The 288,358-nt window shown below is 47.0% G+C and overlaps 1 protein-coding gene and 2 non-coding genes across 3 annotated transcripts; 2 read left to right on the top strand and 1 right to left on the bottom strand.

The window, feature by feature from the left end:
• Positions 1 to 45,238: 45,238 nt before the first annotated feature.
• Positions 45,239 to 287,902, bottom strand: MORN1 (MORN repeat containing 1). Its single transcript, XM_038747309.1, is given in 12 exon segments — positions 45,239 to 45,384; positions 56,290 to 56,345; positions 117,296 to 117,381; positions 122,106 to 122,257; positions 210,713 to 210,873; positions 220,796 to 221,091; positions 222,786 to 222,931; positions 234,573 to 234,669; positions 270,542 to 270,629; positions 278,751 to 278,841; positions 287,549 to 287,659; positions 287,896 to 287,902. Coding segments are annotated over 12 exon segments (1,437 nt in total).
• LOC119929153 lies at positions 56,737 to 56,874 on the top strand. Its single transcript, XR_005451292.1, has one exon. It is a non-coding gene; the product is annotated as a small nucleolar RNA SNORA7 (small nucleolar RNA).
• On the top strand, positions 206,657 to 206,794 carry LOC119929290. Its single transcript, XR_005451422.1, has one exon. It is a non-coding gene; the product is annotated as a small nucleolar RNA SNORA7 (small nucleolar RNA).
• Positions 287,903 to 288,358: the final 456 nt, after the last annotated feature.

Below are 288,358 nucleotides of genomic sequence, written 5' to 3'. Positions count from 1 at the left end.
GATTACTGCATCAGCCTCCTCTCCGATCTCCCATCCTCCTGTCTCTCCCCTCTTCAATCCGTACTTTATGCCGCTGCCCGGATCATCTTTGTGCAGAAACGCTCTGGGCATGTTACTCCCCTCCTCAAAAATCTCCAGTGGCTACCAATCAACCTACGCATCAGGCAAAAACTCCTCACTCTCGGCTTCAGGGCTGTCCATCACCTCACCCGATCCTACTGCACCTCCCTTCTTTCCTTCTACAGCCCAACCTGCACCCTCCACTCCTCTGCCGCTAACCTCCTCACTGTACCTCGTTCTCGCCTGTCCCACTGTCGACTCCTGGCCCCCGTCCTCCCCCTGGCCTGTAATGCCCTCCCTCCACACATCCACCAAGCTAGCTCTCTTCCTCCCTTCAAAGCCCTACTGAGAGTTCACCTCCTCCAGGAGGCCTTCCCAGACTAAGCCCCCTTTTTACTCTCCTCCTCCCCATCCCCCCCACCCTACGTCCTTCCCTCCCCACAGCACCTGTATATATATTTGTACAGATTTATTACTCTATTCATTTTACTTGTACATATTTACTGTTCTGTTTATTTTATTTTGTTAATATGTTTTGTTTTGTTGTCTGTCTCCCCCTTCTAGACTGTGAGCCCGCTGTCGGGTAGGGACCATCTCTATATGTTGTCAACTTGTACTTTCCAAGCACTTAGTACAGTGCTCTGCACACAGTAAGCACTCAATAAATATGATTGAATGAATGAATAATACCCCGGGTGCTTTGTTTGGGGCCAGTAACCTGGGATGGGCCTTGTCTGGTTTTAGGAGTTGGGGGGATGGGTGTAGAGGGAGGAGGGGAAGGGGAAATGGCAGAAATTCAGAAACCCTACCCCAGAGTCACTGAGGGAAAAGCAGAGAGACACCAAGACACCAGAGAGATTGTGAGAGAAAGTGTGTTGGAGGCTGAGGGGGCAGGGGGAAGGAGGCGCTTGGGGAAGTGGAAGTGGAGGGTGGGGTGTCACAGATATACACTAATTTAGGTGTGTGGTAAAAATAAATATTTCCCTTTAGCAGGGATCTTATTCATAAATTATCTGGATAATTCAAAGTAAAACCAGGTATCTGAGGCCAGAGTTTATTTTTAGGAGCCTGAATTATGGAATTTGTTAAGCACTTACTATGTATCAAGCACTGTTCTAAGCCGTATTGGGGTAGATACAAGATACTCAGGTTGGACCCAATCCCTGTCCTCCAGGGGCCTCACAGTCTAAGGAATCATCTGGAGAGTGAGTTTGTGTGGGCTTGGCTGATCCATCGCGTTTGACGGAAGGGCATGGTTTGGTCGTCTCGCGACTCCTCCTCAGGTTCCTGTCTCAGCATCCATACAGGGCTGAGGATGGAGAGAATGAGGAGACGAGATGACCTCACAAGTCAATCCTGTCCGGTGGAAGCCTCAGCCTCACCGAGCCCCCTCTCCAGCCAACGTGGAGCCTCCTGTTTGGATTAAAGGATTGAATGGTCCTCCCCAGTGCAGATCCGGCCTTGGACTCATTGGGCATCGCTTGCTGGAAATCTCCCAGAGAGGGAAGCCGGGAGGTGGATCTTAGAGAAGGCGAACCCCAGAGGAATGTATTGGGAGGTAGGCCCTGATCTCAGCCCCCAGCTCTCCCGGACCTCCTCCTGGACCCCTCTTTGGGGTAAGCTCATCCTCTAGACTGTAAGCTCATTGGGGGCAGGGAATATGTTGTTGTACTCTCCCAAGTGGTTTGTACAGAGCTCTGTACACAGTAGGTGCTTAATAAATACGTTTGAATAAATAATAATAATAATAATAATATTTGGCATTTATTAAGCGCTTACTATGTGCAGAGCACTGTTCTAAGCTCTGGGGAGGATACAGGGTGATCAGGTTGTCCCACGTGGGGCTCACAGTCTTAATCCCCATTTTACAGATGAGGTAACTGAGGCCCAGAGAAGTTAAGTGACTTGCCCAAGATCACACAGCAGACATGTGGCGGAGTCAGGATTCAAACCCATGACATCTGACTCCAAAGCCCGTGCTCTTTCCACTGAGCCATGCTGCTGGATGAATCAGCATGGCTTCTTGGAAAAATCAAGGGTCTGGCGGTCAGAGAAGTTAAGTGACTTCCCTGCTTTGTGACCTTGGGTAAGTCATGCAACTTCTCTGGGCCTCAGTTCCCTCATCTGCATAATGGGAATTCAAATACCTGTTCTTCCTCCTTCTTAGTCAGTCGGTCTTTTGTATTATTTGAGCATTTACTGGATGCAGAGCACTGTACTATGTGCCTGGGGAGAGTACAATAGAACAATAAAACAGACACATTCCCTGTCCACAATAAGCTTACAGTCTAGAGGGGGACTAGGCTGTAAGCCCCAGGTGAAACCTGATTATCTTGTATCTACTCCAGTGCTTAGTAAGGTGCTTGGGACATAGTAAGTTCTTAGTAAATATCAATCAGTCAATTGTATTTATTAAGTGTATTTATTGAGTGTGCAGTATACAGTGTGCAGAGCACTGTACAAAGAACTTGGGAGAGTATAGAGTTGGTAGATGTGTTCCCTCCCCATGAGCGTATAGTCTAGAGGGGTAAACACATAAATATAAATAAGTCAATATACCCCCAAATACCACAATTAGTGTTATTTCTAGTTGTTTGTCGGGGATGGGAGGATCAGGGTGGTGGGTGCAGGGGATGGGGTGTGGAAAAACTGCCCCCCCCGATCTCTGGAAGGTAGAGCCAGAGTCAGGACATGATTGGGGAAGCCTGGGTGGCTGGAAATTCTTGCCCCAGGAGCCCACTTCAGGGCTCTGGGCCCTCACGCCTGGAAGCGACCCCACCTTCCGACTCCCGAGATGGAACTCATTTCCGCTGGCCCCACTTTGCTGCGGAGCTCAGTTCTCTTGTGGGGATACAGCTGAAAACAGGACTCCATGCTCCACCCTCTCTATTGCCCTACTCCCTGCTCATCTCCCCTGGACCAGTTGCCCTGGGCCCCTTTGCTTCTCTTCCTAGACTCTCCCACCCACCCTGCCTGCCCCATTTAGGAAAGTGATCTAGGAGAGAGATTTGTCCTCATGTCTGGGGGAGTCCTGAGGGTTAGGGGGATGCACAGCTCCTGGAAAGGAGTCAGGGGAGGCTTCTTGCTGGATGTCCTGAGGTGACAAGAACTCTGTGGAGCCCATGAGAAGCCCAGCAGGAGCAGAAGATGGTGAGAAGAGAAGCTGACCCCTGGTTGCCCCTCTCCCCTTGTCTCCCACCCCTTGGTGCCAGTCAGTGTGAAGCAGCGTGGCTCAGTGGAAAGAGCATGGGCTTTGGAATCAGAGATCATGGGTTCAAATCCCAGCTCCACCAATTGTCAGCTTTGGGCAAGTCACTTAACTTCCCTGTGCTTCAGTTACCTCATCTGTAAAATGGGGATTAAGACTGTGTGCCCCCCCGTGAGACAACCTTATCACCTTGTAACCTCCCCAGTGCTTAGAACAGTGCTTTGCAATCAATCAATCAATCAATCAATCGTATTTATTGAGCGCTTACTGTGTGCAGAGCACTGTACTAAGCACTTGGGAAGTACAAGTTGGCAACATATAGAGACAGTCCCTACCCAACAGTGGGCTCACAGTCTAAAAGTGTGCTTGCACATAGTAAGCACTTAATAAATGCCATCATTATTATTGTTATCCTAAATTTAAGCCTCTGTTGGGAGCACAGCAAGAAGCTAGGAGCATCACCTCAGCAAATTTTTAAAATAGTATTTAGTAAGCACTTACTATGTGCCAGGCACTGTTCTAAGTGCTGGGATAGATACAAGATAATCAGGCTGAGCACTGTCCACGTCCCACTTGCGGTTCACAGTCTTAATCTCCATTTTACAGACGAGGTAACTGAGGCTCAGAGAAGCTAACTGACTTGCCCGAAGTCACACAGCAGAGGAATGAAAGTGGTGGAACCGGCCTTAGAACCCAGGTTCTTCCGACTTACAGGCCTCTGCTCTATCCTCTAGGCCATGCTGCTACTTTTTCCTCTTTCACTCCAGCTCTGGCAAGGAGTCCTCTGGAAGGGGAAGATGATTCTGGGTAGAGGGGAGGAGAGCTTGGGGGCCAGGAGAGAACATGAGACCATCCACAGGGTACAGTTTTGACTACAGGCGGGAACACTGAGGCCAGGTGGGGGGTGCCCACCTTGCCATCTCTGGAACAGAGGGAGGAGGGTGAGTGGCTGACCTGCCCCTCCCAGCTCCTCCAGCGAATGTCCCGTGCACCCAGGAAGGCTGGGCTGGGGACCACGCAGACACTGACTCTCTGGGATGAGATGGGGCTCCCCGTATTCATTCATTCATTCAATCGTATTTATTGAGCACTTACTGTGTGCAGAGCACTGTACTAGGAGCTTGGGAAGTACAAGTTGGCAACATATAGAGACGGTCCCTACCCAACAACGGGCTCACAGTCTAGAAGGGGGAGACAGACAACAAAACAAAACGTGGACAGGTGTCGAGCTGTCAGAACAAATAGAATTAAAGCTAATATACATCATTAACAAAATAAATAGAATAGTAAATATGTACAAGTAAAATAAATAGAGTAATAAATCTGTACAAACATATATACAGACGCTTCGGGGAGGGGAAGGAGGTATGGCGGGGGGGATGGGGAGGAGGAGAGGTAAATGGGGGCTCAGTCTGGGAAGGCCTCTTGGAGGAGGTGAGCTCTCAGTAAGGCTCTGAAGGGAGGAAGAGAGCTAGCCTGGCGGATGTGTGGAGGTAGGGCATTCCAGGCCAGGGGGAGGACGTGGGCCGGGGGTCGACAGCGGGACAGGAGAGAACGAGGTAGAATAATTAATTCACTCATTCAATCGTATTTATTGAGCGCTTACTGTGTGCAGAGCACATCAAGCAAGGGGTGTGGGGGGAGCTGGGGTGTGTTTGTTTAAACTGCAGAGATTAATTCTCCAACTTCAAAGTGGCATTATAGAGCAGCTTGGCAGAGGCTTTACGGTGGAGTGGCAGCTCCTGGAGCCAGGATACAGGCTGGTCTACCTCTGAGGCCCTGGGCCTGGTAGCTCCATGCAGCTGGGGCCTTAGAGGGTGTGGGCTTCTGCCCTGCCCCTTCCCATCCTCACCCTCCCCCCTGGGCACTGGAGTCTAGCCAACAAGTGAGACCACATCGCTGGAGCCCAGGAACATTTGGGCATCTGGGCTGTGCTAGGTGGCACTGGGAGTATGAGGCAGCCTCCTGCTGGTCTCCCGGCCTCCCCCTGCTTCCTCCTGGCCTTGCTTAACCTCCTATAGCCTACTCCTGGCCTTCCAGCCTCCCCATCCTTCCTCCCGGCCTCCCTCAGCCTCCTGCTGTCCTCACTGAGCCTTCCCTAGTTCTCTTGCAGGCCTCTTCCCAGCCCCTTCCCAGCCTCCTGCTGATCTAGAGGAGCAGCATGGAGTAGTGGACAGAGCATGGGCCTGGGATTCAGATGGTCCTGGGTTCTAATCTCAGCTCTGCCACTTGTCTTCTGTGTGACCTTGGGCAAGTCATTTCACTTCTCTGTGCCTCAGTTACCTCACCTGTAAAATGGGGATTGAAACTGTGAGCCCCATTTGCGACAGGGACTGTGTCCAACCTGATTTGCTTGTATCTACCCCAGCGCTTAGTACAGTTACTGACAAATAGTATGTGCTTAACAAAGGCCATTATTATTATTATTATTATCTTTCTTCGGCTTCCCTCAGCCTCCTCCTGTCCTCTCCCCAGTCTCCTGCTGGGCTCCCCCAGTCTCCCCACAGCCTCCTGCTGGTTTTGCCCACCCTTCCCCCAGTCTTCTTTTGGCCTCCTCCCAGCTTCTTGCTGGCCTCTCCCCAGTCTTTCCCAGCCTCCTGTCCTGTTTTTGTAGGAAGTGTGAATGTCTCCTTGTCCATGTCTGTGTGTCTATGTGTGTGTCTGGGTGTGCAGTAGTAATTGAAGTAGTTGTACTGCCCACTGAGTATAAGGCACTGAACTGAGTACTTGGGAAAGTGCATCAGAAGCGCCAGCCACATTCTCTGCCCCCAGGAGCTTTTACTCTAATGGGGAAGACAAACAATTGAATTTACAAATAGTCAAATCAGAATAAAGAGTTGAACGTGCAATTGAATGTACATTAAGTACTGGGGATAGGTGGCTCAGAGACACAAAGAGCATAAGACAGAGACTCAGGTTGAGACAGAGCTAAAGACAAAGACCTAGAGTCAGAGACAGAGGGGCCGAGAGAGAGATACAGGGAGCGAGAGACAGACAGGCAGAAACAGAGATCCAGCCGGGCAGGCAGAGACGCAGAGGCAGGGACTGATAGGCAGAGACAAAGGCAGAGAATGCCAGAGATCCGGTTATCCAGAGACAAATGGGCAGACCCAGAGACCTAGAGACAGAAACCCAGAGAGCCGGAGGCAGGTGGGCAGAAGAAGCCCAGAGAGCCAGAGGCAGGTGGGCAGAACCAGAGAAAGCCAGAGACCTAGAGCCTAAGACAGCTGAGCTGAGGCAGAGACCCAGAGAGATAGAGACAAAGAAAGCAAGAGAACCAGAGGGTCAGAGACAGACAGACAGAGCCAGAGACACAGAGAGCCAAAGACAGATGGGTTGAGTCAGAGACACAGAGAATCAGAGACACAGAGAGCCAGAGCCAGAGGGGCAGAGGCAGAGACGATCAGAGAAGGGTCCAGGCTGAGGGGCCTGATAGTCTATGCTCTAAGCTCTGGTCGTTTTGTGGGGCTGAGCTGGGGCTAGGGTGGGACTGATCCACTGGGAGACAGATGGGCAGAGACAGAGAACCAGAGAGACACAGAGCCAGAGGCAGAGACACAGGGAACTGGTGTCACAGCCAGCCAGGGGCAGATGGGTGGAGACAGAGAGAGCCTGAGACCTAGTGATCCCAAGACAGATGAGCAGAGACAGAGACCCGAAGAGACAGAGACAAAGAAAGCAAGAGATCCAGAGGGACAGGGGCAGGCTGGTAGAGACCCCGGCCCACCGCCTCATCCCACCCCCACCCCAATTCCAGCCCAAAGCCAAGGCTGCAGGAACCCCTTGTCTGCGGGACTGGGAAGGCCCCTCCCACCCTCCCAATCCCCCCCTAGGTTTTGGGCGGGGGTCTCCCCCAACGGGGAGGGGCCTCACACCAGATGTGGGGGGGGGGGGTGTAGGGGCGTGGCAGTTTCCCGCCGTGCCCCTCCCCGCCAGAAGACCGTGGGAACCGGCCGCTGGCCAAGGTCCATCCCGGAGCGGGGCCGGATGGACAGAGGAGGAGAAGGAGGAGGTGGAGGAAGAGGAGGAGGGAAGAGGAGGAGGGGGGTGGTGGAAAGAGGAAAAGGAAAAGGCCCAGCGACTCCGGGCCCAGTGGGGAGGGGGTGGCCTGGCCCTGGGGCCCCTCTGCTGACCAGTCCTCCGGCAAAGTGTTATTATTATTAGTATGGCATTTGTTGCCAACTTGCACTTCCCAAGCGCTTAGTACAGTGCTCTGCACACAGTAAGCGCTCAATAAATACGATTGATTGATTGATTGATTAAGCGCTTGCCATGTTCTAAGCGCTGGGGTAGATACAAGATACAGAGAAGCAGCAAGGCTCCATGGAAAGAGCACGGGCTTGGGAGTCAGAGGTCACGGGTTCAAATCCCGGTTCCGCCAATTGTCAGCTGTGTGACTTTGGGCAAGGCACTTCACTTCTCTGAGCCTCAGTTACCTCATCTGTAAAAAGGGGATTAAGACTGTGAGCCCCGCGTGGGCAACCTGATCACCTTGTATCGCCCCAAGCGCTCAGAACAGTGCTTCGCACATAATAATGATGGTATTTGTTAAACGCTTACTACATGTGAAGCACTGTTCTAAGCGCTGGGGGGGGATACAAGGTGATTAGGTTGTCCCACCTGGGGCTCACAGTCTTCATCCCCATTTTACAGATGAGGGAACTGAAGTTCAGAGAAGTTAAGTGACTTGCCCAAGGTCACACAGCAGACAAGTGGAGGAACCGAGATTAGAATTTACGTCCTCTGATTCCCAAGCCCGGGCTCTTGCCACTAAGCCATGCTGCAAAGTGTGTGTCTTTGTATGTGTGTGTGTGTGTTGTTGTGTGTCTGTGAGTTAGTGAGCGTCCGTCTGTGTCCCCCACTGGCCCGACACCCCCCACCCCCATCCCGAGGGCCGCTCCGGAGCCTCGACGTCCCCTCGCCCCCCTCCGCAGGACCCCCAACCCTGAAGACACGTGTCTCTGTGTCTATGTGTGTGTCTGTGTGTGTGTGAGTGTGTGTGTGTGTGTGTGTGTGTGTGTGTGTGTGGTGGGCGGGGGGCGCAGCGGTATAATAATAATGATGGCATTTGTTAAGCGCTTACTATGTGCAAAGCATTGTTCTAAGCGCTGGGGGGATACAAGGTGGTCAGGCTGTCCCACATGGGGCTCATAGTCTTCATCCCTATTTTACAGATGAGGTAACTGCGGCCCAGAGAAGTGAAGTGGCTTGCCCAAAGTCACACAGTAGACATGCGGGGGAGCCGGGATTAGAACCCATGACCTCTGGCTCCCAAGTCCGGGCTGTTTCCACTGAGTCCCGTTGCTTCTCAATGTGCCATTGCCCTTGGCAGCCCAGGCCTGCAGGCCCCTGGTCAGTCCTGTCCCTGATGGGGGGTGGGGGGGGGGAGAGGGGCACACGGGCCCCAGTGTCCGACACCCCGGGCCCAGCCCCGGCCCCGCAGGGACTGCTCGCTCCGTTCTGCGCCCGCCCCTCCCAGGTCCCGGACTCCCGGACCCCTGGACCCCCCCGAACCCCCGACCCCTGGACCCCCCAAACCCATGGACACCTGGACCCCTGGACCCTGGAGCCCCCGGACCTCAGGATCCCCCGGACCCATGGACACGTGGACCCCCGACCCGTGGACCCCCCGGACCCCTGGACCCCTGACCCCTGGATCCCCGAGCCCTGGAACCCCCGGACCTCAGGATCCCCCGGACCCATGGACCCCTGGACCCCTGGATCCCCGATCCCTGGAGCCCCCGGACCTCAGGATTCCCCGGACCCATGGACACCTGGACCCCGACCCCCGGACCCCTGGACCACCGACCCCTGGACCCCCCCGGACCTCAGGATCCCCCGGACCCATGGACACCTGGACCCCGACCCCCGGACCACCGACCCCTGGACCCCCCCGGACCACAGGATCTCCCGGACCCATGGACACCTGGACCCCCGACCCATGGAACCCCCGGACCCCTGGACCCCCGACCCCCGGACCTCAGGATCCCCCGGACCCATGGACACCTGGACCCCGACCCCCGGACCACCGACCCCTGGACCCCCCGGACCACAGGATCTCCCGGACCCATGGACACCTGGACCCCCGACCCGTGGAACCCCCGGACCCCTGGACCCCCGACCCCCGGACCTCAGGATCCCCCGGACCCATGGACACCTGGACCCCAGAACCCATGGACCCCTGAACCCCAGACCCCTGGATCCCTGACCCCTGGACCCCCCGGACCCCCCTGACCCCTGGACACCTGGACCCCGGACCCCCCAGACCCCTGGACCCCCCAGACCTCTGGACTCCCGATCCTTGAGCACCCCGGACCCCCCCCGACCCCTGGACCCCCCGGACCTCTGGACTCCCGGACCCCAGGACCCCTGGACCCCCGACCACTGAGCACCCCGGACCCTCCGAGCCTTGGACTCCCCGGACCCCAGGACCCTTGGACCTCCGACCCCTGAACACTCCGGACCCCTGGACCCCTGGTCCCGCCGGGCAGGACAGCCGCCGCGCGGTATTGGTGGGTTTCCGTTGTTCACCAAGAGGCTAGAAGGCGGCCCGGAAAGGGGAGGGGGACACGGGGACAGACAGGGGCAGGGGGAGAGACACGGACGGGGAGCTGACCCCGCCCAGGCCAGGAACCTCAGGAATCGCTCGAACCGCTGGCTCCGCTCCCGGGCCGGGATCCCGGCCAGCGCGGACACCGCCCCCAGCCCCCAGCCTCCAGCCCCCAGAATCCAGGCCCCCAGCCCCCAGCCTCCAGCCCCAGTCCCCAGCCCCCAACCCCCAGCCTCCAGCCCCCAACCCCCAGCCCCCAGCCTCCAGTCTCCAGCCCCCAGCATCCAGGCCCCATTCCCCAGCCTCCAGCCCCCACCTCCAGCCTCCAGCCCCCATGCCTCCAGCCCCCAGCCTCCAGCCTCCAGCCCCACCCCAGCCCCCAGCCCCCAGTCTCCAGTCTCCAGCCTCCAGCATCCAGCATCCAGGCCCCAGCCTCCAGCCCCAACCTCCAGCCTCCAGCCCCCAGCCCCCAACCCCCAGCCTCTAGCTTCCAGTCCCCATCCTCCAGCCTCCAGCCCCAGTACCTAGTCTTCAGCCTCCAGCCCCCAACCTCCAGCCCCCAGCCCCCAGCCCCTAGCTTCCAGTCCCCATCCTCCAGCCTCCATCCTCCATCCTCCAGCCCCATCCCCCAGCCTAATCTCCCAGCCCCCAGCCTCCAGCCTCCAGCTTCCAGCCCCCCCCCCCGCCTCCAGCCCCCAGCATCCAGGCCCCAGCCTCCAGCCCCCACCTCCAGCCTCCAGCCCCCCCCGCCTCCAGCCCCCAGCATCCTGGCCCCAGCCCCCAGCCCCCAGCCCCCAGCCTCCAGCCCCCAGCCCCCAACCCCCAGCCCTTAGCTTCCAGTCCCCATCCTCCAGCCTCCAGCCCCAGTACCTACCCTCCAGCCTCCAGCCCCAGCCCCCAGCCTCCAGCCCCCAGCCCCCAGCCCCCAGCCTCCAGCCCCATCCCCCAGCCTCCAGCCCAATCTCCCACCCCCCAGCCTCCAGCCCCAGCCCCCAGCCTCCATCCCCAGCCCCCAGCCCCCAGCCCCCAGCCTCAGCTCCCAGTCCCCAGCTCCCAGTCCCCAGCCCCCAGCCCTCCAGCCCAGCCCCGGCCAGTCCGGCCCCAGCCCCCCAGCCCCCAGCCCCCCGCCTGCCTCTCCCCTCTTCTTCTCCCCGCGTCTGTCATGTCTCCCCCTCCCCCTCCCCACCCCTACCCCATTATTCTTTCTCATCCAGGCAGTAATTAGAGCTTTTCAAATGTAACACTACCAGCCCCTCCTGTCCCTTCTCATCTGCGTTTGGGGAGAAATGTGCGAGGAAGATGGATTTAAAGGGCCAGGCCGCCCCTGCTAGGTGCCGTGGGGTCTGGGGGGAGGCGGGGGTCTGGGGGGAGGACGGGGTGGGCTGACCCAGGCCCTCGAGGAGGCCGGGAGCCGGCCTCGGGAGACCTTTGCCGCCTTTCGGAAAGGTGGGTGATTGGCCTGGGATAGGCCCTGGTGGGAGACAAGAGGTACAGTGGAGACAGTTAAGGAGCCTGAGGGAAGGGGTCCTGTTGGGAGGGGCGGGGGTCGGGCTGAGAGGGGCAGGCTCCCTACACACACACCCGCAGCCCCTAGCCCGGGTCCCACCCCCCCCCAGCATCCCCCAACTCCAGGCTGAAGAGGGGTAGGAGGGCAGAGGACCTGTAATAATAATAATAATAATAATAATAATAATAATAATAATAATAATAATAATGATGGCATTTATTAAGCACTTACTACGTGCAAAGCACTGTTCTAAGAGCTGGGGCAGTTACAAGGTGATTGGGTTGTCCCACGGGGGGCTCACAGTCTTAATTCCCATTTTACAGATGAGGTCACTCAGGCACAGAGAAGTTAAGTGACTTGCCCAAAGTCACACAGCTGACAAGTGGAGGAGCCTGGATTTGAACCCATGACCTTTGACTCCAAAGCCCGGGCTCGTTCCACTGAGCCACGCTGCTTCTCTGTAGAGCACGACCTCGGCCCCTTCCTCTCCAAGGTATCTTTGGATGGACTAACTGGGAGCTCTGGGAGTTGGGGACACCTGGCTTCCAGCCTTGGGAAGCAGAGGAGTGGGAAGGAGAGCTCACTGTGTGCAGGGAATGTGTCTGTTTATTGTCATATTGCACTCTCCCAAGAGCTTAGTACAGCACATTGCACACAGTAAGTGCTCAATAAATACGATTAAATGAATGAATGAATGAAGATGAGGAGAGGCCAGGGGCCGGGAGGCCGAGGGACATTTTCGCCTCTGCTCATCCCAAACCTTCAAACCCCAGAGATCCCAGAGGAAGAACTGGGCTTGCTCATTCCAGGGTGGCTTAGTAGAAAGAGCCCGGGCCTGGGAGTGAGAGGTCATGGGTTCTAATCCTGCCTCCACCACTTAGCTGTAGGACTTGGGGCAAGTCACTTAACTCCTCTGTGACTCAGTTAACCTCCTCTGAAAAATGTGGATTAAGACTTTGAGCCCCATGTGGGACAACCTGATTACCTTGTATCCCCCCCCAGCGCTTAGAACCGTGCTTGGCACATAGTAAGCGCTTAACAAATACCATTATTATTATTATTATTATTATTCCAGGACCTCCCCTATGCACTAGGGTCTTGCAGTCGGAGAGGGTCAGGGTTCCTAGACTGTAAGCTCCTTGTGGGCAGGGAACACGTACCAATTCTGTTGTACTGTACTTTCCCAAGTGCGTTGGTCAGTGCTTGGCGCACAATAAGCTCTCAATAAATACCGTTGATGCCGACGATAATGCTGCAGGCTTCAGTGTCTTCTGCAGCTCCCAACTCCACCTTATTTCCAACCCAGTCCAGGCACCCCTCCCAACGCTCCTGCTCTGGCCCAGCCAGAGATGCTGATCCCGGAGATTGAGGTTCATAGACTTAGAGAAGCAGCGTTGCTCAGTGGAAAGACCACGGGTTGGGAGTCAGAGGTCATGGGTTTAAATCCTGGCTCTGCCACTTAGCTGTGTGACTTTGGGCAAGTCACTTAACTTCCCTGGGCCTCAGTTCCCTCATCTGTAAAGTGGGGATTAAGACTGTGAACCCCACGTGGGACAACAAGATCACCTTGTTACCTCCCCAGCGCTTAGAACAGTGCTTTGCACATAGTAAGTGCTTAACAAGTGCCATTATTATTATTATTCACAGCCCCCTGGGCCTTCACCCCCGCAGAACTCCCTCCAGTAGCCAGCACTCTGGCCGTGGCAAAGTAAGTGCTCCCTGGAACCAAGGAAGCCCTCAGCCCAGGGACAGAAAAGCAGCAGGAGCCCAGCCCCAACTCTCTCCCGCACCCCCGACCCACCAACCAGTGACCCCTGCAACCCCCGTGACCCCTGTGACCCCCTTGACCCCTACAGCCTTTAGTTGAGAGCCCCTGCAGGGATTTCCCAGCCTCTCCACCCCATAGTGCTCCCAAACCAGAGCCCTCTGTCCTGCAAATTAGCACTTGCCCATTCATTCATTTATTTATTTATTCATTCATTCATTCATTCAATCATTCAATCTTATTTATTAAGCCCGTACTGTGTGCAGAGCCCTGTACTAAGCACTTGGGAAAGTACAATACAGCAATACAGAGTGACAATCCCTGTCCACAATGAGCTCACAGTCTACAGAAGGGGAGATAGACTCCAATACAAATAAACAGACATCAATATTCATTTATTCATTCATTTGATCGTATTTATTGAGCGCTCACTGTGTGCAGAACACTGTACTAAGCTCTTGGGAAGTACAAGTAGGCAACATATAGAGACGGTCCCTACCCAACAATGGGCTTACAGTCTAGAACATAAAGAAATATAAAGAATATAAAGAAATAAAATTACAGATTATATGCGTAAGTGTAAGTGTAAGTCTTCTAGACTGTGAGCCCATTGTTGGGTAGGGACTGTCTTTTTATATTGCCGACTTGTACTTCCCAAGCGCTTAGTACAGTGCTCTGCACACAGTAAGTGCTCAATAAATACGATTGAGTGAATGCGCTGCACACAGTGCTCAATAAAGTGATTGAATGAATGAATGAATAAGTACAGTGCTCTGCACGTAGTAACTACTCAATAAATATGTTTGAATGAATGGATGCTCTCCTAGGACATTATAATAATAATTATTAATAATAATAATAACAATAATAAGTATGGCATTTGCTAAGCACTTACTATGTGTCAAGCACTGTTCTAAGTGCTTGCGGGGGGAAGCAAGATAATCAGGTTAGTCACAGACCCTGTCCCACATGGGGTTCACAGTCTAAGTAGAATCATCATCCCTAGAGCTGGAAACCTGGTGGGGACCAGCCCCCATCACCCCTACAGAACTGGCACCTATGACTCTTTGTTTGCTTCTGTCTTGGTCTCACTTTTTCCAACTCTGCTTCACCCCCAGCTCTGTAAATATGTGCTAAGCATAAATTAAACCCCAGTAGATGAGGAGGAAACCTCATTCCAAACAAAGACCCGGGGCTGGAACAAGAGCAGGCGGCCCCAGTGAGTGCCGCCTCAAATCTGGGTGGGTATTGGGAAATATTTGGGTTAGTGTAGAAGCAAACAAACAAACAAAAAAACTCTCTCCAGGGAGGCTGGAGTCAAAGGCGCCAAGACTAGGTGCCTTCTGCAGCACCCTGTTGGAACTGCTTTGCAAATAAAAAATAATTAAAGCTGAAACTTAGTCTCCTGGGGAACTTACCCGCTCACATGGCTTTAGTTACTACCTTTATGTGAACAGTTTTCCAATCTACCTCTCCAGGTCTGACCTATCATCTGATTCCCAATCCCGCTTTGCATTTGCCTTTAAGATATCTCCAAACAGTTGATCATAACGATAATAATAATGATGGCATTTGTTAAGCATTTACTGCCTGGCTTAGTGGAAAGAACCCGGGTTTGGGAGTCAGAGATTGTGGGTTCTAAACCTGGCTCTGCCACATATCAGCTGTGTGACTTTGGTCAAGTCACTTCACTTCTCTGTGCCTCAGTTACCTCATCTGTAAAATGGGGAGTAAAACTGTGAGCCCCAAGTGGGACAACCTCATTACCTTGTAGATCCCCCAGCGCTTAGAACAGTGCTTGGCAGATAATAAGCACTTAACAAATACCATCGTTATTATTATTATTATTATTATTATTATTATTATTATTATTACTATGTGATTATCTTGTAGTAGATACGGGATAATCAGGTCAGACATAGTCCCTCTCCCACTTGGGGTTCACAGTCTAAGTAGAAATAACAGGTTTTTAGTCCCCATTTCACAAATGAGAGAACTGAGATACAGAGAGTTAAGTGAACTATTTTATAGAAAAATGATCTGGCCATCAGAGTGAAGTATGGATTGGAGTCGGGGGAGACAGGAGGCAGGGAGGTTAGCGAGGAGACTGATTCAGTAATCAAGCTGGGTTAGGATAAGTGCTGGATTAATGTGGTAGCAGTCTGGATGGAGAGGAAAGGACAGATTTTAGCAATGCTGTGAAGGTGGAACTGACAGGATTTTGTGACAGATTGAATATGTGGGTTGAATGAGAGAGAGAAGTCGAGGATAATGCCACGGTTACGGGCTTGTGAGACAGGGTGGATGGTGGCTCTGCGAACAGTGATAGGAAAGTCAGGGGGAGGACAGGGTTTGGGTGGGAAGATGAGGAGTGCTGTTTTGGACATGTTAAGTTTGAGGTGTCGACGGGATATCCAAGTAGAGATGTCTTGAAGGCAGGAGGAAATATGTGATTGCAGAGAAGGAGAAAGATCAGGGCTGGAGATGTAGATTTGTGAATCATCTGCAAAGAGATGGTGGCTGAAGCTGTGGGAGTGAATGAGTTCTCTATGGGAGTGGGTGGAGATGGAGAATAGAAGGGGACACAGAAGTGAGGCTTGAGGGTCTCCCACAGCTAGGGGGTGGGAAGGCAGAGGAGGAGCCTGTGGAAGAGGCTGAAAAGGAGCCATTAGAGATAGGAGGCAAACCAGGATGTGTGGCTTAGTGGAAAGAGCCCAGGCTTGGGAGTCAGAGGTCATGGGTTCTAATCCCACTCCACCACTAATCAGCTGTGTGACTTTGGGAAAGTCACAGGTTCTCTGTGCCTCAGTTACCTCAGCTGTAAAATGGGGATTAAGACTGTGAGCCCCACATGAGACAACCTGATTATCTTATATCTACCCCAGCCTTTAGAACAGTGCTTGGCTCACAGTAAGCGCTTAACAAATACCATCATCATCATCAACCAGGAGAGTACAGAATCAGTGAAGTCAAAGTTAGTGTTTCAGTCAAACTATCAATGATGTTAATTGAGTGCTTTCTATAGGTACAGCACTGTAGTAAGTGCTTGGGAAACAACAGAATAGGTCGCATGCTCTGTGTCCATAATGAGCTTATGGGGGACAAGGAGGTGGCCACAGTATCAAAGGCAGCAGAAAAGTCAAGGAGGATGAGGACGGAGGAGAGGCTGCTGGAATTGGTGAGAAGGAGGTCACTAGTGACTTTGGAGAGGGCAGTTTCCATGGAGCGAAGGGGGCAGAAACCGGGCAGTAGGGGGGTCAAGGAGATAATTGAAGGAGAGGAAGTGGAAGCAGCGGGTGTAGACAACTCACTCAAGGAGTTGCAGTCTTTGGCCTGGAGCCTCCGGGCTGCCTTGCTGGCCAGTGGGGAGGGTGGTGTTCAGTTGGCCGTGGGGCGGGACAGGCTCTGACGGCGGCCAGACGGGGCTGGGCCTACCCTGCAGTCCGCACACGTGGGAGCCAGACCAGGTAGGAATCATCTGGTAGCTAGTGGGCTGTGAGGTGGGGTGGTTCCATAATAATAATGATGATGGCATTTATTAAGCACTTACTATGTGCAAAGCACTGTTCCAAGTGCTGGGGAGGTTACAAGGTGATCAGGTTGCCCCATGGGGGGCTTACAGTCTTAATCCCTATTTTACAGATGAGGTAACTGAGGCACAGAGAAGTTAAGTGACTTGTCCAAAGTCACACAGCTGACAGTTGGAAGAGCTGGGATTTGAACCCATGACCTCTGACTCCAAAGCCTGGGCTCTTTCCACTGAGCCACGTTGCTTCTCTGGGGGTGGGGCCAGCCCCGAGCCAGCTTCTCCTCCTCTCCTTCCCTTTCCCTCCTTCCCTGTCTCCCCTTCCCACCCGCCTTCCTTCCCTCCTTCCCTTCTTCCCTTTCTCTCCTTTCCTTCTTTTTTCCCTCTCTCTCCTTCTCTACCTCCTTCCCTCTCTCTCCCTCCCTCTCTCTCCTTCCCTCTCTCTCCTTCCCTCCCTCTTTCCCTCTTTCTCCTTCTCTCCCTCCTTCCTTCGTTCCTTCCCCCAGGAGCCTGGTAGCCCTGGAACCTCCCTAGCCAAGCCCCAGCAGGGCCAATTCCCAACCTGTGCCTAGGTCCCGGGCGGGATATGATTCCTGCCTGAAGTGGTACATCCCTGGGCACTGGAGGGAAGCCCAGGGGGCAGGAGTGGAAGGCAGGGCTCCAGAGGTCAGGGAGCAGGAGCCCCGGGCCAGGGGACGGGCGGGCAGCACGACTCAGCCATCCTTCCCCTCCCTGCCTGCTCACCCACTCGAGGATAATAATGTTAATAATGGTGGTATTTATTGGGCGCTTACTATGTGTCAGGAACTGTACTAAGCACTGGGGTGGATACAGGCAAATTAGGTTGGACACAGTCCCTGTCCCGCTTGGGGCTCACAGTCTCAATCCCCATTTCATAGCTGAGGGAACTGAGACCCAGAGAAATGAAGTGGCTTGTCCCAAGGTCACAGAGCAAACAAGTGGCGGAGCTGGGATTAGAACCCGTGGCCTTCTCACTCCTAGGCTTGTGCTCTACCCACTGCGCCATGCTGCTTCTCATATGGGGCCCCAAGGACTCCCAGAATCTACAAGCCGACACTCTGCTTGGAGGACGTGGGAGGGAGAACCCACAGAGGTTCAAAGGGGAGGGTGGCAGGCCTTGCTGGCCCTGATTCTCATTCATTCATTCTTTCAATCACATTTATTTAGCACTTACTGTGCGCAGAGCACTGTATTAGAGAAGTGACATGGTTCAGAGGAAAGAGCCCGGGCTTTGGAGTCAGAGGTCATGGGTTCAAATCCCAGCTCCTCCAATTGTCAGCTGTGTGACTTTGGGCAAGTCACTTAGCTTCTCTGTGCTTCAGTTCCCTCATCTGTAAAATGGGGATTCAGACTGTGAGCCCCACGTGGGACAACCTGATCACCTTGTATCCCCCAGCGCTTAGAACAGTGCTTCACACATAGTATGTGTTTAACAAGTACCGTAATTATTATTATTATTACTAAGTGCTTGGGAAGTACAAGTCGGCAACATATAGAGACGGTCTCTACCCAACAACGGGCTCACAGACAACAAAACAACCCTCTGCTCCTCTCCCAATCAAAAAATCGTTTTTTTACATATCTGTAATTTCATTTATTTGTATTGATGCCTGTCTCCCTGCCTATAGACTATAAACTCATTGTGGGCAGGGAATGTCACTGTTTATTGTTGCATTGTACTTTCACAAGTGCTTAGTACAATGCTCTGCACACAGTAAGCACTCAATAAATACAATTGAATGAATAAATGAATCAATGGGATTGAGTGACTTCCTGCTGTGGATCCACCCCCAGTGCTTCCATATTCAAGACAGAGATCGAGGCGGAGACGGAGACAGTCAGAGGCTGAGACAGGAAGAGATAGTCAGAAGCCCAGGGTCAGAGTCTGGCAATTGGAGACAGAGACAGACAGGCAGAGGCAGAGAGGCAGACAAGCAGGCAGTCAGAGACAGAAACAGTCAATTACGGAAAGAGGCGGATAGAGACAGGGACAGTCAGAGGCCTAGCGGATGCAGTCCGTGGCCTGGGAATCAGATGACCTACTAATCCTGGGTCTGCCACTTGTCTTCTCTGTGCCTCAATTACCTCATTTGTAAAATGGGAACTGTAAACTCGTCCTCTAGATTGTAAGCTCGTTGTGGGCAGGGACTGTGTCTGTTATATTGTACTCTCCAAAGTGTTTAGTACAGTGTTCTGCAAACAGTAAGTGCTCAATAAATATGACTAATTGAATTAATGATGGGAGCCCCAGGTGGTACATGGACTGTACCCAACCTGATTAGCTGTATCTACCTCAGTGCTTAGTACAGTGCCCAGCACATAGTAAGTGTTTAACAATGCCATAAAAAAAGCATACAGAGATAGAAGTGGACAGAGGTAGTCAGTCAGATCTAGACAGAGGATGACATGGACAGAGGCAGTCAGTTGGAGGCAGAGACAGTCAGGGACAGAGGCAGATAGATGCAGAGAGACAGAAGAAGTCAACTTTGCTTCTCCACCCACAGGAGGGATGAGGTTCCCCAAAAAACTTAGTTGGATCAGACCAGATGGGAGTGAACTCCAGCCAGGGAAGAAGGCAGTCAGGACAGAATCAAGCCAAGACCCCCACCCCTCCCCTCCCCCTCTGCCATCTCCCCCTCCCCCTGGGGCACTGGTACCATGGCGAGGGCCTGGTCCCCCAGCCACTGGGACTGGATCACCTCCTTCCCCTCTCCCAGCCCGGAAGGTCTATTTATAGGCCTCACAATCCGGCATGTTCCTCTCCATGGCAACCCCCACATCCGCCCGCGGCGCTGCCTTGGAGACTAAGAGCTCTGTGCTCCAGAAGACCACTAACCAATGTCAACTGCTGCTTTCGGAACAATTTGTTTTTGATTCCCAAACACATTTTCCTGGAGGATCCAACATTATGGCGTATTGTTTACCCCTTCGGCTTTGCTTGTTTAGCGTGTTCTGCCCTCAACCCCACTCCCCGCCTTCCCCCCTCCAGCCCGCCCCCGCAACCTGCCCCCTACCTTGTTTTTCTCGTATCCCAAACAGACCCAGACAGAGGTCCAGGGCCCCACTGGGAGATGCAAGTCATCATGAGCCTGGCTTTGGACTCTGCGCCGGTCAGTGAACCTTTGCCCTCCCTCTCCCAGGGGGCTTGGTGGGGGGCAGGGAGAGAGGTGGGGCAATCCCACCCTCTGGAGACCCAAGACCCCGGCTCTCCCTCTTCCCATTTTAAGCTCTGTGCTGCCCAATTCCAACCCCAATCCTAACCATGATAATAATAATGATGGTGTTTGTTAAGCACTTACTATGTGCCAAGCACCGTTTAAGCTCTGGGGTAGATACATTCATTCATTCAATCATATTTATTGAGCACTTACTGTGTGCAGAGCACTGTATTAAGCGCTTGGGAAGTACAAGTTGGCATCATATAGAGATGGTTCCGACCCAACAGCGGGCTCACAGTCTAGAAGATATAAAGTAATCAGGTTGGACACAATCTCTGTACCACGTGGAGGCTCACAGTCTTCATCCCCATTGTACAGATGAGGTAACTGAGGCACAGAGAAGCAAAGTGAATCGCCCAAGGTCACAAAGCAGACAACTGGCGGAGCCGGGTTAAGAACCCACGTTCTGTGACTCCAAATCAGTGCTCTTGGTGCTTCCCATATATTGATTAATCAATCAATCAATCAATCGTATTTATTGAGCGCTTACTATGTGCAGAGCACTGTACTAAGCGCTTGGGAAGTACAAATTGGCAGCACATAGAGACAGTCCCTACCCAACAGTGGGCTCACAGTCTAAAAGCACTTACTATGTGCCCAGCACTGTAGTAAGAGCAGGGGTGGAGACGAGATAATGAGTCCAGACACAGTCCCTGTCCCATGTGGAGCTCACAGTCTAAACGAGGGAGAACAGGTATAGAATCTCCCACATTTTGCAGATAGGATATTAAGGCCCAGAAAGGTTAAGTGATTTGCTCAAAGTGACACAGCAGGCAAGAGACAGAGCGGTGATTAGAACCCAGGACCTCTACTTACCCCTTCTCACACTTCAAGCAGCATGAAGTGGGGGAAGCAGCATGGCTCAGTGGAAAGAGCCCGGGCTTTGGAGTCAGAGTTCATGGGTTCAAATCCCGGCTCCGCCGCTTGTCAGCTGTGTGACTTTGGGCAAGCCACTTCACTTCTCTGGGTCTCAGTTACCTCAACTGGAAAATGGGGATGAAGACTGTGAGCCCCATGTGGGACAACCTGATCACCTTGTATTCCCCCCCAGCACTTAGAACAGTGCTTTCCACATAGTAAGTGCTTAATAAATACCATTATTATTATTATTATTATTATTATTATTATTCAAAAACAGTGTGGTCTAGTGAAAAGAGCTCAAACCTGGGAGTCAGAGGGACCTGGGTTCTAATCCCGGCTTCACTGCTTGACTGCTGTGTGTCCCTGAGAAAGTCACTTCAGTTCTCTGTGTCTCAGTTCCCTCATCTGGATAATGGGGGTTAAGATTAAGAGCCCCAGGTGGGATCATGGATCTGAAAGTACTCTAGTACTGTATTCTCCCAGTGTGCTGTTTCCACTTGGCCTGGCTGCTTCTCCTGCTTCTATCACCCAGCACCTCCCCCAAGTTGGGGTTGTGTGCACATGGCGTGTGCCACCCCAAGGTCTTGGCACTGCCCGGGACCAGGGGTCCCCACCCTCCTCTTGAGAATCAGAACATTAAGTCAAAGGGGGTCAAACCCCATGTCGCGTCTCATTAGTGGCTGCCGGAGGGACTGCTAAACCGTTTGCCAAACACCAGTCTTGCTAAAACAGGCACAAGCAATTCCCTTGCTAACACCCCAGATGGAGACGCGGGGCAGGTCGCTTTGAAGTTCCGGCCTGGTCCCTCCTCTGGAGAAGCGGTGTTGTGAGTTGGGTGTTGAGAACCGGTAAGACAGGGTATCCCTACCCCATTTCTGCCTCTCCACTCCTTCTCCCTCCCACTGACAAAGGAGCCGGCCGGCAGAGTGCCCATGTATACAGAGCTGCTCTGCGGCCCGGGCAACCTCACAGGGCATGCCTCTCCCCAGTAAGCCAATCCAAGAGTGGAGAATCTTGTGGGCAGATTTTTGGGGGGGTCTGCCTGATCTGGGTCTGGAGATCTGGGTTATAATAATAATAATAATTATGAGACTTGTTAAGGGCTTACTGTGTGCCAAGTACTGTTCTAAGCACTAGGATAGATACAAGTTAATCAGGTTGGACACAGTCCCTGTCCCACGAGGGGCTCAAGCTCTTAATCCCCATTTTACAGATGAGATCACTGAGGCCCAGAGAAGTGAAGTGACTCGCCCAAGTCCACACAACATGTGGTGGAGCCGGCATTAGAACCCAGGTCCTTCTGATTCCCAGGCCCTTGCTTTGCCCACTAAACCACGCTGCTTCTAATCCCAGTTGGGTGATGTGGGATGAGTCACTCAACCTCTCTGGAACTGGGTGTCCTAGTCTTCCCACTGGGGCTGGTGTGGGCACCCTCTGCTCCCCTGCCCTCCTCAAGACCTTTCCTCATGCCCCAGTGGCACAATATCCTAGTCAAACTGCACAGTGAAAGTATGCACTATGGTGGAACTGAGCACAGTTATTTCTGAACAGCAATGAATAACAATTGTGGCATTTTTAAAGCACTTGCTATGGGCAAAGCACACTGAGCTAAACTCAGAGGAAGTTACAAGTTCATCAGGTTGGACACAGTCCCTATCCCACATGGGGTTCACAGTCTAAAGGAGGGAAAATAGGTATCGAATCTCCATTTTACAGATGAGGAAACTGAAGCCCAGAGAAGTGAAATGACTTGCTCATCACTTAGCATCCAGGTCCTCTGACGTCCAGGCCTGGAGTCATGGAGTGGTGAGTACTAAAGAGAAGGGGCCTTCAGCTAAGCCTTAGGGTCTGGGGTCGGTGGCCTACATGGGGAGAAAGGGTGGGGGCTCGAGGGGACAGGACCCCTGGGCATGCAGAGGTTAGGGCATCATGTACAGGAAGTGCAAAGCCCGTGACCTGAGCTTGGGAACAGTAGGCTACGTTTCCCCCAGCTCCCGCCTGCCTCCTCCAGCTGGGCTTTTTGCAGAGGGGTCACTGGCCCTCCCACCCCTGGCCCTGAGCCTGGCTGGCCCCTGTTGCCCTCCTCCGGGCTGGGAGCCCAGGCCCAGCTGTGCTTCAGGAAGGCAGGGATTCCTCAGGGGGAGGGGGAAAGCCTGGCTGGGAGCCTTTCTCTGAGAGGAACCGGTGTGCCAGTGGGCGGGCACGTTGGGAGGGCACACTGGTATCCACCAGTCCCTCCACCAGGGTAGGGAGGGACTCTGACTTCAGCCCGGGGCCCTATGAGACCAAGGATGTGAAAAGGAGGCTTCTAATAATGATAATTATGGTATTTGTTAAGCCCTTACTGTATGCCATGTACTGTACTATGTACCGGGGTGGATTCAAGCAAATAGGATTGGACACAATCCCTTGTCCAAGGTGGGGCTCACAGTCTCAATCCCTGTTTTCCAGATGAGGTAAATGAGGCCAAGAGAAGTGAAGTGACTTGCCCAAGGTCACACAGCAGACAATTAGCAGACAAGTCCTCACTATTGACTTCAAAGCTCTCCATCACCTTGTCCCTTCTTAACTCCCCTCCCTTCTCTCCTTCGCCATCCCAGCCCACACACTCTGCTCCCATGATGCTGACCCCTGGCCCACATCCTACCTCTGACCTGGAACACTCTCCCTCCTCATATTTGCCAAACAATCACTCTTCCCCACTTCAAAGCCTTACTGGAGGCACACCTCCAAGAGGCCTTCCCAGACTAATTCCCCTCTTCTTCAGCTCCCCCTCCCTTCTGGGTTACCTCAACTCACTCCCTTTGCTCTTCCCCTACTTTTCTGCCCCACAGCACTAATGTATATTTTTAAATATCTATAATTCTATTTATTTATATTGATACCTGTTTACTTGTTTTGATGTCTGTCTCCCCCCTCCCCCCGTAAGCCCATTGTGGGAAAGGATTATCTCTATTGTTGTATTGTACTTTCCAAGCACTTAGGACAGGGCTCTGCATACAGTAAGAGCTCAATAAATATGATTGAATGAATCATATTGAATGAACGTGGTGGAGCCAAGACTAGAACCCATGACCTTCTGACTCCTGTGCCCATGCTGTATTTACTAGGTCATGCTGCTCCTCTACACCATGCTTCTCCCTGGAGATCCCCACTGGCCTGAACCTCCATGGGGACCTGGGGGAGGAGTGTGTATGTGTGTTTGGGGCGGGGGGGCGGGGGGGCTGAGCGACCATCGGCCCCTTCCAGCCTGCCCGCCGTCCTGTTGATGCATTGGCCCAGTCATAGTCTACCTGTTCCCATTCCCAGGCCCATTCCCACCTGGAGTAGGGAGAGGTTAAGGGATGGGAAAGAGACGGGACAGTGTGTTCCTTTGTCAGCCTTAAGGTACCAAGCGCTGGGGCGAAGCGCTGTGTGAAGTGCCTGAGAGGTAGAGAAGAAAATCAGATCAGACACAGTCCCTTCTCATTCCAGGTTCACAGTCTAAGACATGCAGAGAGCAGAGATCTTACCACCAAGGTCAACCAGTCGGCTAATGGCAGAGCTGGGACTCTCTTGCCAGCCCCAAAGTTCTTCTGTCTCTGCACATTTTGCAATTCCTCCTGCCCCTACCAAATGGTCCTTTCAGCACCTCAAGCTCAATATATCCCAACATGTCTACCAAATATTGTACTCTCCCAAGCGCTTGATACATATGTGGGACAGAGACTTTGTCCAGCTTGATTACCTTGCATCTACCCCAGTGCTTAGAACAGTGCTTGGCACATAGTAAGCACTTAACAAGTACCACAATAATAATTATTATCATTTGACAAAACCCTCCTCACTGATCTCCCTGACTCCAGTCTCGCTCTTCTCCAGTCCACCCCCTTCCCCAAATTTAGTACAGTGCTCTGAACACTGTAAGCACTTAAATATTTTTACAACTAGACTCAGCCCTCTAAACTGTAAGGTTTTCCTCTAGACTGTATGCTCGTTGTGGGCAGGGAACATTTCTACTAATTCTGTTGTATTGCAGTCTCCCAAGCACTTAGTACAGGGATTGAGACTGTGAGCCCCACCTGGGACAAGGGACTGTATCCAACCCTATTTGCTTGAATCTACTCTAGAGCTTAGTTCAGTACATGGCATATAGTAAGTGCTAAACAAATACCATAATTATTATTATTAGAAGCCTCCTTTCCACATCCCAGGTCTCATAGGGCCCCAAGTTGAAGTCAGAGTCCCTCCCTACCCTGGTCTGGGACACATGGGGCTGGTGGATTCAGTGCGCCCTCCCCACGTGCCCGCCCACTGATATGGCCCTGGCACCTCCCTGTTTTATTGAGTGCTGTATGACTTGGGGCAAGTCACTTAACTTCCCTGTGCCTCAGTTTCCTCATCTGTAAAGTGTAGATTAAATACTTGTTCCTCCTATTTAGAATGTGAGTCCCATGTGGGACAGGGACTGTGTCCAACCTGATTAACTCATATCTGCACCAAGCACTGCTAGAACAGTGCTTGACATATAGAGAAGCAGCATGGTCTAGTGGACAGAGCCTGGGCTTGGGAGTCAGAGGTTGTGGGTTCTAATCCTGGCTCTGCCACATCAGCTGTGTGACTTTGGGCAAGTCACTTAACTTCTCTGTGCCTCAGTTACCATATCTATAGAATGGAGATTAAGACTGTGAGCCCCACGTGGGACAACCTGATTACTTTGTACCTACCCCAACACTTAAAACAGTGCTTGGCACATAGAAAGTGCTTAGCAAATACCATCATTATTATAGAGTAAGCACTTGACAAAACAATAATACCTCATATAAATACTGTGGGGTTGGGGTGAACTCCTCCTTTTCCCCTCCACTTTCCCTTCTTCTTCATTCATTTAATCGTGTTTATTGTGCTTACTGTGTGCAGACCACTGTACTAAGCACTTGGGAAAGTTCAGTACAGCAATAAAGAGAGACAATCTCTGCCCTCGATGAGCTCACAGTCTAGAGGGGAGAGAGACATCATACAGGTAAACAGACATCAATATAAACAAATAAAATTACAGATATATACATAAGTGCTGTGGGGTAGGGATTGGGGGAAGAGCAAAGGAAGTGAGTCAGGGTGCTCTGAGACAGAGTGGGAGATGAGGAAAAGGGGCTTAGTTTGAGAAGGCCTCGGAGGAGATGTGCCTTTGGTAAGGCTTTGCTCTTTGCTCTTTCTCCTTCTCCTTCCCCTTCCCTTTAATACTCTTTGCTCTAGAATTCAGAAAGAGGCAGAGATGTCCTCTATCCCTTTTCTGTGCTTTCTCCCTCAAGTCCAGCTCATGTCATGAGGGTCTCTGTGCCATAGATGTGACTGAACCACAGGGTTGTCCCCATCAAACGAGTGCCTTTGACAAACGCATACAGGTGTCCATGCCAGAACGAGTCCCTTGATGCTCTAGAGCATTGGTTTTGCCCTCAGGGGCTGGATCTGCTTGGACAAATCTATTTTGTCAAGAGAATTTTGGGTAGGGAATTCTATACTTAGTACAGAGCCGCTTGGGGTTAACCCATGGAAACTGCCAGGAGCACCAGTTGCCCCTTGGAGACACAGCCCGAGATTCTGGTATTCTTGCCCAGGCCGGGGTCCCTCTTGTCAGCCCAGATTGGTCAGCCACCTGAGACTAGCTTCTTCCCCAGCCTGGCCGCCTCCTGGTGCTGCTGTCTGGGAGGCTCGAGACGGTTGCCTAGAACCCAGGACGGTGCCAGTGGGCATAGGGAGCAATAGTGTGTCAGCACACCCAACGGCAGTTGTCAATCAGTGTGGCTCAGTGGAAAGAGCACTTTCTTACTTTGGTGCAGATATGAGTTAATCAAGTTGGACACAGTCTCTGTCCCACATGGGACTCACATTCTAAATAGAAGGAACAAGTATTTAATCTCCACTTTACAGGCTTTGGAGTCAGAGGTCATGGGTTCAAATTCTGGCTCCTCCAATTGTCAGCTGTGTGACTTTGGGAAAGTCACTTCACTTCTCTGTGCCTCCTCTGTGCCTCAGTTCCCTCTTCTGTAAAATGGGGATGAAGACTGTGAGCCTCCCGTGGGACAACCTGATCAACTTGTAACCTCCCCAGTGCTTAGAACAGTGCTTTGCACATAGTAAGTGCTTAATAAATGCCATTAAAGAAAACCAGTTGGCTTTCCTCACCATTCAGGAGGCAGGTACAAGGACATGGTTTCATGGAAGCCTACCCCATCTGTACTGTCTCAGCCCAGTGAATTCAGTTTTCCCAGGCTGAAGTGCCCCGCTGGCACCCAGCCCCCAACAAGGCCATGTTGGCATCGTTCAGCTTCAGGTGTCATTTGTGATCTTTTTGCCTGTCCCTGGGTTTGCATGGTTGTATGTCTGCCTTTGGTGTGTGATCACATGTGTTATCTTAGATCCACAACCCCTCAGTGCCAAGACCTGACATCTCTCTGAGGATTCAGGCTGGCTGCTGAGGGGCCCTGCCTAGGGTCTTGGGCCTCAGGAGAGCACAGGAGGATGGTCACTCATGGACCTGGTCTATACCAGCACAAGAGACTCATAATAAATAATAATAAAAAATAATAATGCATTTATTAAGTGCTTACTATGTGCAAAGCACTGTTCTAAGTGCTAGGGAGGTTACAAGGTGATCACCGTCTTAATCCCCATTTTATAGATAAGGTAACTGAGGCCCAGAGAAGTTAAGTGACTTGCCCAAGGTCACACAGGTGACAACTGGCGGAGCCGGGATGTGACATCACAGACGTTCTGCCAGGCTTGCAACCAAACATGGGTGTTGCTTGTACCATTTTGGCAAAAACTGCATAATCATGAGGTATCTCTGTACAGGGGGCCCCTTGGCCCCTACTTGCTCTGAAGTCTCCGAACTCCCCTCTCTGAGCCTTAGGGCACCTCTGAGCCACAGAACAGGGCAACAGGAGTTGCACGTGAGGGAGGCTGGGCACAAAAAAAAGGAAAAATGCCACACAAAAAGGTACAGGGACCACATTAGTAAGGGTGCTTTAAAGCTCTTCATCACCTTGCTCCCTTCTACCTCACCCCACTACTCTCCTACGGCAACCCAGCCTGCACCCTTCGCTCCTCTAATGCTAACCTTCTTGCTGTACCTCCATCTCATATCTCTCGCCACTGACCTCTCTCCCAAGTCCTCCCTCTGACCTGGAACGTCCTCCCTCCTCATATCTAACAGGTAACTACTCTCCCCACTTCAAAGCCTTATTGAAGGCACATCTCCTCCAAGAGGCCTTCCCTGATGACGCCCTCGTTTCCTCTTCTCCCACTCCCTTCTGCGTCACCCTGACTTGCTCCCTTTATTCATCGCCCACTCCCAACCCCACAGCACTTCCATACCTAGCTGTCATTTATTTATTTATATTAATGTCTGTCTCCTCCCCTAGCCTGTAAGCTTGTTGTGGGCTGGGAATATGCCTGCTTATTGTTATAACATACTCTCCCAAGCTCTTAGTACAGTGCTCTGCACACAGTAAGTGCTCAATAAATATGACTGACCGACAGGGATCAGACCAGCTGAAAACCAGACTGCTGACTATAAAACTATACAATGGGCCAACTTACTGCACTACCATCAGGGGAAACAGTCTGAGCATGGCTTAGTGGATAGAGCACAGATCCAGCAGTCAGAAGGTCATGGGTTCTAACCCTGGCTCCTCCATTCGTTGGCTGTGTGGCCTTGGGCAAGTCACTTCACTTCTCTGTGCCTCAGTTACCTCCTCTGTAAAATGGGGATCAAGACTGTGAGCTCTAGGTGGGGTGGAGACTGTGTCCAACCCTATTTCCATGTATCCACCCCAGTGCGTAGTACTGTGTCTGGCACATAGTAAGCTTTTAACAAATACCATTATTGTTATTATTATTATGAGACAGTCTGACCCCGGGGGGAGCATAGTGGAAGAGTCCGATCCCTTTGGGAGGACAGTGAGATAGTCTGATACCCAGGGGAGCACAGTGAGACAGACTGACCTTGGTGAAATAACCACAATTCAGCTTGGGAGGCCAAGTGTAGACTCTCACTTCTTTCCTGGAGGAGAGCCTGCTGGTTCTAAAGGAAGAACTAGCACAGAAACAGGGCTCAGGCTGAGTCATCTGCCTCTGACCCTCCTGGGTGACAGGGATGAGCGGAAACCAAGGATGGGGACAAGGAGATATGGGGTCGGTTGGGGTTCTGGCCAGGATGAGCAGTGAGGCTGGGTTTCCTGGGATCTGACCAGGCGGTGACCTTGGGTGTTAGGGTGGGAGGGGAGGGAGCTGGAGGGAAAAATCACCATCCCAAGATGAGAAACCCAGGGAGGGTAGCAACTCAGTGAGAAGAGGAGAGAAAGCCAAGATCGTCCTTCAATTCCTGAAAACCATTCCAGGTTTCCGCCTGTAACAGGATCGGGTCTGAAGGCCTGGCCGAAATCCACCACTGAGCGAGTCTCTGCTCAATGCAACGACTCAGAGCTCCTTCAGCTAAGTGTGGCCACTGTCTTCCTGGTGGCCTCGGGACTGGCAGAGACGGGGGCACCAGCAAGGACAGCAGAGAGATCCCACACTGTTCGTCCAGGGCAGGGCTGCTCCTAGGGTGGGTTTGGCTTGGATATGGAATTGGCCGTGGGGTTTGCTGAGTAGCCAACAGGGGAACATTCAACAGAAGCACCGGACACATTTTCTGCTCCCAGGTTGTTTCCACTCTGGTGGATGTCCACCCCCGGCCATCGGCAGTACTCAGGCTGAGGAGCAGTCAAAAGACCTGGGTTCTTAACTCGGCCCAGCCATTCATTCACTTGTTGAATGGCCTTGGGCAAGTCACTTCAATTCTCTGTGCCTCAGTTTCCTCAACTCTAAAATGGGGATTCAACTAGCCATTTTCCCCCCGGCTTACGCTGTGAGCCCCATGTGGGACCAGAGAGTGTGTCTGACGTGACAAATTTGCTTCTACTCCAGTTCTGAGAACAGTACTTGACACATAATAAGTGCTTAATGAATACCATTATCATCATTATCATGATAATGTTGATTTTGGTATTTGTTAAACTTTTACGTTTTGCCAAGCACTGTTCTAAGCAGTGGGGTAGGTACAAGATCATTGGGTTGGACACAGTTCCTGTGCCACAGTCTAACTAGGAGGGAGTAGGATTTAATCCCCATTTTATAGAGAAAGTAACTGAGGTATAGAGGAGTTAAGTGACTTGCCCAAGGTCACCTAGCTGACAAGTGGCTGAGCTAGAATTAGAACCTAGGTCCTCTGACTCCCAAGTCCATGGTCTTTCCATTAGACCATTCTGCTTCTTCTATTATTACTATTATTATTGGTTCTCTGCTCTCCCAGACACTGGCTAGTCCCTCTTTTCACTGACTAACTCTCCCTTCTGCATCGTCCAAGCACTTCTATCTGTGACTTTTGGCCATTTGATATTTGCCCCACCCTTAACTCCACAGCACTTATGTACATATCTTTACATATTATATATATAATGTATATATTTATATATCTTTATATATTATAAATTACTTATTTATTCATATTAATGTCTGTTTATTATTATATTGTTCTCTGAGCACAGTAAGTGCTCAATAAATACAATGGAATGAAAGAAAGCCTCCCCCTCTAGATAGTAAGCTCGCTATGGGCAGGGAGTGTGTTGGCTAACTCTGTTGTATTGTGCTCTCCCAAGTGCTTAGTACAATGCTCTGCACACAGTAAACACTCAATAAATAAAATTGATTATTCAATCCCAATTCTAGCTTTGCCTCTCAGCACCATCCCCAGACTGGATGGGTGGGAGCTGGAGAGAGGTCCTGGGGTTTGTTTCTGTAGTTTGATGGAGAATAATAATAATAATAATAACAACAACAATAATAATAATAATAACAATAATAATAATAATAATACATGGTATTGGTTAAATGCTTACTATGTGTCCAGCACTGTGCTATACGCTGATTAGTTACAAGATCATCAGGCCAGACACAGCCCCAATCCCACATGGGGCTCACAAACTAAGGAGGAGGGAGGAAAGGTGTTGGATTCTCATTTTCTGGTTAAGGAAACTGAGGTCTAGGGAAGTGGCGTGACTTGCCCAAGGTCACACAGCAGTCAAATGGCAGAGTCAGAATTAGAACCCAGGTTCTCTGACTCCCTGGCCTGTGGGCTTTCCCCTAGGCTGGGGGTGGAGGGGAGATAGGGACTGGGCAGGGCTTCCCAACTCTCAGACCAAGGCTGGAACTGGAGGGCTGTGAACACATCCCAGCTCACGGTCTTCCCGCCCCTTCCAAGGAAACCATCTAATATCCCTTTCTCACAAGCTCTCTCACCTTTAACCCACTCCTCACACATTCCCTGCCCGCTTCCACCAACTCTGGGACCCCCCTCCCCCGGACCCCGCAGCTTCATCGAACCACAACTCAAAGCCACCTCCTCCCAGAGGTCATCATCATCATCATCAATTGTATTTATTGAGTGCTTACTGTGTGCAGAGCACTGTACTAAGTGCTTGGGAAGTACAAGTTGGCAACACATAGAGACAGTCCCTACCCAACAGTGGGCTCACAGTCTAAAAGGGGAAGACAGAGAATAAAACCAAACATACTAACAAAATAAAATAAATAGAATAGATATGTACAAGTAAAATAAATAAATAAACAAATAGAGTAACAAATATGTACAACATATATACATATACATATACATATATAGAGGTCTTCCCTGACTCATCCTTCCACTTTCTAGGTCATACCAGATGGAGAAGCAGCATCACCTAGTGGAGAGACCACGGGCCTGGGAGCCAGAGGTTCTGGGTTCTAATCCCACATCTGCCAATCACTTGCTGTGTGACCTTGGGCAAGTCACTTACTTTCTCTGGGCTTCAGTTCTCCTGTTCGACTTCTGTTTTGACAGTAGAACATCTTGTGGGAAGGGGACTCTGTCCAACCTAATAAACTCACATCTACCCCAGTGCTTAGAACAGTGTTTGACACATAGTAAGCACTTAACAAATACCATTAAAAATATCATCCCCTCAGCCTCTGTAGCCCTACAGGCAGAGCAGAGCGGTGAAGTGGATAGAGGCATAGGCCTGAGTGTGAGAAGGTCATGGGTTCTAATCCTGGCTCCACCACTTGTCTGCTGTGTGTCCTTGGGCAAGTCCCTTCACTTCTCTGTACCTTGGTTACCTCATCTGCAAAATGGTGACTGAGACTGTGAGCCCCACATGTGACAGAGACTGGGTCCAACACATTTTGCTTGCATCCATCCCAGTGCTTAGTACAGTGCCTGGCACATAGTAAGCGCTTAACAAATGCCACTATTATTATCATTTTTTATTCATTATCAATTTATTTAATTGTTTCTGCTTTTTATCAATTGCATCCTTTACTTTCCACCTAGTGCAAATTTTAGCAATTTATACTTACCCATAATAATGTCAGTATCTGTTAAGCGCTTTACTACGTTCCAAGCACAGGACTAAGCATTGGAGGAGTTACAAGTTAATCAGGTTGGTCCCAGTTCCTGTCTCACTCAGGGCTCACAACCTAAGTGCTCATCTCTCTCACTAGATTGTAAGCTCCTTAAGGGCAGGGAGCCCGGCCTTTGCCCAGCACCTTATAAAGCATTATGTGCTCAGAACAGTGCTCTGAGCACAAAGGGACCTAGTACAGTTCTCTGCCCCTGTAGGTGTTCAGTAAAGTGCCTTGCCCATGGCAGGCACCCAATTCAGCTCTAGGCCTCTAGTGGGCACTCAGAACAGTGCCACACACACACAAAGGGTGCTCATGTTGCATTGTCATAGTAATAATAGTATTTAAATGAAAAAAAAATTAAATTTTGGTATGTGTTAAGCACTTCCTATGTGCCAAGAACTGTTCTAAGCACTGGGGTAGATAAAGGTAATCAGGTTGTCCCACCTGGGGCTCACAGTCTTAATGCCCATTTTACAGATGAGGTCACTGAGGCACAGAGAAGTGAAGTGACTTGCCCAATGTCACACAGCTGAGAAGCAGTGTGGCTCAGTGGAAAGAGCATGGGCTTTGGAGTCAGAGGCCATGGGTTCAAATCCCGGCTCTGCCACTTGTCAGCTGTTGACTTTGGGCGAGTCACTTCACTTCTCTGGGCCTCAGTTACCTCATCTGTAAAATGGGGATGAAGACTGTGAGCCCCCTGTGGGAAAAACTGATCACCTTGCAACCTTCCCAGTGCTTAGAACAGTGCTTTGCACATAGTAAGCGCTTAATAAATTCCATAAAAAAGTGGCAGAGCTGGGATTAGAACCCATGACCTTTGACTCCCAAGCCCGGGCTCTTTCCACTGAGCCATGCTGCTCCTTTATTTATTAAGTGCTTATTATGTGTCAGGCCACTGTTCTAAGTGCTGGGGTAGATACATAATAATGGGGTTGGACACAGTCCCTGTCCCACATAGGGCTCACAGTCTTAATCCCCACTTTACAGATAAGGGAACTGAGGCAAAGAGAAGTGAAGTGACTTGCCCAAGGTCACACAGCAGACAAGTGGGGGAGCCAGAATTGAAATCCATGACCTTCTGACTCTCAGGCCCATACTCTACCCTCTAGTCCACGCTGCCTCCAAACGCCTAATACAGTGCTCTGCACACAGTAAGCGCTCAATAAATATGATTGATTGATCAATCTCATTGCTGACTCCTCTTCTGAAGTTGAGCCCATTGAAAGCCAGTCAGTGAACCCCCAGTTTTCTGGGGGTGAGGAAGCACCCTGTGGGGTGACAACTTCCCCAGCGGAGTTTGAGGGGGTCTCCTTCAGCGGCTAAAGAGGCTTTTGGCTGGGCTGGGCCTTGGGGTGACTCGCTGCCCTCTTCCCATCCAGCAGAGCTCAAGGCAGGGAGAGATTTATGGCCAGGCTGGAGGGGAAGCAAAGCCAGAGAAGATGGAGTCATTTCCTGGCCGGCTGTCCACACCTCCCCTTTGGCGGCTGAGGCTCAGAAGGAGGCTCCAAGAACCTTTTCTCAGCCCCCGCTCCCGCCCCCTCCCCTCAGGGGGCTCCAAGCGGACAGTCAGGGGTGGGAGGATTTACGCAGCGCTCTCTGTAATCGTCTCCGGAGAGTCGTTCCCTGATCCTCTGGAAAAGGAATCTGAAATTTGGGATTGGTCTTCCCTCTCGTCTTGCACGGGCGGAGGCCCGCCCGGCCCTCAGGCGGACCAGTGAGCCGAGACGCTGTGGTGGCTCTGGGCCTGGGGAGACTGGAGGGGCGGTGGGGGCGGGCAGGGATGGGGAGGGGGGCTGAGAGGCCGGCCAGAGGAAACCCAGGGCCGGCAGATCCTGCAAGCCCCTAAGGGCCAGGCGGGCTGGACGATCAGGCTGAAAATGGTCCATCATGCATGTTGACAGGAGAACATGTGTAATACTCTGAAATTGAACACGCCAAACCCAGAGACGGAATTCCTGCCTCGCTGGTGGGGTAACCTTGCCTAGAGAAAAGCTGTTTCCAATCCAGCTGCAAAAAACAGAAAAATCCTGTCGCCATCCCTCCTCGGTCCTGGCGGGCCAGTCTCAGGCTGCAGGGGCCTGTAGAGGGTCCAGGACCCTCCAGACAACAACCTCATCCCCCAAACCCGCATTACAGACTAGCAAGCCCACAACCTTGGCATTATCCTAGACTCATCTCTCTCGTTCAACCCACATATTCAATCTGTCACTAAATCCTGTCAGTTTATAGCTTCACAACATCTCTAGAATCCACCCTTTCCTTTCCATCCAAACTGCTTTCACCCTGATTCAAATCCTTATTGTAGCCTGCCTTGACTACTACATCAGCCTCCTCACTAAGCTCCGTGTCGCCTGTCTCTCCCCACTCCTGTCCATACTTTAGTCTGCTGCCTGGATCATTTTTCTACAAAACCATTCAGTTCACATCTCCCCACTCCTCATGAACCTCCAGTGACTGCCCACCTACCTATGCATCAAACAGTATCTCCTTGCCATCGGTTTTAAAGCACTCAGTCATCTTGATCCCTCTAAACTTACCTCACCGATATCCTACTACAAACCAGCCAGCACACCTTGAGCTCCTGCCCATGTCCTCTCTTTGGTCTGGAGCATCCTCCCCCTTCTTTTTTTATGGTATTTGTTAAGCACTTACTATTTCTCAAGCACTGTTCTAAGCACAGGGATAGATACAAGTTAATCATGTTGGATACAGTCCCTGTCCCTCATGGGGATTGTAGTCTAACTAGGAGGGAGAACAGCTTTTGAATCCTCATTTAATGGTTGAGGAAACTGAGGCACAGAGAAGTTAACTGACTTGTCCAAGGTCACACATCAGGCAAGTGGCAGAGCCAAGATTAGAACTCAGCTCTTCTGACTCCCGGGCACATGCACTTTCCATTAAGCCGCATTGCTCCTCAAACCTTATTAACATCACATCTCCTCCAAGAGGCCTTCTCCAATTAAGCCTTGTTCTCCCCTTTTTCCTTTCCCTTCTCTGTCGCCTCTGCACTTGGATCTTTACCCTTTATGCATTTGATATTCAACCGACCCTCAACCCCATTAGGCAAGGGCTCAGTGGTGAGGCAGATGAGATAGAGGCACAGTGAGTAGGTTGGTGCTAGAGGAGTGAAGTGCACAGGCTGGATTATAGTGAGTTTAGGTAGGAAGGGGTGAACTGATTGAGTGTCTTCCATCTAATAATAATAATGATGGTATTTGTCAAGCCCTTACTATGTGCCAAGCACTGTTCTAAGCCCTGGATTAGGTAAAAGCTAATCAAGTTGGACACAGTCCCTGCCCCACATGGGGCTCACAGTCTTAATCCCCATTTTACAGATGAGGTAACTGAGGTAGAGATAAACTGATGGTAAGGAGTTTCTGTTTGATACAGAGACAAAGGAACCACCATTGGAGGTTTTTGAGAAGAAGGGAGACGTGCAGAATGACTTTTTTCAGAAAAATGATCTGGGTAGCCTAGTGAAGTGTGGACAGGAGAGGGGAGAGACAAGAGGCTGGGAGGTCAATGAGGAAGACGATATAGTAGCCAAGGTGGGTTATGTTTGGGCCACTGAAATGACAGTTAGGATGGAAAGGAAGGGGTGGATTCTAGAAATTTTGTAAAGGTAGAACCAACAGGGTTTGGTGACAGATGGAATACATGGGTTGAATGAAAGCGATGAGTTGAGGATAATGCCAAAGTTATAGGGCTGTGAGACAGTAAAGATGGTGGTGCTGTCTACAGGGATGGGAAAATCAAGGGGAGGAAAGAGTCTGTGTGAGAAGACTAAGAGTTCTGTTTTGGATTTGTTAGGTTTGAAGTGTTGGCAAGACAGCCAAATAGAGATGTCCTCAAGTCAGGAGAAAATGCAAGACTGCAGAGGTCAGGTCAGGTCCTGAGAGGCAGATTTTGGGTTTTGTCCCCTTAGAAGGGTAGTTGAAGCCATGGGAGTGAATGAGTTTTCCAAGGGAGAGGGTGTAGATGGAGACTAGAAGGGGGCCCAGAACTGTTAAAGGGTGGGATGCAGAAGAGGAGCCTGTTGAAGAAACTGAGAATGAACTGCCAGAGAGATAGGAGGAGAATCAGGACAGGACCGTGTCAGTGAAGCCAAGGTTAGATAATGTTTCCAGGAAAAAGGGGTGGTCCAAAGTATCAAAGGCAACAGAAAATTGAGGAGGATTAGGATGGAGCAGAGGTTGTTGAATTTGGCAAAAAAGGGATCATTGGTGACCTTAGAGAAGGAGGTTTCATAGAAGCAGAGCGGGTGGAAGCCAGATTGCAGGGGGTCAAGAAGAGAATTGGAGGAGAGGAAGTGGAGACAGTGGGTACAAATAGCTCAATCAAGGAGTTTGGAAGGAGTGGTAGGAAGGAGGTGGGGCAATTACTGGGTCAAGGGAGGTTTTTTTAGGAGAGGGGAGTCATGGGCATGTTTGAAACCAGTGGGGTGATAACTGGAGGGAGTGGTGGGGGCAAGGAAAAATTTTGTAGGTTGGGGAGAGATTAGCATGTTTTTAATGGAGAAGGAGCCATTGGAAAATAAGATGTTAAAAATGGCAGCCAGGGAACGGAGAAGGGAGGGGGCAAATGTTTTAAAACTCTATCCTTATCTTCTCGCTCCCATTATTTTTAAGTAATTTACACCTGCCTGTCTCCCCTTTGAAATAGTAAACCGTGGAGGGTGAGGAATGTGTCTTTTGCTTCTGGTGTTCACAGTCTCCAAATGCTGCCAGCATCTAGTGTAGTGCCATGTACATAGTAAGTGACCAGGACAGTGCTCTGCACCAAGTAGACACCCAGTAAATTGGTTTGAACCCTGTAAATATACAGTGCAGGGCTCCACACAATATAGGCATCTTGTCCAGTGCTCTGCACAATGTGGTTGCACAGCTTTGTGCTCTGCACATGGTACGTTTTCAGTCCAGTACTCTTGGGTCTCCATTCGGTCCCTGAGAAGTCAGAAGGAACCACAGTGCTCATGGTGGGGGAAGAGGGAAGGAGAAGAGAAGGGGAGGGATAATAATAATTCATAATTATCATATTTCTTAGTGCTTACTATGTGCCAGGCACTGTACTAGGCACTGGGGTAGAAAACAAGTAAATTGGGTTGGACATAGTCCCTGTCCCGCATCAGGCTCACAGTCTTAATCCCCATTTTATGGTTGAGGTAACTGGGACACAGAGAAGTGAAGTGACTTGCCCAAGGCAACACAGTAGACAAGTGCCAGAGCCAGGATTAGAACCCATGACTTTCTTACTCCTGGGCCCATGCTCTAGCCATTATGCTATGCAAGACAGCGGGGGGAGAAGAGAGGTTGGAAGCCTGGATTTTTATACCCGAAGTGAAATCCTCTGTGCTCCATGCTCAAACAGAGGGTCTGCAATTATCAGAACTGCTCTGTCTGCCACATCTTGTGGGCTGCTGCCAGGGCCTGGCCTCGAGGTGGGCAGCGAGGACCCAGACAGGGTTGGCATGGTTGCAGAGACCCGGCCAAGGGTCTTCCTTTGGATGGTCCCCAGAGCCCCCGTCCTACCAAAGGCACAGCTAGCAGTTGCTCAGTTTTCCCCTGGGCACAGTGTCCCTGGGCACTTACTGTGATGATGTGCCAAGCCTAAGGCTGTGTCCATGTTGTGCTTCCTAAGAACTGATTAACTCAAAAAATGGTTTTTGCTTTTGAGGCAGAAAAGGGGAGCCCCAGGGATACAACCACTGATCCCTAGTGATTGGCAAAGGCACCCATGAGAGGGTGGCCCAGGCGCCGATTAGATTCACACTCCTCCCTTGGCTTTTTCTGAGTTTGTGTTGGGTCATATAGACCCCCAGCTCGCCCCATCTGCAGCTTGCCTCCATCATCATCATCATCAATCGCATTTATTGAGCGCTTACTGTGTGCAGAGCACTGTACTAAGTGCTTGGGAAGTACAAATTGGACCCAAACTATCTTCCCTTGATGACCACCACATCTCATAGGCTGCTGCCAGGGCCTGGCAAAGGTGCCCTGGTGTTGACGCCCTCAACACCACCTTCTCTACTGACCTCAATTCACTCACTTCCCTATCCCTTCATTGGTCTCGTACTACTAACCCACAGCCCTGGATCCTCCACAGATCTCTTCCTTGGCTCCTGGGCACAACTCACAGAATGCTGTTGGTGTAAATCTAAGGCTGACCTTGTCCACCTCAAGTTTATCCTTGTGTGCTATAACTCCGACTTCTCTTCTGCCCGGCAAAATTTTCTCCATCCTAACTGACATTCATGCCCATTGCCCTCACCAGTTGTTCCAGATGTTTAACTCTCATCTCAGGCCTCCTGCCTCATCTCCCCCATCCCTTGCCCTTAATGAAGTAGCCACCTACTTTTTTGAGAAAAAAAGTCATGGGTGATGTCCCTAAAATCTCTCCTGCTCCTCTCCAGTTCCTCCCTCCTTCTTACCCTTCTTCAACTCTCCCATCTTTCCCAGCAGTATCTCAAGAGATCTCCTGCCTTCTCTCAAACTCCACCCCTTCCATCTGTATATCCAACCCCATTCCTTCACACCTTATCAAAACACCCCCTCCCCGTTTCCCTCCCTGATCGCCATCTTAAACTGCTCCTTCTTCAATGGCTTCTTCCCCACTGCTTTCAAACATGCCCACATCTTCCCTATCCTAAAATAACCCTCCCTTGACCCCACCGCTCCCTACAGTTATCACCCCATCTCCCTCCTACCATTCCTCTCCAAATCCTTTGAGTGAGTTGTCAACACCTGCTGGCTCAAGTTTCTCTCCTCCAGTTTTCTTCTTGACCTCCTCCAATCTGGCTTCCATCCCCTTCACTTCACAGAAACTGCCCTCTCAAACGTCACAGATAATCTCTTTCTTGACAAATCCAATGGCCTCTACTCCATCCTAATCCTCTTTGACCTCTAAGCTGCCTTCCACACTGTCGACTACTCCCGTCTCCTGGAAACATTACCGAACCTCGGCTTCACTGACACTGTCCTCTCCTGGTTCTCCTTTATGTCTCTGGTCACTCATTCTCAGTCTCTTTCATGGACTCCTCCTCTACCTCCCATACTTAATCTGTGGGAGTCCCTCGAAAGCTCAGCTCCAGGTCCCCCTTCCATTCTTCATCTACACCCACTCCCTTGGAGAACTCATTCGCTCCCATGGTTTCTACTTCCACCTCTATGCAGATGATACCCAAATCTACATCTCCAGCCCTGATGTCTCTCCCTCTCCACAGTCTCATATTTCCTCCTGCCTTCAAGACATCTCTATTTGGATGTCCCAAGGACATCTCAAACTTAACATATCCAAAACAGAACACCTTATCTCCCCATCCAAACCCTGCCCTCCGAGTGATTTTCCCATCACTATAGACAGTACCACCATCCTTCCCGTCTCTCAAGTCCATAACTTGGCGTTGTCCTTGACTCCTTTCACTCATTCAACCCACATATTCAACCTATCACTAACTCCTGTCTGTTCCACCTTCACAACATTGCTAAAATCCTCCCTTTCCTCTCAATTCAAACTTCTACGTTAATCCAGTTATCCTGTCCCACCTTGATTACTGTTTCAGCCTCCTTGCTGACCTCTCTGCTCCCTGTCTCTCCCCACTCCAGTCTAGACTTCACTCTGCTGTCGAGATCATTTTCCTACAAAAACGTTCAGTCCATGTTTCTCCACTCCTCATGAACCTCCACTGGTTGCCCATCCACCTCCTCATCAAACAGAAACTGCTCATCATTGGCTTTGAAGCACTCAATTACCTTCCCCCCGCCCATTTCACCTCAAAACTCTCTTACTACAACCTAGCCAACACACTTTACTCCTCCAATGTCAACCTAGTTACTGTACCTTAACCCCATCCATCTTGCCACCATCTGACCCCTTGCCCATGTCCCGCTTCTGTCCTGGAATATCCTCCCTCTTTATATAGGGCAGACATTTTCCCTTCCCTGACTAAGCCTTCATTTCCTCTTTTCCCCCTTCCTGATTTGCCCCTTTTATTCACCCCTCCCCCATCCTCACAGCACTCATGTACATATCCATCATTTATTTATTCATATTCATATCTGCCTGTCCCTCTAGACTGTGAGCTTGTTGTGGGCAGGGAATGTGTCTACGAACTCTGTTGCATTGTACTCTCCCAAATGCTTAGAACAGTGCTATGCACACAGTAAAAGCTCATTTAATACAATTGATTGATCAATTCAAAGCCCTCCTAAAATTACACCCTCTTCCAGCAACCCTTCCCGGATTAACATCCAGCCAGAGCTGGCACTGACATTCCTACCCATTCTCAGTTCTGGTGTAAATTTGAACACCATTATTCATTAATTCATTATTCACCATTATTCATTAATCAATCAATCAACAGTGGTATTTATTGAATGCTTACTTTGTGCAGAGCACTGTACTAAGTGCTTATTTATTTAAATGTCTGTCTCCCTCTCTAGACTGTGAGCTCCCTGTGGGCAGGGAACATATCTACCAACTCTATTATATTGTACTCTCCCAAGTGCTAGTACAGTGCTATGCACACAATAAGTGAGAAGCAGTATGGCATAGTGGAAAGAACACAGGCCTGAGAGTCAGGGGACCTGGGTTCTAGTCCCAGTTCTTCCACTTGCCCTCTGTGTTATCTTGGGCAAGTCACTTGACTTCTCTGTGCCTCAGATACCTCATCTGTAAAATGGGGACTAAGACTGTGAGTCCCACATGGGACATGGACTGTGTCCAACCTGATGATCTTGTATCTACCCCAGTGCTTAGTACAGTGCCTGGCACATAGTAGGCATTTATGGCATTTAACAGATACCAATAACAAAAAATATGATTTACTAGGAGAATACAATCCAATCAGTAGACATAATCCCTACCCTTAAGGAGGTTACTTCTGCTTACTTTTCTCTTATTCGTTTTTATATGTGTGCCTACCCTGTAAGCTTCTCCAGGGCATGGATTTTGTCTTGCTTCCCAAGCACTTAGCACAGTGTATCGAACTCAGTGGACCCTCAGCAAGTACCATGACCGCTGTGGCTACATTTAGAAATCCCGGAGGCTGATTGGGAATTCAGTTGCAGACGGCTGCTTCTTGCCGTGCTGGAAAACACAGCAGCTGCTCCTGCTCCCAGCAATAATGTCTCTCCCGATTGAAACATCCTTTTCTTCATTTTCCTTTTGACATAAACGCGTTTTTGTCTTTGGAAAAAAAAAAAGAAGAAAATAAACAGGCGGAAAGATGCACAGAATCTGACAGGTCCACAAAGGTGTGTTGAATACAATCAGTTTCCTTTGTTTTTCATGAGTTTAGAAGGAACCAGTAATGGCAAACTTGGATACAGAATTTTAAATTGACTCATGATGATGATGATGATGATGATGACGGTATTGGTTAAGCACTTACTATGTGTCAGGCCCTGCTGGGGTGCAAGCAAATCGAGTTGGACATAGTCCCTGTTCCAAGTGGGGCTCACGGTCTCAATCTCAGTTTTACTGATGAGGTAACTGGGGCACAGAGAAGAGAAGTGACTTGCTGAAAGTCGCACAGCAGATAAGTGGCAGAGGCAGGATTAGAACCCATGACCTTCTAACTCCCAGGCCCATGCTCTAGCCACTATACCATGCTGTTTCTAATCACTATGCCATGCTGACTTCCAATCAGATCCGGGGAATCTTGACTTGTGAACGTGGGCTCTGTTCTGCAGCCCTGCAAAGCTCTAGTCTGCCCACTGAAGTGATTTACTACTGAATACTGAGTATTGAGCACTCAGTAGAGAGCTCTGCACACAAAAGATGCCCAGTACAGTGCTCTGCACCCAGTTGATGTCCAGTGAAGTTCTCTACACATATTAAACACCCAGTACAGTGCTTTGCTAACAATAGGTGCTCAGTACAGTGCTCTGCAGACAGAAGGTGCTCAAGATAATAGCATAATGATGTAATACTTGTGGTATTTGTTAAGCACTTGCAATGTGCCCGGCACAGTACTGAACACTAGTTTGGATACAAGCAAATCTAGTTGGAAACAGTCCCTGTCCCACATGGGGCTCACCGTCTTAATCTCCATTTTACAGATAAGGAAACTGAGTCACAGTGAAGTGAAATGACTTGCCCAAGGGCACACAGCATCTGTGTGTTCATACCCAGGGCCCTACAGTGGTTACTGACACCCTTCCCATGCTCCAGGACGACTGGATTCCTCTCCCAGGCATGTCTTCTGACTGGGGCTAAACGAGGCTGCCTCAATTCCAATTTTTATCCACTACAGCTCCCCATTACTGACTATTTGCAAGTTGGCTGTCTCTCCTCTGGTCACAGGTCGGCAGGTGGGCACTCTCCTTCCTGGCCACAGTTTGGCCACAGGTCCACTGGCATTGGCCAGCCGTTTCCCCTATGGCTCATCCCAAGGCAGAAGCCTCACTCAGTGCCATCTGAAACCGGCCTTCAATGCAGAGCAGGGGCCGGGGCTGGGTGGGAGAAAGACGAGGGCTGACAGGCAGGGCCAGATTTGCCCTCCCGTAGCCCGGGACTGATCCATCTTCTGGCACCCCCATCCCACTTCCTCTTGCACCTCCTGGCTCCCTCCCTCCCTGTCAGGAAACAGGACTCCTTTAGTAGCAGGGCTCGGGTTGGGGTCAGATGATCCCTGACCCCGACAGCCATGCTCAGCTGCCATCCCCAAACCCAGTCGCCAGAGCATGCGGTGGAGAAGAGTTGTGACCTCTGCTGCTGACTGGCTTGGCTCCACAAGGGGAGCAGAAGCCAGAGGCGGGAAAAAGGGAAGGCTTGGGGGCTGGCTGGAATGGCGGGCTTGGCTTTAGCTTGTGGGGATCGTTCCTGGGTTCCCCCTTTCCAGCTCGTACATCCTCACTGGGCTGGGACCTCACGTTGACCTTGGTCATAGAGGTGGGATGGTGGTCGGGGGGGTGAGCATTAGTGCCCTAGTGAGACAAGAAATTCTTTCATTCATTCATTCAATCATATTTATTGAACACTTACCATGTGCAGAGCACTGTACTAAGAATTTAGGAAAGTACAATACAACAATAAACAGATAAATTTCCTGCCCACAATGAGCTTACTGTCTATAGGAGGGGAGACAGACATGGATACAAATTCATTCATTCAATCATATTTATTGAGCGCTTACTGTGTGCAGAGCACTGTATTAAGCGCTTGTACTACTAAGCGCTAGTACTTTGTACTACAGATAAATAAAGTTACAGATATGTACATAAGTGTTGTGGGGCAGGGAGTGAGGAAGAGCAAAGGGTGCAAGTCAGGGCATTGCAGAAGGGAGTGGGAAATGAGGAAAAGTGGGGCTTAGTCTGGGAAGGCCTCTTAGAGGAGATGTGCCTTCAATAAGGCTTTGAAGCAGGAGAGAGTAATTGCCTGGAGGATTTGAGGAGGTAGGACTTCCAGGCCAGAGGCAGAAAGTGAGCCAGGGATTGGTGCCGAGAAAGGTGAGATAGAGGCACAGTGAGAAGGTTAGTGCTAGAATACACAGGCAGCTCTGGGTACAGCTGTACCTAGACACACAGGGCTATTGGGATTAGAGGCTCCTTCTCTGACTTGCCCACACTCGCTGGGCCCGGGACCTAATGCTGGCACTACCCATGGGGGTGGGCATGACAGAGAATGAAAGAGGGAGCCGGGCAGTAAGCCTAACTGGCAAAGAGCATGCCTCCCCCCGGACCCCACCCATCCAGGACCTCCCATTTCCCACAGGAGTTTCTACCAGGATCCAGAGAAGGGAGGGGAGGTAGAGAGGACCCCACTGTCCTGCCTCATCTGCTTGCTCTGGACCACCTGGCTCCTCTCCCACCTCCTGCCTGCCCCAAGTTGTGGCTGAGATGTTTAAGAGGGCGGACAGCAGGCCGCCCCTAGACTGTAAGCTCATTGTGGGCAGGGAATGTATCTGTTTATTGTTGTATTGTAGTAATAATAATAATAATGATGGCATTTATTAAGTGCTTACTATGTGCAAAGCACTGTTCTAAGCACTGGGGAGGATACAAGGTGATTAGGTTGACCCAAATGGGGCTCACAGTCTTCATCCCCATTTTACAGATGAGGTAACTGAAGCACAGAGAAGTTAAGTGACTTGCCCAAAGTCACACAGCTGACAATTGGTGGAGCAAGGATTTGAACCCATGACCTCTGACTCCAAAGCCTGGGCTCTTTTCCACTGAGTCATGCTGCTTCTCTCCCAAGCGGTTAGTACAATGCTCTGCACACAGTAAATGCTCAATAAATACCACTGATTGATTGATTGGGACTCCCCCTTCTTTCATTCATTTTTTCCCACCTTCCTTTCTTCCTTCCTCTCTTCCTCCCTTGTTAGAATGTCTATTTTGTGAAGAACACCATTCTGGCTGCCTCCAGTGCCAGAGCATACAATAAAAATCATGGACTCAGGAGTGGTTACCTTCAGGGAGCTTAGAGCTTTCATTATAAAGAATTTCCAGGGAACTGGCTGACATAAAGATCACCAAGCTCTGAGCCACTCCCCCGGCCCCTGCCCCCATGGGGAGCGGTGTTCTGCTGCTACAAACATCTGTATGGCTTAAAGTGAAAGTCTGCAAGTCTGGCCCTCCTTGTTTCAATAAGAAACATAAACTGGAAGGAATATTTGTCCATAAGCATCTGTGTTTCAGCTCAAGGGTGCATGTCCAGACTGCTCGGGAGGGAATCTGCTCTGAACCACTGCCAGAGACCACAGCCGCAGGGGCCGGTGAGCTCACAGGTGAACGCCTTTGGTGAGCTTACGTGAAAAGGGGTTCACATCTGTGGCCAGGCAGTCTGTGCTGTGACTGGACTACTGGACAGGGGCCTGGAGGGTCACTTCTCCCAGGGTCTGCTCATCCTGCCACTGCCCTGACCCTCATGACCTCCCAGGCATGCTCTGCTCTGTTCCTCTTTATTGGAATTAAACGCTACAATCTACACGTGGGAATGAAGAGGACATTCCCTGGATGCTGTTCTGGATGAGGCTTGTCCTCCAGGGAGATTCCTCCCTCTGGTCAGCCAAGGGTCACCCCTGGGATCCCTGAATCCACTTGGGTTTTCTCTCTACTTGGGGGCTTTTGAAATGTCCTTCTGGACTCTCTGGCAGTGGTTCTTTCCTGGTAAAACCCTCAAGAGTTTGAAGGTGGAGGGGAGAGTCTGGCCCAGGAACGGTGGCCAGTTGGTATCATGAATCCCAATCACATAGTCACCTTAAAGAGAACATGGAGAAATCTCGGTGAGACAGACTGACCAGGGTCTTCGGCCAGGAGTTGGGATCCCCAGGGGACACCCAGATGTCATTCTTGCATCTCCGCCTTATGTGGTGATTAGTTACCGTCTGGTGGGTTGTTGAGACTGAAGAGGAGTGTCTGCTCTGCCCCCATCCCCGAGGTTACCCGGGCCCAACTACCCTGGTTTGCTTTTCCCTGAGTGGCTGAACCAGTGATGGCTGCCACTCAGTGTGTGTGACAGTCAGAGAGCCAGCCAAGGGTCAGTCGCTGCTGGCCCTGGCTCATCATCCGACATCCATCTTTTAGACTGTGAGCCCACTGTTGGGTAGGGACTGTCTCTATATGTTGCCAATTTGTACTTCCCAAGCGCTTAGTACAGTGCTCTGCACATAGTAAGTGCTCAATAAATACGATTGATGATGATCCATCTCTTTAGGCAGCAGGTGACCCAGGGAATGCAGGTGGGTGAACCCCTGCCACCGTAGAAGACTCTGGGAAATGCTGCTGCCTCGGCCCCAGAGGACTCTAGGAAACCCTGCTGCCTCGGCCCTGGAGGAATCTGGGAAACCATGCTGCCTAAGCCCCCAGTGCCGACGTTAATGGAGCTTCAGGCCCCAGGACCCCCACTGTCTGGTCATGGGCAGGAGCAGCAATGAGAGGCCAAAGCCCTTGTACTCTCAGAGCCAAAACTGCCCTGGGGGTCTGGTTTCCATACAGATGGCCATCCCGGGCCCATGTGCAGCCAAATATCGGAGGGACACCATTTGGGATGGAGGTGGGGGGGGGCTCCTGATGTCTGATCAGGCTGTTCTGGCCCTCACAGGGTGAAAATCTTGAATGGTGATGTACTAAGCACTTATAATTACAGCGTGGATCCAGCACATACCAAGTGCTAAGCCCTGCAGGGGGAGTTACAAGATAATAATAATAATAATGATGGTATTTGTTAAGCACTTACCCTATGTAAAGCACTGTTCTAAGCACTGGGGTAGATATGAGCTAATCTGATTGGACACAGTCCCTGTCCCACATGAGGCTCACGGTCTTAATCCCCATTTTATAGATGAGGTAACTGAGGTCCAGGGAAGATAAGTGAGTTGCCCAAGGTCACACAGCAGACAAGTGGTACACAGCAGATCAGATCAGGTCAGATACCTAATTCTAAACTTCTCTACATGGAGCTCACAATCCAAGAGGAAGGGTGAACAAGTATCTTAACCCTACTTTAAGATGAGGAAGCTGAGGCCCAGAGAAGTTCAATGACTTTCCCAAGGTCACAAGACAAGCCAGTGGAAGGGTTGGGATTAGAACCTAGGTATTCCAATTCCCAATCCTAAACTCTTTTTCCCCTAGGCCTGGGATTGTTCCTTTCCCCAAGAGAGTCTTTCTGAGGGCAGCAGAAACACAACTCAATTTGGAATAGAAGGATTTTTGCCTTTGAACGCTGCTTTGCTACAATAAAAAAAAATACCTTTATGGTAAGAAGAAAAAGCAATAACATCTTGAATTTGTCGAGCACTTTCATTTTCCCAAAGTGCTTTCGCTACAATGATGAGGTCCTCACAGCAAACCTGGGAGGTAGGAAGAGGTAGGCATCCTCATCCCCACTGTACAGATGAGGAAACTGAGGCCCAGAATGATTAGGTGACTTGTTTGCAGTCTCACAGCGTGTAACTCGTTATAGATACTGATATGCATTCCGGAGCAACAATACCCCAGTTTGAGGGTTTTTAACTGGGACTTTTTTAAAAAAAATGGTATTTGTTAAGTGCTTACTATGTACCAGGGACTGTTATAAGCTCTGGGGTAGATACAAGATAATCAGGTTGGATAGAGTCCCTGTCCCGCATGAGGCTCAGTCTTAATCCCCATTTTAAAAGTGAGGGAACTGAGGCCAAGAGAAGTGAAATGACTTGCCCAAGGTCACACAACAGACAAGTGGCAGAGCCAGGATTAGAACTCAGGTCCTTCTGACTCCAAGGCCTGGGCTTTAGGCACTAGGGCACACTTTTCTAAGATCTGCTTCAACAGACCCAGACTTCACCTGAACCCAGAAACCTGGGTCAGTGGGAGTGGGTTTCACTGAAAATTGGAGTAAAATGACTCAATTAAACTAGCCTAGAATTATGAGATTTTAGAATCTGTCACCTTGATTTCACTCTCAAACATGCAAAGTACTGCAAAAGAATGTAAAGAATCAAATGCAATCCTGAAAAATCTGAGAAAACTGGGAGTTAAGTAGAGTTTTCTCTATGCTGGCCAAGTCTCCCAGAATATGAGAAAGATGGAAAAACATTCTTGATTATATTTTGATACTGGAAATAGGCAGGGGAAGTATCATGAAGTATCATGAAGTATCACGAGGGCCCCCGACCTCAACACAGACACACCTTAGTCTTTGAAAAAGGAGGATACAGGAACATTAGCTGTGTGCTTTCAGACTTCCAGAGAAGCTCAGACTGCAGTGAGGGACACCCTTCAGGACGAACCCTCTTTCTATGGGACCTGAGTATCTAGTAATTACAAGAACGCATTAGTTCCTCTGACCTGAAAACAGTGCTGCCTCTGACATAAGTCCAGAAAGAGGCAGAGAAAGCTTGCAAAACCAATCTATAAAATCTGTTCCTTTAGCTGTATTTCTGCCTGGATGATCTGTCTTCAATTTGTATTGGAAAGGGGTGGAGCAGGGAAGTTTAGTGGGAACATCTCTGGGTGTATCTCATGGTCCTCAGGTTCTGATACCCCTATCATCTCCACCCCTAATTGGGGACATAAGTTCTGAAACCTGTATTGTCTCCATTGCCTTGGGTATTCAAGTTCTGCATACCCTCTATCACCTCCACCCCTCAGGTATACAAGCTCTGCTTAGCCTCCCTAATCATCTCCATTGCTTGACTAACCAAGTTCTCCATACCCCCTATCGTCTCCATCCCTTCAGGTACGTAAACTTTGTATACTTCTTCTCAGGGGTCAGCAATGGAGAGGCTTTGACAGGGGTTTCAGGGTGGAGAAGCAGGAGGGGCAAAGTGCTGTGATGACATCACACTGCATCATGTGCGACTTGACATAGTGATTTCATGGAGCATGTGAGGGAAGCCTCCAAAATCTAATAGTCCCAAGGACCTTAGAACCATACTCAGGCCCTGTCTCTGCCTAGCCAAGTTCTGCCTACCCTTCTAATCTCCACCTGCTCTGTACTGCCTGCCAGCTTTATACAAATAGGAACTAGTTTGTTCCTGTTGAGCGAAAATAATATAAAAAGCCTTCTGTCTATCACTGGGATCCTTGGGTGTCTTAAAACATTTACAGGCCCGCCCAAAACATTCCCACCTCTTTAGAGGCCCCAAATTAAATTGACTCACTCAACTACCTTGTATTATACTCTCCTGAACCAGGAGACCCTAATTCATTTTTCATTTGGACATCCAGGACACTTCCCAACACTGGCCCAGTCTGAGTTTCTTTGAGTTCTGTGGTAGTGGAGGCCGCTGCCTTTTCTGAAAAGTCTCACTCTCGTCAACTAATCGAACCTTGGGGAAATAAAAACCCTGGTGGGGGAAGTATAAGTCTTTCCAGATCTGAATCGGAAGAATCACTTCTGTAGCGGGCTGCATGCTGGAAGCGCATTCCAGCTTTGTGTGGCTGACTGCCGGGAAAATGTCAGCTCTGGAAACAGGGAATCATAGGGGCCAAGCTGCTGAGTGGTAAGCCCAGCCCTGGTGGCAACTGAGCTGTTTCCACTGTTAAGGAGCCCCTGCAGATGCCGTGACCTGGTGGATGTGCCACTTTCTAATAGACCCCCTGTGCCCTTCCTAGTAATTATGGTATTTGTTAAGTGCTTACTATGTGTCAGGCACTGTACTAAGTGCTAGGATGGATACGAGCAAATCGGGTTGGACGGGTACACTCACGCAGTATGCCGACCGGTATTTGAAGGCATCATTTGCTCTGGGGAGAAGCAACCATCCTCTTCCATGGTGGACCCTTGGGCACCTGGGCAACCAATTGGGCCAGTCCCACCTCCACAAAGTGACCACTATACCAGGAGAGAGAATTGCTGTGGGCTAGGAGGGGTCAAGGGTGGGATCAAGGACCCATAGACAGGAGGCCACCATTCCACATGGAAAAACTGGGATGCTGGAGTCTGGGGTGGGGGGTAGCACTCTCAGCCCCCACCACCCTCACCCCAAGCAAGGTCCTGGTCCCTACTCTGCCCACCTTTCTCCTTCCTGTCGCTCCTACCCACCTGGGTGGACCCCTTCCAGTTCCCCAGCTGGTGGGGGGAAAGCTGTCATTGCCACATTTCTACAAGGCACAAGGGTCAGGAAGGATTAGCAAGGGAATGGTAGTGACTGTCATTTTGTTCAGGGGATCTGGTGGGCAGGAGATGCTCATGGGGGTGTCTGAGGAGAGCGGGAACATAGTCACAAACCAAAGCAGACCAAGGACTGGCCAGGAAATGCTGGTGAAGTCACCGCTTTTGGTGAACTGCCTTCCCAGTGTGTGTTCCAAATGGATCCTAAGCTTCTCTTCATCCCCATTTTTGCTGTGACATCTTTCGCTCACTGTCCAGGGCCCACGCCCAGTCACTCGGTAACCACCCAAACCCGGAAAGGTCCGGTGTTCCCCAGCTCCCAAATCAGGGTGCAACATCTCCTGCTGCTGAGAATGAGCCGAATTTGGAGCTCACGTGATGCAACTGGTTCTGGTGCCGAGATCTGTGGGTTGTCACGCTAAAAGCTCTAAGCAGCACGAGTGAGCAACCTATTTTTGAGCTCGTGTCAAACAGTCCATAATTAGGCTGTGCTAAGGCTTGATGGGGGGCGGGGGGGGCGGCCTGGGGAAGGGCCCATGGTGGCTTTCACCTGGAATTTGGGAGATGGCGATTTGATGCGACAGTGAAAACTGTAAAAGGTGGAGCCCAGTTTTCCCTGTGGGTGACTCCACTTGGGGTTGCTGAATAATAATAATAATAATAATAATAATAATAATGTAATAATGATGGTATTTGTTAAGTGCTTACTATGTATCAAGCACTGTTCTAAGCGCTGGGGTGGATAAAAGTGAATCAGGTTAATAATAATAAATGTGGTATTTTTTAAGTGCTCACTATGAGCCAGGCACTGAACTAAGCGCTAGAGCGGATACAAGCAAATTGGGTTGGACACAGTCCCTGACTCACATGGGGCTCACAGTCTCAATCCCCATTTTACAGAGGAGGTCACTGAGGCACTGAGAAGTGAAATGATTTGCTCATGGTAACACAGCAGACAAGTGGCAGAGCTGGGATTAGAACCCAGGACCTTCTGGCTCCCAGGCCTGTGCTCTATCCAGTAGGCCATGCTTCTTCTCTGTAGTAAGGTTGGCATCCACCAGTCTGGGTAGTCCGAGTCCAGCCCTGCCTGGAGGCAGGGAGATGGACAAGATGAACTTTCAAGGTCCCTGACAGGCTGAGGATTCCCTGATATGCTACCGTGCCCTGCCACCCAGACTCCACACACACACACACACACACACACACACACACACGCTTTCTCCAGGAAGCCTTCTCTTTTTCTTTCCCAGTCCAACAGGCAATCTGAATGCTAATGTATTTATCCCCACTCTCAGTACTTAGGTACAAATGTCTATTCAGTTCTCCTGTAGACTGTAAGCTCATTGTGGGCAGGGAATGTCTCTGTTACATTGTTATACTGTACTCTCCCAAGTGCTTAATAGGGTGCTCTGCACACAGTAAGCATTCAATAAATATGATTGATTGGTTGATTAATTATTCATCCTAGTACAGCAGAGAGACCCCCAAATCAAGGATGTGGGGGGGTTGCAGGAGCAGAATACGGGACAGCCTAACAACTCATAGAGTCCAAACTCTTGCTGGCCTTACAACCACTGCGTTAAAGAGTAGCCTCCAAACCATACAAACAGCTGAACGTTCAGCTCCTGGAGGACAAAGATGAGGACCTGGGTTCTAATCCTACTCCACCACTTGTCTCCTAGGTGACCCTGGGCAAGTCACTTCTCTTCTCTGGGCCTCAGTTCCCTCATGTGTAAAATGGGGATTAAGACTGTGAGCCCCATGTGGGACATGGACTGTGTCTAACCTGATTAGATTGTATCTACCCCAGCGCTTAGTACAGTGCCTGGCACATAGTAAATGCTTAACAAATGCCATTTAAAAAAAAGACATCTTCTAGTTCTATAACAACCTCCAATAAAAACCCTGGAATAAGAAAAGCAATCCACCATCTCCAGCAGACATCACAAATGGGCATTTTTTAAAATGGCATTTGTTAAGTGCTTACTAAGTGTCAAGCATTACCTTCAGCACTGGGTAGATACAAATCAATTAGGTCAGACAGAATCCCTATCCCACATAGGGCTCACAGTTTAAGTAGGAGGGAGAACAAGGTATGGAATCCCCATTTTACAGTTGAGGAAACTGAGGCCCAGAGAATAGTAATAATAATTATTATAGTACCCAGCTCCGCCACATGTCTGCTGTGTGACCTTGGGCAAGTCACTTCACTTCTCTGAGCCACAGTTCCCTCATCTGTAAAATGGGGATTCAGACTGTAAGCCCCACGTGGCACAACCTGATCACTTTGTATCCCCCTCAGCGCTTAGAACAGTGCTTTGCACATAGTAAATGCTTAACAAATGGCAACATTATTATTATTATTACTTGTTAAGCACTTACAATATGCCAAGCACTGTTCTAAGCCATTGGGTAGATACAACTTAATCAAGTTGGACAGTGTCCCTCTCCCAACTGAAGCTCATACTTTTAATACCCATTTTACAGATGAGGTAACTGAGGCCCAGAGAAGTTAAGCGACTTGCCCAAGGTCACACAGGAGACATGTGGCAGAGCCAGGATTAGAACCCAGGTCCTTGTAACTTCCAGGCCCATGCTCTATCCACTAAGCCATGCAACTGCAACTTCTCTAGAGAAGCAGCACTTCACTGAAGTGAAGTGACTTGTCCAGAGTCACGCAGCAGGCTAGTGGCAAACCTGGGATTAGAACCCCTGCCCTCAGTCTCCCAGGCCCGGGCTCTTTCCACTAGGCTGCTTCCCATGCACTTCTCTGGGATGCCATATTCCAGGATGAGCAATCAGGCCACGGGGCACAGACAAGCTCATTCATTCATTCATTCATTCAATCGTATTTATTGAGCGCTTACTGTGTGCAGAGCACTGTACTAAGCACTTGGGAAGTACAAATCGACAACAATTGGAAGACCAAACAGCAGGCAGGTGGACCCTCAAAGGCTCAGGTGTGGACACATTTTCAGATGCATAAGACCCCATAAAAGACTAAACCCAGGACCATAAGTTCCTTAATTCCTAATCATTTATTATTCATTCATACATTCAATCGCATTTATTGAGCGCTTACTGTGTGCAGAGCACTGTACTAAGCACTTGGGTAGTACAAGTTTGCAACATATAGAGATGGTCCCTACTAACAGCGGGCTCACAGTCTAGAAGGAGGAGACAGACAACAAAACAAAACATATAAACCAAATAAAATAAATAGAATAAATATGTACAAGTAAAATAAATAAATAAATAGAGTAATAAATATGTACAAACATATATACATATATACTGGTGCTGTGGGGAGGGGAATGAGGTAAGGCGAGGGGGATGGGAAGGGGGAGTAGGGGGAGAGGAAGGAGGCCCCAAGCACTCTCCCAAGCACTTAGTACAGTGCTCTGCACACAGAAGTGCTCAGTAAATACCACTTATTGATTGAAATGACACACAGTTCCACCCTAGGCCAAGGGAAACCTTGCTATCACCAGTTATGGCCGAGACTGATCGAGGCAGATGACTGATAAAAGGCCGACCCTGGGAAACACGCACCCAATGCTTGAGCGGTACTTTGTAGCACCTGAGCATTCAGGAGGGAGTGAGGCTTTTGGGAACGTATAGCCGCATGCAAACCAAATTAAATAAGGCATGAGACAGGGGCTGGGATGCTAAAGTGGAAGAGATCCAGGGTTACTAAGGGGGCCCACCAGACCAAAAAATTCTAGGCATCATTAAAGACCTCAGCTAGCCTGTTCATCCATCATGGCACGAAGAAGAGGTGAAGAAGGCTCCAGTCGCATCTCCCCCTTCTAGACTGTGAGCCCACTGTTGGGTAGGGACCATCTCTATATGTTGCCAACTTGTACTTCCCAAGCGCTTAGTACAGTGCTCTGCACACAGTAAGCGCTCAATAAATATGACTAAATGAATCACAAGGAGGAGGGAATCCAGAAGAGGTGACAAACACATTTTAATGCTCTCCCCAAAGTATTTTCTGTTACTGAAAAATAATAATAATAATAATGGCATTTATTAAGTGCTTACTATGTGCAAAGCACTGCTCTAAGCACTGGGGAGGTTACAAGGTGATCAGGTTGTCCCACGTGGGGCTCACAGTCTTCACCCCCATTTTCCAGATGAGGTAACTGAGGCCCAGAGAAGTTAAGTGGCTTGCCCAAAGTCACACAGCTGACAACTGGAGAAGAAGCAAGGCTCAGTGGAAAGAGCACGGGCTTTGGAGTCAGAGGTCACGGGTTCAAATCCCGGCTCCGCCAGTTGTCAGCTGTGGGACTTTAGGCAAGTCACTTCACTTCTCTGGGCCTCAGTTACTTCATCTGTACAATGAGGATTAAGACTGTGAGCCCACCGTAGGGCAACCTGATCACCTTGTAACCTCCCCAGCACTTAGAACAATGCTTTGCACTTAGTAAGTGCTTAATAAATGCCATCGTTAATTGACAGAGCTGGGATTTGAACCCATGACCTCTGACTCCCAAGCCTGGGCTCTTTCCACTGAGCCAAGCTGCTTCTCTAAATTGAGGTTGAAATTGAGGTGCTTCAAAACATACCAAATGCCTAGGCATTTGGATCTGTATTCTTTAAGCACTTGATAATCACCCTGAGCAAGTATATATATAGGTCCATAATTAATTTTAATGTCTGTCTCGCACACAAGACTATAAGCTTGTTGTGGGCCAGGAATGTTCCTACCCACTCTTTTGTACTGTACTCTCCCAACTGCTTAATACAGAGCATTAGGAGAAGCAGTCTGGTCTAGTAGATAGAGCCAGGACCCAGGAGTCAGAAAGACCTGGGTTCTAATCCCTGCTCCATCACTTGTCGGTTCTGTGACCTTGGGCAAGTCTCTTCACTTCCCTGCTCCTGTTACCTCATCTGTAAAATAGGGATTAAGACTGTTGAGAAGCAGCATGGTCTATTGGAAAGAGCATGGGCCTGGACATCGGTGGCCTTGGGTTCTTATCCCGGCTCTGTCGTATGTCTGCTGTGTAACCTTGGGCAAATCACTTAACTTTTCCATACCTCAGTTACCACATCTGTAAAATGGGGATTATGACTGTGAGCCCCATGTGGGACATGGACTGTGTCCAGCCTGATTAGCTTGTATCTACCCCAACTCTTAGAACAGTGCTTGGCACACAGTAAGCACTCAACAAATACCACTATTATTATCATTATTGTGAGCCCCATGTGGGGCAGGGACAGTGTCCAACCTGATTAGTTTGTATCTAACCCAGTGCTTAGTACAGTGCCTGGCACATAGTAAGTGCTTAACAAATACCGTAAAAAAGTATTTAATGTCATTGGTGGATTAGGACTCTGGAAATTACTTAGCAAATTTACATGTCCTAAAAAGTTCATCTGATGATATGGCTGGCTGGCTCAGTCTGAAGCAGCATGGTCTAGTGGATAGAGAATGGGCCTGGGAATCAGAAAGACCTGGGTTCTAATCCCGGCTCTGCCAGTTTGCTGTGTGATCTTGGGTAAGTCACTTAGCTTCTCTGGGCCTCAGTTTCCTCATCTGTAAAATGTGGATGAAAACTGTGAGTCCTATTTAGGATAGGGACTGAGTCCAACCTGATTATCTCATGTCTACCCCATCACTAAGAACAGTGCCTGGCACATAGCAAGCACTTAACAAATTCCACAATTATTAATAATTGTTATTGATTATCCTATCTGATTGGGGCTATAGAGGGGGCCTGGTCTTGTCCAATTTGTTCTATGCAGTTGGGCTGGAAAATGAAACAAGAGACCTGGATGCCAGTGTTAGAATGCACTTCTGTTCCTCTGGGAAACTCTTCCAATTCAGCACCCTTCGATCCTAGCGAAACTCATTCAAGAATTGTCATATGAAGATGACTGAGCCCTGGAAGACATGCAAATAACTACCAACACTCTTCAGTGAGTCAATCAGCGTGATCTAATGGAAAGAGCACAGGCTTGGGAATCAGATGACCTGAGTTCTAATCCCGACTCTTCCACTTGTCTGCTATGTGACATGGGACAAGTCAGTTTATTCTCTGTGCCTAAGTTCCCTTATCTGCAAAATGTTCTCCCTCCCCTTTAGACTGCACATCCCATGTGGGATGGGAACAATGTCTGACCCGGTTATCTTGAATCTAATCAAGTGTGGCATAGTGTGGTCTAGTGGCTAGAGCATGGACCTGGGAGTAAGAAGGACTAGGTTCTAATCCTGACTCTGCCACGTGTCTGCTGTGTGACCTTGGCCAAGTCACTTTACTTCTCCATGCCTCAGTTTTCTCATCTGCAAAATGGGGATTCAATACTCATTCTCCCTCCTACTTCGCTAACCACCTTCCTCCCCCACCCCCTGCCATTCTCAGTCCAGAACAAGCAATCTAGTACTTAACACTCTGGAGTGCATCAACTGTCTGTCCCTGCTCAGCCCAGCCTGTCTCCCCAGCCACATTCCTGAATCCCCCCAATGGCTGTTGGGCCTTGGCCTTGCTGTTGGGCCTTGGCCTTTCTGATCATGGGAACCCCAGCCCCAGCCTGGTCACGGGACCCGAACCTCCAGTCTGCCCTACCTGGGGAGCACTGGTCCATTGGAAGCTTCAGACTCCCCTCCGTGGGTGCCCTGGACCTGTAGGAATGCAACAGAAGAGTTATGGTTCCTCCCTTCTAGACTGTAAGCTCGTTGTTGGCAGGGAATGTTTCTGTTAAATTGTTTTAGTGTACTCTCCCAAGCACTTAGTACAGTGCTCTGCTCACAGTAAGTGCTCAATATATACAAATGACTGACTGACTCCCAGCCCTGTGGCTGGAGTCTGGGACTCCTGGTGCTAAGATTACCCTTTGGGTTTCTGGGCCAACTGGGTCCCAGAGCCTCTTTCTGGGGGCAACAGCTATTTCCAAATCCATCTCTGGCTTCCATAATAATAATAATAATAACAATAATAATAATAATAATAATAATAATAATCAACAACAACAATAATAATAACAATAACGATAATTGTGGTATTTGTTAAGCTCCCCTCTCAGGATCACACCTGGAGATTTTCCAGTACTCTACCAGTCTCAGCTATGGGAGGGAAAGTCAAACACAGGCCTACCCATTCCATTCCTAGTTTGGGCAGTGGCTAGTGAGTGGAAGACAATCTGCTACAAGTCAAAACCCACCTGCGCTGGGCAGTAGCAGTAGGTGAGAGAGTCGAGGGTGGAGACTCAAGTTTACTGCACGGAAGGAGGCAATGGTAAACCACTTCCATAATTTTACCAAGAAAACTCTATGGATATACTACCCAAACGATTGCAGATGGAGGTGGGATGTTCTGGGAGAGATGTGTTCATGGAGTCGCTATGGGTTGGAGATGACTCGATAGCATAAGACAAGACAAGATTTATTAAGCGTTTACTATGTTCCAGGCACTGTACTAATCGCTGGGAGGGATGCAAGCAAGTAGGGTTGGATACGATCCCTGCCTCACAGTCTCAATCTCCATTTTACAGAGGAGGGAAATGAGGCCCAGAGAAGTGAAGCGACTTGCCCAAGGTCACAATGCAGATAACTGGTGGAGCTGGGATAACAATAATAATAATAATAATAATAATAATGATGGCATTTGTTAAGCGCTTAATATGTGCAAAGCACTGTTCTAAGCGCTGGGGGGGATACAATGTGATCAAGTTGTCCCATGTGGGGCTCACAGTCTTAATCCCCATTTTTACAGATGAGGTAACTGAGGCTCAGAGAAGTTAAGTGACTTGCCCAAGGTCACACAGCAGACATGTGGTGGAGCTGGGATTAGGACCCATGACCTCCTGACTCCCCAGGCCTGTGCTGTATCCACTAGGCCATGCTGCTTTCATCTGGACCTCCCCACACTATAGCCCGGGATGGTGCAGGCTGAGTGTCTTAGGGTCTCAGAGCTGGTGGTGAGGAGTGTGGAGGGGTAACAGCAGCCACAAATCAGAGGGTGAGTGCCAGGGAGCTGAGTTTTTTGGGCTGTGTCTGAAAAGGGGGGATGACGGAGTCTGGGGAGTGAGATATGAATGGAGAGAGGCCCTCTGGTCCCTGGAAGCGAGGCTCTCCGCAGGGAGAAGAATGTGAGAACAAGGAAATGATGAACCATTCAGAAAACAGCTGATGCTACCAAATCTCTTTTCAAAGGAGCTTAGATGAGGCATTTATTTTTAAGTCAAACGAGAGGCTGTGTCGGTGTGCTGTGCACAGCCCACTCGCTAGCCCCTCCGTTTGGCAGGCTGGGGTGGTTTGTGACTGAAAATTCCCAGCTCTGACAAAGACGATGATCGGATGATCATCTCCTGCCCCTCCGGCCCCCTAACTGTGCCGTATTCTCAGCTCCTAGGGCACAGGCTGTTGTTGACCCTGAAGACTGTTAACTCACTGTGGGCAGGGAATATGTCTGCTTATTGCTATAATGTACTCTCCCAAGCGCTTAGTACAGTGCTCTGCACACAGTAAGTGCTCAAAAAATGTGACTGAATGAATAGATGAAGGCGAGCAGCCTTCTGGCTCCATCTACCAGGGGAAAAGATACCCGGTAGACTGTAAGCTTGTTTTGGGAAGGAAATGTGTCTGTTATATTGTTATATTGTACTCTCCCAAGCACTTAGTAGAGTGCTCTACATACAGTAAGTGCTCAATGAATACAATTGACTGGATGACTGATTTTGGTGGTGCCAAGGACAGTTGGATCTGCCAGACCAGTTTGGACTCAGGGCAGAGTTCCTAATCACATATTGGCCTCATCTGCAAAGACATGGGTACTGGCTGTTCCGGAGTCAGGGTCTTTGGCATCAAAAAGCACTTGGATGGATGGTGAATCCTTTGGTGTAGGTTGGCAGAGCCAAACAAGGGAATTCTGGCACTTGAAGCAGCCCAAGGACCCTGCAGGGAGTCCCAAAAGCCCATTCCATAGTCCTTTGGAAAAATGTGTTCTGAGGACTCCAAAAGCACTTGGCTTCCTAGTTCAGGGTTTGGAACACGTGTGTGTGGAGCTTGGGAATCTCCCATTGTGTATGCTTAAGTCCCGGGGTAGGCATTGAGGAGGGACGTATCCTGATATGAAACCTCCTTGGTCCCCAGCCAGCCCTATAGGACCACAGAGATGTTCTAATCCTGGCTTCACTGCTTGTCTGCTGTGTGACCTTAGGCAAATCACTTCACTTCTCTGGACCTCAGTTCCCTCATCTGTAAAATGGGGATCGAGCGTCATGTGGGACAAGGGACTGTGTGCAACCTGAATAGCTTGTATCCACCCCTGTGCTTAGTAAGGTGCCTGGCACCTAGCTTTTAACAAATACTACAATTACTATTATTATTATCATTATTAGTTCCTCTAGTCTGTAAGCTCATTATAGGCAGTGGATGTGTCTGCTAATTCTGTTGTACTCTCCCAAATGCTTAGTATGGTGCTCTGCACCTAGTAAGTGCTCCATAAATACCACTGATTGATTAGTTGGCTTGGAACATGGACTCCTTGTCCTCGTGTGAGTTGGCCATCCTTCCCCCATCAAGTGGGACAATCATGGACTTCCCCTTCTGCTCCTGCCACCACCACAAGGCTGCAGGAAGAGCAGACTCCTGCTTGTGGCTGCTACTGGAGTCACCCGGCTGTTGGGAATTCCCGCTCCCCCGGCCCGGAGCTCGGAGACTGGGAAGCTGCAGAGGGAACTCTGGAGAGCCAGTGGGAGCCCCTATCCACAATGCCTTTGGTGGAGACCGCCTCCAACAGCTCCTGCTCGGCCCCAGGTTAAGCCTGTTTTATCATTCATTCATTCATTCAATCGTATTTATTGAGAGTTTACTGTATACAGAACACTGTACTAAGCACTTGAGAGAATACAACAATAGATGCATTCCCCGTCCATGGTGAGCTTACAGTCTAGAGAGGGGAGGAGACAAACATTAATATAAAAAATAAATTACAGAAATGTATGTAAGTGCTGTGGGGCTGGGATGGGGGGAAAACAGAGGGAGCAAGTCAGGGTGACGCAGAAGGGAGTGTGAGATGAGGGAAAATGGGGCTTGGTCTGGGAAGTCCTCTTAGAGGAGATGTGCCCTCAATAAGGCTTTGAAGCAGTGGGAAAGTAATTGTCTATCGGATTTGAAGAGGGAGGGAGTTCCAGGACAGAGGCAGGACATGGGCTAGTGGTCAAGATAGGAAAGATGGAGGCACAGTAAGAAGGTTAGCACTAGGGGAGTGAAGTGTGTGGAGTGGGTTGTGGTAGAAGAGTAGCAAGGTAAGGTAGGAGGGGGCAAGGTGTTGGTGTGCTTTAAAGCCTTTGGTTAGGTGTTTTTGTTTGACACAGAGGTGGATGGGCAACCACTAGATTTTTTTGAGTAGCTGGGTGACGTGCATCAGAGAGAGAATGTGTGCAAATGTGTGCGGGATGGTGGGCGCATCTGTGACGCTGACTGTAATTGTGCTTGGCCGTGTGTGTGTGTGTGTGTGTGTGTGTGTGTGTGTGTGTGTGTGTGTGTGTGTATAATAATAATGACGATATTTGTTAAGTGCTTACTATGTATCAAGCACTGTTCGAAGCACTGGAGTAGATACAACTTGTACTTCCCAAGCGCTTAGTACAGTGCTCTGCACACAGTAAGCGCTCAATAAATATGATTGAATGAATGAATGAGTGAATACAAGGTAATCTGGTTGGACACAGTCCCTGACCCACTAGGGCTCACAGTCTTAATCCCCATTTTACAGATAAGGTAACTGAGGCCTACAGAAGTGAAGTGACTTGCCCAAGGTCACACAGTAGACAAGTGGTGGAACCAGGATTAGCGCCCAGGTTCTTCTGACTCCCAGGCCTATGCTCTACTCATCATCATCATCATCAATCGTATTTATTGAGCGCTTACTGTGTGCAGAGCACTGTACTCACTCACTAGGCCATGATGCTTTATGTGTGTGTGTGTGTGTGTGTGTGTGTTTGTGTGTGTGTGTCTCTGAGCAGCTGAGTGTAAGTTTGTGTGTGTGTGTGCTTAAGTGCACTTGTAGTTGTCTGATAGCTGTAGTTGTAGTAGTGTGTGTGGAAAAAGGGATAGGAAGCAAAATGAAACGTGCTTTTCTGCCACTCAGCCCTGCCTTGAGCACAGACAGACAGACAGACAGACAGACAGACAGACAGACAGACACACACAGACACACACACACATACACACACACGGCACTCTGGAAACCATTCATTCAGTTCTTCATCTCAGGCTGAAAAGAACAGAGCCAGAGAAGGTGGCACAGAGCAGGGGAAGCGGGGATGTTCAGGGGAGGGAGAAGCCTCTTTTGAGGAGAATAACAGACAATGGTGATGCTCGCAGCTCAACGAATGTCTGATTCTGTATGAACATGCCCTGCTCTCTCTGTGCGAGCCCAGATGTGTGTCGGCTCCCTCCAGGAGCCTGTCCCTCTTCTCAGTTTCTGCCATTCTCTGTCTCCATCACTCTCTGCCTCTCTGCCTCCTCCTCTGCCTCTTCCTCTTCCTTTGTCACTCTCTACCTCACTGTTTTTCTCTCTGCCTGTCTCTATCTCTGTCTCCTTCCTCTCCCTCTCTGACTGCCTCTCTTCCTCCTTTTCAATTTCCCTTTCTCTACCTTCTTTGTCTCTCACCGCCTCTCTATCCCCATCTCTGTGTCTGTGGCTCTCTGTCTCCATCTTCCTCTCCCTCCATCTCTCTGACTCATTCATTCAATCGTACTTATTGAGCGCTTACTGTGTGCAAAGCACTATACTAAATGCTTGACTCCATCTCTCTCTCCATCTCTTGATGTCTCTGTCTATCTCTCTGACTCCAAAACTCTGCCTGTTTCCTCCCTATCCCTCTCTGCCTCCTTTTCAATTTCCCTGTCTCTGCCTGTCTCTCAGCCTGACTCTTTCTCTCTCTTTTCTGTCTCCTTCTTCCTCTCCCTCTCTCTGACTCCATCTCTCTCTCCCTGTCTATCTCCATCTCTCTCTCTCTCTGGCCGTGTCTCTCCCTCTCTCTCTCTTTCTTTTCTTTCCCTATCTTTTTATCTTCTTCCAGGCAAGCTTGGACCTTTGACCCCACTCCCTAGAGGGCCTATTCTCCAGCCCTTTTGGAGCAGAGAATCGGGTCCTTCCCCAGCCCCTATAACCCAGCCCACCCCCGTCTCCTGTTTCCCAAATTCCTAAGCTGTGAGCGCCAAATTGCAGCGTGCAGCAAGCTCGGAGCCCAGAGTTCCCCGGGTTCCCCCTCCTCGCTGCCCCTCCAGAATGGAAGCCCGTTTCTCAGATCCGCCCCCGCCCCTTTGCTATCCGGGAATGCTCCAGCGCGGCAGGCACCGCTTTGGGGATGAAAAATGAAAGACAAAAGATGAAGAGAGAAGAGGGGCTTCGTTTTGAATGGCAGAAAGGCCTCCCCTCGCTCCTGGGAGTCAAGGGAAAGATTCACAAGCCGGGGCTAGGAGGGAAAGGAGGATAAATAATTTAGTACTAAGAATAACTAAAGCCTGACAGACTGCCAGCTTTAAGAGAAATAAAAGGGTTTACAAGAATCTTAAGAGTTTTTACAGAACCCCCAGGGCTTTGAGAAAAGAAACCCATAACTAGAAGAGCATTCAGAAGTATTGTACACAAGTTGGGACCGATTATAGTGGGGCCGGGGGAATGAATGGATTCCATTAGCTCAGCGCCGAGCCGCAGGTCTTCTATTTGATGGCATCGCCCTGGTAAAGATGGATGGAAGGACGGATGGATGCACACACCCATCTTGGCCCCGCCAAAGCTGGCAGTCCCAAGGGGGCTGCAGTGGGGCCAGGGAGCGCAGTGGTCCCTGTGTCTGACTCCCTGTAGGCCTCTCTGAGCCATCCTGTCTGTGCAGCCCACTCCAGGTGGTGAGAGGAGGGTGGGCCCGATTCTAGAGCTAGCACCCACCCCCTGGAGAGCCCTGGGGCCGTTCAACAAACTACCCCCTGCCAGGACTGTTCTGTGAGGGTAGGTTGGCCTCTAACGGGGAGACCTTCAGAGTAGCCATCGAGGAGACATATGTGATGTCACATGTGTTACACAAGGCATGCCGCGGAACCTGTTGACATCTCGGGCACCAAGAGCAGCATGGCATAGTGTGGCTTAGTGGAAAGAGCATGGGCTTGGGAGACAGAGAACATGGGTTCTAATCCCTGCTCCTCCACCTGTCTGCTCTGTGACCTTGGGCAAGCCACTTAACTTCTATGTGCCTCAGTTACCTCATCTGTAAAATGGGGAGTAAGACTGTGAGCCCCATGTGGGACAACCGGATTATCTGCCTCAGCACTTAGAACAGTGCTTGGCACACAGTAAGCGCTTAACAAATACCATAATCATTATTACTATTATTAGAGCATGGGCCTGGGAACCAGAAGGTCGTGAGTTCTAGTTCTGACTCAACCGCTTGTCTGCTGTATGACTTGGGGCAAGTCATTTTACTTCTCTGGGCCTCACTTACCTCATCTGTAAAATGGGGATTAAGACTGTGAGCCCATGTGGGACAGGGACTGTGTCCAACCTGATTACCTTATCAGGTTGGACACAACCTGATACCTGTTGGATACCTGATTATCTACATTCCTCCCCTGATCTCTCTCCCTCTCTCCAGGTTCACATCTCCTCCTGCCTTCAAGATGTCTCTTTTTTAATGTCCTCCTGTCACCTCAAACTTAACATGTCCAAAATATTGATGTCTGTCTCCCCCAACCTGCCCCTCAAACTGTGAGCTCATTATGATCAGGGATTGTCTCTCTTTATTGTCGTATTGTATTTTCCCAAGTGCTTAATATGGTGCTCTGCACTCCTTAAATGCTCAATAAATATGATTGAATGAATGAATGAATGACCTCATATCTACACCAGTGCTTAGAGCTGTGCTTGGTACATTGTAAGATCTTAGCAAATACTATCATCACCATTATTATTATCATTATTGGCCCAGAGTCAGAATATTTCTCTGGAGGGATGCTGACCCTTCCCTTTGCCCTCAGTCTCCCCTGTCCCTAACTCTAAATCAATCTATGGTATTATTTATTGAGTGCTTACTGTGTACGGAGCACTGTATTAATGATCTCATACTTCTTTACAGGTAAGAGTGAAGCCATTGGACATGAACTTCCTAAGTCTCCCCATTCCCAAGTCTTTACTGCTTACTTCCTCTTTTTTCTCCAGTTTCCCAGTTGTGTTCTGCTCTCCAAAGCACTTAGTACAATGCTCTGCAAACAGTAATCAATAAATTCATCTCTAGACTGTAAGCTCGCTGTGAGCAGGGAGCTCCCAGCTCCCGTTCCTATCCCAGAACGGGTCACATATGCCTCCAGAACGGGCCATATATGCCCAAGGTCACACAGCAGGTATAGGTGGAGCCAGGATTAGAACCCAGGCTCCATTTGGCCACGCTGCTTCTCTTGACATGGTTTCTTCCTCCTCGCAGAAATCTCAGGCCTGGATTTCACTGACACAGTATTAACCGGATTCTTCTTGCCCTCTGAATGTTCGCAGTTTGCTTCATTGGTTCCTCTTCATTCATTCAATCATATTTACTGAGCACTTACTGTGCGCAGAGCACTTTTCTATCTCCCATCCTGTTCACGTAAGCTCCTTGCAAGTCTCTCTCCTTGCTTTCCAACCACTCTCTCAAGGGAGCTCACAAACACATGGCTGGTCACGTTGTGGCTACACTTTGTATCGATCTCCTCGCTGGTCTCCCAGCCTCCAGCCTCTTCCCATTTGAGTCTGTATGACAATGTACTGCACAGGTTGTCTTCTTGAAGTGTCGTTCGACCCACTTCTTTCATTCCTCTAAACCGTCCCCTAGCTTCCTGGAACTCTTTGCAACAAACACTTCACGCTTGACTTCTAGGCTCCCCGCCACCTGGCCCCACCTTATCTAGAGGCCCTGGGTTCTAATTCTGGCTCCAGCATCGACCAGCTGTGTGAACTTGGTCAAGTCCCTTCATCATCAATCGTATTTATTGAGCGCTTACTATGTGCAGAGCACTGTACTAAGCGCTTGGGAAGTACAAATTGGCAACATATAGAGGCAGTCCCTACCCAACAGTGGGCTCACAGTCTAAAAGAACACAAGAAGTCAAGAAGTCCCTTGACCACTCTGTGCCTCAGTTTCTTCATCTGAAGAATGGGGATCAAATACCCATCAAATCTTTAGACTGTGAGCCCCATGCGGGACAGAATCTGTGTCTGATCTGATTATATTGTAGCTTGGCACGTAGTAAGTGCTTAACAAATACCACCACAACAATAATAATCATATGTAATAATAATATAATAATCATTACTATTGGTCTTTTCACCGGCCTTTCCTCAACTTGCTCTCTTCACTCTCTTTGTTCCTTCCAAGCCAACCTCTAAGTGTACCCCACTCTCTTCTCTTCCACCTCCATCCCATCACTCATGCTGTTCTCCCAGCTTGGAACTCCCTCCCTCTCCACATCAGATAGACCACAGCTCTCCCCACATTCACAGCCCTCTTAAAATCCCAATTCCACCACTGAGCATTCCCCTAGTAACTTCCTAGTACCCTAAGACATATAAACTCACCAGCACTTCTGTGCTTATTTCTACCCATCCTCAGTACTCTTGGATAGCTTATCCATTCAGTTATATATTCAGTTATTTGCTCTGATGACTCTATTTTGTAAATATTTTCATGTTTGTCTCCCCAGGTAGCATCAGCTCCTGGTGGGTAGACAACATATCACTTCTTGGTTTATACTTTAATGATGATGATGATGATGATGATAATTATAGCCTTACCTCCTTCCCTTCCCCACAGCACCTGTATATATGTATATATGTTTGTACGCATTTATTACTCTATTTATTTATTTTACTTGTACATATCTATTCTATTTATTTTATTTTGTTAATATGTTTTGTTTTGTTCTCTGTCTCCCCCTTCTAGACTGTGAGCCCACTGTTGGGTAGGGACCGTCTCTATATGTTGCCAACTTGTACTTCCCAAGGGCTTAGTATAGCACTCTGCACGCAGTAAGCGCTCAATAAATATGATTGATTGATTGATTGATTATAGCATTTGTTAAGCATTTACTATGTGTCAAGCACTAGGGTAGATACAACTTAATCATGTTGGGCAGTCCCTATCCCACACGGGGCTCACAGACTAAGAAGGAGGAATAATAATGATAATAATGATAGCATTTATTAAGCGCTTACTATGTGCCAAGCACTGTTCTAAGCACTGGGGAGGTTACAAGGTGGTGAGGTTGTCCCACGGGGGGCTCACAGTCTTCATCCCCATTTGACAGATGAGGGAACTGAGGCCCAGAGAAGTGAAGTGACTTGCCCAAAGTCACACAGCTGACAAGTGGTGAAGCCGGGATTTGAACCCAGGACCTCTGACTCCAAAGCCCGTGCTCTTTCCACTGAGCCACGCTGCTTCTCCTAAGCTGCTTCTCCTAAGGGGGTGAATAGACATTTCACCCCCATTTTAAAGTTGAGGAAACCAAAGCACAGAGAAGTTAGGTGACTTATCCAAGGTTACATGGCAGAGAAGTGGCAGAGACAGGATTAGAACCCAGATCCTCTGACTCCCAGGCCTGTGCTCTTTCCACTCTGCCATGCTGCTTCTCTAGGGAGCACTTTAGTGCTCACTCAACCCCTTGGACACTCCTACCTGCTGCCTTCAGCACTTTCATTCATATCTTTATACTCAGCTGCTTCCCCTGACCTGTAATTTATTTTTATGCCTGTCTTCCCCACTAGACTGCAAACTACTTGAGGGAAAGAATCATGCTCACTAATTCTATTGTACTCTCCTAAGCGCATAGCCCAGGGCTCTGCACAAATTAAGCGTTCAGTGAATCCTAGTGATTAATATCCAAGGCACATCCTCTGTCCCCAGTGGAGCTTATACTCTAAGAATAATAGTACCATTAATAATAATGGTATTTGTTAAGTGCTTACTATGTGGCAGACACTGTTTATGAGAAGCAGCGTGGTTCAGTGGAAAGAGCACGGGCTTTGGAGTCAGAGGTCACGGGTTCAATTCCTGGCTCAGCCAATTGTCTGCTGTGTGACTTTGGGCAAGTCACTTAACTTCTCTGGGCCTCAGTTCCCTCATCTGTAAAATGGGGATGAAGACTGTAAGTCCCCCCCGTGGGACAACCTCATCACCTCGTAACCTCCCCAGCACTTAGAACAGTGCTTTGCACATAGTAAGCACTTAATAAATGCCATTATTATTATTATTATTACTAAGCGCTGGGGTGCACACAAGCAAATCGGGTTGGACACAGTCCCTGTCCCATGTGGCACTCACAGTCTCAATCCCCATTTTACAGATGAGTGAACTGAAGCCCAGAGAAGTGGACCTTGGCCTTGCCCAAGGTCACACAGCAGGCAAGTGGTGAACTGGGATTAGAACCCATGACCTTCTGACACCCAGGCCCATGCTCTATCACTATGCCAAGCTGCAGTCATTAAAACACTGACAGCAGCGTGGCTTAGTGGCAAGAGCCCGTGCTTGGGAGTCAAAGGACAGGGGTTCTAATCCCGGCTCTGCCACTTGTCAGCTGTGTGACCTTGGGCAAGTCACTTTACTTCTCTGTGCCTGTTACTTCATCTGTAAAATGGGGATTAAGACTGTGAGCCCCACCTGGGACAACCTGATCACCTTGTATCTACCCCACCGCTTAGGACATTGCTTGGCATTCATTCATTCATTCAATCGTATTTATGGAGCACTTAATGTGTGCAACATATAGAGACGGTCCCTACCCAACAGTGGGCTCACAGTCTAGAAAGGGGAGACAGAGAACAAAACAAAACATATTAACAAAATAAAATAAATAGAATATGTACAAGTAAAATAAATAAATGGAGTAATAAATATGTACAAACATATATACATGTATACAGGTGTTGTGGGGAAGGGAAGGAGGTAAGGCTGGGGGGATGGAGAGGGGGAGGAGGAGGAGAGGAAGGAGGGGGCTCAGAGTGGGAAGGCCTCCTGGAGGAGGTGAGCTCTCAGTAGGGCCTTGAAGGGAGGAAGAGAGCTAGCTTGGCGGATGTGGGGAGGGAGGGCATTCCAGGCCAAGGGGATGACATGGGCCAGGGGTCGACGGCGGAACAGGCGAGAAAGACGCACGGTGAGGAGATTAGCGGCAGAGGAGTGAAGGGTGTGGACTGGGCTGTAGGAGAGAAGGGAGGTGAGGTAGGAGGGGGCGAGGTGATGGACAGCCTTGAAGTCGAGGGTGAGGAGTTTCTGCCTGATGTTTAGGTTGATTGGTAGCCACTGGAGATTTTTGATAATAACCATCATCATCATCATCATCAAATAGAGGGATCAGTATAAATATCTGGATGTAATAATCATGGTGATATTTGTTAAGCTCTTGCAAAGAGCCAAGTATTGTACTCGGCGCTGGAGAAGATCCAAGATAGGCTGGATCCAGTTCCTATCCCACATGGGGCTCAAGGTCTAAATACTCCAAAACATAGATTCACACAGACAAATACAATCCCCTTCCTGGGAATAGCCACGTGCTGAAGAAGGGCACTAATAAATCCATTAGTGCTAGCAGTGGTGGTTGGCGTGGCGTGGTGGTTGGCGTGATCCCACTGGGAGCTCCCAAGGGGAGCTTACTGGGGGGGGAGGTGTGATTTTAGTCAGTCATATTTATTGAGCACTTACTGTGTACAGAGCACCAAACTAAGTGCTTGGGAGAGTACAGCAATAAACAGACACATTCCCTGCCCATGACAAGTTTACAGTCTATTCATTCATTCATCCATTCATTCATTCAATCATATTTATTGAGGGGGGGACACGTTTTCATCTACAAAAATAAATATGTACCTAAGTGCAATGGGGCTGGAGCGGGGGGATGAATAAAGGGAACTAATCAGGGCGAAATAGAAGGGAGTGGGAGAAGAGGAAAGGAGAGCTTAGTCGGGGAAGGCCTCTTGCAGGAGATGTGCCTTCAGTAAGGCTTTGACAGTCTCAGGGATTTGTGTGGGGGGCAGAGATGGGAAACAGCATTGAGTGAAGGGAGGGAGGCAGAAGAGGGGAGATCCATTAAGATATGAGCTTGGGATGGGGAGAATGGAGGGGCTGAGGGGCCGGAGGGAGAAAGAGCCAGTTTGTAAACGGGAGTGAGTTGGTGGGAAGCCCCAGGCTGCTTGTCGTCATTCTGGCTTCTCCTCCGGGAGCTCACTGAGTTTGACATCTGCAAAACCATGTCTGCTAGGTCGTAAGGTCAACTCTCTCCAAATCCACCTGACCAGGCCGCCCTCATGGCTCCATGGTGCTGGGCGCCGAGAGACCCGAGGAAGAAAGGCTGGACGACAGCAGGCTCCCCACGTCCCTTCCAAACTGAAGATTTCGGGTGGCTCAACTGCTGCTTCAGCTGTTGTTCGCTTATATGAGAGAGCGCTGCTGAGATTTAGGAAGCGGATACGTGACGGCCATTCACATGATGACAATTTCCCCCCATTGTTTCGAGCTGAGGAGCGGAGCTGCTCGCACCCCCCAACTCTCCCCAGCGAAACCATGCCAGTGGCGCCTGCCACTCACCCGCCACTCGTGACAGTCGTCAAACTCTATGCTCACCCGTTCGACGGGCGGGGGGCGGTGGGGAGGGGAGAAAGCTCGGGACGGGGGCGGGATTTAACCTGCGATTCTGCAAATGCTTGTCAGCTGCATTTCTCATGAAGAATCTCGGTGATCAGAGACCCTTGGGGTTTGGAAGTGCAGAGAGCTTACATTCAGGAGGCTCAAACACAGTGCATGTTTTAAAAGCCCTCAGCAGCTTCAGCCAGAGGAAAGGGAGCGTTTATCTCAGCTGGGCACCGACCTCAACGGGATGTGAGCTCTTCTTCTGGAGAAATGGTTTCATCATCATCATCATCATCATCAAAATTGCCACCATCCTCAATCGCTAGCAGCGGCGGACGTAGCTCTTCCTGACTTGTGGGACAGTGGCGAGATGAAAATCAAAGGAGTGGTGTGAAAGGGCTTTGGAAAAATAGAAGTGCTAGCCAAATTTAAAGTATCATTTTTAGCCGTAGTTACTGGGCATCCACTATGTGTGCAACACTGCACCAGGCACCTACCATGTGCAGAGCACTGTACTGGGCGCATGGTAGATACACTGGGCATATGGCAGAGCACTGTACTGGCTGTCTACTTTTTACAGAATACTATCATGGCCATCTACTTTGTGCAGAGCACTGTACCGGGTACCTACCATATGCAGAGCACTGTACTGGCCATCTATTTTATGCAGAGTGCTGTACTGACCACCTACGGCAGGTAGTACATGAGGGTGCTCTCTCGCATCATGTCGACATGGGTAACCAACTGTACCAGGCTCTTGGGAACATGCAATGAAAGTAAAACACGGGGAGGGTGGAGAATGACCTTGGGCAAGTCGCTTCACTTCTCTGTGCCTCAGTGACTTCATCTGTAAAATGGGGATTGAGACTGTGAGCCCCATGTGGGACAGGGGACTGTGTCCAAACAGATTTGCTTGTATCCACCCAGTGCTTAGTTTAGTGCCTGGTACATAGTAAGCACTTAAAAAATGCCATAATTATTATTATTATTATCATCCTGAAGCCAAGCAAGAAAGGTGCCTTTATTTACTAGGTAGACCAATAGTACAGTCTTCCCATTAACCCATTTGGCGTCATGAAGGAGGCATCTGCCTGCAAAAGAATCAGAGAAAGGCCAGTAATGCACCCCTCCAATCAATGTATCACTCAATGGCATTTGTCTTACGCTGTCGAGTCATTTCCTACCCACAGCAACCCCACAGACACATCTCTCCCTGAACGCCCCGCTCTCCATCTGCAATCATTCTGGTAGTGTATCCGTAGAGTTTTCTTGGTAAAAATACGAAAGTGGTTTACCATTGCCTCCTTCTGCGTCTATTGAGTGCTAAGCACTGGGCCAAGAGCTTGGGAGAGTACTACAGCAGCAAGATACATGCTCCCTGCCTCTGAGAGTACAGATGACTCCCACTGTTTCCCTGCTGGGAATTTATTTATTTATAGTACTGTTTGCCTCCCCCTCTAGACTGTAAGCTCACTGTGGTTAGGAAACATGCCTACCAACTCTGTTATATTGTACTCTCCCAAGTGCTTACAGTGCTCTGCACACAGTAAGCATTCAATAAATATGATTGATTGATTTACTCGAGTCCAGAACAGCTGAAATTCAGCTGCGAGTGAGTTTGGTTTTTTTATAGTATTTTGTTAAGCACTTATTATGTGTCAGGCACTGTACTAAGCAGTGGGGTAGATATAAGCTAATCAGATTGGACGCAGTCCACGTCCCACGTGGGATTCACAGTCTTAATCTCCTTTTTACAGGTGAGGTAACTGAGGAACAGAGAAGTTACGTGTCTTGTCCAAGGCCACACAGTACAGAATGGTGGTGCAGGGATTAGGGTTCTTTTAACCAGGCCCTGTAATTTTGCGGCATTAGATGCACGTTAATGATGGCAATCTTGCAACATCTGTAAGGCCACATTGGGCTGCCACAGGACTGCTGATAACCTTCACCTGGTTTGCTCTGCAGTGTGGCCTATTGGAAAGAGCCCAGGTCTGGGAATCAGAGGACCTGGGCGCTAATCCTTGCTCCACCACTTGTCTGCTGTGTGACCTTGAGCAAATTACTTCATTTCTCTGTACCTCAGTTGCCTCATCTGCAAAGAGAAGCAGCGTGGCTCAGTGGAAAGAGTCCGGGCTTTGGAATCAGAGGTCAGGGGTTCAAATCCCGTCTCCGCCGACTGTCAGCTGTGTAACTTTGGGCAAGTCACTTAACTTCCCTGGGCCTCAGTTCCCTCATCTGTAAAATGGGGATGAAGACTGTGAGCCCCATTTGGGATGACCTCATCACCTTGTAACCTCCCCAATGCTTAGAACAGTGCTTTGCACATAGTAAGTGCTTAATAAATGCCATCATCATTATTATTAAAATGGGGATTCAATACCTGTTCTCCCTCCTAGACTCTGAGCCCATGCGGACCTCCTTATCTTGTATCTGCCCCAACGCTTAGTACAGTGCTTGGCACATAGTAAGTGCTTAACAAAAACTCTTCTTCTTCCCTTCCTCTTCCTCCTCCTTCTTCTCCTCCTTCTCCCTCTTCCTCTTTCTTTTCCTCTATTCCTTCTTCTTTTCCTTTTCCTTCTCCTTATCCTTCTTATTCCCCCTAATATGCTTGGAATAAAACTGCCTGTACTCTTCCCACCGAACCACCACTTCCCTCTGGGCCGCAGTCCTAAAAAAACCAATGTGTTCCCTTTTCTATCAATCAATCAATCAACCGTATTTATTGAGTGCTTACTGTGTGCACAGCACTGTACTAAGCACTTGGGAGAGTACAATATAATGATATAACAGACACAGTCCCTGCCCACGATGAGATCACCATCTAGAGTGGGAGACAGACATTAATATAAATAAATAAATTACGGATATGTACATAAGTGCTTTGGGACTGGGAGGGGAGATGAATAAAGGGAGTAAGTCAGGGCAGCACAGAAGGGAGTGGAAGAGAAGCAGCGTGGCTCAGTGGAAAGGGCACGGGCTTTGGAGTCAGAAGTCATGGGTTCAAATCCCAGCACTGCCAATCGTCAGCTGTGTGACCTTAGGCAAGTCACTTAACTTCTCTGTGCCTCAGTTACGTCATCTGTAAAATGGTGATTAAGACTGTGAGCCTCCCGGGGGGCATCCTGATCACCTTGTAACCTCCCCAGCGCTTAGAACAGTGCTTTGCACATAGTAAGTGCTTAATAAATGCCATCATTATTATTATTATAAGAAAAAAAAAGAGGGCTTAGTCAGGGAGGTCCTCTTGGAGGAGTAGTGCCTTCAACAAGGCTTTGAAGTGGGGGAGAGTCATTGTCTTTCAGAAATGAGGAATGAGGGCATTCCAAGTCAGAGACAGGATGTGGGCAAGAGGTTGGTGGTGAGTAGGTTGGCATAGAGGAGCAAAGTGTGTGGGCTGGGTTGTAATAGGAGAGCAGTGACATGAGGGCAAGGTGAACGAGTGCTTTAAAGCCGATGGTGAGGAGTTTCTTTCTGATGTGGAGGTGGACGGGTAATCCATTGAGGTTCCTGAGGAATGGAGAAGACATGGACCGACCTCAGCTTCCCCCCAACCCCACCAAGTTCAAATGAAAGTGTCCAGGATCAGGTCTTCCCTTGGCTGGCCCTCTCCTACTTAGCTGGACAGACTACTGAAACCCTCAGGCGCAGGGGATCATCCTGTGAGCTTCTCGCTCTTTCCAGTCTTGTTTTCATCCAGATTCCTTGGGCCTGGCCTGTCCCCGGCGTAATGAGATGGTGGTTTTAACGAGGCTTCATTTTTCCAGATGGCAGTGGTGGATTTGTGCCTCACCATGGCTTTGCTTCATAGAAATATGCGTCCATTTAATGGTTTGTTTGAGGCGCTTGGGGAACTGCTCCGTAAGAGTAACTCAGAAGGCCGCTAATGACACAGAAGTTCGGCTCGATTCAGTCTTGTCTGACCCCAGGGGAAGCCTCCGGGGAGTGGAGTCCCCAGCCAGAGAAGCCTCCATCTGAGCACTTATCCAGGGATTTTGGGAGAGCGAAAAAGGACATCCCAGACTGTAAACACATTGTGGGCAGGGAATGTGAATGTTACATTGTTATATCATACTCACCCTAGTATTGAGCACACAGTAAGTGCTCAATAAATTCGACTGACTGACAAAGCCACCAAAGGCCAGGGAAGCAATAAGGCAGAGGGAGAGCATCGTGGGCAGAGACAGAAATGGTACTTACTATTACCATTAACCTACTGAATGGACTGCACTGCACTAAACACTTGGGAAAAGACCAGCAAAAATGGACAATGTAAGTGCGGAGGATGGTACAAATACATATGAAGCAGCGAGGCCTAATGAGTAGGGCACAGACCTCGAAATCAGAAGGATCTGAGTTCTAATCCCAGGTCTGCCACTTGCCTGCTTTGACCTTGGGCAAGTCACGTCACTTCTCTGTACCTCAGTTACCTCATCTATAAAACGGAGATTAAGAGCGTGAGTCCCATATGAGACAGGGACTGTGTCCAACCTATCTTGTATTTACCCCAACACTTAGTACAGTGCCTGGCACATAGTAAGCACTCAACAAATACTATTTAAAAAAAAAATGAGCCGGGGGTTGATATGCGTTAGGCTATTGTGAAATAATTAGGGAAGGCTTCCAGGCTTTTAGTGGGGCGCTCTGAAGATGGGAAGAGCCAAAAACTGGCAGGTACATGGATGGTGAGAAGCAGCATGACCAAGTAGATAGAGCCCAGTCCTGGGAGTCAGAAAGTCATGGGTTCTAATCCCGGCTCCACCACATGTCTGCTGTGTGACCTTGTGCAGGTCACTTCACTTCTCTGTGCCTCAGTTACCTCATCTGTGAAATGGGGATTGAGACAGTGAGCCCCATCTGGGACAGGGATTGAGTTCAACACTATTTGCTTGGATTCACTCCAGCATTTAATACTGTGCCTGGTACATAGTAAGTGCTTAACAAATACCATAATTATTGTTATTAGGGTGGGAGGAAGGAAGAAAAGAGTAATATTGAATGCTGGCTTCTTCTAACTCCATCCTCCTATCCTTTGGGAGGGTCAGGGAAAAAAGAAGGCCCGAGGCCTGGAAACCATTCCTTTTTAACAAGATGGCTCAGAAGCCAATATCCATAGCCCTTTCTGCCCATTCCTGGAGCGAGGGGATCTTCAGCTTGGACCCTCACTGTGGAACTGGTTTGGTGGGACCGTTGCTCGTTTTATGCTTTGGGCAAAGTCAAGTTTCCCAGAGCCCAGATTGAGGAGTTGCTCTTCCCTGCTGAAGAGGAGTTCCGTGGGAAAACCAACAGTCTAAACCACACTCCTCTCATAAATACATAATAAAAACAGCATTTGACCCACAGTGGGCCAACGTGAGACTTGGGCTTATATTGCTCGGTTCGCTTATTCATCATGATATTTCAAAAAAGCCTCTCTCTTGGGCCAAGTTTTGATAAATTGCACACAGTCCCGTCAACTCTTGGCAGATGCCGACGCTCTGGCTGGCTGCTGGACTGCCTTCTCTCTGACCTCCAACCTCGCAGCGCCCACAGCTCAGAGGGGGCCTCTCCCCTGGTTCCAGTGGCCCAGGGCCACTGCCTAGAGGAGTCCTGGGGCCCACACGCCTCTACCCTGCTCAAACAAAATGCACTGTCCTTCCCCGCTTTTTTTTTTTTTTTTGGAATGATCTATCCCTCCTCAATCTTTTGTCTTTCTTTTATTCATTGAGTGCTTATCGTGTGTGGAGCCCTGTGCTAAGTGCTCAATACAACAGACCTGGCTCCCTGTGCTCAATGAGCTTACAGTCTAGAGGGGGAGACAGACATTAATAGAAATAAATAAATCACATATACATCTACAAGTGCTGTGGAGCTGGGAGGAGGGATGAATAAAGGAAGCAAATCAGGGTGACACAGAAGGGAGTGGAAAAAAGGGAAAAGAGGGCTTAGTCAGAGAAGGCTTCTTGGAGGAGATGTGCCTTCAATAAGGCTGTGAAGAGGGGGAGTGTCATTGTCTAGAACAGTAGCTCTGTAAGAGAGCAGGAGGTGACAGCCAAAGATGACAGCACAAGCAGAGTCAGTGTGTGAGTGTTTGTGTGTGGGTGTATGTGGATGTGTGTATTCCCAATGCAGTTGGGGCTGTGACTCTTGCAGTGGCCTTTCTCAGCCACAATATACCAATGGTTGCATTCCATCATCAGTGGTGTGAGAAGCAGTGTCATCTAGTGGAAATTTCACGGTCCTGGGAGTCAGAGAACCTGGGTTCTAATCCCAGCTCTGCCCCATGTCTGTGTGACCTCATTCATTCAATAGTATTTATTAAGCACTCACTATGTGCAGAGCACTGTACTAAGTGCTTGGGAAAGTACAATACAACAATAAACAGTGAGTGACATTCCCTGCCCACAACAAGCTCACAGTCTAGAGGGAAGTCAGGTCACTTCAGCCAAGTCACTTCACTTCTCTGTGTCTCAGTTCCCTCACCTGTAAAATGGGGATTAAGACTGTTTGCCCCTTATGGGGCAGAGACTGTGTCCAACCTGATTAGCTTGTCTCTACCCCGGTGCTTAGTACAGCACCTTGCCCTTAGTAAGCCCTTAACAAATACCATTGAAAAAATAATGGTAGAGAGAATACTGGTGCTACCAGTCAACCTACGAATCAAGCAAAAACTCCTCACTCTCATCTTCAAGGCTCTCCATCACCTCGCCCCCTCCTACCTCACCTCCCTTCTCTCCTTCTCCAGCCCAGCTTGCACCTTCCACTCCTCTGTCGCTAACCGCCTCACTGGGCCTCGTTCTCGCCTGTCCCACTGTCGACCCCTGGCCCACGTCCTCCCCCTGGCCTGGAATGTCCTCCCTCTGCACATCTACCAAGCTAGTTCTCTTCCTCCCTTCAAAGCCCTACTGAGAGCTCACCTCCTCCAGGAGGTCTTCCCAGACTCAGCCCCCTTATTCCTCTCCTCCTCCCCATCTCCCCCACCCTACCTCCTTCCCCTCCCCACAGCACCTGTACATATGTTTGTACAGATTTATTACTCTATTTATTTTACTTGTACATATTTACTATTCTATTTATTTGGTTAATGATATGCATCTAGCTTTATTTTTATTTATTCGGATGACTTGACACCTGTCCACATGTTTTGTTTTGTTGTCTGTCTCCCCCTTCTAGACTCTGAGCCCGTTGTTGGGTAGGGACCGTCTCTATATGTTGCCAATTTGTACTTCCCAAGCACTTAGTACAGTGCTCTGCACGCAGTAAGCGCTCAATAAATATGATTGAATGAATGAATGAATGGTGCTGTAGATGGGGGAGAACAAAGCGTGTTAATAATCTGGGTGAAAAAAATGGAAAACTGGGAAAGACCTCAGGGGCCAAAAAAGCCCACAGAACGAGGGCTCAGAAGGGAGTCTTGACCTGAAAAAGCCTGGCCTAGAGAGCTGGCTGAGTCCTGAATCTTCCAAACAACTACCTGAAGTAGTTGGCAAAGATCCCTTGTGTGAGACTGGCTTGAGGCTTTTCTCAGAACCTGAGTCAGAATTAAAAGGGAAGCTAGCCTTGGCTAATAGAGGGAGCACAGGCCTGAGAATATAGAAGACCTGGACTTTACCACTAAGGCCCGCTGAGTCACCTTGGGCAAACCACTTAACCATTCTGGGTCTCTTTTCTCATCTGTAAAATGAGGATGGCATTGAGAATCTTGGGCAGCGAGCCCGCTGAGGGACAGGGATTGCATCTGATCTGATATACTTATACCTATCCCAGAGTTTAGCACAGTGCTGACTGACTTGCCCAACGTCACCCAGCAGACAGTGGAGGAGGCAGGATTAGAACCCACGTCCTCTGACTCCCAAGCCCGTGCTCTTTCCACTAAGGCAGGCCCCGGTATTTAGAACAGTACTTGAGCACATAGTAAGCGCTTAACAAATACTGCAATTATTATTATGTATTATTAATAATCCTTCCTCTCATCAATCAATCAATGGGATTGAGTGCTTACTACATTCAGAGCACTGCACTAGGCACTTGGGAGAGTACAATATGATAGAATCGGTAGACTCATTCCCTGCCCACAAGGGGTTTAGAATCTAGACAGGGAGACAGACAGTGAAATAAATTACAGATATGTACATAAGTGTTGTTGGGCTGAGGGAAAGGTGATTATCTGAGGGCTTGAAAGGAATTATTCAGGTCATGGACATCATGGAATAGGTGCTGTTTATCTCTCCGGGACCTCTTTATAGTGAATAATAAAAATAGTGGTATTTTAAGAAGTGCCTTTATGTCCTCCCCAACTAGCCTTTTAATTGTTCTTCACGCTCAGCTTTCCCGCCTCTGTCTGTCACCCACACTGTACTCCCTGCCTAGAATACCCTCCACTTCCAAATCTGTTAGGTCAAAGGGGGAAAATATATATCCCACATCCTTCAGTTATTCTGCCGTGCAGAACTCCCAAATTCAACTCCAATGCCTCCCAAGAAGCCTTCTCCCGTCAAGCCCTCTTTTCCCCAGTTCCTTCTCCCTTCCATGTCATATTATTATTATTATTATTATTATTATTATTATTATTATTATCTATGCACTTGGATCTCTGACCTTTGGGCATCGGCTAGTCACCCCACCCTCAGTCCCCAGTACTTATGTACAAATCTATAATAATAATAATAATGATGGCATTTGTTAAGTGCTTACTATGTGCAAAGCCTGTTCTAAGCGCTGGGGAGGATACAAGATGATCGGGTTGTCCCACATGGGGCTCACAGTCTTAATCCCCATTTTACAGATGAGGTAACTGAGGCACAGAGAAGTTAAGTGACTTGCCCAAAGTCACACAGCTGACAATTGGCAGGGCCAGGATTTGATCCCATGACCTCTTACTCCAAAGCCCGTGCTCTTTCCACTGAGCCTTGCTGCTTCTCTGAATTATATATTCTAAATTATTTATTTATATTAATGTCCATCTCCACCTCTAGACTGTAAGCTTGTTGGAGGCAGGGAGCTGTGTCTGCCAACTCTGTTGTACTGTACTCTCCCAAGCACTTCGTACAGTGCTCTGCATATAGTAAGTGCTCAATAAATACCATTGATGATGAAGTCATATCAGCCAGGATAAGTGATATGCCTGCCTCCTTCCTCCCCTGAGACCCAGAGAGAAGATATTTCACACGGCACAGTATTTTTCTCTCCTTAATTTATACCTGGAATACAAGGAAAGCGCTGGAGGGTTAATATGGGGCCATTATTATAGTCTAAACTCTTTTCCCAGTCACTTCTGGGAAGCAGCGTGGCTCAGTGGAAAGAGCACGGGCTTGGGAGTCAGAGGTCATGGGTTCAAATCCCTGCTCCGCCATTGTCAGCTGTGTGACTTTGGGCAAGTCTCTTAACTTCTCTGTGCCTCAGTTACCTCACCTTTAAAATGGGGATTAAGATTGTGAGCCCCACATGGGACACCTTGATCACCTTGTATCTTCCTCAGCACCTAACAGTGCTTTGCAAATAGTAAGCACTTAATGAATACCAAAATTATTATTATTACTTCCCTAAGCCAAGCCTTCAGGCAGCCGCAAGCCCGAAACATAGTTTCTGATTTCTGCTAATCAGATCACTAAGCTTGACTCTAGCATTTTTGAACCTCGGTGGTTTTAAGTACTAAACCCCGATTTTGGCATTTTCTACTGTTGCCCTTTCTAAGATGTGATACTGATTAAATCCCAACTTGGATCATTGTCTTGCTCAGGAATCTATTTTAGCCGCGGTCGCTGGGCCCTTCCCAGAGCTCACAGTTCGGGTCCTGGCAGGTGTTTTTAATCCCACGTTTTCCTTGGATCACCCTTGTGGTGGACTGGGGTTTCCTCTGCCCTGCTTCTGGCTGAAGTATTCCCCATGGAGCCACTGGAGCAGAGTGTGGACCCCTGAGAGTTTTTGCCAGGTCCTGAAGACCCTCAGGTTTTCCCTTCCAGGAGCTGGTGAGAACTGGAGACCTCCTCTGGGAGAACCCCAAAATCCTCCAATAGTAAGACTGCTCCCACCATCACTCTGATTCCACTACGGTATTTGTAAATCTTCTTGTGTCTGTCTCCCCAGTTAGAGTGTGAACTCCCCGTGGGCTGGGTATGTGCCTTGGACTTTTGTTGAATCATCTCATCTATCTCGCCACTGACCTCTCGCCCATGTCCTGTTATGTTGCCAACTTGTACTTCCCAAGCGCTTAGTACAGTGCTCTGCACACAGTAAGCGCTCAATAAATACGATTGATGAAGATGATGATGATATCCTGCCTCTGGAACACCCTCTGTCCTCATATCTGGCAGAAGGTTACTCAACCCCCTCTTCAAGGCCTTATTGAAGGCACATCCCCTCCAAGGGGCTTTCCCTAACTAAGCCCTCTTTTCCTTTTCTTCAACTCCCTTCTGCATTGCCCTGACTTGCCCCTTTTATTCATCCCCCCTCCCAAATCCACAGCATTTATGTACATATCAGTTATTTATTTATTTATATTAATTTCTATCTCCCCCTCTAGACTTCAAGCTCTTGTGGGCAGGGAATGTGTCTGTTTCTTATTATATTGTACTCTCCCAAGTGCTTAGTACAGTACCCTGCACACAGTAAGGCTTAATAAATATGATCTATTGGCTGACTTGAGTGGGTGGGTGCTTAATAAATACTATCATTCCTCCTCCTCCTCCTTCCCCTTCTTCTTTAGACTGAAAGCTAGTCATAGGCAGGGAACGTGTTTACCAGTTCTGTTATATTGTACTCTCCCAAGTGCTTAGTACAGTACTCTGCACACAGTAAGGCTTAATAAATATGATCTATTGGCTGACTTGAGTGGGTGGGTGCTTAATAAATACTATCATTCCTCCTCCTCCTTCCCCTTCTTCTTTAGACTGAAAGCTAGTCATGGGCAGGGAACGTGTCTACCAGTTCTGTTATATTGTACTCTCCCAAGCGCTTATATATAATACAGCGCTCTGCATCCAATAAGTGCTCCGTAAATACGACTGATTGTACTGCTAGTAGGATGAAGTGCCAGGTTGCAGGCCTCTTTGGGCTATGAACTCTACGGCCCTTCCTTTGAGTCCTCAGGAGAAGCCAACCCCTCCAGGGCCTGCTTTGACCTCCAGGACTGAGCCCTGGGTCTGGATCCGACAGGAGGGAAGAAGTGGGTGCTCACAGGGTTAATTGTGGCGCTCTCCTTCCTCCCCCCTGCCACCCCCTGCCCCTGCCAGCAGAGCCCCTCCATATGCCGTGCTCCATTTAGTACTTCTGCATTGCGTCAGGCGGGAGCTATTCAGTTGGAGCCACCAGGATTAAAGCCCGAAGCTCCGGAGCAGTCAGGGCCTCGCTCCGCCATCTCCAGCTGTTGTTAATTCCAGCCCTTCACACCTGCTTTTATTTATTACCCCTCTTTCCGACGGGACGAGACATGGGGTGGGGGGCTCCGCTTGCCATCTTTAAAACTTTATCGCGGGGAGGGAAAAAAGTCCCACCGCTGGGGCGATTGCTACCCAAAGAAGGGAGGGAGAGAGGGACGGACAGAAGGAGGATTGTTTTGGAAATGGCTCCTGGATCTCAGGATGTGATGGGGGTGCGGGGGCAGCAGGGTAAAGCAGCCCCCTCACTCTTTAGGGCAAGAGCCACCCAGGAGACAAGGAGGGTGGGAAAATGGGCTGAGGGAAAGGAGGGTGGGATGCAGGAGCCTTGTCCATTCATTCATTCATTCATTCAATCGTATTTATTGAGCGCTTACTGTGTGCAGAGCACTGTACTAAGCTCTTGGGAAGTACAAGTTCACAACATATAGAGACAGTCCCTACCCAACAGTGGGCTCACAGTGACCAGGAGGCTGGCGAACATCTTGCTTTGCTCCTTAGATTGCCCTCTTTTTCTTAGTCTGTAAGCAGCGTGCCCTAGTGGATAGAGCACGGGCCCGAGAGTCCAAAGGACCTGGGTTCTAATCCCAGCTCTACCACTTCTTTGCTGTGTGATCTTGGGCAAGTCACTTCACTTCTCTGGGGCCCTGTTGCCTCATCTGTAAAATGGGGATTAAGATTGTGAGCCCCATGTGGGACATGGACTCAGCGTGGCTCAATGTTAAGAGCTCGGGCTTGGGAGTCAGTGGTCGTGGGTTCAAATCCCAGCTCTGCCAATTGTCAGCTGTGTGACTTTGGGCAAGTCACTTAATTTCTTTGTGGCTCAGTTACCTTATCTGTAAAATGGGGATGAAGACTGTGAGCCCCACGTGGGACAATTGTCCCTGATCACCTTGTATCATCCCCAGCGCTTAGAACAGTGCTTTGCACATAGTAAGTGCTTAATAAATGTCATTATTATTATGGACTCCGTCCAGCCTGATTATCTTGTATCTACCTTAGTGCTTAGTACAGTGCCTGGTACATAGTAGGCATTTAACAAATGCCACAGTTACTATTACAATTCTTCTGGGCTTTTCGTCAGGGAGACCCCCATCCACCGGCCACATGGGGTTGGGTGACACATCCGCTCTCGTCTTCTCCAACTACTTTGGATTTTTTATTTGATTTAGTCAAGACTTTGAAAGTTATTAGGCTCTGGGTGCTGAGGCATCTGGGACCTGTGTTAACTGACACCATTCTGGGCCCAAACTGATCCTCCTCTCCAAGTGCCTCACTAACAACCAGGGGAGAAGTCTCTCCCATTCCTGTCCAAACTTTACTCTGCATAATAATTCTAATAAATATAATTCGAATTTTATATAAATATAGTAATAAATATAAATTCTATATAAAATAGTAAAATAAAAGTAAAAATAAATAATAATAAAATAAAAAATAATAAATTCTATATAAATATAATAAATATAATTCATATAATTCTAATAAAAAGCCTAGTCCACATCTTCCCCATTCCTTAAGAACTTCCAGTGGTTGCCCATCTACCTCCTCATCAAACAGAAACTCCCACTAAAGTACTCAATCGGCTTGCCCCCTCCTACCTTACCTTGCTGCTTTCCTACTACAACCCAGCCCACACACTTCACTCTAATGCCCACCTACTCACTGCATCTCAATCTTATCTATCTCGCCACCCACCCCTTGCCCACGTCCTCTCTTGGGCCTGGAACTCCCTCCTCAAAGCTAACAGAAATTCCCTCTCCTCACCTTCAAAACCTATTCAGATCACATCTCTTTCAAGAAGCCTTCCCCAACTAAATCCTCATTTCCCCTACTCCTTTTCCTTTCTGCATCACTTTAGCACTTGGATCTATACCTTCTAAGCACTTGATGTTCACCCCACCCTCAATTCCACAGCACTTATGTCCATATCTGTAATTTATTTTAATGTCTGTCTGCCCATCTAGACTGAAAGCCCCTTGTGGGAAGGGAACATGTCTACCAACTCTGTTGTACTGTACTTTCCCAAGGCAATTGCCTTGAACATAGTCAGTGCTTAACAAATACCATTGACTAACCTATTAATTGAGGATGAGTTCAATCAATCGGTAACATAGAGACGCTCAGTGGAGAGAGCACGGGCTTTGGAGTCAGAGGTCATGGTTTCAAATCCCGGCTCTGTCAATTGTCGGCTGTGTGACTTTGGGCAAGTCACTTAACTTTTCTGTGCCTCAGTTCCCTCATCTGTAAAATGGGGATTAGGACTGTGAGCCCCACATGGGACAACCTGATCACCTTGTGTCCCCTCAGCACTTAGAATAGTGCTTTGCACATAGTAAGCACTTAACAAATACCATTTACTGCACAATTGGGGTTATCAGAGCCCCGTCCTAAGCACTTGGGGGAGTACAATAGAAATGGAGACATAATCTCTGCCCACTTAGATTTTTATAATCTAGCAGGGAAGGCCTGAAATGATTTAGAGCTAGGAGAAAGAAGTGCCAAAAAAGTAGAGCATGTCAATTGATCTGTACGGATGTGCAATGAGAGGTTGTGATGTGATTACAAAAGTCCTGCGATAATAGTTGGAAGTGACTGGATTGATCATGGAAGACCTCCTGGAGGGCTTTCTGAAGGATTTTGAAGGTGGGAAGAGCTGGTCCTCCGGATCTGAAGGGGACGAGAGATCCTGGTAGAAAGAAAGGTGTGAACAAGTTGGGATCAGAGGTGGGAAAAGCGAGAATGAAACTCAATGAGTAGGTTAGCTTGAGAGGAATAAAGAGGGCATGCTGGGATGCAGAAGAAGGAGAGAGTGGATAAGTGAAATGGAGAGAGCTGATGCAGTGCCTTGAAGAAAATGGTCAGGAGTTTTCACTAGACTGTATCCTCTAGACTGTAGATTACAGTCCTCTAGACTGTAAGCTTGTTATGGGTGGGGAACGTGACTGCTAACTCTGTCGTATTGTTCTCTCTCAAGTGCTTACTACAGTGCTCTGCACATAGTAAGCGATCAATAAATACCATTGATTGATTGATGGATTGATTGATACAGGGTGGAATCAGTAACCACAGAAAGGTTTTGAGGAATAGAGAGATGTGTGTCAGAAACCTTTTTGAAAGATGATCCTGGCAGCAGAGTAAAGTGTGGGCAGGAGTGGGGAGAGACTAGAAGCAGGGAGACCAGTTGGGAGCCAATAGGATATGAATAGTGCCTGGACCAAGATCGGATAGTTTCCAGGAGGGATAGGGCCACAGTATCAAAAGCAGCTGAGGATTATGCTCAAGTAGAGACAATCATTAGATTTACCACTGAGGAAGTCGTTGTTGACCTTGGAGATGGTGGTGTCAGTGGAGTGAAGGGGACGGAAATTAGATTGGAATGGGTCAAGAAGGGAGTTGGAGGCGAGGAAGTGAAGGCACTCACTGAAGATGATCCATCTCATGAGGTTGGAGAGGAAAGGGAGTAAGGAACTGGGGAAATAACAGGATGATGCATGAAATCAGGAGAAGGATTTTGTAGTGTGGACAGACTGGAACATATTTAAAGACAGAGAGAAGGGGCCATTCAGAAACCAAGGGATTGAAGATGGTGGTTAGGAAGAGAATAAGAACAGAGAAGCAGCGTGGCTTAGTGGCAAGAGCCCGGGCTTGGGAGTCAGAGGTCATGGGTTCTAACCCCAGCTCTGCCACTTATGAGCTGTGTGACTTTGGGCAAGTCACTAACTTCTCTGTGCCTCAGTTACCTCATCTGTAAAATGGGAATTAAGACTGTGAGCTCCATGCGGGACAACCTGACTGCCTTATATCTACCCCAGTGCTTAGAACAGTGCTTGGCACATAGTAAGTGCTTAACAAATACCATCATCATCATAAGGGCAGGAGCAAACATTTCAAGAAGGTGAGAGGGGATTGATTTAGATGCACTATTTGAAGGCAGCTGCGAGATTTCCTTTGGAGAGCTGTCTGGGAAAGATGAGAGAGTTGGTGGTAGGAAGAGAAGGGATTTGGGGAGGTGAAGGGGAACCAAGAGGATCTTACCTCTAATTTTGTTAACAATGTAATGAGGTCTTCCGGGGCAAGAGAAAGGGCAGAGGTTGGGATCTGGGGGAGTCAGGAGAGAGTTAAAGGTCTGGAATAATTGATGGAGGAAGAAAATATGGGAGTCAACAAGGGAGGAGAAATTATGTTGCTGACAGGAAGAGATGGCAGAGTTGTAGCAAGTGAGGGTGAATTTGAAGTGGCATAAGTTGGCCTGAAGCCTGGATTTCTGCAAGCCAGCCAGCAATGCACCAATGACATCCACCAGATGAGATCTCTGGAAATAATAATGATAACAATAGTTGTACTTGTTAAGTGCTTATTCTATGTTAAACACTGTACTAAGCGCTGGGATAGATACAGAATTATCAGGCCCCACATGAGTCTCACAGAATAAATAGGAAGGAGAGCAGGTGTTGAATCCCCATTTTGCAGTTAAGGGAGCTGAGGCACAGAGAAGCGAAGTGACAGAAGAGATCACACAGGAGGAAAGAGGCAGAACTGGGATTTGAACTCAGGTTCTCTGACTCCCGGTCCCATTCTCTTTTCACGAGGCCATGCTCCTTTCCTGAAGGAAATCAACTTGCTGCCCAGTTAGACCAGGGCAGGACCATTCTTAGGTCTAACGACTGCTCGATTACCACCAAACCTTGCACATAAACTTGGTTTGACCTCCTAGACACAATCAATCCATTCATCAGTCAATCAGCTGGCTGTATTTACTGAGTGCCTCTGAGGGCAAAACACTGTTTGAAGCATTCGGGAGAGCACACAGGAAGCAAGGCAGTTGTTCCCTGCCCTCGAGGGCTCACAATCTAATGCTGGAGATGGGAACAAATTATTTATAAATAATGGGTCTGGGAGGCTCTCCAAGTGCTTGGCACAAAGTAAGAGCTCAATAAATACCATTGATTGATTGATTGAAATAGCAGAATAAAAAGTCAATAAACAAATGAAAAGTTAAATCAAAAGATACATGTTCCCCAGTGCTGAGGATAGGAAAAAAAATTAGACATTTGCTCGGGATGGCTGTTGGCACTCTCCATTGACAGGGCCTGGGGAGTCAGGGGGCCCAAGTCTGGAGCCCAAGTTCATCCTCTGAGCTGTCCCCCATTCTTTCCTGCCCATTCCTGCCCCCCGCCCATGTGGGACTGCCCCGGACCCTCCAAAAACTGTCTGTTCTAGCAGTCCCTCTGGCCCACTCTCTTTGGCTTTGGTGCCACTGAACTATGCATTTTCCAGATGATTACCAATAAATAGTAACTCCCAGGGAGGGTGGGGAAGGAAGGGCGCTAATACAATTTGCTTTTTCTGGATGAAGCACCAGCCAGCGATTGCCTGAGCTAAGTTGGGGTAGGGTTTAGCCAGTACCCTTCATGGACAGGAATTCTCTGAAGCACCCTGGTTACTTTCCTATTGTGCAAAGTAAACAAAAGAAAAAGACGAGTAAATATATCCCTTGACTATATAACTTTTCAGTTACAGTTTCTATTTCTGAAATTAACTACTTTAGGGACCATTGGATTCCCCAAACGAATGGTCTTCCCTAATTACAGACGGGTGAAGGAAGGCAGCGGGGTCTAGTGGAAAGAATGTGGGTTGGGACCTGAGATCCCCAGCTTCTAATCCCAGCTCTGCTATTGGTCTGCTGTGTGACCTTGGGCAACAACCTTAGCCTCTCTGGGCCTCAGTTTCCTCATCTGCAAAATGGGCTTGAGATAACTGCTCCCTCTCCCTCTAAGACTGTGCACCCCATCGGGGGTGGGGACTGTGAGCAACTGGATTCTCATCTGTCTACTCCAGCATTTAGCATGGTGCTTAGCAGAAGGCAAGCACTTAGTAGGTACCACAATCATGATAATAAAATAATCATTATTAGAGGGCTACTGATAATACATTCCCCTCTCAGAATCACACCCGGCAAGTTTCCAGTACACCACCAGTCTCAACTACAGGATGGAGAATCAAGCAGAGGCACCCCAGTGTTTAGTACGGTGTCTGGCATATAGTAAGCATTTAACAAACACCATCTTTATTATTATACCCATTCCATTCCTAGCTTGGGCAGTGGCTAGCAAGTGGAAGGCAATCTGCTATAAGTCAAAACTCACCTCAGCTGGGCAGCAAGCGGCATGGGAGAAAGTCAAGGGTGAGACACTACCAGAATGATTGCAGATGGAGGTGCCACGGCCCAAGCACGGAATGGAATGGGTATGTCTCTGCTTGACTCTCCCTCCCATAGTCGAGACTGGTAGAGTCCTGCAAACTCTCTAGGTGCAATCCTGAAAGGGGGAGGTAAGGTAGAAATAACTTTTGTCCCAGCTGTTCCAATCTGCTCACTGTGCCCCCATCCCATCTATTTCACCGCTGACCCTTCTCCCACATCCTTCCTCTGGTCTGGAACTCCCTCCTCCTACACATATACCAGACCACCTACGAAGCCTTATTAAGTCATGTCATTTTTTAAAATGGTATTTACGAGTTTACTATGTGCCAGCCACTGTACTAAGTGCTGAGGTAGATACGAGTTGGACTGGGTCCACCCCGATAAACTTGTATCTATCCCTGGACTTAGAACAGAGCCTGGCACTTAGTAAGCACTTAACAAATGCTACGATTATTAAGTTAATCAGGTGGGGCACAACCATTGTCCCGCATGGGGCTCACAGTCTTAATCCCCATTTTACAGATGAGGTAACTGAGGCCCAGGCCAGTGAAGTGACTCACCCAAGGTTGCACAGCAGACAAGTGGCAGAGTCAGGATTAGAACCCAGGTCCTCTTGACTCCTAGGCCTGTGCTTTATCCACTGAGCCACACTGATTCTCTTCCAACAAGCCTTCCCTAGTTAAGCCCTCTTTTCCCTGGCTCCCTCTACTTCCTGCTTTGTTTAAGCACTTGATATTCACCCCATCCTCAGCCCCTCAACATGTCTATAAATTATTATAAATTATCTATTCATATTAATGTCTGCCCCCTGCCCTCCCTAGACTGTATTATCACTATGGGCAGGGAACATTTCTACCAACTCTGTTGTACTGGACTCTCCCAATTGCTTAGTACAGTATTCTGCTCACAGTAAATGCTCAATAAATACCATTGATTGATGGATTGATTAAGTTAGTGTTAGAGGAGTTACATGTGCAGACTGTGTTTTAGTAGGAAATCAGTGAGGTAAGATAGGAGCAGTCAAGGTGATGGAGTGCTTTTAAGCTGATGCTAAGGATTTTCTGTTTGATGTGGAGGTGGATGGGCAACCCCTCCAGATTTCTGAGGAGTGGGGGAATGTGAACTGAATGTTTTTTTTAAGAAGAATGATTTGGTCAGCAGATGGAAGTATGGACTGGAGTTGGGGTTGGGGAGAGAGGAGGCAGGGAGGTCAGCAAGGAGGCTGATGCTGTAGTCAAAGTGGAATATGAAAAATACTTGGATCAGCATAGTAGCAATTTACCAGGAGAGGAAAGGATGGATTTTGGTGATGTTGTAAAGATAGAACTGGCAGGATTTGGTGACAGATTGAATAATGGGTTGAATGAAAGAGATGAGTGGAGGATAATGCCAAGGTTACAGGCTTGTGAGAAAGGGAGGAGAGTACTGTTGTCTGTAGAGTGATGGGAAAGACAAGTAGAGGACAGGTTTTGATGGAAAGAGAAGTTCTGTTTTGGACATGGTTAGTTTGAGGTATCAGCAGGACATCCAGGTAGAGATGTCCTGAAGAAATCAGAGGGAAGTGCAAGACTGCAGAGAAGGGGAGAGGACAGCACTGGAGAGGTAAATTTGGGAATCATCGATGTGGATATGGCAATTGAAGTACCTTGGGAGTGATTGAATTCTCATTCATTCATTCATTCCTTCAATTGTATTTATTGAGCGCTTATTGTGTGCAGAGTATTTTACTAAGTTCTTGGGAAAGTACAATACAACAATAAACTGTGACATTCCCTGCCCACAGTGAGCTTACAGTCTAGAGTGGGGAGACAGATATCAATACAAATAAATAAAATGACAGATATGTACACAAGTACTGTGGGGCTGGGAGGGGGGAAGAGCAAAGGGAGCAAGTCACAGAGATGCAGAAGGGAGTGAGAGATTAGGAAAAGTGGGGTTTAGTCTGCGAAGGCCTCTGGAGGAGACATGCCTTCAATAAGGCTTTGAAGCAGGGGAGAGTAATTGTCTATTAGATTTGAGGAAGGAAGGCATTCCAGGCCAGAGGCAGGCCATGGGCTGGGGGTCGGCAGAGAGACAAGCGAGATCGAGCCACAGTGAGAAGGTTAGCACTAGAGGAGAGAAGTGTGAGGGCTAGGTTGTAGAAGGAGAGAAGTGAGGTGAGGTTGGAGGGGGCAAGGTGATGGAGTGCTTTAAATCCAATCATAAGGAGTTTTTGTTTGTTACAGAGGTGGATGGGCAACCACTGGATTTTTTTGGGGAGTGGGGTAACATACCCTGAAAGTTTTTGTAGAAAAATGATCTGGAAAGCAGAGTGAAATATGGACTGGAGTGGGTAGAGACAGGAGGCTGGGAGGTCAGCAAGAAGGCTGATGGGATAGGATGAGTGATTGTATTAACATGGTAGCAGTTTGGATGGAGATGGAAGGGCAGATTTTAGCAATGTTGTGAAGGTGGGACTAACAGGATTCAGTGACGGATGGAATATGCGGATTGAATGACAGAGAGGGGTCAAGGATAATGCCAAAGTTACTGGCTTGTGAGGCAGGAAGGATGGTGGTGCTGTCTACAGTGATGGGAAAGTCAGGGGGAGGACAGGATCTGGGTGGAAAGATAAGGAGCTCTGTTTTTGGACATGTTAAGTTTGAGGTGACGAGAGGACATCCAAGTAGAGGAGAAGATGTGAGACTGAAGAAAGGGAGAGAGATGCAGCGTGGCTTAGTGGAAAGAGTGTGGGCTTGGGAGTCAGAGGTCATGGGTTTTAATCCTAGCTCTGCCACTTGTCAGCTGTTTGACTTTTGGCAAGTCACTTTACTTCTCCGGGGCTCAGTTCCCTCATCTGGAAAATGGGGATTAAGACTGTGAGCCCCACGGGGGGCAACCTGTTTACCTTGTATCTACCCCAGCGCTTAGAACAGTGCCTGGCACATAGCAAGCGCTTAAGAAATACCACCATTATTATTATTATTAGATCAGGGCTGGAGATGTAGATTTGGAAACCATGGGAACGAATACGTTCTCCAAGAGAGTGGGTGTAGAAGAAGAATGGAAGAGGACCTGGAATTGAGCTCTGAGGGAGTCCCACACAAAAGGGGTGAGAGACAGAAGAGAAACACATGAAAAAAGGCTGAGAAGAAGTGACCAGAGAGATGAGGAGAACAAGGAGGGGACAGTGTCACTAAAGCCAAGGTTGGATAATGTTTCCAGATGAAGAGGGTGGTCTATAATGTTGAAGGCAACTGAGAGGCTGAAAAAGATTAGGATGGAATAGAGGCCTTCAGACTAGGCAAGGTCATTTAGATACCTTAGGGAGGGCAGTTTCCTTGGAGTGAAAGGGGAGGAAGCCAGATTGGAGGGGGTCAAGGAGAGAAATGGAGGAGAGGAAGTGGAGGCAGCATGTGTAGACCTCTCGCTCAAGGAGTTTGCAGAGGAATGGTAGGAGGGAGATGGGTCAATAACTGGAGGGAGCTGTGGGGTCAAGGGATAATTTTTTTTAGTATAAGGGAAACATGAGCATGTTCAAAAGCAGTGGAGAAGAAGCCATTGGAAAGTGAACAGTTGAAGAGGGCAGTCAACGGGGTAAGAAGGATGAGGCAAATGTTTTGAAAAGTGTGAAGGGATGGTATCATAGGTGCAGGTAGAGGGGGAAGATTTTGAGAGGAGGCAAGTGATATCCTCTTGAGTTACTGCTGGGAAGGATGGGAGGCTTGAAGAGAGGGCAGGAGGAGGGAGGGACTGGAGAGGAGCAGAGGAGATTTTACAGAGAGCATGCCTGATAGTTTCAATTTTATTAATGAAAGTATATGGCCCAGACGTAGGGGGTTTGAGGAAGGAGTTAAATGACTGGATTGGCTGGTGCAAGCCACACTATGGAAATCAATAAGGATGGAAAAGTATTGTCGTCTGGTGGAGGAGAGGGCAGAATTAAAGTAGGTGAGGATGCTCTTCTTGTTTTGCTTTGTTGTCTGTCTCCCCCCTCTAGACTGTGAGCCCATTGTGTTGGGATTGTCTCTATCTGTTGCCGAATTGTACTTTCCAAGCACTTAGTACAGTTCTCTGCACACGGTAAACACTCAATAAATACGAATGAATGAATGAATGAATTTAAACTGGATGAGGTCATCCAGATGTCTGGATTTCTGGCAGCGTCACTCTGCAGCTCATGCACAGGAGCAAAAGAAGCGTACTGTGGAGATGATCCAGGGCTGTGGATTAGTGGCAGGAAGTCAGCAAAGGGATAGGGGAGTGAGGGAATTGAGTTCAGTGGAGAAGACAGTGTTGAGAGTATCGAGTCGGATGTTAAGAGTAGGTAGTTTGGGTTTGGATACTAAATGGGCCATGATGACTTGGGAAAATTAGTGCGGGTCAAAAGATTGGAGGTCTCTGTGGGGGGAAAGGCAGAGTTATAGGGTAGGCAGGTGAGGAGGTTGTGATCAGATAGAGGGATTTCAGAGTCCACAAGGGTTGCACAGGGACTAGAGATTCATTCATTCATTCATTCATTCATTCAATCGTATTTATTGAGCACTTACTGTGTGTAGAGCACTGTACTAAGTGCTTGGGAAGTACAAGTCGGCAACATATAGTGATGGTCCCTACCCAATAACGGGCCCACAGTCTAGAAGAGGGAGACAGACAACAAAACAAAACATGATGAGATGAGATGGAGAATGTGTCCAAGTTGATGAGTGGATGAAGTGGGGTAGAGCAGGAGGTCACTGGAGTTGAGTAGTGAGAGGGAGTGGACAGAGGAAGGGTTATCAAGGACATCCACATGGATATTGAAGTACTGGGGAATATCAGCGTTCTTCCATAAGGTAAACCATCACTCCTTAAAGCCCAACTAACAGCAACATCCAAGGTATCAGAATGATGCCAGAACATTCGGGTGGCCTTCTTCCTTGGAAATGGCCTTGGCAAAGACCGAAGCCAGCCCACTCAGAGCTAGATCGTAGCGACCATGCATCTGACCACTGCGAGAGGCAGAGACCCCAAGAGGAGCCACTTTGGAAGATGGTAAAACAAGGATTTCCCTGCAGCCAATTTCTCTTTGGCTCAGACGAGTTTCCTTCAGACCCCGGGGGCCTGCGGGCCTCCGCTAGCCTGCACGGCTGGTTTAGCAATGCCTCATGATACAAAATGAGGTTTCCCCCATTTATCCCGGCCCCAGCCTGGAGCCAACTCCAACAACATTCCAGACGCCCTTCCGGTTGCTAAGGCGGAGCCTAGAAAAAACATGGAGCTGTACTAATGTAATTCTCTTAAAATAGAGGGAAAATTCCATCCCACCGTTTTAAAATTCGCCCCAACTTCACAGGGGCATGGTGCCAACCAAGGAGTCTTTGCCAAGGAACAGTGCCACCACCAAGTGGCCGAAGGTACAGGCTAGATGGAATTGTAACTGGAGAGCTTAATGCCAAAGGGCTTCCTACGGCTGAGAGACCTGATGGCTTACACAGAAGACCAAGGACGCCTGTGACGTGCACCCCGTCCTCTTGAAGGACAATTTTGAGCTGCAAGGAGTGTGGCCGTTAGTCTCTTTTTTGGGCCGGAGGCTGTTTGGGTACCTGAAAATAACAGCGTCGACTACCGTCCCTAATGGGGAACATGGTCAGATAATTTGCAACACCAGGCAACTGCTCACGATACACTGTTAAAAAATAGATCGTATGGTTTGAGTAGCATCAACTGCCTATTCAAGTATGAAAAAAATTAATTGACTCCATCTGTATTGGCCTAATGACTGATTAAATGACTAATCACGGAAGTCTTAATTAAAACCATTTTTCTATCCTGAAGAGAACGGGGAGGAAGACGCTCATTAATGTCCTACAATGTGTGTCAGATTCGGTTTGTGTCATTTGCTAACAGCCGTCAAATGAGTAATTATGCACAAGGTCATTTTGTGTAAACTTTTTGCATACATCATCGGGCTGATTGGATTATGTCTCGGTGCCTGCTGGGGTTCTGCTTGGGGGTGCATTTTTCTACCACCAAACAGGTAATTAGGGAAACCGAAACAAAGCAATGAGAGAGAGGTTGACATTTCTCCCCCTGAAAGATTAAGGCAGAGCTTGGTCGGACGGGCGGGCTGGCTGACTGACTAAATCCACGGTTCGCTGGGCTAAATCAATCCATCCTCGACAGCTGACTCAATTTAACGTTATTCAGGAAGTGACAGCAATCCCTGCCACATTGTGAAATCCAGGAATATGCAAGGAATTTCTCCGCATGAATCAAGTGACGGAGCTGTAAAAATACCCGAGCCCTGGCTAAGTAAAGTAAGATGGCGGGAGGAAACGGAGAGTGGGGTTGATTTTATGGACTAGTCTGCTGGACTACATCGATGTTTGTGACCTCCGGAATGGGAGAAGAATGAGCTCTCAGTGTCTCAACAGCTGTGTCTAATCTATTTAAAACAATTGTCTGCTGTGTGACCTTGGGCGAGTCACTTCACTTTTCTGGGCCTCGGTTACTTCAGCTGTAAAATGGGGTTAAAGAATGTGAGCCCCATGTGGGGCACGGACTGTATCTGACCTGATTAGCCTGTATCTACCCCAGAGCTTAGTATAGTGTCTGGCACATAATAAGTGCTTAACAAATATCATTAAAAAAAATAGGGTCTCCATATGACTGAAATTCAATCCTTGTGTGTCAACTTCTCTCTCCCATGGGCCTCACTGGCAGCCTGGACGTTAGAATAATACATTCCTTTGGGAGAAAGTCCTGGCTGTGAATGGGAAATATAAAATCGGATGCAGAAATCATAATCTGAAAGAAATCGAATCTATGCTGGCAATGTTTTTGAATCTCTAATAAATCGTTTATGTGTCATCAGAAAATCAAGAATCAAGTTCAGTAGATTTCTCCCTAATTCCCAAGTAAATCGAAATCTTGGTGGGATGGCTGCCCTGTCTGGACGACCCACAAGAATTCAAAATAACATCAAATCTGAAACCAAATTAAGACCGATAATTTGTCTGATATTATAAAATGGGGCGGTAGAAATACCTTTTTCTTTAAACCAGAGAAACTTTTTCAGAAACCTCTAATTAAATCAAACCAGCTCCATAGTTGAAAACTTCTAGAGGAACTTTCTCCACATCTTTCAGATTATGGTTCTATTTTAACACTGGTGTTTTCGCTCAATCACGTTTAGGGAGATGTTCAAATGCGTCTAGCCTCCTGTGCCAGTGTGGTATTTTGGTTTGGGACATACCCAGCTGATTAAGGAGCATTTCTCAAATGGAGAGGGGGAAATTACAGGGACCCGGAGATAAAGAGAGTCTTAGTCATAACTATGCAATTTCCTATTATATTTTTGGCTTGGTTAAATTCTAGCCTGTCTAAGCTGTCCCGAGTTATGCCCGCCGGGGGGAAGGCATATGGAAAGTTCTGCCCTTAAAGATAAAGTGGAGAGATACAGCAACGGGCAGTTTCCATCAACAAAGGAGAAATATAGGTCGTCTTAAAAAAAACCTGCAGGCAAATTTCATCTCACATAACAAGGAAGAGATCTGAGCCAGGTTTGGTATCCAGCTGGGAGACAGGAAGCTGGCTTCTAGACCGTGAGCCCTTCTAGACTGTGATCCCATTGTTGAGTAGGGACCATTTCTATATGTTGCCAACTTGTACTTCCCAAGCGCTTAGTACAGTGCTCTGCACACAGCAGTCAATAAACATGATTGAATGAATGAATGAGTGGCTCTCCAGACAATCCATTGATCAGTGGTCCTCTAGACCGTAAGTTTGTTGTGGGCATGGATCATTTCTTCCACCTTTGTATTTTACTCTTCCAAGAGCTTAGTACAGGGGTCTGCACCCAGTGACTGCTGAATCAATACCATTGGTTTTGATGATTGAGTGTTTACTGTGTGCAGAGCATTGTACAAAGGGTTTAGGAGAATACAATATAACAGCTGGTAGACATGTTCTCTCACCTCTCAGGGTCGCATCTGGAGAGTTTCCAGTGTTCTACCCATCTTGACTATGGGAGGGAGAGTCAAGCGGAGGCATATCCCTTCCAGTCCTAGCTTGGGCTATGGCTAGTGAGTGGAAGGCAATCTGCTCTAAGTCAAAACTCACCTGTGCTGGGCAGCAGCGGCATGGGAGAGAGTCAAGGATGGAGACTCAGGTTTACTGTGAGGAAGGAGGCAATGGTAAACTTCTTATGTATTTTTACCAAGAAAACTCTGCGGATACACTACCAGAACAATTGCAGATGGAGGTGGGGCGTTCTGGCAGAGAAGTGTCCATGGAGATGCTATGGGTTGGACACGACTCATTTCATTCATTCATTCAATTGTATTTATTGAGTGCTTACTTTGTGCAGAACACTGTACTAGGCGCTTTGGAAGTACAAGTTGGCAACATATAGAGATGATCTCTACCCAACAATGGGCTCACAGTCTAAAAGGGGGCGACAGACAACAAAACAAAACATGTAGACAGGTGTCAAAACCATCAAAATAAATAGAATTATAGCTATAATGTACATCATTAATAAAATAGGGTAGCAAATATGTACAAGTAAAATAAATAGAGTAATAAATATGTACAAATATATTACAAGTGCTGTGGGGAGGGAAAGGAGGCAGGGCAGGGGGGGCTACGGGGAAGAGGAGAGGAAAAAGGGGGCACAGTTTGGGAAGGCCTCCTGGAGGAGGTGAGCACTCAGTAGGGCTTTGAAGGGAGGAAGAGAGCTAGTTTGGTGGATGTGTGGAGGGAGGGCATTCCAGGCCAGGGGAAGGACATGGGCTGGGGGTCAACAGCGGGATAGGCGAGAATGAGGCACAGTGAGGAGGTTAGTAACAGCAGAGTGGATGGTGCGGGGTGGGCTGTAGAAGGAGAGAAGGGAGGTGAGGTAGGAGGCGGCAAGGTGATGGAGAGCCTTGAAGCCGAGAGTGAGGAGTTTTTGCTTGATTTGTAGGTTTACAGGCAACCACTAGAGATTTTTGAGGAGAGGAGTGACATGCCCAGAGCATTTCTGTACAAAGATAATCCAGGCAGCAGAGTGAAATATAGACTCGACAGCATAAGACAACAACAACAGACATGTTCTCTGCCCACAAGAAGCTCAATCAATGGTATTATTTATTGAGTGCTTATTCATTCATTCATTCAATCGTATTTATTGAGCACTTACTGTGTGCACAGCACCGTACTAAATGCTGGGGAAAGTATGCCAGAACCTTTCCTGACTCATGAGGTCCTATCTATCCCAGGCTAGGAGTGGGCATGAGAATTCTGAGTCTATCCATCAATCATTTGATCAATGGTATTTATTGAGCACTTACTGTGTGCAGAGTACTGTACTAACCTTTTGGGAGAATACAATACAACAGATTGGGTGGTCACATTCCCTGCCCACAGTAAGCTCAATCAATCCTATTTATTGAGCACTTACCGTGTGCAGAACACTGTACTTAGAGCTGGGGAAAGTAAACTGGGGCCTCTCCCTATTCGCAGGGCCAGGAATGGGTGTGAGGTCAGAGCTTAGTAATCAATCAGTCAATCAATCAATCGTATGTATTGGGTACTTACTGTCTGCAGAGCACTATACTAAGCACTTGGGAGAATACAATATAACAGAGTTGGTAGACATGTTCCCTGCCCACAACAAGCTCAATCAATGGAATTTATTGAGCGCTTACTATGTGTAGAGCACTGTACTAAGTGCAGGAGAGAGTACACCAGGTTCTCTCCCTAGTCATGGAGTCCTATCTCTCCTGAGCCAGGAGTGGGTGTGAGAATTCTGAGCCCATCAATCAATCAATGGTATTTATTGAACACTCACCATGTGCACACTTGGGAACATACAATACAATACAGTTGGTAGATACATTCCCTGACCTCAGCGAGCTCAATCAATGGCATTTATTGAGCTCTACTGGGTGCAGGATACTGTACTAAGTCCTGGGGAAAGTACGCCAGGGTTTCTCCCTAGTCAAGGGGTCCTTGCTCTCCCAGACGAGGAGTGAGTGGGAGAAGTCAGAGCCTACCCATGGGAGTGCTTGTGGTGGCCATGATGGGTGAGCCTCCCCTTCCATCCCCCTCTGACCCAACACTGGTGAAATCTGCTGGATCTGGCCCACATAGGAAGAAGGCAGCAAACTTTCTGGGTATCAATCAATCAATCAATCATATTTATTGAGCGCTTACTGTGTGCAAAGCACTGTACTAAGCACTTGGGAAGTACAAGCTGGCAACATATAGAGATAGTCCCTACCCAACAGTGGGCTCACAGTCTAAATGGGGGAGACAGAGAACAAAACCAAACATACTAACAAAATAAAATAAATAAAATAGATATGTATAAGTAAAATAAATAAAGAAATAAATAGGGTAATAAATATGTTAAAACATATATACATATATACAGGTGCCATGGGGAAGGGAAGGAGGTAAGATCAGGGGGATGGAGAGGGGGACGAGGGGGAGAGGAAGGAAGGGGCTCAGTCTGGGAAGGCCTCCTGGAGGAGGTGAGCTCTCAGTAGGGCCTTGAAGGGAGGAAGAGAGCTAGCTTGGCGGATGGGCAGAGGGAGGGCATTCCAGGCCCGGGGGATGACGTGGGCCAGGGGTCGATGGTGGGACAGGCGAGAACGAGGCACGGTGAGGAGATTAGCGGCAGAGGAGCGGAGGGTGCGGGCTGGGCTGGAGAAGGAGAGAAGGGAGGTGAGGTAGGAGGGGGCAAGGTGATGGACAGCCTTGAAGCCCAGGGTGAGGAGTTTCTGCCTGATGCGCAGATTGATTGGCAGCCACTGGAGATTTTTGAGGAGGGGAGTAACATGCCCAGAGCGTTTCTGGACAAAGACAATCCGGGCAGCAGCATGAAGTATGGATTGAAGTGGGGAGAGACACGAGGATGGGAGATCAGAGAGAAGGCTGATGCAGTAGTCCAGACGGGATAGGATGAGAGCTTGAATGAGCAGGGTAGTGGTTTGGATGGAGAGGAAAGGGCGGATCTTGGCAATGTTGTGGAGCTGAGACCGGCAGGTTTTGGTGACGGCTTGGATGTGAGGGGTGAATGAGAGAGTGGAGTCGAAGATGACACCAAGGTTGCGGGCTTGTGAGACGGGAAGGATGGTAGTGCTGTCAACAGAGATGGGAAAGTCAGGGAGAGGGCAGGGTTTGGGAGGGAAGACATGGAGTTCAGTCTTGGACATGTTGAGTTTTAGGTGGCGGGCAGACATCCAGATCAATCAATCGTATTTATTGAGCGTTTACTATGTGCAGAGCACTGTACTAAGCGCTTGGAAAGTACAAATTGGCATCACATAGAGACAGTCCCTACCCGATAGTGGGCTCACAGTCTAAAAGATGGAGATGTCCTGAAGGCAGGAGGTATCTCTTCAGGACTGAGTCTTGCATCCTTGCAGAACAGAGATGTTCTCTTCCCTGAGAATTTCACCCTCTAGAGGAAGGGTGGACCTATAGCTCTCACAACCGAGCTGGCGTAGGGCACGAAACCAAACAGAAATCCCACAAATCTCCCCACACTGACAAAAAAAGGAAACCGACCTGGAAGAAAAACATCTACCAATTCCATTGCACTCAGTACAGTGTTCTGCACACAGTAAGTGCTCAATAAATACCGTTAATAATAATAATAGTAATAATGATGGCATTTATTAAGCGTTTATTATGTGCAAAGCACTGTTCTGAGCGCTGGGGAGGTAACAAGGTGATCAGGTTGTCCCATGGGGGGGGCTCACAGTCTTCATCCCCATTTTACAGATGAGGTAACTGAGGCACAGAGAAGTTAAGTGACTTGCCCAAAGTCACACAGCTGACAATTGGTGGAGCGGGGATTTGAACTCATGACCCCAGACTCCAAAGTCCGGGCTCTTTCCACTGAGCCACCCTGCTTCTCTTGATTGATTGATTCACTGACTGACTGATCCATCAATCCAATCTTTCAACCTGCCTGGATGGAGGTTTAGGTAGGGGAGGGGTTGCTTCGAAGTTCCCCTTCAGATCCCCCAACTACCTATTTTCGGTTCTATAGAGGTAACCTGCGTTATTGGAAGAAAGATATTCTAGAACCGAAGCCTGAAAGTTTATAAAAAGGGAACAATGCATCGTGATCTGCTCTCCCCTTCTTATGTAAATGACAAACCATTGCACAACTCCCTAAATTACAGGGTGATGTGTCATTCTTAATCTTCCTAAAAAGGTAGGCGTTCCTTTTTCAATCACTTCTATTGTTTGAAACCTACCAGATGATAATGAAGGGGTCGCTCTTGTGGGCAAAGATTGATTTGTATTTTTTTTAGGCGGAGCTAATAAGGGAAGCTAAAGGGTGATTTGCCCTGGGTTATAATGAATTACTAGACCGTGAAAAAGATCATTGTAGAAGCCAGAGGAGAGCATTGGATGACTCCATTGTCTGACCCCCATGACTGAGCACACTTGGGAATCTGGGCTGCTTTGCTCTGAGTGTGTAGTTTTACCACACAAGCTCACCCTCTGGACTGTAAACTCGTTGTGGGTAGGGAATGTGACTGTTTATTGTTGTATTGCACTCTCCCAAGCGCTTAGTACAGAAGCGCTCAATAAATGCAATTGAATGAATGAATGAATACCTTTGCTCCCAAGACACCCCTCTAATAATAATAATTAGTAATTATGGCATTTGTTAAGCGCTTACTATGTGCCAGGCACTGTACTAAGAGCCGGGGGAAATGCAAGCAAATTGAGTTGGACGCAGCCGCTGTCCCACTTGAGGCTCACCGTCTCAATCCCCATTGTACAGATGAGGGAACTGAGGCCCAGAGAAGTAAAGGTCACACAGGTCACACAGCAGACAAATGGCAGAGCTGGGATTAGAACCCATGACCTTCTGACTTTCAGGCCCGTGCTCCACTACGCCATGCTGCTCTAAACTGTAAATTCATTGTGGGCAGGGAACATATCTACAAACTGTTGCATTGTACTCTCCCAAAGGGCTTCTTAGTACAGTACTCTGCACACAATAAACACTCAATAAATACTAGTGATTATTTGGCTTGTTTTGGGCAAGGAATGTGTCACTTATGTTGGACTTTCCCGAGTGCTTAGTACAGTGCTGTGCACAGAGTAAGCCCTCAATAAATACGATGAATTGATTGACTGACATAATAAAAGACCCAAATGTTGGCCCGTGAGTCCCCCCATTTTCCCGGCACCAAATCACCCCACCCACCTCTGACAGTTTCCAAGGTATGTGTGAAACCAAGTGCGGCAATCAACATCTTTCCACTGCCATTCTAAAGACGGTGTTCATTTTCACGTCACTGACCAAAGTTCCCGATCTCACTGTTTTGAAAATGCTTGACTGAGGCCATCAGATAGTGGAATTAGTCTCCAGTTTCGACACAAGCCCAGAAATAAGGAGTGTGAAAGAATCTCAGAAATCACTTCTCTGGCTTCGGGTGGAAGAGACAGCTACAAGTGTGCATCCTTAAAGAGATTCAGATTTCAGGAAGACCATTCCTAAGGAAATCAGAATAACATAGACTCCCAAGCTTCACATTTGCCTTCGGATATCAGAAAAGCCATGCGGTTACAGTTCTGACTTGCTCGAGGGCGTGATTTAAAGTTTCAAAACTGCTTTACATTTCTAGTTGGGGAAGTAATCTATGCACACTTCAGTCTAATTCTGTGCTAAAATTGTTAACACCTTCGGAAACCTCGAATGTAGAGCAAACTGTTATGCCAATTGGCATGTGATATGGAACAAAGCAGGAGACATATTTGCAGCACATTTGTACTTCGCTTCTGTCAATAACGGCGTCTTTAGCATACATGATGAAACACATTTCGAGATGGAAGTAAACACATCAGTCGGATTGAATGATTCTACGGTTTTGTTTTTTTTTTTTAATTTCTCTCCCCCCGGAGATATGTAAGAGACACAGATAAAAGCTTTTTTTTTTTCTGGAACATCAAAACAGCCCCCAGTATTGTGTATGTGCCTCTGTTCTCTCTGCCATTTTGTCTCCCATTTAAAAATCCCAGAAGCACACAGGAGCCTCGCCTTGGGGAAAATGAGCATGACAATAATGCTTCCTTATGATTAAATATGAACTCCATATCTAAAAAAGGATCCATCACAGAATCAAGTTTACATAATTGAAACAACTTGCAAATGACTAGATTTTTTTAAAAAAAATGTTTTACCCCGGGTACGTGTCTAACGCTAGGTATAATGAGATCATGACTGTTTCGGCCTCGCCTTGCCGAGTCCCTTTATAGAGCTGGGCTTCAAGTGTGATTCATTGAACGTGACTCAGAGCTACACAGGTACTGTGAGATTAACCTGCATATCCAACAAGATCCCAAACTCTTGCAGGCCCCCAGGATTTTTCCCCAGACCTTTCCTCACTGACTAATCTTGTTATGATGTCTTTGATTGTGGTCAGAGTACTGATAATCTGGTAATGGGGATAATAATAAAACTAACAACGATGGTATCTGTTAAGCGCTTACTATGTGTCAAGCACGGTTCTTAGTGCTGGGATAGATATAAGCAAATTGAGTTGGACACAGTTCCTGTCCCACATGGGGCTCACGGTCTTCATCCCCATTTTCCAGATGATGGAATTGAGGCACTGAGAAATGAAGTGATTTTCCCAAGGTCCCACAAAAGAAAAGCGGTGGAGCCAGGATTAAAACCCAGGTTCTTCTGACTCCCAGGCCTGTGTTTTATTCACTAGGTCATCGGGATCAGAGTTTCTGTTGTTGTTATTATTATTATTATTATATTTGTTATGCACGTACTACATATCAAGCACTGTTCTAAGCACTGGAGTGCATAGAAGTTAGTCAGGTTGGACACAATCCTTTTCCCATCTGGGGCTCACAGTCTAAGTAGGAGAGAAGAAAGGTGTTTAATCCCCATTTTACAGTCGAGGAGACTGAGGCACAGAGAAGTGAAGTGCCTTGGTGAAGGTCACCCAACAGTCAAGTGGCAGAACCAGGATTAGAAACCAGGTCCTCTGACCCTCAGGCCTTGGCTCTTTCCCCTAGACCACGCTACTTCTATTTTTAATGAAAATTCTCATTTCTCTCCAGTCCTACCTAATTTCTGGGGGGCTCTCAGCTTTGCTTCTGCCTCAAGCTAACTGCAGGGCTGTTTTAATTCCACATCTTGCAGTGGCAGGCCATGGGAAGGCACCATTACTAAAATAGACTCTCAAGTGAAAAACTTTGTCCTTCAGGCCCTGTTGCCTCATGGCTGGTCCAGAGGTTCAGTCCAAGTTTTTTCCCCTCTGAGTAAGAAGAACAAAAATAATAATCGTACTGTTTGTTAAGTGCTTAATATGTGCCAAATAGTGGGGTGGGTACAATAAACTTAGAAGGCAGACTGCAGTCTTAAGCAACTAAGCAAAGAATTAAAGCACTGCAATGAAACAGGAAAAATTACTACACATTCGCATTCATACAACTACGGTCTTTGGGCTGACTATGGAGCTGACCTTGGAACGAAGGAGTTGAAGGATCAAAGTGTTAGGGTGCTGGAAAACAGTGGGAGGCCTCAGATAGGAGCTAACAATAATAATAATAATAATAATAACAATAATAATAATAATAATGACATTTATTAAGTGCTTACTATGTGCAAAGCACTGTTCTGAGTGCTGGGGAGGTTACAAGGTGATCAGGTTGTCCCACGGGGGGCTCACACTCTTACTCTCCATTTTACAGATGAGGTAACTGAGGCCCAGAGAAATGAAGTGACTTGCCCAAAGTCCCACAGCTGACAAGCGGCGGAGTTGGGATTTGAACCCATGACCTCTGACTCCCAAGCCGGTGCTCGTTCCACTGAGCCACGCTGCTTCTCTAAGTTGCAGAATGGGGCTGGGGGTCACCATGGCACTTAAATACTCAGGCCGGCCAAGAGTGCAAATCACCAGGGACTCCCTACCGTAAATGATTCATGCTGTTCCCCTGGCCTGGAACTCCCTCCCTGATCCCCAAGTCTGTCAGTATGCAGTTCTTTTATTCAATCAATTAATCAATCAGTGGTATTAATTGAGTGCTTACTGTGTGCACAGCACTGTATTAAGAGCTTGGTAGAATACAATCCAACAGAGTTGGTAAATACGTTCCCTGTCCACACTGAGAAGCAGCATGGCTCAGTGGAAAGAGCACGGGCTTTGGAGTCAGAGGTCATGGGTTTGAATCTTGGCTCCACCAATTGTCAGCTGTGTGACTTTGGGCAAGTCATTTCACTTCTCTATGTCTCAGTTACCTCATCTGTAAAATGGGGATGAGGACTGTGAGCCCCCCGTGGGACAACCTGATCACCTTGTAACTTCCCCAGTGCTTAGAATGGTGCTTTGCACACAGTAAGTGCCTAACAAATACCATTATTATTATTATTATTATTATTATTATTATTATTATTACCGAGGTTCTGGTCTAGAATCCAATTCTCTCCCTCTTCATTCCCCCCGTCTTTGGACTTCCCAGAGCCCGACTTCTCCAGTCAACAGGTAGCTTTTTGAGGAACCAGTAGGAGAGAGGTCACCTCCCAAATACTCCCAATTAGATGAAGCACCCAAACCTCTGCCCAGCAGACTCAAAGGTCTGCCGTACCTTCAACATGCTTCTCAAACCCCCCATCTCTACCTCACAAAACTCAGGTCTTGTCATGCTGTGAAGTCGTCTCTAACCCATAGCGATTCCATGGATACGTTTCTCCCAGAACCCCCCAACTCCACCTGCAATCGTTTTGGTAGTGTATCCAGAGGGTTTTCTTCATAAATATATGGAAGTGGTTTATCATTGCCTTCTTCCACGCAGTAAACTTAAATCTCCACTCTCGACTCTCTCCCATGACGCTGCTGCTCAGCACAGGGGGGTTTTGACTTGTAGCAGATTGCCACTGGCCAAGCTAGTAATTGAATGGGTATGCCTCTGTTTGACTCTCCCTCCCATAGCTGAAACTGGTAGAGTCCTGGAAACTCTCCAGGTCAGATCTTGAGAGGGGGACAAAACTCTAATCATGTCAAAATTAAGATGACACTTCAACACTTAGGTATTAATTCCTATTTTTTTATGGTATTTGTTGAGAAGGCACATAGTGTTAGGGTAGAAACAGGTTAATCAGATTGGACACAGTCCTTGTCCCACATGGGACTTGCAGTTTAAGTAGGAGGGAGGACAGGTATTGAACCCCATTTTGCAGTCGAGGAAACTGAGGAGCAGAGAAGTGAAGTGGTTTATCCAAGGTCACACAACAGACAAGTGGCAGAGCTGGGATTAGAACCCAGGTCCTCTGACTCCCAGGGCCATGCTCTTTTCATTAGACCACACTGCTTCCCCAATTCTGAGAGCCTATGTGAAAGTGCATACAATTATTAGTATATTCAATTTTTTATTCAACTCTTACATCCTGACATTTATACTTCTTCCTCTTACAACCCTTTCCTTCTTCCTGCCCTTAGAATTTGTAAATCATTTCTGCCTGTCTGCCTGACTTTCCCATTAGAATGTGGGGTAGGGAATGTCTATCCTTGTTTTAGTTGCCCATAATGTAGTGTTTTGCAGTCTGGAAGCACTGAACAAATACCACTGAATCAATCAATCAGTGGTATTTATGGACTGTTTACTGTGTGCAGAGCACTATACTAAGCGCTTGGGAAAGTACAATATAACAGAGTTGGTAGACATGTTCTCTAACCACAACCACTGAAGAGTGCTCAGTCAAATTAGTGCCATGCACAGCATATTATTAACAATAATAATAACAATAATGGTATTTCTTAAGCACTTACTATGTGCCAGACACTGTACAAAGTGCTGGGTTAGATATAAGCAAATCAAGTTGGACACAGTCCCTGTCCCACGTGGCCCTCACAGTCTCAATCCCTATTTTACAGATGAGGTAACTGAGGTGCAGAGAAGTGAAGTGACTTGCTCAAGGTCACACAGCAGCCATGTAGCAGAGCCTGGATTAGAACCCACAACCTTCTGACTCCTAAGCCCGTGGACTGCCTGCTTTGGGGAGATGCTAATTATTAATATGTCACAGATCCAGCACAGTACGATGGGCCGGCTGAAAATGACACATTGATTGAGAATAAGTATGCGGAAAGAACTAATTAAAAAGTTAAGGGCAGAGGATCTGAAATGACTTGCCCAAGGTCACACAACAGATAAGGTGGAAGAGATGGCATTAGAACCCAGGTCCTCTGATTTCTAGGCCCATGCTCTTTCCACTGGGCCATGCTGCTTCTCAACGTTAACCACCACCTTTCATCCCCCTTCTGAGGGGCCCGCTGTGATGGGGACTAATGTTGCTTCTTTGTGCTCTCAAAACACTCCACCATCACCATTGAGACTTTGAGTCTGTTTTGCACATTTTCATTCATTCATTCAATCATATTTATTGAGCGCTTACTGTGTGCAGAGCACTGTACTAAGCACTTGGGAAGTACAAGTTGGCAACATATAGAGACGGTCCCTACCCAACAGTGGGCTCACAGTCTAGAAGGGGGAGACAGACAACAAAACAAAACATATTAACAAAATAAAATAAATAGAATAAATATGTACAAGTAAAATAAATAAATAAATAGAGTAATAAATACGTACAAACATATATACATATATACAGGTGCTGTGGGAAGGAGAAGGAGGTAAGGCAGGGGGGATGGGGAGGGGGAGGAGGGAGAGAGGAAGGAGGGGGCTCAGTCTGGGAAGGCCTCCTGGAGGAGGTGAGCTCTCAGTAGGGCTTTGAAGGGAGGAAGAGAGCTAGCTTGGCAGATGTGCAGAGGGAGGGCATTCCAGGCCAGGGGGAGGACGTGGGCTGGGGGTCGATGGCGGGACAGGCAAGAACGAGGCACAGTGAGGAGGCTACTGGCAGAGGAGCGGAGGGTGCAGGCTGGGCTGTAGAAGGAAAGAAGGGAGGTGAGGTAGGAGGGGGCGAGGTGATGAAGAGCCTTGAAGCCGAGAATGAGGAGTTTTTGCCTGAAGCGTAGGTTGATTGGTAGCCACTGGAGATTTTTGAGAAGGGGAGTAACATGCCCAGAGCGTTTCTGCACAAAGATGATCTGGGCAGCAGCATGAAGTATAGATTGAAGTGGGGAGAGACCGGAGGATGGGAGATCAGAGAGGAGGCTGATGCAGTAATCCAGTCGGGATAGGATGAGAGATTGAACCAGCAGGGTAGCAGTTTGGATGGAGAGGAAAGGGCGGATCTTGGCAATGTTGCGGAGGTGGGACTGGCAGGTTTTGGTGACGGATTGGATGTGAGGGGTGAACGAGAGAGCAGAGTCAGAATCAAGGTAGGATAGGATAAGTGCTTGGATTAATGTGAAAGCAGTTTGGATGGAGAGGAAAGGGTGGATTTTAGTGATGTTGTGAAGGTTGAACCTGCAGGATTTGGTGACGGACCGAAAATGTGGGTTGAATGAGAGGATACTGCCAAGGTTGAGAACCTTCCTTGACATCAAACATTAGGACCAGAACCCAATATCAGTGATGAGGTCTGTGACTTGCAGTCAGCTCACCGACACTGAAGAAGTGCTCACAGCAATGTAGCTGGGCTGGCCGGGACCTGACCTGTAGAGGCCTTGAAGCATCAGTGTTGCCTAGTGGCTACAGCACAGACCTGGGAATCAGAAGGATCTGGGTTCTAATCCTGCCTCTATCACCTGTCTGCTATGCAACTTTGGGCAAGTCACTTCACTTTTCTGTGCCTCAGTTACCTCATTTGTAAAATGGGGATTGAGACTGTGAGCCCCATGTGGGTCAGGGACTGTGTCCAACCTGATTTTCTGGTATCTTCTCCAGCACTTAGTACAGTGCCTGGCACTTAGTAAGCACTTAACAAATACGATTATTCTTCTTATTATTACGGATAGTAGTAGGCTACCCAAACAAATTTTTCATTTTCTAAATGGTTTTTGTTCATTGGGTTGTACACAGTCCCTGTCCCACATGGGGCTCATAATCTTAATCTAGATTTTACAGATGAGGTAACTGAAGCCAGAGAAGTGAAGTGACTTGCCCAAGATCACACAGCAGACAAGTGACGAAGCCAGGATTAGAACCCAGGTCCTATGTGTCAAGCACTATCCTAAGCACGGGGCTACATACAAGTTGCTGTCTAGTGAACTGACAGTCACAGACCGAATGATTTAAAGATGGAATGTGGCACGGTCTGAAACAAGGCTACCGTGGGACCAGCCTGTTAGGCAGGGATTGGGAGAGAGGTTGCTCTTCTTGGGCAAACACTTGGCAAAAATTGGGTTACCAAGAGCCTGGTTGGAAAAAAGCAGCCAGGCTCTGTGTGGGCATAGGTTGAAAGGTAGCAAAGATCTCTCTCTGCCCATACATGTTATTAGGTATGGCAGTGTCAGTCTTTTCAGCTGGCCATGCCATTAGGATGGGACCCCTCTGTCAATAGCGTCACTTTCAAAGAGGAATAACAGCAAGATACATTAGGGATGTCCCCATGATGTGTCCCCTTTATGCTGGAGTTTGGGACTACTAAAAAATGGGAGCTGAATTTTTTAATTATATTTCTTAAGTGCTTACTATGTACCAGGCACCGTACTAAGTAGGTACAAGCTAGTTAGATGCAAGCTAGTCAGGTTGGACACCAACCAAGGCCCCCGTGGGGGATCACAATCTTAATCCCCATTTTATAGATGAGACAACTGAGGCATAGAGAAGCGAAGGAACTTGCACAAGGTCCCACAGCAGACAACAATAATAATGAGCATTATTAATAATAATAATAATAATAATGATATTTGTTAAGTGCTTACTAGGTGCCCAGCACTGTTCTAGGTGCTGGGGGAGATATAAATTAATCAGGTTGAACACAGTCCCTGTCCCACATGGGGCTCACAGTTTGAATCCCCATTCTACAGATGAGGAAACAGAGGCACAGAGAAGTTAAGTGAGTTGCCCAAGGTCATTCAGCAGACAAGTGATTAGAACCCAGGATCTTCTGACTTCCAAGCCCATTAAGTCATGCTGTTTCTCTAGGTTTTACCTTGGTCAAATCACAAATTGTCTACCTCTTTTCTCAACTGACCAGATGAAACCCATACTTTCTTTCTAGGAAGGACAGTCAGGCCATCATCATCATCATCATCGTCATTATACGAATTATCATCATCATCAACAAGAGTTTTTATGAAGCGGTTACTGTGTGCAGAGAATACAGTAGGTGTTCGGTAGTGTAGGAGAGAAGCCAATTACAGAGGCTTACAGTCTAATGAGGAAGACAGGCAGACGTAAATGGCTTACAAATGGAAGAAACAGGAAGGACAGGGATGTAACAGGGAAGAAAATGAATATGTCAGGATGAGATAGCTGAATAAATCATTGAATATACAATCGGTCATTATACACAATGTTCCTGCACTTAGTTCAGTGCTTGGCACGTAGTAGTCACTTAACAAATGCCATTATTATTATCAGGATGAAAATAAATACATATGTGCTAAAGGTGACTGTCGGGTTGACGCAGCTTCAGGTGTGGAGAAAGAATTGGGGAAGAGTTCCTAGAAGACCGTGGAAAAGGATCAGAGACTCAAAGCAAACAGACTGGCCTGTGTCTTGCCCAACACGAATGACAGATGGAGAAATAAAAATGTGAGAGGGAAACCGATTTCCGCTCGGTCTTGCAGTCAGTTGGAAATGCACATAGAATGTTGAAAACTGGTGAAAATGACTGTAACGGTGTCATTTTCAGTGGAGAGAGACACTGAAGCAAAAGCCCCTTGCCGAATTCGGTTAGGGCCAGTACCTTTTTGTGCAAATTATTTTTGGTCAATTTCAGATTTCTGCTTTCTCAAAGGGTCCCATTGAACTGACACTCTGGACCTATTGCATAACCCTAGGCTGCAAAGGATCTAGGTCTGTCTTATTCGGCCTGATATCATCTAAGTGTTTTATAGAGTGGAGCCTCGTGTTTGATTCAGAAAATGACTCAGAGCGGCCCAGATCCTGATAGTGTTGTGGGATGGCACTTTTCATATTAAACCGAATATCCTAATTCATCCTTGAAATTGGGCTCAAAAAAATCTTTCAGCCTGCCAAAATTTTCCCCAAACCTTCCTACACTGAATGATGTCGTGATGATATATCTGAGGGCCGACAACCAAAGAAGTGGAGTAAAATGGGTCATAATTTAAATTTTCATCACATTCCTCCTTTTGCTGGAGAAAATTACTTACTTTTTGACCCCTACCTATTTTTTTTTTCTCTTTTTGAGGGGTAAGGAGACTTGAGCTTGGAATGGCTTTTTTTCTTCTAATGGTATTTGTTAAGTACTTACTATGTTCCAGGCAATGCAGTAAACACTGGGATAGATACAAGCTAATCAGGTTGGACACAGCCCTTGTCCCACCTGTGGCTCACAGTCCTCATCCCCATTTTACAGATGAGGGAACTGAGACCCAGAGACGTGAAGTGACTTGTCCAAGGTTACACAATGAGCAAGTGGCAGAGCCAGGATTAGAATCCAGGTCCTTCTGATTCCCAGGCCTGTGCTCTAACTGCATGGTCATTTGAAATTCTACCTCTGTACTATCATCTTCCCAGCAGGGTCTTCCAATTTTGCTAATTAGTTTTTATTGGAATATCCTTCAAGAATCACATCAGAATCAGTTTGTTCTCTGCAAACAAAGACTAGGCAATGCTGTTAGAGACCTCCCAACCCCACAGCACTTATTTCCGTACCTGTAATTTATTTATTTATTTGTATTAATGTCTGTCTCCCCCTCTAGACTGTATGCTCGCTGTGGGCAGGGAATGTGTCTGTTTATTGTTATATTGTACTCTCCCAAGTGTTTGGTGCAGTGCTCTGCACGCAGTAAGAACTCAATGATTGAATGAATGAATGAATGAAAGACCTGGGTGACTGTAGTTGTCAAGAGAAAACAGTTGCCTCCCCCTTACTATTCCATTTTATTCCTTTCCAGTTTTTCCACTTTGGTTGGTGCATTCATTTGGGCCCTTCATTTCTGATCCATTTTCTTTCAAAGAGGCGTTTCTGAGCCAAAGCTAGGCAAATTTTAAATTGTGAAGCTGTAGAAGATGTGGGTTTGCTGAAACTCACTCATTCACCTATCTGCTGCTTTTCTCTCTCTATTTCTCTCTCCTCTTTCCCTCTTACAAACACACACATTTTCTCTCACCTAATTAATCAATCATATTTATTGAACTCTTATTGTGTGCAGAGCACACCCGGCTCCACCCCTCAAAAAGCTTGCAATCTAGTCACCCATCCACCACTGACCGAGCGATTGATAAAGCAGTGTTTTTGGAAAGCAGACCTGACTGCAACTGCAGTGCTGGGTGAAGTTTTACTTTATTACCAGAAAGATGTTTCTCTTCAGGGAAGATGGGAGTTTGCTTCCAACCTCTTTTTTCTTTTTTTTTTTCAACTGGCATTTGTTAGGTGCTTACTATATTTCAGGCACTATAATGAAGTGCTGGAATAGATACAAGCCAATCAGGTTGGACAAACAAGCCCCTGTTTCACATTGGGCTCATAGTCTAAATTGGAGGGAGGAGGATTTAATCCCTATTTTACAAATGATGAAACTGGGACAAGGAGAAGTGACGTGACTTGCCCAGGGTCATATAACAGAGCAGTGGTAGAGTTGGGATTACAACCCAGGTCTTCTTTCTCCCAGGTCCGTGCTCTTTCCACTAGGCCATGCTGCTTCCCTATCTTCCTGAATGGTGCTCAGTTTTTTTCCCCTGAAATATTTTGTCCAGATCTGCAGATTGCCTGCATTCTTGGAACATATTCTCTTCCTTACCGATTTTTTTTCTGTTTCAAACATTCGTTTCAACCTTCCACCTTTTCTGCTTCAGATCTGGCTTCATTGCTAAGTCCTGCAATTCCTAGATATTAACCGTGAGCTCGCCAATAGCACCCATCAGACCGACAAGCCGTTGCAGTGCTCTGCTTAGGATCGTTACTTGTTCATTTCAAATCATTTCTCTGGAAGTCACAGTAGAAGCAGGCTCTGAAAAGCTTTGACTTTGGCTTTGAATTTCCTTCTTGTTTTTGCGTAGGTGTGAAGTGTCAATCTTTCCTGAAGAGTTTCAGGCAGGTAGCGTGCCAGTCAGGGAGAACAAACTGCGTTGTGAGGAGCCTAATTCCCCCAGAAGCATATGTTACCCCTGAAAACACCTTTGAACCAACTTTGCTCTTTCTTCGGGTGGGGCTATAGAGTTGGTTTAGTAATAACAACTAATAATAACTACATGCCAAGCACTGGGGTGAAGCAGTGTGGACGTATGGAAAGAGGCTGGGCCTGGGAGCTGGAAGACCTAGATTCTTATTCTGGCTCCATCATTTGTCTGCTGTGTGGCCTTGGGCAAGTCACTTAACTTCTCTGTTCTTCAGTTACCTCATCTGTAAAATGAGGATTAAGACTGTGATCTCTGTGTATATGGACACGGATTGTGTCCAACCTGGTTATCTTGCATCTACCCCAGTGCTTAGTACAGTGCCTGGCACATCGTAAGCACTTAAACCTTTAAAAAATACAGTCAGATCAGACACAGTCCCTTGTCCCGCATGGGGCTTACAGTCTAAGGGGGAGGGAGAGTGGATATTAAATCCCCATTTTACAGATGAGGAAACTGAGGCCCAGAGAAGTGAAGTAACTTGACCAAAGTCCCACAACTGGCAAGTGATGGAGCCAGGATTAGAACCTGTGACAGCTGACTCCCAGTGCTGTTCATTTTACACTAAGCCTCACTGCTTTGTCTAGTGTTTTTCACTCTAGTAGAGAGGGAGATCAAGTCGGAGAGGCAGTATGGCCTAGTGGATAAAGCATGGGCTCGGGAGTCAGAAGGCCATGGGTTCTAATCCTGGATCCGCCACTTGTCTGCTGGGTGACCTTGGGCAAGTCACTTCATTTCTCCATGCCTCAGTTGCCTCTTCTGTAAAATGGGGATTGAGACTGGATGCCCATTTGAAACAGGGACTATATCATCATCATCATCATCAATCGTATTTATTGAGCGCTTACTGTGTGCAGAGCACTGTACTAAGCGCTTGGGAAGTACAAGTTGGCAACATATAGAGACAGTCCCTACCCAACAGTGGGCTCACAGTCTAAAAGGGGAGACAGAGAACAAAACCAAACATACTAACAAAATACTAACAAATCCAATTCGATTTGCTTGTATCCATCCTAGAGTGGATACAGTCCAGTGCCTGGCACACAGTAAGCACTTAACAAATACCATTATTATCCTCTAGATTGTAAGATCATTGTGGGGAGGGAATGTGTCTGTTTTGTTGTTGTTTTTTGTTGTGTTGTACTCTCCCACGTGCTTAGTACAGTGCTCTGCACACAGTAAATATAATTGAATGCATGACAGGGACTCTGTCCAAACTGATTTGCTTGTATCTACCCCAGTGTTTAGTGCAGTACTTGGCTTAACAAAAGCACAGACAGGAAGCAGCGTGGCTCAGTGGAAAGGGCATGGGCTTGGGAGCCAGAGGTCATGGGTTCTAATCCCAGCTCCGCCACATGTCTGCTGTGTGACCTTGGGCAAGTCACTTAAATTCTCTGAGTCTCAGTTACCTCATCTGTAAAATGGGGATTAAGACTGTGAGCCCCAATGAGACAACCTGATCACCTTGTATCCCCCTCAGCACTTAGAACAGTGCTTTGCACATAGTAAGCACTTAACAAATGTCATCATTATTATTATTAAATAAAAAGTAGGATGGTGTGTTCATTCACTTGTTCTAGGAGTGGGGCCTGTCAAAACCCTCTCCAGAGAAATCACAGGGGCCAAGCTTGGTCTGTGACTCCCTTCTCCCAGTGGGTGACAGGCCTAAGTGGTGACGGGGTGATGCCCAAGGTTGAGAACTTCCTGTAATTTATGTATATATCTGCAATTTATTCATTTACATTAATGTCCACCTCCCCCTCTAGATTGTAAGCTCATTGTGCTCAGGGAGTGTGTCTGTTTTTGTCATACTGTACTCTCCCAAGTACTTAGTACAGTGCTCCGCACACAGTAAGTGCTCAGTATTCATTCAATCTTATTTATTGAGCGCTTTCTGTGTGCAGAGCACTATACTAAGTGCTTGGGAAGTACAAGTCGGCAACATATAGAGACGGTCCCTACCCAACAATGGGCTTAGTCTAGAAGGGGGAGACAGACAACAAAACAAAACATGTAGACAGGTGTCAAAATTGTCAGAGCAAATAGAATTAAAGCTACATGCACATCATTAACAAAATAAATAGAATAGTAAATATGTACAAGTAAAATAGAGTAATAAATCTGAGCAAATATATATACAAGTGCTGTGGGGAGGGGAAGGAGGTAGGGCAGGGGGATGGGGAGGAGGAGAGGAAAAAAGGGGGCTCAGTCTGGGAAGGCCTCCTGGAGGAGGTGAGCTGTCAGTAGGGCTTTGAAGGGAGGAAGAGAGCTAGCTTGGCTGATGTGTGGAGGGAGGGTCACTTAACTTCTCTGTGGCTCAGTTACCTCATCTGTAAAATGGGGATTAAGACTGTGAGCCCCAGTGGGACAACCTGATCACCTTGTAACCTCCCCAGCACTTAGAACAGTGCTTTGCACATAGTAAGCGCTTAATAAATGCCATCATTATTATTATTCCAGGCCAGGGGAAGGACATGGGCTGGGGGTCGACAGCGGGACAGGCAAAAATGAGGTACAGTGAGGAGGTTAGCGGCAGAGGAGTGGAGGATGTGGGTTGGGCTGTAGAAGGAGAAAAGGGAGGTGAGGTAGGAGGGGGCAAGGTGATGGAGAGCCTTAAAGCCGAGAGTGAGGAGTTTTTGCTTGATGCGTAGGTTGACAGGCAGCCACTGGAGATTTTTGAGGAGGGGAGTAACATGCCCAGAGCGTTTCTGGACAAAGATGGTCTGGGCAGCAGAGTGAAGTTTAGACTGAAGTGGGGAGAGACAGGAAGATGGGAGATCAGAGAGGAGGCTGATGCAGTAATCCAGTCGGGATAGGATGAGAGATTGAACCTGCAAGGTAGTGGTTTGGATGGAGAGTAATACCATTCACTGCTTGGGTGACAGGCCTAACTGGTGACATGGTGATGCTCAAGGCTGGGAACACCGGGCTGAATTATTCAGACTGGTGTTGGCCTGCATTTGGCTTTCTGGAGTCACCAAATAATGTTTCATTCTGATTGGTTCAATATAGCCCAGGTGGCTTGTTGATGGGCTGGCAGATAGGGTGAAAGGGGCTGGAGGCAGAGAGAGATGGGATAGGGAGTTTGGAAGGGAGAGAGAGGGGAAGGAGACCGGAATCTCCAGGCATAGTCTTGGTGTCCATCTTGGTTGGAGGCTGCATTTCCCAGGGATCCTTGGGAAAATGATAGGGGCCGAAGTGACATCTGGAGACCACAGCTCTCCTTCTCTCTCTTACTCCCCATCCACCCCACAGCCATGCTCACACACACTGGGCTGCAAATCAGGGAAGAATGCAGAAATTTGGACGTGTGCCTCTATACCCAGGCAGGAGCAAGTTTTCCCAACTGTCAAGCAAATTGGGGCATGGAATACTTTCATTTAGTCGATCATATTTATTGAGCTCTTACTGAGGGCTGAGCACTATGCTAAGCATGTGGAAGAGCACATTATAACAATATAACAGATACATTCCCTCCCCACAAGGAGCTTAAAGTCAGGATGGGGAGACAGACATTACTATAGATAAATAGTAAATGAATAAATAACAATAAGTGGGGCTGGGAGGAGGATGATTAAAGGGAGCAAGTCAGGTTGACGCAGAAGAGAGTGGAAGAAAGGGAAAGGAAGGTTTAATCAAGGAAGGCCATTTGGAGATATGCCTTCAGTAAGGCCCTGAAGAGGGGGAAGAGTGATTTGCCTTTCAGATATGAAGAGGGAGGGCGTTCCAGAGAGGCAGGATGTGCGTAAGAAGTTGTTGGTGAGATAGATGAGGTAGAGGTACAGAGAAAAGGTTGGCATTAGGGGAGCATAGCATGCTGGCTGGATTGTAATAGGAGGGTAATGAGGTGAAGTAGGAGAGGACAAGGTGATTGACTACTTTAAAGCCGATGGTAAGGAGTGTCTGTTTGATGTGGAGGTGGAGATTCTTGAGGAGAGGAGAAACCTGGCCTGAACATTTTTATAGAAAACTTATTCGGTCAGCAGAGCGAAGTATGGACTGGAGTGGGGAGGGACAGGAGGCACGAAGGTCAGCAAGGAGCCTGATACAGTAATCAAGGTGGAATAGATAGAATAAATAAATACTAGCGGCAACTTGGATGGAGAGGAAAAGGTGGATTTTAGCACTTCTAGAGAAGAAACACAGATAAAGATTCCATTTCACTTCTCTGAAACCCAGGAAGTTTGGTCTCCATGAGGAGCCCCTTGGATGCCTACACAAAAGGTACACACAAGATGCAAGAAATAGAAGCTCTGCATAACCAACTGTGGCTTGCTTAGCCTAGTGAGGATGGCCAAAAGAGAAAAAGGAGGCCAATCCACAGTGATCACGAACCCTAAGGGCAATGGCACAAGCAATATCAACTCCCCGAATGGGGTGGTGGTCATTTTGAGCATTTTTATGACATTTTCTTGTTTTGGTCATTGGAAAACACATATCATTACAAATCAGTAGTCCTCAAAATCCAAGCATGCTTCCACAGACAGTCCCACAGTTCTGCACGCGCGCGTGCGCGCGCACACACACACACACACACACTCACACAGACATTCCTCCCTTGACCCCACAGCTCCCTCCAATTACTGTCCCATCTCCCTCCTATCATTCTTCTCTAAACTCCTTGAGTGAGTTGTCTACGCAAGCTGTCTATAGTTCCTCTCCTACAATTACCTCCTTGACCCCCTTCAGTTTAGCTTCCGCCCCCTTTACTCCGCAGAAACTGCCCTCAGAAAGGTCACCGATGATCTTTTTCTTGCCAAATCCAACAGCCTCTACTGCATCTTAATCCTTCTGAACCTCTCAGCTACTGTTGACACTGTGTATCACCTTCTTCTCCTGGAAACATTATCCAACTTTGGCTTCACCGACACTGTCCTCTCCTGGTTCTCCTCCTAACTCTCTGGTTGCTCATTCTCAGTGTCTTTTGCGGGCTCCTCTTCTGCCTCCCACCCCCTAACTGTGGCAGTTCCTCAAGGCTCAGTTCTGGGTTCCCTTCTATTCTTTATCTACATTCACTATCTGCTATCACCAGGGTGAAGACCCACTCTCCAGGAGGCTAGAGTGTGGTGGGCAAAACCTGCCTTTCTGGTTTCTAGAATGCAGCATGGCCTAGTGGATAGAACACAGGCTTGGGAGTCAGAAGGACCAGGGTTCTAATCCTGGCTCTGCCACTTGTCTGCTGTGTGACTTTGGGCAAGTCACTTCGTTACTCTTTGCCTCAGTTACTCCATCTGTAAAATGGGAATTGACCCTGTGAGTCCCCTGTGGGTCAGGGACTGTGTCCAACCTGATTTGCTTATATTCACCCCAGATCTTCATGCAATTACTGGCACATAATAAGCATAACAAATATTATTATTATTATTACTGCCACAAATGAGGTGAACCCTAGGATGCCAAGGGCACTGAGAAGTCTACCAGGGGCTCCTCTAGGTCACAGTGTGAGCTGTGATCATTGTTAATTTACTGGTTGCCATGTTCCTCCTGTTGTAATAATTGAAAAATTACTGAGGTACTTGTTAAGTGCTTACTATTCATTAATTCATTCATTCAATCGTATTTATTGAGCACTTAATGTGTACAGAGCACTATACTGAGCACTTGGGAAGTACAAGTTGGCAACGTATAGAGATGGTCCCTACCCAACAACGGGCTCACAGTCTAGAAGGGGGAGACAGACAACAAAACAAAACATGTGGACAGGTGTCAAGTCATCAGAATAAATATGTGCTATACACTGTACTGTGCTGAGTTGGATACTAGCAAATCGGGTTGGACACAGTCGCTGGCCACATGGGGCTCACAGTCTTAATCTCCATTTTCCAGATGAGGTAACTGAGGCACAGAGAAAGGTAGTGACTTGGTCAAGTTCACATGGCACATGAGTGGTGGAGCTGGGATTAGAACTCATGTCCTTCTAACTCCCAGACCTGTGCTCTATCAGTAGGCCATGCTCACGCTCTCATCTTATAACCCTGTTTTGGATAGTGAGCTCCGTAAGCAGATGGGACCGTGTCTAAAGTATCATCATCATCATCATCAATTGTATTTATTGAGCGCTTAATGTGTGCAGAGCACTGTACTAAGCGCTTGGGAAGTACAAATTGGCAACATATAGAGACAGTCCCTACCCAACAGTGGGCTCACAGTCTAAAAGTATCATCCTTGAACCTCCCCTCAGAGTTTAGCCGAACGGATACCAACCCTAAAGGAGAGGAACACTGAATTATCCAGGGACCAGCCTCTGGCTGAGCCACAAAAATGGGGAGTCACAGTTACCTGCTGTCACCCGCCTTTCCTGGGGATGCTGTCTTCTTCCCCTCTTTCTTGGCACCCAATCTTCCAGCAGGCTTTCTCCTTCTTCTCTAAGACAGAAACAGAGTGATCAAGTGAGTGGGGGGAAGTGGACAGATCAGGGGAGGTCGGGGATGGCGAGACAAGGGAAATGGAGGGCACAGTGAGGAGGTTAGCACCAGAAGAGCTAAGTGTGCAGGTTAGGATGTAGAAGGAAAGAGGTAGGTGAGGTAATAATAATAATAATGTCGGTATTTGTTGAGCACTTACTAGGTGCCAAACACTGTTCTACGCACTGGGGTAGGTACAAGATAATCAGATTGTCCCACTTAGGGCTCACAGTCTTCATCCTCATTTTCCAGATGAGGTAACTGAGGCACAGAGAAGTTAAAGTGACTTGCCCGAGGTCATACAGTTGACAAATGATGGAGCGGGGATTAGAACCCACATCCTCTGACTCCCGAGCCCGGGCTCTTTCCACTGGGTAAGGTGATGGATGCAGCTTATTGTGGGCAGGGATGTGTCTTTTGTTATACTATACTCCTGTAAGTGCTTAGTCAAATGCTTTGCACACAATAAGCACTCAATGAATATGATTGAATGAATGAAGGGCATGATGGTGGAGGGATGAGGGTGGGGATGAAGAAAAAGAAGAAACAAATTGCACTGGCTTGAGTTTGATTTGATTTTAATTTAAAGTTTGATTTTATTAATTTTCTCCTGATATCTGTTGAGCACCTGCTTTGCATACAACACTATCCACCCTGTTCTCAAAGTTTGTGGGTGTGCCCCCACCGCAAAGAATCCCGGGTTCAGGAAAACTTGAATCATAGGGTTCATCTGTGTCTGATTCCACACACACGTGCACGGTCGTTTTTTTCCATCCCTACATCGCACCGTATCCAGACATTCCCTAATTCTACCATCACATTCCAGCAAAGACACGCAGTGGAAACCCACACCAAAGCTGAACTGAGTATATGAGGTGCTAGGGGGTGTTCAAAGAAAAGTTAAATTGAAGACCTTGTCCACAGAGAACTTGCAATCTTTGGGGAAAGGCAAGCTGAGAAAAAACAAACAATTCACCATCAAAATCCACCCTTGTCCCTTGCTCTCCTTTTCTCCCTTTCCCTCTCTCCACCCCCAGTCTAATAGCAACAATGACCCCAAAGTTCTTGATATTTTCAAAATATTTTTGCTGCCCCAGTAGCCTCCTGTGTTTCCTTAACTACGAAGAGCCATTATCCAGTAAGAAGGCTTCCCCTTTGGGCACCTAACTGTTATTGGATCAGAGGTGGCTCACCCCACTGACTCATTATTATTATTGTTTATGGTATTTGTTAAGCGCTTACCCGACCCCGGGCACTGTATCAAGCGCTGGGGTAGATACAAGCTAATCAGGATGGACACAGTCCCTGCTGCCCCACATGGGACTCACAGTCTTAATCCCACTTTAGTACAGTGCTCTGCACACAGTAAGCACTCAATAAATACGATTGATTGATTGATTGATGAGGTAATTTATTATTTACATAATAATAATAATAATAAAAACAATAATTGTGGTATTTGTTAAACACTTACTATGTGCCAGGCAATGCTCTAAGCACTGGGAGGATACAGGCAAATCAAGCTGGACACGGTCTCTGTCCCACATGGGGCTCACACTCTTAATCCCCATTTTACAGATGAGGTAACTGAGGCCCAGAGAAGCGAAGTGACTTGCCCTAAGTTACACAGCAGATAAGTGGCGGAGTCGGGTTTAGAAGCCAGGTCCTTCTAACTCCCAGGCCTGTGTTCTATCTACCAGGCCACACTGCTTCTCTAGAAACAGAAACAAGGAGATGTCCAGAGGACACAACCTAAACCAAATGAGGGAAAGACAGGTTGGGGACCAAAGGCTCTTGGGGCCATGGAGGACCCCCTGGGTGAAATAAGGGTGACACAATTCTTCCCCTTTTGTCCACTGCTCCCCGACCACGGAGGATATTTCCCAAAGGAGACTCTCGCAGTTTAGGAGGGGGTTCGACAGACTGGGAATTGGAGAGGCCCCTTGGGGAGTACCATGTCTTGATTTTGATTCAGTCGTTTTGAGAGAAACGGAGACACTTGAAGAGCTCAAGGAGCAGAGTAATCAGTGTGTAACCAGTCTCTAGACTGTAAGCTAGTTGTGGGCAAGGAATGAGTCTGTTTATTTCGAATTGTACTCTCCCAAGCCCTTAGTACAGTGCTCTGACACAGTAAGTGCTCAATAAACATGACTGAATGAATGTGATTCAAGGCAGGGAGAAAAGATACCATTATATGGGGATGATAAAAGATGGCTCTCCCCCTCTAGACTGTAAACTCCTTGCGGGCAGGGAATTCATTCATTCATTCATTCAATCGTATTTATTGAGCGCATACTGTGTGCAGAGCACTGTACTAAGCGCTTAGGAAGTACAAGTTGGCAACATAGAGAGACGGTCCCTACCCAACAGTGGGCTCACAGGCTAGAAGGGGGAGACAGAGAACAAAACAAAACATATTAACAAAATAAAATAAATAGAATAAATATGTACAAATAAAATAAATAAATAAATAGAGTAATAAATCCGTACAAACATATATACATATATACAGGTGCTGTGGGGAGGGGAAGAAGGTAAGGCGGGGGGGATGGGGAGGGGGAGGAGGAGGAGAGGAATGTGCCAACCAACTCTGCCATACTGTACTCTCTCAAGCGCTCAGTACAGTGTTCTGCACACGATAAGCACTCAATAAATACCATTGTTGGGGAGGCTGTATAACTGCCTGCCCCATCCAGGTGCTCTTCCTGCTTCCAAAGAATGGAAAAAAAGGGGTATACTCAGCTGCATGTGAAGTGCCTTTGGTTGGATGTGGAGGAGGAAATTTCCAGAGGTGGGGATCATTTTCTGGAATAGACTCCCAAGGGAGATGGTGAACACTTCATCTCAGACCATCTGCCTTGTTTAACTCTGCCCTTTCTGCATCACCCTGATTTATTCCCTTTATTCATCCCCCCTCCAGCCCCAAAGCACTTACGTACATATCTATCATTTATTTATTGATTCATATTAATGTCTGTCTCCCTCTTTAGACTGTAAGCTCATTATGGGCAGGGAATGTGTCCATTTATTGTTAGATTGTACTCTCCCAAGAGCTTAGTACAGTGCTCTGCACACTGTAAGTGCTCAATAAATATGATTGAATGAATGAATGAATGAATGAATGAATGTCCAAGGTGAGACAGCCTGTTGAGATTTTTTTTGGCTAGGTTCTGTGCACAAATACCAAGAGCGCAAGCCTTTGAGTTGAGAATCCAGGCATCAAGTCTGGGCTCTGCCACTGGCCTGCTGGGTGACCCCGGGCAAATCATTTACCCTCTCTGGGCTTTAGTTTCCTCAACTGTAAAAATGGGGATAATCAATCAATCAATGTTATTTATTGAGTGCTTACTGTGTACAGAGCAATGTAGTAATGATAATAATGGTATTTGTTAAGAGCTTACTATGTGTCAGGCACTGTACTAAGTGCTGAGGTAGATATACGGTAACTGGGGTGGACACAGTCCCTGTCCCACATGGGGCACACAGTCTTAATCCCCATTTTACAGATGAGGCAACTGAGGCACAGAGAAGTAAAGTGACTTGTCCAAGGTCACATAGAAGACTCATGGTGGAGCCAGGATTAAAACCCAGGTCCTTTTGACTTCTGTATGGGCATCTTTTGCTTTCCTCTCTCTCTCTTTCTCTCCACCCCCACTTCTTTCTCTCTCTTTCTGCCTCTCCTCTGTCCAGTCTCAAACCGTCTCTTCTTTTCCTCTCTACCCAGCTCCTTGCTCTAGCCACTAGACCATGATGCTACTGAGCATTTGGGAGAGTTCAACAGAGTTGGTAGATATGTTACTTGCCCACAACGAGCTTACAGTCTAGAGGGGGAGACAGACATTGATATAAATCGATAATTCATACTACTGGCTTTATAGATATATACTAAGTGCTGTGGGATAAGACGTTATTGATATTTATTGAACACTTACAGTGTACAGACCACTGTATTAAGATCTTGGGAGAGTACAATATATTAGTTGCTAGACACTTTTCCCTGCCCACAATGAGTCTAGAGGGGGAGACAGACATGAATATAAATCAATCATTTATAATATATTATTTATCAATGTGAACACAAGTGCTGTGGGATAAGATAACAATCAGTGGTATTTCCTGAGCACTTACTGGGTGCAGAGCATTTGGAAAAGGACAATTAGATTTGGTAGACACACTCCGTACCCTGTTAGGAGCTTACAATCTAGGATATCGTTCTGCATCCTAGATTGTGAATCCCAGTAGGGCAGGATCTGTATCCTACTGGATTACCCCATATCCCGTATCCACCTCAGCCCCTGGTGAAGGCCTTGGCGTATAGTAAGCACTCAATAAATACCATTAAAAAAAATAAAAATCCATCTTATAGGCAAAGTGGCTGAGTCCAATATAAACCAAAGCTCTGATCGGTGTTCTCTGAAATGAGAGTGGCAAACTGGAATGGTGGAGGAAAGTGGAAGGAGCTGGGTAGAGGGGAAAAGAAGAGAGGATTTGAGACTGGAGAGAGGAGAGGCAGAAAGAGAGAGAGAGAGAGAAGTGGGAGTGGAGAGAGAGAGGAAAACACAAAACACCCATACAGAAACACTTCAGGTAGGTGGGAATAAAGGCTTGCCTCTGGAAGGGGACAAAGAACTATTCATCCATACATTGGCAGGCGAGGTGGAGAGTTTATGAGAACGTTTCGATACCTGGCTCGGATCATCCCCGAACCTGCGAGCCCAGTGTCCGGGAGGAGGAGGGACCAACCTGACGTCTTTAAATCAAACGGCTCCTCGGTCCACACGTTGGCGGGTTCGGGGAGAAGGACCTACGCTTTCCATTGCCGAGACCAGAGACTTTTCTAGGAAAAAGAACAAAGGAAATATTTCTAAGAAACAAAGAACTGAAGGCCACGTCGAGGGGTGAGAATGACTGGAGGGGAGAGCGCTGATTGCTCTCTGACATTGGACTGCGGTTGCCAGGGGGATGTAAACCCTGTGGGGACTTGGTTGTGCCCACCACTGGCCAGGGCACGGGAGTTCTGGAACCCAGTTCCCTAAGGGAGGGTCGCTTTTGTACCACCTGCGCCTGGTTGAGAGCCAAAGTAATAACCTCGGTTTCTTCCTCATGTTCATGTAGGACAAGGAGATGCCAAGATGTTGCCTTGAGTTTTTCTGGGCGGTGTTTCTCCTTTCCCATTAGATTATAAGATCTTAAAGGCCAGGGACAGTGTGTTTTTGTTGCTGTTAGATTCTCCCAAGTGCTCAGTACAGTACTCTGCACACATTCATTCATTTCATTGTACTTATTGAGCACAGGACTAAACACTTGGGAGAGTACAATACAACAATAAATAGACATATTCCCTGCCCACAGTAAGTTTACAGTCTAGAGGATGAGTTTACAGACTAGAGGCATCTAGCACATTGTTCTGCACACAGTACACACAGTGTGGCCTAGTGGCTACAGCACAGGTCTGGGAGACAGAAGGGCCCTGGGGTCTAATCCCCGCTCTGCCACTTGTTCTCTCCTTCCCTCCTGGGAATAATTGTGGGCTAGTGGAAACTTCCCGGGCTTGGGAGTCAGAGGACCTGTGTTCCAATCCCGGCTTTGCTGCACTTCACTTCTCTGAGCCTCGATTACCTCACCTGGAAAATGGGGATTAAGGCTGTGAACCCCAATGTGGGACAGAGACTGTGTTCAACCTAATCACCTTGTATCTACCGCAGTGTTTAGTACAGTGCCTGGAAAATATAAGCGCCTAACAAATACTGTGTAAATAGAAGTAGGCAGCCTCACAGTGCTCTGCACTCAGTAGAGTCTTGGTACAGTCCTCTGCACACGGTAGATGTTAAATACAGTGCTCTGCACACAGTAGGTACCCAGAATAGAGCTATGCAAATACTAAGTGTCCAGTACAGAGATCTGTCCATCACAGGTACTCAGTTCAGGACTCTGCAAACAATATAGGTTCCATTCAGCACTGGGTCAACAGTAGAACCCCCTCACCAACACACTACCCTGAACATATACATACATACATATGTATTCTCTCTCTATGTAGAGAGAAGGTGCTTAACAAATCCCACTATTTTTGACGCTAGCCGGAGTAGGGGAAGAGTGTGTCTCCTTTTTGGCCCCTGGGTCCAGGGTCCCCCAAAGTATCCCGATCCAGCTGGGGCAAGAAGGCCAGTGAGCTGTGAGACGGCTACTTTGTGGTTCAGGGGCTAAGTGACAGGGTGCTATCAGCCCCTCCTTAAGAGACGTAAAAAGAGAGAGTTACCTTTTGTATTGTCCATCATATTTAAAGACATCACTGGTTGTGAAATTCCTTGGGCGGAGAAGCAGCATGGCCTAGTGGATAGACACAGGCCTGAGAGTCAGAAGGACCTGAGTTCTAAACCCAGTTCATTCAATCATATTTATTGAGCACCTAGTGTTTGCGGAGCACTGTACTAAGCGCTTGGGAAGTACAAGTCGACAACATATAGAGACAGTCCCTACCCAACAATGGGCTCACAGTCTAGAAGGGGGAGACAGACAAAAAAAAAAAAACAAGTAGGGTGGCAAGTCACTTCATTTCTCTGTGCCTTAGTTCCCTCATCTGTCAAATGGGGATTAAATACTCCCTTTAACTTAGACTGTGAGCTCTATGTGGGATCTGGACTGTGTCCAACCTGATTAACTTAGAGAAGCAGCGTGGCTCAGTGGAAAGAGCCCAGGCTTGGGAGTCAGAGGTCATGGGTTCTAATCCTGACTCTGCCGCTTGTCAGCTGTGTGACTTTGGGCAAGTCACTTAACTTCTCTGTGCTTCAGTTACCTCATCTGTAAAATGGGGATTAAGACCGTGAGCCCCACGTAGGACAACCTGATCACCTTGTCTCCACCCCAGCGCTTAGAACAGTGCTTCGCACATAGTAAGTGCTTAACATATGCCATTATTATTATTATCATTGTATCTACCCCAGTGCTTAGAACAGTGCTTGACAGCACTTAACAAATACCATAGAATAAAAGAGTGGCAGGGTCAAGATTAGAACCCAGGACCTCTGATTCTCAGGCACTGGCTCTTTTCGCTACATCACACTGCTAGTTTGGTGGAGGATGCACTTCCAATAAGGTTAAAAAGGCCAGGCTCCTGCTCTAATCTGCCTTTTTCGGGTGGTGCTGATAGCATCCCCTCACTCTGCCCCTGGACCACAAAATGGCCTGCCCACAGCTCGTTGACTGTTTTGTCCCAGCTGGATCGGGATACTTTGGGGAACCCTGGACTCTTCCGCCACCCCGACTAGATTCATAATAGTGGGATTTGTTAAGCACCTTCTATGTGAGAAAAGCCATACTAAACGCTGAGGTAGACACAAGTCAGATCAGATACAGTCTGTCTCACGTGGCACTCAGTAGAATTAGGAGGAAAAGCAGATTTTTTTAAATGGTCTTTGTTAAGTGCTTACTACGTATAAAACACGTTTCTAAGTGCTGGGTAGATGTAAGTTAATTAGGTTGGACACAGTCCCTCTCCCGTCAGGAGCTCGCTACGTAGGCAGGAGATCAGGAGAACTGAACCACAGAGAAGTGAAGTGACTTGCCCAGGGTCCCACAGCAAGCATTTGGCAGAGCTGGGATTAGAACCCAGGTCCTCTAACTCCCAGGCCTGTGGTCTTTCCTCTAGACCTTGCTGTGTCTCATTTTAACAGTAAGGCGAGGCGTTAAGAAGTTACAGAGCAGGCAAGTGGCAGAGCCCAGAAACCCATGAGACACCTTGGCAAGAGTGATGGGACTGAGGGTGAGCCCAGATTTAGGGAGGAATCATGACTGATGGTTCCAATACCTGCTGTGTGACTTGAGGTAAGTTATTTGACCTCTCTGGGCTTCAGGTTCCTCCCCTGTAAAATGGGGCTATCAGCTCTTCCCTCTGGCTCTTAGAGATGCAGCGCAGCTTACTGGTTAGGGCATGGGCCTGGAGGTCAAAAGGACCTGGGTTCAAATCCCGGCTCCACTACATGTCTACTGTGTGGCCTTGGGCAAGCCACTTAACTTCTCTGTGTCTCAGTTACCTCATTTGTAAAAATTGGGGATGAAGAGTGTGAGCCCAGTGTGGGATAGGGACCGTGTCCAACCTGATTAACTTGTATCTACCCCAGTACTTAGAACTGTGCTTGCGCATAGTAAGCAGTTAACAAATACCATTATATTATTATTAGATTGCGAACCCTGTGCAGGCCAGGAATGGCATTCGATCTGATTCTCCCATAGAGAAGCAGCGTGGCATAGTGGAAAGAGCATGGGCTTGGGAGTCAGAGGTCGTGGGTTCTAATCTCGGCTCCGCCACTGATCAGCTGTGTGAGTTTGGGCAAGTTGCTTCACTTCTCTGTGACTCAGTTACCTCATCTGTAACATGGGGATTAAGACTGTGAGCGCCTCGTGGGACAACCTGATTACCTTCATCCCGATGCTCAGCCGGCAGGATGAAATTCCCAAGCACTTAGTACAGTGCTCTGCACACAGTAAGCACTCAATACATACAATTGATTGATTGATTGCTTAAATAATAATTTAGATTTATTAATAATAATCATAACAATAATAATGATGATGGGAATATGTATATATGTTTGTGCATATTTATTACTCTATTTATTTTACTTGTACATATCTATTCTATTTATTTTACTTTGTTAATATGTTTGGTTTTGTTGTTTGTTTACCCCTTCTAGACTGTGAGCCCACTGTTGGGTAGGGACCGTCTCTATATGTTGCCAACTTGGACTTCCCAAGCACTTAGTACAGTGTTCTGCACACAGTAAGCGCTCAATAAATATGATTGATTGATAGACTGATTGATCTACCCCAGCGCTTAGAACAGTGCTCGACACATGATAAGCGCTTAACAAATGCCATCATTATAATTATTATTATTATTATCTCCCCAGCACTCCACACTGGACGATAGAGAACCCCACTGGGGATGATGGATTGCCCTCAATCTGAGGCCTTGGGTCCGAGACCTCACCTGAAGGACTTGATTGTGGTGCTAGTGGTTTGCACCGTGCTTCTCAGTGTCTCACGTCCCTGCCTGTCGTGTCCGAGGTGGGGTCTGGAGTGCCACGACCCAGTAGGCGGGGCAGGGACGCAGCACAACAGCAAGTGCACATCAAGCTTTATTGCGTGCAGGGCTCGCCTCGGGCTGAGGGGGCCGCGGAGATGCCTCGGGAGGCCTTGGTAGCCAAGGCCACCTTTCCCACCATCGATAGTCAGTTTGTAAACGCCCTGAGCGATTCTTTGGTGGGAAAATTTCACCACTGCTGGCAGACCCACAGTAGACATGCCCTCATTGGCAGAGCCAGGGCGAGAATCCAGGTCTCTATATTTCCAGAGTCAGGCCCTTGCCAGTGACGAGCATAATAACTGGGGTATTTGTTAAGTGCTATGTACAAGATAATCAGGCCGGACACAGTCCCTGTCCCACATGGGGCTCACAGTCTAAAAGAGAGAATAGCTATTTCATCCCCACAGAACTTACTTCTTATCCATACCATTTCATTTATATTAATACCTCACCGCCCTTCTTTCCTTCTCCAGCCCAGCCCGCACCCTCCGCTCCTCTGCTGCTAACCTCCTCACTGTGCCTCGTTCTCACCTGTCCCGGCGTCGACCACTGGCCCATGTCCATGTCCTCCCCCTGGCCTGGAATGCCCTCCCTCCACACATCCGCCAAGCTAGCTCTCTTCCTCCCATCAAAGCCCTACTGAGAGCTCACCTGCTCCAGGAGGCCTTCCCACACTGAGCCCCCTTTTTCCTCTCCCCCTCCCCATCCCTCCCCACCCTATCTCCTTCCCCTCCCCACAGCACCTGTATATATGTTTGTACAGATTTATTACTCTATTTATTTTACTTATACATATTTACTATTCTATTTATTTTATTTTGTTAATGATGTGCATCTAGCTTTACTTCTATTTATTCTGATGACTTGACACCTGTTCACATGTTTTGTTTTGTTGTCTGTCTCCCCCTTCTAGACTGTGAGCCCGTTGTTGGGTAGGGACCGTCTCTGTATGTTGCCAACTTGTACTTCCCAAGTGCTTAGTACAGTGCTTTGCACACAGTAAGCACTCAATAAATACAATTGAATGAATGAATGAATGAATTAATTAATTAATGTCTGTCTCCCCCTCTATACTGTAGGCTCCTTGTGGGTGGGGAATATGTCTTCCACCGCCGTTGTATCTTACTCTCCCAAGCGCTTAGTACACTGCTCTGCATATAGTAAAGGCTCAATAAATGCCGTGGATTGATTGACTGATCTCCATGAAGCTGTGCTGCCTTGTGGATAGAGCACAGGCCTGGAAGTCCTGGGTTCTAATCCTGGCTCTGCCCCTTGTCTACTGTGGGACCTTAGGGAGCTTACTTCACTTCTCTGTGCCTCAGTTGCCTCATCTGTAAAATGGGGATGAAGACTGTGAGCCCAGTGTGGGACAGGGACTGTGGTCAACCCAATAACCTTGTATCTACACCAGCACTTAGTACAGTGCCCGGCACATAGGAAGCGCTTAACGAATACCACAGCTACTTGAGATCCGTGTGTGGCATAGTGGAGAGACCACAGGCCTGGGAGTCAGAAGGACCTGGGTTCTAATCTCGGCTCGGTCACTTGTCTGCTGTGTGACCTCAGGCATGTCATTTTACTTCTCTGTGCCTCAGTTACCACATCTGTAAAATGGGGATTAAGATTGTGAGTCCACGTGGGACATATCTATAATGCTATTTATCTATTTTGATGATACTGACACCTGTCTACTTGTTTGGCTCTGTTGTCTGCCTCCCCCTTCTAGACTGGGAGCCCATTGTTGGGTAGGGACTGTGTCTGTTGCCGAATGGTACTTTCCAAGCGCTTAGTACAGTGCTCTGCACACAGTAAGCACTCAATAAGTATGATTGATTGAATGAATGATTGACAGGGCCTTTGTTCAACCTGATTTACTTGTATTTACCCCAGAGCTTAGTACAGTGCCTGGCACAGAGTAAGTGCTTAACAAACACAACTTTTATTATTATTATTATTATTTGTGGAGACCGAGGCCCAGAGAGGTAAAATAATAATGATGGCATTTATTAAGCGCTTACTATATGCAAAGCACTGTTCTAAGCGCTGGGGTAGATACAAGGTAATCAAGTTGTCCCCCGTGTGGCTCACAGACTTAATCCCCATTTTACAGATGAGGGAACTGAGGCCCAGAGAAGTGAAGTGACTTGCCCAAAGTCGCACAGCTGACAAGGGGCGGAGCCGGGATTTGAACCCATCACCTCTGACTCCAAAGCCACGATGCTTCCCTGACTTTTTCTGAAATGACTTGCCCGAGGTCACACAGCAGCCAAGTGACAGAGCTGGGATTAGAACCCAGGTCCCCTGATTCCTGGGCCCGTGCTCTCCCCGCCGTTGAACACTGAGGACTGACCCTAGGCCTCGAGGGGACGAAAAGCTTGGGAGCAGGGCTGCAGCGTGTGCTGCGGGTTGCATTCCCGGATTGGGTCTATTCTGAGTTTGACTTTGTTGTCTTTCCCCGCTCTTCTGGCAGTGAGGAATGAGTGTTGAAGGCCATCTGCTTCCACTAGGCTAGCCCCGGTTTACAGGAAAAACAATAATGTCATCAGCAGGGGTGTTCAAGCCCGGAAACCTCTCCAGTCCCTTTCAGAAGGAGAATCAATAGGTAGTCGATGAACCCATCGGCACTTAGATAAATAGGAGAAGGTCTCCGGGACCGATGTGTCGCTTGATTAGTCGAAAGGGCCCATACGGCACTTAGCAGGCTAGCGCTGCAGTAGTGACTATTAATAGCTTATTTTTCCTTATGGGAGCAGGGAACGGATGATTATATTGTCTCCAAGACAGTGTGTGGTGGTGGAGCCTTTCCAGGGATAATGCAGTCATGTGAAAGAGGAATTTTTAATATTTGCATCAGCTCCCAATCTAGGTTCTTATTTCCTTTCTCGGTTTTGTAAGCGCAATTTCTATTCTTCACTCTGGATTTTGGTCCTGTTTCGGACCCAAGGCCGGGGAAATGGAACTGCAGGATCAAAGGGGAGAGAGGGGAAACTTCCGGCGAGAGTAGCAGCCTGGGGTGTTAATGGGACAGCATTGCATCCCAGCTAGCACGGAGCCAGTCCACTGGTGAGTGGATAGAGCAAGGGCCTGGGGGCAGAAGGACCTGGGTTCTAATCCCTGCTCAGCCACGTATCTGCTGCATGACCTTGGGCAAGTCACTTTACTTCTCTGTGCCTCAGTTTCCTCCTCTGTAAAATAATAATAATAACAATGATGGCATTTATTAAGCACTTACTATGTGCAAAACACTGTTCTAAGTGCTGGGGAGGTTACAAGGTGATCAGGTTGTCCCATGGGGGGCTCCGAGTCTTAATCCCCATTTTACAGATGAGGAAACTGAGGCACAGAGAAGCAAAGTGACTTGCCCAAAGTCACACAGCTGACAATTGGCAGAGCTGGGATTTGAACCCATGACCTCTGACTCCAAAGCCCGGGCTCTTTCCATTGAGCCACGCTGCTTCTCCTAAAATGGAGACAAGAGTATGAGCCCCATGTGGGTTGGGGCTGTGTGCAACCCGATTAACTTGCATTTATCCCAGCTCTTAAAACAGTGTTTGGAGCGTAGTAAGTGCTTAACAAGTACTGTTGTTATTATCAAGCGCTTAGTACAGTGCTCTGCACACAGTAAGCGCTCAATAAATATGATTGATGATTATCATCATTATTACTTATTGGACATGCATGTGTGCAGAGCACTGGGCAAGGTACTTGGGAGAGCATAAGTGAGGAAGAGCCATGGTCTCTGATCTTAAGGAACTTCGGGTCTAATTTGGGAAGATTGACAGACACAAGTTAATGCCTTTATTTCCGAGAGGAAGTCTTTGGGGACTAGGACCTGCAGTGTGAACCAACCGAGTCATCCTTGGGCTTGGGGGCGGTGGGAAGAAGAGGAAGCCAGGAGAGGAATAACCTGGCTTTCTCCTTTTCCCAGAAAACTGGGCTTATTTATTCATATTAATGTCTGTCTCCCTCCCTAGACTGTAAGCTCATTGTGGGCAGGGAATGTGACTATTTATTGCTATTCTGTACCCTCCCAACTGCATAGTACAGTGCTCTGCACACAGAAAGCACTCAATAAATACAACCGTCTGACTCACTGATCGGGCTTCTGAAGACCCGACAAATGAAAAGTTACAAAGGCATTTTTCTCTAAGGTGCCTTCATTTGGATCATTATATTGCATTATAAAAAGTTTTGTCTTTCCTTCAACAAGGACGTTCTTTAATATCTTTCTCTCCATTAGCTTTTGCTGTACCTGCACTATTTATGTTCTGGGCAATGAGTGGGAACCAGATTGCTGACACCGTAATTTCAATTTCTCAACGCACTAACAGCTTCAACGAGGTCCCGACAGAAGCCAAGTCGGCCTTTTCCCTCTGGCGACGCTGACCAGAGCTCAGCCTGCGGACGCGGAGGTGCTTACTAAGCGCCAAGCGCTGTTCTAAGCCACTGAGGTAGATACTGGTTGGACCAGTCTCTGTCCCACATGGAGCTCACAGTCTTAATCCCCATTTTACTGATGAGGGAACTGAGGCCCAGAGAAGTGCGGTGACTTGACCAAGGTCACACAGCAGACATGTAGCAGAGAAGGGATTGGAAACTAGGTCCTCTGACTCCCATGCCCGGACTCTTTCCACTAGGCCATGCTGCTTTCCAAGAGGGAGGGAGAGGCTACTTCCACCCTCTATGTCCCCGCCCGGAGTATGACGTAAAGCTCAGTGACATCGGAAACTGAGGATCCCTGCTGGGTTTTGGGACTGAGAATGGGGCAGGCACTTCTTGAGGGTGGCGTTCACATCCAGCCTGTTCGGAATGTCTCCCAGGCTCCTAGGCCAGTGCTATCCACTCAGAAGACATTCTGAGAAGCAGCGTAGCTCAGTGGGAAGAGCACGGGCTTTGGAGTCAGAGGTCATGGGTTCGAATCTCGGCTCCGCCCCTTGTCAGCTGTGTGACTTTGGGCAAGTCGCTTAACTTCTCTGTGCCTCAGTTCCCTCATCTGTAAAATGGGGATTAAGACTGTGAGCCCCCTGTGGGACAACCTGATTGCCTTGTAACCTCCCCAGCGCTTAGAACAGTGCTTTGCACATAGTAAGCACTTAATAAATGCTATCATTATTATTATTCTGAGAAACAGTGTGGCTTAGTGGTTAGAAAACAGGCCTGGGAGTCAGGAGGACTTGGGTTCTAATCCTGGCTCTGCCATTCTACTGTGCAACCTTGGGAAAGTCGCTTAACCTCTCTAAACCTCAGATACCTCATCTGTAAAATAGGGATTGAGACTGTGAGCCCCATATGAGACAGGGACTGTGTCCAATCCTATTTGTTTGTATCCACCCTAGTGCTTAATACAGTGCCTGGCACATAGTAAGAGCTTAACAAATGCAATAATAATAATAATAGTGATGATAATAAACCAGGGCAGCACTCTGCAGATGATAGATGACCAGATCACCGCTCTGCATATGCTAAATGCCCACTTCAGTGCACTGCCCACAGTTGATGCCCAGTACTATGCTCTGCATATTGGCTACAGAAGCAGCATGGCTCAGTGGAAAGAGCCTGGGCTTTGGAGTCGGAGGTCATGGGTTTAAACCCCGGCTCCGCCAATTGTCAGCTGTGTGACTTTGGGTAAGTCACTTAACTTCTCTGTGCCTCAGTTACCTCATCTGTAAAATGGGGATTAAGACTGTGAGCCCCCCGTGGGACAACCTGATCACCTTGTAACCTCCCCAGTGCTTTGAACATAGTAAGCACTTAATAAATGCCATCATTATTATTATTATTTTCTAGTGGAATTTATTAAGTGCTTACTATGTGCAAAGCATATGGAGAAGCAGCGTGGCTCAGTGGAAAGAGCTCGGGCTTTGGAGTCAGAGGTTATGGGTTTGAATTCCGGCTCCGCCACATGTCTGCTGTGTGACCTTGGGCAAGTCATTTAACTTCTCTGAGCCTCAGTTACATCATCTGTAAAATGGGGATGAAGACTGTGAGCCCCCCGTGGGACAACCTGATCACCTTGTAATCTTCCCCAGCGCTTAGAACAGTGCTTGGCACATAGTAAGTGCTTAATAAATGCCATTATTATTATTATTAAAGCACTGTTTTAAGCACTGGGGAGGTTACATTGTGATGAGATTGTCCCAAGGGGGGCTCACAGTCTTAATCCTCATTTTACACATGAAGTAACTGAGGCACAGAGAAATATTATTATATAGTAGATGCCCAGTTAAGGGCTTGGTACCCAGTAGCTGCCCAGTACAGTGGGCCTGGGAGTCAGAAGGGCCTGGGTTCTAATTCCGACTCTTCCGCTTGTCTGTTGTGTGGCTTTGGATAAGTCACTTCAAATCTCTGTGCCTCGGTTACCTCATCTGTAAATTGGAGATTTAGACTGTGAGCCCCATATAGGACAGGGACTATGCCCAGGCATATAGGGTTGCATCCACCCCAACACTTAGTAAAGCACTTGGCACACAGTGTGTGCTTAACAAATGCCACTATTTATTATTATCATTATTATTATTAGTAGTAGTATTACAGTGCTCTGTAAACAGTAATAATAATGACGGTATTTGTTAAGCACTCACTATGTGCCAAGCACTGTTCTAAGTGCTAGGGTAATAATAATAATAATAATGGCACTTATTAAGCGCTTACTATGTGCAAAGCACTGTTCTAAGCACTGGGGAGGTTGCAAGGTAATCAGGTTGTCCCATGTGGGGCTCACAGTCTGAATCCCCATTTTACAGATGAGGTCACTGAGGCACAGAGGAGTTAAGTGACTTGCCCAAAGTCACACAGCTGATAAGTGGCGGAGCCGGGACTAGAACCCACAACCTCTGATTCCCAAGCCCGTGCTTTTTCCATACAGTAGATGGCCAGTTCAGTGTTCTGGACACCCAATATACCCAGTACATTGCTCTGCATACAGAAGATGCCCAGTTCAATGCTCTGTACATGATGGTTGCCCAGTTCAGTGACCTGCATTTAGGAGGCACCCTTTGCAGCATTCTGCCAAAGAGGGCACATGGGAGAGCACTTTACACACAGAAAATGCTCAGTACAGTGCCCTGGACACAGAAGATCTCCAGTACAGTTCCCAGCACCCAGTAGATACCCAGCTCAGTGCTCTGTACATAGAAGACTCACAGTGCAGGCTTCTTTAGCTAGGAAGACACCAGCTAGAATGATGACGACGATGGTATTTGTTAAACGCTTACTATGTTCCAGGCACTGTACTAAGCACTGGGGTGGTTACAAACAAATTGAGTTGAACAGTCTCTGTCCCAGGAGGGGCTTACAGTCTCAATCCCCATTTTGCAGATGAGGTAACTGGGGCCCAGAGAAGTGAAATGACTTACCCAAGATCACATAATGGACAAGCGGAGGAGCTGGGATTAGAACCCATGGCCTTCTGACTTCCAGCCAGTGTTCTAGACAATATTCATTCATTCAATCGTATTTATTGAACGCTTACCATGTGCAGAGCACCGGAAGCACTCATTTATTGATTGACTGGAGGCAGATGTTAAAATTAATGAATTATGGGTGCATATAGCCATCTATTTTGCTGAAAAATTGGGAACAATCCGGCATAAACTCCACAAATCCTCCCTTCATCCCTCTTCCCAAATCCTTTCACCCCAAGATCCACACTTTCATCCTTCTCAGTTGTCTCTCAAGAGGACAACTCCCAGCTGATTACAAACTCTTCCCCATCTCATTGGGCTTCTGAACCCAAGCTTTCTCACCTTCTTGCACCCACCCTTCCTCCCCACCTAATAATCATCATCATCATAACTGTGTTATTGTTAAGTGCCAGTGCTATGTACCAGGCACTGTACTAAGTGCTGGGGTGGGTACAAGCAAATAGGGTTGTCTCACGTGGGGCTAACAGTCTCGATCCCCATTTTACAGATGAGGTAACTGAAGCCCAGAGAAGTAAAGTGACTTGCCCAAGTCACACAGCAAACAAGTGGTGGAGCCGGGAGCCTGGCCATCATTCTGAACCACTCATGTCGCTGGTAGCTCTTTCCTCTCTGCCTTCAAACATGCTCATGTCTTCCCTATTCTAAAAAAATCCTCCCCCGGACTACACTGCCTACTCAGCTATCATCTCCTCTCCCTCCTCACATTCCTGTCTAAACTCCTCAAAAGGGTTGAATACTCCCACTGCTTCAACTTCCTTTCCTCTGACTCCCTTCTCGACCTTCTACAATCCAGTTGTCCCCACCCTTCATTCCACTGAGGTCATTCTCTTCTAGGTCACCAGTGACCTCCTTCTTGCCAAATCTCCTGGACATTTCCCCATCCTAACCCTCCTTGGCCTCTAGCCTGCCTTTGACACTGTGGACCACTGCCACCTTTTTTTGTTAATGATATTTGTTAAGTGCTTACTATGTGCCAGGCACTTTTCTAAGCACTGGGTTTGTTACAAGATAATAATAATAATAATAATGATTATGGTATTCGTTAAGCCCTTACTTTGTGCCAAGCACTGTTCTAAGCACTGGGGTAGTTACAAGGTAATCAGGTTGGATACAGTCCCTCTCCCACGTGAAGCTCAAAGTCTTAATCCCCATTTTACAGATGAGGTAACTGAGGCACAGAGAAGTGAAGTGACTTGCCCAGGTTCACACAGGAGACACGTGGCGGAGCCGGGATGAGAACCCACGACCTCTGACTCTAAAGCCCGGGCTCTTGCCGTAATCACAGCCCGTGTGCCACATGGTGCTCACAGTCTCAATCCCCATTTTACAGATGAGGCAACTGAGGCCTAGAGAAGTTAAGTGACTTACCCAAGGTCACACACCAGGCAAGTGGTAGAGCCAGGATGAGAACCCAGGTTCTTCTGACTCCCAGGCTGGTACTGTATCCACTAGGCCACGTTCCTCTCTCTTCTGGAAGCACAATCTGTGCCGGCCTCTTCCCTAATACTTAGCCGAGCCAATAGGTGGGAAGGTTTGGGGTGTAATTTTCTTGTTACTAAATTGAGAAACTATTAAACTTTATTGAGCTCTCAGATCTAGGTGTCTTCCTGCATTAGGGGCTAGAGGAGGAGGCCTGGGGAGCCATTTTTCCCATTGGGGGCTAGGGGAGGAGCAGGAGCTTTGTCTGTGAGCTTCTTCAGTCAGTCAGTCAGGCAATTGAATTTATTGAGTGCTTACTGTGTGCAGAGCACTGTACAAAGAGCTTGGGAGAGTACAATATAACAATAAACAGACACATTCCCTGCCCGCAGCACACTTACAGCCAGCCCCGGGGGGGGGGGGGTGGTAGGCTAGTCCCCGATGACCCCTTTGATTTGTTCCTTTAATGGCAACCTTCTCACCGTACCTCAGTCTCATCTGTCTTGCTGCTGACCTCTCGCCCACATCCTACCTCTGGCCTGGAACGCGCTCCCTCCTCATATCTGACTGACAGCCACTCTCCCCTCCACCGAAGCCTTTTTGAAGGCACATCTCCTTCAAGAGATTAGTCTTTCCCTGACTAATCCCTCCTCTCCTCTCCTACCACTCCCTTCTGCATTGCCCTGACTTTCCCCCTTTATTCATCCCCCACTCCCAGACCCACAGAACTTATGTCCATATCTGCCATTTATTTATTTCTATTAACATCTGTCTTTCCCTCTAGACTGTAAGCTCTATGTGGGCAGGGGATGTGAATGCTAATTGTTATATTGTACTCTCCTGAGCGCTTAGTACAGTGTTCTGCACATAGTGAGCACTCAACAAACACAATTGACTGACTGCCTGACTGACAGATTTTAGGGGGATTCTTGGGCCTCTGTCGAAGGGTGGTGGCAGCAATAGGGGTGCAGAGACTACTTGGGGAGCACTGAGCAGAACATTAGGCCTTCCCAGACTGAGCCCCCTTTTTCCTCTCCCCCTCCCCATCCCCCCCGCCCTACCTCCTTCCCCTCCCCACAGCACCTGTATATATGTTTGTACAGATTTTTTACTTTATTTATTTTACTTGTACATATTTACTATTCTATTTATTTTGTCAATGTGCATCTAGCTTTACTTCTATTTATTCTGATGACTTGACACCTGACCACATGTTTTGCTTTGTTGTCTGTCTCCCCCTTCTAGACTGTGAGCCCGTTGTTGCCAACTATATATTGCCAACTTGTACTTCCCAAGCGCTTAGTACAGTGCTCTGCACACAGTAAGCGTTCAGTAAATACGATCGAATGAATGAATGAATGAATGATTCCTCTAATGTCTTCTGTGTTAGAAGAATGGGAGACCTGAAGGGTTTTAGGACCCCTGACCAGAAGGTGATTAATAATGATAATAATGATAATGATGGTATTTGTTAAGTGCTCACTGTTCTAAGTGCTGGTAATAGTAATCGTGGTGTTTTTAAATGTTTATTATGGGCCAGGCACTTGTACCAAGCGCTGGGGTAGGGACCGTCTCTGTATGTTGCCGACTTGTACTTCCCAAGTGTTTAGTACAGTGCTCTGCACACAGTAAGTGCTCAATAAATACGATTGAATGAATGGGGTGGATACAAGCAAATCAGGTTGGACACAGTCCTTGTCCCATATAGGGCTTACAGTCTTAATCCTATTTTGCAGATGAGGGAACTGAGACAAAGAGAATGAATGAATCCCCTACTCAACACCAACTCTCTCCTCGACCCCCTCCGGTCTGGCTTCCGTCCCCTACATTCCACGGAAACTGCCCTCTCAAAGGTCACCAATGACCTCCTGCTTGCCAAATCCAACGGCTCCTACTCCATCCTAATCCTCCTTGACCTGTCAGCTGCCTTCGACACTGTGGACCACCCCCTTCTCCTCAACACGCTATCTGACCTTGGCTTCACAGACTCCATCCTCTCCTGGTTCTCCTCTTACCTCGCCGGTCGTTCATTCTCAGTCTCTTTTGCAGGCTCCTCCTCCCCCTCCCATCCCCTTACTGTGGGGGTTCCCCAAGGTTCAGTGCTTGGTCCCCTTCTGTTCTCGATCTACACGCACTCCCTTGGTGACCTCACTCTGTCCTCTACACCATGCTGATTCCCTTTGGGCTCTAACAGCTGGTATTTAGGGTTGAGACCCCCAGTAATGTCACTTCTCTCTTGGTTCTCCTCTTAACTCTCTCGCCGATCCTTCTCAATATCTTTCACCAGCTCTACTTCTGCCTCAATCAATCAATGGTATTTATTGAGCACATATGGTGTACTAAAGACTTGGGAGCATACAGTAGAAAAGAGTTGGTAGACATGTACCCTGATCACAAGGAGTTTATAGTCTAGAGGGGGAGCCAGACATTAATAAAAATAAATAAATTACGGACACATAAATAACTGCTGTGGGAGTGAGAGTGGGGTGAATACCAAATAATAATACTATGTGCCAAGCACTGTTCTAAGCACTGGGGTAGATACAAGGTCATCAGGTTGTCCCACATGGGTCTCACAAAGTCTTAATCCCACATGGGTCTCACAAAGTCTTTTACAGATGAGGTAACTGAGGCCCAGAGAAGTTAAGTGACTTGTCCAAAGTCACACAGCTGACAAGTAAGCCCGCTGTCTTCTAGACTGTGAGCCCGCTGTTGGGTAGGGACCATCTCTATATGTTGCCATCTTGTACTTCCCAAGCTCTTAGTACAGTGCTCTGCACACAGTAAGCACTCAATAAATATGATTGAATTGAAGTAGTGGAACCGGGATTAGAACCCATGACCCCTGACTCCCAAGCCTGGGCTCTTTCCACTAAGCCACACTGCTTCTAATGGCCAGAGGGTCAGATCCAAGAGTGTTGCGGACACAATCCCTACCTATGGATGCCCCTCACAAGATGATTCTGGGTCTCCTTCTCTTTTAAATTACACTTGTTCCCTAGGTGAGTTCATTCGCTCTCATGGCTTCAACTACCACCTCCGTGAAGGTGACTCACAAATCTGCCTCATTAGCCCTGCTCTCTTTCCTCTGCAAGCTCACATCCTCCTGCCTCTAGTATATAATAATTATAGTACTTTTTTTAAGTGCTTACTCTATGCCAAGCATTATTCTAAGCACTGGGGTAGAGGCAAGTTAATCAGGTTGGCTACAATCCCTGCCTCACATGGGGCTCATAGTCTAAGTAGGAGGGAGTAGGATTTAATCCCCAACTGAGGCATAGAGAAGTGAAGTGACTTACCCAAGGTCACACACAGCAGACATGTGGCAGAGTCAGGATTAAAACCCAGGTCCTCTAACTCCAAGGCCCGGACTCTTTTCACTAGGCCACATTGCTTCTCTACACTGGATGTCTTGCTGGCACCTCAAGGTTTTTAAGTCTCCAACTGAACTCATGTTCCCTCCTAAATCCTCTCCTCTACCTAAATTTCCCATTTCAGTTGACACCACCACAGTCCTCCCTGTCTCTCACTCCTATAACCTTGACATTAACCTTGACCCCTCCTTTTCTGTCAGCACCCAATTCCATCACTTGCCAAATACTGGCAGTTCTTTCTCCACAGTATAGGATACAGGCCTTCCTTACCATCCAAACTGCCTCTGCACTGGTCTATTCGTTCATTCATTCAGTCGTGTTTATTGAGTGCTTACTATGTGCAGACCACTGTACTAGCACTTGGGAAAGTACAATACAACAATAAGCAGGCACATTCCCTGTCCACAATGAACTTACAGTCTACAGTGGGGAGACAGACATCAATACAAATAAATTAAGTTATAGATATGTACGGAAGTGCTTTGGGGCTGGGATGTGGAAGAACAAGGGATCAAGTCTGGGTGATGCAGAGGGGAGTGGGAGAAGAGGAAAGAGGGGGCTTAGTCTGGGAAGGCCTCTTGGAGGCATTCACTAAGGCTTTGAAGGTGGGATGAGTAATTGTCTGTCAGATTTGAGGAGAGAGGGTGTTCCTATTCTATAATAATAATAATGGTGGCATTTTTTAAGTGCTTACTATGTACAAAGCACTGTTCTAAGCGCTGGCACTGTTCTAAGAGCTGATCCTAATCTTTCTCGACCTCTCAGCTGCCTTTGACACTGTCGACCAACCCCTTCTCCTCAACACATTATTCAACCTTGGCTTCACAGACTCCATCCTCTCCTGGTTCTCCTCTTATCTCTCTGGCCATTCATTCTCAGTCTCCTTCATGGGCTTCTTCTCTCCCTCCCATCCCCTAACTGTAGGGGTTCCTCAAGAATCAGTTCTTGGTCCCCTTCTGTTCTCCATCTATACTCACTCCCTCCGTGAACTCATTCACTCCCACGGCTTCATTCAGTCAATCATATTTATTGAGCACTTACTGTGTGCAGAGCACTGTACAGAGATGACACCCAAATCTACATCTCCACCTCTGTTCTCTCTCTTTCCCTCCAGGCTTGTATCTCCTCCTGTCTTCAGGACATCTCCATTTAGATGTCCGGCCGCCACCTAAGACTCAACATGTCCAAGTCGGAGCTCATTATCTTCCCTCCCAAACCCTGTCCTCTCCCTGACTTTTCCATCACTGTGGACAACACTACCATCCTTCCCGTCTCACAAGCCTGCAACCTTGGTGGCATCCTTGACTCCACTCTCTCATTCACTCCACACATCCAATCCGTCAACAAAACCTTCCGGTCTCACTTTCACAACATCACCAAGATCCTCCCTTTCCTCTCCATCCAAACCGCTATCTTGTTGGTACAATCTCTCATCCTACCCCGACTGGATTACTGCATCAGCCTCCTCTCTGATCTCTCACCCTCCTGTCTCTCCCCACTTCAGTCTATACTTCACTCTGCTGCCTGGATTATCTCTGTACAGAAACATTCCGGGCATGTCATTCCCCTCCTCAAAAATCTTCTGTGGTTGCCTATCAAACTCCGTATGAAGCAAAAACTCCTCACTATTAGCTTCAAAGCTCTCCACCCCCCTGGCCCCTCCTAACTCACCTCCCTTCTCTCCTTCTACAGCCCAGCCTGCACACTCCACTGCTCTGCTGCTAACTTCCTCACTGGGCCTCGTTCTCACCTGTCCCACCCTCGACCCCCGGTCCACATCCTACCTCAGGCCTGGAATACCCTCCAACCTCACATCTGCCAAACTAGCTCTCTTCCCTCTTCAAAGCCCTACTGAGAGCTCACCTCCTCCAGGAGGCCTTCCCAGACTGAGCCACCCTTTTCCTCTGCTCCTTCTGCCCTCCCCATTACCCCTACTCCTACCCTCTGCTCTATCCCCTTCCCTGCCCCACATCACTTGTGTATATTTGTACATATTTATTACTCTATTTTATTAATGATGTGTATATATCCATAATTCTATTTATATATTTTGATGCTATTGATGCCTGTCTACTTGGGTTTTTTTGTTGTCTGTCTCCCCCTTCTAGACTGTGAGCCCATTGTTGGGTAGGGATTGTCTCTATCTGTTGCCGAATTGTACTTTCCAAGTGTTAAGTACAATGCTCTGCATACAGTAAGCGCTCAACAAATATGTTTGAATGAATGAATGAGGTCCAGGACAGAGGCTGGACGTGAGCCAGAGGTCAGCAGTGAGATAGGTGAGTTCGAGGCACAGTAAGAAGTTTAGCACTAGAGCTGCGAATTGTGCGGGCTGTGTTGTAGAAGGTGAGTAGCCAGCTGAAGTAGGAGGGGGCGAGGTAGTGGACTGCTTTAAAGCCAATGCACTTGTCATATTCGAACATACCTACCACATCGCACTACTCCCCGGATTCTACAGACTCTCCCAACTCCTGTCCATACTTGACTCTGTTGCCCGGATGATTTTTCTAGACCACTGTTCTGCACGCATTTTCTCTCTTCTTGGATACCTCCAATGGTTACTCAACTCTCTCCACATCAAGCAGAACCCCCTGACCGTTGGCTTGAAAACACCCAGTCAACTTTCTCCCTTCTGCTTATCCATTCTCTTCTCCCATTACACCCCAGCTTGCACAATTTGTTTAATAATAATGATAATAATAATGGAATTTATTAATCACTTACTATGTGCAAAGTACTGTTCTAAGTGCTGGGGAGGTTACAAGTGATCAGGTTGTCCCACGGCGGGGGCTCACAGTCTTAACCCCCATTTTACAGATGAGGTAACTGAGACACTTAGAAGTTAAGTGACTTGCCCAAAGTCACAGAGCTGACAATTGGCAGAGCCAGGATTTGAACCCTTGACCTCTGGCTCCAAAGCCCATGTTCTTTCCACTGAGCCATACAAGCCAAGCGACTCATGATGTTTCCTTCTTGTCTCTCCTGCTACTGGCTTCTTGCTCAGACCTTTCCCTTGAAATCCCAACAAACCATATCTCTCCTCATGTTTGAAGCCCTTCTGAAATGACATCTCCTCCAGGAGGTCTTCCCTCATTCAATTCCAATCTCCCCACCTTATATCCCTCCAATTGCCACTTCAGTTCTTCCATGCCACCTAAGCACTTAAATACTAACCTCACTGCAATATCCTTCTGTAAAAGTCTTTTATAGTCTATTAGTTCCTCCTAACTGTAATGTATTTAAGGGTCTACTCCCCTGCCAGTTTGAAAGCTCTCAGAGGCAGATTCATGTCCACTAATTGTGTCCTACTTTGTCATAATAATAATAATGATGATAATAATAATGATAATAATAATAGTAAAGGTATTTGTTAAGTGCTTACTAGGTGTCAAGCGCTTTTCTAAGCCCTGGGGAAGCTAATTAGGTTGGACCCAGTCCTTTTCCCATATGGGGCTCACATTTGTAATCCCCATTTTATAGATGAGATAAATAAGGCACAGAGAAGTGAGGTGACTTGCCAAAGGTCACAAAGAAGACAAGTGGTGGAACTGGCAAAAGAACCCAGATCCTTCTGACTCTCAGACCTGGGCTGTATCCAGTTGGCCATGCTGTCATGCACGTGGGACAGTTTTCTGCAACCTGCCCATGTTCAGGACTTGCATAAATGTGTATATTTGATTATATGTTTAATACTTTATTCTGATTCTGTTATTAAAAAAAATATTCCTAAGTCTGCCTCCCCCATTAGAGTATAAACTCCTTATGGGCAGGAAACTTGTCTCTTGTTTCTGATGTATTTTCCCAAGTTCTTAGAACAGTGCCTTGCATCCAGAGTGCTCAGTAAATACCATTGCTACTATTAATACCCCTCAAGCCCAGTTTGAGAAGCACCGTGACCTAGTGGATAGGGAACAGGGCTGAGAATCAGAGGATCTGAGTTCCTATACCAGCCCTGCCTCTCATCTGCTGTATGACCTTGGGCAAGTCACTTCTCTAAGCCTCAGTTACCTCATCTGTAAAATGGGGATTAAAGCTGTGAGCCCCATGTGCGTTATGGACCATGCCCAACCTGATTATTTTGTATCTACCTCAGTGCTTATTGCAATATTGTACTCTCCCAAGTGCTTAATACAGTGCCCTGCACACAGTAAGCCCTCAAGAAATACCATTGAATGAACTGAATGAACATAATAAGTGCTTAACAAATACTGTTAAAAACACTCCCCCCCTCAAAACCCAAAATAGAATTGATCCTGACCATTTTGGATCGCTAAATATCTCAGGTAGGGGCAAATCCCTCTATCCTGTTGTCTGATTGGAAACTCAGCTAGGGATGTATGTGCAGCCCTAAGAGAGCTGGGGTTTCTGCATCTTCCCCCAACAATGAGTGGTGCACCCTTCATGAGCACAGCACCGGGAGCAAGCAGGAGTGTGATTTTATGGTACTAATTAAGTACCTAATTTATGCATGATCTGTTTTGGGAAGTCTTCAGAAAAAGACATAGAAAAAGAGAAAAGAGTCCCTTCCTATAGATGCTTTGGAGACAGATGGATAATTAATTGGTTTATGATAACGGGCTTCCCTGTTGCTACCCCATACATCAACAAAATGAGTGTCTTTAGAGAAGCAGCCTGGCTCAGTGGAAAGAGCCCGGGTTTTGGAATCAGAGGTCATGGGTTCAAATCCCGGCTCTGCCAATTGTCAGCTGTGTGACTTTGGGCAAGTCACTTAACTTCTCTGTGCCTCAGTTACCTCATCTGTAAAATGGGGATTAAGACTGCAAGCCCCACGTGAGACAACCTGTTCACCTTGTATCCCCCCACTGCTTAGAACAATGCTTTGCACATAGTAAGCACTTAACCATTATTATTATTATTATTATTATTTAGAGCCTCCAGTTTCAAATTTTCTTGCAATCACCATGGAAGAACACTTTGAACCTTCCAAATTCTACATTTTCAGCTTCGAGAGGTACCCAGCAGTAGATTAATATGCTTTAACAACTCCAGGTCTCTCTTCCTGAAAAACAGGTCCAGCGTAGCTAGACGCCCAAAGGACCAGACTCTCAAGAATTACTCCTTCAACCCCTTCGTGTCTGTTTTAATTAGAACAATTATGGCTCTATCTGCACTATAAAGGTCACACACTGTTACCTCAAGGGGGGGGTTAATGCCAGTAGAATGACAGAACTGGTAATGACCACAGAAGACAGGGCAATCTGACCTGTTTGGGAGTGAAATGTCAATTAATTATCTTTTTACAACCAACTCAATTATAGCTCACTAATCACCTGTGTAGGACATCAACTGAGAAGGTGGAAAAAAAATCATTCAGAATAAACAACCTTCACTTGGGGCTCAAGTAGTTATCGTAAAACTGCAGATGTGCAGCTTAATAAAGGGGGAAGGGAGTGGGTAAAGAGTTCTTAGCTGTTTAAAGCACAGTCCATAACCTGAAATGTCCTCTTCATTTAAGGGAACTTTTGAAAATCAAATGTTATTGGTCCTGAGGGTAAAGGGTAGGTCTCATTTAGAGGTGACCAGACACACTGCATTAGTCTTTAAAGCCAGGCTTAATTATGCAAGGAGATTTATTCATTAAAGAGCAACTACAAGACCAAATAAGCACACAAGGAAATTGGAGAGGCAGTGTGGTTTACTGGAGAGAATGGTAGACTGGGAATCAGGAAGCCTGGGTTCTAGTCCCACCAGACTGCTGTGTGATCTTGGACAGATCACTCAGCCTCCCTGGGCCTCCATTTTCTCATTTATAAAATGGGGCTAGGAAGGTTGTTTATGGCCGAGCATGGGGCTACGAGTCAGGAGACCTTTCCAATCCCGGCTCTGCTAATGGCCTGCTGTGTGACCTTAGGCAAGTCCCTTAATCTCTCCAGGACTCAGTTTGTCTCCTCCTTAAAATGGGAATAAGAAAAATTTGGAGCCCCTTCCCCCCACTTTTTAATGATATATTTTAAGTGCTTACTATGAGCCAGGCACTGTACTAAGCACTGGGGTAGATACAAGATAATTAGGTTGAACACAGACCATGTTCCCTTTGGGGCTCACCGTCTTAATCCCCATTTTACAGATGAGGTAATTGAAGCACAGAGAAACTAAGTGACTTGCCCAAGGTCACACAACAGACATGAAGCAGAGGCAGGATTCAGGGACTGTAAGAAAGAAGCTGTTTCCATTTGAGCTACCTCAACACTTAGCACATCATAAACTCTTAATCAATGCATAATCATTAGCATTAGGATTATTGGACTGTGACCTCTGTATTGGAAAGGGACTCTGTCATCTTGTACCTGCCTTAGTGCTTAGCACAGTGCCGGGCCCAGACTAATGGTAGAGATATTCCTCGGTTCAAAGATGAGGCTGCCACCAGTGAACCTGTGTTACGAGGGTGGTTTTGAGAGAGAATCTCTTGCGAGATAGCGAGCACTTCATAAAAACCCCAATTAAATAGTTGAAGAATGACAAGATGAGGCAGTGAAGTGCAGTGAGGTGTAGTGAGGTGCAGTGAGGTGCGGTACTGTGAATGAGATGGGGATATACAGTGGGACGGGGCAACCAGAGGGCTGATCCGCTGGCCCAGGACACTTTCCAGTTGAGCACCAGACCACCCACAATCAGTCAATCAAAGGAATTTATTGAGCGCTTATTGCACGAAGAGCACTGTACTAAGTGCTTGGGAGAGTACAACACAACAAAGTTGGTAGAAAAATCCCCTTCCCACAATGAACTTACAGTCTACACCTACAGCCACCTCTCCTTATTGAAGGCATATCTCCTCCAAGAGGCCTTCCCTGACTAAGCTCTCCCTTTCCTCTTCTCCCACTCCCTTCTGCGTTACCCTGACTTGCTCCCTTTGTTCTTCCCCCATCCCAGAGCCCCAGCACATATGTCCATATCTGTAATTTATTTATTTATATTAATGTCTGACCCCCACCTTTGGACTGTAAGCTTGTTGTGGGCAGGGAATGTGTTGAAAACTCACACATATGGAAAACTCCTTACCATTTGCTTTAAAGCTCTCCACCACCTGTTCCCTCCTATCCCACCTCCTTCTCTCCTTCTACAACCCAGCCTGTACCCTTTGCTCCTCTAATGCTAACGTTCCTCACTGTGCCTCCATCTCCTCTATCTCACTGCTGACCCCTCATCCATGTCCTTCTTCTGTCTTGGAACACCCTCCCTCTTCAAATCTGACAGACAATTACTCCCCTCCACTTCAAAGCCTAATTGAAGGCACATCTCCTCCAAGAGGCCTTCCCTGATTCAGCCCTGCTTTCCTCATCTCCCACTCCCTCTGCCCCACCTTGACTTGCTCCCTTTATTCATCCCCCTTCCCAGCCCCACAGCACTTACCTGTAATTTATTTATTTATATTAATGTCTGTCTCCCCCTTTAGACTGTAAACTCGTTGTGGGCAGGGAATGTGTCTGCTTATTGTTACGTCGTACTCTCCCAAGCGTTTAGTACAGTGCTCTGCATGCAGACAGGGTGACACAGAAGGGAGTGGGAGAAGAGGAAAGGGCTCAGTTTCCTCAGCTATAAAATGGGGATTCAGTACCTGTTCTCCCTCCAATTTAGACTGGGAACCCCATGTGGGACAGAGACTGTGTCCAACCTAATTAAGTTGTGCCTACCTCAGTGCTTAGAAAAGTGTTTGACACATTGTAAGTGCTTAACAGATATCATAAAAAATGGCCAAGGGTCCATGCAGACCTCTGCCAGGAAGACCCCACACACCCCAGTGTGACCCTGAAGACACTGTCCTGAACTGCTCTGACCTCAGGGCATTTGCCCAGCCTTGACTCCCCCTCTCTATGGACCTGCAGACTGTGAGCCCACTGTTGGGTAGGGATTGTCTCTATATGTTGCCAATTTGTACTTCCCAAGCGCTTAGTACAGTGCTCTGCACATAGTAAGCGCTCAATAAATACGATTGATGATGATGATGATGTGGGGAAGCATCGCTCACTGAGGTGGCCACTCTCACTGAGAGAGGAATTAGGGTACTGACCCTTTGACCCCATCCCCACATCAAGGCCAAGCTGCAGCCACAGTGACCCAGCCTGCTCCCCTCCGGCTGGTGGGAAGGTGCCGCCAACCTCTCGTAGAAAATGGGTGTATATATCCGTCTTTGTGCTTGCAGACAACAAACACCACTGTGGGCGAAATTCACCTCCGAGGGCCTGCATGGCTGGAAATGGGCCACGCACACCCACTGACAGTCCCTCATGCCAACCCATTGGCGGTGGGCGGTTTTCACTCTTGCCTTCTTGTCTCACAATCAAGCCCCTTCTTTCTGGGTCACAGTGCACCGTGGGAATCTGTGTCTCTGGGGCCACTGACAGCTAAGATGCAGCAGCAGGTTTTAAGCGATGGAGTAGCCCCATGTCCCCTCGTTAATGGCGGCTGAGCCTCCATCCTGACACCCAGACCTGGGCCCGAGTATCTGTGCGAAGGGATCAATTAATAATTGTGGTATTGTTAAGTACTTACTATGTGCCAAACACTGTATGAGACAAGATAATCAGGTCTCACATGGGGCTCAGAGTCTAAGTAGGAGGGAGAACAGCTATTGAATCTCTATTTGGCAGATGAGGGAACTGAGGCACAGAGGAAGGGAAATGATTTGCCTAAGGTCACGCAGCAGACAAGTGGCTGAGCTGGGATTAGAACCCTGGTCCTTCTGACTCCCAAGTCCATGCTCTAGCTCTGGAATGAATTCTCAAGTACGGGTTTATGGTTGATCAATCGATCAATCAATCATATTTATTGAGCACTTACTGTGTGCAGAGCACTGTACTAGGCACTTGGGAGAGTACAATATAACAGAGTAGGTAGAAACACTCCCTGTCCATAAGGAGCTTTCAGTCTAGAAGGGGAGACAGACATTAATATAAATGAATAAGTTATGGATATATGCATAAGTGCTGTGGGGCTGATGGAGGTGTGAATAAAGGGAGCAAATCCAAGGGCAAGGGCGACACAGATGGGAGTGGGACGATAGGAAATGAGCGCTTAGTCAGAGACACCCTCTTGGAGGAGATGTGCTTTTAATAAGGCTTTGAAGGTGGGCAGATGGATACGAAGGGGGAGGGCATCCCAGGAAAGTGGCAGGATGCAGGCACAGGGGCAGCTATAAAACAGATGAGATGGAGGTCCCGAACCCTAAAGACCCAGGCTCATTCATTGCTGTTGACGGGGGAATCCAACCTCACTGGTTACCAGATTGGAATCCTTTGCTAAATTTTCATTCTTCGGCAGGTCCAAAAGTGGGTTTCCTGACCAGAACCCTGGTCACTTAGCCCTGCCTTGGTGGACCCCATAGTAATAATAATGATAATAATAATAATAATAGCAATAATAATTGTGGTATTTGTTAAGGTCTTTCTATGTGCCAGGCACTGTACTAAGCGCTGGGGTGGAGACAAGCAAATTGAGTTGGACACAGTCCCTGTCCCACATTGAGATCACAGTGTCAATCCCCATTTTACAGATGAAGGAACCAGCCCCAAAGCACTTACGTACAGATCTGTAATTGTATTTATTTGTATTGATGTCTGTCTCCCCATCTCTAGGCTGTGTAGACTGTGAGCTCAGCATGGGCAGGGAAAGTCATTGTTTATTGCTGCCTTGTATTTTCTCAAGCACTCAGTACAGTGCTTTCTGCACCCAGTAAGCTGTACAGTGCTCTCTGCACACAGTAAGTGCTCAATAAATATGACTGAATGAATGAATGAATGAATGAACAGAGGCACAGAGCAGTGAAGTGACCCCATGACCTGACGGGAAAGATGTGATACGTTATGAATGAATGGGATTCTCTCTCTCTACAACTAGGTGTTCCTGCTTTGCGGGACTTTTCATTCATTCATTCATTCATTCATTCATTCATTCATTCACTCATATTTATTGAGCGCTTACTGTGTGCAGAGCACTGTACTAAGCGCTTGGGAAGTACAAGTTGGCAACTTATAGAGATGGTCGCTACCCAACAGTGGGCTCACTCATTCATTCAATCGTATTTATGATACGATTAAATTTAAATACGATTGATGATTTATTGAGCATTTACTGTGTGCAGAGCACTGTACTAAGTGCTTGGGAAGTACAATTCAGCCCCAAATAGAGACAATTCCCACCCACAATGGGCTCACAGTCTAGAAGGGGGGAGACAGACATCAAAACAAGTAAACAGGCATCAGTAGCATCATTATAAATAAATAGAATTACAGATATGTACACATCATTAATAAAAATAAATAGAATAATAATTACAAATATGTACATATATACACAAGTGCTATGGGGGGGGCAAAGAAAAGGGAGAGGGTCAGGGCAATGAGGAGGGGAAGGGGAGCAGAGGAAAAGGGGGGCTTTGTCTGGGAAGGCCTCCTGGAGGAGGTGTGCTTTCAGTAGGGCTTTGAAGGGGGTAAGTATGCTAGTTTGGCAGATTTGAGGAGGGGGGGCATTACAGGCCAGGGGGAGGATGTGGGCCAGGGGTCAACAGCAGGTCAGGCAAGAACAAGGCCCAGTTAGCGGCAGAGGAGTGGAGGGTGTGGGCTGGGCTGTAGAAGGAGAGAAGGGAGGTGAGGTGGGAGGGGGCAAGGTGATGGAGAGCCTTGAAGCCGAGAGTGAGGAGTTTTTGCTTCATGCAAAGGTTGATAGGCAACCACCGGAGATTTTTGAGGAGTAGGGGGTGAAATACCCAGAGGGTTTCTGTACAAAGATAATCTGGGCAGCAGAGTGAAGTATAGACTGAAGTGGGGAGAGACAGGAGGATGATAGACCAGAGAGGAGGCTGATGCAGTAATCCAGTAGGGATATGATGAGTGCCTGTTCTAACATTGTAGCGATTTGGATGGAGATGAAAGGGCAGATCTTGGTGATGTTTTCCTAAGCAGATCTTCGTAAATATTTTCCTATGACTTCCGGCTCTTCCCTTGGTCTCTCTCTCGCAATTGTAAATACTTCTTGCCTGAATGCCTCCCCCATTAAAGACTAAGCAACTTGAGGGCCTGGAGCATTCTATAGCACTCTCCTGAACTGCTTAGTACAGAGCCCTGCACTGGGCAAGTGCTCAGCAAATACCACCCATTAATGGCTTGAGCTCTTTGAGGGAAAGGAACATGCATCTTATGCTTCTGTTGTTCTCTCCCAAGTGCCAAGTACAGTGCTACCCAATCAAAAGATGCTCAATAAAGCAACAAAACCATAATAATAATAGTATTTGTTAAGCATTTACTAAGCTGCCGAACTTAAGCTTCCACCCTTTATTATTATTATTATATTTGTAAAACGCTTCCTATGTGCCAGGCACTCTACTAAGCACTGGGGTGGATACAAGCAAATCAAATTGGATGCAGTCCCTGTCCCATGTCTGGCTCACAGTCTCAAACCCCATTTTATAGATGAGGGAACTCCGGCACAGAGAAGCAAAATGACTTGCCCAAGGTCATACAGCGGACAAGTGGAGGAGCCAGGATTAGAACTCATGACCTTCTCACTCCCAGGCCCGTGCTCTAGCCACTAGGCCACGCTGCTTCTCCTCCCCTCCGTCAGCCCCACAGCACTATGTTGCCAGCTTGTACTTCCCAAGTGGTTAGTACAGTGCTCTGCACACAGTAAGTGCTCAATAAATACAATTGAATGAATGAATGAATATGTACATAAGTACATATCCATAATTTATCTATATTAATGTCTGTCTCCTCCTCTAGACTGTAAACTCCTAATGGGCAGGGAATGTGTCTACCGACTCTGTTATATTGTACTCTCCACAAGTGCTTAGTACAGTGCTCTGCACAGAGTAAATGCTCAATAACTACAACTGATTGAATGATAGGTGCCAAGCACTGTATTAAGCTCTGGGGTAGATACAAGATTCTTAGATTAGACCCAGTCTCTGACCTGCATGGGGAAGGGAGAACTAATATTCACTCATTCAATCAAATTTATTGAGCACTTACAGTGTGCAAAGCACTGTACTAATCACTTGGGAAAGTACAATACAACAATAAATAGTGACGTCCCCTGCCCACAACGAGCTTACAGTCCAGAGGTGGGGAGACAGACATCAATACAAATAAAGTTACAGATAAGTACATAAGTGCTGTGAGGCTGGGCACGAGGAGGGGAAGAGCATAAGGAGCAAGTCAGGGCAATGCAGGAGTGGGAGATGAGGAAAAGTGGGGCTTAGTCTGGGAAGCCATCTTGGAGGAGCTGTGCCTTCAGTGAGGCTTTGAAAGGGGGGAGAGTAATTGTTTTTCGGATTTGAGGAGGGAGGGCGTTCCAAGCTAGAGACAGGACTTGGGCTAGGGGTCGGCGACGAGACAGGAGAAAACGAGGCACAGTGAAAAGGTTAGCACTAGAGGAGTGAAGTGTGCGGGTTGGGTTGTAGAAGGACGGAACCAAGTTGAGTAGGAGGTGGCAAGGTGATGGACTGCTTTAGACCCTAACGGTGAGGAATTTTTGTATTGAATCCTCATTTTACAGTTGAGAAGGAGGCACAGAGAAGTGAAGTAACTTGTCCAAGGTCACACAGCAGGCAAGTGGTGGAGCTGGGTTTAGAACCTGGTTCCCCTGATTCTCGGGCCTGAACTCTTTCTACTTTGGCCGATGGCTTGAGGGAGAGGGGAAGCCCTTAATCTCACCAAGCCATTCTGTAGTTCTGCTTTTCCACCTCTGCAGCGGAGACTCACTGCTCACCCCACTCCCACAATACTGAGGTAAATATTCCTATATGCTACTATTTCCCCTATATGTAATCTGTTTTATGAAACAGACATTAATAATGATGATACTTGTTAAGCATTTATTATGTGCAAAGCACTGTTCTAAGCACTGGAAAATTGTGGATATGGATGTACTCTGACTCCGGTGGCAACGAGGTTCTTATTTACCAACTCCATCGTCAGGTCCTCTACCAAGCGCTTAGTACAGTGCTCTGCACACAGTAAGCGCTCAGAAAATACCATCGATCCAAACTGCTCCCTTTGACATCCTCCCAGACTGTGAGTGCTGAACCAGTGGGAAACGGCAAGTTTGCATATGTCTACATGTTTTGTTTTGTTGTCCGTCTCCCGCTTGTAGACTGTAAGTCCGTTGTTGGGTAGGGACCGTCTCTATGTGTTGCCGACTTGTACTTCCCAAGCACTTAGTACAGTGCTCTGAACATAGTAAGTGCTCAATAAATACGATTCAATGAATGACAGTCTCCCCCTCTAGACTGTAAGCTCCATGTGGGCAGGAAATCATCATCAATCATATTTATTGAGCGCTTACTGTGTGCAGAGCACTGTACTAAGCGCTTGGGAAGTACAAGTTGGCAACACATAGAGACAGTCCCTACCCAATAGTGGGCTCACAGTCTAAAAGAAATATATCTACCAACTCTGTCATGTTGTTCTTTTCCAAGTGCTTAGTACAGGGTTGTGTCCGCAGTAAGCACTTAATAAAGTCGTAATTGTGGTGTCCATTAAGTGCTTACTATGTGCCAGGCACTGTTCTAACTGCTGAGGTGGATACAAGATAATTGGGTTGGACACAGTCCCTATAGGGCTCACAGTCTTAATCATCATTTTACAGAAGAGTGAACTGAGGCACAGAGAAGTTAAGTGACCTGCCCAAGGTCGTATGGCAGACAAGTGGCGGAGCTAGGATTAGAACTCAGGTCCTTCCGACTCCCAGGCACATGCTGTATCCACTAGGCCACGCTGCTGATTGATTGATTGGTGCCGCTGGTTTTAAGCGTTACCTTCCGAGGCTCTGGCTCTCAGGAATTGCAAACGGGACGTGGGAAGGGAAAGTATTTCCTCTGGCGCACTTCCAGGGTAAGAGGGAGGGGTTCTAATTTGGGGCTCCCTCAAGGAAGCGGGTCTCAGCAGACAAAAGGCGCATCTGTTTTCTGAGCCCTCTCCTCCCCGGCGCAGCTTCCAGGAGGCCCGGCAAATGTGTCCGCCCAGCTTCACGATAAACGCCTTTGGCTACTGAAAGTGGAACCAACTGTTGCCCCATCACGGAGGCTCTGAAAAGCATCCCGCGGATGGGTTGCAGCTGGCACCTCTGGTCGCAGAGGCCAACCTGAGCCGGATACTGACCAAGATGGGCTCCGGAGCAGCCGACTCTGGGGTCTGGCCCTGCCGGTAGGCAGGAGGGGCATGGTTGCCCGCTGCGGTCAGCTGGCCAGGATTTAAGGGGCTGGGGCCGGGGAGGGCACGGGTGAGGGAAACCCTGGGGTGAGCCAGGAGTCGCATGACCTGGTGGAAAGAGCCCAGTCCTGGGACTCAGAAGGACTTCACTGTGGGCAGGGAACGTCTCGGCTTATGTTTATATTGCACTCTCCCAATAATAATAATAATAATGGCATTTATTAAGCACTTACTATGTGCAAAGCACTGTTCTAAGCACTGGGGGGATACAAGCCCGTGCTCCCAAGAGCTTCGTACAGTCTCTGCACACAGTAAGAGCTTAATAAGTACCATTGAATGAATGAATAAATAATAATAATAATAATGGCATTTATTAAGCTCTTACTATGTGCAAAGCACTGTTCTAAGCACTGGTGAGGTTACAAGGTGATCAGGTTGTCCCACGGGAGGCTCTCAGTCTTAATCCCCATTTTACAGATGAGGGAACTGAGGCCCAGAGAAGTTAAGTGACTTGCCCAAAGTCACACTGCTGACAATTGGCAGAGCCGGGGTTTGAACCCATGACCTCTGACTCCAAAGCCCACGCTCTTTCCACCGAGCCACGCTGCTTAAATGAATGACCTGGTTTCCAATCCCTGCTCTGCCACTTGTCTGCTCTGTGGCCTTGGGCAATTCACTTCCAGAAAACTTCCAGAAAACTTCACTTTTCTGTGTCTCATTTATCTCATCTGTAAAATGGGGATTAATATTGTGAGGCCCTGCATGGGGTGTGGACTATGTCCATCCTGATTATCTTGTACGTATCCCAGCGCTTAGTACGGTACCTGGCAGGTAGTAAATGCTTAACAAATACTATTAAAGAAGAAAAAGCCAGAAATGGGGTGGTCATGTCTGGTTTGATACCATGGTGACAGCCTGAGTTTCACATGCAATGTCCCTTGTCTGTTTTTATGCCCGGTTAGGAAAATTTCAGGCCGAGTCCCTCCGTCCTGCAGCTCTAGTCACGAGTTCTCAGTCAGTCGGTCAGTCAGTTGATTGTATTTATTGAACACTTACTGTGTGCAGAGCACTGTCCTAAGCCCTTGGGAGGGTAAATTACAATAAATAGACACATTCCCTGCCCACGACGAGCTTACAGTCTAGAGAGGGGTACAGACGTTACTATAAACTAATAAATGACAGATATGTACATAAGTGCTGTGGGGCTGGGAGGGGGGATGAATAAAGGGAGCGAGTCAGTGCGAGGCAGAAGGGAGTGGGAGAAGAGGAAAGGCGAGCTTAGTCAGGGAAGGCCTCTTGAAGGGGATGTGCCTTCAGTAAGACTTTGAAGAGTGGGAGAGTCATCATTTGTCGGATATGAGGAGGGAGAGTGTTCCGGGCCACAGGCAGGATGTGGGCGAGAGGTCGGCGGGAGATAGACGAGATGGAGGCACAGTGAGGACGTTAGCATTACAGAAGCAAAGTGTGTGGGCTGGGTTGTAGTAGGAGAGTAGCGAGGTGAGGTAGGAGGAGGTGAGGTGATCGAGTGCTTTAAAGAGTTCTGCGGCTCAGACATGCTGTCGGAGTTCACATGACGGTCTTGGGAGGGAACACAAAGGCCTGGGATCAAATGTGGGACTCAGGCGGTCCCCCAAAGAAACAGCTTAGAGTCCCACAAAATGGGCATACTTTCACAAAATAGCGTGACTCAAAATTCTGTTGCTCTCTATGCTCCCAAGGCTTAGTATAGTGCTCTGGTCATAGTAAGCGCTCAATAAATGCCATTACTAATGATGGTGCTACAGGTTTCTCCTTGCCTGGTGTCAATAAGGACCATCAGCTCCTGTCCTAGTCTGAAACCTCATTTTAAGCAAAAGAGACCATAATCTCCCCAAACGAACTTTCTTTGGAGCTGCTCAGATGAGGCAAACGGAAATATTTGGGCTCCCGCATCCTAATCGCTTGGCCTTTAGGGGAGTAACATGACATTCTTTTGTTTACTCACTGGTATTTATTGAGCACCACACTCAAATAAGCACTGGAGAAGAATACAAATGGGCGAACAAGACTTACTTCCCGACTCTCCAGGGGCCGCCCAATTCTTTTTAGACTCTTAGCATGTTGTGGGATGGGAACGTGTTTACCAACTCTTTTGTGTTATACTCTCCCAAGAGCTCTGAGCACAGTAATCGCTCAATTAATACCACTAATCGATTGATAAATTGGTGGGGGGCCAAGAGATTGGTTACAAGCACAGGAGGTAGGACTGGAAATAACATAAGAATCCAAAGAGAGCAATCAACATAAATCATGCAGTTTGAATTACCAGGTGTCTGAATATTGGCTCACAACTCTAAAGATCCCCAATCCTAAAAAGATGGAATTCTCTTCAACCAATCAATCAATAATATTTATTGAGCAGTTACTATGTGCAAAGCACTGTACTAAGCACTTGGGAAAGTACATAGCAATAGAGATGATAGATATGATCCCCTCCCTCAGGGAGCTTACAATCTAGTGCCCTCCAGGGGTTTACAATATAGTCTTTTCCATGTTACCCAGGAGCCTTGTTTTATTTCTACAGAATTTTCTTTTTCTACTCATGTCGTTCTATATTTTCTTTCTGAAATTCCACATCTCTGCCAGCGATCCGAAACACAAGGTGCCAAGACCAAAACAGGAAAGGGATTAGGGTGGCTAAGGACAGGGCTCTGAAAATTGGACCCCAAGATGCCCATGACATCTCACATTGGCTCTACGGTGCTCAATCAGCTCTCCCCCTCCTACCTTACCTCGCTGATCTGCTACAACCCAACCTGCACTCTTAGCTCCTCTAATGCTGACCTACTCACTACTGGATTCATTCAATCGAATTTATTGAGTGCTTACTGTGTGCAGAGCACTGTACCAAGCGCTTGGGAAGTTCAAGTTGGCAACATATAGAGACGGTCCCTACCTAACAGTGGGCTCACTGGATCTCATCTATTTTGCCACCGACACCTTTGCCCACATCCTACCTCTGGCCTGAAACTCCCTCTCCTGTCCTCTCTGACAGACCACCACACTCCCCCCCTTCAAATCCCTCCTAAAACCACATCAACCACATCAACCACATCAACCACATCACTGGTTAAGCCCTAATTTCCCCCAGTGAAAAGAGCACAGGCCTAGGAGTCAGAGCACCTGGCTTCTAATCTTGGCTTTACCACTTGTCTGCTGTGTGACTTTGAGCAGGTCACTTCACTTCTCTGTGCCTCATAACCTCATCTGTAAAATGGGGATTAAATCCTCCTTCCTCTGACAGTCTCTGACAGGGACTGTGTCCAACCTGTTTATCTTGGATGTACCCTAGTATTTAGCTTGACACATAGGAAGCACTTAACAAATCCCATAAAAAAGTGAGGGCTCCATAAATGCTACTACACCTATTTCTTACTAAGCGCTAAGAATGGCCGCTGGGATTGATAGGACTTGGAGTGTTGTGAATTAATTGGGGAAGGCTTTCCGGAGGAGGTGGGATTTCAGATTTGAAGATGGGGTGAGGCTTGGAGGGGCAGAGTAGACGAAGAGGGAGTCCCAGGCTGAAGAATGAGTGTGAGCAAGGGCTCTGAGGAGGGAGAGTGGAGAGCAAGACCCAGTGAATAGATGAACCTGGGAAGATGAAGCCCTTTTTCCTCTGGAGAATTACAGACCTAGAAGGGACCTATTTCCTGTCAACACTCTTCACTCGTGTGGGCCACCTCCTTAGTGCCTGGGCTGGGACGCCTGGAGGTACTGAGACTCAAAGGAGAAAATCGATCCCCATTTCGGGAACACAAGAATTCTCATTGCCCTATGCCTGAGACTGAGTAAAGCCGAGTGCCCAGATCCGCTCTGAGTTGTCCCCTTGAGGAAATACTCACCATCCCATGTGGACCTCACAAAACAATTTGTCTTGAGAAGCAGCGTAGCTCAGTGGAAAGAACATGGGCCTAGGGGTCAGAGGACCTGGCTCTAATCCTGACTCTGCCACTTGTCAGCTGTGTGACCTAGGGCAAGTCACTTCACTCCTCTGGGCCTAAGTTACCTCATCTGTAAAATGGGGATTTAGACTGTGCGCCTCATGTGGGACAGGGACTGCGTCCAATCCCATCTGCTTGTATAATAATAATAATAATAATAATAATGGCATTTATTAAGCGCTTACTATGTGCAAAGCACTGTTCTAAGCGCTGGGGAGGTTACAAGGTGATCAGGTTGTCCCACGGGGGGCTCACAGTCTTCATCCCCGTTTTACAGATGAGGGAACTGAGGCCCAGAGAAGTGAAGCGACTTGCCCAAAGTCAATTGTATCCACTCCAGCGCTTAGTACAGGGCCTGGCACATAGTAAGCACTTAACAAATACCATTATCATCATTATTATTATCATGATCATCATCATTATTATTATTAATAATAAAGTCAAGCTTTGAAAGCAGCATAGCCTAATGGAAAGAGCACAGGCCTGGGGGTCAGAGGACCTGGGTTCTAATAATAATAATAATAATAATAATAATAATGGCATTTATTAAGGGCTTACTATGTGCAAAGCACTGTTCTAAGCACTGGGGAGGTTACAAAGTGATCAGATTGTCCCACGTGGGGCTCATAAGTCTTCATCCCCATTTTACAGATGAGGTAACTGAGGCACAGAGAAGTTAAGTGACTTGCCCAAAGTCACACAGCTGACAACTGGCTGAGCTGATTTTGAACCTACGACCTCTGACTCCAAAGCCCGGGATATTTTCTACTGAGCCACGCTGCATCTCTAAGCCTCCACATGGTCCAAGACCAGCTCCACTACTTGCTGGGTGAACTTGGGCAAGTCACTTAACTTGTCCGTGCCTCAGTTCCCTCATCTGGAAAATGGGGATTCAATACCTGTTCTCCCTTCTTCTTAGAATGCGAGCTCCAGTTGGGAACTGATTATTTTGTATCTACCCTAGCAGTTAGAACAGTGCTTGGCACATAGTAAGTGCTTAAAAAATACCCCAATATGTTTTTCCCATTGCCACCGAGCCTGGGAAAAGAAGACATGGAAGATATACTCATCAAGGAAATATAAACGCTCCAGTGGAGAGAGGGTGAGGATTTCTCTACCAACTCCGTGGCACTATACCTTCCCAAATGCTCAGGGCAGTGATCTGTACATGGGAAACGCTCAATAAATACCACTGATTGCCCTATGTGCTGAGGCACTCCCAGATAGTGATGAGGGATGAATGTTTGGATTTTAAGCTCCTTGCGGGGCCGGGATAATATCTACCAACTATGTTGTATTGTATTTGCCCAAGTGCTTAGTACATTGTTCTGCACACAGTAATCACTCAATAAATACCATTGATTGACTGTAAAGCTCTTGTTTCGGGTGACACGCCAAGATGGAACCCTTGTTAGTTCCTGGCCTATCGCTCCTCCTGGGGCTGGGGCCAGGCCCTCCACTTTCCTTCGAGCGTTCAAGGCCCAATTGTCCCCTGGGTCAGTGACAGTCAGTGCACAGCCTGGAGTGGGCAGATGTTTTCAGAATGTGTGGTGAGTGAAGGTGGGGGTAGGGGAGCAAAGGAAGGGAACTGGGATGATGATGTTAAAAGTGAGAAATGACATTCCAGTCCTCTGCCTCCCACCCTCTAACTGTGGAGGGGTCCCTCAAGCTGAGTTCTAGGCCTCTCTTCATTTTCCATCTATACCCACTCCTTCAGAGATCGACTCCATCGATCACCCCCTTCTCCTGGGAACATCATCCAACCTCGGTTTCACCGACACTGTCCTCTCCTGATTCTCCTCCTGTCTCTCTGGCTGCTCATTCTCAGTCTTTTTCATGGGCTCCTCCTCTGCCTCCCACCCCCTAACTGTGGGGGTCTCTCCAGGTGCAATTCTGGGTCCCCTTCTATTCTCCATCTACACCCACCCCCTCAGAGAACTCACTCACTCCCATGGCTTCAACCATCATCTCTACAAGGATGATTTCCTAAATCTACCTCTCCAGCCCCAACCTCTCTTTCTCTGCAGTCTGACATTTTCCAAGCCGCTTGAAAATGATTTCCTTTTATGTTAAATGTTAAGTGCCTACTGTGTGTCAGGCACTATACTAAGCGCTGGGATAGAAACAAGATAATCAGGTTGGACGCAGTCCCTGTCCCACATGGGACTCATGGTGAAGCAGTTAGAGCACGGGTTTGGGAGTCAGAAGGGCATGTGTTCTAATCCTGACTCTGCCACTTATCTGCTGTGGGACCTTGGGCAAGTCACTTCACTTCTCTGTGCCTTGATTACCTCATTTGTAAAATGGGGATTTTACATTGTGAGCCTTATGTGGGACAGGGACTGTGTCCAACCCAATTTTCTAGTATTCACCCCAGCTCATAGTACAGTGCCCGGCATGTAGTAAGCATTTAACAAATACCATTGTCATTATTATTTTTATTATTATTATTAATCTCCATTTTACAGATGAGGTAACTGAGGCACAGAGAGGTGAAGCAACTTGCCCAAGATCACCCAGCAGTGAAGTGGCGGAGCCAGGTTTAGAAACCAGGTCCTCTAACTCCCAGGCCCATGTTCTTTCCACTAGCCCACACTGCTTCTCAGAACAAATTGTTTTGTCAGGTTCACATAGGATAGTGAGTATTTCCTCTAGGGGATACCTAGAAGCAGATCTATCTGCATCAGCCTCCTCTCTGATCTCCCATCCTCCTGTCTCTCCCCACTTCAGTCTATACTTCACGCTGCTGCCCGGATCATCTCTGTGCAGAAACACTCTGGGCATGTTACTCCTCTCCTCAAAAATCTCCAGTGGCTACCAGTCAACCTACTCATCAAGCAAAAACACCTCACTCTCAGCTTCAAGTCTCTCCATCACCTTGCCCACTCCTACCTCTTCTCCCTTCTTTCCTTCTACAGCCCAGCCCACACCCTCTGCTCCTTTGCCGCTAACCTCCGCACTGGGCCTCATTCTTGCCCGTCCTGCCATTGACCCCCAGTCTACGTCCTCTCCCTGGCCTGGAATGCCCTCCCTCTGCACATCTGCCAAGCTAGCTTTCGTCCTCCCTTCAAAGCCCTACTGAGAGCTCACCTCCTTCAAGATGCCTTCACAGACTGAGCCCCCTTTTTCCTCTTCTCCTCCCCATCCCCTCCCACCTCCTTCCCCTTCCCACAGCACATGTATATATGCTGTACAGATTTATTACTCTATTTTAGTTGTACATATTTACTATTCTATTTATTTTGTTAATGACGTGCATCTAGCTTTATTTCTATTTATTCTGATGACTTGACACCTGTCCACATGTCTTGTTTTGTTGTCTGTCTCCCCCTTCTAGACTGTGAGCCCGTTGTTGGGTAGGGACCATCTCTATATGTTGCCAACTTGCATTTTCCAAGCGCTTAGTACAGTGCTCTGCACATAGTAAGTGCTCAATAAATATGATTGATTGATTGAATGAATGAATCTATCACAATGTATGCCAGAGACAGGCAAACCTTCAGCATCTGAGGAGTGAACTCTCTGGGAGATGTCCGGTCTGTTACTGGTTTTGTTTCCAGTCAACAGTTTACCCTGGCCGAAGATGATGCCACCAGAATAAAATTTCATCTGGCACAAATGCCCTCTCAATGGCCGGGTCCCTCCCGGTCTGTTTTTGACATTGGAATTGCCTCCATCTGGTGAAAAGGCTTATGGGTTTGAGCAGGGGCGCCCACCCCCTCTGGTGAGCTTTTCCGCAAAGCTGCCTGACCCACCCTTCCTCTCTCTCCACCTCCTCTGGCGTTCCCTAATCAATCTTGCCTGGGCAACGGCCCTCATAGTAGGAGCAGGTTACGGAATGCAGAAAGACAAAATGACGGAGGGACATATAATCGGGCAGATTTCCCTCTCGATAATTCTGCCGGACTCGGCGGATGTTCGAAAGCGGGGTTCGGGTTACGGCCGATGGGACAGCCATGCGGAGCGCGGCTGCCGGTTTTCCCGGACAGAAAACACGCTCCGCGTTCCCAGTGGCGAAACCCAACCTTCCCTAATGCAAAACGCAGGCCCCAGATTGAACAAATAGTTTGCTGACCCTTTTGGCTGGAAACTCTGAAACCGTGGAGACGGATTGGGGGTGGATCTCAGTCACTGTTTCCTCGTAAAATCGGGTCCGGCTCGGGGCCTGCAGAATCGATTGCGATGGAAGCCCTCCTGCGATGAGGAATCCAGGTTGGAGCTTAGCTCCAGAAGAGGAAGGAGTGGTCATAGATGCTGTCCTGCTGTGAGTCTACATGGGTCCGTGCGGGACGGCTCCGCGGGCTTGCGGTGGGGGCAGGGGATCCCAGAAGTAGGAGATGACCATTTGCTCTTGTTTTAGGCTGTGGAAAACACACAGAAGTACTGAGTCCATGTTGATGTAGTCATTCAATCATATTTCTTGAGCATTTCCTGTGTGGAGAGCACTGTACTAAGCGCTTGGGTGAATACAATACAACAATCGGCAGATACATTCCACGCCCACACTGAGCTTACAGACTTGAGGAGAAGATCTGTGTATATCTGTTCTTTAGGGCTAAAGAAGAAACTGAGGATGGAGAAATTCACTTCTGGGGGCAGGTGTCGGTGCCAAATGCGTGGGGAAGAGGGGATGATCCGCTCTCGTATTCATCCCACACATCCAATCCATTACCAAAACCTGCCGGTCTCACCTTCACAACATCGCCAAGATCTGCCCTTTCCTCTCCATCCAAACCTCTACCTTGTTGGTTCAATCTCTCATCCTATCCCGACTGGATTACTGCATTGGCCTACTTTCTGATCTCCCAACCTCCTGTCTCTCCCTGCTTCAGTCTATTCTTCACACTGTTGCCCGGATTATCTTTGCACAGAAATGCTCTGGGCATGTCACTCCCCTCCTCAAAAATCTCCAGTGGTTGCCTATCAATCTTTGCATGAAGAGAAAACTCCTCACTATCGGCTTCATAGCTCTTCATCACCTCGCCCCTCCTACCTCATCTCCCTTCTCTTCTTCTACAGCCCAGCCCGCACACTCCGCTCCTCTGCCACTAACCTCCTCATTGGGCCTCGTTCTCGCCTGTCCCGCCATCGACCCCCGGCCCATGTCCTCCCCCTGGCCTGGAATGCCCTCCCTCCGCACATCCGCCAAGCTAGATTTCCTCCCTTCAAAGCCCTACTGAGAGCTCACCACCTCCAGGAGGCCTTCCCAGACTGAGCCCCCCCTTTTCCTCTGCTCCTCCTCCCCTCCTCATTGCCCCCACTACCTCCCTCTGCCCTAATCCCTTCCCCGCTCCACAGCACTTGTTTAGTACTCTATTTTATTAATGATGTGTATATAGCAATAATTCTATTTATCTATTCTGATGGTATTGTCACCTGTCTACTTGTTTTGTTTGGTTTTGTTGTCTGTCTCCCCCTTCTAGACTGTGAGCCTATTTCTGGGTAGGGACCATCTCTATATGTTGCTGATTTGTACTTCGCAAGTGCTTAGTACAGTGCTCTGCACACAGTAAGTACTCAATAAATACGATTGAATGAATGAATAAATAAATACGATTGAATGAATGAATGATTGCCTCCAATGATCGTGGAGCCAGGCTTTCATCCATCCTCATCTCAGACCTCTGATGAGACCAGCTGATTTTCAGTCAGGGATGAAAATCTTTCTGGCCTGTGAGCTCTAGACCGTAAACTCCTTGTGATCAGGGAGTGTGTCTACCAAACCTATTATCTTGTTATGATAATAATAATAATAATAATTGTGATACTTATGACATGATATAACGTCCTAAAATCTTTGACTCCCTGACTTCCAATGCACCCACAATTATCAGTTGGTGTCCCCCACCTTTTGTAAAAATGGTATTTGTTAAGCGCTTACTTTGTGCCAGGCACCGATTAAGTGCTGGGGTAGATTCAAGCTAATCAGGTTGGACACAGGCCATGCCCTACATGTGGGTACCATCTTAATCCCCATTTTACAGATGAGGTAACTGGGGCATAGACATGGGGCTCACAATCTCAATTCCCATGTTACAGATGAGGTAACTGAGGCACAGATAAGTGAAGTGACTTGCCCAAGGTCACACAGCAGACAAGGAGCAGATTTGGGATTAGAATCTAGGTCCTCTGAATCCCAGGCCTATGCTTTTTCCACTAGGCCACGCAGCTTCTCACAATGCCCTTAGGGGTGGGTGGCTGAAAAGGCCAAGGCAGTATCCCCAAACCCAAGGCACACTGCTGGCACGCATGGACAAACACTCGTTGTACATTTGTGTTTGCTGTTGTCGGTGCCTGCCCCGTCTTCCCTTCTGCCTCCTTATCTCGCCATTCGAACCAAACTTCTGCTCACAAAGTGTGCCACCCTTCTGGGTCATAGGATGCCAGCCTGGTCGGCTTGTGGCAGTTGCATCCCAGTTTTCAGCTGGAATACAGCACTGTCTGAAGGAGAAGCGGCGTGGCCTAGAGGAGAGACTACAGCCCTAGGAGTCAGAAGGTCATGGGTTCTAATCCTGCCCCCCACCACATCTGCTGGGTGACCTTGGGTGAGTCACTTCACTTCTCTGTGCTTTAGTTACCTCATCTGTAAAACGGGGACCGTGTCCAACCTGGGACAGGGACCGTGTCCAACCTGATTTGCTTGCATCTACCCCAGCGCAAAGTACAGTGCCTGGCATGTAGTAAGTGCTTAACAAATACCATAATCGAGTAGGATTGTTATTAAAATGAGGATTAAGAGTGTGAGCCCCACGTGGAACAAGGGACTGCTTCCAACCTGGTTAGGTTGAATCTACTCCAGCACTTAGAACAGTGCCTGGAGCTTAACAAATACCATTAAAAAATCTACATCCCTAAATAGAGTCCAAATTTAATCCTGTGGGAACCATCCTATCTGACTATTCTGTATCTACCAAAATTAGTGCTGGAGGCCAACGCAGTAGAGGTTTGTGCTTCCCCGTTTCTGGGCTCTGGTTCATTCATTCAGTCACATTTATTGATTGCTTACTGTGTGCAGAGCACTGTACTAAGCGTTTAGGAGAGGACGATACAATGATAAACAGACACATTCCCTGCCCATAACAAGTTTACAGTCTAGAGAGGGGAGACAGACATCAGTACAGATAAATAAATTATAGATATGTACGTAAGTGCTGTGGGGCTGGGAAGGGGGAAGAACAAAGGGAGCAAGTCAGGGTGATGCACTCTGGTTATCGAGCTGCCCTGGATATGGGGGTGCCCCTACTCATTAACTTAGAAAGCCCCAGCACAGTGAATCCCCCCAGCACTTCTGGACTAGTATGTTGAGATCTAGACTGTGAGCCCATTGTTGGTTGGGCATTGTCTCTGTTGCTGAATTGTACTTTCCAAGTGCTTATTACGGTGCTCTGCACAAAGTGCTCAATATGAATGAATGAATTTAAGAAATAGGCTTGAGAGAAATGAGTGCTCAGTTATTGGTCATTAAAAAGTCCCTGGATTTCCATATTCCAGGGCTGGAAAGGCCTATTAGCCTGGATATGCTAATTGGCTGAACCAGATTGCCATCCTCAGGCAGGAGCTGAAGAAACATCTGAAGCAGGCTACTGAGACCATCTCGATCAATCAATCAATCAATCAATTTATCAATGCTAATCATCTTCACCCAATCACCATCCTCCAGCAGGAGCTGAAATAACACCTGAATCAGGCTACAGAGAAAATTTAAATCCATCAGTGGTATTTATTGAGTACTTACTATGTGCAGAGCACTGTACTAAGAACCTGGGAGAGTAAAATGCAACAAAATTAGCGCATTTGTGGCCCATATCAACAATATTTAATGTGTGCTTAGTGTGTGCACAGCACTGTACTAAGCACTTGGTAGAGTACATTATGTTCCCTGCCCACAATGAGCTTACCATCTAGAGAGGGAGACAGACATTAATATAAATAAATGAATTATGGATATGTAATTTTGATCAATCAATGAGAGCCTATTGAGTGGGGAATAATAATAATAATAATGATGGCATTTATTGAGCACTTACTATGTGCAAAGCACTGTTCTAAGCGCTGGGGAGGTTACAAGGTGATGAGGTTGTCCCACGGGGGGCTCACAGTCTTAATCCCCATCTTACAGATGAGGTAACTGAGGCACAGAAAAGTTAAGTGACTTGCCCAAAGTCACACAGCTGACAATTGGCGGAGCAGGGATTTGAACCAATGACCTCTGACTCCAAAGCCTGTGCTCTTTTCACTCAGCCATGCCTCTTCTCCAAGCACTTAGTGAATACTGCACTAAGCACTTCAGGATAGTTTAGCTGAAGTAAGAAACAAGTACATTTCCTGCCCCTCAAGAGCTTCCACTCTAATCAGGGAGATAGACAAATTCTTTAGAAATAGTGGGAAAAGGAGGAACAGCAGGTGGAAGAGGAGGAGAAGGAAGAGCAAGGAAGCAGGGAGCCACAGGAGAGCACAATGATGCTGCTGCACAGGCCGGGATTGGAGGACTTTTAGCCCAGTGCCCATGTGTGCCCACATGCTGAAGGGAATCTCTGATGCACCAAGGTGGAAACAGAAAAAGCAAAGAGGATGAAGAAGCAGCCTGGCCTAGTGGAAAGAGCCATGAACCCATGATCTCTGACTCCAAAGCCCAGGCTCTCTCCACTGAGCAACACTGCTTCTCTAGACAGTAAACCCATTGTTGGGTAGGGACCGTCTCTATATGTTGCCGACTTATACTTCCCAAGCGCTTAGTACAGTGCTCTGCACACAGTAAGCGCTCAATAAATACGACTGAATGAATAAATACGATTGAATGAATGAACATACTTACACAACTGCATCCCAACTGACATGCAGGAGGGGCCCAATTTGGCCTCTTAAGCTCTAACTGCTGGCTGTTGGAGAGAACAGGGGCCAAAGAGAAAAAGCATCAACCAGGAGTCAGGAAAGGCAGTTTTAAGTCCCAGCTCTGCCACTGACCTGCTGCAGGATCATAGGCAAGTCACTTAACCTCCTAGTCTTTGTTTCCCATTTCCTGGAGATATTTGATCCTGGCCTTTCCCGACCTCACACGGATAGCATGAGGAGGAAATGAGTTGGTGGGTGGGAAAACTCTTTGGGGAAAAAAAGTGCTAGTCCCTCTAGACTGTAAGCTCACTGTGGGCAGTGAAAGAGACTGCCAACTCTGTCGTATTGTAATAATAATAATAATAATGGTATTTGTTAAGTGCTTACTATGTGCAAAGCACTGTTCTAAGTGCTGGGGAGGATAGAAGGTGATCAAGTTGTCCCATGGGGGGCTCACAGTCTTAATCCCCATTTTACAGATGAGGTAACTGAGGCACAGAGAAGTTAAGTGACTTGCCCAAAGTCACACAGCTGACAAATGGCAGAGCTGGGATTTGAACCTTTGTCCTCTGACTCCCAAGCCCGTGCTCTTTCCACTGAGCTACGCTGCTTCTCTAAAGCAGCTGCTGTACTCTCCCCAGTGCTCAGAATAGTGCTCAGCAAACAGTAAGTGCTCAGTAAATACCACTGACGATGATGACTTTTAGACTGTGAGCCCACTGTTGGGTAGGGACTGTCTCTATATGTTGCCAATTTGTACTTCCCAAGTGCTTAGTACAGTGCTCTGCACATAGTAAGCGCTCAATAAATACGATTGATGATGATGATGATGATAATATGAGGTGGCATTTTTATTGTCATCACCCATATTATTTCTCAGTGAACCTGGGATTTCCTGAGAACCCGAACTCTGCCTGTCCCCCAGTAGCTCCTGGGTGAGGTGTGCCACCCCCCAAAATTTCCCTGAGGCCTTCCTATTGTGACCCACCCCTCAGGAGCCCTGGAACTCTGGGACCTTCTCTAATAATAATTCGTTAAATGCTAGGCAGTGTATCAAGTGCTGAGGTGGATTCAAGTAAATGGGGTTGGACCCAGTCCCTGTCTCACTTGGGGCTCACAGCCTCAACCCCCATTTTACAGATGAGGTAACTGAGGCACAGAGAAGTGAAGTGATTTGCCCAAGGTCACACAGCAGACAAGTGGCGGAGTAGGAATTGGAACCCATGACCTTCTGATTCCTAGGTCTGTGCTCTATCCACTATGCCATGCTGTTTCTTTAGACTATAAGTGTCTTGGGGGCAGGGAATGTGTCAACTAAGCTCCCCTTTTCCTCTGCTCCCCCTCCCCATCACCCCTACTCACTCCCTTTGCTCTACCCCTCCTCCCCGCCCCACAGCACTTGGTTATATATGTACATGTTTATAATTATAATTCTATTTATTTTTATTAATGATGTGGATATATCTATAATTCTATTCATTTATAATGATGCTACTGTTACCTGTTCACTTCTTTTGATGCCTGTCTCCCCCCTTGTAGACTGTGAGCCCGTTGTGGGCAGGGATAGTGCTCAGCACTTAGAACAGTGTTTTGCACATAGTAAGTGCTTAACAAATACCATCATTATTATTATTGTCTCTGATGCTGAATTGTACTTTACAAGCATATAGTACAGTGCTTTGCACACAGTAAGCACTCAATAAATATGACTGACTGAATGAATTAACTCTTACATTATACTCTCCCAAGCACTAGTACAGTGCTCTGTACCCACAGTAAGCACTCAGTAGATATATAGAGAAGCAGCATGGCTCAGTGGAAAGAGCACCAAATTCCTCAGCACCAACTCTCTCCTCGACCCCCTCCAGTCTGGCTTCCGTCCCCTACATTCCACGGAAACTGCCCTCTCAAAGGTCACCAATGACCTCCTGCTTGCCAAATCCAACGGCTCCTACTCTATCCTAATCCTCCTCGACCTGTCAGCTGCCTTTGACACTGTGGACCACCCCCTTCTCCTCAACACGCTATCCGACCTTGGCTTCACAGACTCCGTCCTCTCCTGGTTCTCCTCTTATCTCTCCGGTCGTTCATTCTCAGTCTCTTTTGCAGGCCCCTCCTCCCCCTCCCATCCTCTTACTGTGGGGGTTCCCCAAGGTTCAGTGCTTGGTCCCCTTCTGTTCTCAATCTACACGCACTCCCTTGGTGACCTCATTCGCTCCCACGGCTTCAACTATCATCTCTACGCTGATGACACCCAAATCTACGTCTCTGCCCCTGCTCCCTCCTCCTCCCTCCAGGCTTGCATCTCCCCCTGCCTTCAGGACATCTCCATCTGGATGTCTGCCCACAACCTAAAACTCAACATGTCCAAGACTGAACTCCTTGTCTTCCCTCCCAAACCCTGCCCTCTCCCTGACTTTCCCATCACTGTTGACGGCACTACCATCCTTCCCGTTTCACAAGCCCGCAATCTTGATGTCATCCTCGACTCCGCTCTCTCGTTCACCCCTCACATCCAAGCCGTCACCAAAACCTGCCGGTCTCAGTTCCGCAACATTGCCAAGATCCGCCCTTTCCTCTCCATCCAAACCGCTACCCTGCTCGTTCAAGCTCTCATCCTATCCGGTCTGGACTACTGTATCAGCCTCCTCTCCGATCTCCCATCCTCTTGTCTCTCCCCACTTCAATCCATACTTCGCATCGCTGCCCGGATTGTCTTTGTCCAGAAATGCTCTGGGCATGTTACTCCCCTCCTCAAAAATCTCCAGTGGCTACCAATCAACCTACGCATCAGGCAGAAACTCCTCACCCTGGGCTTCAAGGCTGTCCATCACCTGGCCCCCTCCTACCTCACCTCCCTTCTCTCCTTCTATAGCCCAGCCCGCACCCTCCACTCCTCTGCCACTAATCTCCTCACTGTGCCTTGTTCTCGCCTGTTCCGCCGTCGACCCCCGGCCCACGTCCTCCCCCTAGCCTGGAATTCCCTCCCTCCGCACATCCACCAAGCTAGCTCTCTTCCTCCCTTCAAGGCCCTACTGAGAGCTCACCTCCTCCAGGAGGCCTTCCCAGACTGAGCCCCCTCCTTCCTCTCCCCATCTTCCCCCTCTCCATCCCCCCCGCCGTACCTCCTTCCCTTCACCACAGCACCTGTATATATGTGTATATGCTTGTACGTATTCATTACTCCATTTATTTATTTTACTCGTACATATCTATTCTATTTATTTTATTTTGTTAATATGTTTTGTTTTGTTCTCTGTCTCCCCCTTCTAGACTGTGAGCCCACTGTTGGGTAGGGACCGTCTCTATATGTTGCCAACTTGTACTTCCCAAGCGCTTAGTACAGTGCTCTGCACACAGTAAGCGCTCAATAAATACGGTTGATTGATTGGGAGTCAGAGGTCTTGGGTTCAAATCCTGGCTCTGCCAATTGTCAGCTGTGTGACTTTGGGCAAGTCACTTAACTTCTCTGTGCTTCTGTTATCTCATCTGTAAAATGGGGAATAAGACTGTGAGCCGCACATCGGACAACCTGATCACCTTGTATCCTCCCCAGTGCTTTGCACATAGTAAGCGCTTAACAAATATCATTATTATTATTATTATCATCATAGATTAATTAATTGATTAATCTTTGCTGGCAGCAGATAGGAGTTGGACCAGAGCTGGTGTTAGACAAGACTAGGCCCCAAACAGGTCCCTCCTGTCCTTGTCTCTGCCACTAAGGAAGGGAGAATTTCAGAGGAGCAGAATCAATAGTCATTCTGTTAGAATGCAGGGGTGGGGCCTCTTCTGGAAGAAACTCACACTATGGGAAAATTTTGTTCCGGTAACCCTTGATTTCATGTGAATTAACAGCTGAGGGGGTAGATAGCTGAGGATGCTAAGTTGACTGTCATTTTTTGATACAAATACTGCTACGTCTATTACTAGTAGAATGCCTTACACCCATGGAATTCATTGACTCTAGACTGTAAGCTCATTGTGGGTAGGGAATGTGTCCATTATACTGCACTCTCCCCAGTGCTTAGTACAGTGCTCTGCACACAGTAAGTGCTCAATAAATTTTGATTCACTGACTGATTGCTGTTTGATTATATTAATTACTATAAAGTTGCAAAACCACCATGAAACTTGAAGTCCTGCATGTAGAGCACAGCAGCATAAGCTCCTTGTGGGCAGGGATCACATCTAGCAACTCTGTTGGATTGTGCTATCCCAAGCGCTTAGTACAGTGCTCAGTGCACAGTAAGCACTCAGTAAATATCTCCGATCGACTGATTGGGAAGCTTAGCAGCAAAGGCCTGGACTGAGACAAGCGATCGACCATTTCTCGCCGCACCGATTCTACTTGAGCCGATGTTTGGAATGAGATAGCTCAGAACAGGCTCATGTGGTGGGGGAGAACATTCCTTAGTTTGTCCACTGTGTTCTGGCCTAAATCACATTATGCAAACACGTAGTAACCAGATTTTCTAACTTCCTTGTGGGCAGGGATTATGTCTACCTCATTTTTGTTTCTGGTATTTGTTAAGCACTTGCTATGTTCCAGGCACTGTCCTAAGCGCTGGGGTAGATACAAGCCAATCATTCATTCATTTAATTGTATTTATTGAGCGCTTACTGTGTGCAGAGCACTGTACTAAGTGCTTGGAAAGTACAATACAGCAATAAAGAGAGACAATCCCTGCCCACAACGGGCTTACAGTCTAGAGGTTGGACACAATTCATGTCCCACATGGGTCTCACGGTCTTATTCCTCATTCTATAGAAGAGGTAACTGAGGCACAGAGAAGTGAAGTGACTTACCCAAGTTCACACAGCAAAGTGGTGGAGCTGGGATTAGAACCCAGGTCCTTCTGACTCCCAAGGCCCAAGCTCTATCCATTAGACCACACTGCTTTTCACCTCTTCCATTCTATGGTACTCTCCCAAGCACTTTCACTCATTCATTCATTCATTCAGTCATATTTATCAAGCACTTACTGTGTGCAGAGCACTGTACTAACCACTTGGGAAAGTACAATATAACAATAAAAAGACACATTCCCTGCCCACAATGAGCTAAAGGGCTATAGGGGGAGGCAGACATTAAAATAAATAAATAAATGACAGGTATGTATGTAAATGCTGTGGGGCTGGGAAGGGGGATGAATAAAGGGAGCAAATTTGGGTGATGCAGAAGGAAGCGAGAGAAGAGGAAAGGAGGGTAATCTGCATCCAACCAGATTACCTTGTATCTACCAATAATAATAATGATGGCATTTATTAAGCACTTACTATGTGCAAAGCACTGTTCTAAGCACTGGGGAGGTTACAAGGTGATCAGATTGTCCCATGGGGGGCTCACAGTCTTAATCCCCATTTTACAGATGAGGTAACTGAGGCACAGAGAAGTTAAGTGACCTGCCCAAAGTCACACAGCTGACAATTGATGGAGCCAGGATTGGCGGGGGCTGGGGCTTGAACCCGTGACCTCTGGCTCCAAAGCCTGGGCTCTTTCCACAGAGCCACGCTGCTTCTACTAAGTGCTTAGAACAGAGTTTGGAGCATAGTAGGCACTTAACAAATAGCATAATTGTTATTATTACTATTGTTACAGTTTGGAGAGGGAGACAGAGTTGGTAGACATGGTCCCTGCCCACAGTGAGCTTACAATTTGGAGGGGGAGACATAGTGGTAGACACATTTCCTGCCCACATTGAGCTAGCAGTTTGGAGGGAGAGATATAGTTGGTAGACACATGTTCACTCATGCTACCCTGCCTTGATTGCTGTATCAGCCTCCTCGCTGACCTCCCAGCCTCCTGCCTCTCCCTACTCCAGTTCATCATTGGGAATCTCTGGAATTTTAAGCCAGTTAAATGAAACCCAGAGTAAACGTTTCTTCCAACAATACCCACCCACCCTGAATGACTCCAGAACCCTCAGCCTTGGTGCTTAAGCAGGGAGAGAATGTCTTCTCTGGCACTGAATGACTTCTGCCAGAAAAACCATCTGGGATTAGAAAGGAAGAGACCATTCCAAGAGACTCTGGAGGCTTTCCCAAGTGGGAAGCAGTGAAGCCTAGCACTCACTAGCCTGGGAGTCAGAGGACCTGGATTCTCATCTCGGCCCTGCCAATGACTTGCTGTGTGGCCTTGAGCAAAGTCCCTTCACTTCTCTAGGCCTCAGTTTCCTCAACTGTTCAAAGGGGATGAAATACCTGTTATCTCTCCTATTTAGACTGTGAGCCCCATGCTGGAAAGGGATTGGATCTGACCTAATTAACCTGTACCTACCCCAGTGCTTAGAACAGTGTTGGACACATAGTAAGTGCTTAACAAATACCATTAAAAAAGTGCTTTGTACAGTGCATTGTCCTTAACAGTGCTCAATAAAGTCAATCAATCAATCAATCAATTGTATTTATTGAGCACTTACTATGTGCAGAGCACTGTACTAAGTGCTTGGGAAGTACAAATTGGCAACATATAGAGACAGTCCCTACCCAACAGTGGACTCACAGTCTAAAAGGGGGAGACAGAGAACAAAACCAAACATACTAACAAAATAAAATAAATAGGATAGATATGCACAAGTAAAATAAATAAATAAATAGAGTAATAAATATGTACAAACATATATACATATATACAGGTGCTGTGGGGAAGGGAAGGAGGTAAGATGGGGGAATGGAGAGGGTGACGAGGAGGAGAGGAAGGAAGGGGCTCAGTCTGGGAAGGCCTCCTGGAGGAGGTGAGCTCTCAGCAGGGCCTTGAAGGGAGGAAGAGAGCTAGCTTGGCAGATGGGCAGAGGGAGGGCATTCCAGGCCCGGGGGATGACGTCCGTGGATGAAGTCCATGACTACAATAGATAATTCCTAGAAAAAAAGTAGTGAGGTTGCAATATTCCCTCTTCGGTCAATCGAACAATGGTATTTATTGAGTGCTTACTGTGTGCAGACCACCGTACTAAGCTAAGCGCTTGGGAGAATATATGTTCCCTTCCCTACAAGGAGCTTCTAGGCCAGAGGCATCTTCCAAAGAGGATTTCCAGAATTCCTAATGGAGCTGTAAAAATTCCTGGAGGTTTTTGCTCAGATGCCCCCTCCTTTGTACGAGTGGATCGAAACTAGGAATACAGAGTATTTTGGATGTTTCAATGGTATTTTTTAAACGTTTACTCCATGCCAGGCACTGTACTAAAGCTCTGGGGTAGGTACAGGCTTATCAGGTTGGACACAGCCCCTGTCCTCCATGGGGCTCACAGATTTATTCCCTATTTTATGGATGAGGTAATTGGGGCACGGATAAGTGAAGTTACTTGCCCAAAGCCACATAGCAGACAAATGGCAAAGCCTGGATTAGAACCCAGATCCTCTGACTCCCATGTCCTATCCACTAGACTACGCTGCTTCTCTAGAGTTGCTTGGGTTTTAAAAACGTTATACAATCCCTGTTGATTCCCGCCAATCTCCCAAACTGATGAACCTTCAAACTATCTTGTAGATAAAAATGATAGATCACTCAGATCAATAGAGCAGTACAATCCCAGTGGGTTTAAAAGAAATAAATAAACGTAATCTAAGGTTATCTTTGCGCGGCTTTTTATGTTCTCAAATCAGATTTCCAAGGAATTGTTCGAAACAGTTTTGCGGCAGCCAGTCTGACAATAACAGTTCGGCAATTATCAGCACCTGCATTGTGATTCAATGGGTTTAAATTACTTCTGGGTGGCGGCAGACACCCTACTGACAACAATTAACATAAAAAATGGTCCCCAGTTTAAAGCTGTGGGTGGGAATTACAAAAGGTTAACAGACTAAATATAAAAATCTTTTTGAATATAAAATCAATGCGCTTTGTTTAAAAAATCTGGGTGCTGTAATTTATCCAAAATAGGGTGTAGAATATCTGCCAATAGTCCGTGTGTGTGTGAATTCCTCTTTCCTTTGAAACCAAATGCAAATCAGCCCGTTTCAAAGTTAAAAAACAAGGAAACCTCTGAAATATTTCATATCAACAAAGTCATAAAATACTACATTTGGCAGTTACATTTAACTGGATTGAGGGAACATAATTCTCTCTCTAAAATGACTTTTAAATGCAAGATCGAGTTGTTAATTGGTCAAACACGAGAAGGGAAAAAGCTTTGGACAGATTCTTTTCTTTCCCTCTGGGTAGCTTGATTAAGCCGAGAAGCCACGGAGATGCTTTAGTTATTTATTGTTAGTTATGCTATTTTTAAGCGCTTAACTGTGTGCCAGACACTGAGCTAGGCCCTGGGATAGATAAGCAGATAGATCACAGTCCCTGTCCCTTAGGGACTCACAGTGTAAGAGGAATATAGGGTGGGTGTCTTACCCTCATTTTACGGATGAGGAAACCGAGGTTCAGAGAGTGACTTACCCAAGGTCACACATAATAATTATTATTATCTGGGTATTTGGGAAAGCAGGACGTTCTGGAGAGAGTATATCCATGGAGTCGCTATGAATCAGAAATGACTCAACGGCACATAATAATAATAATAATAATAATTTGGGGAAGCAGCATGGTGTAGCGGATAGAGCACAGACTTGGGAGTCAGAAGGTCATGGGATCTAATCCTGGCTCTGCTACTTGTCTGCTGTGTGCCCTTGGGCAAGTCACTTCATTTCACTGTGCCTCAGTTACCTCATCTGTAAAATGCAGATTACGACTGTGAGTCCTATACGGGACAGGTACTGTTTCCAACCTGATTTCCTTGTACCCACCCCAGCGCTTAGTACAATGCCTGGCACATAGGAAGTGCTCAATAAATAACACAATTATTATTATTATTGTAAAGCGTCTACCATTTGTCAAGCCCTGTTCGAAGCGTGGGGCGGGTGGGTACAAATTAATCGGCAGGCCTAAAGCCAATCTGGGACTAAAACCCAGGTCTCCTAATTCCCTGGCCCATATGGTCTTTCCTCTAGACCACCCTGCCGGAAACTTCTCCAGGTCCGCCTTGCCTCGATGGGGACGAAGCCGGGCTGAAGATCTAAACTGTAAGCTCATTGCGGGTAGGGAACGCGGGCTTGTGAGTCAGAGGACATGGGTTCTAATCCTGGGTCTGCCACTCAACTGCTGTGTGACCTTGGCAGGTCACTTAACTTCTCAGTGCCTCAGTTCCCTCATCTGTAAAATGGGGACTAAGACTGTGAGCCCTATGTGGGACAGGGACTGTGTCCAACCTGATTACCTTGTATCTACCCCAGCACTTAGAACAGGGCTTGGCACATTATAAGCGCTTAGTACAGTGCTCTGCACACAGTAAGTGCTCAATAAATATGATTGCATGAAAATTAATGAATTATTTATTTGCTTATTATGTCACACCCTTACAAGCACTTAGTACAGTGCTCTGCACACAATAAGTGCTTGATAAATACAAATGAATGATGGACTGATGGACTAGAAGCCTGAGGACTGCTGTCAGCAGGCTAAAGCCTCCCCCTCGTCCCCCTCTCCATCCCCCCCATCTTACCTCCTTCCCTTCCCCACAGCACCTGTATATATGTATATATGTTTGTACATATTTATTACTCTATTTATTTATTTATTTATTTATTTTACTTGTACATATCTATTCTATTCTATTTATTCTATTTATTTTATTCTGTTACTATGTTTGGTTTTGTTCTCTGTCTCCCCCTTTTAGACTGTGAGCCCACTGTTGGGTAGGGACTGTCTCTATATGTTGCCAATTTGTACTTCCCAAGCGCTTAGTACAGTGCTCTGCACACAGTAAGCGCTCAATAAATATGATTGATGATGATAAAGCCACCTCTGAAGTTCATGATGCTGGGATTTGTTAAGCACCGACTACATGCTAAACCCCCATTTTTTATGGCATTTATTAAGCGCTTACTATTGTGCTAGACACTGTACTAAGCGCTGGGGTAGATACAAGCTGATCATGTTGGAAACAGTCCCTATCCAACATGGGGCTCAGAGTCTTAATCCCTGTTTTAGGGATGAAGAAACTAAGGCACAGAGAAATTAAAAGACTTGTCCAAGGTCACACATCAGATGAGTGACAGAGCTGGGGTTAGGGCCCAAGTCCTTCTGACTCCCAAGCAAGGATCTGCTCCAACAGGCCACACTGCTTCTCATGCCCTGAGTCAGAGATGAGATACCCTCTCAAAGCCTCAATCAATGGTATTTACTGAGCACTTACTGTGTGCAGGGTACTGTACTAAGTGCTTGGGAGAGTACAATACAACAGAGTTGGTACACACATTCCCTGCCCAAGCAAACTTACATTTTGGAGGGGGAGAAATAGCAAGCTTAGGAAGCAGCCTGGTCTAATGGTTAGAGAACAGGCCTGGAAATCAAAAGGCCCTGGCTTCTAATCCCAGTTCTGCCACATGTCTGCTGTGTGACCTCGGGTAAGTCACTTCGCTTCTCTGTGCCTCAGTTACCTCATCATCATCAATTGTATTTATTGAGCGCTTACCTCATCTGTAAAATGGGGATTAAGACTGTGAGCGCCAAGTGGGACTGAGACTGCGTCCAACCAGATTACCTTGTAACTATTCAGTGCTTAGAACAGAGCTTGGTGCATAGTAAGAACTTAAACAAATAGCATAATTATTATTATTACCATTGTTGTTACAGTTTGGAGAGGGAGACAGAGTTGGTAGACATGTTCCCTGCCCACAGTGAGCTTACAGTTTGGAAGGGGAGACATATTGGTAGACACATTTCCTGCCCACAATGAGCCAACAGTTTGGAGGGAGAGACGTAGTTGGTAGACACATTTCCTGCCCACAGTAAGCTAACAGTTTGGAAGGGGAGACATAGTTGGTAGACACATTTCCTGCCCACAATGAGCCAACAGTTTGGAGGAAGAGACATAGTTGGTAGACACATTTCCTGCCCACAGTGAGCTAACAGTTTGGAAGGGGAGACAGGGTTGGCAGACACATTTCCTGCCCACAGTGAGCTAACAGTTTGGAAGGGGAGGCAGGGTTGGTAGACACATTTCCTGCCCATGACGAGCTTACAGTCTAGAGGGGAACTTCTCAGGCTGGGCCGTCGTCGCTTCCCAGAGGGGAAAAGTCGAACCCTGCCAAAGTTCCGAGCAGGGCCGTAGCCCAGGCTGAGGATGAGGCTGTCAGAGAGCTCCCTGGTCCAGCGGAGAAGCTGTTCTATTAATACCGGGTGCTGGCACATAAGCCTTAAGAACATGTTGAAACCTCGGTAATTGCTTTAAAAAGTAATATGACAACCTGATCTGTTTTAATTTTAGGTTCTGACTCACTTGGGCTTGATGGCATTATCTAACACTCACGTCCCAAGAAGGCTCCGTGTTCCCACACTGGGAAAGAAGAGTCCCCATTTTCTCGCAGGCCGTGCTCTTGGCTGAGGACTGGGTGACTGACATTATTATTTACTGAATTATTTCAGGAGACATTCTGGGATTTGTCTGGCCCGAGGCCTGCTCTCCTACCTAACTTGGAACACGTAGAGTGTCTGGTACCTAATAATAATGAATAGTTATGGTATTTGTTAAGCACTTACTACATGCCGGGCACCGCTCTAAAAGCTGAGGAAGATACAAACTAATCAGGATGGACACAGTCCCTGCCCCACACAGACCTCACAGTCTTTATTCCCAATTTAAAGATGAATTAGGTGAGGCCCAGATAAGTGAAGTGACTTGCCCAAGTTCACACAGCAGACAAGTGGTGGAGTTGGGATTAGAACCCACCACTTCCGACTCCCGGGCCTGTGCTCTATCCACTATGCCGTGCATATCTTGCTGTAACAGACGGGGTCTGAAACCCAAAGTGTTGAGACAGTGGAGTGGTTTGTCCCCTTTCAAGTATATTCATTCATTCATTCATTCAACCGTATTTATTGAGCGCTTACTGTGTGCAGAGCACTGTACTAAGCACTTGGGAAGTACAAGTTGGCAACATATACAGACGGTCCCTACCCAAAAACGGGCTCACAGTCTATCGATATCAGTTCCGCGGGCAACCCAGTTCAATCGATCGGTGGTGTTCATTGAGTGCTTAGTGTGTGCAGAGCACTGTACCAAGTTTCCCCTCCGGCTTGGACTGACGCTTGGGGTTTCTTTGTGTTTCTGCTAAAGCTTTCTACCTGCTCTCTCCGGGTTACAGTTCAGTTCTGTTCCACCGCTCCTCCCACGTTCGTGTTCTTCTCTGCTCCCTAAGATCACTTTTTAATGGTATTTGTTAGTCAAACAATCAATCAATCAGTGGTATTTCTCGAGCACTTACTATGTGCAGACCACTGTACTAAGTACTTGGGAGAGTACAATACAGCAGAATTAGCAGACACTTTCCCTGCCCATAACGAGCTTACAGTCCAGAGGGGGAGGCAGACAGGAATGTGAATTGATAAGTAATTTATAATACGTAATTTAAAGATATGACTATAAGTGCTGTGGGGCTAGCGGTGGGCTGAATATCAAATGTTTAAAGGTCACAGATCCAAGCATAGGTGACTCAGAAGGAAAACCGAGCCGGGGAAAAGAGGACTTAATCGGGGAAGGCATCTCAGAGGAGATGTGACCTTAGTAAGGGAAGCAGCGTGGCTCAGTGGCAAGAGCCCGGGCTTGGGAGTCAGAGGTCATGGGTTCTAATTCCGGCTCTGCCACTTGTCAGCTGGGTGACTTTGGGCAAGTCACTTCACTTCTCTGGACTTCAGTTCCCTCATCTGTAAAATGGGGATTATGATTGTGAGCCCCCCGTGGGACAACCTTGATTACCTTGTATTCCCCCAGCGCTTAGAACAGTGCTTGGCACATAGTAAGCACTTAACAAATACCACCATTATTATTGTTATTATTATTATTATTATTAAGTCTTTGAAGGTGGAGAGAGTGGTGGTCTGGCATATATGGAGTGGGGAGGGAGTTCCAGGCTGGGGGGAGGATGTGGGTGAGGGGTGGGTGGTGAGATAGACAAGATCGGGGCACGGTGAGTTAGCTGGCGCCAGAGGAGTGGAGTGTGAGGGTTGGGCTGTAGTGAGGTAAGGTAGGAAGGAGTGAGCCGATTGAGTGCTTTAAAACCAAGGGGAAGGAGTCTCTGTTTGATGTGGAGGTGGATGGGCAGCCATTGGGGGTTCTTGAGGAGTGGGGAGACATGGACTGAACGTTTTTGTTGATACAATGGCTACCAATCAATCTGCGCATCAGGCAGAAACTCCTCCCCCTGGGCTTCCAGGCTGTCCATCCCCTCGCCCCCTCCTACCTCCCCTCCCTTCTCTCCTTCTACTGCCCAGCCCGCACCCTCCGCTCCTCCACCACTAATCTCCTCACTGTACCTCGCTCTCGCCTGTCCCGCCATCGACCCCCGGCCCACGTCCTCCCCCGGGCCTGGAATGCCCTCCCTCTGCCCATCCGCCAAGCTAGCTCTCTTCCTCCCTTCAAGGCCCTGCTGAGAGCTCACCTCCTCCAGGAGGCCTTCCCAGACTGAGCCTCTTCCTTCCTCTCCCCCTCGTCCCCCTCTGCATCCCCCCATCTTACCTCCTTCCCTTCCCCACAGCACCTGTATATATCTATATATGTTTGTACATATTTATTACTCTGTTTACTTATTTTACTTGTACATATCTATTCTATTTATTTTATTTTGTTAGTATGTTTGGTTTTGTTCTCTGTCTCCCCCTTTTAGACTGTGAGCCCACTGTTGGGTAGGGACTGTCTCTATATGTTGCCAACTTGTACTTCCCAAGTGCTTAGTACAGTGCTCTGCACACAGTAAGCACTCAATAAATACGATTGATTGATTGATTGATTGATACATGATCCGTGTAGCAGAGCAAAGTATGGACTGGATTGCGGAGAGACAGGAGGCAGGGAGGTCAGTGAGAAGACAGGTGGAGTAGTCATTCATCTATTCATTCGATCATATTTATTGAGCGCTTTCTGTGTGCAGAGCACCGTGGCGCAGTGGAAAGAGCCCGGGCTTGGGGGTCAGAGGTCCTGGGTTCGAATCCCAGCTCCTCCACTTGTCAGCTGTGTGACCTTGGGCAAGTCACTTAACTTCTCTGGGCTTCAGTTCCCTCATCTGTAAAATGGGGATTAAGACTGTGAGCCCCACGTGGGAAAACCTTGATCACCTAGCATCCCCCCCAGCTCTTAGAATAGTGCTTGGCACATAGTAAGCGCCTAACAAATACCACCATTATTATTATTAGTCAAAGCGGGTTAGGATAAGTGCTTGGATCAGCATGGTAGCAGTTTGGATGGAGAGGAAAGGGTGGACTTTAGCAATGTTGTGTTAACTGCTTATTATGTGCCAGGTACTGTACTAACTGCCTGAGAAGATACAAGCTAATCACGTTGGATGTGATCCATAATAATAATAATGATAATAATAATAGCATTTATTAAGCACTTACTACATGCAAAGCACTGTTCTGAGCACTGGGGAGGTTACAAGGTGATCAGGTTGTCCCCACAGGGGGCTCACAGTCTTAATCCCCATTTTACAGATGAGGTAACTGAGGCCCAAAGAAGTGAAGTGACTTGCCCAAAGTCACACAGCTGACAAGTGGCAGAGCCGGGATTTGAACCCATGACCTCTGACTCCAAAGCCCGTGCTCTTTCCACTGAGCACGCCGCTGCTCACAATCCATGAGCAGCATCACGGATGCATGTTCCGTGTGGGCCTCACAATATTAATCCCCATTTCCCAGATGAGATAACTGAGGCCCAGAGAAGTGAAGTGGTTTGTCCAAGGTCCCACAGCAGACAGGTGGTGGAGCGAGGATTAGAATGCAGGTCCTTTGACCCCCAGGACCGGGCTTTATCCACTAGGCCATGCTGCTTCTCACTTCTCACTGGGCCTTTCTCTCAGCTCTCCTGCTGCTGACACCTCATCTATACTGTTCCCCTGGCCTGGAAATCCTTCCTCTCCCAATTAACTGAACCACAGCATGCCCCGTATTCAAAGCCCTCAAAAATCTCACCTCCTCCATGGAGCCTTCCCCAATAAATTCACAACACCCCGATAATAATAATGACTGTGGTACTGGTTAAGTGCTTATTATGGGCCAAACATTATTATTAGTAGTAGTAGTAATAATTATTTTTATTACTAAGCACTGTACTAAGTGCTGGAGTATAGACAAGTTAATCAGACTGGGCACATTTCCTGTCCCACATGAAGCCCAGGGTTTAAGTAGGAGGGAGAACAGGTATTGAGTCTCTGTTTTACAGATGAGGAAACGGCAAAGAGCAATTGAAAAGAGCAATTAAGGGATTTGTCTAAAGTTACACAGCAGGAAAGTGGCGAAGCCAGGATTAGAACCCAGGTCCTCTGATACCCAGGCCTGTGTTCCTTATGCTAGGCCACCCTGTTTTTTGTTTGAATAGCCACATTTAGCTCCAATTATCTACTGGGATATTTTATCATGAGGCATTTGTGTCCCCTTGCTATAGCCTTGTTCTTTCATCTGTTCCCATCATTTGTAAATCATTCTGATTGTCTGTCTATCCTGTTAGGACATAAACTCCTAGCAGGCAGGGAACCTGGGTTATGCAGTAGTGTGGCTCGCCTGTTCCAAACCATCCACACTCCTGCACCATCTCCTGGTGCTCAGAGGGACAGAGGTGAGACATCTGTACTTGGATGTCCCACAAATATCTCAAATTTAGCACATCCAAAACAGAACTCCTCATCTTCAAACCCAAACCCTGTCCTCCCCTAGACTTTCCTGTCACTGCAGACACCACTACCATCCTCCCTTGGCATTATCCTCTTATCGTCTCTCTCATTCAACCCACATATTCGGTCTGTCACCGAATCTTATCAGTTTTATCTTCACAGTGTCTCTAAAATCTGCCCCTTCTGCTCTCCGCAACCTGCTACGACACTGATCCAAGCACTTATCCTATCCTGCCTTGACTAATGCATCAGCCTCCTCATTAACCTCCTTGCTTCCAGCCTCCCCCCTCTCCACTCCACACTTCACTCTGCTGCCTGGATAATTTCTCTCAAAAACCATTTGGTCCACATCTCCTCGCTCCTCAAAACCTCCAATATTTGCCCATCTATCAGTTCTCACTCCGCCTTCCTTCCTTTCTTCCTTCTGTCTTCCTTACCTCACTGATCTCCTACTACAACCTAACTCACTCGTTTTACTCCTCGAATGGCAGCCTTCTCACTGTACCCTGATCTTGTTAGTCTCACCACTGATCGCATGCCCACATAGAGAAGCAGCGTGGCTCAGTGGAAAGAGCACAGGCTTTGGCGTCAGAGGTCATGGGTTCATATCCCGGCTCTGCCAATCGTCAGCTGTGTGACTTCGGCCAAGTCACTTCACTTCTCTGGGCCTCAGTTCCCTCATCTGTAAAATGGGGATTAAGACTGTGAGCCCCCTGTGGGACAACCTGATCACCTTGTAACCTCCCCAGTGCTTAGAACAGTGATTTGCACATAGTAAGCGCTTAATAAATGCCATTATTATTATTATTTTTATCCTCCCTCTGGGCTGGAACTCCCTCCTCCTTCATATCTGACAGACCATTGCTCTCCCCTCCTTCAAATTCCTCTTAAAGCTACATTTCCTCCAAGAGGCCTTCCCTGATTAAGCGCTCATTTCTTCTAGTCACCTGTGCACTTCAAGCTGTGCCCCTGAATCACTAAATGGTCACCCACTCCCGGCTCTCACAGATCGTGTTATACATAGCCATCTCCTCAATTGGCCATTCATTTTTATATCTGTCTCCCCCTCAAAACTATAAATTCTAATGAGCAAGGAAAATGTCCACCAATTCTAATGTATTGTTCTCTCCCAAGCACTTAGTACAGTGGTTGGCACCCAGTGAGCTCTCAAGAAATACCACTGTTTGATTGATTGATTGATTGACTAGGGGTAGCAGGGGAGGGGAGCATGATAATAATAATTATGGAACTTGGTAAGCACTTACTATCTGCCAAGCACTGTTCTAAGTGCTGGGATAGACACAAGTCAAACAGGTTGGACACAGCCCCTGTCCCACATGGGGCTCATGGTCTTAATCCTCATTTTACAGATGAGGTAACTGAGGCCCAGAGAAGTGAAGCGACCTGCCCAAAGTCACACAGCAGACATGTGGCAGAGCCGGGATCAGGACCCAGATCCTTCCAACTACCAGGCCCGTGCTCTATCCACTAAGCCACACTGCTTCTGGGCTATCAGGAAGAGAGAAGAATTTTATTTATTTGTACTGACGTCTGTCTCCGCAGCTGTAGACTATGAGCTTGTTGTGGGCGGGGAATGTCACTGTTTATTTTCATATTGGACTTTCCCAAGCGTTTAGTACAGTGCTCTGCACACAGTAAGCCCTTAATAAACACAGTTGAATGAACGAATGAATAACCAGAACCGACCACCTGCGGCAATGCCCGGCTCGCCTCAGGTACTGAACTTCCCGCTCTCTAGAAGGATCCGAGTCTCCAGGGGAAGGCGGATTTTGAAGGAAATAGACTCCTAGCTGATGGGACGGTCCCACCGTCCAGCCAGTGGTGTGGCGAGGGAGCTTGTGACAGATCCTGATGAGAGAGCGGTCCGTTACCCTCATAGAGAAGGAGCTGGAGTGATTGGCAGTCGGATCCCCCTCTCCAAAGGCAGCCAGGGCGCTCGGTGGGTATCCCCACTCACGCCCCCGATATCAGCTGAGCTAAATCCCTGAGCTAAACGCAGCCCGCTAAACGACAGGAAGGATCGAAACGCCGCGGCCTCCTGACAGTGTACGGTGCGCTTCTAATTCCAAAGCGACGCCTCATTAAACGGAGTTAATGGCGATGTGCTCCAGACGCACGGAGAACCCTTTTATCACAATTAGTGCCACATCTCCGGCACTCCCCGTTAGTCTAATAGAATCAGCGTGCCCCGAACCTGCCCGGGGTTTTTAATTGCAAAATCGGCAAACACATTAATCATCACTTTATAGCCCTGTTGTGGTGGTGGAGAAATGAGATTACAGGAGTGTATCGGAGGTCACAGACAGGGTAACTCTCTCCGGCTTACTTAGACTTTTAGTCTGACGTACATAAAAAATAAATAAATAGAGACAGCACGTGGTACGGAAAGGACTCTGTGACTTCTTCCTCTTCAGCTAATCCTTCTGGACATCTGCTGGCTGGAACCCCTGTCTTTGACACAGTTCCCAGATGTGCATTCATCTGGACATGCTCATTCATAAAATCATATGTACTGAACACTTCCTGTGTGCAAAGCACTATACTAAGCACTTGGGAGTGGACACTACAACATACTCTTCCTCGCTGTCTGGATGGATGCCGAATTTTCCCAACCTTATCATGTCAACAATGCATCAACTATGGATAACAAGATTTGTACTTCCCAAATGCTTAGTACAGTGCTCTGCACACAGTAAATGCTCAATAAATATGATTGATTGAATGAATGCATGAATGAATAACAATAATAATGGTGGCATTCGTTATATGCTTGCTATTTGTCAAGCACTTTACTAAGAGCTGTGGTAAGCTATAAGATAATAAGATATCTTCTAGATTGTAAGCCTGTTGTTGGGTAGGGACCGTCTCTATATGTTGCTGACTTGTACTTCCCAAGTGCTTAGTACAGTGCTCTGCATTAAGTAAGCACTCAATAGATACGATTGAATGAATAAATGAGGATATAAGATAATAAGAGAGGGATGATAAGGTCCCTCCTCTAAGTACGAGGGAGAACAGGTACTGAATACCCATTTTCCAGATAAAGAAACTGAGGACAGGGAATCGAAATGACTGGCCCAAGGTCACACAGAAGATAAGTGGTGGAGCCGGGATTAGGACCCAGGTCCTCTGACACCCAAACTCATTCTCTTTCCATTAGACTGTGAGCCCGTTTTTGGGTAGGGACTGTCTCTATATGTTGCTGACTTGTACTTCCCAAGCGCTTCGTACAGTGCTCTGCACACAGTAAGCGCTCAATAAATACGATTGAATGAATGAATGAATGAGGCCTTACTACTTTACATTAATATCTGTCTCCCTCTATTCACTGTAAGCTCCCTGACGGCAGGCAACGTGTCTACCATAGGTTAACTCTGAGGTGTGGTTTTCAACATTGATATTCTTTCTCTTTTTCTTTCTCTCTCTCTTTCTCTGCCCCTCTCTTTCTCTCCCCCTCCCTCTCTGTGGCACTGTGTAAGCTCATTATGAGCAGGGAACATGTCTACCAACTCTGTCATATTGTGTATTTAGTACAGTGCTCTGCACACAGTAAGCACTCAATAAATCCCATTGATTGATTGACTGTGGAAGCTCTTGGAACTGTGACCCACCCACTGAGGTCTCCCTCCAATCAATCAATCAATCAATCGTATTTATTGAGCGCTTACTGTGTGCAGAGCACTGTGCTAAGCACTTGGGAAGTACAAGTTGGCAACATATAGAGACGGTCCCTACCCAACAGTGAGGTCACAGTCTAGAAGGGGGAGACAGAGAACAAAACAAAACATATTAACAAAATAAAATAAATAGAACAGATATGTACAAGTAAAATAAATAAGTAAATAGAGTAATAAATATGTACAAACATATATACATATATACAGGTGCTGTGGGGTAGGGAAGGAGGTAAGGTGGGGGATGGAGATGGGGAGGAGGGGGAGAGGAAGGAGGGGCCTCAGCACAGAGCAAGCACAGACGGGGCATGTTGCTTACATTCCTCCTCAACATCTAAGTGCTCAGTACAGTGCTCTGCCCACAGTAAGCGCCTAATAAAGATGATCGAGTGAATGAACATCTGGAATGTCGAGATGGTGCTCCCGGATGCACAAACATCATCACTGTCCAGGAGAGCGGAGAGAAAGCTGACTGGACACGTTTCGACCGACTCCATTGTACTGTACTCTCCCAAGCGCTTAGTACGGTGCTCCCCGTGATAGATTGGACACCTGGCCTCTCACAGCTCTCTGGGTGAGCAGACCCTAGCCAGTACCCTGCCAGTCCTGATTCCTGAAGAATGTCACTGGCTGCTCTCAGAATGCAACTAGGCTTTAGATGACCAAGGGGCACAAGGAAAGATGAGCCTCACTGCGTACTGAGTTCGGAATCGCAGGGGACAATGTTAAAGACATCTGAGAAAGACAGAGAGTTGGAGACCAACAAGAAGCATTTGACATGAAAGGTGCCAGGGCACATAGGGGGTGAGAAGGGGGATTTTAGGGAATCTGAGGGCTAGGAGGGGATTGGCTTCAAAGAGCTTACAGGCTAGATTGTACAAACCCTTCTAGACTGTAAGCTTCTTAAGGTCAGGGATCATATCTATCTAATCTTGTGTGTTGTAATCTCCATAGTGCTTAGTCCAGTGCTCTGCACCCAGTAAGCGCTCAATAGACTTCTAGATTGTGAGCCCGTTGTGTGCAGGGATTGTCCCTCTTTGTTGCTGAATTGTACTTTCTAAGCGCTTAGTCCAGTGCTCTGCACCCAGTAAGCACTCAATAGACTTCTAGATTGTGAGCCCGTTGTGTGCAGGGATTGTCTCTCTTTGTTGCTGAATTGTACTTTCTAAGCACTTAGTACAGTGCTCTGCACCTAGTAAGCACTCAATAGACTTCTAGATTGTGAGCCTGTTGTGTGCAGGGATTGTATCTCTTTGTTGCTGAATTGTACTTTCTAAGCACTTAGTCCAGTGTTCTGCACCCAGTAAGCACTCAATAGACTTCTAGATTGTGAGCCCGTTGTGTGCAGGGATTGCCCCTCTTTGTTGCTGAATTGTACTTTCTAAGCGCTTAGTACAGTGCTCTGCAACAGTAAACACTCAATGAATAAGATTGAATAAATTGAATGAAGGAATAAATACCACTGATGGATCGAGGCCAGAAAGCCACCATTCTGGGGCTTTGTGTCCCTGATTGGAAATTTCCAGACCTTATCAGAAAACCTGGATGAGGCTAGGAGTCTGACTGAAAGAACTGAGGGAAGCACTGGCCATCTTTCCCCACAGACTTGGCCCCTATATTTGATACTATCCAGCGACTTGCATCCTGGCACCTACTAAACACGTTTTGCTGCCTTGAGAATAATAACAATAATAATAATTGTGGCATTTGTTAAGCACTTACTATGTGCCAGGCACTGTACTAAGCGCGGGGGTAGATGCAACTTTATCAGGTTGGACACAGTCCCTGTCTCACGTGGGGCTCACAGTTTACAGATGAGGTACCCGAGGCCCCGAGATGTGAAGTGACTTGTCCAAGGTCACACAGCTGATAAGCGGAGGAGCCGGGATTAGAACCCATGACCTTCTGGCTCCCAGGCCTGTGGCTCTTTCCACTATGCCATGCTGCTTCTCAAAGTCATTCAAGCTCCCAAGGCTTCTTCTCCAGGCCATTCCCCACTGGGGCAGAAGTGAAGAAACCCGGTCAACTTTTCCCCATCCCATCTCCAAATGCTCAGGACGGATGGGCACACGTAGCTGCATCTCCATGGATCTCTGCTCACAAACACATGCAAACACACACACACACACAAACACACACACGCACACATACGATTCCACAAATACGCTCATCCATTCATCGGTGATGAGTGAAGAACTAAAATTGAGGCTGAGCTTCCCGCTTAATCCCAGGGTAATTAGAAGACATAGCGAGGGAGGCAGAGGGGTATTAAGAGAAGGCATCTCATAATCCAAAACCAACAAAGGCAGAGGCAGAAAGCACCTAAGGGGGAGAGGGGTGGGGAAGGAGAATTACGTTTGATCACAGAAGTCATGTGTTTCTGTGTCTGTGTGCATGGAGAGCTTTCAATGGACTATGATCCTTTTGGAATCCCGAGGAAACCAGGCCTAACTCTACACCATTTTGTGCATAGAGATGGGAAGCTCACTGAGGCTGGGAATGTGTCTTTTACCTCATCTGTACAGTTCCAAGGGCTTAATCCAGTGCTCTGCACATACCACTGGCCGCTTGCTTGACCAAGGCTGGTGTTAATTTGACTAATCTTTCAAGAGTGAGAAATAGGGGTGACTTCCATCTCAAAGGTCAGAAAAGCAAGAAGACATAACTCAGTTGGCTTCTCCAACAGGGCCCTCTCATCCACACACATCGAAGATACTATTCCAGGGGCAGAGATTCCCAGTGTTTGGATAATAACACAGTAGAGCCCTTCAAGGCCCTACTGAGAGCTCACCTCCTCCAGGAGGCCTTCCCAGACTGAGCCCCTTCCTTTCTGTCCCCCTCGTCCCCCTCTTCATCCCCCCATCTTACCTCCTTCCCTTCCCCACAGCACCTGTATATATGTACATATGTTTGTACATATTCATTACTCTATTTATTTATTTAATTATTTTACTTGTACATATCTATTCTATTTATTTTATTTTGTTAGTATGTTTGGTTTTGTTCTCTGTCTCCCCCTTTTAGACTGTGAGCCCACTGTTGGGTAGGGACTGTCTCTGTATGTTGCCAATTTGTACTTCCCAAGCGTTTAGTACAGTGCTCTGCACACAGTAAGCGCTCAATAAATACGACTGATTGATTGACTGATTGATTGATTAATAATTATGGTATTTATTCAGTGCCTTCACTGTGCCAAACACTGTGATAAGCCTGGGTAATTAGATTGGACACATCCCACCATCTGGGATCTGGGAATGAGATCCCTGTTCCCCCTACCTCTTAGATCCTACCATCTAAGAGGTGGGGAGGGGCATGGATCTCATTCCCATTTTACATGTGAGGAAACTGAGGCACAGAATAGTGGAGTGAATTACACAAGGCCATCGGAAGAGAATGACATAGTGAATAGAGCACGGGACTGAGTCAGAAGGTCATAGGTTCTAATCCTGGCTCCGCCACTTGTCTGCTGTGTGACCTTGGGCAAGTCACTGCACTTCTGTGGGCCTCAGTTACCCCATCTGTAAATATGAGGCTCTGAGCCTCACGTGGGACAGGGACTGTGTCCAACCCAATTTGTTTGTATCCACCCCAGTGTTTAGTGCAGTGCCTGTCACATAGTAAGTGATTTACAAGTACCAGAATTATTATTATTATTATTGTTGTTATTACAATTAGAGCTTATGTCTCTACTCCCCTCCCTATGCTCTTTCAATTCTTCCCACGAAGTCATGCTGCTTTCCCGGAGTACTGTGAGAGGAGGGAAGGAAAACAGAGGACAGGCAGATGGAAGGGAAATGCCTTCAAAACAAGGTGTGAATATGCAGGTTCCTTCCAGGAACTGAAAAGATTTGAATATTGGAAAGCCAAGTAGTGACAAGGGATTGAGGAAGTGATCCAGAACTTCATGCCCAGTGCCAGGTTTCCAGCCTGTGGGCATCTCAGCTGTTTGAATTACTCAGCTAAATCAATCAATCAATCAATCAATGGCATTTATTGAGCCTTTACTAGGTGCAGAGCACTATGCTAAGCGCTTGGGAGAGTACAATACAATAGAATTAGCAGACACGTTCCCTGTCCATAACGAGCTTTCAGTCTAGAGAAGCAGTATGGTCTAGTGCATACAGCCCGGGCCTGTGAGTCAGAAGGTCATGGGTTCTAATCTCAGCTCCACCACTTGTCTGTTATGTGGCCTTAGGCAAGTCACTTCACTTCTCTGTGCCTCAGTTACCTCATCTGTAAAATGGGGATTAAGACTGTGAGCCCCACATGGGACAGGGACTGTGCCCAAACCTATTTGCTTCCATTCCTCCTGCTCCAGTGCTTAGTACAGTGCTGGTACAGTGTACCTACTTAACAAATACCACAGTGAATTATTTTTTTATTATCATTATTGACTAAGGAGTCCAACCTGTTGCTCTGGCCGTGGGGACCTAGACTTTCAAGTACAGATTCCTGGACAGCTGTCCTGTTGAGCTCATGATGGGCAGTCCTGTCTTTCCTTTGATGTCAATCTAATAATAATAATAATAATAATAATAATTATGGCATTTGTTAAGTGCTCACTTAACAAGCTAAAAATGATCAATCAATCAATCAGTGGTATTTATTGAGGGCTTACTGTGTGCAGAGCACTGTATTAAGCACTGGAAGAGTACAACATGACCAAGTTGGTAGACACGTTCTCTGCCCTCAACAAGCTTACAGTCTAGAGGTGGAGATAGGTATTAATATAAATGAATAAATGATCCATCTTCAGTCCTCAGCCCTCTCCCTTCACTTCCCCTCCCCACAGCCCAGGTCGTCTTAATAATAATAGCTGGTATTTGTTAAGCACTTACTACATGCCAGGTACTGTACTAAGTGCTGGGATGGATACAAGCAAATTGGGTTGAACAAAGTCCCTGTCCCACATGGGGCTCATAGTCTCAATCCCCACTTTTTACAGATGAGGTAACTGAGGCCCAGAGAAGTGAAAGTGACTTACCCTAGGTCACACAGCAGACAAGGGGCAGAGCAGGAATTAGAACCCATGGCCTTCTAACTCCCAGGCCCGTACTCTATTCACTATGCCATGCTGCTTCTCATCTCATCAGAGGTCATGGGTTCAAATCCCAGCTCCTCCAATTGTCAGCTGTGTGACTTCCCTTCTCTGGGCCTCAGTTCCCTCATCTGTAAAATGGGGATTAAGACTGTGAGTCCCTCGTGGGACAACCTGATCACCTTGTAACCTCCCCAGCATTTAGAATGGTGCTTCGCACATAGTAAGCACTTAATAAATGCCATCATTATTATTATTATCTAATTTCATGGGGGTCAGTCCACCCACGCACTCTAGCTGGTGGAGCGCTCCCTGTACTAACGATGAGTGCGGTGATTGAAACTGCATTCGCCATGTGGACCCCACCCACACTGCAGGCCGGATGGCCGAGGTGGGGTAAAAGACGACCTAAAAAACGAATGGGACAGAAAGTGCTGAAAAGTCAAAAATGCTTTCAGTCGTCAGAGGGATCCTTGCCAGGAAGAGGCAGGCAGAAGCGCTGGAATGTGCATGATCTAACGTTTCAAAGATCCTTGATCCTGGGAGCCCAAAGGCAAGGGATCTTGGGATAGAAGAGGAGCGGAGCCGTTTGATAGCGGCGTGTTTGTCTGCTGCAGTGGAAATGAATACCGAGCCTTGAAAACCTGCTTTGATGACCCGTGGGCACCTGACACGGATAATGTCAAGAGTCACGGCCCTCTGGACTTCAATGGGCCGGCGGAGGTCCGCAGCGGGGATGGGTTTTGATCTCCAAACAGACCGAGGGCTTTAAGGAGACTAGATTAGATGAGGATCCGAAAGGGGCAGGTTCGGGCACATCGGTTATGAGGAGGAAAACAGCGAAGCTGAAGAAGAATGACTGAGGCATTAACAGGCTTTAAAGTGTGAAATGCTACCTTTTATTTTTGCCCAAACCTGCAGAGTGTCTACACCAAGGGCGGCCTTCTCTCCATCTTCTCTCCTCTTGCCCTCCCCCTACCTTTCCCCATTGGAATTAGGGTCAAACTCCCTCAGCAGTTTGCTTTCAGGAAACAAAGGCATGAAAGTGATTCTGATTATTCCCCAGATGAGAGTCGCTTGGAAGTCAACATGATGGCGGTGGGGAAAAAGAAATGTCCAACTCCTTCGGTGTTTTAAAATCCAAAGCACTTCACTCCAGGCACAGTGGATGGAGCACAGGCCCAAGACTCAGAAGGTCATGAGTTCTAATCCTGGTGCCACCACTTGTCTGCTCTGTGAACTTGGGGAAGTCACTTCCCTGTGACTCCATTCCCTCATCTGTAAAATGGGGATTAAAACTTTGAGTCCCATGTGGGACAGGGACTTTGTCCAACCTAATTACCTTGTGTCTCCCCCAGAGTTTTGACCAGTGCTTGGCACATAGTAAGTGCTTATCAAATACCAAAATTATTAATCACCACTATTATTAAAGTAGCCTCATACCTTGGAGATGAACCTGAGCCAGTTGTTATGGTTACTAGACATTTTGGTGGAGGGTATTGTAGGAATTTTGTAGAAATTTAAAGCTGCCCTAAGTTAAACTCCCTTTCTGCCCTCCTGTTCCCCGTGTGGTCTTTCTCCTTGCTTATAGGATAATAGTGATAATAATAATAAATAATATTTGCTAAGCACTCACTAAGTGCCAAGTCTGGTGTTAGGCACTGGGGCAGACAGGATTATAGGGCAGACGTTATTCAGGTTGGAAAAAGTCTAAGTACTGTGTAGCGCTCACGTCCCAAGGGAGAGGGAGAACCAGGTACTGTCTCTCCATTTTGTTGTGGGCAGGGAATATGTCTGTTTATTGTTGTATTTTACTCTCCCAAGTACTTAGTGCAGTGCTCTGCACACAGTAAGCCTTCAATACGTATGATTGAATGAATGGAATGAATATATGGAAACTAAGGCCCAGAGAAAGGAAGGGATTTGCCCAAGGTCACACAGCAGGCAAGTGGCCAAGCGCTCATATTTATAGAGCACTTAGCGCTTACTGTGTGAAGAGCACTGTACTAAGCACTTGGGAAGTACAAGTTGGCAACATATAGAGATGGTCCCTACCCAACAACGGGCTCACAGTCTAGAAGGGGAAGACAGACAACAAAACAAAACATGTGGAGAGGTGTCAAGTTGTCAGAACATATAGAATTAAAGCTAAATGCACATCATTAACAAAATAAATAGAATAGTAAATATGTACAAGTAAAATAGAGTAATAAATCTGTACAAATCTGTAGGGATGTTCTTCTCCTGCTACATGCTGAACTTTTCCTCTAGAAACTCACTATGGCCTTCTACCTGGCTATGCCCGTGGAGGTACACACAATCTTTTTCTTTTTAATTAGCAATTGTTAAGCGCTTACTATGTCATGGGTACTGTGCTGAGGTAGATACAAGCTAATCGGGTTGCAGCCAGTCCAAAGTTTTGAAGAATAATAATAAAAATAACAATAGTAATAATAATAATAGTATTTGTTGAGCATTTATTCATTCATTCAATCATAGTTATTGAGCACTTACTGTGTGCAGAGCACTGTACTAAGTGCTTGGGAAGTATATGTTGGCAACATATAGAGACGGTCCCTACCCAACAACGGGCTCACAGTCTAGGAGGGGGAGACAGACAACAATACAAAACATGTAGGCAGGTGACAAAACATGTAGACAGGTGACAAAACATGTAGGCATGGAGCCAAGCACTTTACGAAGCACAGGGGTAGATACAAGATAATCAGGTCCCACATAAGGCTTACAGAATAAGTAATACCACAATTACAAATATATTCTATATAGTATATCGTACAGTACAGTATATAGTATATTGTGAGGTATATATATATATATATACACTGTAAATAGTATGTATGTACTACAGGATATCACGTACCCTGAAATATGACTGACTGAATGAATGAATGAATGAACTTGGCCCCTCTTTCCTGTTTTCCCCTTCCTTTCTGTGTCACCCTGACTTGCTCCCTTTGTTCATCCCCCTTCCCAGCCCCACAGCACTTTTGTACATATCTGTCATTTATTTATTTGCATTAACATCTGTCTCCCTCTCTAGACTGTAAGCTCATTGTTGGCAGGGAATGTGTCTGTTTATTGTTATATTCTATCTCCCTAGTGCTTAGTGCAGGGCTCTGCTCACAGTAAGTGCTCAATTCATATGATTGGCTAGTACATATGCCACTTGCTTGCTGTGTGACCTTGGGCAAGTCACTTAACTTCTCTGTGCCTCAGTTCCCTTGTCTGAAAAATGAGGATTAAGACTGTGAGCTCCACGTGGGACAACCTGATTATCTTGTATCTACCCCAGTGCTTAGAACAGTGCTTAACACATAGTAAGTGTTTAACAAATACCATCATCATCATATGCACTACACAATACACTACATGTATCAGTATATAGTGTATTCTGTAGTATACATGCTATATACACTAGTACATTATATGGTACGATATGTAATACAGTCCATAGTATTTACATATACAGTAGTGATAGTATTTATTAAGCACTTACTCTGTGCAGAACACTGTACTAAGTGCTGGGAGCTAGACTGCATACTTGTTGTGGATAGGAAATGTGTCTATTAACTCTGTTGTATTGTATGCTAGGCTTCTAGACTGTGAGCCCATTGTGGGCAGGTATTGTCTCTATTTCTTGCTGAATTGTATTTTCCAAGCACTTAATACAGTGCTCTGTGCACAGTAAGTGCTCAATAAATATGGTTGAATGAATAAATACCCTCCCAAGCACTTAGTACAATGCTCTGAACATAGTAAGCACTCAGAAAATACCACTGATTGATCAATTAATTGACTGGAAGAGAATACAGATGTGGAAATTAGGCACAGTCCCAGTCCCTTAGGGGACTCAGATCTAATAATACTATAATTGTGGTAGTTGTTAGGCACTTACTTTGTGCCAGGCACTGTTCTAAATGCTGGGGTAGGTGCAAGGTAACCAGGTTACCTGTCCCACATGGGGCTCACCGTCTTGGTCCAATCTAATCCCAATCCCAATGTATAGAGCCCTCAATAAATACTCTCAGAGGATGGATGGATGGAAGGATGGAGGGGACTAAGACTGTGAGACCCATGTGGAACAGGGGCTGGGTCCAACCTGATTAGCTTATATCTACCCCAGCACTTAGTACAGTTTCCAGTACATAATAAGCGCTTAACAAATACCATAAAAGAAAAAAGGGTCCTGAATCAGTCGGGGATAACTGGAAACAGTCCACATCAGCCAACGAGAAATGCCCGCTTCTGCGAAAGCTGGTGTCTGGCCTCTGCTAATGAAGACAGGGCCCAGGATCCAGCCCAGGCAAGAAAGCCCTTTGCCATCTGAGCCCTGGTTTCAACTGAAGGCTCATTACTCAGCCTTGTAAATGGCTCAAAATGGAAGGCACAGCCTACCCAGAGGATTTTTATGTAGAAAAGGTTCCGCTGAAGCAGCAAAAAATTCACTTCTATAAATCCAAGATAGACTGGACAGGGAAGAATAACCCAGGAGAGAGGCGCCTGCCTATTGAGGTCAAAACTCAGTAACTTGCTCCCTATCCTTGGATGCCCTGACTTGGCCTATCCCAGATCTCTGACAAGATCTAAAGAGTTTCCAATTGGGGCATGAAAGACCCATAATGGTGGCTTTCTGACCTGTTAGTTTGCATTTTTACTTATAGTAGACTGCTGCTTCCCTGTAGACCCTAAGCTCATGGGCAGAGAACACACCTGCTAATTTTGTTGCACTGTACTCTTCCAAGCACTTAGTACAGTGCTCTGCACATAGTAAGCACTCATTAAATACCATTGATTGATTAATTGGTATTTTTTAGTGTTTACTATGTGCCAGGCACTGTACTAAGCCCTGGTTTAGATACACAGTCCATGTCCTGCATGACCTTATCCCAACTAAAATTCCTCCCATCTTATACAATGCTGCACCTTTGCCCGCCTCTTCTCTCATTGCCCTGGCAGGACCGTGCCCAGCAAGGAAGACCAAACGTGAGCAGCGGTGCCCGAATGATGATGATAATCATCATAGAAATAATGATAAAAATAATATTTGTTAAGCACTTACTATGGGACAAACACTGTTCTAAGTGTGGGGATAGATACAAAGTGTTCAGGTTGGATACAGTCCCTGGCCCACAGTCTTAATCCCCATTTCGTGGATGAGGGCCCAGAGAAGTGAAGTGACTAGCCCAAGGTCACACAACACGCAGGTGGCAGACCAGGGATTAGAACTCAGTCCTTCTGACTCCCAAGCCCCTGCTCTATGTCTCATAAATTCTTCCGGGCTGATTCTCGATCCTGAAGTTTCAGAGCTGAGACTCATCCATCCTTCTTGATGGGAAGCTGTATCTTTCTTCCCCTTACTTGTAAATAATTTTTCTGTCCCTCTTCCCCACTGGACAGGGCAGAGATGGTTTCTACTAACCCTATTTTACTCTCCCAGGTGCTTCTGTACTGTGTTCTGAACAAAATATGTGCTCAACACATACTATTGCTTGAAGAGTGGAATGGTATGCCTTATCACCACAGAGAAATGTCCTTGGAATGCTTCATGTTGTTCAGTAATGGAGATGAATTGCACTGAGTCAGACCCAATCTCAACCGCTCACACTTAGTCACCCTGTGGAATAAGCCTTGGCCTCCTCATCCACAGTCACATGGAAGTTGATGTGCGTCCAAGCCAGCTGACAATCAATAAATTATTCACTCAGTGCTGTTTATTGAGCACTCACTGTGTGCAGAGCACTGTACTAAACACTTGTGAGAGTATAGCACAAGAGTTGGCAGACACATTCAACTTCTGCGATGGAGCCCTTAAGGAAAGTCTGGGTTTTCTTAATTTCTCAGATCCGGATAAGAGGGGCCTATTCACATAGTTTCCAAAGCCAAAATAAACATACTCAGATCCCCAGTTTGGCTTCTCAGCTAGTTTAACTGGGCAAAATAAAAATACCTAGTAAAACTGCACATTCGTGGTCCTGCCAGAAAAAAAGCTAGTGGCCTCGGGACAATTTCATTCTCGAACAATAAGCAGTAAAAGGGTCAACAGCTTAAACACATACAGAGATTATTTTTCTTTGAATGGAAAAAATAGATTTCTGAAATGAAGCAAAGTTCAAAATGATACAGGATGGGATGTCTCTGGAAGAAGCAGGCAGTGTCTGGAAGACAGGCAGAGGCTGATGGGGATAATTTCTGTCTTCCCCTCTAGACTGGAAGCTTAATGTGAGCAGGGAATGTGTCTGTTATTGTTCTATTCTACTCTCCCAAGTGCTTAGTACAGTGCTCTGCACACAGTAAGCTCTCAATCAATACAATTGACTGATTGACTGACCGAATGAGGTAAGCAGGAGCTACATGACATTGCCTGGGTTATGAATAATAATAATCATGATGGTATTTGTTAAGCGCTTGCTATGTGTCAAGCACCATTCTAAGCACTGGGGTAGATGCAAGCTAATCGGGTTGGACACAGTCCCTGTTCCACCTGGGGCTCACGGTCTTAATCTCCATTTTCCAGATGAGGTAACTGAGGCGCAGAGCAATGAAGTGAAGTGCCCAAGGTTACACAGCAGACAAGTAGTGGAGCAGGGCTTAGAACACAGGTCCCTCTGATTCCCCGGCCTGGGCTCTATCTGCTAGACTATGCTTCCCACGAAGCAGTGTGGCTCAGTGGAAAGAGCGTGGGCTTTGGAGTCAGAGGTCATGGGTTCAAATCCCGGCTCCACCAACTGTCAGCTGTGTGACTTTGGGCAAGTCACTTAACTTCTCTGTGCCTCAGTTACCTCATCTGTAAAATGGGGAGTAAGACTGTGAGGCCCCCTGTGGGACAACCTGATCACCTTGTAACCTGCCCTGTGCTTAGAACAGTGCTTTGCACATAATAGGCACTTAATAAATGCCATTATTATTATTATTATTATTATTATTATCTGTGACCACCGGTATGTGGAGGATGGAAGGGAGTTGTTGCACTCTCCCTCAGCCCCAACCATCCTCCCCTCCATCCAGGCTCTCTGTAGCAGGAGGGAGGCTGCTGGGGAGTGAGCAGTGGGCTGGGCACTCTCCACTCATGTTGCTGCAACCTCATTAATAGAGTGGTTTAGTATCCCCACCTCTCAGGCAGGAGGCCGGGGTTCGATTCCCCAATGGGTAAGCCAAAAATAAAAATTTCTGAGAAGCAGCATGGCCTAGTGGATAAAGCACAGGCCTGAGAGTCAGAAGGACCTGTGTTCTAATCCCATCTCCACCCTGTGTCCACCGTGTGACCTTGGGAAGTCACTTGACTTCTCTGTGCTTCAGTTACCTCATCTGGAAAATGGGATGAAGACTGTGAGCCCCATGTGGGACAGGGACTGTGTCCAACCTGAAGACCTGTGTCTTGTTCTCTGTCTCCCCCTTTTAGACTGTGAGCCCGCTGTTGGGTAGGGACTGTCTCTACATGTTGCCAATTTGTACTTCCCAAGTGCTTAGTACAGTGCTCTGCACATAGTAAGCACTCAATAAATACTACTGATGATGATGATGATACCCCAGAGCTTTGTACAGTGCCTGGGACATAGTAAGCGCTAAACAAATACCACAATTATTATTTTTATTGTTGTTATTAAGGCTTCCCTCCCAGAGAACTGCAAGGTGGGAAGATTTTCCAAGCCACCCACCCCAGCCCCCACCCTGCTCCTGAGTCTGGCTCTTCTGAACTCCCCTTCTCTGTCCCCACCCCCCAACCCCATAGCCCTTATGTACGTTTCCATAATTTGTTTTATTATCATTAGTATTGTTAAAAGTAACAATAATGATACTTGTTAAGCACTTACTATATACCAAGTACTGCACTAAGGGCTGAGGGTAGATACAAGACAATCGGGTCCCACCTGGGGCTCACAGACTAATTGAAGGGAGAACAGGGATTGAATCCCCATTTTGCAGATGAGGGAACAGCACAGAGAAGTTAAATGACTTGCCCAAGATCACCCAGCAGGTAAGCGGTGGAGTCTGGATTAGAACCCAGATCCTATGACTCCCAGTCCCGTGCTTTTTCTACTAAGTTCTGCTGCCTTAGAGGAAATTTCCCAATGGAACTCTGCCAATTCACACTTTACCCTTAGAAGAATTGTAAGCTGGGTGCCCCTTTTATGCTTTTCAGCACATTCTCATAATAGTGTTATTACTTACTTATTTATTCCATCACAATCATTTCCTGGCCATTAATTATCCAGTAATGTGAATGAATGGGGCGCGGGGGAGGTGAAAGTGAGGGTGATTTGCAGTTGTAGAATTTAACCTACTCGACAGTATAACAAAGTGCCCCTCTGATGCCTGAATTAAAATGAGACTCATTATTTCACTTATATTCTGGCAGAGTTGGAAAGAAGCAAAGCAGCCAACTGCCAGGTCTAAGAGCCACAAAGTCTTCTGAGCGCTAAAGCAATCTTATTGACTGGCTAGGTTATTAATAATAATAATAATAATAATAATAATATTAATGATGGTATTTGTTAAGCGCTTACCATGTACCGAGCACTGTTCTATGAGCTGGGATAGATGCAAGGTTATCAGGTTGTCTCAGGTGGGGCTCACAGTCTTAATCCCCATTTTACAGATGAGATAACTGAGGCCCAGAGAAGTAAAGTGACCTGCCCAAAGTCACACAGCTGACAAGTGGCAGAGCTAGGATTAGAACCCACGACCTCCAACTCCCAAGCCCGTACTCTTTCCACTAAGCCACCCTGCTTCTTTTTGGTTGGTTTCAGGAGCCTCACCCTGAAGAGTGTATGGGGGCTTATCATGGGCGCAGGTGTGTATGTGTTTTTATACATCTCAATAATTACATCATCATTAATGGTATTTATTGAGCACTTACTGTGTGAAGAGAGACTGTACTAAGTGCTTGTGAGAGTACTCTATAAGACATGCTCCCTGCCCACAAGGAGCCTACAGTCCAGAGGGTGAGTCAGATGGATTATTAAAGGGATAAATCAGCAGTGGTGACAGTCCATCTCTAGCCACGAGGCTGGATGCCTAAGAGGGCAATCAGATTGGAATCCTCTAAGCATCTTTGAGAATGTATTGGAGGTTTATAAACATATCTGTCAATTTTATATATTTGTATTAACATCTGCCTTCCTCCCTCTAGACAGCAAGCTGGGCATGGAATATGTCTGTTTATTGTTGCACTGTACTCTCCCAAGTGCTTGCTATAGTGCCCAGCACCCAGTAAGCACTCAATAAATACAACTGAATAAATGAATGAATGAAAGTATGAACTGGAGCAGGGGAGAGGCTTGAGAAAGGGAGGTCAGCCACAAGGCTAGCCAGAAATGATTTGGGGTTGGTTTTGTTTCCCCTCTAGATTGCAAACTCCTTGGGGTCCAGGGACAATGTCTTTTCTCTCTTTTGTACTCAGCATGGTCTATTTGAAAAAGTACGGGACTGGGAGTCAGGAGGCCTGGGTTCTAGTCCAGCTCTGCCTCAGACCTGCTGTGTGACTCTGGACAAGCCACTTAACCTCTCTGGGGCTCAGTTTCTTTACCTATAAACTCAATCAATCAATCAATGATGTTTACTGAGTGCTTACTGGGTACAGAGCTCTGTACTACGTGCTTGGGAGAACACAATATACCTGAGTTGATAGGCACATTCCAACGGGGATAAGATACCTGCTCTCCTTACCTCAAATAATCAATGCTATTTACTGAGTGCTTACTGTGTGCAGAGCACTGGACTAAGCGCTTAGACTGTAAGCCCCAGGTGAGACAGGGTCCAAGTCCAATCTGACTACCTTGTATCTCCCTCAGTGCTTAGAATAATAATTGTGGTATTTGTCAAGCATTTACTATGTGCCAAGCACTGTACTAAGTGCTGGAGTGAATACAAGCAAATCAGGTTGGACACAGTCCCTTTCCTACATGAGACTCACAGTCTCAATCCCCGTTTTACAGATGAGGGAACTGAGGCCCAGAGAAGTAAAGTGACTTGCCCAAGGTCACAAGTGGCAGAGCCAGGATTAGCACTGACCTTCTGAGTCCAAGGCCTGTGCTCTATCCACTACTCCATGCTGCTTCTCCCTGGTACCAAGTAATCCCTCTAGGCAGTAAGCTCTTCTCTCTAGACTGTAAGCTCCATGAGGGCAGGGAAATTATCTCCCAACTCTGTTGGACTGTGCTCTCTCAACTGCTAGTGCAGTGCTCTGCACAAAGTAAATGCTCAATAAATACCATTGATTGATTGATTGACAAACACCAGAATGGCCTGGTCATTATCTCGGCTCTGGAGTAATAATGATAATGATAATGACAAATAATAATAATGGCATTTAGTAGGAGCTTACTATTTGCAAAGTACTGTTCTAAGAGCTGGGGAGGTTACAAGGTGATCAGGTTGTCCCACAGGGGGCTCACAGTCTTAATCCCCATTTTACGCATGAGGGAACTGAGGCACAGAGAAGTAAAGTGACTTGCCCAAAGTCATACAGCTGACAATTGGCAGAGCTGGGATTTGAACCCATGACCTCTAACTCCAAAGCCCGGGCTCTTTCCACTGAGCCACACTGACAAGCAGTGCTCTAAGTGCTGGGTTAGATTCAAGCTAATCAGGTTGGACACAGACTAAGCCCCTTCCTTCCTCTCCCCCTCGCCCCCCTCTCCATCCCCCCCATCTTACCTCCTTCCCTTCCCCACAGCACCTGTATATATGTGTATATGTTTGTACATATTTATTACTCTATTAATTAATTAATTTATTTATCTTACTTGTACATATCTATTCTATTTATTTTATTTTGTTAGTATGTTTGGTTTTGTTCTCTGTCTCCCCCTTCTAGACTGTGAGCCCGCTGTTGGGTAGGGACTGTCTCTATGTGTTGCCGACTTGTACTTCCCAAGTGCTAAGTACAGTGCTCTGCACACAGTAAGCGCTCAATAAATACGATTGATTGATTGATTGATTGACACAGCCCCTGTCCCACATGGGGCTCACAGTCTTTATTCCCATTTGCTAGATGAGATAACTGAGGCAAAGAGAAGTTAAGTGACTTGCCCAAGGACAGACAGGTGGCGGAGCCGGGACTAGAACCCAGATCCCTCAGACTCCCAGGCCACTCAGCTTCCAGGGATGGTCCCGGTGGGCCAGAAAGACCACAGGCACGAGCCCCTTGGGGGTGCAGACTCCAGGGACATATTCCCCTTGCTGACTGTCAGGCTGATCCAGAGCTGCCCTCAGTCTTGCGATACACTCCCCAACACTCCGTCTGGTGAGATGAAAGCAATTTCACCAGCACAATGGAAATGTTGCGCTTCTGAAACGCTTACAAGCGGGCCATGTGATGAGCGAGGCTCGGCCCTGTCTTGAGAAGCCGCGTGGAGAAAACTTCACTTGCTGGCAAAGCACAATGACTTCATTCTCTTCCCTCCCCAAACCTCTTTCACCCCTCCCAGCAATTCTACGAGGTGGCACATTCAAACTGCAGTTATCAGGGGGAAGCAGCAAGAGAAATGCTGGGAGGTGTGAGCGAAGAGGGAAAGATAAGAAATAAAGGCCTTCCATAACAAGGCCTCTTTCAATTCTCCCAAACTAAACTAGGCAGTGCTTTCCTACCTGAGGGGACCTGTTTGCGGAAAGGTCCCGTAACTCAGGGCCAGAGACCCCCTAATGGCAGGACTCTAATCAATCGATCGATTGCTGTTTAATGACCTGTTACTGTGCATCCAGCACTGTACTAAATGCTTGGGAGAGTACCTTTCTCTTTCTAATAATAATAATAATTATGATATTTGCTAAGCGCTTACTGTACTAAGCACTGGGGTGGATATAAGCAAATCGGGTTGGACACAGTCCCTGTCCCCTGTGGGGCTCACAGTCTCAATCCCCATTTTACGGATAAGGTAACTGAGGCCTAGAGAAGTGAAGTGACTTGCTCAAGGCCACACAGCAGACAAGGGGTGGAGTCAGGATTAGAACTCAGGTCCTTCTGACTCTCAGGCTTGTGCTCTATCCACTAGGTCATACTGCTTCTCCCACTAAAACCTTCTTTCCTCTTCTCCCACTCTCTTCCACACCTCCCTGACTTGCTCTCTTTATTCATCACCCACCCTCCCCCCAGCCCCTCAGCCCCACAGCACTTTCGTACCTAATTTGTAATTTTATTTATTTATATGTCTGCTCCCCTGCTAGACTGTAAACTCGTTGTGAACAGGGAATGTGTCTGTTACATTGTTACATTGTACTCTCCCAAGTGCTTAGTCCAGTGCTCTGCACACAGTAATAATAATAATAATAATAATGATAATAATGATGGCATTTATTAAGCGCTTACTATGTGCAAAGCACTGTTCTAAGCGCAGGGGAGGTTACGAGGCAATCAGGTTGTCCCTCGGGGGACTCACAGTCTTAATCCCCATTTTACAGATGAGGTAACTGAGGCCCAGAGAAATGAAGTGACTTGCCCAAAGTCACACAGCTGACAATTAGCGGAGCCAGGATTTGAACCCATGACCACTGACTCCAAAGCCCGGGCTCTTTTCCATTGAGCCGCGCTGCAAGTGCTCAATAAATACGATTGATTGGCTGACTGTCAGAGAGTACAAATCAACAGAGTTGGTAGGCGCGGTCCCTGCCCACAAGGAGATTGGATGAAAGCAATCAATCACCCTCATTTTCAGGGAAGCCTCATGGCCTAGTGGATAGAAAAAGGGGCCTGGGAATCAGAAGAACCTGGGTTCTAATCCCGGCTCTATCTACCAAATGGGGATTAAGACTACGAACCCCATGTGGGACAGGGACTGTGTCCAACCTGAATGCCATGTATCTACCCTAGCACTTAGATCAGGGTTTGAAACATTGTAAATACTTAATAAATATTATTATTATTTTTAGGCTGCAGACCATTCTGAATTGCCAGATCTTGAGCGAGTCATCTTTTCTCAGTTTCCTCATCTATAAAATGAATTAAATGCCCCTTTTCACTCCCCACTAGACTGTGAGCCCCATGTGGGAAAGGGATGGAGCATGACCTGATTATCTTGTATGTCCCCCAGTGTCTAGTACAGTGCTTGGCACACCGTAAGCACTGAATGAAAACTATTATTATTACCATTATTATTATTGCCATTATTTCACCATGCGGGACAAGCAAAGACACAATGTGAGATATGCAGAGACAGATTATATTTAGTCAGAGAGAGGATCCCCCAAGGTAGAGCACTATAGGATTTTACATGTTTCAGAAGAATGACATTTTGCTTCAAATATCTGTTTGCTTGAGTTGTAACGATTGTAACTTGCTATTCCTAGGCTCTGGTCTTTTTTTTTATGGTTTTTGTAGAGCGCTAACTATGTACCAGGCACTGTACTAAGCTCTGGGGCAGACACAAGCTAATCAGGTCGGACATAGTCCCTGCCCTGCGTGAGGCTCAGATTCTTAATCCCCAGTTTACAGATGAGGTAACTGAGGCACAGAGAATTGAAGTGACTTGCCCAAGGTCACTCAGCAGACAAGTGGCAGAATAGAGATTAACCAAGTCCTTCTGACTCCAAGGCTCGTGCTCTACCTATTCTAGAGTTTAGATTAGGGAGGGAAGGTGGTTTGCTGCAACTTCTGGAATCGTAACTTCGACTTGACTCCAAAATAGGAAGAAATGGAAAGACCGACATGAGCTGAAATGTGAAATCTAATATTAATTCTCCCTGGGGGGAATTCTCTCCCCTCCGCCCCCCAGAAAAGCAAGTGACATTCATTCAACCTTCTTACTCTCGTCCTAATTTCAGATTGGTTCAAGTGTTTAGGGACGGTTCTTCACTCCAGTACTATGACTGTCAAAAACACATCCCAGAATATCAGCAACATGAAACGCACCAAAGAAACCACCATAGGACGAACCCTGAATGATTGGAATGATGCTTTTTAAGAAATCTCTCTGCCATTCAATCTGGGGCTAACAGAATTACCCTTTGCCTCGTTCAGTTGGGGAGGAGGAGAGGCTGTTTGTTTCGATTCATCTGTATGGTTTCTGCACTCCCAAATTAAGATGCAAATCGTGTATTTACAATGTATCAGGTTATATGGGTGGGTTCAATATTACTCTTCACAATAAACTGCAGTGATTAAACTTTGATTCAACTCCCAAGATTCAGCATTAGGGCTCCCATGAATAATTCCAAGAATAATAGGGTGTTAAAGCAATCCCAGCATGTTTCTATGAGGAGGGCAGGTTCGGTAATAATTGTCTGTTTTAAAGTTAAACCCAGAAGAAACCTAGGCGCTGAATGAGGAGAGAGAAAAGGAGAGAAATAGAGAGGAGAGGGAAAGAATGACAAATAAAGAGAGAGGCAGGGAGGGACTAGAGAGAGAGAAAAAGGGAGAGGGAGAAAATGAGAAAGACAAGGACGGGGAGTGGGGAGAAGGAAAAAAAAGAAATAGGGAGAAGGGAGGAAGTGGGAGAGAAAGGGAGAGAAAGGAGAGGGAGAGTGAGAGAGGGAAAAGGGGAAAAAGGGGGAGTAGTAGAGAGAAAATGGGGAATGGAAAGGGTAACATCGGGAGAGGGAGAGAGAGAGAAAAAGAGAGGGGGAAAGTGGAAGAGAAAGATAGATAGAGAGGGAGAGGGAGAAAGGAGGGGGGGAAGAGGGAGACAGAGAGAAAGAGAGACTCAGAATTTGTTCTAGAATTCCCCCCCAGGAGTGCTGATGACCCGATCAACTGTGAAAATCAAGCTAGGAAAGTTGTGTGGCATCACAAGACCCCCCTGGAGTGCAAACATTTTGAAAACGTCTTCTTGGCATATAATAAGGGTACAATTAAGATACTTGCAAACCAATTATTTTCAAAAATGGGTTAATCTCCAGGTGGCCAACACTTGTGAATGAAAGTGCCGAAATGAAGGGAGAAAATGCTTTTCTCTCCCCACCTTATATTAGTTGAAAATGAATTTTAAAGAGCACTCCTGGAGCCTTGTAGGTAGGGGTTGGAAAACGTTAACAAGGTACAAAATGTTCCTTAATCTTTCCCAGGACCCAGGGCCTTTCCTGCCTTCCAAAAAGCTCCCTCCTCCATGAGGCCTTCCCCGATTAACCACTCCACTGCCCCCACCGTCATGCCACCCCAAAGCTCCCAAAGCGTACCTTGTCCAATTAATTACCGATTGATCGAGCGACTGATTGATTGCTTTATCCATGAGTTGCTTGGCATTTTGCTTCCACTGAGCATCTCTTCCCCTTGAAAATTCTTCAAGGACAGGCTCTGAAGCTTAGGTTTTCTCTGTCTCCAAACACCCATAGACATATGCCTGGTTGTTTATTCAATAAATTTTCCACTTCCACTATTTATAAATCCTTCTCTCCTAATAGAATACAAGCTCCTTAAAGGCAGAGAACAACTTGACATAAAAGAGAAATTCCTGCTATTGGCTTTAAGGCACCTGATCAGCTTGCCCCCTCCTACCCATCTTCGCAGTCCCTAGACTGTACGCTCATTGTGGGTAGGGAAAGTGACTGTTTCTTGTTGTACTGCACTCTCCCAAGCACTTAGTATGGTGCTTTGCACACGGTATGCGCTCAATAAATACGATTGCATGATAGAATGAATGATCTCCCACACATTTCGCTTCTCTAACACCAACCTACTTAATGTACCTCACTCATCTCTCTCACCAATGCTTTGCTCACATCCTCCCTCCTGCCTGAAATTCCCTCCCACTTTTTTATGGTATTTGTTAAGCGTTTATTATGTGCCAGGGCACTGTTCTAAGCGCTGAGGTAGATACAATCAATTGGGATTCAGTCCATGTCCTTCATGGAGCTCACGGTCTTAATCCCCATTTTCTAGATGAGGTAATTGAGGCCCAGAGAAGTGAAGAAACTTGCCCAAGGTCACAAAGCAGACAAGTGGCAGAGCTGGGATTAATGATGATGATGGTATCTGTTAAATGCTTACTATGTGCCAGGCACTGTTCTAATCCCTGGGGAAGAGCCAAGCTAATCAGGTTGAACATAGTCCCTGTCCCACACGAGGCTCACGGTCTTAATCCTCAGTTTACACATGAGGTAACTGAGGCACAGAGAAATTAAATGTCACCCAGCAGACAAGTGGCGGAGCTGGGATTAGAACCCAGGTTCTTCTGATTCCCAGGCCTGTGCTCTATCCACTAAGCCAGGCATTTTATACCTAACAGGCCACCTCTCTCCCCGTGTGCAAAGCCCTACTAAAATCATATCTCTTCCAGGAAGTCTTCTTTGACTAGCCTCTCATCTCCCCACCATATTCTCCCTCCCTTCTGCATCAACTAAACATTAAAGTCCATACCCTCTTAATGCTTTGATACTCATGCCAACCTCATCCTTGCAGCTCTTGTGTTCAGACCCTTATATTCTGTTGCTTCTCCAAACCGTAATTTATTTTAATGACTGTCTCTCCCACTAGACTGTAAGTTCTTTGAGGGTTGGCATCGAGTCTGCCAACTCAATTGGACTCTTCCAAGTGCTTAGTACAGGGCTCTGCACACAGTAAGTGCTCAATAAATATCACTGATTGATTAATTATCTTATGCACTGTTGCACTTTCTCAATGCCCCTCTCTGGGTTACACCTGGACAGTTTCTAGTACTCTACCAGCCTTGGCTATGTGAGAGAGAGTCAAGCAGAGGCATATCCGTTCCATTCCTAGCTTGGGCAGTGGCTAGTGAGTGGAAGGCAATCTGTTACAAGGCAATCTGCTGCAGGGCAGCAGCGGCACATGAGAGAGTGGAGGGCGGAGACTAAAGTTTACTGCACGGAAGGCGGCAATGGTAAACCACTTTCGGATTTTTACCAAGATAACTCTATGGATACACAACCAGAATGATTGTAGATGGAGAGTGGGGCGTTCTGGGAATGATGTGTCTGTGGTGTCTCTATGGGTCGGAAACGACTCGATGGTTTAAGACAAGACAAGACTTTCTCAATGGCTCACTCAACATCGTAAACAATATTGATAATAACCACGATGACGATGATGCTGCCATTGCTGCTGCTGCCGAGGATGGCTGCCCTAGAGATTCTGGCTCCAAATGTCATTTTTTTCCACTGTGGTGCTCATTCAGCACTTACTATGTGCCAAGCACTATACTAAGCACTGGGGTAGATACAAGCTACTCAGGTAAGACACAGTCTATGCTCCACATGGTGCCCACAGTCTTAATCCCCATTCTACAGAAGAGGTAACTGAAGCACAGAGAGGTGAAGTGACTTGCCCATGGTCATACAGCAGACAAGTGGCAGAGCCAGGATCAGAACCCAGATCTTTCTGATTCCCAGGCCTGTGCTCTAACCACTGGGCCACACTGCTTCTCCACACTGCTTTGTCCAATGCCATAGGTTTCTCCCCAGCTGAAGGGGTACACTCTCCACACTGCTTTGTCCGATGTCATAGGTTTCTCCCCAGCTGAAGGGGTACACTCTCAATGGATGGAGTTGTCACATTGTAATGATATTTTTTTTATAATAGAAAGGTAGATTAAATGAATCTATTACCTGGTCTTTCTCCAGCTCATTTTTGCAAATTAGGTAATGACCCTGATAAAAATGACTCAGAAGGAAGAACTAAAGGTGTGTGGTTTATCAGACAGAAATGAAATCCCTCTCAGGCTGATCTGAAAAGGGTCCAGCATATTGTGGAAAGAAATATTTCACATTTGATATTTTATATTTGTTATACAGTGATTCCCATCATTGTAGATAGCCCCACCATCCTTCCCATCTCCCATGCCCATAACCTTGGCATTATCCTGGACTCCTTTCTCTCATTCAACCCACATATTCAATCCACCACAAAATCCTGTTGGTTCAACCTTCACAACACCGCTAAAATCCACCCTTCCCTCTCCATCCAGACTGCTACTACATTAATCCTTTGGACACGTTTCGGACGTGTTTAATTTAAGGTGTCGGCGGGACATCCAAGTAGGTGTGTCTTGAGGGCAGAAGGAAATATGAGACCGCAGGGAAGGAGAGGGATCAGGGCTGGAGATGTGCATTTGGGAATCATTTGCCCATAATCATCATAGAGAAGCAGCGTGGCTTAGAGAAGCAGCGTGGCTTAGTGGAAAGAACACAGGCTTAGGAGTCAGAGGTCATCAGTTCTAATCCCAACTCGTATTTACTGAGTTGTAACCTCCCCAGCGCTTAGAACAGTGCTTTGCACATAGTAAGCACTTAATAAATGCCATTATTATTATTATTATTATAATTATTGTTATTATTATTATTATTATTATGTGACCTTGGGCAAGTTGCTTCTCTTCTCTGTGCCTCAGTTACCTCATCTGGAAAATTGGGCTGAAACATGAGCCCCATGTGGGACGTGGACAATGTCCAACCTGATTAGCTTGTGTTTACCCCAGTGCTTAGTATAGAGCCTGGCACATAGTAGGTGCTTAACGAATACCATACACAAAACAAAAGACAAGACTGGAGCAATAAGTGGATCGGTCATGGAATGTTTCCTGCCAGTGTGGGCAGAGTTAGCAAGGGGGTGCCAGTCTCCTCTGGGTTGAGAGGGACCTGGAGGGAAAGAGGCCTCTCCTCTCAGCCCCCCAAGTCTTGGATCTGTAACTTTTAGGCACCTGGTCTTCACCCCATCTTCAGAGCACAGGCATGGGAGTCAGAAGGTCAGGGTTCTAATCCCGGCTCTGCCTTTTGTCCCCTCTGTGACCTTGGGCAAGTCACTTCCCTTCTCTGTGCCTCAGTTACCTCAGCTATAAAATGGGGATTGAGACTGTGAGCTCCACGCGGGACAGCAACCCTATTTGCTTGTATCCACCCTGCAGGGCCTGGCACATAGTGAGCACTTAATAAATACCACAATTATTATTATTACATGTCCACAATTATTCATTTATATTAATGTCTATCTCCCTGTCTAAATTGTAAGCTCATTGTAGGCGGGGAGCATGCCTACCAAATCTGTTGTATTGTACTCTGTTCATTCATTCATTCATTCAATCATATTTATTGAGCACTTACTGTGTGCAGAGCACTGTACTAAGCGCTTGGGAAGTACAAGTTGGCAACATATAGAGACGGTCCCTAACCAACAGTGGGCTCACAGTCTAGAAGTGGAGAAGCTGTTGTGGAGAAGCAGCGTGGCTTAGTGTAAAGAGCTCGGGCTTGGGAGTCACAGGTCATGGGTTCTAATCCTGCCTCTGCCACTTGTCAGCTGTGTGACCTTGGGCAAGTCACTTAACTTCTCTGGGCCTCAGTTACCTCATCTGGAAACTGGGGATGAAGACTGTGAGCCCCACGTAGGACAACCTGATTACCTTGCATCTACCCCAGTGCTTAGAACAGTGCTTGGCACACAACATTATTGTTATTATTATTACTCTCAGTTTGGTACACAGTAAATGCTCAATAAATACCACTGATTGATTTGATTGATCAATTGATTGATTGAAGAGAAGCACACATCTGATTCTTCACCAGGTGACTTGGAAGTTCCGGGGAAAGAGGCGGAGATTATCTTAGAGAAGCAGCATGGCCTAATTAATAATTAATGATGGCATTTACTAAGTGCTTACTATGTGCAAAGCACTGTTTTTAAGTGCTGGGGAGGTTACAAGGTGATCAGGTTGTCCCACAGGGGGCTCACAGTCTTAATCCCCATTTTACAGATGAGGTATCTGAGGCCCAGAGAAGTGAAGTGACTTGCCCAAAGTCACACAGCTGACAATTGATGGATCTAGGATTTGAACCCATGACCTCTGACTCCAAAGCCCGGGCTCTTTCCACTGAGCCAGGCTGTTTCTCCTAAGTGGATGGAGCATGAGCCTAGGAGTCAGGAGGACCTGGGTTCTAATCCCGGCTATGCCTCTTGTCTGTTGTGTGACATTGGGCAAGTCACTTCATTTTTCTGTGCTTCAGCTGCCTCATCTGTAAAATGGGGACTAAAGACTCTGAGCCCCACGTGGGACAGGGATAAATTTGCTTTTACAATAATAATAATAATAATAATGATGGCATTTGTTAAGTGCTTACTATGTACAAAGCACTGTTCTAAGTGCTGGGAGGGATATAAGGTGATCACATTGTCCCACGTGGGGCTCACAGTCTTAATCCCCATTTTTTTATAGATGAAGTAACTGAGGCTCAGAGAAGTTAAGTGACTTGCCCCAGCAGACCTGTGGGGGAGCCGGGATTAGAACCCATGACCTCTGACTCCCAAGCCCATGCTCTTTCCACTGAGCCACGCTGCTTTTATCCACCCTGATGCTCAGTACAGTGCCTGGTGCATAGTAAGCACTTATGAAATACTACTAGAGAAGCAGCGTGGCTCAGTGGAAAGAGCCCGGGCTTTGGAGTCAGAGGTCATGGGTTCAAATCCCGGCTCTGCCACTTAGCTGTGTGACTTTGGGCAAGTCACTTCACTTCTCTGGGCCTCAGTTCCCTCATCTGTCAAATGGGGATTAAGACTGTGAGCCCCCCGTGGGACAACCTGATCACCTTGTAACCTCCCCAGCGCTTAGAACAGTGCTTTGCATGTTCTACTAATAATAATAATAATAATTATTATTATTATTACAATACCTATTGCTTCCGGGTTAAGGGAAAGGATGAGCCTCAGACTAATCCATCTGTTATCGCTACTCACCATCTGCGGGCCCAGGGGCATTGCCTTCGCCGCCGAGCTTGGAGTCTGATCCAAATTCCGGCTCCATGCTCCCCTCGGGGATTGGTGATCCCTGGCTGGCTCTGGATTCCGGGCTCGTGGGCGCAACATCCATCAAAGGATAGCTAATGCACTCAAATCCGCTGGGGAGGGAGAGGGGGTTGACGTTTTATTTTGCCTGCCACTCTGACACAAATTAGAATGGGAAGAAGAGCAGCAGAATGTACAGAAAAGGAGATTCATTGCATAAAGCAAATTAGTGACCACAGGAGGGGACGGTGGGAGGCAGAAATAGAAAACAAGTATATCTTCAGGGGCTGCCCAGAACGAGCATGATTCTAAGAGAACGCTTCAGGAGAAAGTTTCATTCCTGCCCCCGTAATCTGCTTGCCAAGTCTCACGCTTAGTGGGGATTGACTCTGGCTGACAGGCCTAAAGTTCGTCCAATCTCATATTTATTTACAATTATTCTTCCCTTCTTCAAAGTCTTATTGAAGACACATATCCTCCTAGACTCCTTCCCTGACTGAGCCCTTCTTTCTTCTTCTCCCACTCCATTCTGTGTTGCTCTGACTTGCTCCTTTTATTCATCCCCCTTCCCATCCCCACAGCACTTGTGTATATATCTGTCATCTATTTATTTATATTAATGTCCGTCTCTCCCTCTAAACTGTAAGCTCATTAGTAGCAGGGAATGTGTCTGTTTATTGTTATATTGTCCTCTCCCAAGTGCTAAATACAATGCTGTGCACATGGTAAGCGCTCAATAAATATGATTGAATGAATGAATGAGTGAATGAATTAAAATATTCCTTCCGTCATATTTATTGAGCGCTTACTGTGTGCGGCGCATTCATTCATTCATTCAATTGCATTTTTTGAGCGCTTACTGTGTGCAGAGCACTGTACAAAGCGTTTGGGAAGTACAAGTCGGCAACATATAGAGATGGTCCCTGTCCAACAACGGGCTTGGGAAAGGACAATATAACAATAATATGCCACATCTACTGTGCAGCCCAGAACAAGGAGGGTCGTGATTTTGTTTAAAGAACACCACTGTGGCTAATCAAGCTTAAACTTTCATTCAATTGTATTTATTGAGCATATACTGTGTGCAGAGCACTGTACTAAGCGTTTGGGAAGTACAAGTTGGCAACATATAGAGATGGTCCCTGTCCAACAACGGGCTTGGGAAAGGACAATATAACAATAATATGCCACATCTACTGTGCAGCCCAGAACAAGGAGGGTCATGATTTTGTTTAAAGAACACGACTGTGGCTAATCAAGCTTAAACTTTCATTCAATCGTATTTATTGAGAGCTTACTGTGTGCAGAGCACTGTACTAAGCACTTGGGAAGTACAAATCAGCAACATGGCCTAGTAGCTAAAACAAGAGCCTGGGAGTCAGAAGGATCTGGATTCTAACCCCAGTTCTGCCACTTGTCTGCTGTGTGACCTTGGGTAAGTCACTTCTCTGTGCCTCAGTTACCTCACCTGTAAAATGGGGATTAAGACTATGAGCCCCATGTGGGACATGGTCTGTGTCCAACTGATTACTTTGTATCTACCCCAGAGCTCAGTACAGTGCCTAGCACATAGTAAGTGCTTAACAAATTACATAAAAAACCCCAACAAATATTACTTCTCTATGTCTCAGTTCCCTCATTTGCAAAATGGAGCTTCACTACCTTAGGAGAAGCAGGATGGCTTAGTGGAAAGAGCACGGGCTTGGTAGCTGGAGGACATGGGTTCTAATCCTGGCTCCGCCACTTGTCTGCTGTGTGACCTTGGGTAAGCCACTTCACTTCTCTGGGCCTCAGTGACTTCATATATCAAATGGGAATTAAGACTGTAAGCCCCACATGGTAAACCTGATTATTTTGTATCGACTAAGACTGTAAGCTCCACATGGTATAACCTGATTATTTTGTATCTACCCCAGCACTTGAAACAGTGCTTGGCACATTCATTCATTCATTCAAACGTATTTATTGGGCGCTTACTGTGTGCAGAGCACTGTACTAAGTGCTTGGGAAGTACAAGTTGGCAACATATAGAGACGGTCCCCAACCAACATCGGGCTCACAGTCTAGAAGAAGCATAGTAAGTGCTTAACAAATACTATTATTATTATTATTATTGTTATTATTATTATTATTATTATCCCCTGACCCCCCTCCTACTTAAACTGTGAGCCCACCTACCTCAGTGCTTAGTACAGTTTTTGGCACATAGTAAGCATTTAATAAATTTCACAATTATTATTATTAGTAGTAGTAGCAGTATTAGCATAGCAGCAGTAGGCTGCAAGTAATCTCCTTGAAGGCAGGGATTGTTTTTATCATCTCTCTGGTACCATACTCCAGTGGGAACATCACTAAAACCCATCCTTTTCTCTCCATCCAAACTGCTACCACATTCATTCATTCATTCAATCATATTTATTGAGCGCTTACTGTGTGCAGAGCACTGTACTAAGTGCTTGGGAAGTACAAGTTGGCAACATATAGAGATGCTCCCTACCTAACAACGGGCTCACAGTCTAGAGGGGGGAGACAGACAACAAAACAAAACATGTGGACAGGTGTCATCAGAATAAATAGAAGAAAAGGTAGATGCACATCATTAACAAAATAAACAGAATAGTAAATATGTACAAGTAAAATAAATAGAGTAAAAAAAATAGTCCAAGCACTTAACTTATTCTGCCTTGATGACTCTATCAGCCTCCTTGCTGACTTTCCTGCCTCCTGTCTCTCCCCACTTCAGTCCATACTTCACTCTGCTGCCTGGATCATTTGTCTATAGAAATGTCCAAGCTGTGTTTCCCACTCCTCAGGAGCCTCCAGTAGTTGCCCATCCACCTCCGCAACAAACAGAAACTCCTTATCATAGGCTTTAAAGCACCTTGCCCCTCCCCGCCACCCCCACTTCACTTCACTTCTCTTTTACTACAACTCGGCCACACTTTGCTCTTCTAATGCCAACCTATTTATTGTACCTCGATCTCGTCTATCTCACCACCGACCCCTCGCTCTTGCCCTGCGTCTGGCCTAGAATGCCCTCCTCTTCATATCCAACAGACAGTGACTCTGCCCACCTTCAAAGCCTTACTGAAGGCAAATCTCCTCCAAGAGGCCTTCCCTGATTAAACCCTCATTTCCTCTCTTCCCAGTCCCTTCTGCATCACCTTGACTTGTTCTTTTTATTCATGCCCCCTCCCAGCCCCACAGCACTTGTGTACATAAGCTGTAATTTTATTTATTTACATTAACATCCATCTCCCCCTCTAGATTGTAAACTCGCTGTGGGCAGGGAATGTCTCTGTTTGTTATTGTCTTGTACTCTCCCAAGCGCTTAGTCCAGTGCTCTGCACATAGTAAGCACTCAATAAATACGACTGACTGACTGGCTGACTGATGAATGGCAGGAGTTAGAGAGTGTGAATGGCACCATGCGAAACTAGCAGTACAATCAATTCCCACACATAAACTCCTCATAACAACTAATAATAATAATAATGGTATTTGTTAAGTGCTTATTATGTGCCAAACACTGTTCTAAGCACTGGGGAATATACAAGGTAATCAGGTTGTCCCATGTGGGGTCCACAGTCTTAATTCCCATTTTACAGACGAGTCGTGGGCCCAAGGCTTGTCCCGTATTCTTGATGGGAGACTCAATGAATTAGTCAATCAATCAATCATATTTATTGAGCACTTACTGTGTGCAGAGCACTGTACTAAGCGCTTGGGAAGTACAAGTTGGCAAAATATAGAGACAGTCCCTACCCAACAGCGGGCTCACAGTCTAAAAGGAATAAATAATTGTGGTATTTGTTAAGCACTCACTAGGTGCCAAGCAGCTTCCTAAGTGCTGGGGTAGAGCTATGGTGCTCAGGTTGGACACAGTCCCCATCCCACACAGTCTAAGTGGGAGAGAGAACAGTTATTGAATCCCCATTTTACAAATGAAGAATCTGAGGCACAGAGAAGTGAAGTGACTTGCCCAGAGTCTCGCAGCAGGCAAGTCGAGGAGGCAGGATTAGAAGCCAGGTCGCCCAGGCCCATGCTTTTTCCATTAGGCCAGGCTGCTTCTCAATCATCAGCTCCCATGAGTGACCCTCCCTCCCTCCCTTCCTTCAAGGCCCTACTGAGAGCTCACCTCCTCCAGGAGGCCTTCCCAGACTGAGCCCCTTCCTTCCTCTCCCCCTCGTCCCCCTCTCCATCCCCCCCATCTTACCTCCTTCCCTTCCCCACAGCACCTGCATATATGTATATATGTTTGTACATATTTATTACTCTATTTATTTTACTTGTACATATCTATTCTATTTATTTCATTTTGTTAGTATGTTTGGTTTTGTTCTCTGTCTCCCCCTTTTAGACTGTGAGCCCACTGTTGGGTAGGGACTGTCTCTATATGTTGCCAACTTGTACTTCCCAAGTGCTTAGTACAGTGCTCTGCACACAGTAAGTGCTCAATAAATACGATTGATTGATTGATTGATTGATTGACCCTGCAGGGTGATCCCACAGGTGATTTGCCCAGCGTATCGGGGGTGAACGCAGAGTGACAAACGCTCTCCCGATCTCCGGAGAGTTGGCTGTTTTCAGAGGGGAGATGTCAATCAATCAATCAATCAATCGTATTTATTGAGTGCCTACTGTGTGCAGAGCACTGTACTAAGCGCTTGGGAAGTACAAGTTGGCAACATATAGAGACAGTCCCTACCCAACAGTGGGCTCACAGTCTAAAAGCTTTACTTTTAGATGTCAACTCGGAACCCCAGACTGATACTCCTCGAACAACAACACGTTGCGCTTTTATAGTATCATGCTTTCTCCATGATGTGTCCCAGCGGAAAGCTTCACGATTGATTACCCAGGCTCCACGCCTCAACCCCCACAGTTTCCTCTCTGTCTGGCACCCCTGGATCTCAGCTCCAGGAGGGAACGTGTCACCGGGAGGCCGGGAGGGATTGCCTTCCTAGGCCGAGCGATGATTGCCCACTTCCCCGTTTGTCCAACTGTCTTCCTGACTCGTGCTGGGGGGTGGGATACTGTACCCTAGCAGAGAGCCCCTAAGGGAGCTAAGGAAATGTGGGAGGAATGGGAGAGTTTGGCTTCTGGGAACTTGAGGGTGTGGATGAAATGTTCACCTGCACACCTCTCTCTCTGTCTCTTTTGCTCTGAGAATAATGAGGATGATTTATGGCTCATGCACTCACTATGTACCAAGCACTGTGTGCTGAGGGAAGACAAAAAATTCATCACATCAGTGTGGCCTAGTGGAGAGAGCACGGGCCTGGGATTCGGAAGGACCAGGGCTCAGATGCTGGCTCCGCCACTTGTCTGCTGTGTGACTTTGGGCAAGTCACTGGGCCTCAGTTACCTCATCCGTAAAATGGGGAAGGAGACTGTGAGGCCCATATGGGACATGAACTCATCGCAACCAGATTACCTTGCACCTACCCCAGTGCTTAGTACAGGCCCACATCATCCCCCGGGCCTGGAATGCCCTCCCTCTGCCCATCCGCCAAGCTAGCTCTCTTCCTCCCTTGAAGGCCCTACTGGGAGCTCACCTCCTCCAGGAGGCCTTCCCACACTGAGCCCCTTCCTTCCTCTCCCCCTCGTCCCCCTCTCCATCCCCCCATCTTACCTCCTTCCCTTCCCCACAGCACCTGTATATATGTTTGTACATATTTATTACTCTATTTATTTATTTATTTATTTTACTTGTACATGTCTATTCTATTTATTTTATTTTGTTAGTATGTTCGGTTTTGTTCTCTGTCTCCCCCTTTTAGACTGTGAGCCCACTGTTGGGTAGGGACTGTCTCTATATGTTGCCAACTTGTACTTCCCAAGCGCTTAGTACAGTACTCTGCACACAGTAAGCGCTCAATAAATACGATTGATTGATTGATTGATTGATACAGTGTCTGGCACATAGTAAGCACTTAGCAAATACCATTAAAAAGCACTCTTCAACCCATGGCATTTATTGTGCGCTTACTACATGCAGAGCACTGTAGTAAGCACTTGGGAGCATACAGAGAAGCAGCGTGGCTCAGTGGAAAGAACCCAGGCTTTAGAGCCAGAGGTCATGGGTTCAAATCCCGGCTCTGCCAAACATCAGCTGTGTGACTTTGCGCAAGTCACTTAACTTCTCTGGGCCTCAGTTACCTCATCTGTAAAACGGGGATGAAGACTGTGAGCCCCCCATGGGACAACCTGATCACCTTGCAACCTCCCCAGCGCTTAGAACAGTGCTTTGCACATAGTAAGCGCTTAATAAATACCATTATTATTATTATTATTATTACATTACAAGAAGCAGCGTGGCTCAGTGGAAAAGAGCATGGGCTTTGGAGTCAGAGGTCATGGGTTCAAATCCCAGCTCTGCCAATTGTCAGCTGTGTGACTTTGGGTAAGTCACAGCTTCTCTGTGCCTCAGTTACCTCATCTGTAAAATGGGGATTTAGACTGTGAGCCCCCCGTGGGACAACCTGAACACCTTGTAACCTCCCTAGTGCATAGAACAGTGCTTTGCACATAGTAAGCATTGAATAAATGCCATTACTGTATTACAACAGAATTGGCAGACACATTCCCTGCCCACAATGAGCTTAAACTCCTGTGGTCAATCCTTCCTGTAACTCGCCCAAAAAGCTGAGCAACAGGAAACGCTGAGTCAGAGAGGCATTCCTGAAGCTGGAGTGAACGCCTTCCCGAAAGTATCCTTGCCTGGAACTCCCTCCCCCTTCATATCCAACAGACCACCCCTCTGTCCATCTTCAATAAAAAGTGCCACACTTGCTAAGCCCTTAACATGGGACCCCACACGGTCCTAAGCGCTGAGGTGGATACAAACAAACCAGGTTGGATACAGTCCTGTCCCAATCTCAATCTCCATTTTACAGATGAAAGACACTGAGGCACAGAGAAGCGAAGTGACTTGCCCGAAGTCACATACAGCAGACAAGTGATGGAGCCGGGATTAGAACCCAGAACGTGCTGAATCCCCGGCCCGTGCTCTATCCATTCTGCCATGCTGCTTCTCCTTCAAAGCCATATTTAAATTACATCTCCTCCAAGAAGCCGTCTCGGCCTTTATTTCCCCCACTCCCTCTCCCTTCTGCATCACCCTTGCACTTGTAACTTTCCTCCCTTTATCCACCATTCATTCATTCATTCTATCGTATTTATTGAGTGCTTACTGTGTGCAGAGCACTGTACTAAGCGCTTGGGAAGTACAAGTTGGCAACATATAGAGACTGTCCCTACCTAACAACGGGCTCACAGTCTCGGCTTCACAGCACTCATGTACATATCCGCAATTTGGGCAGGGTGCGCGTCTACCAATTCTCTTATATTGTACTCTCCCAAGTGCTTAGTACAGTGCTCTGCACACAAGTGCTCATTAAATATGATTAATTGATTGATCTGGCCCCGGATCTTCCACGAATGGACGCAAGCCCCTGAATTATACTTTCCAAGTGCTTAGTACAGTGTTCTGCACACAGTAAGTACTCATTCATTCATTCAATCATATTTATTGAGCACTTACTGTGTGCAGGGCACTGTACTAAGCGCTTGGGAAGTACAAGTTGGCAACGTATACAGACAGTCCCTACCCAACAACGGGCTCAGAGTCTAGAAATAGGATTGAAAGAAGTGCTTGTCCTGTGCAGAACTCTGAACTCTGAGGTTCCAACATGTATTTGATGGGAAAAAAGATTGTGTGTCAAAAGCCTTAAATTCATTCATTCATTCAATCGTATTTATTGAGCGCTTACTGTGTGCAGAGCACTGTCCTAAGCGCTTGGAAAGTACAAATCAGCAACATAGAGACAGTCCCTACCAAACAACGGGCTCACAGTCTAGAAGGGGATGGCAGGACCTCATTGGGAAGGGGCCACCATGCCAGGTGCTTCCACTAGCCACTTGTGACCAGACTTTGGCACCGGACAGAAGTGGATTAGGAAGAAAGACTGGGATTTGGAAATGCCTTTTGTTCAAAAGTTATTTCTCTACCGAAGCTGGGATTTTCTTCCTTCAGGAGAGATTTGGAAGAGACTAAAAGCTGATGTGACAAAGTGGCTCTCAGGAGCGATGGCTTTGTGAACCTACCTAGGATTGATGTCTTCGGGCTTTGGGGGTTCAAAGGAGACTGTTACTGGAGCTTTTATCAGTTTTTCCCTTGTGGCCAGTTTAGTGATCTTAAATGAAATATCCCTCTAATAATAATCACAGTATTTGGTAAAGGCTTACTATGTGTTAAGCACTGTGCTAAATGCTGGGGTAGGTGCAAGATCATCAGGTCAGATGCAGTCCCTGTCCCATACAGGGCTCACACTCTCATACAGGGAGAACAAGTATAGAATCCCCATTTTACAGATGAGGAAACTAAGGTGCAGAGAAGTGAAGTCACGCAGTAGACAAGTGAAGGAGACGGGATTAGAACACAGATCCTTCTGATTTCCAGGCCCAGGCTCTTTCCACTTGATTATGGTACTTGCGAAGCGCTTACTATGTGCCAAGCACTGTTCTAAGCACTAGGTTAGATACAAGTTAATCAGGTTGGACACAGTTCCTGTCCCACATGGGGCTCACAGCAAGAGCCTGGGCTTGGGAATCAGGGGCCGTGGGTTCTAATCCCGGCTCCGCACTTGTCTGCTGTGTGACCTTGGGCAAGTCACTTCACTTCTCTGTGCCTCACTTACCTCATCTGTAAAATGGGGATTAAGACTGTGAGCCCCACACGGGACAACCTGATTACTGTGCATTCATTCATTCATTCAATTGTATTTATTGAGCACTTACTGTGTGCAGAGCGCTGTACTAAGCGCTTGGCACTGTGCTAAGTGCATCTCCCCCAGTGTTTAGAACAGTGCCTGGCACACAGTAAGCGCTACACAGATAGCATAATTACTGTTGTTATATTATCCCCATTTTCCAGATGAGATAACTGAGACCCAGAGAAAGGAAGTGACTTGCCCAAGTCACATAGTGGAAATGTGGTGGAACCAGGATTAAAAACCAGGTCCTCCTGGCTTCCAGGCCCATGCCCTACCCACTAAGCCAAGTTGCTGTACCTCGCAGCTTGGATAAATAGATCACTCCATGCAACCTTTAAAGAACACTCATTTCTCGGGAAAGAGAATGTGAAACGTGGGGGTGCCCCTCCCTGCCCCTAATGATAACAACAACCTACACATCAAGCAAAAACTCCTCATTCTGGGCTTCAAGGCTGTCCATCACCTCGTCCCCTCCTACCTCACCTCCCTTCTCTCCTTCTCCAGCCCAGCCCACACCCTTCGCTCCTCTGCCGCTAACCTCCTCACCGGGCCTTGTATTCACCCGTCCCGCCGTCGACCCCCGGCCCACGTCCTCCCCCTGGCCTGGAATGCCCTCCCTCTGCCCATCCACCAAGCTAGCTCTCTTCCTCCCTTCAAAGCCCTACTTAGAGCTCACCTCCTCCAAGAGGTCTTCCCAGACTGAGCCCCCTTTTTCCTCTCGTCCTCCCCATCCCCCCCACCCTACCTCCCCACAGCACCTGTACATATGTTTGTACAGATTTATCACTCTATTTATTTTACTTGCACATATTTACTATTCTATTTATTTTGCTAATGATGTGCATTTAGCTTTAATTCTATTTGTTCTGATGTCTTGCCACCGGTCTACATGTTTTGTTTGGTTGTCCGTCTCCCCCTTCTAGACTGTGAGCCCATTGTTGGGTAGGGACCGTCTCTGTATGTTGCCAACTTGTACTTCCCAAGCGCTTAGTACAGTGCTCTGCACACAGTAAGTGCTCAATAAATATGATTGAATGAATGAATGATAGCAGGGGGAGCCTTGCCTGAATAGGAGGGAGTGGGAGGGTTGGGTTCCTCTCCCTCTCTCTGCGGTGACTCCGCTTCCCAGGCCTCTTTTCAGGAGCACAGCTGCACTGGGGATTGCCCACCCTCAACCAACCCCCAAACACAGGCTGTCAGTGACTCTCCCCAATTTCCGCCGACTCGCTCGGTCAGGGAGGGACCGCCGGGAAGTCACCGAGTCCAGCCCCCTGCATCACACTGCCCTTGATTTAATGATCCTGAAACCACCCCTGACAGGTGGATGTCTGGTCTTCTCATGAATTCCCTCCAACGAGGGCAATTAAAGACCGCCTCCGGCCGCGGGAGCCAGGGACGGATGGTTCTTGGGCGATGCGTCTTCTGCCGGCCGATCTGTCTGGCGGCTTCTTCTTCCTGAGCCTGCTGTGTTTCAGGATGCTTGGGATAACGGGGAGGAAAGAAAAATTGCCCCAAGTGGATGTCCGAGAGGGCCGCCTTCCCCTGGCTCAAAGCCTGCCAAAGGCGTTTGGTGTGGGCGCCTAGATAGCCGCCAATGACAAGAGGACCACAACCCTCCTTCGGCTTTCAGTTTTGTGAAAGAACCGGTGTGCAATGTGCATATCTGTCATTTATTTATTTATGTTAATGTCTGTCTCCCTCTCTAGCCTGTAAGCTCCTTTTGGGCAGGGAATGTGTCTGTTTATTGTTCTATTGTACACTCCCAAGTGCTTAGTACAGTGCTCTGCACACAGTAAGTGCTCAATAAATATGATTGAACCAATGATTGAACACTGGAAACATTTCCATCAGAGCTGCAGGACTGCTAGCTGGTTATGAGCAGGGAACGTGTCAGCTAATTGTGTTGCATTGTACTCTCCCAAGAACTTAGTACGGTGCTCTGCAAATAGTGAGTGCTCTATAAATATCATTGCTGCTGGCAATAGCCAGTTGACTTGGGAACTCTGATTTTCTTTGACACTTCTTTTTATGGTATTTGTTAAATGTTTACTATGTGCCAGGCACTAAGCACTGGGGTAGATATACGCTAATCATCATCATCATCATCATCATCATCAATTGTATTTATTGAGCGCTTACTATGTGCAGAGCACTGTACTAAGTGCTTGGGAAGTACAAATTGGCAACATATAGAGACAGTCCCTACCCAACAGTGGGCTCACAGTCTAAAAGGGGAAGACAGAGAACAAAACCAAACATACTAACAAAATAAAATAAATAGAATAGATATGTACAAGTAAAATAAATAAATAAATAAATAGAGCAGTAAATATGTACAAACACATATACATATATACAGGTGCTGTGGGTAAGGGAAGGAGGTAAGAAGGGGGGATGGAGAGGGGGACGAGGGGGAGAGGAAGGAAGGGGCTGGACACAGTCGGGTTGGACACAGTCCATGTCCCATAAAGTGCTCATCATCTTAATCACCATTTTACAGATGAGGGAACTGAGGCCCAAAGAAGTGAAGTGACCTACCCAAGGTCACACAGCAGCTAGGGGAGGAGCCGGAATTGGAACCCAGGTCTTTCTGAATTCCAGGCCCAGGCTCTACTCACTAGTCCATGCTGCTTTCCACTTCCAGGACAACCGATTCCACCAGAATGCGTGTTTGTATTAATGTGGACAGAACCCGGTAGAGGAATCGAGGGGGGATGTTCATCCCCCCACCAGCATGAGGTTGGGTTGTTGGGACCCGAGCCACGCTTTGTCGCAAGCCGATTTGAGGTAGAAGATTTAGCTCTTGGTGGGCCCCGGCACAGCTGAGGCGACAACCTGCTGCACTTCCCATCCTCGTCTGTGCCCGGCGGTAAACAATTCAGTAAAGTAGATGATAAGCTCATTGTGGGCAGGGAATATGTCTGCCAACTCTATTATATTATACTCTCCAAATCACTCAGTACAGTGCTCTGCAGAGTAAACAGTAAATACCACTGATTGAATATAGCAATGAGTGGCAAGCGAGGGTTGGGAGGGAATCCTTCTAATAGTTATGGACATAAAAATAGCATGGAAATTATTTTCCAGTGGCGTCTCTAAAACGTCCTCCTCCAACCCATAATACCCATGCAATCAGTGGTTATTATAACGCAACTTTCCCATAGCATTGGGCTCTTGGAGAACACGATCCCCATGATCACAGAAATGAATGTGCAATGCCACTCAAGCAGGAAGTGTTTTTTGTCTACTGAAATTAGCAGCGGCCACATAAAGAGGCTCTTACCCTCAGCAACTTCCCCATCCTCGGTTTGCAGCTCGACAGAAAGGAAAATGGGAGAGTCTTCCATCAGCTCAATCACCTCTGGGCCCAAAATTACGATCTTCTTGGCAGGAGCTGAAGCAGAGAATGATATTTTATTCAGTGGTGCTAAGCACCAGGGCAAGGTCAGTTTTTCGAGACACGTGGTCCCTGCCCTCAAGGAGCTTTTAATGTAATGGGGGAGACAGAGGGTAAGGCATTATTTACAAACAGCAGAAGCACTGACAAAGAACAAGGATGACATTTCAGAGAGTACAGTCCAGTACAGTTGGTAGAGATGATCCTTGCCCACAAGAAGCTTACAGTATGGAGAGGGAGATGTACACATTCAAATAAATTATGGATGGGAAAATGGAAGAGTATATGGATCTGGACATAAATTCCGTGGAGATGGAGGGTGGAGTGAATGTCAGGTGCTTAGGGGGTACAGATCTGACTGAGACTAAGCCCCCCTTTTCCTCTGCTTGCCCTCCCCTCCCCATTGACCTGACTCGCCCCCTCTGCTCTACCCCCCGCCCACAGCACTTGTGCATATACATACATACTTATAATTATAATTCCATTTATTTGTATTAATGATGAGTATATATCTATAATTATTTTTATTTATAATGATGCTACTGGTGCCTGTTGACTTGTTTGGTTGTCTGTCTCCCCCTTCTGGATTGTGAGCCCGTTGTGGGCAGGGATTGTCTCTATTTGTAGGTGAATTGTACTTCTCAGGAGCTTAGTACAGTGCTCTACACACAGTAAGTGCTCAATAAATATAATTGAATGAATGAATGAATGAATCTGAGTGCATTGGTGATGCAGAGGAGAGGGTGAATATCCACCCCAGATATCAGTACAGTGCCTTGCACATAGTAAGTGCCTAACAAATAACATCATTATTATTATTATTATTATTACTATTATTATTATTATTGAAGAAATAAGGGCTTAGTCAGGAAAGACCTTCCTTACATACCTGATTATTTAAGTTGTAATGCATGGAAATATTCCCCATCCCTTCTTCCTCCTCTCTGTCAGTGATTTTGGGATCTGTCTCCGTCACTAGATTTTAATCTCCATGAAGGCAGGGGCTGTGTTTGTTAATGCTACTAACTGCTCAGTACAGCCCTCTGCACACAGAAAGGGCTCAAATGATACTCTCAATTGACTGACTGATGAGCTACAAGCATATAGTACAAGGCCAGGAGTATGCTGGGGAAGTGGCGTGGTCTAGTGGAAAGAGTACGGGCTGGGAGTCAGAGGACCTGGGTTCTAATCCCACCCCTGCCATTTGTCTGCTGTGTGACCTGGGGCAAGTCACTTCACTTCTCTGGGCTATAGTGTCCTCGTCTGTAAAATGGGGATTCAATTCCTATTCTTCCTACTTACACTGGGAGCCCCATGTGGGACAGGGACTGTGTCCAACCTGTAGACTGTGGGCAGGGAATGTGTCTCTTCTGTCAATCAATCAATCAATCAATCAATCAATCGTATTTATTGAGCGCTTACTATGTGCAGAGCACTGTACTAAGCGCTTGGGAAGTACAAATTGGCAACACATAGAGACAGTCCCTACCCAACAGTGGGCTCACAGTCTAAGAGGGGGAGACAGAGAACAAAACCAAACATACCAACAAAATAAAATAAATAGGATAGAAATGTACAAGTAAAATAAATAAATAAATAAATAAATAAATAAATAGAGTAATAAATATGTACAACCATATATACATATATACAGGTGCTGTGGGGAAGGGAAGGAGGTAAGATGGGGGGATGGAGAGGGGGACGAGGGGGAGAGGAAGGAAGTGATATTGTATTGTATTGTCGTAGTGTATTGTCGTGATATTGTACTCTCCCAAGCGCTTAGTACAGTGCTCTGCACACAGTGAGCGCTTGATAAATATGACCGACTGACTGACAGATTGACTGGTCAAGGCACTTGGGAGAGTACCACATTATAGACTTGAAAGGCAGGATCCTCACCCTCAGGGAGATTACAATCCACAGGAACCAGGTCCGCAAGGGCGAAGGGGACGATCCCCCTCATGCTGGTTTGAGCTGGATTCTCGGCTGTGCACCTCCCAGATCAATCGATGAATCGATCAATCAATGGCTTTAATTGAGCGCCTACTTTGTGCAAAGCATGGTACTAAGATATTGACAGAGTCCAACACAACAGAATTAGCAGGCACTCTCCCTACTCCTGAGTTTTCCAAGAGTTTTCTGTAGGGATTGATGTGAGCACCCAATCGCTTGTAGGCCAGCGAGCCTCCATTGGGGGCTCGCTGGCCTACAAGCGATTGGGAGCTCACCCCTTCCAGCCCCCGAGCCACCCCCCAAAACCCCTGTCCCCCACTCCTCCACCCCCAACCACCCCACACACAAACACACACACACTTAGACGTCGATGACTGTGAGACTGCAGAGCCCCAGTCTTATCTGGCCACCACAACTGAAACCCCACCTGGGCCTGAGCCCTGCAAGGGACACCCTGTTCGGTCAGCATGGACACAGTGTGGCCTAGTGGATAGAGCCAGGGCCTGGGCCTCACAGAAGGACCTGGGTTCTAATTCTGGCTCCTTCACTTGTCCTCCGTGTGACCTCAGGCAAGTCACTTCTCTTCTCTGGGCCTCAGTTACCTTATCTGTCAAATAAGGAATAGGTCTATGAGCCCCATGGGGGGACATGAACTGTGTCCTCTAGGCTGTCAGCTCGCTGTGGGCAGGGAATGGGTCTATGAACTCTGTTATATTGTTCTATTGTACTCTCCCAAATGCTTAGTACAGTACAGTAGTCTCCTTCTACAGCCTACCCCGCACCCTCCGCTCCTCTGCTGCTAATCTCCTCACTGTACCTCGTTCTCGCCTGTCCCACCATCGACACCCGGCCCACGTCATCCCCCGGGCCTGGAATGCCCTCCCTTTGCCCATCCGCCAAGCTAGCTCTCTTCCTCCCTTCAAGGCCCTACTGAGAGCTCACCTCCTCCAGGAGGCCTTCCCAGACTGAGCCCCTTCCTTCCTCTCCTCCTCGTCCCCCTCTCCATCCCCCCCATCTTACCTCCTTCCCTTTCCCACAGCACCTGTATATATGTATATATGTTTGTACATATTTATCACTCTATTTATTTATTTACTTATTTTACTTGTACATATCTATTCTATTTATTTTATTTTGTTAGTATGTTTGGTTTTGTTCTCTGTCTCCCCCTTTTAGACTGTGAGCCCACTGTTGGGTAGGGACTGTCTCTATATGTTGCCAACTTGTACTTCCCAAGAACTTAGTACAGTGCTCTGCACACAGTAAGCACTCAATAAATACGATTGATGATGAAGATGATGATGCTGGGCACACATTAAGTGCTCAGTAAATATGATGGATTGATTGATTGATTGAGAGCGTTCGTCTGATTACATGAACAGGTTAGTACAGAGCATGCTATGGGTTCAGAGCAAACATCTGAACGCAGCCCTGGGGCTCTAGAGTGGGAGAGTTCTACAGTGCAACTGTGCCTTTTTTATGATTTTTATTAAGCGCTTACTATGTGTCAAGCAAATAGTAAGCACTGAACAAATACCATAATTGTTATCATTATTATTATTATTATTATTATTGAGCTCATACCTCTAGACTCTGAGCTTATTGTGGGCAGGAATGTGCCTATTTGTTGTCATTTTGTACTCTCCAAAGCGCTTAGTACAGTGCTTTGCACACAGTAAGTGCTCAGTAAATTCAATCAAATGAATGAATGAAATTGGACACAGTCCCTGTCGCATAAGGCCCACAGTCTTAATTCCCATTTTACAGATGAGGTCACTGAGGCTCAGAGAAGTGAAGTGACTTGCCCAAGGTCACACAGCTGATGAGTGGTAGAGCTAGGATTAGAACCCAGGTCCTTCTGACTCCCGGCCCGTCTCTGGGGGAACTAGGTGCGTCCTCCTGCTTGTCAGGAGGCTTTGCACCAAAATTTCCCTTCCAGGAGGGGTGATGGGTTGCACAGAACCATCCCCACACTTTCACCCAGTCTCCCTGGGATCAGCAGCCCAATACATAGCAAGATGTAGATTGCAAACTCGTCCTCTAGATTGTAAGCTCTTTGAGGGCAGGGAACATGTCTGCCAACTATTATTAGCATTATTATTATGGCATTTGTTAAGCGTTTACTATGGGCCAGGCACTATACTAAGCGTTGGCAGGGGATACAAGCAAATTGGGTTGAACACAGTCCCTGTCCCCGTGGGGCTCACAATCTCAATCCCCATTTTACAGATGAGGCAACTGAGGCACAGAGAAGTAAATTAACTTGCCCAAGGTCACACAGCAGACAAGTGGTGGAGCCAGGATTAGAACCCATGGCCTTCTGATACCAAGGCCCATGCTCTATCCACTATGCCATGCTGCTTCTCTATTATTATTATGGTGTTTGTTAAGCTTTTGCTATGGGCCAGGCACTGTATTAAATGCTGGGGTGGATACAATCGAATCGGGTTGGGCACAGTCCTAGTCCCACGTGGGGCCCACAGTCTCAATCCCCATTTTACAGAAGAGGTAACTGAGGCCCAGAGAAGTGAATTGACTTGCCCAAGTCACCCAGCAAACAAGTGGCGGAGCCAGGATTAGTAATATGACCAACTCCAATGTATTGTACTCTCCCGAGGGCTTAGTACAGTGCTCTGCACATGGTAAGTGCTCAGTAAATATCATTGAATGACTGGTTAAGATGGCTGGGTGAAAATTGGGGTGCAGTCGACAGCAGCAGAGCGGAACATCTCTGTCCTCTCTCCAGTGAGGCTCCCCCCTCCTCCATGTTCCTCCTCTGAGGTACTGGGGTGATCCAGGGTGAGGGGAACGGGGGTATCGCCAGGGATTCTTGGGGTCCTCTTGGGGCTCAGACTCACAGCCTGCTTTTCCTGCTCTGCCAGAGTCAGCATTTTCCGTGCTGCTTTCCGAGACAGAGCGTGGCTCGTAGCCATTTGGATTTTTTTCACCCAATGAGTGACATCGCCAGGGTGGGCAAACTGAGATTTTTCAGCTGCTCCCAACGATTACAGGCCTCCCTGCGGTCCATTCGGGCTGAACGCATCTGATCGTCTTCATCATTTTTCAACGTGATGGAAATAATCAGGGTACGTATGGTTCTTGGCAACAAATCCAAACTTCATTTTGTGGGGAGGAGAATTGAAGTAACACCTTCATTTGTTTATATTGATGTCTATCTCGCCCCCCACCCTTTAGACTGCAAACTCGTTGTGGGTAGGGAATGTGTCTGTTTATTGTTGTTCTGTACTTTCCCAAGTGCTTAGTACAGTGCTCTGCATACGGTAAGCGCTTAATAAATACAACTGAATGAATGAATGAATGAAATTTGCCGGCATATTCAACTGCATTCTGCAGTAATTGGGGCTTGTTGCCTGCACTTGGCAAAGGCCTGTGCTCTTGCACTCCTGCTCCCCTGTCATGCTCTGGAAATGATAATAATAATAATAATAATTGTGGTATTTGTTAAGCACTGTACTAAGCACTGGGATAGATACAAAATAATCAGGTTGGACACAGTCCCTGTCCCACATAGGGTTCACAGTCTTATTCCCCATTTTACAGATGAGGGAACTGAGGCACAGAGAGGTGAAGTGACTTACCTAAGGTAACACAGCAGACAAGTGGCAGAGCCCACATTAGAACTCAGGCCCTTCTGACTTGCAGGCCTGTGCTGCAACACTGGGCAACGCTCCTTCCAGTGAGGAGAAGATCGCTCTGTACCCAGTAATCAATTCCTCCACCAAACTGTCTCCAACCTGATTATTTTACATTTACCCCAGTGCTTTGTACAGTGCCTGGTACATAATAAGCACTTAACAAATACCAGAAAAAAAAAGAAAGAAGAGAAAAGTGTTTTTTCAAGAAATCCATTTCCCTCAAGATCTAAACCCGCACAATCCAACCACTGCCTTTGAAATCTAAACCCAAATTTTCTCGAGTTGGGGTGTGGCTGTCCAGGATCCAACGTCCTAGCCTCTGCCCCGCCCGGTGACGGCCACAGACCGGTTGTGTTTAGTTCGCAGTTGACAGGTTTGCGGTTCCATAAAGAGGAGGAAATCCATTCTTTTGCATTCGGCATCCAGCTGGTCCTCCAAGAAAAGCTTCCAGACCATTGCAGCATTAGCCAGCTCTTTGCCAAGAAATCTGTTTCCCCCATTTCCTCCTGTGGCCTGACGAAAGACGGATTCCGAATACGTTCCGATCTTGGAAGCGGGTGTCTCCAAAAATGTGCTGACGAGCTCTTTCCTCATCGAGCACAAGAAAGGAACTAGTCTTTCATATTCGAGGTGGGTTCAATCACTGGCTTTTCGTTCGAGTTTTTTTTCCGGGGGCAGGGAGAGGTAAATGCAAGGAACACCCATTTCATGTTTACTTTCACAGAAACTCCTCCACACCACAAACTTTGCTCCTCCGTGAATGAACTTGACCCTGAATCCAAAGACTTCTCCGATAGACTACCCCAAAGGACAGTTGGTAGAGTTGGTTTTCTGGATGCCATGAAAGGAAAAATAGGCTAGAAGCCAGAATGAGGTACACTCAGTTCTAGTAATCATGATAATAATAACTGTGGCATCTGAACCCACTGTTGGGTAGGGACTGTCTCTATATGTTGCCAACTTGTACTTCCCAAGCGCTTAGTACAGTGCTCTGCACACAGTAAGTGCTCAATAAAAATGACTGATTGATTGATTGATTGTTAAATTCATTCATTCATTCAATCATACTTATTGAGCACTTACTGTGTGCAGAGCACTGTACTAGGCACTTGGGAAGTACAAATCGGCAACTTACATTGCTTATTACGTGCCAGGCACTATACTAAATGCTAGGGTAGATACAAGTTAATCGGGTTGGACACAGTCCCATTTAATCCCCATTTTACAGATGAGGTAACTGAGACAGAGAAGTTAATAACTAGCCAAAGGTCACACGGCAGGCAAATGGCAGAGCTGGGATTAGGAAACAGGTCCTCCTGACTCCTAGGGCCGTGCTCTATCCTCTAGGCTATGAAATACCACTTAAACTGAATAAATAAATAAGATTGATTGATTGACTGATTGATGGTCCAACCACTTGCGCTGGTTTGGATTCAGCATGCCAGTGTCGGAAGAGATGGTCCGTGACCACGGGCCTGGGTTCCGAACATGGAGGGACTCCAGCCAGAATTCTCCCATACCCAGGAATGCCAAACCCACATTCCCAGATTGGAGGCATCATCCCGACACTGATATAGTGTGCTCCCCAAAACAATGCCCACTCAGACTTCATGTGTCAAAAGACAAATTCATTCATTCATTGTCAGTCTTTCAGTGGTACTTATTGAGTGCTTACTGTGTGCAGAGCACTGTATTAAGCACTTGGGAGAGTACAATGCAACAATATACGGACACACTCCCTGCCCAGAACGAGCTCACACTCTAGAGGCGAGGAGACAGATATCAATACAAATAAATAAATTTCTGATAATGTACCTAAGTGCTGTGCAGCTGGGAAGAACAGAAGGAGCAAGTCAGGGTGACGCAGATGGGAGTGGGAGAAGTGGAAAAGAGGGGCTTAGTCCGGGGAGGCCTCATGGAGATGTGCCCAAAATACGGCTTTGAATGGGGGGAGAGTACTTGTCTGTTGGATTTGAGGAGGGAGGCGGTTCCAGGACAAGGACAGGATGAGGGCTAGGAGTTGTCGTTGAGACAGATGAGATTGAGGAATAGTGAAAAGGTTAGCATGGAGAAGCGAGGTTTGTGGGCTGGGTTGTAGAAGGAGAGTAGCGATGAGAGGTAGGAAAGGGTAAGGTGATGGACTGCTTTAAAGCCAATGGTGAGGAGTCTTTGTTTGATGCGGAGGTGGATGGGCAACCACCGGAGTTTTTAGAGGAGTGGGGTAGCATGTCTTGAACGTTTTTGTAGAGGAATGATCCGGGTAGAAGAGTGAAGTATTGACTGGAGTGGAGAGAGGCAGGAGGCTGGGAGGTCAGTAAGGAGGCTGATGCAGTAATCCAGGAGGGATAAGATGAGTGATTGTAATAATGTGGTAGTAGTTTGGATGGAGAGGAAAGAGAGGATTTTAGCGATGTTTGTCTCCTACCCTCTTCGCATTGAGAACTCTGAGCCAGTGCTGGGAGTCTCAGTGCCCTGACAAACAGCCCAAAGAGATCATGTACAGTTGGGCTCTGACGGGCCCTGTGAATGGTGATTGGACCAGGGACCACCCCCTTCTTCTGGCATTACTATCAAATGGCCCAAGGGGATCATGTTCAGATGGGCCATGACGGCCCCCGTGAATGGTGCCTGGGCCAGGGACCACCTCCTTCTCCCAGAAATGCTATTGGGTCTTGCTTTTTTGCTCCTACTCTGGTCTCGCCAGGTCCTCTAGACTGTAAGCTCATCATGTAAGCTCATCATGTAAGCTTACTGCATCAGCCTTCTCTTACTGCATCAGCCTTCTCTTACTGCATCAGCCTTCTCTACTGCATCAGCCTTCTCTCTGATCTCCCATCCATGTGTCTCTCTCCACTTCAATCCATACTTCATGCTGCTGCCCGGATTATCTTTGTCCAGAAACGCTCTGGGCATATTACTCCCCTCCTCAAAAATCTCCAGTGGCTACCAATCAATCTGCGCATCAGGCAGAAACTCCTCACCCTGGGCTTCAAGGCTGTCCATCCCCTCGCCCCCTCCTACCTCACCTCCCTTCTCTCCTTCTCCAGCCCAGCCCGCACCCTCCGCTCCTCCGCCGCTAATCTCCTCACCGTACCTCGTTCTCGCCTGTCCCGCCATCGACCCCTGGCCCACGTCATCCCCCGGGCCTGGAATGCCCTCCCTCTGCCCCTCCGCCAAGCTAGCTCTCTTCCTCCCTTCAAGGCCCTACTGAGAGCTCACCTCCTCCAGGAGGCCTTCCCAGACTGAGTCCCTTCCTTCCTCTCCCCCTCGTCCCCCCTCCATCCCCCCCATCTTACCTCCTTCCCTTCCCCACAGCACCTGTATATATGTATATATGTTTGTACATATTTATTACGCTTTATTTATTTATTTATTTTACTTGTACATATCTATTCTATTTATTTTATTTTGTTAGTATGTTTGGTTTTGTTCTCTGTCTCCCCCTTTTAGACTGTGAGCCCACTGTTGGGTAGGGACTGTCTCTATATGTTGCCAATTTGTACTTCCCAAGCGCTTAGTACACTGCTCTGCACATAGTAAGCGCTCAATAAATACGATTGATGATGATGATGATGATAAGCTCACCTCAAGACTGTAAGCTCAATATGGGTAGAGAACGTGTCCGCTATTTCGATTGCACTGTACTCTCCCAAGCGTGTATTACAGCACTCGGCATATAGAAAGCATTCAATAAATACCGCTGATCACTTGACTGATTCTCCTCTTACAGCTCCGGCAGACAATGACTCTCCACCCCATTCAAAGCTTTATTGAAGGCACATTTCCTCCAAGAGGCCTTCCCTGACTAAGCCCTCCTTTCCTCTTCTCCCACTTGCTTCTGGGTTACCCTGACTTATTCCCTTTATTCATCCCCATTCCCAACCCCGCAGCACTTACGTACATATCTGTAATTTATTTATTTCTATTAATATCTGTCTCACCCTCCAGACTGTAAGTTTGTTGTGGGCAGGGAATGTGTCTGTTCTATTGTTGTATTGTACTCACCCAAATGCTTATTACAGTGTTCTGCACACAGTAAGTGCTCAGTAAATACGATTGACTGATTGACTGACCTCTCTGGCCACTCCTCAGTGTGGGCGTCCTCAAGACTCCGTTCTGAGTCTCTTCCTCTCCTCCCTCCCTCAGGGAGCTCAAACACTCCCAAGGCTTCAAATGTCACTTCTACGCGGGTGACTCCCAAATCCACCTTGCCGGTTCCCCCCCACTTTCAAATCCCTCCCGTATTCCCACCTCCACCAACGTGTCTTCCCTGACTAATTATCAGCATGGTGACTTGCCTCCGCTACGTCTGTGTTTATTTATGCCCATCCTCAGCTTTTGTGTATAAATGCATAGTGAGTGTGAGCCCCACAGTGAGACAGGGACTGAGTCCAACCTGATTAGCTTGTATCTATTTCGGTCCTTAGTACAGTGCCTGCCACAAAGTAAGCACTTTACAAATACCATAAAAAAGCACTGTACTAAGCACTGGGGTCAGTACAAGATAATCGGTTCCCACATGGGACCCACATTCTAAGTAGGAAGGAGAACAGGTATTGAATCTCCATGTTACAGGTGAGGGAACTGAGGCCCAGAGAAGTGAAGCAACTTAGAGAAGCTTAGAGAAGCAGCGTGGCTCAATGGAAAAAAGCACGGGCTTTGGAGTCAGAGGTCATGGGTTCAAACCCCGGCTCTGTCAATTGTCAGCTGTGTGACTTTGGGCAAGTCACTTAACTTCTCTGTGCGTCAGTTACCTCATCTGTAAAATGGGGACTAAGACTGTGAGCCCCACGTGGGACAACCTGATCACCTTGTAACCTCCCCAGCGCATAGAACAGTGCTTTGCACATAGTAAGCGCTTAATAAATGCTATTATAAAGCACCTTGCCCAAGGTCACACGGCAGACAAATAGCAGAATCAAGCTTAGAACCCAGGTCTTCTAACTCTTAAGTCCATGTTCTTTCCACTAGGCCACTAGCCGATAATCAATCGAACGTTTGGTTTATTGATCTTGATTCTGCTTGCTCATAAATATTTTTATGTCTATCTCCTCGTTAGAGTATAAGTTCCCTGTCCTGTGACCTGGGCTCCTGCTGTACTTTCCTAAGCACTTAGTCCAGTGTGCTGCACTATTCATTCTTTCATTCATTCAATTGCATTTATTGAGCGCTTACTGTGTGCAAAGTACTGTACTAAGCGCTTGGGAAGTACAAGTTGGCAACATATAGAGATGGTCCCTACCCAACAACAGGCTCACAGTCTAGAAGCGGGAGACAGACAACAAAACAACACAAAACATGTAGACAGGCACTCAGTGAACGCCATCATTCCCATCACCGCTAGCGCCGATCCGCATCGACGGCTGACGAGCCAGCCAGAGCATTCCGTGGACCTGCATTCGAATCCCCGCTCCCTTGCCTGCTGGGAGACCTTGGGCAAATCACTGCACTTCTCTAGAGAAGTGCTTCTCTAGGAAACAGTGTGGCTTAGAGGATAGAGAACGAGCCCGGGAGTCAGAAGGAACTGAGTTCTTATACCGGCTCTGCCACATGCCTCCTGAGTGACCCTGGGCAAGTCACTTCACTTCTCTGGGCCTCAGTTCCCTCATGTGTAAAGTGGGGATTAATGTGGGCCAGAGACTGTGTCCAACCTGATAAACTCATATCTACCACAGCGTATAGAACAGTAATAATAATAATTATGGTGTTTATTAAGTGCTTACTGTGCTCCGGGCATTTGACTAAGCATTGAGGCACACTTGGCATACAGTAAGTGCTTAACGAGTATCATAATAATTATTATTACTATTATTCTCTGGGCCTCGATTTCCTCATCTGCAAAATGGGGGTTCAATCCCTGCCAGACTGTGAGCCCCATGTGGGAGACAGGGTCTGGGGTGTATCTGACTGCACCTCTCCCCCAGGGCTCTATAGGTTGTTTGGTGCACAGTAAGCGCTCAACAGATAGCACCACTCTTATGATCCTCATCATTCCAGGCGACAACCAGAGACGAAAACACGGTACATACTGGCTGGGAAGCCATGGATCCACAGCCCATCGCAGGTGATTCCGGAGCAGTGAGTCAGGATGCCTTGGCCGCTGAACGCGTCATCCCACCTCTGGCCCTGCGTGAACAGAGACAGGCAGGTTTTGAATACAGGTCCCCGGGCCCGGCGCGTTCCAGAGACCGGCCCGCTCCTGGAGGCCCTCAATAGCCGGGTGGGTGGTCCGGGGACCCAGAGGGCTGCTTAGAAATACAATGCGGATCCCTCCTGGGAAAGGCTGAATGGGATACCGTCCCACACTCGGAGAGATTAGGGTCCAGCACTCTGCCACATTCTTGCAGAATGGGACATTTTCTGGAAAACCCAATTTTCCTCAGCGTTAGGGGCCCAGATAATGATGCCGTGAAATTACATTTCATTAGAACGGGGAGTGAGCTTGTTTCCTCAAAGAATGCCATATTATCTAAAATGTCAACAAGGTATTGTGGAAAAAAAAACGCATACTTTTTAACCCCGAAGAGTTCTTTTATCCCGGAGGCATTACATTTGTGCGGAGTATCAAAAAGGAGAGAAAGACGGCCCACACCTCTAGCAGGACGGTTCGGGTGCTAGCTAAACGGCTATTGTTCGGGAACTTTAGTCACACCATTCATTCATAATTGAAAAGCCCAATTAAAAAGCACGGTTGGAATAAATGCAGCAGCGTATCTGTTCTCCGCACGCTGTAACTAGGCATGTCTCGTTAGGGGCTTTCGGAAAATGTGCTCGAGAAATGAGGGAGGAAAATCATTAGAAATAGCAGCAAAATGGCCTTTGTGTGACTTTTCAAAAATACAATCCTATTTTATAATGAACTGGTTTGATTGGAAGAAAAAAAATTCAACTAAACAAATGGTTCCAGTGCTGCAGTTTCTTAATCACGGACCACACACAGAAGCCCAAATGTCCAAGTTCAAGTTCTGGGCGAAAAGAACGTTTAGCTTCCTTGCTCTGCTTTACGGCCTGATTTTAAACCCTTTAATTTTAATACATCATGTGAAATTGACACAGTGAAAAAATATCCAAAACCTATTTAAAGTAACGAGGCATTGTGAGAAAAATGCCACATGATCCACGGAAGCCTGAAGTGCTTATGAATTCTAGGATTCGATAAATTGCCGTCAGCTTTAAGGCACTCGATTGCCTCCCTGCAACCTACCTCGACTCGTGGCTCCCCTATTCATTCTTTCATTCATTCAGTCGTATTTATTGAGCGCTTACTGTGTGCAGAGCACTGCACTAAGTGCTTGGAAAGTACAATTCAGTAATAAAGAGAGAAAATCCCTGCACACACCGGGGTTACAGTCTAGAATGTGCAGAGAAACGGGGCTGCTTTCATAGTGATGATGAAGCAATCAGTCAGCCCGTCGTATTTCTTGAGTGCTTACTGTGTGCAGAGCACTGGACTAAGGGCTTGGGAGAGTACAATATAACAGACACACTACAATACAATATAACAGGCACACTATAACCCAACCTGAGCATTTCACTCCTCTCAAGCTGACCTACTCACTGTACCTTGGACCCACCTATATCACCGCCAATGGCTCGCCTACATCCTTCCCCTGGCCAGAAACTCCCTTGATCGATGGTATTTATTGAAGCACTTATTGTGTGTAGAGCACTGTAGTAAGAGGTTGGGAGAATTCCCCCTCCCCCTTTTCATATCTGACAGACCACCACTCTCCCCACCTTCAAAGCCCTCCTAAAATCTCATCTTCTCCCCGACTAAGCCCTCATTTCCCCTACTAGCTCTCACTCGCTCTTTAGACTGTGAGCTCATTGTGGGCAGGAATTTGTCTGTTGGTTGTTATATTGCACCCTCCCATGCACTTAGTACAGTCTCTGCATTCAGTAAGCTCTCAGTAAATACAATCTAATGAACTTCCGCATCGCCTACGGATTCGAATCTGTATCTTGTATGCCCTTGCTGTTCACCCACCCTCAGCCCCACAGCTCTTAGGAACACATCCTTTTACCCAGCTATTTCCCCTAATAATAATAATAATAATAATGGTATTTGTTAAGTGCTTACTATGTGTTAAGCACTGTTCTAAGCACTGAATGATTATGGTATTTGTTAAGCGCTTACTATGTGCCAGGCAAACCGGGTTGAACGCTGTCCCGGCCCCACATGGGGCTCACAGTCAGAATCCCCATTTTACAGGTGAGATAACTGAGGCACAGAGGAGTAAAGTGACTTGCCCAAGGTCACACAGTAGCCAAGTGGCAGAGTCGGGATTAGAACCCATGACCTTCTGACTCCCAGGCTGATACTCTATCCACCCAGCCATGCTGCTTCCCTGAAGTCTATCAATCAATCAATGGTATTCCCCACAGCACCTGGACATACGTATATATCTTTGTACGGATTTATTACTCTATTTATTTATTTATTTTACTTGTACATATTTATTCTTATTTTATTTTGTTAATCTGTTTTGTTTTGTTCTCTGTCTCCCCCTTCTAGCCTGTGAGCCCGCTGTTGGGTAGGGACTGTCTCTATATGTTGCCAACTTGTACTTCCCAAGCGCTTAGTACAGTGCTCTGCACACAGTAAGCGCTCAATAAATACGATTGATTGATTGATTGATTGATTGATTGAGTGAGTGCTTACTGTGTGCAGTACTAAATGCTTTTGAAAGTACGATACAACAGAGTTGGTAGGTTCCTGCCCACGAGGAGCTTGCGGTCTACAGGGGGAGGCAGCTATCAAACTAACATAGGGATATGGGAAATAGGACAGAAGAAGAATATTTACAAAAGTTTTGTAGGGCTGGGGTGAGCATGAATTCATTCATTTATTCAATCGTATTTATTGAGTGCCTGCTGCGTGCAAAACACTGCACTAAGCACTTGGGAAAGTCTTGTCTTGTCTTATGCTGTCGAGTCGTCTCCGACCCATAGCGACGCCATGGACACATCTCTCCCAGAACGCCCCAACTCCAGCTGCAATCATTCCGGCAGTGCATCCAGAGAGTTTTCTTGGTCAAAATCTGGAAGTGATTTACCATCGCCTCCTTCCACGTGGTAAATTTGAGTCTCCGCCCTCGATTCTCTCCCGTGCCGTTGCTGCCCAGCACTGGGGAGTTTTGACTTGTAGCAGCTTTTTTTTTTTTTTTTGATGGCATTTATTAAGCACTTACTATATGCAAAGCACTGTTCTAAGCGCTGGGGAAGGCGATCAGGTTGTCCCTCAGGGGGCTCACAGTCTTAATCCCCATTTTACAGATGAGGGAACTGAGGCACAGAGAAGTGAAGTGACTTGCCCAAAGTCACACAGCTGACAATTGGCAGAGCCGGGATTTGAACCCATGACCTCTGACTCCAAAGCCCGGGCTGTTTCCACTGAGCCACGCTTGCCTTCCGCTCACTAGCCACTGGCCAAGCTAGGAATGGAATGGACAGGCCTCTGCTTGACTCTCCCTCCTGTAGTCGAGACTGGTAGAGTACTGGAAACTCTCCAGGTGTGACCCTGAGAGGGGTGGGAAAGTACAATATAAGAATGAACATTTATATGAATGTCTGTGTCCCCTTCAAGACTGCCAACTGCTCGTGGGCAGGGATCATCTCTACCAACCCTTTGAACCGTACTCTCCCATATGCTTAGTATAGAGTGCTCTGCCCACAGAAAGCGCTCAATAAATACCATGGATTGATTGATTGATTCTGAATTCCCATCGCCTCCAGTCTTTCCCCACCTGATTGATTCATCCATCCACCCTTAGCCCCTTAGCGGCAAGAGCACGGGCTTGGGAGTCAGAGGACGTGAGTTCTAATCCTGGCTCCGCCACTTGTCTCCTGTGTGACCTCAGGCAAGCCACTTAACTTCCCTGTGCTTCAGTTTCCTCGTCTGTAAAATGGGGATTAAGACTGTGAGCCCCACATGGGACAAACTGATTACCTGATTACAAACTGATTAGAGAAGCTGATTGGCTCAGTGGAAAGAGCACGGGCTTGGGAGTCAGAGGTCATGGGTTCAAATCCCTGCTCCGCCAACTGTCAGCTGTGTAACTTTGGGCAAGTCACTTAATTTCTCTGGGCCTCAGTCACCTCATCTGTAAAATGGGGATCAAGACTGTGAGCCCCACGTGGGACAACCTGATCACCTTGTATCCTCCTCAGCGCTTTGTATTCAGTACAGTGTTCTGCAAACAGTAAGTGCTCAATAAATACCAATGATTGATTGATCCCATCAGCCACCCCATAGTATGGATGTAGATATCTCCCTTCAAGGCCCTACTGAGAGCTCACCTCCTCCAGGAGGTCTTCCCAGACTGAGCACCCGCCTTTCTCTCCCTCTCCTCCCCCTCCCCATCCCCCCCACCTTACCTCCTTCCCCTACCCACAGCACCTGTATATATGTATAGATGTTTGTACGTATTTATTACTCTATTTTATTTGTGCATGTTTATTCTATTTATTTTATTTTATTAATATGTTTTGTTTTGTTCTCTGTCTCCCCCTTCTAGACTGTGAGCCCACTGTTGGGTAGGGACCGTCTCTATATGTTGCCAACTTGTACTTCCCAAGCGCTTAATACAGAGCTTTGCACACAGTAAGCACTCAATAAATATGATTGAATGAATGAATATCGATGGATTTAACCATTTATGAATTTGCTTATTTATTTTTCACATAGATTTTCTAGTACCTGTTACAGCACTGATTTTCTTTCTGTCGCCCACTAGATGAATTTGTGTCTGCCTAGCTGCTTCACAGAGGCTTGTTGTGGGCAGGCATTGTGTCTGTTTATTGTCGTATTGTACTCTCATAAGCACTGAGTACAGTGCTCTGCACACAGTAAGCGTTCAATAAATATGATGGACCGAGTGAATGAATGAATGAATCATCACCATCATCATCAATAATATTTATTGAGCTCTTAGTGCAAATCACCATTCTAAGAGCTTGGAAGAGTACAGAAGATTTAGTAAGACATTAAACAATGCTATTTATTGAGCATGTACTGAGCAAAGAGCACTGTACTAAGTACCTAGGAGCATATAATCTCTGCAGTCAAGGAAATTACAATCTAGTGGGGATTAAATTACTAACTCCTGGAGGGCAGAGTTTGGTCTTTTACCTTAATTGCATTCTCCTAAGTGCCCGATACAGTTCTCAGCACCCAACAGGCATCCACTACAGCACTCTACCCACAGAAGCCACTCCATAAATACTAAGGAATGAAGGAATGAAAATTATCCTCCACCTGCGGGTGAATTTATTCTTTCCCAGCTTGGTACCTGAAGGAAGCTGAGAACCTTAGAGACAATGAACTAAACAAGTTCAATAAATACTCCATTAAGTAGGAGGAAATAGGAAAAGATTCTAGAACTCCCCACTCTAAGCTCTGCAGACCAACTGCTTTGGATGCCTCATGCCCATTTTGTCTTTTCAGTTTAATTTATCCCAGAAAAGGGCAGAGTTTTTTGGGCTCCAATCCAAAACTCTAATAGGGCGCTTCGGGGAAAGGAAATGTGTGCTTGGACAAGGCTTTGGGGGGAATCCTTCACTGCCAGTAATACCTCTTTGAACTTCATTTGATTTTAAGAAAACCCCAATCCGAGTGAAATGAAAAGCATCCTAGCCTGGGGAGTTCCCGGCTGCTGCTAAGAAGAGAGAGTTGAGGAGGGTGACGCCTAGCCAAACAAGGGAAGAATAAATGGAGAACAAGCCGGCGCCTGCCCCTGGACAAAAACCTCAGCACAAACCCAAAAGAGAAATTGGGGAATGCACACGAGCTTGGTGTAGATCATCTCAAGAAGAAGATGGGGAGGGGGGAGCGGCAAAGCAAGGTTTGGGTGCTGTGTTAGCTGGAGCTCACTCAGGTCAGCTAGAGGCCCTTCAGAGAATGGGAAAGGCCTGGGACTGGGAATCAGGGGGCATGGGTTCTAATCCCGCCTTTGTCATTTCCCTGTTGTGTGACCTTGGGTGAGTCACTTCACTTCTTTGGGCCCCAGTTTCCTCAGCTGTAAAATGGGGATTGAATACCTATTCCCCCTCCTATTTGGATGTTAAGGGCCATGTGGGACAGGGACTGTGTCCAACCTGATTAACTTGTATCTACCCCAGCGCTTAGAACAGGGCTTGTTACATAGGAAATGCTTAACAAATGTCATCATCATCATCATCATCATTTTCAAAGATGACACCCCACAGGGGGCAAATGTAAACTCACTGGACTGAAAGCTCTAAAAGGGCCGAGCACAGGCCTGGGACTCAGAAGGACCTGGGTTCTAATCCTGACTCAGCCACATGTCTGCTGTGTGACCTTGGGCATGTCACTTCACTTCTCTGGGCCTCAGTTCCCTCATCTATCAAATGAGGATTAAGACTGTGAGCCCCCTGTGGGACATGGACTGTGTCCAACCTGATTAACTTGTATCTACCCCAGTGTTTAGAACAGTGCTTGGTGCATAGTAAGGGCTTATTAATATTAACATGTGACTTCATTCTGTTGTACGCCCTAGGAGGTTCAGTATACACTTGAGAGGGGCTCATCAAATACTCCAGTTAATTGAATAATGAGTGGCTAGAGGCAGTTGGGAGTGGCCGAATACGCTGAAACATGACCGTCCCCCCCACCAGTCTTTTCCTACTATGCTCATGGGAATTCCGAATGTTGGTTTTCCTGTGAGTTATCCAAGTTGGTCTCATGCTGTCTTGGACCACAACCAAAGCCCCAGGTCCATCCATTGGCCATCAGCCATGCCTTGGGTGGCCATGGGTAAGCTGGTAAACCACGTGAAGAGTATACCATTCCTGGGAAGGCCCTGCAATGCTCCAGTTCCCATCATCCTTCAACTTCTGTTCAAGAGAGGAGGTCTCTAGGGAAGTGAATATTCAGAAGAAAAATCCACAAGGTTGCCCCACATGTGCCCAGACCCAGCTGAGGCTCTACCATGTATGAGTGGGCATCACCAAAGGAAGGCAAGGGTGGCATTTCTGGAGGCAGGAATCATCGGCGCCAACTCCGAACCCACCTCGGAAACCCTGACTGATGTGTCAAGTGGTTTCCACACTCAACTGGGCCCCTCTTCTGGGTGACTCCCCCTTCTACGCCTTATTGAAGGGACATTTCCTCCAAAAGGCCTTCCCTGACTAAGCCCTCTTTTCCTCTTCTCCCACTCCCTTCTGTGTCACCATGACTTGCTCCCTTCAATCAACAACCCCACCCAGCCCCACAGCACTTATGTACATATTTGTCATTTATTTATTTACATTAACGCCTGCCTCCCCCTCCAGACCATAAACCCATTGTGGGCAGTGAATGTGTCTGTTTATTGTTGTATTGTACTCCCCCCAGTGCTTAGTACAATACTCTATACACAATAAGTGCTCAATAAATATGATTGATTGACCTGCTGTTAAGTGCTTACTATGTGCCAGGGGACTGTCCAGCGCTTAGAACAGTGCTTTGCACATAGTAAGCACCTAATAAACGCCATTATAATTATTATTTCCAAGTGCAGGGGCAGGTACACTTTAATTAGGTTGGACACAGTCCCTGTCCCACCGAGGGCTCACAGTCTTAATCCCTATATTGCAGGTGAGGTAATTGAAGCACAGCAAAGTGAGGCGACTTGCCCAAGGTCACACAGCAGACAAGTGGAAGAGCTGGGATTAGAACCCAGGTCCTTCAGACTCTCAGGTCCACGTTCTTTCCACTAGGCCAGGCTGCTTCTCAGGATACCCAGGAAAGCTGGAGCGGCAGGAACACCAGCAGCTGCAATCAGGCAGAATTCCACCCGGTCGGGAGACCCGCTTTGGGATGCCACACCGTGCCAATGTGGCCAAGTCTACCCCCCATCCCACCCACACTTCTTGTTTCTCAGCCCACCTGACCACACTGAACTGAAATTCAGGCTCTGAAGAAGCTCTCAGGAGCTCGCCATACAGATCCCCTGGGCATGGTTCAGAGCCAGGTGAATTCTAGGAAGAAATGGCTGTCAGTGCTCCCTTGGGCAGTCAGGGTTAACCGCTGAGCTACTTCAAAGTTGCTAAGAGCAGAACGCTCCTGGAGGAGCCCCAAACTCCCCCTGAGCCCATGCTGAGAGGGCTGGGCTGCAAACTTACCTGGCACCAAGCTTGACATCTGGTGGAAGGAGATTCTTGGGTGGAAATGTGTCTGTTATATTGCTACATTGCTACACTGTACTCTTCCAACTGCTTAGTACAGTGCCCTGCACACAGTAAGCACTCAATAAATAAGATTGATTTTTGTTATCATTATTATTACAATACTACAGAATTAGCAGGCACGTTCCCTGCCCCCAACAAGTTTGCAGTCTATAATAATAATAATTGTGGTATTTGTTAAGCTCATGCTATGAGCCTGGCGCTGTACTAAGTGCTCAGAGGAGATACAAGCCAATCAATCAATCAATCAATCAATCAATCGTATTTATTGAGCGCTTACTGTGTGCAGAGCACTGTACTAAGCGCGTGGGAAGTACAAGTTGGCAACATATAGAGACAGTCCCTACCCAACAGTGGGCTCACAGTCTAAAAGGGGGAGACAGAGAACAAAACAAAACATACTAACAAGATAAAATAAATAGAATAGATATGTACAAGTAAAATAAATAAATAGAGTAATAAATATGTACAAACATATATACATATTTACAGGGAAGGCAGGTTGGACACAGACCCTGTCCCACATAGGGCTCATGGTCTTAATCCCTATTTTACAGATGAGGTAACTGAGGCTCAGAGAATTGAAGTGACGTGCCCAAGTTCACACAGCAGACAAGTGGCAGGGCTAGGATTAGAACTCAGGTCCTTCTGACTCCCAAGACCGTCTAGAGGATGTAGATGCAGAGGAAGAGGCAGAGGAAGGAGAAATAAAGAAATTTAGAATATTTCTAGAAAGCCCAGGGAGAGAGCTCCTGGGATAATCCCCCCTTTCTTCCTAAATTTCCATGCAGATCACTTCAACTTCTCTGCCCTTCACGTAATAGTTACAGTACTCTTTCAGCAATTACAAGGTACCAAGAATGGCTCTAAGTGCTGAGTTAGAGGGGAGGCAGTTTCCATTTGACAAGGCTCCCAATCAATGGGATATAGTGAGGTCTCTTTTCCCTGGGTTACAAATGTGGAAACAGAGGCCCAGAGAGGTTCTGAGACTTGCCCAGGGTTACACAGCAGGCCAATTCAGAGCTGAGGTTCCAGCTGGGGTCCCCTGGCTGCCGGCTCGAAGTCTCTCCCACTGGGCCGGGTTTGTCTCACTTTACAGACAAAGAAGAAAGTGAAGGCCATCATAGCATTGTTGTCATTTGGAAGCGACCCTGAGCAATTCGTCCCTCTCCCCTTTGATCAGGACCACCCAGAAGCCAGCCCTCAAAAAGTCGTTCCCTGCATATTCACATTTACCCCTTTCCTCGTGAAATCTGAATGTACAGCCCACCCTCAATCCATCCATTCAAAGAAAAAGAGGGATCTGGTGGGCCCGTTGTGACAGGTTGTCACTCTCCAGTAGGTGGTCTCCCAAATGAGCCCCAAGATACGAGTGGGCGCGGTGGGGCAAAGGAGTGGGGAGCTTGCTCTGTTTGACATCCTTTCCCTCCCGCCACCCCCAGCCAGATCCTGCTGCTGCCCAGCCGGCCCGAAGCATTCCGGCAAAAAATCAGGGAGGGAAGGGCATCTGCGGTGGCAGGAGAGGGCACGGAAGGGCACGAGTGACACCATTCTTGGGTCAGCCCCGTGGCTGGAACGGCCCAGTCTTCAGTTTCCAACAGAGGAGGAGCCGTATGCTGGTCTCTCTCCTGGACAGCCCACCCTCATGGTTTGGGAAGGGCCATCCTACACTCCAAGCTCTCCCCTCTCCATTGCTAACTTCTTTCCGTTGCCCTATTCCTGGGAGAGCCCCATGGCCCATCTGGCCCAGATCTCTTGTCTCTGGCAGGGGCCCCAGGACACATGAAGGAGCCAACCGGCAGGTTGCCCACTCTGACACCCACCCTCACAGTCAGAGGCCCTTCTAGCTCTTCCAGCATGGCCTAGTGGGTAGAACACAAGGCTGGAAGCCAGAAGGACCTAGAGTCTAATCCCGGCTCTGTCACCTGTCTCCTGGGTGACCTTGGGCAAGTCACTTCACTTCTCTATACCTCAGTTACCTCATCCGCAAAATGAGGATTAAGACTGTGAGCCTCATGTGAGACAGGGACTGTGTCCAACCTGATTAGCTTGTGTCTACCCCAGTGCTTAGAACAGTGCTCAACACATAGTAAGCGCTTAACAAATATCATTGTTATTGTTATTATTATTCTTTTATTCCTTTCCAGGAAAGCCCCAGAGCCCATCCCAAGAGCCCATCCCAGACCTCTTGTCTCCGACAGGGTCACCAAGATGCGCAGAGAAGCCATTTGCTGGTTGCCCTCTTTCACACACCCCCCTCACGGTTATGGGCAACAATAATAATAATAATGGTACTTGTTAAGTGCTCACTATGTGCCAAGCACTGTTCTAAGTGCTGGGGTAGATACAAGTTGATCACGTTGAACACAGTCCCTGTCCCAGATGGGGCTCACATCTTAATCCCCATCATTTACAGATGAGGTAACTGAGGTACAGAGAAGCTAAGTGACTTGTCCAAGGTAACACAGCAGACAAGTGGCAGAGCCAGGATCAGAAACCATCAATCAATCAATCATATTTATTGAGCGCTTGCTGTGTGCAGAGCACTGTACTAAGCACTTGGGAAGTACAAGTTGGCAACATATAGCGACAGTCCCTGCCCAACAGTGGGCTCACAGTCTAGAGTGGGCTCACAGTCTAGACCCATGACCTTATGACTCCCAGCCCCGTGATCTATCGACTATGCCACGCTGTTTCCCATGGCCATCCGACGCTCCTAGCTCTCCCTTCTCCATTGCTAACTTTCCTTCAATTGACCCATTCCCGGGAGAGACCATGGCCATTCTGGTCAGCAGGATGCGTGGAGGAGCCCTGAGTTGGTTGTCCTCCTAGCCGGCCCCCCTCACAGATTAGGATGGGCCCCGCACTTGGGGTAGGGGCCGAAACGCTAGCAGAGGTCCCTTCTATGACACCATGTCTGGCAGGAGCCGCTGGGGATGCAGATAACCTCCGGTTATCTCCACCCGCTGGATTCTAGGGCGATTGTTCACTTTTCCTGTGTAGGCACAGCCTACGTGTGCTTTTCCAGAACTGTTCGTCGTACAGCTAATTCAAGCTAAGGTGGTCCTCCAAAGGAAGGGAGAAAAAAAGCAACAACACATATTCATCGACTAATTCTCTTCAAATGCCGGCTAGGAGACAAAAACATGTGAGTCACAACTTGGTAAAGAGAAAGTTGAAACGCTGCAAAATACTCAGCACCGAGAAGGCTTCTGAACAAAATAGAATTCCATTCAGCTGTCGCTGCGACATTACTGAATAAATCGGTTCACTTCAGCATTGGCAAATTGCTTTCGAAAGGGATAACAAGACTGAGGTGAACAGGAAAACAAGGAAATGAGCGATCGTTTCAGGAACGGTCCAGGCCCTTGGGGAGCAGGCCGTGACTTTGATTTAGGTCACAAAGGAAATGACTTTGATGATCTCCTAAGATTTAATCGAAAAGCAATTCACCTCGTAAAACTCCTCCATGACTCGGAGTGACAGTCGGCATCAACTCAGAAAACTCGAGGTTCATTAACCCTCAACTGAAGGCTCTAAACGCAGGGCTGTCAACTCCAAGCTGAAACGTTAGCGTGAACGTCTCCCTAAACGCCAGCGGTGACCGGCTTTGTTTTGCCTTCTTCTCAATTTGTCATCTTGGTGATGAAAGTGAGGGTTTCAGTTCATGAAAACATGACATTCGCTGCTTCGTTGGCATTATCGGTTACTGCTAAAGACCCTTCCCCCTCAGATGTTTCACCAACGGAAAATGGGGTGAAAGAGAGGATCGGACTCCGCTGCCTTTTGACTGTCAGCCCGGTAAAGAGAGCAGAGGGTTAAATCTCCGGCAGAGTGGATGTAAGGAAGTTAAATATAGAAAACCTTATCGTAAGCAATGAGATGCAAATGAGGTAACGGTGTTTATTAATTTGTGAAGAAATTGCTGGTAAACATGCAATACCAATTAATTCAATTTAAATCCTATGTGTTTTAGAAGTTATTAAATCATTTTGTAATTGCGAGAACGCTTTCAACAGCGAGACTAATAATCAAGGTTTAATATCTAGCAAGCCATTAAATAATTCAAATTAATAATATTCACCCCTGTTATGACACCGATGATCATTTAATAAACTAATTCCAGGGATCCATTAATTCATAAATACCGTGGATATCTGGAATAGTCAGATTTTTGCGGGTACAATGCTGAACCCTATCGGTGGAGAGCTATTCAAGTGAGCGGTGCAACTCATCAGAATATACTGAGTCTTTTCTAATTAAGATTGTAAATCATACGTTTGGAAGTTTCAACCTTGCCCTGCTAAGTGACACATTCTCAAAGAACAAACACGTCTGGAGAGAAGCAGTGTTGCCTAGTGGATAGACCACGGGCCTGGAATTCAGAAGGACCTGGGTTCTAATCCCGGCTCCGCCACTTGCCTGCTGTGTGACCTTGGGCAAGTCTCTCAACTTCTCTGGGCCTCAGTCACCTCATCTGTAAAATGGGGACTAAGACTGTGAACCCCGTATGGGACAGGGACTGTGTCCAACCTGAGCAGTTTCTATTTACCTCAGAATCCAGGTCCTCGGACTCGCAGGCCTGAGCAATTTCCAGGGCTGCTTCTCTGCTGAGTGCAGAGCACTGTAGTAAGCACTTGGGAGAGTACAATACAGTGGCGGTGGTAGGCATGTCCCCCCTCCACCCCCGCCCCCCGAACAGGAGCTTGCAGTCTAGAGGGGAGACAGATATTAAAATTAAATAAATGTGAAAGAGACAGACAGAACCATGTTGCCAGCCTTCTTAGTACTATAAGTCAACTGATCAATGGTATTTATTGAGCACTTACTGTGTGCAGAGTACTGTACTAAGCGCTTGAGTACAATGCATCAGAGTTGGTAAACACGAATCACTTAACCTCCCTGAGCTTCAGTTTCCTCCTCTGTAAAATGGGGGATGCAATACTTCTTCTCCCTCCTATCAGTCAATCAATCAATCATATTTATTCATTCATTCATTCAATCGTATTTATTGAGCGCTTACTGTGTGCAGAGCACTGTACTAAGCGCTTGGGAGGTATTTATTGAGCACTTACTGTGTGTAGAGCACTGTACTAAGCACTTGGGAAGTACAAGTTGGTAACATATAGAGACAGTCCCTACCCAACAGTGGGCTCACAGTCTAGAAGGGGGAGACAGAGAACAAAACCAAACATACTAACAAAATAAAATAAAGAGAATAGATTTGTACAAGTAAAATAAGTAAATAGAGTAATAAATATGTACAAACATATATACATCTATACAGGTGCTGTGGGGAAGGGAAGGAGGTAAGACGGGGGGATGGAGAGGGGGACGAGGGGGAAGAGGGGGACGAACTTTTCATTCATTCATTCAATCATATTTATTGAGCACTTACTGTGTGCAGAGCACTATACTAAGCGCTTGGGAAGTACAAGTTGGCAACATAGCTTGGATGGTTAGTCCCATGTGAGACAGAGACTGTGTCTGATTTGATTATGTTGTATCTACCCCAGAGCTTAGTACAGCGCTAGGCACATAGTAAGTGTTCAACCAATACCATAACTAGTATTATGATTAGCTGACAGATATCACTGTTTCATCAGAGGGAAAGGGTGCGGGCAAATGGGCACAATGAAATTTACCCTTTTTATCTCAATCAGCCAATGGTATTTAGTGAGGACTTTCTGTGTGCAGAACATTGAATGAAGTGCTTGGGTTTCTTTTATTTTCAAAGACTTATGCTACCTGCTTTATTGCAGTCTCTGTTCAGTAGTGGTATTTATTGGGAGCCTGATATGTGCAAAGAACTGTACCAAGTGCTAGGGGGAAGGATCCCTCTCCCTCTAAGTACATCCCAGACTAAGCCCCCCCTTTTCCTGAGCTCCCCCTCCCTTCCGTGTCACCTTCACTCGCTCCCTTTGCTCTTTCCCCCCTTCCCTGCCCCACAGCACTTATGTATATTTAATAATAATAATAATGGCATTTATTAAGTGCTTACTATGTGCAAAGCAATGTTCTAAGTGCTGGGGAGATGACAAGGTGATCAGGTTGTCCCCCGGGGGGGCTCACAGTTTTAATCCCCATTTTACAGATGAGGGAACTGAGGTACAGAGAAGTGAAGTGACTTGCCCAAAGTCACACAGCTGATAGTTGGCGGAGCCGGGATTTGAACCCATGACCTCTGACTCCAAAGCCCGAGCTCTTTCCACTGAGCCACGTATATATCTATAATTCTACTTATTTATGTTGATGCCTGTTTACTCATTTTGATGTCTATCTTCCCTCTTCTACACTGTAAGCCCACTGTGGGCAGGGATTGTCTCTCTTTATTGCTGAATTGTACCTTCCAAGCACTTAGTACAGTGCTCTGCACGTAGTAAGTGCTCAATAAATATGATTGAGTGAATGATTGAATCAGCCTGCAGGCTGAATACACATAAGCATACACACATACACACACACACACATTACTCTATTTATTTTACTTGTACATATCTATTCTATTTATTTTATTTTGTTAGTATGTTTGGTTTTGTTCTCTGTCTCCCCCTTTTAGATTGTGAGCCCACTGTTGGGTAGGGACTGTCTCTATATGTTACCATCTTGTACTTCCCAAGCGCTTAGTACAGTGCTCTGCACACAGTAAGCGCTCAATAAATATGATTGATTGATTGATTGATTGATTGGTTGATTGATAAGCAAAGGGAAATGAGCCAAGACTTAGCATGGAGGGCTGGAGAAATTTCCCCCGCAATGATGAGTACTTGGCCCTAAATCATTCAAAAGCCCCCAGAGGGGTGATCGGATGCGGAAGTGGATTAAAAAATGGAAGGTTTGCTCCCAGCAGGGTTCTTTGGCTCTGTCTCCTGAGATAACAGAGAAGCAGCATGGCTAAGTGGCAAGAGCACCGGTTTTGGAGTCAGAGGTCATGGGTTCAAATCCCGGCTCTGCCAATTGTCAGCTGTGTGACTTTCAGAAACTTGCTTAACTTCTCTGGCCCTTAGTTCCCTCATCTGTAAAATGGGAATTAAGACTGTAAGCCAGCGCTTAGAACAGTGCTTTGCACATAGTAAGCACTTAATAAATGCCATCATTATTATACCCATTTACCTGGGGCTTTGCAACACCAGTTCAAAGCCCCACCAGAGACAGAACGATCAGATTCAATAAGATTGAGCTATTTATAGCTCAGGGTAGATCAGATGTGATGAACAAAGTTGATGTTTCCTTTTCAAATAATAACAGTTATTGAAAAGCAGAATAATCACCGTCGAAAAACCACCTGTCATCTACAAGTGCCGGTCTTCTGTTAAATAACTTTGTTTTTACTTTTTTAAATGGTATTTGTTAGGCGCTTACTGTATGCCAGATACTGTATTAAGTGCTGGGGTAAATACAAGCTAATCAGGTTGAACCCACTCCCTGTTCTTCATAGGGTTGACAGCCTTAATCCCCATTTTACAGATGAGGGAGCTGAGGTGCATTCATTCATTCATTCATTCGTATTTATTGAGCGCTTACTGTGTGCAGAGCACTGTACTAAGCGCTTGGGAAGTACAAGTTGGCGACATACAGAGAAGGTCCCGACCCAACAATGGGCTGACAATCTAGAAGGGGGAGACAGACAACAAAACAAAACATGTGGATAGGACAGCATTAGGCCCAGGGGTCACGAGTCCCAGGTTCTGATCCCGGCTCTGCCCCTGGGCTGCCGTGTGACTTGGGGCAAGTCACTCATCCCCTATGGATCTTTTTTCCTCAGCCCTACAATGGGCTAACGATCCCCACTGGGCCATGGGGAGGATAAAACAAAATTATTGATATGAATGTACTATGGAAATAGAAAAGCGCCATTCAAAAACCAAGACATCATTACTTCATTTCAGCAGGTAATGGCACTCGGAAGGATGCTGCAGGAAATTTTTGCAGGTGAAAAAGCCCATAAGGCAGGCCACCTGTTTCCAGGCTGTAACAGGTGTACTAACAGCAGGTCTTCCTCTGGGAGAGGAGACAAAAAGAAAACCTAGCCAATACACACAAGGCAGCGACCATCGGGACAGAGAGGAACACAGCATCTGCTTCCTGGGACTGACAAAACAGCTAGAGAAAGCTAGGGGAAAGAAACCAAAGGTAGGGAAACACTTTCGAAGTGATAGCAAATGTTTTAGTTCATTAAACAACACGTAGAATTCATTTATACCCCTTACGTGGTCTCCAAATCTCAGTCGTTACCCGTTTCTGTCTACGTAGGGAGGCTCCTGATGGCTTGCATGAATACAGAGAAGCAGTGTGTCCTAGTGGATATAGTCCGGGCCTGGGAATCGGAAGGACATGGGTTCTAATCCCGGCTCTGCCACTTCTCTGTTTTGTGAAGAGAAGTCACTTTGCTTCTCTGTGCCTCAGTTCCCTCATCTGTTAAATGAGGTTTAAATCCTACTCTCTCTTACCTAGACTGTGAGCCCCATGTAGCCAAACTGATAACCTTGTATCTACCCCAGCACTTAAATTAGTGCTTGGCACATGGTAAACACTTAACAAATACTATTATCATTATTATTGTCATTATTATTATTATTACTGGACAAGGAGGCACATGTGAATGCATCCACTTTATAACAGGTTCTCATCATGATGGAACGTATCACTGGTCACTGTGCAGAAGGGCAGACACTCCCAGATGTGTCTACAAAAACATTCAGGTCATGTTTCCCTACTTCCCAAAAAACTCCAGTGATTGCCCATCCACCTCCTCACCATCGACTTTAAAGCAGTCAATCACCTTGCCTTCCACCGCTCCTCACCTCACTACTCTCCTACTACAACCCAGTCCGCACACTTCACTCTTCTAATGCCAATCTTCTCACTGTACCTCTCTCTCATCTACTGCGCCGCCTATTTCTTGCCCATCTCCTGCCACTGGACAGGAACGCCCTCCCTCCTCAAATCCGACAGACAGTTACTCTCTCCCCTTTCAAAGCCTTATTGAAGGCACATCTCTTCCAAGAGGCCTTCCCCGACTAAGCCCTCGTTTCTTCTTCTCCCTCTCCCTTCTGTGTCACCCTGACTTGCTCCCTTTGTTCTTCCTCCCTCCCAGCCCCACAGCACTTATGTACCTATCTGTAATTTATTAATTTGTATTAATGTCTGTCTCCCCCTCCATTCATTCAATCCTATTTATTGAGCACTTACTGCGTGCAGAGCACTGTACTAAGTGCTTGGAAAGTACCATTTGGTAACAGATAGAGACATTCCCTACTCAGCAACGGGCTCACAGTCTAGAAGACCGCAAGCTTGTTGTGGGCAGGGAATCTGTCCATTTACTGTTATATGGTATTCTCCCAAGAGCTTAGTATAGTGCTCTGCGCACAATAAGCGCCTAATCAATATGATTGAATGAATGAATGAAAAAACAGCCACCCATGAGAGATACAACCAGGGAACACCTTGGTATTGTCTGACACTTTACCCTGGGTGACAACAACCCCAGAGAAAAAAATCCTATATTGTTGGTTGTCTTACCTTATGCAAAAGTCCAATCACTCTGACATTTCAGGTGAGAACTACAAGGTAAGTCAACCGATTGACCAATAATATTTATTGAATACCTACTGGGCCCAAAGTACCTTACTAAGCACTTGGGAGAGTACAAGAGAATTAGTAGACATGAGCCTGGCTATAAAGAAGCTCACTGTCTAGTGGGGAAAGCAGAAACTGATAATAATAATAATAATTATTATTATTATTATGGTATTTGTTAAGCACTTACTGTGTGCCAGGCACTGTACTAAGCACTGGAGTGGATAATAATAATAATGATGGCATTTGTTAAGTGCTTACTAAGCGTGAAGCACTGTTCGAAGCGCTGGAGGGGATACAAGGTGATCAGGTTGTCCCATATGGGACTCACAGTCTTAATCCCCATTTTACAGATGAGGTAACTGAGGCTCAGAGAAATTAAGTGACTTGCCCACGGTCACACAGCAGAGTAAATCAGGCTGGACACAGTCCCTGTCCCATGTGGGGCTCACAGTCTCAATCCCCATCTTACAGATGAGGTAACCGAGGCAGAGAATTGAAGTGACTTGTCCAAGGTCACACAGCAGATGAGTGGCGGAGCTGGGATTAGAACTCATGACTTCCTTACTCCTAGGCCTGGGCTCTATCCATTACGCCATGCTGCTTCTCCAAAGTAAGTACGGTAAGTGTTTTAGTACCTGTTCTGAAATTAAGCAGTCAACAACGAATGGTTCTGAGGGGAAGCCTCCATTCTGTGTGGGCAGGGAATGCATCTGTGTATTGTTATATTGTACTCTCCCAAGCGCTTAGCACAGTGCTCTGCACACGGTAAACACTCAAGAAGTACGACTGACTGACTGACGGTCAGACCTTCAATCGATCGACTGTATTTTTTGAATACAATCTTGTTGTCTGTCTCCCCCTTCTAGACTGTGAGCCCATTGTTGGGTAGGGACCGTCTCTAGATGTTGCCGATTTGTACTTCCCAAGCGCTTAGTGCAGTGCTCTGCACACAGTAAGCGCTCAATAAATACGACTGAATGAATAATACAATACAATACTGCACACAGTAAGTGTGTAGGGCACTGTACTAAGTTCTTGGGAAAGTACAATATAACAGAGTTGTTCTTTGCCCACAAGGAGCTTGCATGCTAGAGTGGGAGACAGGCATTAAAATAAATTATGGATATGCATCTAAGGGCTGAGGGTGGGGTCAATATCAAGCGCTTAAAAGGTACGAATCCAAGTGCAAGGGCGATGCAGAAGGGAGAATTAGAAGGAGAAATGAGGGCTTAGTCCATCGAACCCTATCTTCCCCCTGACGTTTTCTTCACTGTAATAATAATAATGGTGGTATCTGTTAAGCACTTACTATGTGCCAAGCATTGTAGTAAGCGCTGGGGTGAATGCAAGTAAATACGGTTAACTCATCTGTACAATGAGGATTAAGACTATGAGGATTAACCCATGACCTCTGACTCCCAAATCCGTGTGCTTTCCCCAAGCCACGCTGCTTCTCACAACCCTCACAGCCCGTGTGTACATATAATAATAGTGGTGATAGCATTTGTTAAGCGTTTTCTTTGTGCCAAGCACTGTTCTAAGCGCTAAGGTAGTTACAAGGTGATCAGGTTGTCCCATGTGGGGCTCACAGGCATCATCCCCATTTTACAGATGAGGTAACCGAGGCACAGGGAAGTGTGCTTTACACGTAGTAAGTGTTTAGCAAATGCCATCATTATTATTATTAAGTGACTTGCCCAAAGTCACACAGCTGACGAGTGGCCAAGGCGGAATTAGAACCCACGACCTCTGACTCCCAAGCCCTTGCTCTTTCCACTAAACCATTTTACATACTATACTATCTCCTCCTATGTGTAATTTATTTAAACACCTGCCTCCCCCTCCAGCTTGTAAATTCCTTGAGGTAAAGGATCAAGTATACTAATTCTACTGTACTCTCCCAAGCACTTAATTCAGTGCTCTGCACATACTAGACCATTAATTTTTTTATGGTATTTGTTAAGCCCTTACTATGTATAACTGTTATAATAATCACTGGGGTAAATACAAGTTCACTGGATCCGTTAGAGTCCCTGACCCAGATGAGGCTTACAGTCTAAGTAATTCTACTAATTCTATTGTACTCTCCCAAGCACTTAATTCAGTGCTCTGCACATACTAGACCACTAATTTTTTATGGTATTTGTTAAGCCCTTACTATGTATAACTGTTATAATAATCAGTGGGGTAAATACAAGTTCACTGGATCTGTTAGAGTCCCTGACCCAGATGAGGCTTACAGTCTAATTAATTCTACTAATTCTATTATACTCTCCCAAGGGCTTAGTTCAGTGATCTGTACACAATAGTCTGTGAGTCCTGTGAGGGACAAGGATGAGGTCCAACTCGATTTGCTTGTATCCACCCCAGCACTTAGCACAGTGCCTGGCACATAGTAAGCACTTAACAAATACCATTTTTTAAAAACTCTGAGGTAGATATGCGCTCATCGGGATGCAAAGAGTCTAAGAAGAGGCTCACAGCCTAATTATTGATTGATCGATAGATGCTGGAACAGTTACAAATTTACAACAGGTTAAGTTTGGGGGGAAACATTTTGAGCTGCCTGCGTTGTAGGGCACCCCTGGTTGCTCGATTTCTTGTCATCCTGTAGAGTTTCTCCCAGGGGCATCGCAAACCCAAATTTGACATCGTGTCAGAATTTTAAGAATGTGAGTCCCATCGTCATCATCATCAATCATATTTATTGAGCGCTTACTATGTGCAGAGCACTGTACTAAGCGCTTGGGAAGTACAAATTGGCAACATATAGAGACAGTCCCTACCCAACAGTGGGCTCACAGTCTAAAACGGGGAGACAGAGAACAAAACCAAACATACTAACAAAATAAAATAAATAGAATAGAGATGTACAAGTAAAATAAATAAATAGAGTAATAAATATGTACAAACATATATACATATATATCCCACCTGATTAACTTGTATCTACCCCAGTGCTTAGAACAGTGCTTGGCATATACTAAGCACTTAATGAGTACCATAAGTACTATTATTATTATTATTAAGGCACTCCCATAACCACATGAAAATCAAGACCCAATCACAATATAGAACCAGAACCATTGGAAGGGACTTTTTAAGACTTACCAAGACCTTAGAAGGCTTATTATCTGCTCTTGCACCCGGACCAGGCAGGAAAAGATGTAGAAGTGACTTGCCCAAAGTCACACAGCTGACAGGTGGCGGAGCCAGGATTTGAACCCATGACCTCTGACTCCAAAGCCCAGGCTCTTCTCCACTAAGCCATGCTGCTTCTCATACTCATGTACTCTCCCGAGTGTTTAGCACTGTGCTAGCCACTCGGCAGGCACCTCATAAATACCAGTAATGAATCATTAGCCCTCTGGAACCCTGTTTTTAAAAAGTGGTTGTGGATCACTGAGATTGTAACCACTCACTAGATTGTGAGCTTCAAGGGCAGAATTGGTGTCTGCCAACTCCAGTGCATTATCCTCTCCCAGGTGCTTAGTACAGTGCTCTGCACGTGGTAAGGGCTCAATAAATAGCACTGATTGGATAGCATCACTCCTACTCCCTCTCTCATCTGTGTCATCTATGCACTTGGATCTGTACCTTTTAAGCACTCAATTTCCAACCCACCTTCAGCCCCACAGCACTTTTTGATCAATTTATTTATTTATTGAGCTCTTACTATGTGCTGCTAGAGAAGCAGCATGGCTCAGTGGAAAGAGCATGGGCTTTGGAGTCAGAAGTCATGGGTTCAAATCCCGGCTCCGCCAAATGTCAGCTGTGTGACTTTGGGCAAGCCACTTAACTTCTCTGGGCCTCAGTTCCCTCAGCTGTAAAATGGGGATTAAGACTGTGAGCCCCACATGGGACAACCTGATCACCTTGCATTCCCCCAGCGCTTAGAACAGTGCTTTGCACATAGTAAGCACTTAACAAATACTATCATTATTATTATTATTATTATTATTATTATTATTATTATTATCATGTGCAAAGCACTGTACTAAGCGCTTGGGAAAGTACAATACAACAGAGTTGGAAGACACATTCCCTGCATATCCGTAGTTTATTTTAATGCCTGCCTTCTCCTCTTGACTGAAGGCTCCTTGTGGGCAGGGAACGTGTCTACCAACTCTATTTTTATACTCTCACAAGTGCTTAGTACAGTGCTATATAGACTTTAAAGTGGCTTTAAAGCATTCAATCATCTTGGACCCTCCTACCTAACCTCGCTACTCTCTTACTACAACCCAGTCCGCACACTTCGCTCCTCTACCGACAACCTTCTCACTCTACCTTGATCTCGTGTCTATCTCTCCTCTGACCTCCCGCCCACATCCTGCCTCTGGCCTGGAATGCCCTCCCTCCTCATATCCGACAGACAATTATCATCAATCGTATTTATTGAGCGCTTACTATGTGCAGAGCACTGTACTCCCCTCACACCTCTTCAAAGCCTTATTGAAGGCACATCTTTTCCAAGACGCCTTCCCTAAGTCCCCCTTTCCTCTTCTCCCATTCCTTTCTGCATCACCCTGATTTGCTCCATTTATTAATTCCCCTTTCCAGCCCCACGACACTTGTGCATATATCCGTCTTTCATTTACTTATTTATATTACTGTTTGTCCCTCCCTCTAAACTGTAAGCTTGTTGTGGGCAGGAGATGTGTCTATTTTTTGTTGCATTTTACTCTCCCAAGTGTTTAGTACACACAATAAGCGCTCAATAAATACGATTGACTGACTGACTGGTTGGCTGGCATCACCCATGGGGCATTCCAAGGAAGAGGAAGTGAAATGTCCCTGGGCTAGCCATCCCAGTTGTGGCTTTCTGTGTCGGGCTGGAGACTCGGTCGCTCACTGTGAAGTTGGCAGTTACTGCATCCTCTCCCCCTCATCCCCCTCTCCATCCCCCACATCTTACCTCCTTCCCTTCCCCACAGCACCTGTATATATGTTTGTACATATTTATTACTCTATTTATTTATTAACTTATTTTACTTGTACATATCTATTCTACTTATTTTATTTTGTTAGTATGTTTGGTTTTGTTCTCTGTCTCCCCCTTTTAGACTGTGAGCCCACTGTTGGGTAGGGACTGTCTCTATATGTTGCCAATTTGTACTTCCCAAGCGCTTAGTACAGTGCTCTGCACATAGTAAGCGCTCAATAAATACGACTGATGATGATGATGATGCAGCTTGCTTGCCTCATAATAATTGTGGTATTTACTAAGGACTCACTATGTGCCAGGCACTCTACTAAGCGCTGGGGTGGATACAAGCAAATCAGGTTGGACACAATCCTTGTCCCACAGGGGGCTCACAGTCTTAATCCCCGTCGCACATGCGGCTCACAGTCTTAAATCCCATTTTACAGATGAGGGACCGGAGGCCCAGAGCAGTTAGGCGACTTGCCCAAGATCACACAGCAGACAAGTTTCAGAGCCTGGATTAGAACCCAGGTCCTTCTGACTCCGAGGCCCTATCCACTAGGCCTTGCTCCTCTTTCCACATCGAGAAGCAGCCTGGCTTCGTGGATAGAGCACAGGCCTGGGACTCGGAAGATCATGGGTTCTAATCCCAGCTCTGCCGTTTGTCTGCTGTGTGATCTTAGGCAAGTCACTTCACTTCTATGGGCCTCAGTTACCTCAGGGACTATGTCCAACCCAATTTGTTTTTATCCACCTCAGAAAAGTGCCTGGCACATAGTGAACACTTCACAAATACCATAATTATTTTTATTATTATTACTCTCCAGTCTACAAATACCATTATTATTATTATTATTGTTGTTGTTGTTATTACTCGCCAGTCTACTGACGCCATGCTCAGGTTGCTATTGCCGCAGCAACCCTGAATGACGGAAAGCCTGGAAACATTTGTAGTTGTACTTACAAGAAAAAATCAGCTTGTGGCTTAGCGGAAAGAGCATGGGCTTGGAGTCAGAAGATGTGGGTTCTAATCCCGGCTCTGCCCTGTCTGCTGTGTGACCTTGGGCAAGCCACTTAACTTCTCTGTGCCTCAGTCACCTCATCTGCAAAATGGGGATTAAGACTGTGAGCCCCATGTAGGACAACCTGATGGCCTTGTATCTGCCCAGTGCTTAGAACAGTGCTTTTCAAATAGTAGGCATTTAACAAATACAATTATTATTAGAGAAGCAGCGTGGCTTAGTGAAAAGAGCCCGGGCTTGGGAGTCAGAGGTCGTGGGTTCTAATCTCAGCTCCGACGCTTGTCAGCTATGGGACCACTTAACTTCTCTGTGCCTCAGTTAACCTAATCTGTAAAATGGGGATTAAGACTGTGAACCTCATGAGGGACAATCTGATTACCTTGTATCTACCCCAGTGCTTAAAACAGTACTTGGCACATAGTAAGTGCTTAACAGATACCATCATTATTATTATTATTTTTAAAAGTCTCTGCTTGAGGGCCTGACTCCAGTGAGGCGGCCAGGGAAGAAGCAGCAGCGTGGCTCAGTGGAAAGAGCCCGGGCTTTGGAGTCAGAGGTCAGGGGCTCAAATTCCAGCTCCACCAATTGTCAGCTGTGTGACTTTGGGCAAGTCACTTCACTTCTCTGTGCCTCAGCGACCTCATCTGTAAAATGGGGATGAAGACTGTGAGCCCCCCGTGGGACAACCTGATCGCCTTGTAACCTCCCCAGCACTTAGAATAATGCTTTGCACATAGTAAGCGCTTCATAAATGCCATCATCATCATCATCTGGAAATGAAATCTGGGTGAACCGCTCTGTGCTAAGTTGGCTCAGGGAGAAAGGCCTGTCAGCAAGGAGGAGGGGGAAGAAGAGGAGGAGGAGGAAGTTCCCGGGCACAGCAGTGGGCAGTGTGCAGGCAGTTGGAGGTGGGCACAATGATGGGCGACCAGCCCCGCTTGTGGTGAACCCAGCTGGCAGGGATGCTCCCTGGAGCCCACCTCCCCTTCTCCTTCCTATTTCCATTGTAAGTTCCACGCGGGACAGGGACTGTGTCCAACCTGACTCACTTGTTTCCACCCAGCGCTTAGAACAGTGCCTGGCACCTAGTAAGCGTTTCACAAATTCCAGAAAACAAACCAAATGAACACCTCTTTGTCCATCTTCTCAGCCACGTGGTTGTGGGCAGTGGGCTACAGTTTGGGCAGGAAAGTGCCAATAATTCCAAACTAGAGAAAATCTAGGTAAATGGTCGTCATTCTTACCATTCCTTTGTATGGCTGGCAAGGAAGATGAGGGAAAGTCAAGGCACTCGATCAGCTCTTCCAACTCCTCCCTAACCTCACTCATCTCCTGTTACAACCCAACCCGCACACTTTGTTCCCCTACTGCCAACGTGCCCGCCGCACCTCCATCTCGCCTGTCTTGCTACCGACCCCTTGCCCACATTCTTCACTCTGCTGCCTGGATCATTTTTGTGCAGAGACGCTCTGGGCATGTTACTTCCCTCCTCAAAAATCTCCAGTGGCTGCCTATCAACCTACGCATCAGGCAAAAACTTCTCACTCTCAGCTTCAAGGCTGTCCATCACCTCACCCCCTCTTACTTCACCTCCCTTCTCTCCTTCTCCAGCCCAGCCCGCACCCTCCGCTCCTCTAACACTGCTAACCTCCTCACTGGGCCTCGTTCTCGCCTGTCCCGCCGTCGACCCCCGGCCCACGTCCTCCCCCTGGCCTGGAATGCCCTCCCTCTGCACATCTGCCAAGCTAGCTCTCTTCCTCCTTTCAAAGCCCTACAGAGAGCTCACCTCCTCCAGAAGGCCTTCCCAGGCTGAGCCCCCTTTTTCCTCTCCTCCTCCCCATCCCCCCAGCCCTACCTCCTTCCCCTCCCCACAGCACCTGTCTATGTTTGTACAGATTTATTACTCTATTTTACTTGTACATATTTATTTTGTTAATGATGTGCATCTAGCTTTATTTCTATTTATTCTGATGACTTGACACCTGTTCACATGTTTTGTTTTGTTGTCAGTCTCCCCCTTCTAGACTGTGAGCCCGTTGTTGGGTAGGCACCGTCTCTATATGTTGCCAACCTGTACTTCCCAAGCGCTTAGTACAGTGCTCTGCACACAGTAAATGCTCAATAAATATGGCTGACTGACTGACTGACTGACTGAATGAATGAATGAATCCTCCCTCTGGTCTGGAACTCCCTGCCACTCCCTCTCTTCAAAGACCTCCAAAATATCACATCTCCTCCAAGAAGCCTTCCCTGACAAAGCCCTCATACTTTTTTTTTCTTATAGCATTTCTTAGGTGCCTTCCTATGTGCCAGGCACTGCACTAAGCACTGGGGCAGATACAAGCTAATCAGATTGGACACAGTCTGTGTCCTACATGGGGACTCACAGTCTTAATCCCCAATTTACAGATGAAGTGAAGTGATTTGCCCAGGGTCACACAGAAGACACATGCCGGAGCCGGGATTAGAACCCAGGTCCTTCTGACTCCCAAGTCTGTGCTCTATCCAGTAGGCCACGCTGCTTCTCCCTCCCTCCCTTCTGCATCGCCTAACACACTTGGGTCGGTACCCCTTAAGCACCATCTTTCCTGTCTCACAAGCCCATAACCTTGGCGTTATCCTTGACTCCTCTCTCTCATTCAACCCACATATTCCATCTGTCACCAAATCCTATCGGTCCCACCTTCACAAAATCGCTAAAATCCACCCTTTCCTCTCCATCCAAACTGCTACCATGTTAGCACAATCCCTCATCCTTATCCCTCCTAGATTACTGCAGCAGCCTCCTCGCTGACCTCCCCACTCCAGTCCATACTTCAGTCTTCTGCCTGGATCAGTTTTCTACTGAAACACTCAGGACATGTCATCCTGCTTTTCAAAAATCTCCAGTGGTTGCCTATCCACCTCTGTATCAAACAACAACTCCTCGCCATTGGTTTTAAAGCAGTCCACCACCATGCCCCCTCCTACCTCACCTTGCTTCTCTCTTTCTTCAACCCAGCCCATACACTTAGCTACTCTGGGTGCTAACCTTCTCCCTGTGCCTCCATCTCAACCCCTGGCCCAAATCCTGACTCTGGCCTGGAACGTCCCCCCTCCTTAAATCCGACAGACAATTACTCTCCCCGCCTTCAAAGCTTTATTGAAGGCACATCTCCTCCAAGATGCCTTCCCAGACTAAAACTCACTTTTCCTCATCTCCCACTCCCTTCTGCATTGCCCTGACTTGCTCCCTCTGCCCTTCCTCCATCTCCCAGACCTACAGCACTTATGTGTATATCATCATCAATTGTATTTATTGAGCGCTTACTATGTGCACAGCACTGTACTAAGCGCTTGGGAAGTACAAATTGGCAACATATAGAGACAGTCCCTACCCAACAGTGGGCTCACAGTCTAAAAAGGGGAGACAGAGCACAAAACCAAACATACTAACAAAATAAGATAAATAGAATAGATATGCACAAATAAAATAAATAAATAAATAAATAGAGTAATAAATAAATAAATAGAGTAATAAATAAATAAATAGAGTAATAATAAATAAATAGAGTGATAAATAAATAGAGTAATAAATAAATAAATAGAGTAATAAATATATGTATATCTATAATTGTATTTATTTGTATTGATGTCTGTCTCCCCCACTCTAGACTGTGAGCTCATTGTGGGCAGGGAATGCCACTGTTTATTGTTGTATTACACTTTCCCAAGCGCTTAGTACAGTGCTCTGCACATAGTAAGCGCTCAATAAATACAATTGATGATGATGATGATAAATACAATTTAATGAATGAATGAAATTTTCGCCCCATCCATACAGTACTCTTACACATATACATCTGTAATTTATTTTAATGTCTATCTCGCTGTCTAGGCTAAAAACTCCTTGCAGGCAGGAATCTGGTCTACCTACTTGACTGTATTGTGCTCTCTGCACACAGTATGCACTCAGTAAGTACCACAGATTATTTTTATTAGTTTTATTATTAATAATAATAATAATGTTTGTTGTATTCGTCAAGCACTTACAAAGTGTCAAGCACTATACTAACGGCTGGGGTAGATAAAAGATAATCAGGTTGGACCCAATCCCTGTGCCACATGTGGCTCACAGTCTTAATCCCCATTTTACAGATGAGGAAACTGAGGGACAGAGAAGTGAAGTTTCTTGCCCAAGGCCATACAGCAGACAAGTGGCAGAGCTGGGATTCGAACCCAGGTCCTCTGCCTTCCAGGCTCCTGCTCTTTCCACTAGGCCACTTTGATTGGAGAAATGGGATTAGCATCTGCAAAGGGCAGCAACTCTTCCCGGGCCTACAGAATTTTTTCTTAAGAGGACCCACCTGGGGCAGGGTAGAGGATGTCTGTTACTTAACTCTGCAGTGTGACTCAGTGGAAAGAGCCTGGGCTTTGGAGTCAGAGGTCATGGGTTCTAATCCTGGCTCCGCCACTTGTCAGCTGTGTGACTTTGGGCAAGTCACGTCACTTCTCTGTGCCTCAGTGACCTCATCTGTAAAATGGGGATAAAGACTGCGAGCCCCACGTGGGACAATCTGATCACCGTGTATCCCCCCAGCGCTTAGAACAGTGCTTTGCACATAGTAAGTGCTTAACAAATACCGTCATTATTATTTACAACGATCACACGGTAGGCATTTATATGATCCAATATAACTGCGACCACCTCCATTAATCAGGGCTTTATTTCCGGTCAGTGGATCTCGCTGTTCTTAGTGGTTTGGAGTACATTCTCCTCAAAACCGTGCCTCTCAGACGAGCCGCAATAACACGCTTTTATGGGGGGCTTATTTCATAAATTGCTGAGTCTCCATTTTGAGGTTGAAATAAATCAAGGAAGCATTGCTGGCCAGTGCAGGGGCTTAGACATTTTAACCGTGCAAAGTATTTCCCTACTTCGGAACCGTTTTAATTGTGCATTTCAAATCGAGTTCTAAAGATTTGGAACAGCGAAGGGAGAGACCGGCCTCTTATATAAGGATAAATTGGGGGGTGGGGGGTGGGGGGGGCTGTGGGATACCCCTCAAAGTAGGTGCTCCACTGCCATCTAGCGGAAATAATAATAATAATAATGACATTTGTTGAGCGCTAACTATGCGCAAAGCACTGTTCTAAGCGCTGGGGAGGATACAAGGTGTTCAGGTTGTCCCACAGGGGGCTCACAGTCTTCATCCTCATTTTGCAGATGAGGTCACTGAGGCACAGAGAAGCTAAGTGACCGGCCCAAGGTCACACAGCTGACAATTGGCAGAGCCGGGATTTGAACCCATGACCTCTAAGTCCCAAGCCTCCACTGTGCCGTAAAAGCTGAGACCGCGGCTCATTTTTCGCCAACGCTATTTCCCACCTGGGCTGGTTCTTCGACCTTCTCCAGCTTTCATCCATAATAATAATGTTGGTATTTGTTAAGCGCCTACTATGCGTCAAGCACTGTTCTAAGTGCTGGGGGAGATACAAGGAGATCAGGTTGTCCCACGTGGGGCTCACAGTCTTCATCCCCATTTTATAGATGAGGGAACTGAGGCCTAGGGAAGTTGCCCAAAGACTTGCCCAAGGTCACACAGCTGACAAGGGGCAGGGCCGGGATTAGAACTCACGACCTCTGACTCCCAAGCCCGGGCTCTTTCCACTAGGCCACGCTGCTTCTCGTTCAGCGATTAACAAATACCATGAACAAATACTGTTATTATGTTGCCAACTTACAGTATAACAGAGTGGCTAGACAGGTGCTCTGCTCATGTTTTGTTTTGTTGTCTGTTTCCCCCCTCTAGACTGTGAGCCTGTTGTTGGGTAGGGACCGTCTCTATATGTTGCCAACTTAGTACAGTGCTCTGCACACACTAAGCGCTCAATGAATACGATTGAATGACTGAATGAACTTGTACTTCCCAAGCACTTAGTACAGTACTCTGCACACAGGAAGCACTCAATAAATACGATTGAATGAATGAATTATTATTGTTATTATCGGCCAATGGTATTTATTGAGAGCTTAGTGTGTGCAGAGCACTGTACTAAGTGCTTGGGAGAGTACAACACAACATCCATCCAGCCAGTCAGCCAGCCAGCCAGCCATCCAACCATTCATTCAGTTGTATTTATTGAGTGCTTACTGGGTGCACAGCACTGTCCTAAGCGCTTTGAAGAGTCCACTATAATAATAAACAGACACATTTCCTGCCCACGACGAGCTCACAGTGTGGAGCTAATTGAGCACTCCATCGCTGACCGGGTCTCAACTGTTAACCGGTCCACTCCAAGCCCACGGGGGCCTCATCCTGAAATCCCACCGACGAGGGTGATGTCACGTGCCCTGGTTCCGTCAGGAAGCAGCATGGGCTGCTCGGTAGAGAGCAGGCCTGGGAATCAGAAGGACCTGAACCTCAGTGGCCGTCAGTGCCCACGAGCTGCCTGGTTCCTGTCAACAAGGCACTCCATCATTCATTCAGTTGTATTTACTGAGTGCTTACTGTGTGCAGAGCACTGTACCAAGTGCTTGGGAGAGTACAATGCAAGATTGTGACAGACACATTCCCCGCCCACAGCGAGCTTACATTCTAGACACTAATATGCATGAGGAAATTATGGAGATGGACGTAAGTGATGTGGGGCCGGGAAGGGGGATGAGTAAAGGGAGCAAGGCAGGGTGACACAGAAGGGAGTGGACGAGAAGGAAACAGCTTAGTCAGGGAAGGGCTCTCGGAGGAGGATGCCTTCAATAAGGCTTGGAAGTGGACGGGGGGCAGTAATTATGTGTCACATATGAAGCAGGAGCTCATTCATTCATTCAATCGTATTTATTGAGCGCTTACCGTGTGCAGAGCACTGTACTAAGTGCTTGGGAAGTACAAGTTTGCAACATATAATAGAGGTGAGGTAGGAGGGGGCAAGGTGATTGAGTGCTTTAAAGCCCGTGGGAAGGAGTTTCTGTTTGATGTGGAGGTGGATGGGCAACCCCTCTCCAGGAGGAGTAGGGAAAAAACGGACTGAACGTTTTTGGAGGAAAATGATCTGGCAGCTGAGTGAAGTATGGACTGGAGAGGGGAGAGATAGAAGGCAGGGAGGGCAGCATGGAGGCTGATCCAGTAATCAAGGTGGGATAGGATAAGTCAGATTAATGTGGTAGTGAGGAAGGGGCGAAGGAGGCGCCTGCCGCGTTAGCACTGTCTCTCTGAGATTCCTCCTTTGCCTGTGGTTTGGGTGTCTCTATCTGTTGCCGAACTGTACTTTCCAAGCACTCAGTCCAGTGCTCTGCACTCCGTAATCGCTCAATGCATTGACATTTGTCAGCTGTGTGACTTTGGGTATGTCACTTCACTTCTCTGTGCCTCAGTTCCCTCATCTGTAAAATGGGGATTAAGACTGTGAGCCCACGTGGGACAACCTGATCACCTTGTATCCTCCCCAGCGCTTAGAACAGTGCTTTGCACATAGTAAGCGCTTAACAAATGCCATCATTATTATTATTATTATTATTAATCCCAGCTCCACCACTCATTCATTCATTCATTCAATTGTATTCATTCATTCAATCAAATTTATTGAGCGCTTACTGTATGCAGAGCACTGCACTAAGCGCTTGGGAAGTACAAGCTGGCACTCATCTGCTCTGTGGCTTTGAGCAAGTCATTCCATTCTCTGTGGCTCAGTTACTTCATCTGTAAAATGGGGATTAAGATGGAGAGACCCTCGTGGGACAGGGACTATGTCCAACCTGATTAGCTGATTAGCGCTAACCCTAGCGCTTAGAACAGCGCTTGGCAAATTGTAAACATTTAACGAATACCATTATTATTGTTATTATTGGACAACTGTATTTACTGAGAGCTTATTGTGTGCAGAGCACTGTACTAAGCGCTTGGAAGAGTACAACTGAGTACTGTAAGCAGCGTGGCTCAGTGGCAAGAGCCCGGGCTTGGGAGTCAGAGGTCATGGGTTCTAATCCCGGCTCTGCCACTTGTCAGCTGTGTGACTTTGGGCAAGTCACTTCACTTCTCTGGGCCTCAGTTACCTCATCTGTAAAATGGGGATGAAGACTGTGAGCCCCACGCGGGACAACCTGATCACCTTGTATCCCCCCAGTGCTTAGAACAGTGCTTGGCACATAGTAAGCACTTAACAAATACCACAATTATTATTATTATTACGACACAACACAACTCCCTGCCCACAATGAGTTATGTCAAACCTGTGACCTGCTTAGGGCTCAGGGGGTCACAACTAAGATTGCTCCTTAACTCCTCAGATTGGGAACCTGGAATAGCTTTTAGCAGGAATAATAATAATAATTGTTAAGCGCTTGCTTTGTGTCAAGCACTGCACTAAGCACTGGGGAAGATACCAGATTCATTCATTCATTCATTCATTCAATTGTATTTATTGAGTGTTTACTGTGTACAGAGCACTGTACTAAGCGCTTGGGAAGTACAAGTTGGCAACATATAGAGATGGTCCCTACCCAACAATGGGCTCACCAGATGATCAGGTCCCACATGGGGCTCACAGTCGAAGTAGGAGGGAGAACAGGTATTGAAACCCCATTTTGCAGATGAAGGAACTGAGTCATCATCATCATCATCATCAATCGTATTTACTGAGTGCTTACTGTGTGCAGAGCACTGTACTAAGCGCTTGGGAAGTACAAATTGGCAACATATAGAGACAGTCCCTACCCAAGAGTGGGCTCACAGTCTAAAAGGGAGTCAGTCAATTGTATTTACTGAGCGCTTACTGTGCGCACAGCAGTGTGCTAAGCGCTTGGGAGAGTACAGTACAATGGACAAATTCCACGCTCACAACCGCAGAGAAGTAACTTATAATAATATAATGAGGGCATTTATTAAGCGCTTACTATGTGCAAAGCACTGTTCTAAGCTCTGGATAATAATGATGGTATTTGTTAAGCACTTACTAGGAGTCAAGCACTGTTCTAAGTGCTTTGGGGGGATACAAGGTAATCAGGTTGTCCCACGCGGGGCTCACAGTCTTAATCCCCATTTTGCAGATGAGGGAACTGAGGCCCAGAGAAGTTAAGTGGCTTGCCCAAAGTCACACAGCAGACAAGTGGCGGAGCCAGGATTAGAACCCATGACCTCTGACTCTCAAGCCTCTGAGCCACCACATAGCGGGTAAATTGTAGAGTCAGCATTAGAAACCAGGTCCTCTGACCCCCAGGACTAAACTCTTTCCACTAGGCCATGCTGCTTCAATGTCAGCTGCAACTAAGATGTGTGTGATCCAATTCAATTCATTCTTTCCATTTAAATATGGTATTTTTTAAGCCCTTACAATGCACCAAGCATCGTGCCAAGCACTGGGGTTTGAGACAAGATAGTCAGCTCAGAGACATTCATTGCCCCTCATGGGGCTCACAATCTCAGGGGGAGGGAGAAGAGGTATTGAATCCCCACTACACAGATAAGGAAACTGAGGCCTGCCGAAGTTGCGGCTTGCCCCAGGCCCCACGGCAGGCAAGGGGCAGAGCCGGGATTAGAATCCAGGTCCTCTGATGTCCAGTCCTGGACACTCTGCTTCTCTTTAGCTCAACTGTTGAAGTGTTAAGGGTGCCCAGGAGGGCTCAAACCATCGACCGCATATGTTTCTTGATTGGAATTCAGAATTGCTCAAATCCTACAATAATAGGATGGGGGTGAGGGGATGATGGAGTGCAATTGTTTGCAGTTCGAAAGTGCTTCATTTGAAACAAAATGAAAGAAAACACATTTCATCCAGCGGAGGTTAGGCTTATGGAAATCATTCCCACAGAAAGTTGTGCAGGTAGATGGTTAATAATGGGTTACCCGAGGGAAAATATAGGGATGTAGACAGGTTTATTGAGCAATTACTCTGCACAGAGCACCGAAACTATTGGAAGAGTACAGCAGAAATACTAGACATGATCCCTCCTCCAGGAGGCCTTCCCAGACTGAGCCCCTTCCTTCCTCTCCCCCTCGTCCCCCTCTCCATCCCCCCCATCTTACCTCCTTCCCTTCCCCACAGCACCTGTATATATGTTTGTACATATTTATTACTCTATTTATTTATTTATTTATTTTACTTGTACATATCTATTCTATTTATTTTATTTTGTTAGTATGTTTGGTTTCGTTCTCTGTCTCCCCCTTTTAGACTGTGAGCCCACTGTTGGGTAGGGACTGTCTCTATATGTTGCCAATTTGCACTTCCCAAGCACTTAGTACAGTGCTCTGCACACAGTAAGCGCTCAATAAGTACGATTGATGATGATGATGATGGTTTCAAGCCGCAATCGGGTCGGCAAAACTTCCGGCCATTTCCGTGACCGCTTGTTCTGCGGGGGCGAAGGGAGGATGGGGAATACGTACCTTGCCCCTGCAAGAAGTTCTGGGAGATGGGGTGTGACAGACGTGCTAACCCACAGGGAGTCAGCGGGAGCCGCTTCTTATTTCCTGCCTTAATGCATGAATGGCATTCTCACGCTCCTGGACCAATAAGATTCGACAGACCATGTGCTCCGGTGGAAGACACGGGTGGGGGACCAAATCTGCCCTCCAGATTTCGCTCAGGGCCGTCGTCTCGGAGAAATATTCCTCCCTTCGTACTAATCATTATAGTAATAATAATAATTGCGGTATTTGTTAAGGGCTGACTCTGAGCCAGCCACTGTTCTAAGCGCTGGGGTGTACGGTGACTGGCACAAAGTAAGTGCTTAACAAATAATAATAATTATGGCCCTTGTTAAGTGCTTCATTCATTCAACTTAACTTCTCTGGGCCTCAGTTCCCTCATCTGCAAAATGGGGATTAAGACTGTGAGCTCCACGTGGGACAGTGGGACTCCAGTGGGACTGTGAGCCCACTGTTGGGTAGGGAGTGTCTCTATATGTTGCCAATTTGTACTTCCCAAGTGCTAGTACAGTGCTCTGCACATTGTAAGCACTCAATAAATACGACTGATTGATTGATTGATTGATTGACAACCTGATTACCTTGTATCCCCCCAAAGCGCTTAGAACAGTGCTTGACATTCATTCATTCAATCGTATTTGTTGAGCGCTTACTGTGTGTAAAGCGCTGTACTAAGCACATGGGAGAGTACAATATAACAACAAATAGACACATTCCCTGCCCACAATGAGCTAAAGGTCTAGAGGGGGAGTCAGACATTAATATAAATAGATAAATAAATAAATAAAATACAGATAAATACAGGTATATACATATGTTCTGCGGGGATGGGAGGGAGGATGAAGGCTTCATTCATCATTCATTCATGCATTCTTGCTCCTTGAGCAAGTAAGGGTGGTGCAGAAGAGAGTGGGAGAAGAGGAGGGCTTAGTCAGGGAAGGCTTCTTGGGGGAGATGTCCCTTCAATATGGCTTTGAAGTGGGGGAGAGCAATTATTTGTCTGCCAAGCACTGTTCTAAGCACCGGCGTAGAGACGAGTTAACTAGGTTGGACACAGTCCCTGTCCTACATGGGGCTCCCGGTCTTAATCCCCATTTTCTAGATGAGGCAACTGAGGCCCAGAGAAGTGAAGTGACCTTACCAAGGACACCCAGCAGACAAGTGGCAGAGCCTGGATTAGAATCCCAGTCTCCCAGCCCTGGGCTCTATCTGCACACAGTAAGCACTCAATAAATATGACTGAATGAATGAATTCACCGGGCCACGCTTCTTCTCCATGTTGTATAATGGCCAGGGGGCTATGTGCTGGGATTCAAATCCCGGCTCCACCAACTGTCAGCTGTGTGACTTTGGGCAAGTCACTTAACTTCTCTGGGCCTCAGTTACCTCATCAGTAAAGTGGGGATGAAAACTGTGAGCCTCCCAGGGTACCACCTGATCACCTCGTAACCTCCCCAGCACTTTGAACAGTGCTTTGCACATTGTAAGTAGTTAATAAATGTCATCATTATTCTGTGGGACTCTGTAGAACAGAGTGGGGGTGGAAGAGGTTCATCCGGCACACAGGACTGGGTTCTGCACACAGGAGGCACTTAGGATTATTTCTGCACACAGGAAGCCTCCAAGACCGAATTCTGCACACAGCAGGCCCCCAGGCCGGAGCACTGCACCTAGAAGACACCCAGGACTGAACTCTGCTCATGGAAGTCACCGCTCCAGTGCTCCTGATGTTGGAGGTGCTCTCCTCCGATGATGAGGAGGGTGAGAACGATAATGGTGATGATGAAGCAACCACTTACACTTTAGAGAGCAGTCCAGGAGTCCCCTTTTTCTAAAGTGGGGCACCTGCAAGTTACTAGCCCCGGGCCCTGTACCTGGTAAGTGGTTCCGTTGGCTGAGCACCACGCTCCGTGCCCCTGGCACCGGTCCAGGACCCATCCTCCTTCGTACCGATCGCCGTTTCTAAATCAAACACACAGAGAATTGCTTTCGCTCTCTAGCAAAGCCTTTCCTTTCTTCATTCAGTCATATTTATTGTGTGCAGAGCACTGTACTAAGCACTTGGAAGGTACAATTCGGCAACAGATAGAGACAATCCCTACCCAACAATGGGCTCACAGTCTAGACGGGGGGAGACAGACAACAAAACAAGTGGACAGGCTTCAATATAAATAAGTAGAATTTTATATATGTACACATCATTAATGAAATAAATGGAATAATAAATATGTACATATATAAACGTGCTGTGGGGGGGGGGCGGTAGAGCAGAGGGAGGGAGTTGGGGAAATTTCATTCATTCATTCAATCGTATTTATTGAGCGTTTACTGTGTGCAGAGCAATGTACTAGGCGCTTGGGAAGTACAAGTTGGCAACATATAGAGACGGTCCCTACCCAACAGTGGGGGCAATGGGGAGGGGAGGAGGAGCAGAGGAAAAGGAGGGATCAGTCTGGGAAGGCCTCCTGGAGGAGGTGAGCTCTCAGTAAGGCTTTGAAGGGAGGAAGAGAGTTAGCTTGGCGGATGTGTGGAGGGAGGGCATTCCAGGCCAGGGGGAGGACGTGGGCCGGGGGTCGACGGCGGGACAGACGAGAATGAGGCCCGGTGAGGAGGTTAGTGGCAGAGGAGCGAAGGGTGCAGGCTGGGCTGGAGAAGGAGAGAAGGGAGGTGAGGTAGGAGGAGGCGAGGTGATGGACAGCTTTGAAGCCAATAGTGAGGAGTTTTTGCTTCATACAAAGATTGATAGGCAACTACTGGAGATTTCTGAGGAAGCAGGTGACGCTTACTGTGCCGAGCCCTGGCCAGAAGGCCTCGGTCGGAGAGCCTCGGTCCAGAGAGCTTCAGTCCGAAAGTCTTGGTCAGACAGCCTGGTCCAGAGAGCACTAGGGAAGCAGTAATAGCAGTAGTAGTGACGTAGTGGATAGAGCACGAGCCTGGGAGTAAGAAGGACCTGGGTTCTAATCCTGACTCCACCACTGTCTGCTGTGTGGTCTTGGGCAAGTCACTTCACTTCTCTAGGCCTCAGTTCCCTCATCTGGAAAATGGGGATTGAGACCGTGAGCCCCACATGGGACAGGGACAGTGCCCAACCTGATCTGCTTGTGTTCACCCCAGTGCTTAGTACAGTGCCTGGCATACAGTAAGCATTTAACAAATACCACAATTATTAATAGCCACTCTGATTACACATGGGTGAACTCTGGTTGTCATCTATATATTTGTACATCTGTATATTTATATTCTTTTGAATAGTCCTTTATATATTTACTTGTACCTTTATTAATGCATTTATTCATTCCCCTGTTTTGCCAAGCTATATTCTTTCCACATCCTGCTAGATCTTTGCTCTTCCTCCTGCTCACACTATCATCGATCAAGTGAGCGCTTACTAGGTGTGGTGCACTGTACTGAGCACTTGGGAGGGTACAATGCAACAGAGTTGACAGACACATTCCCTGCCCAAAATAAGCTTACAGCCTACAAGGGGAAACAGACATTAAGTGGGAGGTGGGTACAGTACACTCAGATCAAATGCAGTCCTTGCCCCACATGGGGCTCACAACCATAGAGAGAAGAGAGGCATTTAATCCCCATTTTACAGATGAGGAAACTGAGGGACAGAGTAGTGACTAACCCAAGGTCACAAAACAGGCAAGTGTCAATGCTGACTGAGCCCCTTCCTTCCTTCCTCTCCCCCTTGTCCCCCTCTCCATCCCCCCATCTTACCTCCTTCCCTTCCCCACAGCACCTGTATATATGTATATATGCTTGTACATATTTATTACTCTATTTATTTATTTATTCATTTTGCTTGTACATATCTATTCTATTCATTTATTTTATTTTGTTAGTATGTTTGGTTTTGTTCTCTGTCTCCCCCTTTTAGACTGTGAGCCCACTGTTGGGTAGGGACTGTCTCTATATGTTGCCAACTTGTACTTCCCAAGTGCTTAGTACAGTGCTCTGCACACAGTAAGCGCTCAATAAATATGATTGATGATGATGACGATGGTGATGCTGAGATTAGAAACCAGGTCTCCCGATTCCCAGCCCTATGTGTCTTGCTTCTAAGCATGGCTTAGTGGATAGAGCCCAGGCCCGGGAATCAGAAGGACCTTGGTTCTAATAATGGCTCTGCCACTTTTCTGCTGTGTGACTTTGGGCAAATCACTTCACTTCTCTGTGCCTCAGCTACCTCATCTGTAAAACAGGGATTAATACTGTGAGTCTCATGTGGAACAGGAACTATGTCCAACCTGATTTGCCTGTATCCACCCCAGTGCTTAGTGCAATGCCTAGCACATAGTGAGCACTTAACAAAACCACAATTGATTAACTGTGTCCAACCCAACTTGCTTGCATCCGACCCAGCGCTTAGTACAGGGCCTGGCATAGTAAGCACTTAATGAGTACCACAATTAATGAATTGTATCCAACCCAATTTGCTTGTGTCCACCCCTGCACTTAGTACAGTGTCTGGCATAGTAAGCACTTAATGAGTACCACAATTAATGAATTCTGTCCAACCCAATTTGCTTGTGTCCACCCCTGCACTTAGTACAGTGTCTGGCATAGTAAGCACTTAATGAGTACCACAATTAATGAATTGTGTCCAACCCAGTTTGCTTGTATCCACCCCAGCACTTAGTACAGTGTCTGGCACGTAGTACACACTTAACAAATACCATAATTAACTGTTTCCAGCATAATTTGCAACTACCCACCCCAGCACAAAGTCCAGTACCTGGTACATAATAAGTACTTAATCAATCAATCATATTCATTGAACCAGACACCACAATTACTATTATTACTCTCTCAAGGGCTTACTACAGTGCTTAGTAAATACTTCTGGTTGATACTAAGCACTTGGGAGATACCGTGGAAATAAAAATCCCACGCCCTGCCTTCCTGGAGTTTACAATCCAAGAGGGGAGACTGACATCGAATCAAATGAGCGTTAGGAGGAAAGAAAAGTCGGAAGGAAGGTGTCGCAGGGGGGTGGATGGCCCATTCTGCAGTCCCAGGGTTTGGCCCCCGACCAAGGGGGCTTAAGGTAGTCAATGGCTCCTGCAGATGGATGGAATCAGAGCGGAGACGAGACCAAGAGGGCCGCTGACAACATTTTGGCACTTTCCTCGCAGAGTGGGAAACCAGATGACAATGAGTGATTCCGATTGATCCCTCTGACTGGCATTCGCTGTTTCTCTCCACCAGAGACGGAAGCAAAAATAGACTGCGCACAGATGGTTCTTTATGCGATCCCACCTTCGCCGAGCGCCTGCTTGCCAGAGGCCCCCGGGGCCAAGGAAAGGCCTGGGACGCCCTGTCGGGGGGCAGGGGAGGGGTCCTGGAGTGCCCTGGCTCTGGACGACAGGAGGGCTCAGGGCAGGGGGTGGGGGAAGTGGTGCTACGGAGCTTCTTTTTCCAGACTGCATGTTTGTGGGAAGAAGCAGTGTGGCCTAATGGATAGAGCCCGGGCCTGGGGGTCAGAAGGGCCTGGGTTCTAATGCCGGCTCTGCCACTTATCTGCTGGGCAAGTCACTTCATTTCTCTGCGCCTCGGTTCCCTCAACTGTAAAATGGAGATTAAGACTGTGAGCCCCGTGTGGGACAGGAGCTGGATCCAACCTGATTAGCTTGTATCTACTCCAGCGCTTAGTATAGTGTCTGACACATAGTAAGTGCTTAACAAATTCATTCAATTGTATTTCAATCATATTTATTGAGCGCTTACTGTGTGTAGAGCACTGTAGTAAGCGCTTGGGAAGTACAAGTTGGCAACATATAGAGACAGTCCCTACCCAACAGTGGGCTAGATTAACTTCTATCTACCTCAGTGTTTAGAACAGTACTTCGCATGTAGTAAGCGCTTAACAAGTACCATTAATTATTATCATTATCAGGTTTCTAATCTTGCCCCTATCACTTGCCTGCTGGGTGACTTTGGGCGAATCACTGGACTTCTCTGGAACTCAGTTTCCTCCTTTGTAAAATGGGGACTCGATACATGTTTTCCCTCCCTTAGATGTGCTATCCACATAGGTCTGGGCCTGTGGCCGACCTCTCTTCTCTATCTCCCTTCTCTCTTGCTCAGAACAGGGCATGGCCACAAAAAAACACTTGGCATCGTTATTATCAGCCAAGAATCGTACAGCCTGTGCTGTTTTATTTTGTTAATGTGTTTGGTTTTGTTCTCTGTCAAATACCATTATTATTATTATTATTATTAGAATCTGGGGGTTAGAGTGACGGGGGGCAGAAATGCTTATTGAGGAAATGGGGAGGTAAGAGAGAGGAGAGGGAGATGGAGAAGAATTGAGAGACTCTGGGGCACTTCCTAGAACCACCCAAAGGGTTTTAGAGGTGGTAGCCACAGGGCAGGTGGCCACTTGGTTGCAGCGCGACCTTGGGCAAGCCAGTTAACTTCTCTGGGCCTCAGTTACCTCATCTGTAAAATGGGGATTAAGACTGTGAACCCCATTTGGGACATGGACTATGTCTAACCTGAATAACATGTATCTATTCCAGCGCCTAGTACTGTGCTCGTTATGTAGCAATTGCTCAACAACAACAAACGCCCCCCCAAAAATAAAGAAATGAGCTTAGAGTTTAGTCACTGTACCCTCTCTCTATCCTTCTTCCTCTACCCTCTGCCCTCCCTGCTCTCTCTACTCATCCTTTCTGTGTCGCCCATGATCTTGGATTTGTTCCCTTTATTCACCCCCCCCTCATCATCATCATCATCAATCGTATTTATTGAGCGCTTACTGTGTGCAGAGCACTGTACTAAGCACTTGGGAAGTACAAGTTGGCAACATATAGAGACAGTCCCTACCCAGTACTTATGTACACACCTGTAATTTATTTTAATGTCTGCCTCTCCTTCTAGTCTGTAAGCTCCTTGTGGGCAGGGTTCAGGGCTACCAACTCCATTGTATTGTACTCTCCCAAGAGTTTAGTACAGCGCTCTGCACATAAGAAGTCCTCAGTAAATATCGTTGACTGATTGACTCATTGATTTCCCAAAACCTTTTTTCTGTTCTTTGCATCGGGAATGAACAGAGCTTCACTTTTGGAGTGATTTTGCTGCTGGTTCATCCAATTTCACCCACCAGCCAAACACCTTATGTCTGGATGTAGCCTCCCACCTCTTATTTTTTAGTGGCATTTGTTAAGCACTTCCTATGTGCCAGGCACTGAACAAAGTCTCCCCTTCCTGAGAACACCACGCTGATCAAATCAATCGATTAATCAATTCATCGCTCAATCAGTGGTATCTATGAAGGGTTTACTATGTGCAGAGCACTGTGTTTAAGTGCTTGGGAGAGTACAATGAAACAGAGCTAAAAGACAAGTTCCCTGCCCATATGTTTACAGTCTAGAAGGGGAAAATCCATGCTGGGAATCGATCCAAAGGCTCCAGGCCCAAGCAATCCCATTCCATCAGCTCCACGACCTGTTTCAAGAGAAAAAAGGTAGGATAGGCTAGGATAGGCCGATCCAGGGTTTTGGAGGGCAGAATATTCATTCATTCATACTTAGTGAGCGCTCACCATGTGCAGAGCACTGTACTAAGTGCTTGGAAAGAACAACTCAGCAATAAAGAGAGACAATCCCTGCCCACACTGGGCTTATAGTCTACAGTATGCAGAGAAACGGGGCTGCTTTCATAATGATGATGAAGCAGTCAGTCAGTCAGTCGCATTTATTGAGCACTTGCTGTGTGCACAGCACTGGACTAAGTGCTTGGGAGAGTACAATATGTTAATATAACAAACATAATCCCTGCAAACAACTAGCTTGCAGTTTAGTAGTAGCATGGCCTAGTGGGAAAAGCATGGCCTAAGAGTCAAAGGACCTGTGTTCTAATCCTGGCTCTGCCACTGGCCTCGTGTGTGATCTTGCCTTACTTCTCTGTGTTTTACTTTCCTCAACTGTGAAATAGGGATTCTCCCTCCTACTTAAACTGTGAGCCCCAAGTGGGCCAGGGACTGTGAGTCCTACCTGATGAACTTATATCTACCCCATCGCTTAGAACAGTGCATGACACCTAGTGAGTACTCTAAAAAATATACAATAATAATAAGGATGATGGTACTAATAACAACAATGATAATACTAATAATAATAGTGATGGCATTTAAATGCTTACTATGCACTAAGCATGGGGGGATGATTCAAGGTTTTGAGATAATAATAATAATAATGAAGGCATTTGTTAAGCACTTACTATGAGTTGAGCACTGTTCTAAGTGCTGGGGTAGATACAAGGTAATCAGGTTGTCCCATGTGGGTCTCACAGTCTTAATCACCATTTTATAGATGAGGGAACTGAGGTACAGGGAAGTCAAGTGACTTGACCAAAGTCACACAGATGGTCAGTGGCGGAGGCGGGATTAGAACCCAAGACCTCTGACTCCTAAACCCGGGCTCTTTCTGCTGAGCCACACAGATACAGTCCTTGATTCAGATGAGGCTCATAATCTCTCATCCTATTTATCCTATGTTCTCCTATGTAGAGGTGAAGTGAGTTGCCCAAGGTCACGTAGCAGGACAGTGGCAGAGGTGGGACTCAAAACCCATCTCTGAATGGGGGAGACAGAAAAAGAAGAAAAGATTCTGAACTAAGTGAAGTACATGTCCCCCAAAAGATTCCTTTTTATCTCAGTAAATGTCCTGTGGATGCCACAAATTCCAAAGAAGGGTTTGCCACGTCTGTGCTGCATGACTTTGGGCAAGTCACTTTACTTTTCTCTGTGCCTCAGTTACCTCATCTGGAAAATGGGGATTAAATCCTAATTCCCCCTACTTAGACTATAAACCCCAAGTGGGATAGGGACTGTATCCAGCCTGATCAACTTCTATCTTTCTCAGTGCTTAAAACAGTGCTTGGCACATAGTAAGCGCTTAACAATCCTTTCTGTAATTAAAGCAAAGGTATAAAAATAAATCAGACTGAATGTTAAAATTTTAAAAGGAGCCCCTGGTAAAATGGAATCTGTTGCACCTATCATGAAATGTGCCAAAGAATTCCATTTTCCTAAAACACATCTCTTGCCGAAAAAATGGACCGTCTACTCCATTGAAGCAGCATGGCTCAGTGGAAAGAGCATGGTCTTGGGAGTCAGAAGTCATGGCTTCTAATCCTGGCTCCCCAACATGTCTGCTGTGTGACTTTGGGCAAGTCACTTAACTTCTCTGAGCCTCAGTTACCTCAGCTGTAAAATGGGGACTAAGACTGTGAGCCCCACCTGGGACAACGTGATCACCTTATATCCCCCCCCAGCACTTAGAACAGTGCTTTGCACATAGTAAATGCTTAACAAATGCCATTATTATTACTATTATTCCTAATAAGACTGTGGATCCCATATGGGATAGGGACTCTGTCTGGTGTGGTTATCTTGTATCTACCCCAGAATCTAGTACAGTTCTTGGCTCATTGTAAACTTGTTATGGGCAGGGAGAGTGTCTGCTAATTCTGTTGTAGTGTACTCTCCCAAGAGCTTAGTATAGTGCCTGCACATAGTAAACACTCAATCAATACCACTGATTGATTGGTAGTAAGTTCTTAACAAGCCCCATAATTATTATCTGCTTCGTGGTCTGAAGTTGAAGAGAGTCTTCTGTGGAGGGGGAAATACTTGTTGAGACAGACAGCAGGGCTTAAATGGAGGGGGATACCAGAGAAGCAGCATGGCCTAGTGGATAGAGCCCGGGCCTAGGAGTAAAAAGGACCTGGGTTCTAATCCCGGCTCTGCCATTTGTCTTCTGTGTGACCTTGGGCAAATCACTTCACTTCTTTATGCCTCAATTACCTCATCTGTAAATGAGGATAAAAGCTATGAGCCCCATATGGGACATGAACTCTGTCCCTCCTAAGTATCTTATATTTATCCCAGTGCTAAGGACAGTGCCTGGCACATAGAAAGCGCTTAACAAATAACATTATTATTATAATTATAAATATCATTAAAGGGAAAAAAAAGTGATGTTCACCATCATTTTCTTCCCTGAGCAGAAAACTTGAAGGTTCCACTGAGAAAGAGGAAGGTCTCGAATACAAACCAAACAAACTTACCTGAATATCATTTGCCCTTCTCCATGCTTTTTATTATTATGAAACGATCCTTGATACGTCTGTCCAGCTAGTTCCACTAGGCAACCATGACCTAAACAATAAATAAAGATCTCCATCAACTGATTGTATTTATTATTAGTAGAGTGTTTAGTACGGTGCTCTGCACACAGTACACACTCAATAAATATGATCGAATGAATGAATTATTATTATTAATAATAATAATTAAGGTACTTCTTAAGAGCTTACTTGCTAAGAGCTGGGATTAGAACTGAGGTCCTTCTGAATCCCAGGCCCACGCTCTAACCACTAAACTAATGCTGCTTCTCATTTTCTGTAATAAACACGTGGCAACCTGGAGAGTTTCCAGTACTCTACCAGTCTCGACTATAGGAGGTAGAGTCAAGCAGAGGCCTGTCCATTCCATTCCTAGCTTGGACAGTGGCTAATGGCTAAGGGCCTTCCCTTCAAGGACCTACTGAGAGCTCACCTCCTCCAGGAGGCCTTCCCAGACTGAGCCCCTTCCTTCCTCTCCCCCTCATCCCCCTCTCCATCCCCCCCATCTTACCTCCTTCCCTTCCCCACAGCACCTGTACATATGTATATATGTTTGTACATATTTATTACTCTATTTATTTATTTATTTATTTTACTTGTACATATCTATTCTATTTATTTTATTTTGTTAGTATGTTTTGTTTTGTCTCCCCCTTTTAGACTGTGAGCCCACTGTTGGGTAGGGACTGTCTCTATATGTTGCCAATTTGTACTTCCCAAGCGCTTAGTACAGTGCTCTGCACACAGTAAGTGCTCAATAAATACGATTGATGATGATGATAATGAGTGGAAAGTACTCTGTTACAAGTTAAGACTCCCCAGTGCTGGGCAGCAGCGGCATGGGTGGGAGCTGAGGTTGGAGACTCTAGTTGACTGCATGGAAGGAGGCAATGGGAAACCGTTCTTGTATTTGTACCAAGAAAACTGTATTAATCCAATACCAGAATGACTGCAGTTGGAAGTGGGGCTTTCTCGGAGAGATGTGTTCATGGCGTCGCTTTGGGTCGGAGACAACTTGACGGCATAAGACAAGACAATGTACAGTGAGGGTAGAAAACACCACCCCTTCCCAAAACGAGTTTACAATCCAAAGGGGGATCGAGACACTGCAGACTAAAGTTTCCCTGCCATATGGCCAGGATAAAATCCATCCACTTGGGCCAAGATTATGGCTTTTAAGGCATAAAGGGAATCTCCACTTCACAATAAGGACAAGGCTTCAAGGTCTGCTGCGTTAGAAGTCTTTCAACTGGTTCTAATACCAGCTTCTAATTTCCCGGGTTCAATCAATTCTGTTCCTGACATCTTTGTGTGGATATGTGTGTGTATGTGAGGATGGGAGGCAGGGAGCGAGGATTTGGGGGAGGCAGGGGTGGGGGTGGAACCAGGCTTTCCCTGCTGATCAGAAAGCAGCCAATCAATAGTATTTATTGAGCACTTACAATATGTAGAGCACTTAACTAAAAACTTGGGAGAGTACACTATAACAGAGTCGACAGACATGTTCCCTGCCCACAACAAGCTTACAGTCTAGAGGGGGAGACAGACATTAATATAAATAAATAATGGATATAGACGTAAGTGCTTTGGGGGTGAGGGAGGGGTAAATAAAGGGCGCAAATTCAAGTGCAAGGGTGATGGAGAAGGGTTCTAATCCCAGCTCTGCCCCTGAGCTATCTGACAAGTCACTTAATCGCTCTCTGCCTCAGTTTCCTCATCTGCAAATTGAGACTAAAATACCTGCACTCCCAACATCTTAGATTTTGTGTTCTGGGTGGAACTCAATAAATACCATAATTATCATGGAATAATAATAATAATGGTGGTAGTATCTGTTAAGTGCTTACTATGTGCCAGGCACTGCCCTAAGTGCTGGGGTGGATGCAAGAAAATCTGATTGGACACAGTCCCCGTTCCAAGTGGGGCTCACAGATGCACTCCCCATTTTTCAGATGAGGGACCTGAGACCCAGAGAAGTGAAGTGACTTGCCCAAGGTCACACAGCCAACAAGTGTGACAGAGAAGCAGAGTGGCTCAATGGAAAGAGCCCAGGTTTTGGAGTCAGAGGTCACGGGATCAAATCCCTGCTCTGCCAATTGTCAGCTGTGTGACTTTGGGCATGTCACTTAACTTCTCCGTGCCGCAGTTATCTCATCTGTAACTGTGAGCCCCACGTGGGATAATCTGATTACCTTGTATCCCCCCATTTAGAACAGTGCTTTGCACATAGTAAGCGCTTAACAAATACCATCATTATTGTTATTATTAAGTGGCAAACCCCAGAGCCCTTCCCTAATCTTCTTTCTAGTCACCAGGGATGGACCCCTCAACCATGATTTCATCCAACTCCTTGTAAGCGACGGATGTGTTCGACCTTTACGGCTTCTGATGGCGAACAAATTCCCATCCGCTTCCCACCGGCTGTATGAAAGAAGGAGGATTTTCTTTTGTTGGATTGGAACCTGCCTATGGCAGAAAGCTTTAAAAGCCTTGCTAAGACATTTGCCAAACAAATTAAATCAACTCTGGATGATTTGAAGAGATTTTTATGTCTCCAAATGTGGTTAAATAAAAACTTGAAAGACCTGAAGTAAAAGAGAAGAAAGAGCTGACACGTGGGGGCTTGGGGATGATTGAGGAAAAGACAAGATCCTTCTGACTAGGTGTGGGTTAAAAAGTGTTTGTTCTAAAGACAGGAGACCTGAAATGATAGAGAGTGAGAATAACGCTAGGAGCCAGCGGATGTAGAAGGTAGGGACTGACCTGTATTTATCCCAAAATGTTGGCAAATGTGAATGGCAAAACCGCAAGCGTGGGCAAGGGGGTATTTTATGGTTCCCCCTAACAGTCAACCATCACTGAATGGAAAACTGGAGTAGGGCAAACAGGACGTTGGTGGGGTCTGCTGTGTGGGCTTCAAGGAGGGCTACGTGTGCTTGGGGGACACCCCACCCCACCATCTCACTGTCTGCTCTCCTCTTACTGCTGAACCTCTTACTGATCCATAAGTTAATCGGTGGTATATGCTCAGCACGTACTGTGTGCAGAGCACTGTACTACGTGCTTGGGAGAGTTCAATACAGCAGAGATGGTAGACACCTTTAGATGGTAGACACATTCCCTGCCCACCATGAGTTTCCAGGCTAGAGCTGAGTCTAGCCACCATTTAGAGGGACGGAGCCACACTAAAACCAAATAAAATGAATTCAGTGATTAAGGAACAGCATCTAAAGCTTTTCCCACTGTGGGCAGAAAAAAATGTCTTTTTCTTCTGTTTTACTTTCCTGGATCACTAGTACAGTACAGTACAGTACATTGCACCTGGTTACCAACTTGTACTTCTCAAGCGCTTAGTACAGTGCTCTGCACACAGTAAGCGCTCAATAAATACGATTGATGATGATGATGATGATGGTGGGTGCTCAATAAATAACAGTGGTTGCCCATTCACCTTCTAGACTGTGAGCCCGTTGTTGGGTAGGGACCGTCTCTATATGTTGCTGACTTGTACTTCCCAAGCGCTTAGTACAGTGCTCTGCACACAGTAAGCGCTCAATAAATACGATTGAATGAATGAGCGAATGAATCCACCTCTGTAACAAACAAAAACTCCTCACCACTGGCTTTAATAATAATAATGATGGCATTTATTAAACACTTACTATGTGCAAAGCACTGTTCTAAGCACTGGGGAGGTTACAAGGTGATCAGGTTGTTTCACAGGGGGCTCACAGTCTTAATTCCCATTTTACAGATGAGGTAACTGAGGCATAGAGAAGTGAAGACACTTGCCCAAAGTCCCACAGCTGACAATTGGCGGAACCGGGATTTGAACCCATGACCTCTGACTCCGAAGCCCGTGCTCTTTCCACTGACCCACGCTGCTTCTCTAATTTAATGATGGCATTTGTTAAGTGCTTACTATGTGTAAAGCACTGTCCTAAGCGCTGGGGAGGATACAAGGTGATCAGGCTGTCCCACGTGGGCCCATTTTCCAGATGAGGGAACTGAGGCCCAGAGAAGTGAAGTGACTTGCCCAAAGTCACACAGCTGATAAATGGCAGAGCCGGCATTTGAACCCATGACCTCTGACTCCCAAGCCCGTGCTCTTTCCACTGAGCCACGCTGCTTCGGAGCTTCTTGCCCACTCCTACCTCACCTTGCTTCTCTCCTTCTACAACCCAGAATGCACAACTTTGCTCCTCTGGTGCTAACCTTCTCACTGGGCCTTCATCTCGCCTGTCTCGCCCAACCTTTTAGACTGTGAACCCACTGTTGGGTAGGGACTGTCTCTATATGTTGCCAACTTGTACTTCCCAAGTGCTTAGTACAGTGCTCTGCACACAGTAAGCGCTCAATAAATACGATTGATGATGATGATGATGACCCCTGGCCCACGTCCTGCCTAGGGCTTGGAATGCCCTTCCTCCTCACATCCGCCAGACAGTGACTCTCCCCCACTTCAAAGCCTTATCAAAGGCACTTCTCCTCCAAGAGGTCTTCCCAGACTAAGCCCCACTTTTCCTCATCTCCCACTCTCTTCTTCAGTTGCCCTGACGTGCCCCCTTAGCTCTTCCCCCCATCCCAGCCCCACAGCACTTATGTGCAGCCCTTACGAATATGTCTGTAATTTTATTTACTTGTCCTAATGTCTGTCTCCCCTTCTTCTGGCCTGTAAACTCGTTGTAGGCAGGAAAGATCACTGTTTATTGTTGTATTGTGCTTTCCCAAGTGCTTAGTACAGTGCTCTGCACACAATAAGTGCTCAATAAATACGATTGACTGAATGAACGAATAACAGTGAAACAGCATGAAATGGAGAAGCTCCCAGTGGGTGCTCATTAAATAATAGTGAAGCAGCAAAGCCTAGTGGATAGAGCACGGAGTCAGAAAGTCATGGGTTCTGATCCTGACTCCGCCACTTATCTGCTGTGTGACCTTGGGCAAATCACTTCCCTTCTCTGGGCCTCAGTTACTTCAGCTGTAAAATGGGGATTAAGACTGTGAGCCCCATGCGGGACAGGGACTGCATCCAACCTGATTTGCTTGTATCCCCCCCAACCCAGTGCTTAGTACTGTGCCTGGCACATAGTAAGTGCTTAACAAATAACCTGATTATTATTATCATTATTATTATTAATAACCTATCTATGACTTCTAGTACTACTACTATTATGCACTTAGAACAGTGCTTTGCACATAGTAAGCGCTTAATAAATACCATTATTATTATTATTATTACTACTACTACTATTCAATAAATACAATTGATTGATTGATATTACTATTATTGTTGCTAGCCCAGTACTAAATGCCTGGAAGGATACAGCTGAGTTAGAGATCTTGTCAATGCCCACAAAGAAATACAATCTAATGGATGAGACTGACAGACGAAGCTATTCACAAAATGTTACGGTGATTGATAGCAGACGCTTAGTGCAGTGCTCGAACACGTAGTACAGTGCTTTGCACTCAATAAATACGCTTGAATGAATGAATGAAGTAAGCAAGGATAGTTAATTTACATTTATTTGTCTAATCTAAGTTGAGTATATGCATAGGCGCTGAGATATAGAAATGGAAGTGCTAAGGGTGGCTGTCGGAGGGGCATGGACTCTGAAGGAGGAGAACTAATCAGGGAAAGCTTCCCAGAGGAGGGGAGATATTAAGGGGCTTTGCAGAGAGGGGCAGCTGTGGTCTGGCAGATTTGAAGGGAGAGGCAGATCCAGTAAGGAAGAGGGGCATAAACATTCATTCATTCAATTGTATTTACTGAGCGCTTACTGTGTGCAGAGCACTGTACTAAGTGCTTGGGAAGTACAAGTCGGCAACATCTAGAGAGGGTCCCTACCCAATAATGGGCTCACAGTCTAGAAGGGGGAGACAGACAATGAAACAAAACAAAACAGAGGATCAACAGCAAGAGAGACAAGGATGGGGCACAGTGAGTAGATTAGCTTGAGGCGAATGAAGAGTGCAAGTTGGGATGTAGTGGGAGAAGAGAGTGCATAAGGAGGAGGACAAGAAAAGAGTTCCTTAGAGCTTGAGTTCATTATTTTTTGCTTCTGTGGAGAGGAGTGGCCACCACTGAAGCTTTTTGAGGTGCGGGGAGACGTGTAATTAATTAATTAATTATGGTATTTGTTAAGTGCTTACTATGTACCAGACACTGTACTAAACGCTGGGGTGGATACGAGCAAATCGGGTTCCTGTTCCACAGAGGGCTCACGGCCTTATTCCGCATTTTACAGATGAGGCAACTGAGGAACAGAAAAGTGACGTGATTTGCCTAAGGTCACACAGCAGACAAGTGGCGGAGCCGGGATCAGAACCCTGGTCCTCCTGATGCCCAGGCCCATAATCCATCTCCTAGGCTTTGCTGCATGATGAAGTAGCAGAAGAAATAATGGGATATATAAATAAAAATGTAAATATGCTCATAAGTGCTGAGGACAGAAATGAAATGCGTTAAGTGCTAAGGATGACATTGAGTTAAGGTGTTGAAAATGCGGAGAATTCCTTGGGGAAGGTTTTCAGGAGGATGTGGGATTTTAGGAGGACTTTGAGCATGGGTGCAACTGTGTTCTTTTGAATTTGGGAGGGGAGGAATTTTCAGGCTTGAACGAGGGGATGAATTGATTAATTGATTGATGGATGGATAGGTGAAGACAGACTCAGGAATATAGTACAGTTGGAAGGTCAGATTGAGAACGAAAGAGGAAGCTGTCTGGGGAATAGCAGGTGAAGAGAGCAGATACATAAGGAGGGATGCCCTTCCTTCTCTTTGCTTTTTTTCCTCCTCCTTCCCACCTTTCTCCCCCTCCATCCAAAGGAACCCCATCCTGGTCCAGGCTCTCATAATGGCCCAGTTAAATGACTGTATCGGCCTTTCATTCATTCAATTGTATTTATTCATTCATTCATTCATTCATTCCATTGTATTTATTAAGCGCTTACTGTGTGCAGAGCACTGTACCAAGCGCTTGGGAAGTACAAGTTGGCAACATATAGAGATGGTCCCTACCCAACAACGGGGTTCTAATTCCAGCTCCGCCACATGTCTGCCATGTGATCTTAGGCAAGTCACCTCACTTCTTTGTGCCTCAGCTCTCTCATCTGAAAAATGGGGATTAAGACTATGAGCCCCATGTGGGACAGGGACTGCTTCCAACCTGATTACCTTATATCTACCCCAGTGCTTATAACGGTGCCTGACACATAGAAAGTGAATAACAAATACCATACAAAAAAAGGGGGCTTAACAAATATCATTTATTGAGCACTTACTGTGTGCAGAGCACTGTACTGAGTGCTTGGGAAGTACAAGTCGGTAACATATAGAGACGGTTCCTACCCAACAATGGGCTCACAGTCTCCAGCCTCCTCCTCTAAGTCTAAACTATCTTCTCTTGCCCAAGTCATCTTTCTAAAATATCTTTCTGTACAGGGAAGCAGCTTGAGATAGTGGATAGAGCACAGGCCTTGGAGTCAGCAGGTCATGGGTTCTAATCCCGGCTCCGCCACTTGTCTGCTGGGTGACACAGTCCCTGTACCGCATTGGGCTCACAATATAATAATAATAATAATGATGATGATATTTGTTAAGCACCTACTAAGTGCTAAGCACTGGGGTAATAATAATAATGTTGGTATTTGTTAAGCGCTTACTATGTGCCAAGCACTGTTCTAAGCACTGGGGTAGATACAACGTCATCAGGTTGTCCCACGTGGGGCTCACAGACTTAATCCCCATTTTACAGATGAGGGAACTGAGGCCCAGAGAAGTGAAGTGACTTGTCCAAAGTCACCCAGCTGATAAGTGGCGGAGCTGGGATTAGAACCCATGACCTCTGACTCCCAAGCCTGGGCTCTTTCCGTGGAGCCACGCTGCTTCTTTATCTCAAAGTGCTTAATGTACTTCAGGACCCAATCCATTTTATAATAATAACTGCGGAATTTGTGAAGTGTTTACCATATGCCAAGCACTGGACTAAGTGCTGGGGTAGAGACAGGATAAGCAGGTCCCACATGGGACCCACAAAGGAAGTAGGAGGGAGAACAGGTACTGAAACCCCATTTTGCAGATGACGGAGCTATGGCACAGAGAAGTCAAGTGACTTGTCGAAGATCGCACAGCAGGCTTCTGGCCTAGAACACTCTCCCTCCTCATGTTTGACAGACGATTACTCTCACCACCCTCCAAGCTTTACTGAAGGCACACCTCCACCAAGCAGCCTTCCCTGACTAAGCCCTCATTTCCTTTTCTCCCACTCCCTTCTGCAGCACCTGATTTGTTCCCTTTTTCACCCCCTCCTCCTACTGCCCCGCATCACTTACGTACATATCTATAATTTATTTAATTATATCAATGTCAGCCTCCCTCTCTAGACCGTAATCTCATTATAGGTGGGGATTGTATCTGCTATATTGATATATTGTACTCTCCCAAGCGCTTAATGCAGTGCTCTGCACACAGTAAGCACTCAATAGATTCGACTGGTTGACTGATAGGTAAGAGGCGGAGCCGGGATTAGAACCCAGGGCCTGTGCTCTTTCCACTAGGCCACGCTGCTTCCCATTTTACCTCTCCCTTTCCTTATCTGACCTTACATCAAAACTTTCCAAGCTTTTTCTAAAGAGAAAGGGGCAAAGCTCCATAAGGATGGGGAGTCTGTGGATACCGAAATGACAAACAACAGGAAAGAGTTCGAAGAAACCAAAAGGGAGATGAACTAACCTACCTTCTCTCAGTCCTTGGGAGAATTCCCCTTCGTCTCTTCCACCGTCTTTTTACTTCATCACGCCATATCCTCGCAGCTCTCCAAAAACAAACTGCCCAGAATAGGTGTTCCCTGGTAGCAGATGGGATCAAAATAAGGCAGGGAAGATACATTTTCTTATCTTAATATGTTTCTTAAGCCCCCCCAGTGGGATAACGATTAAATGCCTACTGTCTTCTGTACAGATCAATAGGAGCCAACAGTTGTATGTCATGTGAATAATTAACGTCTGTTTTTTACTACTTCTACGGTACAATTAGGGATGAAAGTATGCTCATTCGATGTTTATCTTAACATAAATTAATCACAATCCATACTCGCTAAGGTCTTTAGAAATGAAGGATCTTAAAAAGACGTCAATTCTGGGTTTAAAGAAATACCCACAATGTGTTCTTTCATGGTTGATGTAGGAAAGAACTCTAATTTTGTCTTTTCCTTAACAGCTTCTTCATGGCATCTCTCTTGTGCTATCCATTAAGCGCTTCCTTTGTGCCGAGCACTGTACTAAGTGCTGGGACAGATACGATGTAATACGATAGGACATAGTCCCTGTCCCACATGGGGCTTATAGTCTAAGAGGGAGGGAGAACAGGCACTGAAACTCTGTTTTACAGATAAGGAAATTAGGGCGCAAGGGAGTTAAGTGACTTGCCCACGGTAACCCAGCAGGAAAGTGGCAAAGTCAGAATTAGAACTCAGGTCTTCTGACACCCAGGCCTCTGTTCTTTCCACTAAGCCCCACTGACGCTTACAGAGTCTAAGCTCGTTGTG

The sequence above is a fragment of the Tachyglossus aculeatus genome, chromosome 5 (assembly GCF_015852505.1).
Source record: "Tachyglossus aculeatus isolate mTacAcu1 chromosome 5, mTacAcu1.pri, whole genome shotgun sequence".
NCBI classification, from domain to species: domain Eukaryota; kingdom Metazoa; phylum Chordata; class Mammalia; order Monotremata; family Tachyglossidae; genus Tachyglossus; species Tachyglossus aculeatus.
The sequence above is the reverse complement of the archived record's forward strand: the minus strand, read 5'-3'. Positions and strand labels throughout refer to the sequence as shown.